At 43.8% G+C, this 285,269-nt stretch overlaps 4 protein-coding genes and 2 pseudogenes across 23 annotated transcripts in view; 4 read left to right on the forward strand and 2 right to left on the reverse strand.

The window, feature by feature from the left end:
- Positions 1 to 29,690: 29,690 nt before the first annotated feature.
- MGA (MAX dimerization protein MGA) lies at positions 29,691 to 197,207 on the forward strand. Of its 14 annotated transcripts, none has more exons than XM_045771185.2 (24): positions 29,691 to 29,769; positions 102,653 to 103,783; positions 128,613 to 129,561; positions 130,334 to 130,412; positions 130,534 to 130,629; positions 141,699 to 141,830; positions 142,038 to 142,142; positions 143,373 to 144,034; positions 145,189 to 145,534; positions 165,670 to 165,896; positions 166,934 to 167,110; positions 167,926 to 167,998; positions 169,243 to 169,757; positions 171,978 to 172,275; positions 173,562 to 174,188; positions 177,709 to 177,999; positions 178,181 to 179,697; positions 182,733 to 182,863; positions 186,583 to 186,634; positions 188,887 to 189,093; positions 190,438 to 190,549; positions 190,834 to 191,067; positions 192,116 to 192,292; positions 193,361 to 197,207. In XM_045771185.2, exons 2-24 carry the CDS (start codon positions 102,720 to 102,722, stop codon positions 194,635 to 194,637), a joined length of 9,348 nt encoding a protein of 3,115 aa, XP_045627141.2. In that variant the 5' UTR covers positions 29,691 to 29,769; positions 102,653 to 102,719; the 3' UTR covers positions 194,638 to 197,207. The 14 variants fall into 14 exon arrangements, with proteins under 14 accessions (XP_045627141.2, XP_045627132.2, XP_045627157.2 ...); XM_045771176.2 differs by lacking the exon at positions 29,691 to 29,769 and adding an exon at positions 29,966 to 30,061; XM_045771201.2 differs by lacking the exon at positions 29,691 to 29,769 and adding an exon at positions 30,191 to 30,470.
- LOC123803823 (small ribosomal subunit protein uS12 pseudogene) lies at positions 35,225 to 38,774 on the reverse strand (annotated as a pseudogene).
- LOC148107055 (small ribosomal subunit protein uS8 pseudogene) lies at positions 66,977 to 70,168 on the forward strand (annotated as a pseudogene).
- A 3,668-nt stretch (positions 197,208 to 200,875) lies between the features above and the next one.
- MAPKBP1 (mitogen-activated protein kinase binding protein 1) lies at positions 200,876 to 251,257 on the forward strand. Of its 6 annotated transcripts, none has more exons than XM_045771290.2 (31): positions 200,876 to 201,027; positions 201,565 to 201,786; positions 224,265 to 224,356; positions 234,412 to 234,474; positions 234,708 to 234,765; positions 235,531 to 235,701; positions 236,077 to 236,214; positions 236,471 to 236,653; positions 237,237 to 237,397; positions 238,191 to 238,380; positions 238,959 to 239,105; positions 239,316 to 239,491; positions 240,273 to 240,364; positions 240,635 to 240,760; positions 241,125 to 241,195; positions 241,339 to 241,460; positions 241,743 to 241,818; positions 241,932 to 242,043; positions 242,221 to 242,284; positions 242,532 to 242,666; positions 242,876 to 243,012; positions 243,217 to 243,272; positions 244,641 to 244,877; positions 245,294 to 245,460; positions 245,698 to 245,843; positions 245,946 to 246,143; positions 246,311 to 246,395; positions 246,697 to 246,980; positions 247,202 to 247,801; positions 248,231 to 248,316; positions 248,792 to 251,257. In XM_045771290.2, exons 2-31 carry the CDS (start codon positions 201,670 to 201,672, stop codon positions 249,017 to 249,019), a joined length of 4,518 nt encoding a protein of 1,505 aa, XP_045627246.1. In that variant the 5' UTR covers positions 200,876 to 201,027; positions 201,565 to 201,669; the 3' UTR covers positions 249,020 to 251,257. The 6 variants fall into 6 exon arrangements, with proteins under 6 accessions (XP_045627246.1, XP_045627262.1, XP_045627255.1 ...); XM_045771306.2 differs by having other exon boundaries at positions 247,202 to 247,537; XM_045771299.2 differs by having other exon boundaries at positions 247,205 to 247,801.
- Positions 251,258 to 251,384: 127 nt separating this feature from the next.
- On the forward strand, positions 251,385 to 270,209 carry LOC123803827 (bifunctional peptidase and (3S)-lysyl hydroxylase JMJD7). 2 transcript variants are annotated; one of them, XM_045815559.2, is made up of 25 exons: positions 251,385 to 251,492; positions 255,040 to 255,193; positions 255,268 to 255,521; positions 255,891 to 255,947; positions 256,437 to 256,532; positions 256,724 to 256,800; positions 260,217 to 260,289; positions 260,583 to 260,719; positions 260,844 to 260,975; positions 261,333 to 261,373; positions 261,564 to 261,606; positions 261,859 to 261,913; positions 262,238 to 262,368; positions 262,640 to 262,723; positions 262,990 to 263,027; positions 263,626 to 263,761; positions 264,387 to 264,523; positions 264,740 to 264,962; positions 265,088 to 265,205; positions 265,503 to 265,640; positions 265,844 to 265,948; positions 266,108 to 266,287; positions 266,635 to 266,801; positions 267,367 to 267,553; positions 267,638 to 270,209. In XM_045815559.2, the coding sequence occupies exons 1-25, from the start codon at positions 251,429 to 251,431 to the stop codon at positions 267,856 to 267,858; spliced, it is 3,048 nt and encodes a 1,015-aa protein (XP_045671515.2). In that variant the 5' UTR covers positions 251,385 to 251,428; the 3' UTR covers positions 267,859 to 270,209. The 2 variants fall into 2 exon arrangements, with proteins under 2 accessions (XP_045671515.2, XP_045627274.2); XM_045771318.2 differs by lacking the exons at positions 260,217 to 260,289; positions 260,583 to 260,719; positions 260,844 to 260,975; ... (14 more) ...; positions 267,367 to 267,553; positions 267,638 to 270,209 and adding exons at positions 257,009 to 257,168; positions 257,263 to 257,493.
- SPTBN5 (spectrin beta, non-erythrocytic 5) overlaps positions 269,300 to 285,269 on the reverse strand; it is a 44,835-nt gene continuing 28,865 nt past the window's right edge. Inside the window, 29 exon segments of the mRNA XM_087859164.1 lie at positions 269,300 to 269,600; positions 269,787 to 269,880; positions 270,125 to 270,175; positions 270,744 to 270,829; positions 270,974 to 271,065; positions 271,158 to 271,244; positions 271,698 to 271,769; positions 272,050 to 272,190; positions 272,526 to 272,630; positions 272,796 to 272,972; positions 273,188 to 273,377; positions 273,546 to 273,763; positions 273,993 to 274,148; positions 275,018 to 275,212; positions 275,493 to 276,011; positions 276,423 to 276,635; positions 276,849 to 277,035; positions 277,210 to 277,466; positions 277,545 to 277,682; positions 278,265 to 278,643; positions 280,351 to 280,523; positions 281,142 to 281,219; positions 281,466 to 281,654; positions 281,847 to 282,009; positions 282,280 to 282,401; positions 282,618 to 282,731; positions 283,504 to 283,658; positions 283,661 to 283,817; positions 285,230 to 285,269. The exon segment at positions 285,230 to 285,269 is cut by the window's right edge and continues 56 nt beyond it. Of these exon segments, the coding sequence (XP_087715290.1) occupies positions 269,300 to 269,600; positions 269,787 to 269,880; positions 270,125 to 270,175; positions 270,744 to 270,829; positions 270,974 to 271,065; positions 271,158 to 271,244; positions 271,698 to 271,769; positions 272,050 to 272,190; positions 272,526 to 272,630; positions 272,796 to 272,972; positions 273,188 to 273,377; positions 273,546 to 273,763; positions 273,993 to 274,148; positions 275,018 to 275,212; positions 275,493 to 276,011; positions 276,423 to 276,635; positions 276,849 to 277,035; positions 277,210 to 277,466; positions 277,545 to 277,682; positions 278,265 to 278,643; positions 280,351 to 280,523; positions 281,142 to 281,219; positions 281,466 to 281,654; positions 281,847 to 282,009; positions 282,280 to 282,401; positions 282,618 to 282,731; positions 283,504 to 283,658; positions 283,661 to 283,817; positions 285,230 to 285,269 (4,849 nt within the window).

Raw genomic sequence — 285,269 nt, forward strand, 5'->3', positions numbered from 1 at the left:
CCAGCACTCCAGAAGCAACCCTTTAGGCAACCTCTGCCTACCCCCTCCTCCCTAAAGGTAACCTCTATGCTGACTTACAGCGTCATGGATGAAAGTAGCTCTTCTTAAAGTTCATATAGAGTCATGCAGGTTGGATCACCTTGCGTTTGCTTCCCTGCCTCCCACAACCTGCGTTTTTCACAATCATCTGACGCTCCTGGTCTGCACTTGGCGGTGCAAGCTCCATCAGTAACTTGAAAGGTGCAGCATGCATTTGAAAAATCATTCAATGCCTCCAATATATGAGCATTCTAACAAAATCACACTAGTAGGGGCGCCTGGGTGGCGCAGTCGTTAAGTGTCTGCCTTCGGCTCAGGGCGTGATCCCAGGGTGCTGGGATCGAGTCCCACATCAGGCTCCTCCGCTGGGAGCCTGCTTCTTCCTCTCCCACTCCCCCTGCTTGTGTTCCCTCTCTCGCTGGCTGTCTCTCTCTGTCAAGTAAATAAATAAAATCTTAAAAAAAAAACAAAATTAAAAAAAAACAAAATCACACTAGTGGAAAAGATTAGAGCATAATTTAATTTCTACATCTTATAATATTTAATTATTTTTTCTTTATATGTGTCTGATATTTTTCTACTTAAAAAAATTAATTTATTGGGGTGCCTGTGTGGCTCAGTTGGGTAAGCATCCCACTCTTTTCTTTTTTTTTTTTTTTTTAAGATTTTATTTATTTATTCGACAGAGATAGAGACAGCCAGCGAGAGAGGGAACACAAGCAGGGGGAGTGGGAGAGGAAGAAGCAGGCTCCTAGCGGAGGAGCCTGATGTGGGGCTCGATCCCATAACGCCGGGATCACGCCCTGAGCCGAAGGCAGACGCTTAACCGCTGTGCCACCCAGGCGCCCCTAAGCATCCCACTCTTGATCTCAACTTAGGTCTTGGTCTTGATCTCAGGGTCATGAGTTCAAGCCCTGCACTGGGCTCCACACTGTCTGTGGAGCCTACCTTAAAAAGTAAAATAAAATAATCTCTTTTGAATGGATGTCAAATATCCATGGTAAAAAATTTAAAAAGTGTAGAAAGGTAGATGGGGTTGGTAGGGTGGCGTAGGGAGGGAAGGTAGACTGTGAAAATAAGTTGCCTTGTCCCTGGCCCCTCAGTTTCTCTTTCTAGAGGCAACCACTGTTACTGGTTGATTGTGAAATTTTCAATAACCTATACACTTATTTTTCTTTTGCACACGTGGTAGGTTATTGTACAAGCTGTTCTGTCCCTGTGCTCTTTTTATTAACAGTATGTATGGGGTGCTTGGCTGGCTGCCCCGTTGTTCTCTTTATTAACAGTATGCGTGGGTGTGTGGCATGCAGCTCTTGACCTCAGGGTTGTGAGTTCGAGCCCCACACTGGGTGTAGAGATTACTTTCAAAATCTCAAAAAAACCCAGTATGTGTCAGTTAATAGCTAATGGTATATATTCTGGATATTCTAAGTGCTTTTCGTATTTTATTTTTTTTAAGATTTTATTTGAGAGAGAGAACGAGCTGGTGAGGAGGGGTGGGAGGAGAGGGAGAAGATTCCCCTCTGAGCAGGGAGCTCAACGTGGGACTCCATCCCAGGACCCTGATTTCATGACCTGAGCCGAAGGCAGACTCTTTTTTTTTTTTTTTTAAGATTTTATTTATTTATTCGACAGAGAGAGAAACAGCCAGCAAGAGAGAGAACACAAGCAGAGGGAGTGGGAGAGGAAGAAGCAGGCTCCCAGCGGAGGAGCCTGATGTGGGGCTCGATCCCATAACGCTGGGATCACGCCCTGAGCCGAAGGCAGACGCTCAACGACTGAGCCACCCAGGTGCCCCCCGAAGGCAGACTCTTAACCAACTGAGCCACCCAGCTGCCCCTACGTGCTCTTGGTATTTTAACTGTAATCGTCACAACAGCCTTGTGCAGTCAGTACAATTATTGTTTCTACTTTGTGGATGTAATTCAGACCTAGTACACCATTCCAGAGCCTCTATATTATGACGATTTTTTCCTAGCTGTTCATCTGCATCTCCACTGTTCTATGTGCTGTGTCATAATTTAACAAGTTCCTTATCAATAGACATTTAGGTTGGTTCCCATACTTGGCTATTACAAAGAGTGCTGCAATGAATTTTTTAGGCATATCATTCCGTACTTGTAGGAATGTACCCACAGAGAAATTCCTAAAAGAAAAGTTGCTGAAGGAATCTGCGTTTTAAATTGATATTGCCAAGTTGCCCTCCAGAGGTGAGTTTTGCCTATTTGGTAAGTGAGAATGGTATTTCATTGTAATTTTAGTTTCCATTTCTCTTATTATAAATGAGGCATCTTTTCATATTCAAGAGCCATTTTGGTCTTCTTTACTATGAACTGTTTGTCATATCCTTTTCTACTAAGTTGTTGGTCCCTTGTTACTCATTTGTAAGTGCTCATTTTATATAAAGAGAACTATTCCTGTGTGATATGTGGTGTAGATGATGTTTTTGTTGTGCTGGTTTGAATGTGTCTGTGTGTGGCTTCTAGGTTTTATGTTATACTTAGAAAGGATTTCCCCACTCCAAGAGTGTTTTTAGAAACCTGCGTTTTCTTCTAGTGCTTCTTAAGTTTATCTTTCAGTGTTTCATTTTGAGTCGTCTAAAAGAAGTGAGATACGGATCCGAATTTTTTTTTTTCCAGGAGGCTACCCATTGTCCCAACACCGTCCATTGAGCGATCTATGTTTTCTGAACGCTTCTTTAATAATCCCTCTCTATGCATTTATTGTACTTTGTCATATACTGTGTTCACGTATGTACTGGGGTTTATTGCTAGACTCTTTATTGCATTTCCATGTGCCAGTACCACTACTGTGCTACTGTCGAGGTATGGTGTTTTCCTACACGTCCCTCCATCGTTTTTTTGCAATGTTCCCTCAAGGTTGGAGGAACACCATCACAGGGCATAGCATGCCCGCAGTCTAATGAAGGAATGCAGGTCTCCGGAGGCTTTACCGAGTGATTTGTCCATGATGTCACCCAGCAAGGGGCACAGTCAGGATCAGAACCCAGGAATTTACCTAGTTCCTTTGTCTTTCCAATGCCCCAGAGTTGGAAAGTAGAGGTGGTTAGAGAGGCTGGATTGACTTTTCAGTCACCATCCACAATTAACAGGTTTCTAAGTCCTATGGATTCCACTCTCCCAGTTTCTTTTGAATGGGTTCTTCCTGCCGTCAACATCCTCAGATCTCCCCTGTTCCCCAGACTACTGCAACAGTTCTGGAAGCTTCTTGACCTCTCCCAGCCCACGCCAGGTCATGCCTCCCCTGGTTATAAAGCTGCATCCCTCAGAACCTGGGGAATTTATCTTCAGGGCTCTCATTCCCCTTTTGTAATAATTAGTCATGATTATCCACCCCCCCCATGTGAGTTGAGTGAGCGCAGGATCTTGTCTGCTTTATTTATTGCAGTATTCCCAGCCCCTGAGCACAAAGTCCTAACCTCAGTTCTCTAAAAATGGAAAGGTAGAATGGGAAAATAATATTTATTTCACAAATCCTTTCGCAGATTAACTGAAACAAAGTATCAGTGCCTATAAGACGGCCTGGCACGTACGTAGCCAAGATTCAGTAAATGCTAGGCACAATTTCTCACCTTTTCTCCGAATTACTGTTTTTCCCAGTAAAAGGCGGTAAAGCAAAAGGGAGAAGTCGGGTCCTCCCTAAGACACAGGGGAGTGGAGGAAGACCCCTGGATCAGTAAAAGGGAGAAAGGAATTTTACTTCTCGACCCTTGAGAACCCAAAAGGCCCCATGTCAGACAGCCTGGCCCGAACTTTGCTGGCGGGCTCCCAGAAATGCCGGGTGAGGGTCCTTCTACCCTGTTCCGACAAGGGGAGCCTGGGGCGGGCGCCCAGCGCGGCCTCACGCGCTGCCTCCGCCGGTCCACGAGGGACCGGGCCACGCGGGGGGTCACGTGCGGGCTCGCCCCGCCCCCGCCTCGGCCGAGGAAGGCTCGGGCCGGGCGGCGGAACACAGGCGCCTTTGTCCGGGGCGTGGGGGGGGGGGGCAGCTGCAGACTCGCGGCGGAGCGCGGGCGGTCGGCCGGCGGGCACCGGGATGCGGCGGCGGCGGAGGGAGCGCTTCCCGGGCCGGGGCGCTGCGAGCCGCCGGGAGGGGGAGCCGCGCAGCTCCAGGTCGGCGGGGTGGGGCTTGGGGCGCGCGGCAGCGTGCGTCCGCGCCCGGTGCCCGCGCTGCTCGTGTGAAGCTGTCCGGAGTTGGTCTCCCCCGGAGCTAAAATCTCTTTCTACAACGATTGACTTGACCGCGAGGAACGGAAAAGAACCGTGAGCTCCAGTTCTTCTGCTGGGGGAACCAAGGGAAGCACCCTGAGTTTGTCCGGAAAGAGCTAAGGAGCAGTGTGGACCGTAGGCCCGGCCCCGGGGAGGGCAGAGGAGGAGCGAGCTGGGCAGGGTGGAGGCCGGAAGGCGTCCCGGCCAGGTGGCTGGAGCGGTGGCGAGGCCACATGGAAACAGGGTCTGCAGATGCTTACTGGGCAAAACGTAGCTGAAGACGCGGAGGAAGTTGCTGAAGCCGGAAAGAACATAATCCAGCTCAATAGACAATTTTTCTTTTTCAGTTTCGTAGCTGAAATTTTTTATTAAAATGAAATATTATGTATAACGGCAATATAAAATGAATGAAAATATATGTAGCCCTCAAAACATTTAAATCTTCTTTCTTAGGAAATACTTTCTTCTTTGTGACCTTGAGGGACCTTGGTCCGGCCACCGAGAAAAAACAAATGAGAAAGAAAGAAAAAAAAAAAGCCGGAATCATTTGTTACTTGCTGAAACTTCCGTTGTAAAATAGAGCAAGTATTTCTACCAGCACTATCTCACATTACTCTGAGCTGCAAACTTGGGATGAGGAAAGTGTCAAACCTCATGGAAATTGAGCTTCGCAGGACGTCCATAGTGTCTTCTAGAAATACAACGAATATTATTGGAACTGGGCAGCCGTCTTCCAACCCTCCTATTCTTTCTTGTAATCAGATCGTGGCCCCTTTTTTGATGCTTAGAAACTATTTGACACTTAGAATCGTTGTTCCAGCAGTCTCTGTTCAAACACGTGCTACATACCAGGTACTCTGGTACCTTTGTAAACTTTATTTAATTTTTAATCCTCAACCAATGAATGTTTTAGCTTGGTTAGTGAACACAGCTTTGTGGTTTTTTTTTTTTTAATTTGTTTTGTTTTGTTTTGTTTTGTTTTGTTTTGTTTTGTTAGGGAGGGGAGGGGCAGAATGAGAGGGAGAGAGAATGTTAAGCGCTTAACTCACTGAGCCACCCAGGAGCCCCAACTTGGAGGGGTTTTTCTTTTAAAGAACTTTATACTATTAACATATTTAATCTTGTTAACAATTGTAGGGTGGAGACTATTGTCCCCATAGTTAAAAAAGACATCACTTTATTTATTTTTTATAGAGAGAGGGAGACAGGGAGAGGGAGGGAGAAAATTCTAAGCAGGCCCCCACGCCCAATACATAAGCCTTACACTGGGCTTTATGCCACAACCCTGGGATCATGACCTGAGCCGAAATCAAGAGTCAGGCGCTTAACTGACTGAGCCACCCAGGCACCCCAGATTTTATTTTATTTTTAACTAATCTCTGTACCCAATTTGGGGCTCGAACTTACAAACCTGAGATCAAGAGTCACATTCTCTACTGTCTGAGCCAGCCAGGTGCCCCAATGCCTCAGTATTTTTTTTTTTTAAGATGTTATTTATTTATTTGTCAGAGAGAGAGCACAAGCAGGGGGAGCAGCAGGCCGAGGGAGAAGAAAGCTCCCCACTGAGCAAGGAGCCTGATGTGGGACTCGATTCCAGGGTCCTGGGATCATGACCTAAGCCAAGGATAGATGCTTAACTGACTGAGCCACCCAGGCACACCTGTTATCTCATTTCTGTCTTAATTTCTATTTCCCGACTTACTCGTGAGGCTGAGAATCCTTTCAAATGTTTATGGGACACTGGGTTTTTCTTTCTTTGATTTGTCTATAGTCTTTGCTCATTTTTATTTTACTTACTGATTACAGATATTCTTTACATATTCTTGGGACGCCTGGGTGGCTCTGTCGGTTGGGTATCTGACTCTTTATTTCTGCTCAGGTCATGATCTCAGGGTTGTGAGATGGAGCCCCAGTGGACTCTGCCCTGGGCATGAAGCCTGCTTGAGAGTCTCTCTGTCCCTCTGCCCCTCCCCTCCCACACGCTTGTACACGCCCTGTCTTTCTCGCTTTCAAAAAAAAAAAAGAAAAGAAAAAAGAAAGAAAGAAAGAAATTCTTTACATATTTTGGACTAATCACATATCAGCTATATATGAGGCAAACAATCTTCTGGTTGCAACTTGTCTTTTCGCTCTTTTTTTTTTTGTACAGAAGTTTTAAATGTTAATGTAGTCAAATGTATTTAATATTCTACTTTACAGCTTTTTGTGACTTGTTTAAGAAATTATTTCCTACCCCTGAGGTCATATAGTTGGTCATATATATATATATATATATATATATATATATATATATATATATATGAAGATTTATTGATTTATTTGAAAGAGAGAGAGAGAGTAGGGGGAGGGGCAGAGGGAGAGGGAGAGAGAGTCCCAAGCAAACATTGAGCTAAACCTTGAGTCGGGCTCCGTCTCAACCACAACCTGAGCCCAAACCAAGAGTCAGTTGTCCAACAGACTGAGCCACACAGACGCCCCTCCTTTATATTCTTTTAAAACTTCTGAAGATTTTATTTTCAAATCAAGGTCTTTATCTGGAATTATCTTTGCGAATGGCATAAGGTAATTTCATTTTTTTTCCTATGCATATCTAATCCCAGCATCATTTATTGACCAGACAAGAATAATTCATTTAAAAACAAACAAACCACATAGCTGTAGCCTGGGTGTGGGTGGGTGCGTGTAGAGATTTGGAGAGAGCTCTGAAGGGGGAAATATTTCCTAGGGCCCACCCAGGTCCAGTCTGGGCTCAGGCACACTCCTTAGATGGTGCTGTTGGTCCTGGCCGATCCCAGGCGTCAGAGGGGAATTTAGGAACTTCTCAGGAAGGTGTTTCTGGTCATCTATAGCACTGTGGGACCTGGTTCTAAACTGAGATTTCCCACGGATTGGCATTGGTAGCCCCAGCCATTCCCAGCCACCAAGGAAGGTGTATCAAAGCATGGACTCCCTGAAGCAGGCGGATGTCTGGGGCGGGGAACTGCCTTAGCAGGTCTGAGGGCTGTATTGACTAACATGGCTTTTTCCAACTATTTTCCCTGGAGCTAAAAACTCCATAGGTCTGTCTTCCAAGTTTTTACAGGGAAGAGTTTTTCCAAAATCTGATGTGTCACTAAATATCCAGCTCTCAAAATCTGCTTCTTTGTCACAGGCTGCCTTACAAGTAAGTCAAAACCCCATATTTTTTATTATTGTTATGGTAGCAACCCCATTTCCACGTACCAATTTCTACATTATTAGATTATAAGGTAAATTGATAGAACGAAGAGGCTACAAAGTATAGTGGCTCAAACCAAACAGAAGTTTCTCTCACTCTCATGCAACTGTCTGGAGGTGAATAGTATCTACGTTTGTAGGCAGCTCTGTTCCAGCTGCTGATTCAGGGACCCAGATTCCTTCCATCTTGTTGCCCCACGTTTTCCTAAGGTGTCAACCTCTTAGGTGTGGTCAAAGCTGGGTCACTCATGCAACTACATTGTGGCTGCCAGTCTTTATGTCTCTGTTTCTTTGGTCTTTCTTTGGTTGATTTCTCAGAAAGAACTCATGGGAACAGCAGTCTCTGAGTGTTTGCAGTATTCTTAACAGTTTCTCTGTAGCCTTTTTACTTGAAGCTCAGTTTGGTTGGATACAGAATCTGTGGTTCACATTTTCTGTCTTTGTCTTAAATATGTTACTCCATTACTTTCTGGATGAAGTGTTAACTAACAAAAAGTGTAATATTTTTTTCCCTTGGTCTTTTTTTGCCTGAACGCCAAGAACCATTTATTTTTCTTTCAAGTCCAATAGTTTCAAGAGACCATTTATTGGCTTTTCTGGATCCTTTTACCCAGATGCATGGCATGCTCTTTCAATATATGGTTCCAAGTTTTAGAGTAGAGCTCCATTTTTTATTGTATTCATATTGTGGCTTTTTTTTTTTTTTCAAAAGATTTTATTCATTTATTTGACAGAGAGAGAGAGACAGCCAGCGAGAGAGGGAACACAAGCAGGGGGAGTGGGAGAGGAAGAAGCAGGCCCCCAGCGGAGCATGGAGCCCGATGTGGGGCTCGATCTCAGGACCCTGGGATCACACCCTGAGCCGAAGGCAGACACTTAACAACTGAGCCACCCAAGCTCCCCTCATATTGTGGCTTTAAAAAAATATGGGGCGGGGGACGCCTGGGTGGCGCAGTCGTTAAGCGTCTGCCTTCGGCTCAGGGCGTGATCCCGGTGTTCCGGGATCGAGTCCCACATCGGGCTCTTCCGCTGGGAGCCTGCTTCTTCCTCTCCCACTCTCCCTGCTTGTGTTCCCGCTCTCGCTGGCTGTCTTTCTCTGTCAAATAAATAAATAAAAAATCTTAAGAAAAAAAAATATGGCGCACCTGGGTGGCTCAGTCGGTTGAGCATCTGATTCTTGGTTTCAAGTCAGGTCATGATCTCAGGGTCGTGGGATCAAGCCCCAAGTCGGCCTTACATTCACCTTATATTTTCTGAGGTTTGCCTCTTCTGCTTCCCTCCCTTACTTTTGTTTGGACCTTTTTCCTTTTTGTCCCTCTCCCTGGGATTTCATTCCCAACAGTTTCTCCTCACTGAAGAGCAGAAGAGCTTTGTCCCTTGGAAGGAGATTTGTTTGTAGTCTGAGAGCTTGTAGGACCCAGTCTGCCTCATCACTATGAGATCTTATTGCATCTTCGTGGTCCTGTTGCACTGTTGGCCCGCTGGACCCTGCAGGACCCCTCCTGGCTTCCACTGAGAGTTGCCGGTTGGGGGTATGCCTGTTTTCAGGATTGTCAAAAGCTGCGCTCCTTCCCTTTGCCTCCCTCTGCACAGATTCTGATCCCACACAAGTCTTGTAGCTGACAGGGTTTATTCTTGCCAGCTTGAATTTGTGGATTCAGAGAAATGCCTTGCCACCCAGGTTTGTGGTGCTGTTACCCATGAGCCTTTTGTTTGCTGTCCCAGGTGCATTTTGCTGCCATGATAGTCTTCCCTCACTCCACTAATTTGGCCATAGATTGCATTTATTATCATCCAACCTAAATCTTTTCTTTGTAACACACATTTCCTTTATAAATCAAATAGACTACATCTCTGGACGCTTTTAAGGGGTGTGTTTGTCAGTCTTTTCCCTTGGGTGGAGAAACTGCTGCAAGCCCTGGCTATAAGCGCTGAGCCTGACTCTAGTTCCTGAGCTAGACTGAAGTACTTTTTGTCCCCTCATGTGCCTGGCTCCCTTCCCTGAATCTCTGCTAGGATCCTCACAGCCTGGAGGCTGCAGTCCTGCTCATAACTTTATGTTTCTATTTAGTTCAGGACCACAGAGATTATAATCTCGTGTTTGAACTCAGCACTATCATTTCGGTGTTTTCCTTTTGTGTTTTATCTATCCCTGCTATGTATTTACAGCAGAGGGAGTGGCAAAAGAGTGAACTCGGAGAGCCATCTTGACTCAAAGTATCTCAAAAAACAGTTTTGAACGAACAATACACAATGAACTGATGAGGCACTGTGAGGGCACAAAATTTGAGTAAGAAAGGCTCCCACTCTCAGAGAGCTAAGAAGCTAGTGAAAGAGGGTGACCCATAACATACCGCCATAACACAGACTGACAACTGCTCCCTTGGAAGTGATGAGTAGAGCTGTGTGCCCCCAGGAAGAAGCAAGGGCTTGTGAGTGAGGGGGACAAGGAAGACTCCTCAGAGGCAGTGGCTTTAGAACAGGTCATTTAGAGATGCGGTTGTGGGAGTGGACATGGCAGTCTGGGGACAGCATCCTTGAAACTGGAGCACAGGCTGCCTTGGAGGAGTGTGGAGGATGTACTGAAGGAAGATGCTGGGAGTTGGAGCACAGGTTGTGGAGTTCACACAGATTTAGTTCCAGTCCCACCTCTGCCACTGACTAGAGGTGTGAGCCTGGACAGTTCACCTCATCTTTCTGAGCCTTAGTTTCATCTATAGAAAAGGAATAGAGTATCCCCTACCTCGGAGGGTTATAATGAGTATAATTGTTGGTAATGTGTATGAAGACACAGTAAACTCTTAATAAGTGGTACCCATAACTTTATAAGCATTATGAAGGTCCTTGAATGTCAAGCTATTAACTTTTTTAAGGCTTGGTTAAGGTATAATTTACATACAATAACAAACTAAGCACTTCGCCACTTACTGGTCCTACTTCTGCTCTCTGGAGCAGTCCCTGAAATATTCCCCGGACTGTGATAGTCTTTGTGGTAGGCAGGGTAATGGTTCCAAAGATGCCTACTTGTTAATCTCAGGAACCTGTGAATATGTGAGGTAGTATCCCAAAAGGGGAATTAAGGTTACAGATGGAATTAAGTTTGCTGATCAGCTACCCTGGAGATGGGCATATTATTCTGGATTATAAGAGAATCTGTGTGGGTGGAAGAGGGAGGGCAGAAGAGGGAAAATCAGAGATGGTGTGAGAAGGACTCCCTGACTTTGCTATACACAGCTTTGAAGATGGAGGGGGCCATGGGCAAAGGAATGTGGGCAGCCTCTAGAAACTGGAAAATACCAGGAGCCAGATTCCCTCCTAGAGCCTCCAAGACATCAGCACTGCTAACACCTTGACTTTGGCCTAGTGAGACCTACTCTAGACTTCTGACCTCCAGAACTGTAGATAATAAAAGTGTGGTGTTTATTTTATTTTATTTTATTTTATTTTATTTTATTTTATTTTATTTTATTTTATTTTAAAGAGTTTATTTACTTATTTTAAAGTAATCTCCATAACCAACGTGGGGGTCGAACTCACAACCCCAAGATCAAGAATCACACGCTCTACTATCGGAGCCAGCCAGGTGCCCCGAAAGCATGTTGGTTAAACCATTAAATTTCCCGTAATTTGGTGTAGCAGAAATAGAGAATAGTAGCTTGAATAAATGCTTGTTGACTACCTGAATTAATGAATCAAGGACAAATCTACTACCTTTTTCTTATAATAATCCTGATTTTAGAGGGGAGAAAATTCAGTTTGGATCATACTATCTCCCTGTAAGGTTCTTATATCTTAAATAACATGGAATTCCTGGGGGTGGTACTAAAGTGATTTTGAGATTGATTGAAGAGTGAGGGTTTGTATTTTCCCAAAATTCCCGTGTTGAAGCCTGATTCTCAGTGTCAGAGTATTTGGAGGTGAGGCCTTTGGGAAGTGATTTGGTCATGAGGGGGGATCTCTTATGAATGGAATTAATGTGCTTATAAAAGGGACTCCAGGGAGCTCCAAGAAAATGACTCTCTATGAGCCAGGAAGTGAGCCCTCACCAGACACTAAATCTGCTGGTGCCTTGACCTTGGACCCCCAGCCTCCAGAACTGTGAGAAATAGATTTCTGTTGTTTATGATCCCACCCAGTCCAGGATATTGTTATAGCAGCATGAATGGATTAAAAAAGAGCTTGGGATAATTCCAGATTGGATGAACCATTGATATGGTAATAATTTAACCATAGTCCCTTTGCTACCCCTCTGGGCGCGCCAATAGAAGGCACACTGACTCCCACAAAGCAGCTTGCTTTCTTCTCCCCTCTGGGTGGCTTCTTGGGTAGTGGTTCTCAAAAAGGCAGAGGGAGGAGCATATCAGAGTCAGCTGGATGATCTTACAGACTGTGAATGCCCACTACCCCCTTCTTTCTTGTCCACCCAAGGAATCTGCTCTGCCTTCTCCCCACCCTCCACCCCCTTGAGAATTATTGTCTTAAAGCAAATGCTATATGGGCAGAAGGGAGAATATACACATAGGAACACACGAAGAGGATTCTTCTGAATTGAAAAAGATCTCAAAAAAAAAAAAAAGAAAAAAAAAAAAAGAAAAAAGAAAAGATCCCATTCTCATTTAGCGCTTGCTCTAACTCTTATCCTATGTTCAAACTGTTGACCTTTTTCCATGGCCAGAGCTTTCCCAGCGCCCACAAAAGCCCCAGGAAGACCGAACCCAGCTGTGCGTTTCTTTCCTTTTGTCCCTTTCTGTGTTACCTCCAGTCCTGGGAAGACCAGGTTCTATTAGCTAGTTTTCCTTTCTGGATGCTAGAGAGCCCTCCTGTCCTGCCTGGGACCTGGCTATTCCTATTTTGCTTTGGGCAGGGTTTTGTGTCCCAGAGTTAGAACTTCATCGTGCTATGTCTTATCCGGGTATGTGTGTACGTACGTATTTATAAGTAGGCTCCATGGCCAGCATGGAGCCCAATATGGGGCTTGACCCCACGATCAAGACCTGAGTAGAGAACGAAAGTTGGATGCGTAACCAACGAAGCCGCCCGGTGCTCCGTATCTGGGTCTTTAGTAAATGGATTGCCTTGGCTTCAGGCTTCTCATCTTGCAGAAGCCAGAAGCTTCCTTGCCCTTTGCTGGGGTTGTCAGCATCACGACTTCCTTTACTGACCTCTGTTAGCTCTCTGATCTGAAACACCCTGTCTGTAGCCCTTCTACCCCCGTATGTCCTAGACCCATAAATAAAAAGGACTCTTGATGATCTTTAGGTCCCTTCTTAGCCCTGTGATTCTGGGATTTTTCTGTTTCTACCATGTTTTCCAGCCAAATTCTTAGAGTAATTTCACGGGTGAAGAAGTCAGATCTCTCTACTGGATTTTTCTAACCCGGTGTGCAGTTTATTTTCTCTAGAAGGTACTGCTGTCAGGATTATTGCCTTTTGCCCATGCCCTGACCATTTAGTTTGCCTTTAGGGATCCCAGATACTTTTACTGTCATTATTAGTTGGGTAAAAAAAAGTCTTCTCCCTGTTTGTCTTTTAGATTCTCTTCTCTTAACTGTTCTGGCAGTTTCTCTGTTCCAACCCCAAGGCTGGCGACTCACACAACTCAGGTGGGGCTCATGGCCTTTAGTCTTGTCCATTCACTGCTGCAACCCCTTTCTTAGCTGCAACATCCACTTATTTGGGGTGAGGAAGTGGAAAATGGACTCCATAAGGCCACAGTGTCACCTTTTATAATATTTTAAAACAAATGTTAAACGAGAATATAATCAGCTCCCCATACCAGAAAGGGCCTCTTTCTCTACAAGGAGATGTGGGCGTGTGCTCACCCCTGTTGTAGTGGCTTCAGGACAGCATTTTGGCACCATGTGGGAGTACGAGTACGCAGAAGATGTTTCCAGCCTTTCCTGAGGTCTTTGGGAGTAGAGGAGCTTATCCTGAACCCGCTTCAGCTTATGCTGAAGTTTCGGGGCTTTTCCCGTTCGTACCTTCAAGGAGTGGCCTATGTCCCTCCCAGTCTTCAGTTCCAGCACTGGCATTCCTCCCACCAGCTCTATCCCAGGGAACTCCTGACCCTTGAGTGAGGCCACGCTGGACTCCCTATGGGTTTAGTTTATGTTCCATCTATCACGGGTCTCATTCAATCTGATTCCAATTCAACCTTTCTAGGGTTTTTTTTTTTTTTTTTTTAAAGATTTTATTTATTTATTTGACAGAGAGAGGGACAGCCAGCGAGAGAGGGAACACAAGCAGGGGGAGTGGAGAGGAAGAAGCAGTCTCCTAGCAGAGGAGCCTGATGTGGGGCTCGATCCTGTAACGCCGGGATCACGCCCTGAGCCGAAGGCAGACGCTTAACCGCTCTGCCACCCAGGCGCCCCTTTCTAGGGGTTTAAAATCAATTCTGCCTTTCTATCATTGGACCAGAGATTTTTCTAGGACCATCTGGACTCTCTGGAGTTGCTGCCAATAGGACAGCAGGGGAACTCCAGACCAGCCCAGGTTGATTGGCCCTAGGATATCAGCGTGGTATCCTGTGATGTCTTCCACTCACCAGGTCAGCCAACCACAGCCTGTGCCTTGGGTTTCAGAGTCCTTACAGTGGAGCTGTTTGGTTCCTCCAGGAGCACAGGAGGAAAACAGTGAGGAGGAGGAGTGGGGAGAGAAAGACTCATGCAGAAGAGGGAGAGGAAGTGAGTGATGCTGAGGGAGGAGAAAACAGCAAATAGCAACAGCAGCAGCAGCAGGAGCAGAAAAAAAAATGGGACTGCGAGGGCGGGAGGGAAAAGCAGAAGGGCAGGGTTCTGATCATAACAATATTAACCCGAATTCCGGGGTAACATTTTATAGTGACCCATGAAATATGCGTAGAAAATAAGGAAGGAAGTTTGCAGTTTTAATCAATGATAAAGCCCAGTGTTGCCATGGTCCCCAGCCCTGGGAAGAGCTGTGAGCTGACTTCCCGGGTTTCCTCTGCAACATGCCTGGGAGTTCAGAACTGGGGAGATTAGCAGAGCCCAGTGGCTTTGCTGCACTCCTGCGCCTCCACACAGAGAGTCCCCTGTATCACAAAGGTTGAGATGCCGACAACTCTCTGAAGACAGTACACTTTATCTCTTTCTTTCTTTAATTTTCCTACTCGTTCTGCTTTGTGTCCTCTTTTGTGGACACTTTTTTTTTTTTTTAAGATTTTATTTATTTATTTGACAGAGAGAGACACAGCCAGTGAGAGAGGGAACACAAGCAGGGGGAGAGGGAGAGGGAGAAGCAGGCTCCCAGCCGAGCAGGGAGCCCGATCGATGTGGGGCTCGATCCCAGGACCCTGGGGTCACGCCCTGGGCCGAAGGCAGACGCTTAACGACTGAGCCACCCAGGTGCCCCTTTTGTGGACACTCTTGACTCAAAAACACTTTCTCTGTTCTTTTCACTAGAGTGCTGCAAAGATCGGATCAGCTCTCATAAAATGCTTTGTGAATTGCAAATTACAACACATATTAACTGTGATGGCTGTAATCTAGGACGAAGTTGCTTTCTCAACATACAAGCTTGTTATCCCTCATTCTGAAAGGGTGATATTGGTATGCTTTCAGAATTTCCTTATCTCCTAGGTCAGCAGGAAATGTTAACGAAAACTTGGAAAACCACTGCTGGATCACTGGGGCTGACGTGAATCCTGTCCTCTCAGTCGCTCTTGTTTCTGGCTCTTTGGACAATGGTCTACCTTGCATAGTCACAACTCATGGTGTTGCTCTCCATACAGTTAGGCAGGTATTCTAGGGCCAAATTCTCCACGAGCTATGAATTCAGGCTCTGCATACCCATTTAGAATAAGTCTACTTGGGCCCAGACCATCTGGACCCCATGTAGATATTGAATGTGTTTATGTGCGTCAGGGGCGTGGACGTGAAATTTCTATAGAAGTAAATAAAGGAGTAGCGAGGAGGGCTTTCTGTAGGATTATGGGGAGATAACTCTAAGCCAATAGGAGAGTAGAACAAGGTGACTGAGAGAAAAGAAGAGCTAATTTCTGGAAGAAATGTAAATACCAAAATCTACATAGCTAAGCTGTGACTAAGAGGGAATAAACATGACGTAAACACTCAAAAAGAGGGTGTTAGCCTGTCCAGGAGCAAAAGTAACAGGGGAAAGACAGACTTTTATAATCTGTAGGAATCTTCTGGAAAAGACATGAAGAGAGCTTAAGTTTCGATGGCATGATCACAAGTCATATTCAATCTGTGATTTGTTGGCACATGTAGGCGCATAACCTCTATCTCAGATTAGAAACAGTCATCAGAACGCTGCCTTCTTCGGCTCCAAGAGAGTATTTGCTGATAACGTGAGGAGCCGCAGGGACTGGGCCTGGATAACAATGGTTACATTGTTAATAGAATGGTTTTGACGGTCTAAACTGTCTGCTTTAGTGTCAGGCACTGCTGATCCTTCCTGAGCCTACAGTTAGAGACTCAAGACTGTAGACTTCTTGTCCCAGTAAAGGACTAGATGTTGCCACTCCTCTCTCTCATGTCTGTCCACAAAGAACGAAGTAAGTCCAAAGGTACCCATCAGTCCCCCGGAACTGACCTCTGCTGGAGGTCTCTCAGTTGCCCACAGTTTAGCTCTTTCCCCCTCACCGTAAGGACTTAGTTTTCCCTCTGAGTCCGCCAGGAGGAGTCAGAGAGCGTGCCCGCCTGGGTGATGGGGGGGCAGCCTTGCTTCCCTGGGGTGTGTAAAACTTCCCCCCACTTCCTTCCTCTGACAGCAACTACAGAGGTTAGTGAGCCTCAAGTTTGTCTCCCAGAGTGGGGAGGAGAGAAACGAGGGAAGGGAGACAGCATATCAAAAGGCACTTCCAAAATGAAAATGATTTCTGTAGCACATGGTGCTACCGAGGGAGAGGTGATGACAGCCTCCTCCCATTTCAGGAACAGTTCCCAGAGTGGTCCGTAGGCGGATTCACATGACACATTCTTAAACCCAGTTCCATTCTGTGCTGTGTTTGCTCCTTGTTCGCCTCTCAGGAACAATGGATCCCTACATCTTTGTATCTGAGTTTGATTCCCAACTGGTTGTGTTGCTGAACATCTAGGCTGCCCGGCTTGTAACGTGTTTGTGCCAGTGTTTATCCTTTTGAGTCATGAAATCTTATCAAGCCAGCTCCGCCTGTTCATGGGAACCGGAATGTTGAATGGTGTGTAGGTCCACATGTCAAGAGAATTATTATTAAGAAGTTGCTAGTTCTTCACAGTGTTTCGATATGAAAAAATACTAATGCATATTGTTGGAGGAAGTAATAGCCATGAGGCAAATTTGCCTGGAAACTCTTCTGAATCCAATTTGCCTTCCTGTGAAACACAATTTGGTTTGTGGCATTTTTTGATTGATGTCTCTATATGAGGAGGTTTTTGGCTTTTTAGCGTTGCTGCTTTTCTGTTCTCACTGCTCTAAGAATCTTTGCCAACACACCACTGACATTTGAGGAAGAGAATGGAGACAGTTTGGTTTCTTGTAAATTCTTCTGTTTCCTTGGTGATGTAAATAATTATGGAACATATAAAAAGTTTTTTAGCAAATCCAAATATGGTTTTGAAAAAGCAGGTCTGTTACCTGTGGTAAGGGCTCCAGGAACAATCTCGGCAATTTCCTCTTTAACTCACTTTAAATTAGAAAATCTTCCCTGAAAGGCAGGGCCTACGGAGACCCGCATTCTAATGGCAAAAGAAGATGTGCACTTTATGAGGTTTGGTAAAATCGTCCAGGCGTGGTAGTGGCTTCAGGCCCCCGCTCTGACAGGACAATTCCCGGCCATCTTCGGCGGTGCTAGGAGACTCCTGTCCACTGGGCAGACCCAGAGCCCAGGAACTCGAAAGGAAAGCCTGAATCACCTGCAACTGAGTGAGGAATGACACAGATCTCGGTTGCAGATCTTCAAGGGGAGAGGTTCTGTTTGCAGGAGAAAACAAGCGACTACCACTCGGGAAGAGCTCTGACTTTCGGGGCGTCTGGGTGCCTGACTCCGTTATGTGTCTGCCTTCCGCTCAGGTCATGATCCCAGGGTCCTGAGATCCAGTCCCGCGCAGCGCTCCCTGCTCGGGTGGGGGGCCTGCTTCTCCCTCTTCCTCTGCAGCTCCCCCTGTTTGTGCTTCTCTCTCTCTCTCTCTCTCTCTCTCTCTCTCTCTGTCAAATAAACTCAAAACAAACCCAAAAACAAAGGAAGAGGTCTGACTTTCACAGCTCTCAGTAGCATATTTTTCACGCTGGCTCTTGTCAAGTTTCTTATATTCATCAAGTCCCCAGTTTCCCTTTTTCCTTCCTTTCTCACCGCTTCCTGTTGCAATCTTGGCAAATTGCCCTCCTCCCGTCACACCTCATGGGTAGGAACATGAGCTCTGCTGTTTATTACCCTTGTCGTGTTGTTGAAGTCACTTGCCTCCTCAGTGACGTCAGCCGTAAGTGGGGATAACGACAGAACCCACTTTGGGAGCATGCGCGTTCCCTTGGAGGATGAAATGCGTTAACGTATACAAATTGTTGAGGCCAGTGCCATGGCGAATGCTTAGTAAATGTTAGCTCTTAATATCACTGAGAAGACAGAGGCCGATACTGCGGACTCCTCTCTACCTCAGAAAAACTCCACTCCCTCTCCGTCCTTGCGTCAGCGTACAAGGCTGGCTTATCGTCCCGGTCTGCACCGTCCACCTGGGTCTGGACTCCATCCTTTCCTATCTCCTCAAGGGAACCTGTTGCCTGGATTTTTTCCTCCCTCACATTTTAAATAGATTCCTTTTTCCTTGCTCGCTTTTCGTATTCTCCAACAGGCTCAGGTCTCTCCTCTTTTGAAAAAGGGCTCCGTATGACCCCACTCTCTTTAAGCTCCTGTCCCCTTGCTCCCCCTCCTCTCACTGCCAAATCCGGTGTGCCTCCATGTCTTCATGACGCATCCTCTCATTCTTCCTCTGCCGTCTGGCTCCTTCCCCCCGCCCCCACCCTCAGTGGCTGTGTCCCATGGTCACTCATCTCCAGACTCAGAGGACTGCTCTCGGGTCCTGTCCTCTGGCCTCTTTCCAGTGGTCGGTATTGCTGACCATCCTCTGCTCCGAGGAGTTGTCTCCTCTCTTGGCCTGTGTGCCAGTCTGTTGTGCTGTGGCTCTTCCTCCCCTGTGGCCTCACTGTCTAATGCCTTTTACACGTTCCGTTTCGGTCTCTCTGCGCCTCAGTCGTAGGCTTGGAGAGAGGGTCCACGTGCAACCTCTTCGTCTGTCTCTATACTCTTACCCTCTTATCTCCTCTTTGTCTCACGCCTTACCCCTATTTCTCTAAGCATGGCTCCTTCCTCAGTCTTTGCAGCCTCATCACACATCATGCTTGCTCTCATTCTGGTTTGGCTACACTGAACTTCTAGTTTCTGGAAGGTGCTGTGGCCTGTATGACAGAGGACTTTTGTTTTTGGTGTTGTTTCACTCGCACTCGTCTTTATCCTTATTGTAACCTCTTTCTCTTTTTAATATTGAGATGTAATTCACAGACTGCAACATTTACCTTTTAGAGTAGACAATTCCGTGGATTTCAGTGTATTCATAAAGTTGTGCACTCATCATCAGTATCTCGTTCCAGAACATTTTCATCACCTCAAAAAGAAACTCTATGCCCATTAGCAGGCGCTCCCTTTCCCCCTCTCCTGGTGATTAATAGTACTTTCTGTCTCTATGCTACAGGCTTTTACACATGCTATTCCTTTGCTTAGGGACTTTTCCCTCCCACCCCCTAGTCAACTTTTTTTTTTTTTTTTAAGATTTTATTTATTTATTTGACAGAGATAGAGACAGCCAGCGAGAGAGGGAACACAAGCAGGGGGAGTGGGAGAGGAAGAAACAGGCTCACAGCAGAGGAGCCTGATGTGGGGCTCGATCCCATAACGCCGGGATCACGCCCTGAGCCGAAGGCAGACACTTAACCGCTGTGCCACCCAGGCGCCCCCCCTAGTCAACTTCTACTCTTCCTTCAGCAATCAGTGCCAACTTCCTTGAGCAGGTCAATTCCTCCTGCTGTATATATTTCATAGGAATATGTACCTCTTTGCAGTATTTATTATAAATTGCAATTTTATATTTATTTAAAGAATTCTTTGATTTAGATCTGTCACTTCATAAGTCTCATGAAGGCAAAAACTATATATTTTTTGTGGGGCAGGGGGAGAGAGGCATTCAAAAATGAATATAATTCAGGCGCCTGGGTGGCTCAGTCGGTTAAGCGTCTGCCTTCGGCTCAGGTCATGACCCTAGAGTCCTATTATCGTCCTGCATTGGGCTCCCCACTCAGTGGGGAGTCTGCTTCTCCCTCTGACCCTCCCCCCTCTTTTTTTTTTAAACAATTTTATTTATTTATTTGTCAGAGAGAGAGAGAGAGACCATGTGTGAGAGCACAAGCAGGGGGAGCGGCAGGCAGAGAGAGAAGCAGGCTCCTCTTTGAGCAAGGAGCCTGATGCAGGACTTGATCCCAGCACCCTGGGATCATGACCTGGGCCGAAGGCGGTCGCTTAACCAACTGGGCCACCCAGGCGTCCTGACCCTCTCCCCCTTATGCTTTCTCTCTCTCACTCTCTTTCAAATAAATAAATAGAATCTTTAAACAATGAATAAAATTCTGTATCTCCATTTATAACACCGTTTCACTTGAATGTAATAGTATGACACCCAACATGGCTAAGACAAAATTCATTATTTCTCCCCAAACCAATTCCTCCTTCATACTTACCCATTTAATAATGCTTCCTCATTCTCTAGGGTACACAGGCTCAGTTTCTCAAAGATATTCAATTCCTTCTCTCTCTTCTCTCCAACATTCAAATCCTTAAGTCCTCTGGATTCTTTTGTAAGTCCTTAATGCTCAGTAAATATTTACTGATGATGACTGAATTTTGGAGATATCTGGAGTGGAGGAAGTGGCTGCAGCCATGATGTTGGATGAGCCTTTAGCGACTGCCAAAGGGGTGCGAAAGAGAGAGCGGGAGAGAAAAGCAGGTAATGGAGGATGGCGGTGAATGGAGACTCAAGAGACATCTATACTACAGAAGGCTGGAAAAAACCAGTAAAATAATAAGAGGAGCATAAGGAGCTCCTGGCTAATGTATCGTAATTCATTCATCATTTACTCAGTATTTACTACCTGCCCAGTAGTTAGATTACGGTGACACAAAAATGAATCAGAAGTTGTCTCTTTCCTGAAGGAAGTCAGAGTCTAGTACAGAAACATGTAAACAAAAATTTACACTAGAATGTGGTATTATAATAAAATATTCACAAAGTGTTCTTCGAGCAAGAGCAGGTGACTAAGACTGTCTCAGCACAGGGATGGGTAAAGGTGGGTGTCACAGGATGACTGGGACTTTAACAGTCTGAGATCAGGAGTGACGTGCTGGGAAGACGGAACAACCTCAAAGAGCCTGGGCCCATGTGGAATAGCAAGTCATGTTATTTAGCTTTAGTGTAAAAGGTGGGAAGGGACTATCCTGGGAATTCAGGCTGGGACTCCCTGGTGAAGAGTCTCTAAGCAAGCTGAGGGCCTTAGTCTTTATATCCTAGTTAATAGAGTCATCAAAGTTATTTTTTTTACATCAACTTCATCAAGTATAATTTATATACATTATAATATATAGATTTCAGGTCTATGGTTCAAAAATTTTGATATATATATCCTTATAACTGCTACCCCAATCAAGATATAGAACATATCCATCAGGGGCGCCTGGATGGCACAGCGGTTAAGCGTCTGCCTTCGGCTCAGGGCGTGATCCCGGCGTTGTGGGATCGAGCCCCACATCAGGCTCCTCCGCTATGAGCCTGCTTCTTCCTCTCCCACTCCCCCTGCTTGTGTTCCCTCTCTCGCTGGCTGTCTCTATCTCTGTCAAATAAATAAATAAATAAATAAATCTTAAAAAAAAAAAAAGAACATATCCATCACTCCTGAAAATCCTCTTGTGTTTTGCAATTGATCCCCCTTCTTCCCCAAAGCAACCATTGATAAGATTTTTCTATTGCTATATGTTTTGGTTATTTACTGATACATAAAACACCCCCAAACCTAGTGATTTAAAACAATAAAAATCATTTACTGGCTCATTGATATTGCAACTTAGTCAGGGTTTTGTGGAGTCAGTTTGTCTCTGCTTTCTTTCTGTGACATCAGCTGAGATGGTCTGAATGAGGCTGGAGAATCCACTTCCAAGATGGCTCACTCACATGGCTGGCAAGTTGGGATTGGCTCTTGGCTGGGAGCGCAGTTAGAACTGCCAGTAAGGGACCTTGTTTCTCTTCCACGTGGTTGTTTGGACTTCCTCACAGCATGGGTTCCAAGAAGGAGGAAGTAGAAACTGCTGGTCCTTTCAACAACTAGACCCCAAACTGGTACAGCATCATTTCTGCCATATTCTATAGGTCAAAGCAGTCATGGGGTGCCTGGGTCACTCAGTTGGTTAAGCAACTGACTCTTGATTTCACCTCAGCTTATGATCTCAGGCTCATGAGATCAAGCCAAGCCCTGCCTCAGGTTCCATGCTGAGCTGGAGCCTGCTTAAGACGCTCTTTCTCCCTCCCACTCATGTTCTCTCCCTCTCTCTCTAAAAAAAAAAAAAAAAAAAAAAAAAAAGCAGTCACAGAGCCAGCCCAAAATTCAAAGGGGTGGAGAAATAAATCCACTTTCCAGTGAGAATAGTGGCAAAGAATTTGGGCCATCTTTTTTTTTTTTTTTTCTTTTTCAGATTTTATTTATTTGAGAGAGAGTGAGAGTGAGCAAGCATGAGTGAGGAGGGGCAGAGGGAGAGGGAGAAGCAGACTCCGCTGAGCACAAAGCCCAATGAGGGGCTTAATCCCAGGACTCCAGGATCATGACCTGAGCCGAAGGCAGACGCTTAAACGACTGAGCCATCCCGGTGCCCCTTGGGCCATCTTTATACCAGCATATCATAGAGTAGTTTTGTTGGCTCTAGAATGTCATATAAATGGAATCATATAGTGTGGATTATTATTTATCTGGCTTCTTTTGTTCAACATGTGTTTTGAGATTCCTCCATGTTGTTACATACATCGGTAGTTCGTTCTTTTTTATTATTGAGTAATGGTTCACTGATGATCAATCTGTTTATCCATTTTTCTGTTGATGGACGTTTGGGTTATTTCTAGTTTTTGTTTATTATGAATAAAGTTGGTATAAAAATTCTTATACGACACTTCTTTTTTTTTAATCTTTAAGTTCTTTCTTTTAATTTAAATTCAATTAACATATAATGTATTATTTGTTTCAGGGGTACAGGTCTGTGATTCATCAGTCTTATAAATACCCAGTGCTCATTGCAACACATATCCTCCCCAATGGCCTCACCCAGTTACCCCATCCCTCTACCCCCCTCCCCTCCAGCAACCCTCAGTTTGTTTCCTATGATTAAGAGTCTCTTATGGTTTGTCTCCCTCTCTGGTTTTATCTTGTACGACACCTCTTTTTGAAGATAGATGTTTTCATTTCTCTTGAGTAAATACCTAGAAGTTGAATTCCTGGGTCATAGAGTAGGTGTATGTTAAAATATTTTAATTTAATTTTTTAAAAGCAATCTCGGGGCACCTGGGTGGCTCAGTTGGTTAAGTGCCTGCCTTCAGGTCAGGTCATGATCTCAGGGTCCTTGGATCAAGCCGAGTCAGGCTCTCTGCTCAGCAGAGAGTCTCCTTCTCTCTCTCACTCTCTCTCTGTGCTCTCTCGCTCAAATAAATAAAATCTTGAAAAAAAAAACAAGGAATCTACCGACCTGGGGTGGGGAGGACTTGAACTCATGACCCCAAGATAAGAGTTACATGCTCTACCGACTGAGCCAGCCAGGAACCCTGGTATATGTTAAAATTTAAGAAATTATCAAACCACTTTCCAAAGGATTGTACCATTTTATACTCCCAGCAGCAGCGTATGAGAGTTTCAGTTGCTCCAAATCTAGCCAACACTGGTTATTGTCAAGGCTTTCTAATTTTAGACATTCGGGGGGAGTATGAGTGGTATCTCACGAGGTTGTTTTAATATGTACTTCCATGATAATAGTATATCGCATCTTTTCATATACTTATTAGCTGTTTGTAGATATTTTTTGTTAAGTGTCAGTTCAAGGCTTTTGTCCATCTAAAAAAAATACTGTGTTGCTGTCTTGTTATTATTGTTATTAGGGGTTCTTTCTATGTTCCAAATATTTGTCCTTTGTCAGATGTCTGTATTGTGACTACATATTAATGGAGTGGAAGATAATATTATTAAGGTATTAGTTATTCACAACAATGGAGTTAATGCAATTCCGATTAAAATACCAGAGGTGGGGGTCATAGAAATTGACAAGCTGATTCTAAAACTTATGTGGAAATACAAAGGACCTAGAATAGTCAAAATAATTTTGAAAGGGGTGCCTGACTGGCTCAGTTGGTAGAACATCTGACTCTTGATCTTGGGGTCATGAGTTTGAGTCCCACGTTGGGTGTAAAGATGACTTAAAAAAAAGCCAAAAACCACTTTGACCTCGAGACTTATTATACAGCTATAGAAATCAAGGTAGCATGGCATTAGTATATGGAAAAATAAACAGGTCAGTCAACAAAATAGAGTCTAGAAATAGACCCAAACACATGTAGTCAATTGACTTTTGAAAAAGGATGTCGTGGTAGGCATCCAGTGATTCCTGCCTCCTGGTATTCATACCCTTATGTGATCTCCCTTGGAGTGAGGGCTGACAGAAGTAACAGGTGTTACTTCTGGGATTAGGTTTAAAAAAGACGCTGGCTTGCATCTTGGGCACACTGTTTCTCTCTTGGGTGGCTTGCTACTGGTATAGAGATAGCTGACGTGTTGTAAAGCAGTCTTGTAGAGAAACCCATGGGGCAAGGGATCAAGGTCTGCCAGGAACCACATGAATGAGCTTGGAAGCGGGCTCTGCTTCCCTTGAATCAAGCCTTCAGATGAACTGCCGCCCTGGCCAATAGTTTAACTGCAACCTCGTGAGAAGCTTTCCTGCAGAGGCACCCAGGCAAACTGTGCCCAGATTCCTTAACCGCAGAAACTACCAGATAATAAATATTTGCTGTTTAAACCTACTAAGTTTTGGTGTAGTTTGTTACACAGTGATAGATAACTAATACAGATGCCAAGGTGACTCAAAGGGGGAAAAATCTTCAACAAATAGTGTCCAATCAACTTGATATTTTTATGGGAAAAAAAAATGAACCTCAATGCCTACCTCATAACATACACTGATATTAATTTGAGGTAGATATTAGACCTAAATGTAAAAGCTAAAACTGTCATACTTCTGCAAAAAAACAGGAAGAAAATCTTTACAACTTTGGGTAGGCAAAGATTTCTTAGATAAGGTACAAAACTAACCATTAAAGACAAGGTCAATAAATTGGACTTTATCAATGGTTTTTAAATTAAGGCATTATATGATGAGATCTGTGCTTCAGAAAAGTAACATAAACCTGGGAGCAGTCTAAATGGCTGTGTCTCTGTCTTTGTCACACACACTTACAAATGCTTGATACTAGTATTCATTGGAAATGGTCAAGTTCAGTGAAGTTGAAATGGTAAATGAGAATCAGACACAGCAGTCTTAGCTTATATATTCATTCATTTCTTCCTCCTGTCAAGAGACATCTGCTGACTTTTTTTTTTTTTAAAGATTTTATTTATTTGACAGAGATAGAGACAGCCAGCGAGAGAGGGAACACAAGCAAGGGGAGTGGGAGAGGAAGAAGCAGGCTCACAGCGGAGGAGCCTGATGTGGGGCTCGATCCCAGAACGCCGGGATCACGCCCTGAGCCGAAGGCAGACACTTAACCGCTGTGCCACCCAGGCGCCCCTGCTGACTTTCTTTTTTACAAATGTTGTGCTAGGGACGCCTGGGTGGCTCAGTCGTTAAGCTTCTGCCTTTGGCTCAGAGCGTGATGCCTGCGTTTTGGGATCGAGCCCCGCCTCAGGCTTCTCCGCTGGGAGCCTGCTTCTTCCTCTCCCACTCCTCCTGCTTGTGTTCCCTCTCTCACTGGCTGTCTCTCTCTCTCTCCGTCAAATAAAAAAAATCTTTAATTTTATTTATTTAAGAGAGAGAGCGAGAGAGAGAGAGAGAGAGAGCACGAGCGGGGGGAGGGACAGAGGTAGAGGGAGAAACAGACTTCATGATGAGCAGGGAGGCCGATGTGGGACTCCATCCCATGACCTCAAGATCATGACCTGAGCCGAAGTCAGACCCTTAACTGCGCTACCCAGGCACCACCTTGGCCCATTTTTTAATCGAGATTTTGTTGTTGAATTGTAGGAGTTCTTTGTTTATTCTGGATATTAAACATTTATCAGATGTATGGTTTGCAGATATTTTTTCACTTGCTGTAGTTTATGTGCCAGATACTTCAAGACGCTGAGAATACAGAGGAGGCTTCTACTCTCATCTTGGGTAGAGGCAGAAGGGAAACAGTCAAACAAATAAGGTCCTTTGAGATAATGAGAACTGCCATAAGGAAAATAAGATGGGGTGAGGGGTGCATGGCTGGCTCAGTTGGAAGAGCATGTGACTCTTGATCTCAGGGTCTTGAGTTCAAGCCCCACGTTGTGTGTAGAGATTATAAATAAACTTAAAAAAAAAAGGGGTGATAAAATAGAGATGACTGTGGAGGCAGTCCCCTTTAGATAGGGTAGTCAGTTAAGACTACTTTTCTCTTAGAAAGTTACATTTGAGCTGATGAGAATCACAGAGAAGGATCCATCCACATGGATGGACCCCAGGTTGAGGGCACAATCGGATGAAGACCATAAAGTAGGGATGATAATAATGGTCAAGAGTGCACAAACCACAACAACGATAAGGAGGTAAGGGCCAGATCGGTTAGGTTCCTAAACAGTGTGAATTTTACCTTAAGTGTAATATGAAACATTGGCCATTTTCAAAGAGAGGAGTCACAAGATCTAATATTTTAAAATATTGCTGGTCTGTGAAGAATGACTATGTAGTGGGGGGATTTGAAAAGCAAGATTCCAATGATTGTTCTTTCTTCGGGCTCTTCTTTTATATCACAATCAGGCAGTTGTCCTCCACATTCTCTTAGGTTTCTAAATTTATATCACATCATGGGCATTGGCAATTGGAGTCTTCCTTAACAAAATGGACTTCAAGCAACTTCCTCCATTTCTGTATCATTCACTGTGTGCTAGGTTACGTGAGCTGACAATCCCAAATCCCAGTGTCTCAAAACAATGTAAGTTATTTCTTGTTCATACTACATGTTCACTCTTAGCTGGCTGGGGGTATCTGCTCTGTGTCATTCATTTTATGGGACCAAGGCTGATAGAGTAACCACCAGCTGAAAGCATTGCTAGTAGCTGTGGCAAAAGGAAAGGGAAAATGGGTAATTGCGGATTGGTATTTAAACCTTCTTCCTAGAACTAATACATGTCACTTCCATTCACATTCATGGCCAAGTGAATAGTTACTCCTAACTTCAAGGGAGCAAGAAAAAACAATTATATCATGTTCTAGGAAGTTGGGTGAACCAGAAATATTTGAGAATAGCATAAATATCTACAATTACTTCCAAGATCACTATTAATACTCTTCAGCACTCAGTAAAATATCTGTCCAAAACATCCAGACTTTATAACTTCCTTTATTATATAATTAGATATATTCGTCTGTATTAAATAATTTCACTCATTCTTACTAAGAGCATTCCCTGCGTAGAACTTACAAACCTGTTAGTGGTCTATTGTAAAACAATATAGATGACAAGTTTTGTATTCTGAAATCAACTTTAACATGCTATTATCATTATAATGAAATCTCTATTATTTGTAGGGTCTCATAAAGATAAGGGTTGAACCAATGAAATGGTGTAAGAAATGGAAAGCAGGGTTTGGACTTACAAGATGTTTAAGCATTGGAAGCAGCAGAACTTTGTGACCAGTTGAATGTGGAAAACAGATAAGAAGGAGCAGTGAAGGATAATGGAGGTTTCCTAGACTGGAAGACTTCTTGGAATGGTGGTGTCATTGCCCATGGAGGGGAATGCAGTAGTAAGTGGTGTGTGGAGTGAAGGGTTTGAAAATTAGTTTGACTTTGGAAATAGTAAATTTCAGATGTCTGTGGGAAACTCTGTCTTAGCTAAATCCTCTTTTTGTTAGAAATGTCTGAAGGTATTGGAAAAGAAACCACTGGAAGGAGACTGGGAATGGAGCATCTAAAACATTGTGTTATGTAAGTGAAGAGTGAATTTTGAGGGTGTCTTTACTCTGAGGTATGTAAATGTAAACAACTTTTAACCTACTTGAAGCAAAGGCACAGGTGTCCCCTCCATTCTCTATTTCTGTATCATCATTATTTTACTTCGGTAATGTCTACAGTTCAGCATTTTAACATGTTAAGAGAAAAAAAAAACTTGAAATGAAGGCAGGAGATAATGTAACAATATGCACCAACAGATGGGCAACAGTCACCAAAGAGTCTAAAAAAGATCTGCAGTGTAAGAATCTGTTAGTGTGCCTCTAGCACTGTCTAGGGGAGAAACAGAATAGTGGAAAAAAAAAAAAGAATTCAAGAGTGTGCGGTGTTGGATAGAGTACAGGATACTGGTTAGAATACAACCTTTACCACTAACTAGTACTCACAATTACAGAATGCCTCCTACGCATCAGCGACTGGTGTTTTAAATAATTTTATCTCAGAATCATCATGACAATCCAAGACTAGGGTTGGCCACAGTTGGCAGTTAAAGGAGCTGAGGCTCAGAAAGTTAAAAAAACCTGTTCAAGGTCAAAGTAGAGTAAATGAGAGAACTGCAGGTTCACCCAGATGGGTCTGACTTCTAGGACTGGGCTCTTTCACCTATAGCCGATAGACCCCAAACCTAGCGGTGCAACATAATCACTTGGAGAACATGTTAAAACACATTTTCCAGTTTCCCATTCAAGATTGGTTTAGGAGATGGTCATATTAGAATAGTACTTTGCTCTCATGGCTGTTGTTAGGATTAAATGTAATCAAGTGAAGTTCAAGTTTAACATAGTTATGCTTATAATTTAAAGGTTTTATTTATTTTTTTTAAAGACTTTTTACAAAAGTAATCTCTACATCCAACATGGGACTCCAACTTACAAAGGTGAGTTCAGCAGTTACATGCTCTGCGCATTGAGCCAGCCAGGGGCCCCTTAACGGTTTTATTAAATGTGATCAACTGATTCCCTTTCTTTTCTTTTTCTAGTCAGAAAATAATTTTCTGACTATTAATCAGGCTTATCAAATATCTTAAAGCCAGAAAACTGTGCCCAAAACTGTGTGTTTTGGCTCAGTAACCACATTATGAATTAATACATTTAATTTCTAGTTAAAAATCGGCACTCTTGTGAGTCTGACCAGTGCTAGTCAAATTCCCCAAGCTTATCATCCCTTTGTTAACTGAAAAAAGAGCTTTGAAATCAGAATAGCTGAGGAATGGAGTTCAAAGCAAAAGAGATATGAATTGTTCTAATTGGTGGCTTCATGGGAGTAAAATATCAGGGTTTGGCCTGTAGGTCGGTCTGTGAATATCGCAAAATTAACTCATTCCGATCTAAGAACACCTTTTCTCAACGTTAGCAGGTGGTATTTTTCTCGGGTTCAATATACCATAGCTAGAGCAGGTTGAACCAGAAAATATAATAGGGCCACATCTCTGGACCTTTTAAAATACCTCCTGCTTCTTCCACCCCCACTTTCACCAACAATAGCAGTAAGGTTACCATGAAAAGTCTGGTCTTCTATCCTAAGAGAAACTCCACTTATTTCCACTTCCTAGTGGGGTTTGTAGTTAAGTTGTATTTAAATTAGCATTCTTTTTCACTAACCATGAAAGGCTGATAGTTTCATTGTAGGCAAATACTCTTGCTGTTTTTTTGCCATATTCACAAAGGCACTCAACAGGCACTCACTAAATGCTTGCTTCAGGAAGAAAGGTTAAGCGGTTTCCCCAAGACCACACAGATGAACAAGTGGGGGAAGGGGCACTGAAAGTGCCTGTTAAATCCAGTGACACTCCCATAATTACTCAAACCTCCCCACTCCCAGCCCAAGAACCCGGCTTTCAAGGGGACATGAAAGGAACACCCCGGAGGTGAGAGCCAGGAAATCGGGAGAGGTGCTTTTCCCGGCATGCTCTGCAGCACACTGAGGGGCGCCAGACGTATCCCGGCGTGCATCGGGGAGCGCCCAAGGGCGATGGTTCCCGGCTCCTGGAGAGGCACGCGAAGTTAAACCGGTAGGTGTGAGCTTACTTAGTTTTGAGACCCGGCTTTCTCGTTTCCCCTTTATGAATGTAACCCCAAAGCGGCAAAAACGGAGGTCCTCTAACTACCCTCCCTTTCCGCGTGCGAACGACTTTCGGCGCCGCTTCGAGCACCGTGCCAGGTGATTAGCGGTTAGGGGCGGGTCTGAGATGATCACGTGACCCAACCTGGCAGCCAATGACTAGCCGGGTGGTCCGGCAGCGCGAGGATTCCGGGACCCGTGAGCGGCGCGGCGCGTGGGCCCGTTCCGGTCGGCCCTGGCAGGTACGCGCAGGCGCCTTGGTTGCCACGCGCCCCGTTCGTCCCCACGCGCCCAGTGGCGTGTACTTGGCGCGAAGTGTTAAGAGTCTGTTTGGGTGTTTTTGTGGGGGGGGGTAAGGGGAAAATGGGGGGGCAGTGGCATCACGTGGACGCCACAGCCAATCGCAGGCTGAGGCGCACCCACAGCTTTCCCCGGCGCCCCGGGGTGCGACGTGTTCAGTGAGGTTCGGCTCAGCCCTCACGGTCTGAGCGCTTTTTCGAAGCGCGTGTGCGGCCTGCAAAATCTGGGCACGGGTTTTCGTGGCGTCCTGCCCCGCTGTGAGCACGGACGACAAGTTCTCGGCAAAATGGCTGCTGGAAAGAGTCGCCTAGCAGGGGGAGCGCTGGGGCCGCGTGAAGGTCACATGACGAGGTTGGCAGCGCGTGCTGCTGGCGCGGGGAAGGGGGAGGGAGGTAGGGAAGAGGCGTGGCCAGTCACGTGCCGTCGACTGCGCCGACCTGTGGTTTTCTCTAGTGTCCTTGCTGCGGCGTGATCCGTCTGCTTTTGCTCCTCCCACCTCGAAGCGTGGCAATCGTCGGCGAGAGGCTGTGTGGTGTGGTGGAATGAGCTGTGGTCTGGGAATTAGAGGACCTGGGGTCTAGGCCTTTGGCTACTTTTCTAATGAGCAAGTCCTGTTGCCACTCTCGGCCTCCATTTTCTCATTCCATATTCTGTGTAGGATTTTTTAAATCCTACCCTCTGGTATGTGACCTCTACCTAATCCCAATGTCACGCAGATAACAAAAGAATTAATAAGGACGAAATGAGACAAGCCCATGTCCCCACAAGAAAAACCCACACTGTATCCCCCCCCATCATTACAGTGATGTGGGAAACCTGGAGATAATGTCTTATATTCTGGGCATATCTGTCCATATTTATGGATTGCATTTATACTCTGTCTTTCCACTCTGTCGTTTGAAGGGTATTCTGGCTTTTAGAGGGCTAGTCTCTGTGTGTTTCCTGGAAGAAATTAGGTAAGTAGTATTGTCTATTTCTGTGGAGCTGGGGGAAACAAGTAGTTAAGAAGGGATTTGCTGATGCTCCCTAAAGGCTGTGACTAGAAGGACCTAGAAGTTGTCCTCTCCACTGGGTGGGCCAATATTTGTAAAATTTTTGAGCCTTCCTTGCCCCCGACCTTTGATGTTTTTCATGGTGTCCTGCTCCCAACTCCAGCCCTTCATTTTGTCAAGGGTTAGGGCTTTAGTGAAATGAAGCAGCCATTAATTATGTATTTTTCATATCACTGCTTATTTTGTGTGCTACCCTTTGATGTATCTTAAAGGGCCTTTGAATTTGGTGGGAACACAATCTGGAAAACATTTTTTGAGTAAGCATTATAACAATACTTACCACTTTCGAACAATTATGTTAAAATCTTTCTAGCTTAATAGTTTATATGTCTTAATTCATTTAGTTTTGTTAACGAAGCTATGAGGTAAGTACTATTATCTCCATTTTACCAAAGAGGAAAATAGAGAAATGAAGTAAGTTGCGTTAGCTTCTGTGGCTGATAATTTCACATAATTCCAACCATAATGCCTTTTGAAAATTTGGCAGAATGATTCCAAAGTTCATTAGGAAGAATGAATCTGTAAAGTAAGAAAGGTTTTGAAAGAGTAGTGTGTGTGTGTGTGTGTGTGTGTGTGTGTGTGTGTGTGTGGTGGGGCGGGAACTTGTCCTAGTGAGTATACAAATAAAGCTATGATAATCAAAACAATGAGTAGTAACTTTGGAATAGAGCAGTGGTAGAGAATAAGTTTAGAAATATTTGAAGCTATTTAGTATTATAAAGGTGGTTTTTCACATTAGTTGAGAAAGAATTTCAAAATTGTGTTGGAACAATTGGCTGTTTGAAAAATAATAATAAAATGGAATCCTACCTTAAAATGTAAGTAAAATAAAATCCAAGTGAATTAAATAGTTAAATATAAAATGTGAAGTCAGCAGGCACATGGCTCAGGTGGTAGAGCATGCCATTCTTGATCTCGGGATTGTAAATTCAAGCTCCACGTTGGGCATAGAGATTATTTAAAAATAAAATCTTTTAAAAAACGTGAAGTCAGAAAATGACCCCTTAAAAAAAATGGGTAAACATTTTTCCGGTCTTGAAACGGGATGAGCTGTTCTGAGCATAACTGTAAAGGCAGAATCCATAAAGGCAGATATTGTTTGAATTACTGCATAAAACAACCTGTAATTGGCAAAAACATCGTAAAGTTAAAAGACATTTATTCGCTCAGTATTTAACATATTTATTGAGTGCTTGCTTACTGTGTGCCAGGCAGTTTTTCAGGTGTAGAGTATCCAGTGATGAGCAATGCCAGGTGGGGGGTGGGGGGGGGAGTTTTGCACCATGGTTGGACTTAGCAAGTTTAATGACTTTGATATCTACTAGATGGGCTAAAGATATGTGAATAGGTAGATCACATACATAGAGAAATAAAAATAATCAATAAAGATACAGATTCATTATTTTTCACTTATAATCAAGTAACACAAATACTCCCTCCCCCCTCCCCATTCTTGCCAGATTTGGATGTACATAATAAAGTGTTAATATCATAGGAATGAGGAAATTGGCACACTCATACACTACTCTTAGTGGATATTTACATGTGAACATCCTCTTTGGAGGGTGTTTTGGCTATACGTTTTGAAAGCATTCAAAACCTATATGCCCTTTGACTCAGCAGCCGTTCTTGGTTAAGGCACTAATCCGTAAGTTTGGAAAGATGTTTATTAAAGAGTTGATTTTATTGTATTTTTTAAGAATTGGAAAAACTTAAATCTTAAATAATGGGGGTTGGTTAAATAAATGCGGTACTTTTATAAAGCATAATACTTTGCAGCTAGTAGACATAGTATAGATTCCTACTGATTGCTTGGAAAGCATATTATATATTTTGTCAAGTAAAATGTGTAGGAAGATTGTGTTTTTGTAGGACTGTACGTATATGGGTCTAAAAGTCTAAAATTTACATAAAAGTCTAAAATTGTATACATCAAATGTAAACTAATGTTGATTTTATTTGAGTGATAGGGTTTTTGGATGAAGTTAATTAAAAAACAGACTTTTTTTAAAATTTTTATTTATTTTTTTTTTAAAGATTTTATTTATTTATGTGACAGAGAGACAGCCAGCGAGAGAGGGAACACAGCAGGGGAGTGGGAGAGGAAGAAGCAGGCTCCCAGCAGAGGAGCCCGATGTGGGGCTCCATCCCGGAACGCCGGGATCACGCCCTGAGCCGAAGGCAGACGCTTAACGACTGCGCTACCCAGGCGCCCCAAAAACAGACATTTTTTAGAACAGTTTTAGATTTATAGAAAAACCGCAAACATGATATAGAGTTCCCATACACCCATCCAACACCCAGTTTTCCACGTTAACATCTTATGTTAGTATAGTAGATGTGTTATAAAGAATGAACCAATAAATACTGATACAATGCGGTTAACTAAAGTCCTTAGTAATAAGATTTCTTTAGTTTTTATCTAATGTCCTTTTTCTTTTTCTTTCTTCTTCTTCTTCTTTTTTTTTTTTAAGATTTTTATTTCTTTGACAGAGAAAGCGCGAGAGAACACAAGCAGGGGGAGCAGCAGGCAGAGGGAGAAGCAGGCACCTGGCCGTGCAGGCAGCCCGATGTGGAACTCAATCCCACAACCCTGGGATCATGACCTGAGCGGAAGGCAGATGCCCAACTGACAGCCACCCAGGCGCCCTTAATGTCCCTTTTCTATTCCAGGATTCCATTCAGAATACCACAATACTTTTTTTTTTTTTTAACGTACTAATGCTTTATTTTTATTTTTTTTTTTAAAGTTTTTATTTAAATTCCAGTTAGTTGGGGTGCCTCGCTAGCTCATTTGGCAGAACATGCGACTCTTGGTCTCAGGGTTGTGAGTTTGAGCCCCACATTGGGTGTAGAGATTACTTAAAAACAAACTCTTAAAAAAAATCCCATTTAGTTAACATACAGTGGAATATTAGTTTCAAGTGTACAATATAATGATTCAGCACTTCCATACAATACCTGGAGCTCATCACAACAAGTGCACTCTTTATTTATTTATTTATTTATTTATTTATTTATTTATTTATTTATTTATTTAACAGAGAGAGAGAGACAGCCAGCGAGAGAGGGAACACAAGCAGGGGGAGTGGGAGAGGAAGAAGCAGGCTCCCTGCTCCCCTGGGAGCCTGATGTGGGGCTTGATCCCAGGACTCCGGGATCATGCCCTGAGCCGAAGGCAGACGCTTAACGACTGAGCCACCCGGGCGCCCCCCTTTTTTTTTTTCAAAACAAGTGTACTTCTTAATCCTCATAATTTATCCCCATCCCCCCACCTCCCTCCCTCCTGGTATCCATCAGCTTGTTCTCTATAGTTAGGAGTTTGTTTCTTGGTTTGCCTGCCTCTCTCTTTTTCCCCCTTTGCTCATTTGTTTTGTTTCTTTTTTTCCTTAATATTTATTTAAGTAATTTCTATATCCAGTGTGGGGCTCGAACTCAACCCCGAGATCAAGAGTCGTATGCTCCACAGACTGAGCCAGCCAGGCACCCCTCATTTGTTGTTTCTTAAATTCCACATACGAGTGAAATCATATGGTATTTTTCTTTCTCTGGCTTATTTCACTTAGCATTCTACTCTCTAGCTCCATCCATGTTGTTGCAAATGGCAAGATTTCATTCGTTTTTTTATGACTAATTTTCCATGGTGTGTGTGTATATAACACATCTTCTTCATTCATCAGTTGATGGATCCTTGGGCTGTTTCCATAATTTGGCTATTGTAGATAATGCTGCTATACTAATGCTGTATTGTTTGAAATTCCAGGGAAGAAGGTGTGAGGGAGGAAAAGGAAGTGAGGTAGGGAAAAAGTGAAGACAAACAAGGGATGTATTATCAAGATGGCTGTAGCTTCATTGCAAACAAAGCTGGTTGCTTTATCTTCCAAGGCATCTCCAGAGAGTTCATATGAAGCTGTTGCCTTTCAGAACTGTCTATTACACAGCCACAATACTTTCGGTAATTATGTCCCTTTGGGATCTTCTTGGTTATAATAGTTTCTCAGACTCTTTTTTGGCATATGAAAATTCATTATGTCAGGTTTTCACCATCCAAAGTTATGGTCTTGGTTTTTCCTTCTTGCCTTTGTGTAAGGCCAAAAGAGAGACGTTGGCTATTTTGACAACCTTAAAGTAAACTCCAGGAATGTCACTGACAGCATGACGTTTACAACCAAATCCAACAACTAGAACCTCATCATTTTCCTGAATAAAATTCAGACAACCATCATTGGGTACAAAGACTGATTTTTTTGCCATTCTTGATCAGCTGGACCCCGACACACCTCCTGATGGCAAAATTTGGGTGCTTGGCTTCAACCCCTACTTTTTCTAGCACAATTCCCTTTGCATGGGAAACGCTTCCAAAAGGGTTGGCCTTCAGGACTGTGCCCAAATGATCTTTCTTATACTGTTTATCATGTCACTTGTATCTTAGTCGGTGGCTACAGAACTTCCTTGCAGTATGAGACTGCAGCACTTGCTCATCCTGCCAGTGCCACGCGCCTGACAAAAGAGAGCGCAGACTTTAGTTTTGATAACCTTGACAGTTTTGGGGAGTACTAGTCAGTATTTTATAATGTGTCCCTCAGTTGGGATTTAATATTTTTCTCATTAGTAGACTGGGGTTAGAGTATGTACTATAACATGACTTGTTGCTCTTGGTGGTGACCTCCATCACTTGCTTGTGAATTTGTTTTTTAAATGTTTGCTTTTCTATGTTTTTCTTTTTCTTTACTTTTTCTTTTTTCTTTATTTAAAACAAACAAACAAACTCCAGGGATGCCTGGGTGTCTCAGTTAGTTAAGCATCTGCCTTTGACTCAGGTCGTGATCCCACAGTCCTGGGATCGAGTCACGCATCGGGCTCCTTGCTCAGGGGGGAGCCTGCTTCGCCTTCTGCCTGCTGCTCCCCCTGCTCCCACTGCATGTGCTCTCTCTGGCTCTGATAAATAAAATCTTAAAAAAAAAAAAAAAAAACCAGCCCTAAACTTGTGTTACTTGCAATATAAAAAAAATTTGCAGGGGCGCCTGGGTGGCTCAGTCGTTAAGCGTCTGCCTTCGGCTCAGGGCGTGATCCCGGCGTTCTGGGATGAGCCCCACATCCGGCTCCTCCACTGGGAGCCTGCTTCTTCCTCTCCCACTCCCCCTGCTTGTGTTCCCTCTCTCGCTGGCTGTCTCTCTCTCTGTGTCAAATAAGTAAATAAAATCTTAAAAAAAAAAATTTGCAATATAAAAAAATATAACTTTCTTGGCATGTCTGTCCGTCTTTATCAATAGCATTTATGATAAGTAGTACATTGAAAATTCTGATAACATAGAAAGAGGATAATGGAAGTTATAGTCAAAGAAAAACAACTGGACAAGTTGCTGACAGGGCTAATTATAGAAAGGAATTAAAGGCTTTAGTATAGTATAGCTTGTTTTAACAGTCTTTAAACTGCTTTAGCTCTCTGTTCTAGGAAGAATAAGCCTGGTAATCATGAATGTGATATAAATCCAAAAGTAGGAAAGCAAATTCAGTTATGCACAACAAGATAAAAATATAAGGTAGATTAGACCAGTTAGGTAATTTTGTTCACTCAACAACAAATAATTAATGAGCCCTATTGAATGCCAGGTATTATACCAGGGCTCGGGATTGAGCAGTGAATAAGACAAAGGCCCTGTTCTCATGGAATTTACACTCTAGACAATAAACTAATAAATAATATGATTTCAGATATTATCTAAGTGCTGTGAAGAAAATAGTATGAGAGGGTCGTGAGTGGTGTGGTGGGTTTGGTGGTTCTCTTAGATAGGTTGTCAGGTAAGGTTTCTCTGAGGTAACCCTTGAGCATAAAGAGAGCTGAATGATAAGGAACATGCCAGGCCAATGTGATGCATTTTCAAGTGGTGAGAGAGAGTACTAATGCAGAGACTCTGGGGTGAGAATCAGTTTGCCCTTTTCAAGGAAGTGTAAAAAGGCTAGTGTGCTATAGTTTGGAGATTGCTGGGGTAATAATTTGAAGTGTTAGGAAATGATACTGGGTAGTGGGTGGTCTCAGATGGTATAGGGTCTGGTAGATCAGAAGGGCCTTGGATTTCATTCTGAGTGTGATGGGATGCATTGGACAGTTTTATGAAGAAAAATGATACAGTCAAATTTATGTTTTATTTTTTAAATTTATTTTTTAAATTTATGTTTTTAAAAGATCACTTTGCTGTAGAGACAAGAGGGGCTGTAGGAGACCATTTAGGAAGTCACTGGAATGGTAAGCAGAAGTATGGTGGCTTGGATCAGGGAGGAAGTGATGGAGGCAGTGAGAAGGGATCTGATTCAGGGTATATTTTGAAGGTGGAAGCAATAGAGTTTGCTGATAGCTTAGTTGGAAGTGAGAGAAAGAGGGAATCAAAGGTGATAACAAGGTTTTTAGCTAGAGCAACCAGTGCCACGTACAGAGATGAAAACTGGAAGGAGCTAGTTTGGGATTTATTTTATTTGTTTATTTTTAAAAATTATTTATTTGATAGAGAGCGAGAGAGGGAACGCAAGCAGGGGGAGTGGGAGAGGGAGAAGCAGGCTCCCCGTGGAGCAGGGAGCTCAATGCAGGGCTCAGGACAGACACCTAACGACTGAGCCACCTAGATGCCCCTAGTTTGGGATTTAAAATGAAGAGTTTATTTCTATTTATTTTAAAATATTTATTTATTTTTAGAGAGAGAGAATGGGAGGGAAAGGGCAGAGGGAGAGAATCTCAAGCAGACTTCCCACTGTGGGGGGGGGGACTTGGGGGAGAAGAGAGAGCATCATTTTTTTTTTTTTTAAGAGAGAGCGTCTCAAGCAGGCTTGATCTCAATGACCCCGAGATTATGACCTGAGCCGAAATCAAGAGTTAGATGCTTAACCAGCTGAGCCCACCAGGCGCCCCTAAAATGAAGAGTTTCATTGGATAATGTTGAGTTTGAGATATCACTAGGTATCTAGGGATAACTATTGAGTAAGCAGTTGACTGCTTAAGTCTGGAGCTCAGAGAAAAAGTCAGGGCTGTGAATATACATTTGGAATATCATTAATACATAGTGTTTTAAAACCATGAGTCTGGTAAGATCAGGCAGGAAGTAAAGAGGGCCAATGCCTGTCCTGAGACTCAGTTGAAAGCATGGACAGAAGAATAGGTTACACTTAAATTTCTTTTGTATCTGCAGCAGCGCAGTATTTACAGAGCTGTGTCTATATGGTGTAATATGAAATCGTGCCTTTGAGAGGATTTTAATATGACCTAGGCTCTTTTTTCTTCAGGTTTTTGTCACTGCCTACCTCAAGATTTCCACTTTGTGTCCATTACCTGGGGGCATAAATTCCAACTTTCATAGCTTTCATACCAGACCCATCGATGTCTAACTCTCCCCTGCCTCTTTATCCTCTGTCTGCCATGCCAGGTGTGCTCGTTTGTCTATAGCTCTGCCTTTGCCAGGAATATTCTTTCTCCCCCTCTTCTTGCTCTTTGCCTCAAACTCCTACTCAAGCCTTCAATGTCCAGCATAGATTTGGTATGTAATTTCTCCAGATTTCCACAGATAGAAGTTGGCTCCTCACTGCATGGTACTTCCTCAGCTCTGTTGGTCATACTTTAATTTATAGCAGAATATAAAATCAGTTGATATTTTGACTGGTTTTCTTATTCATGTTTTTCCAGGGCTTAGCATGTGGTAGATGTTCAATCATAATGCTTTGAAAAAGTTTAGTAGTTTTGTTTTGGGAGAATAAATAATTACAACTAGATCTTAACACAATCATATGGACTGGTGGCTGAGATTTTTAGGATTTTTTTAATGGCGAATTTTTGGTTTTAATATTCGTTGTGATAGAATTTAGCTAGTATAAAGTTTAATGAAATGATGTCAGTTAGGGGTCTTAGTTCAGAGACATTTTAGGGATGTTTTAATCTTTAGGACTGAATAATGCTCATTTCTTTGCAGGCAAGCTATTATAATAGATTTTTCCTTCACTTGCCTGCTTTTCCACCCACCTTCTCAGTAGTCAGGAATTCTATTTTAACATTAGATGTGTACTTTGAGCTCTTTGCTGGAGAAGAAGCCTAATGTTATGAATCCAGTAGAATCAGCAGTACTCGCCCCGGGAATGTCCTTTAAACTGTTGGGTAGAGGAGGGGCTTAACGGTATGAATTGCAGGTGTGAGGGTTTCAGTCTGTGAGCTCAAAGTAGGGTTAATTATTTTGTCACTCAATTTTAAGCATGTATTGAGCACCTACCATATATGGGCAGTGTATGGAGGTGCTGTGGGGGACACACAAAAGAAATAAAAGACCTGGTTCCCTGCACACGAATCCCCGACAGTTCAGTGGAAGAACTGAAACAACATTAAAAAAGAATTTAATCTTAACAAGTGGTGTATCATTAAGTGCAAAGTACTGTGGTATAAATCAAGGACTTTGCATTTCTTTAAACACATAATTATATTCTCAGGGTTATATGCAGTCTTCTATCAATTTTCAACATTTTGACTTGATTTTCAAGCTCTGCATTTTCTCCTATCTTTTAACATTTTTAGTTTCATTAAAATATTGATTTGGCCATTTGTTCAATGTGATGAAAGCCCTGTGGAGGAAGAGAGTGCCTTGCCAGTACTTGCATTCAAGTATGTTATTCTTTCATGTCTATAAAGCAAATATGTAATTTGAAAAAGTAGAATGTCATTTTTCCTTTGCAAGTGTGACAGAGGCATGCTTTCATAGTTTAGCTGTGTGTAGCTTTTCCTAGACATTTCTACCTGAGGGTGGGGGAGAAGAGTATAGAACATACAAAGCAAATGTTGTGTGCATATGAATAGGAGTTTAAAAATATTGAGTTTTGTGTTTGGGTTATAAAAGCAGCTTTATAATTCAGATTTGAATATTTGAAAAACATGAATAAGCACAAAGAAGGAGATAAATTTTTTTGTTTTTTTTTTAAGATTTTAAGTAGTCTCTACACCCATCATGGGGCTTGAATTCACAACCCTGAGATCAAGAGTTTCATGTTTGACTGTCTGAGCCAGCCAGGCGCCCCAGGAGATAAAAATTTTTAATATGCTATCACTGTTAACCATGTTGATGCTTCTAGGCTTTTCTTAAATTTAAATTTTAGCTTTATTTATTTTTTAAGGCCTTTTTTTTTTTAAGTGGGAAGTTTTTTTTTTTTAGTAAATGAATAGCTCAGATACCTTTAAAAGCAAGTGGATAATTGTCTTTACATAAAGTTTATCTGATCAGATTACTTTCTACACAGTTCTTCAGTGGCTTCTCATAGTAAATGGAATCAAGTTGAGACAAGTTCAGATTCCTTAGCTTAGCACATTAAGCCTACTACCTTCTGGTTTATCTCATTTGCCATGTGTCTTCCTCATACGTATTTTTGATTTAGCCATACTAAATGTACTACTCTCAGGCCTCTAGACAAGGGCTTGGTAGACTTTTTCTGTAACGGGCATGATAGTAAATATTTTAAGTTTTGGAGGCTTTATTGTTTCTTTTTTTTTTTTTTTTTAATTTATTCGACAGAGATAGAGACAGCCAGCGAGAGAGGGAACACAAGCAGGAGGAGTGGGAGAGGAAGAAGCAGGCTCATAGCGGAAGAGCCTGATGTAGGGCTCGATCCCATAACGCCAGGATCACGCCCTGAGCCGAAGGCAGACGCTTAACCGCTGTGCCACCCAGGCACCCCAAGGCTTTATTGTTTCTGTCATAACTATTTGACTCTGCTGTGGTAGCATGAAAGCAGCCATAGACGTTATGTAGAGAAATGATTATGCTGTGTTCCAGGGAAACTATGGACACTGAAATTGGAATTTCATATAATTCTTGCATGTCATAAAATTTTATTTTAATTTTTTAAAAAAGTTGAAGCAATCTCTGTATCTGATGGGGGGCTCGAACTCAAGACCCTGAGATCATGGGTCACATGCTCTTCTAACCGAGCCAACCAGGTACCCCTATTTTAACTTTTTTTCAACTTTAAATTTTAACTTTATTTCCCCCCACATTAAAAATTGTGAAAACCATTCTTAATTTGTGGACTGTACAAAAACCTATGGCAGCACATGGCATACAGGGCTGCAGTGTGCTGACCCTGCTGTAGACTACCATACTTGCTGTGCCTCTGTCGTATTCAGTACCCCCCACCTCCCATTTTCTTCCCTAGTATGACTGGCTTGCTCAAAACTACATTAGATGACATAGTCTCAGGGAAGTCAGAATTTGTTTTAGATCTTTTTTCTGTTGATTGGAAGTATTTTTTTTTTTTTTAAGATTTTATTTGTTTATTTGACAGACAGTGAGAGAGGGAACACATGTAGGGGGAGTGGGAGAGGGAGAAACAGGCTCCCCACTGAGCAGGGAGCCCATGCGGGGCTGGATCCCAGGACTCTGGGATCATGACCTGAGCTGAAAGCAGACGCTTAACAACTGAGCCACCCAGGTGCCCCGATTTTTTAGTTGTAGTAAAATATGTATGAAGTTAATCATTGTAACCATTTTTTAAAAAAGATTTATTTATTTTAGGGAAAGAGAGAATGAGCACACAAGTGGGAGGGGCAGAGGGAGAAGGAGAGAGAATCTCAAGAGGACTCTGCAATCAGTACGGTCACGGGGCTCAGTCTCACCACTCTGAAATCATGACCTGGGCCGAAACCAGGAGTTGGAAGCTTAACTGTGCCCCCAGGGGCTCTCATTGTAACCATTTTTAAGTGTACAGATCTTTGACACTAAGTACATTCACATGGTTATGCAGCCAGTTACCACCATCCATCTCTGGAGTTTTCATCTTTTCAAGCTGAAACTCTGTACTCATAAAGTACTGGCTTACTATTCTTTCCCCCCAGTTCCTGTCAACCACATTATACGTTCTGTCTCTATGAATTTGACTGCTCTGGGTACCTCACATAAGTGGAATCATACAAAATATTTGTCCTTTTGGAACTGGCTTATTCCATTTAGCCTAATGTCTTCAGGGTTCATCCATATTGTAGCATGTGTTAGAATTTCTTTTTAATGCTGAATAATATTCCATTGTATGTAAATACCACCTTTTCTTGTTTATCTTGTTATCTGTGATGAACACTTCGATTGCTTCCGCATTTTGTTTATTGTGAATACTGCTGCTGTGCACATGGATGTACAGACATCTCTTTGAGTGTCTGCTTTCAGAGCTCTTGAGTGTATATCTAGAAGTAGAATTGCTGGATCACATGGTGATTGTATACTTTTTTGAGGAAATGCAGTGGTTGCACCTTTATAACAAGGTTTTTTTTTTTTTTTTTTTTTAATCCTTTTTAGGAGCAATTTTAGGTTTATGGAGAAGTTGCAAAGACTATACAGAGAGTTTCTGTCTACCCCTCACCCATTTTCCCCTCATGTTAACATCTTACATTACTGTGGTACATTTGTCCAAACTGAGAAACCAGTGTTGGTACATCACTGTTAGTAAACTCCAGACTTTATTTGGATTTCATTAGTTTTTCCATTAATGTCCTTATTCTGTTCCAGGATCTAATTGAGGATACACATTACATTTAATGTATGTTTTTTATTGTCCTTAACGTGGAGTGTGGTACATAACAAAAGGACAGTGTTTTGTTTTTTTTAAGATTCTGTTCATTTATTTGACAGAGAGAGACAGCCAGCGAGAGAGGGAACACAAGCAGGGGGAGTGGGAGAGGAAGAAGCAGGCTCCCAGCAGAGGAGCCTGACGTGGTGCTCCATCCCAGAACGCCGGGATCACGCCCTGAGCTGAAGGCAGATGCTTAACAACTGAGCCACCCAGGCGCCCCAAGGACACTGTTTCTTGAATGAATTAATCACCTTTTAATTTTTCTCCATTTTTGTGGGATGTTTATTAATCTTCCTTTAGATTTGGTTATCTGACTTATTTTCCCTTATATCCTTTCTTTCCTCTTCCTCTGCCATCTGTTTCTAAGGTCCATTACAGTTTTTTTCATAACCATGGCATATGTCGCAAAGGCCACTAACTACTCAAATTTGCTCTCCCTTTCTTTGGGCATATAGTTAGTCAGAATTCCCTAGTCTCTATTGCAGTTTGATTAGATACATGGCTTATTTTCTCTAGCGGAAGTGGGCCTGACCTCCTTCATGTGCTCCAATTTTGTCAGCCTCCCCTGGCTATCTGGGCTGCAACATGCGGGACAGCCTCAGAAGCCTTGTAGTCAAGATGGCAGAACTGCTGTCAGCCTGAGTCCTGGGATGACACTGGAAGAGAACTGGCTTAATTAATGGCCTGAATATTCACTCACCAGGCTCATATTTTGGGATCTGTTTGTGCAGCCTAGCTTAATAATTATGCTGCATGCTCAGCTCTGAATAGGATTTATATGAACCTTGAGTATTGATTTAATTAGAATTACATAATTATATTGGGAAGACTAGGGGATGGGAAGTACGCACATGTATAGAGATGTGAAGAGGAAGGAGAGCTAAATTCTCATCTTCTGTGGTGGTAAGTTAATAGTGCCTAAAACTGGAGAGAAGAAAAAAAGAAAAAACATGTAATAATATGGAAGTATATACCAAAAGATTCAGCCATAAAAGTTGAAAATTTGCCCCTGGAATTGGGAAATTGTTGGAGTAGAAGATCACTGTCTTCTGTAATAAGCTGTTGTACTTATTCACCTCATTAGTCTCTGTTCATGGATAATTTTGATAAAAACAAAAACGAGGGGTGCCTGGGTGGCTCAGTCGTTAAGTGTCTGCCTTGGGCTCAGGGCCTGATCCCAGGGTCCTGGGATCGAGCTTGCTTCTTCTCTCCCACTCCCCCTGCTTGTGTTCCCTCTCTCACTGGCTGTCTCTCTCTCTCTCTCTCTCAAATAAATAATAAAGTCTTAAAAACAAAACAAATAAAACCCCCAAAACGAATTAAAGATATTGGTAAAGAACAACAACAACAAAAACTCCTGTCAGATTCTGGTTATCCTTTACAAAGCCGCAAAAGTTGTTCAGTCACTTTTTGCTAAATGTATTTGGTGATAGAGAGCTTACCACTTTTCATTGTACTGACTTGAAATCTTCCATTCAGAAACTTCCATTCCAGGATCCTCTAGAGCATATATGTGAAATAGTCTATACGTGCTTCCATGACAACCTTCGAATGACCCTTTAATTATCTTTATTAAAAAAAAATTATCTTCATGATGCATTCCCACATCTTAAATCTTCTAGCCAGTGGTAATGAAAATCATCTTTGATTTTGAGACTGATTATCTTCAAGTCCTTGCAAATCGTCATGGTCTGTGCAGTGGCTCATGACTATTTTTGGATGTTAATTTGTTGGTTCTGCATAGACTTTCAAGGAATTTGAGAAAAGTTACTCTGGGCTTGAACCTGCACTATCTCATAGTGCAAGCATTCCAGAGGATTCTGTCCTTACTATAGTCAACTAGGTTTCCTGAATAGAGCCCACATCTCTGACTCTCTGTCACCTGAACAAGAATTCTTTTTATACCTGAGGTTTTGCCTGGAGTGATTGGATATGGCCTGTTTCTTTTCTTTTTTCTTTTATTTTTTTAAAGATTTTATCTGTTTATTTTAGAGTGCGTGTGAGGGGGAGGGGCAGAAGGGGAGGGAGAGGAACATGCAGACTCCGCACTGAGCGCTGAGCTGGACAAGGGGCTCAATTCCACTACCCTGAGATCATGACTGAGCTGAAACCAAGAGTCTGATGCTCAATTGACTGAGCCACCCAGATGCCCCTGGCCTGTTCCTTTCTTATTTAAGCGTGTTAGTCCTAATGATGTGGGTTCCTACTATCAGTTTAATGATCTGCTGCAAACCCAGCAGCTCATTGCTTACCCTGCCCGGGTTCCTCTGGAAAGGGAAATCACCCCACTCTGGTCCTTTGTTGCGCTTATAGCAAAGGCTGGAGGTAACATGTACTGAAGAATAGGGGAATATTAACTGAATTGTAGCATTAAAAGTAAAAAATACAAATTAAAGGCTTTGAAGCAACTTGGAAAATAAGTTCTCAAAATAATGTTAAATGCGGCATCTGGGTGGCTCAGTGGAAGTGTCTGACTCTTGGTGTCAGCTTGGGTCATGATCTCAGGGCACTCAGGGCTCTGCCCTCAGCATGGAGTCTTCTAGTCCCTCTCCCTCTGCTCCTACCCCTGCTCCTGCTCTCTGTCTCTCAAATGAATAAATAAGTAAATAAAAATCTTAAAAAAATGTTAAAGAGTAGAACCTGAAATGCCAAGATTACTACTTTACATTATGAAAGAATTAAATACATATAAAAATTTATATACATGCATATGGAAATTCAGAGGAATGAAAGGCTGTGGTCAGTGGTACGATTGTAGGTGTTTAAAATTACATTATTTGTTGTTTTATTTGTTTGTTTTCTGTGTTTCACACTAGAATGTAAGCTCTAAGAGGTCAGGCATTTTTGTCCTAGAACAATGGCTGGCCAATTAGAGTGTTTCAATAAATATTTGTTGGTTGTTTAATGAGTTTTTAAAAGATTTTATTTATTGGGGAGAGAGAGCGAGAGCGAGAGAGAGAGAGAGTGAACGTTAGTGGGGGGGAGAAGCAGAGGGAGAGGGAGAAACAGACTCCCCAGTGAGCAGGAAGCCCAACATGGGGCTTGATTCCAGGACCTTGGGATCATGACCTGTGGCCCAAGGCGACACTTAACTGCCTGAGCCACCCAGGCATCCCAGTTGATTGTTTGATGAATTAATGGCTTTAATGTTTAATGACATAGTAATGCTTATTAAATTAAAACAAAAACAAATTAAAATAGTCAATGATTTCAGTCTTTGTTTAATACACCATAGTTTCTGCATATTCTCACCACCTTTACTGGCCTCTTCTTGTCCTCTTAAAAGATGGTGCCCCAAACAGGATATAGTAGTCCAGATTTAGACAAGCCAGCTTCGCATATAGAGGAATGATTTCCTCTCAGGAACTGGATACCAGACCTCCAAACCTCCATTTTAGAGTTTTTTTTTTGCAGATGTGTCCCACTGTTGGCTTACATTGAAATTACTTTGTTGATATTTCTTTATTTTTAAGAGAGCAGGTGGGGGGAGGGGCAGAGGGAGAGAGGGAGAATCTTAAGCAGGCCCCATGCCCAGCACGGATCCAGACACGGGACTCAGTCTTCAAAACCCTGCGATCATGACGTGAGCTGAAATCAAAAGAGTTGGACACTTAACTGACTGAGCCACCCAGGCACCCCACTTTGTTGGTATTTAAAATTTTAGTTTTTTTAATATATTATAATAATTGCCAATTCTTTTCCCAGTGTGTTTACCTACTGATATAGTAGAATTGGCCAGCTTGCCTGTCACATATTTTTGTTTTCGCTGTCCACCTTCCCTGGAAGTGTTAATAAGTAGTAGAACATTTGGGGTGCCTGGCTGGCTTGGTAGAGCATGCAGCTCTCGATCTTGGGGTTGTGAGTTCAAGCCCCATGTTGGGCGTAGAGCTTACTTTAAAAAAGGAAAAAAAGAAGATGGGGTGCCTGGGTGACTCAGTCTGTTGGGTGTCTCCCTTTGGCTCAGGTCATAATCCCGGGGTCCTGGGATGAGCCCTCATCAGGCTCCTTGCTCAGCAGGGAGCCTGCTTTTCCCTCTTATCTGCTTGCCACTCCCCTGTTTGTGTGCGCTCTGTTTCTCTGTCAAATAAATTTAAAGAGTTTAAAAAAAAAGTAGTAGAGGGGCGCCTGGGTGGCTCATTCGTTAAGCGTCTGCCTTTGGCTCAGGGCGTGATCCCAGCATTCTGGGATCGAGCCCCACATCAGGCTTCTCCGATGGGAGCCTGCTGCTTCCTCTCCCATGTGTTCCCTCTCTCGCTGGCTGTCTCTCTGTCAAATAAATAAATAAAATCTTAAAAAGAAAAAGAACATTCAAAAGATGGGCAAGCAGAGAGTAAAAGAAGCAAACCCTCTAGAAATCTATAATTTCATAATTGTTCTCCAAATAATTTAATGATGACTATACATTTTCTAGGTTCCTTCTTTAGAATTCCTTAAATGGCAGGAGGTAAGTACCTGGATAAAAATAAGAAACTGATTTCTTGGCATTCTCTTCAAGTAGCATCGCAAACCTGTTTTTTCCCAGGAAAATGTGCATTACAGTCTTACCCTGATTTTCCAACGTTATTCAAACTCTTATCAACTGCCATCAGCCCTCCATTTTCCTGGCTGTCGCTGGCTTTTGTATTCATAGGCCAGGGGTTGGCAAAATTTTTCTGTTGGCAAAGGACAGGGTAATAAATATTTTAGGCTTTATGGGCTACAGGGTCTGTGCCTGAGCAACTCCTCTGTGCGGTTATATTACAAAAGCAGCCACAGATGATACATGAATGAATGAATGTGGCCGTTTTTTTTTTTTTTTTAATTTGTTTTTCTTAGTTGCCTCTATACCCAGTGTGGGGCTCGAACTCATGACTATAAATCAAGAGTTATGTACTTTACTGACTGAGCCAGCTAGGCGCCCCTGAATGTGGCTGTGTTTCAATAAAACTATTTGCAAAAACAGTAGGTTGAGCAGTTTGATGACCCCTATCATAGACCCACCACTTTTACCACCCATGAAAATAGAATAATAGAAATCTAGGTTGGAGGTCATTTTTTGTGTAGAATTTCTGAAGGGCTTGCTTCTAGCTTCCAATGTTCCTTTTGAGAAGTCCCTTGCTGTTCTGATTTCTTGCTCCTTTGTTTCAACCAATCTTTTTTGTCTGTCTGCCAGCTTCCCCTGGCCCCCCCCCCCCCCACTTTTCTTAGTTCCTACCACTTTCTGTATGCCTCTTATAGGTAGCTTAAATTCTTACCACTTTCCTTATCAGTATAATGGGGATTATAATGTCTACCTTAGGCTTGTTCTGAGAATTAATGAGATAAGAACGGAAAGTGCTAAAAAAAGAATGTTTGGCATTATAGTAAGCAGTTACTAAATAGTTGTTGCTATTATCAATATAATCATCATCTCGTAAACTGAAATGGCTTTTTCTGTGGTTTTGGCAGTCCATATACTACCTCTTGCAACTGTAGTGTTTCTATGGTGTGGAGTCTTGATTTCACAGACAAAAGTCTGGGGTAGCTTGAAGTGTTACTAGAAGATTTTAAGATTAAGGAATGGGAATGAGCCTAACAGAAAATAGAGTCACATAGGAATTTGGTTCTAAGTTGTATTCTCTGAGTTTAGAAGGAGAGATCAGGGTACACATATACCTTTTCTCCACCCAGTGACTTCTTAGGAGGATTATTCATGTTAGTGTCAATCATAGTTTTCCAAGCTGTTAACTGCATTTGTATTTTCAAAATGAAAGCTTTTCAGCACTGCAGGTTACTTGGCAGTTCTTCTTCTTCTTCTTTTTTTTTTTTTTTTTAGAGAGGAATAGGGAGAGAGAATCTTTTTTTTTTTTTTAAAGATTTTATTTTTTTATTCAACAGAGATAGAGACAGCCAGCGAGAGAGGGAACACAAGCAGGGGGAGTGGGAGAGGAAGAAGCAGGCTCATAGCGGAGGAGCCCGATGTGGGGCTCGAACCCAGAACGCTGGGATCATGCCCTGAGCCGAAGGCAGATGCTTAACCGCTGCGCCGCCCAGGCGCCCCGGGAGAGAGAATCTTAAGCAGGCTCCAGGCCCAACATAGAGCCCCATGTGTGTTTGATCAGATGATCCTGAGATCATGACCTGAGCCAGTTGCCTAACCAACTGAGCCACCCAGGTGCCCCTACTTTGCAGTTCTTTTAAAGTGTTATAACTGCCTTTTTATTTTAAATAGTGCCAGTTCTTGCAACCAGCATTTTATATTGCCTCTGAGAATTTAAGATTATTAGATCCATAGAGGTAACCAATATTGGTGCCATTTGAAATAGTAGATTTGAAAAGAGCAGATTTTTCCAGGTTGAAATGTTTTTATGTTGAAGCATACTTTCTTTCCTAAAATTATTTTGTTTTGTTTTGTTTTGAGGACACTGCCTTTATGGTGGTCTGCTACTAAAAATGTGGACAGGCCTTCTGCAGTTTATATGGGAAATAGGTAATTATAAAAGTTGTTTTTACTTGTTTAAACATTTTTATTTTTGATGAGCCTACGATTATGAGATACATTTGCCTTACCCCAAAACTTCAGTCTTAACTTCAGCTGGCTATTTTACTAGTGTTGTGGTCCAGTGTTGTGGGAAATTCATTTCCACTCCTGGAAAAATAACCATTTTTTTAAGGGACACCTACTTACATGCCAGGCATTGTGTTAAGTGCCATTATCTAATTTAATCTCCTAAGTGGTCTTTTCTTCCTGACCTTGGTTTCTTATAGTATATTCTTAATAAAGCAGCTAGAGAGGTGCAGTTAATGAGAGATGCTGTTAAAGTCAGGTCATATCATGCTGAAAACCCTCCAGTGTCTTTTTATTTCTAGCAAAATAAAATCTAAAATCTTTGCAGTGGCTGTAAGGTTCTGTGTTGAGCTGATCACCTCGTAACTTCTCTGACCCCATCTTTTACCGCTTGCCCTCCACTGTCTGCCCCAGCTGCTTAGCCTCCTTGTTTTTCCTTGATCATGCCCTTTCATTTCTGATTTCTTCTGTCTGGGACTGCATGGCTTATTTCCTCAGTTCTTCTGTGTCTTGAATAAAATTTTGCTTTTTTCCTTTTCCCTCTTCTCTGCTTTATTTATTTTGTTTTCTGTCTCATCTATCACTAGATAACCTATCATATCATATATTTGTTTATTTTGCTTGTTTGGTGGTTCCCTTACCAAAATTTTAGTACCACAGGGCAGAGGTTTTTGTCTGTCTTGTTCACTGCTGTCTCCCTATCCATAGAACAATCCTGGCATACAGAGTAAGTGCTCAGGAAATCTTTACAGAGTGAGTGAATAAATTGCCACAATACTGCGACATGTGGCATTGTTATTGCCTTCATTTTGCAGGTGAAGAAACTGAAGGCCAGAAAGGTTAATTTGCATAAGGTCACATAGCTCTTAACTGTCCTGCTGAATGGCTTTATTTCCTGTTCTATCTCACCATGCCTCCTTTGCTCAGTCATAGGCACTATTTTTTTGTGTGTGATTATCATGGACATATTCAACCTTCTGTGCTTTTCCTCATGTTACTTCCTCAGTGGAAGTATTCTTTCTTGCACCCTACTTAGGTAGAACTTTCTTTGCAGAAGAAATGGTGATGTAGAGAAGAGTCAAGGATTAAAGTTTGGGGAGGTGAGGGATCAATACTGTGAGCTAAGGTCATATGGTGGGAGATGCATGTACATTCAGGGAACCGTTTGGCTAGAATGAGGTTTTGTTTAGGGGTATGATAGAAGGTAAAGTTAGAGGGAGAGGATTAGGGCCTTGTTACAGGGAACTTTGAGCTTCTGACTAAAGAGCCAGTGTTTTTATCTTGGTGCCCCTTGAAGGTCTTTGAGCAGAAGAGTGATAATGTATAACACTGCTTTTATAAAAATTTTGATTTTGCTGTGGTGATGAGAATGGCTTGGAGTGGGACAAGGCAAAAATTAGGAAGGAGATTTAGGAGATTATTATAATGATATAGTCCTGAAGTGAGGCAATAAGGGCTAAATTGAGAAGTTAGAGTGCAAATTAAAGCACAGAGATCAGATACTTAAAATACGGCTTATAAAATCCAAACTCCTTATGGTGGCCTACAGCGTACTACATGATCTCATCTTTGCCTATCCCTGCAACCTTACCTCTTGCCATCTTTCCTTTCATTTTCTAAGCTGTAGCCACACAAGCTGTTTCTTTCTTTGAATGGGCTGTTTGTGTTGACTTTAATGCTGTTTGCATTTACCTTCTCTTGGCCTGGAGCGTTCTTCTCCAAGTCCGGTTGGTTTCTGGTTTCTGTCATTCAGCTCTCAGTTTAAACCACCTACCGCGTCTTTCCTGATCACCAGTTTTAAAGCAACCTCCCTCATTGCTGCTGCTGCTGCTTCTTTTTTTTCTTTTTTGTAAAGATTTTATTTATTTATTTGGCAGAGAGAGCACGCACAAACAGGGGAGTGGGAGAGGGAGAAGCAGGCTCCCCATTGAGCAGGAAGCCCGATGAGGGGCTAGATCCCAGGACCCTGGAATTGTGACCTGAGCTGAAGGCAGTCGTTAACCAACTGAGCCATCCAGGCACCCCTTATTGCTGCTGCTGCTTCCCCCCCCACCCCCCGCCCCCGTCATTGTAGTGTAAAATCATTACCTGGCTTTAAAGAATGAATTTGCCTGAGCATATTTAAAAAATTTTTTTTCCTGAGCATATTCTTTTTTTTTTTAATTCTATTTATTTAATGAATTTTTTTAATTTTAGAGAGAGGCAAAGGGAGAGAGCGAGCATGCAAGCGAGTGAGCAGGGGAAGGAGCAGAGGGAGAGGGAGAAGCAGACTCCGCGATGATCTTCGAGCCCAACTCGGGGCTTGATCCCAGGACCCTGAGATCATGACCTGAGCCAAAATCAAGAGACACGTGCTTAACTGACTCAGCCACCCAGGTGCCCCCCTGGGCATATTCTTTTAAATGAATTTCAGACAGTAGTTGATTTTTTCTGGGCATCTTTTAAATTCAGTATCAGGCAGACAAATACAATGAAGAAATAAATGTATGACGTTGACTTTGTTTTTCTGTATGACCTGAAAGTCACACAGTATGAGCCAACATAAGTGATTTGGAAGGCTGTCCAGTTCAACTGAAGATTAAATAGCTTAGTATATACCTGAAGTTGAAATTTTATTTTCTATAATACTTTTTCACTGGATCATGGAGAGACCTACTCCTACGAGGTAGCCACATATAAGAAGTATTATAACCAGGGAGAAGCAAATGCCCTGGGTATCTAATTTCAATGAAAGTTTTCTTTTCAGTAAAGGTGATTTGTCAAATGTATAATTAAATGCAATTTAACTTTAATACTTTTATGAGATTTTTCACTTTCATTTTCAGAGAGGGTTGATTCAGGAAATAGAAACATGATATTACATAATTCTGCATACTTCCCAGTGCTGTCCTTGGTTTTGTTCAATTTTCTCATAACACTTACCTCTTTTCTGAGATTTCTGATTGAGGGAGAACTATATTAAAAATCTTTTTTATTAATTTCATTTTTGAAATGTGTAGGTAATATAATATATGGTAAAAAAAAAAAACCCTCAAATGATAGAAAAGATTATACATTAGAAAAGGGAAATTTCCTTTCATGGTATCTTCTCTGTACCCTGCTCTTCCTTCTTCCCTCCAGTCTTTCTCCTCTTCACCAGTACTGCTGTTAATAACTTGGTATGGGCCTTTTTTTTTTTTTTTTTAAGAGAGAGGGGGACAAAGAGGGAGAGGGGCATAGGGAGAGAGAGAGACTCTTAAGCAGGCTCCACGCCCAGCAGGAAGCCTGACATGGGGCTCAATCTCAAGACCCGGAGATCATGACCTGAGCTGAAACTGAGAGTCAGGCGCTTAACTGACTGTGCCTGCCAAGTGCCCTCCCCAACTTTTTAGAAATTGTGGTAAAATATACATAGTATAAAATATACCTTCTTAACTGTTTGAAAAAAAATGTTTCTGTTGTTACTTAAAATGTTTTTTATTGAAGTATAGTTAACACACAATGTCGTTAGTTTCTAGGTGTACAGCATAGTGATTCAACAGCTCTAATAACACCTTTTGCTATGGTGAACATCTTAACCATTTTTAAATGTTCAGTGATATTAAGTACATTCACATTGTGCAACCATCATTGCCATCCATTCCCCATAACTCTTGTCATCTTGTAAAACTGAAAACTGTTTGATTATTATAAAAATAATCTTGTGGCCTGTCCATGGCAACCAGTACCATTATGCTATCTGCCTTCTGATGAAATTCCTCTTTTATCATATATTTAATTCCCATTTATTCAGTTTCTGAAGTTTTCATTCTCTTCTATATATCTATCTATATTTTTTTAAAGATTTTATTTATTTATTTGACAGAGAGAGAGACAGCCAGCAAGAGAGGGAACACAAGCAGGGGGAGTGGGAGAGGAAGAAGCAGGCTCCCAGTGGAGGAGCCCAATGCAGGGCTCGATCCCAGGATTCTGGGATCACGCCCTGAGCTGAAGGCAGACGCTTGACGACTGAGTCACCCAGGTGCCCCTCTGTTCTGTATATTTATCTGTGCATCAATCTTGTATACCATTTCAGATTCCTGTTTTATAGTTTTGGAGAGCAGGGGGAGAAAGCTCCCCTACTTCTTTTTTTTAAGATATATTTATTTGTTCGAGAGAGAGAGAGAAAGAGAGGAGGGGCAGAGCAGAGGGAGAGAGAATCTCAAGCCGACTCCCTGCTGAGCGTGGAGCCTGATGCGGGCTTGATCCCAGGATCCCGAGACCATGACCTGAGCTGAAATCAAGAGTCAGATGTTCATCTGACTGAGCCACCCAGGTGCGCCATCCCCTACTGTGTCTTTTTAAAAGTTTTATTGGATATTCTCAATTTGATTTCTAGTTAGGTTTTAGATTATTAAGTTTCAGAAAATATTTGGTTGGGATTTCGATTAGAATTGTTTTGAATTTATAAAATAATTTGAGGACAATTTGGTACCCTCATAATTGAGTTACTTATTCTTTTCTGTTTTTATCATTTTTAGAACTTTGTAATTTTCTACGTATTGGTCTTAACTTGTTTCTTATTAGTTAATTAAAACTAATTTTGCTTGGTTAATTTTATTTTTGTAAAGCTCTCAGAGAAAAGAAATACCCCAAATTGTTTTCATGACTGGATATAGTGGACTTTAAATAATTCATTTTGCTTTGTCTTCCTTTTGCTTTTTTGGGTTGACAGTACTGCAAAGGCTATTTTTTTTCAAATTCATTTTGCCAGTGTGATGATAGAGCCGCTATTGTTACTTATATTTAGTAGGTGGCACTAGTTGGGGTCAATAAACTCAACCTTACCCTGGAGTCTAGGGCCAATACTGTCCTTGGTCAGGTAGAATTACTAAGTTCTAGGCTGATATTGCAGAGGTAAGTCAGTTTAGAGTTTAAAACATTTTTGCTGTTCTGCTTTTGTAGAATACATTTCTACAAGTGTAAATTGCTGGGTTAGAGAGTAAAAAAAGGAAGACTAATTTACATTCCCACCAAAAGTATGAATTCTTGTTTCCCTTTGGCCTTACCAGTAGTGGTTAAGTCTTTTTTATTTTTGCCAGTCTGATAGGTGAAAAATGGTATTTTGTTGTTGAGTTTAATTTGCATTTTCTAACTTCTAGTGAGATGAAGCGTTTTTTTAGTAGGGTTATTGACATGTGTATTCTTTGCATTTGAACTGCCTGTTTATATTCTTTGCATAATTTACACATTTATACATATTTTATACTGGATTGTTTTTCTTTTTTCTTTGTTTTTAGGGTTATGTATCATGGTTGATAATCATTTGTCTATTTAGGGATTTTTCTCCCAATCTGCCACTTACATTATTTAGTTAATGAATTATCCTACTTTAGTTTTAAACAGTTACTATTTTTATGTAGTTATAGGTGTGTATCTGTTAGTTTTTTCCTTTTTGGCTTTCTCCAGTACATTTAAAATGAAATAACTTAGGTGTGAGTTTTAAGGAATATATTTAGTATATAAACTTGTTTGTGTCTATGTAATAACATTTTTGCATTTACATTTTTTAAGTTTTTTTTTTTTTTTTTTAACTGAGTGTGCACATGCATGCCTTTTTGGGGTAGGGAGGTGCAGAGGGAGAGACAGAATCTCAGGCAGGCTCCACACCCGGTATGGAGCCTGACACAGCTCAATCCCATGACCCTGAGATCATGACCCCAGTTGAAATCAAGGGTTGGAAGCTTAACTGTGCCACCCAGGCGCCCCTGCTATACATTTACCCTTGAACAACATGGGTTTGCACTGCGTGTGGGTCCACTTACATGCAGATGTTTTTCAATAAAGGCAGTACAGTACTGTAAATGTATTTTCTCTTCCTTGTGATTTTCTTAACATATTCTTTTCTCTAGCTTTGCGGTAAGAATACAGTGTGTGGCACATGTAATATGTAAATACGTGTTAATCAACTGCTGTTTCTAAGTCTTTCTGTCATTAGTAGGCTATTTGTAAAAGTTTTGGGGAGTCAAAAATTATATGCAGATTTTTGACTGCTGAGGGTCGGCACCCTTATCCCCTGCATTGTACAAGGGCCAACTGTATTTCATTAATAAGTTGTTAGGCTGAGGTCTGATCAAAAGGGGGAATTGTTAGGGGCGCCTGGGTGGCACAGCGGTTAAGCGTCTGCCTTCGGCTCAGGGTGGGATCCCGGTGTTATGGGATCGAGCCCCACATCAGGCTCCTCTGCTATGAGCCTGCTTCTTCCTCTCCCACTCCCCCTGCTTGTGTTCCCTCTCTCACTGGCTGTTTCTATCTCTGTCAAATAAATAAATAAAATCTTAAAAAAAAAAAAAAAAGGGAATTGTTAAAAAAAAAAACAAGATCACAAACAGGGCCAAAATAGTAATTTGTGCTAACCCCCCATGGAGATTTATCTTAATCACAGTTTTGGCTCTTCCAGAAATGGAATCTTAAACCAATCAGGAATCACTTGATCAACACTAGTTAGGTAATCTGCCTGATAAACCCCTGCCATCCCTAAAGAAAAGTGACCTTGCCATAACTACTTTTTTTGCGTAGTATAACTTACTTCATCCTGCTCCTTTCTTCCTGTAAGAATCTTTCATTTTGTACACCTCCTTGGAGCTCCTTTCTATCTGTTAGATTGGATGCTGCTGGATTCATGAATTGTTAAAGCTGTAAGATCGTTAAAATTGAAATATATAAATAAAAGTTGTTAGATTTGCTTTCCTCTTAAGCACTTAACTCTTGATGGAGAGAAAAAATAGACAAACAATGCTTTATCAGTGAGATTTTGTGTTTCTACTTAATAGTAGTTAGCTTTTTATCATATACTTGGTCACCTAGCTCCTTTTACGTAGTTCAGAGTCTGGAAATGCTTGAATTTTAGGTGTATTGGAAGAAACCTTACATAGGTTTCTGTTTCTTAGAAATATTCAGTATTTTACTACCTACTTTGTGTAGATCCCTTTGTCAATGCTGAAGAATACTGAAGAATACTGAAACTGAATTTGTACCCTCCAGGAGTTTGCCAGTAAGATGGGCCATGACCCAAGGCACTATATGATAAGTCTCTTGAATATTGGAGAAACTGCACTGGAGAAAAAAAATTACCAGGAGTCAACAATCTGAGTAAACTGGGTGAAGAAGGTGTAATTTGAGTGGGACCTTAAAGGATGAATGAGATTTTTCTTTGTACTGACTATGCACATGGCATTTTATGTAATTTTTTGTCATTTAATCTTTGTAGTAACCCTATAAGACAGTTACAGTTTCCATTCATGTTGTAGAAATGAAGAAACTGGATATTAGAGTGTATGTTTTCAAGGGGTCCATATATATGTATGAAAATAATTTTTTTTTTTTAAAGATTTTATTTATTTATTCGACAGAGATAGAGACAGCCAGCGAGAGAGGGAACACAAGCAGGGGGAGTAGGAGAGGAAGAAGCAGGCTCATAGCAGAGGAGCCTGATGTGGGGCTCGATCCCATAACTCCAGGATCACGCCCTGAGCCGAAGGCAGACGCTTAACCGCTGTGCCACCCAGGCGCCCCTGAAAATAATTTTTTTAAAAAAAGGTCTGGAAGGGGGTACATGGGTGGCTTAGTTGATTAAGTGTCAGACTCTTGATTTTGGCTCAGGTCATGATCTCAGTGTCATGGGATTGGGCCTATGTTGTCTGGCTCAGTGCCAAGGGGGGAATCTGCTTGAGATTCTCTTCTTTTCCCTCCCCCTCTGTTGTTACCCCAGTGCACACTAGCGCGTGTGCACTCACTTTCTCTCTCTAAAATAAATAAATAAAATCTTAAAAAGAAAAAGAATTTAAAAAATACAGAGGGGTACCTGGTTGCCTTAGTTGGAGTGTACAACTCTTGATCTCGGGGTTGTGTGTTTGATCCCTATGTTGGGTGTAGAGATTACTTAAAAAAAAAAAGCCTTAAAAAACCAGGTAGGTACTTATTGGAAAAAAACATGAAATCACCAGTTACTGAGTTTACATTAGTCTGTCCTGGTGGAAAGAGCAGTTTTCTAATACGATTATTAGATCCACAAAGGGTATAACATTTTTTTGGATACCACATTGTTAAAGTTAGGGAAAAATTGCTATAGAAAGAGCTCGAGATTTCATTTATTTGGGAGGTTGGAAGTACAGAGAGTATGACTCTTATTTTTTATTTATTTCAAGATGCAAAGTATTTTCTTTTCCTCTGTTTATGGGATGTGACGTTTACTCCTAATGGTGGTGACAGGGCAGTGCTAGTTTTGCTTTTGCAGTGCTTTGTTCCGGGTCACATAGTTAACCTATTGGTGCAGGAAGGATTTGAACTCAGACCATCTTGGCTCAAAGTTCTACATCTTAGCTACTGTGCTACTGAAAATGGGAGAGACAGGAATTCTAAAGGGAGAAGCAGAGTTTACATAGGAAGGTCAGTATAAAGTATGTTCAGGGTGTAGTAGTAAACCAGTATGATTGAAGGGAATGTTTATGGCAGGAAGTGATGGGAAATAGAAGATGAAGGAGCTCTTTGAGACCACAGTGTGGATTATTTTGAAAACCAGGACCATTGGGATGCCTGGGTGGCTCATTCAGTTAAGTGATTGTTTTTGGCTCTGGTTGTCATCTCCTGGTCCTGGGATGGGGTCCCACATCGGGCTCCCTGCTCAGCTGGTAGTCTCCTTCTTCCTCTGCTTCTGCCACACTGCTTATCCTCTCTCTCTCTCTCAAATAAATAAAATCTTAAAAAAAATTAGGACCATTAATGGACATGAGTATAGATGAAAATAATTCATTTATTTTACAAAGGTTAAAGGATCATTCTTTTTTTTTTTTTTTTTTAAGATTTTATTTATTTATTTGACAGAGATAGAGACAGCCAGTGAGAGAGGGAACACAAGCAGGGGGAGTGGGAGAGGAAGAAGCAGGCTCCCAGCGGAGGAGCCTGATGTGGGGCTCGATCCCATAACGCCGGGATCACGCCCTGAGCCGAAGGCAGACGCTTAACCGCTGTGCCACCCAGGCGCCCCTAAAGGATCATTCTTTGAGATGAGTGAGTGAACTTGGAGCATTATGATTTATTCATTCTTTACAAAGAGGTTTTCTTGTTTGTTTTTTGCTTTTTTTGATATTTTTTGAGAGAGGGAGACTGCAAGTGGGGTAGGGGGATGGAGGGAGAGGAAGAGAGAGAATCTTAAGCAGGCTCGATCTTACGACCCTGAGATCATGATCTGAGCCAAAATCAAGAGTCCAAAGGTTAACCGACTGAGCCACCCAGGTGCTCAAAGGTTATTTAGACTTAGCTGAACCTTATAATATACCAAATTCTTTTCAAAGGAGAGGATAAAGTCATATATTAGGAATTCTACTCAGATTTTACCTATGATGCTTCTTTGAGAATGTTACCACCACTTTTTATTCTGGTAAATATGCATAACATAAAATTTACCGATATACCAATTTAACCACTTTTAATAGTATGTAGTAGTACAAAAAAACATTCACATTGTTATGCATCACTACCATCTGTCTCCAGAACTTTTTCATCTGTCCAAACTGAGACTCTGTACCCATTAAACACCAGTTTTCCATTCTTTTTCTCTAGTCCTTGGGAATTACATTCTACTTTTTGTCTCTATAAATTTGAATTCATGAGGTACCTCATATAAGTTGAATCATATAAACTATTTGTCCTTTTGTGTCTAGTTCATTTTACTTGGCATAATGTTTTCAAGGTTCATCTATATTATAGCATGTGTTAGAATATGCGTCCTTTTTCAAGCTGAATAATATTCCATTGAATGTATATACCACATCTTTATCCATTCATCTATCTTCTTTGATTGCTTCTTTAATTCATTGGTTGTTTAATGTTGTAGTTTAGCTTCCATGTGTTTGTGTTCTTCTCAGTTTTTTTTATTTTTTTGATTGAGTTCTAGTTTAATACCACTGTGGTTGGAAAAGGTGAATGCTATGATTTCAGTTTTCTTAACTTTATTGAGGCCTAGCATATGATCTGTTTTGGAGAATGTTCCATATGAACTTGAAAAGAATGTGTATTCTGTAGTTTTGGGTTGGAAAATCTGACGTGTCCCTCTGGTCTAATGTGTCATTTAAAGACATTGTGTCCTTATTGATTTTCTGCCTATGATGATCTATCCATTGATCTAAGCAAGATGTTAAAGTCCCTTACTATTACTGTGTTACCATCAATTTGTCTCTTTATGTCTGTTATGTTTGCATTATTTAGTTGCTCCATTGTTCAGTGTAGATATTTAAAATTTTTATATCCTCTTGTTGGATTGATCCCTTCATCATTATGTAATGCCCTTCTTTGTCTCTTGTTACAGTTTTTGTTTCAGAGTCTGTTTTGTCTAATATAAGTATTGCTACCCTATCCATTAATCTGTGGATGGAAATTTACATTACTTCCGTATCTTGGCTGTTGTACTTAATGTGCAATAAACATAGGTAGAGGTACATACATCTTATTGGATTAGTGTTTTTGTTTTCTTTGGGTGAATACTCCAAAGTGGAATTAGTGGGTCATTTGGTATTTCTATTTAAAAATTTTTAAGGAACTTCGATACTGCTTTCCATAGCGGCTGCTCCAGTTTACATTTCTATTGCTAGTCCAGGAGGGTTCTCTTTTCTCCATATCCTCACCAGCACTTGTTACTGCTTGTCTTTTTTTTTTTTTTTTTTTAAAGATTTTATTTATTTATGTGACAGCCAGCCAGCGAGAGAGGGAACACAGCAGGGGAGAGGGAGAGGAAGAAGCAGGCTCATAGCGGAAGAGCCTGATGTGGGGCTCGATCCCGGAACGCCAGGATCACGCCCTGAGCCGAAGGCAGACGCTTAATGACTGCGCTACCCAGGCGCCCCACTGCTTGTCTTTTTGATACTACTTGATACTTTTTGATTCTGACTGGTATGAGGTGCGCTCGTTGTGCTTTTGATTTGCATTGCATGATTGATTTGATTTGCATTTACCTGAAGATTAGTGACTTGAACATCTTTTGGTGTGTCTGTGGGCCATCTGTATGTCTTTGGAAAAATGCCTGTTTAGGCCCTCTGCCTAATTTAAAAAATTTTTCTTGTTTTCTTAAAATTTTTAATTTTTTAAAAAAGATTTTACTTATTTGAGAGAGAGAGAGAGAGACAGAGATAGCAAGAGACAGCATGAGCAGGCACCCTAATGAGCAGGGAGCCCGACTTGGGGCTTGATCCCAGGACCCGGGATCATGACCTGAGCCAAAGGAAGACACCCAACCATCTGAGCCACCCAGGTGCCCCAGTTGTTGTTGTTGTTGTTGTTGTTGTTGTTTTGGTGTTGTGTCCTGTGAGTTCTTTGTATGTTTTGGATATTAGCCCCTTAACAGATATATCATTTGCAAATATCTTCTCCCATTCTCTTTTGTTGGTAGTTTTTTTTTTTTTTTCCTGTGGGAAATCTTTTTAGTTCAATGTATCTAGTCCCAATAGTTTAGTTTTGCTTTTGTTTCCCTTGCCTGAGGAGACAGATCAGAAAATACTGCTAAAGCTGATAATCCAAGAGATTACCGCTTATATTTTCTTTTAGGAGTTTTAGGGTTTCATGTTTTACATTTAGGTCTTTAATTCATTTTTTTAAAAAAAGATTTATTTGTTTGACAGAGTGAGCAGGGACAAGAGGCAGAGGGAGAGGAGGGGAATATTAAGGAGATTCCCCGCTGAGAACAGAGCTCAATCTTGTGACCCCGAGATCATGACCTGAGCTGAAATCAAGAGTTGGACACTTAACTGACTGAGCCACCCAGGCAACCTGGTCTTTAATCCATTTTGAGTTTATTTTTGTATGTGGTGTATGAAAGTGGTCCAGTGTCATTCTTTTGCATGTAGCCAGCCATCCAGTTTTCCCAACACCATTCATTGGAGAGACTGTCTTTTCCAGTTAGTATGTTCTTGCCTAGTTTGTGGTCGATTAATTGACCATATAATTGTGGGTTTATTTATAGGTTCTCTATTCTATTCCATTGATCTGTGTGTCTCTTTTTGTGCCAGTAACACAGTATTTTGATTTGAAGCTTTGTAGTATAGTTTGAAATCTGGGATTGTGATACCTCCAGCTTTGTTCTTCTTTCTTGATTGCTTTGACTGGGGTCTTTTGTGGTTCTGTACAAGTTTTAGGATTATTCTAGTTGTATGGAAAGTCTTACTGGTGTTTTGATAGGGATTGCATTGAATCTGTAGATTGCTTTAGGTGGTATGGGCATTTTAACAGTATTCTTCCAGTCTGTGAGCATGTGTACCACCACTTTTTAAATCTAGTAAATCTCTCAGTTGTCTTTGGGTTTAAGCTAAAGCTCTTGATAATCCATCAGAACGACTTACTTAATTTATCACATGTTGATATAAATTGTGGTAGGAAGGACCTTGTTATTAGGAGATTGTTATTGACTATTAAGTTATAATATGGGAAACCACTTAGTTGGGGATGACTCGCTCTAATTTTTCATGTAGATTTCTTTCTTTCTTTTTTTTTTTTTTTAAAGATTTTATTTATTTATTTGATAGAGACAGAGACAGCCAGCGAGAGAGGGAACACAAGCAGGGGGAGTGGGAGAGGAAGAAGCAGGCTCATAGCGGAGGAGCCTGATGTGGGGCTCGATCTCAGAACGCCGGGATCACGCCCTGAGCCGAAGGCAGACGCTTAACCGCTGTGCCACCCAGGCGCCCCACTTTTTTTTTTTTTTTAATGATATGACCACCATTATAAGTTATCCAAATATTGCATATCTCCATCTTCCAGATGGAGATCATCACTGTATTTCTATTCCTTGGTTTTTCTGCCACTAGGAGCTATTTCTCTTATGTTTTCTAGTTTTGACTAGGGATGTGCTTAATAATGGTCACCCTGTATTTAACCTTTTAACTCTGCTTTCTTCAGTTCATTGATACAGATGAATTTTAATGCTATTAAAGGAAACCTTGCTCATTTTAGCAATCCCATAACCTCATGGTCACTCTGAATGGAAATATTTTCCATTGTGGTTCACATGATAAAAAGTTGAGTGAAGTAAGTAATACTTTTTCATGAGATAGAATATTAAGGTTTTTTAAAAAGACTTTATTTGAGAGAGAGAGAGAGAGAGCGAGAGAGCATGCGCCTGTGAGCGTGAGTGGGGTGGGGGGGAAGGGAAGAGGGAGAGGGAGAAGCAGACTCCCTTGTGAGCAGGGACCCAGAGATCCTAACTTGAGTCGAAGGCAGATGCTTAACCAAACTGAGCCACCCAGGCACCCCAGAATATTGAAGTTTTAATTTTTCTCTAAAAGAAAACATCACAAATATCTCTAAAAACATGAAAAGTCTAAGCAGCGAACACTAGAAGAATAATGTGTTAATAGGCAAATTAAAAAAACAGATTTTATTTATTCATTTGACAGAGATAGCACAAGCAGGGGGAGCAGCAGGCAGAGGCAGCAGCAGGCAGAGGGAGAAGCAGGCTTCTCGCTGAGCAAGGAGCCCAATGCTGGGCTCGATCCCAGGACCCCAGGATCATGACCTGAGCCGAAGGCAGATGCTCAACCGACTGAGCCACCCTGGCGCCCCAATAGGCAAATTTTAACCTTAGTACAAAGTTGTCTAAAGGGTTGCCAAAGAGGTCTGTTAATCTGAGTAATTATAAGTATGTACCTCCTGAGAAAGTGTATAGTAACATTTGGTATCACTTTGTAGAATTAGCTAGAAAGTTGGTGTGTTCAATGCAGCATTTCTTCTAGCTTCGTAACAGTATTGGTTTAAATGACAGGCAGAATATGTTAGCCTAGTTTACAAACTTCAAAATGGAAATCTAGATGATAAGGAGGTGAACTTCTTACCCTTAAGAAGCTTTTTCACTTTTTATACTCTATGCATATTATAGAATCTGGCCCCTAGAAGGCACTTAGGAAACATTTGTGAAATGAAAGAGTGTGAATAGACAGTTGCTTTTACACATTTACTCAATCAAATAAAATGGCCTGTTCATTTTTGGTACCCACCCCCTCTCCCCCAACAGGCATTTAATTTGTCCCTTCCTGTGTTCTGCTAATCACTAGAACATTTTTCTAAATTCCAAAATTTGTTGACATCTTTTGTTGTGTCATTTATTAATCCTCTTGTCCCTTTTTCTTTATTTAGGCTTCATTGTCATCTTTTTCCTTTTTGAAGATGATTTTACTGTTGTTTTAGAGATTAGAGAGGCAAAGAGAGAAGCATATCTGACTAGTCTATCTATTCAGTTTTATTCAGTTAACATTTTAATATAAGCATTTTTCCAGTTAATTAGTATCCTTCTAAATTGAGATAACAGGGGCACCTGGGTGGCTCAGTCAGTTAAGCATCCATTGGGTCATGATCCCAGGATACTGGGATCAAGCCCCGTTTTGGGCTCCCTGCTCAGCGGTGAGCCTGCTTCTCCTCTGCCACTTCCCCTGCTTGTGCTCTCTCACTGTCTCGCTCGCTCTTGTTCTATCTCAAATAAATAAATAAAATCTAAAAAGAAAAAACTGAGAAAACATACCTTAAACTTTTACTAGCCCCTGTTGTTGGAAACTTGGGTGTTACTATTACTATTTAAAGAAACCAGGATAAAATTTTGGTGCATAAAATGTTTTCTAAGCTTCAGGGTGTTTCCTTAGGAACAATACTTAGATATAACCTCTGGGGCAGAGGATATGAACATTTAAAAAGCTATTAATTATAAAAGCTAAACATGTTCATTGTAGAGCATTTGAAGAATGTAGGAATATTATAAAAAAGAACATCAGCTTTAATCTCACAATGCTGTGATAACACTGCTTTAACATTTTGCTGTATATCTTTCTAGAGATATATATTGTCTATCTGTATATCTTACACATTTTAAAAGCCAGGTGAGGTGTGTGTTAGGGCTCTTTGCAGAGGTTGTACTGTTTTATTTTTCCATGAGCAAAAGTATGCAATCACTGCGTACTTGACAGGATTAAGCATCATGCATTCTTCCATCATTCAGTCAATAAATTTATGTTTATTTAGAGTGAAACTCTTGTTTCAATGTCTACAATTAATCTCCTCACATTTTTTCTTAAATTCGATTAGGCTTTTGTCCTCACTACTCCTCTAGAATTACGTTTTGTGACCATTTTATCTCCACATTGCTAAATCCAGCAGTCTTCTCATTCTGCATGATCTCTCAGCCCCTGTGCCGCTGTTGATTACTTTCTTGCTCTTGAACCAAACCCACTTTCCCACTTGCTTCCAGGACATCACATTCTCCTAGTTTTACTCCTGTCTCAGGATCTGTCCTTCCTGCTGTATGCTAGTTCCTCCTAACCTCCCTACCTCTCAATGTTAGAATGCTCCGCGGCTCACACCTTGGTTATTATCTTTAAAAAAAAACTTATTTCCTCAGCTCATTTAGTTTCTTACACTGGTGACTTTGAAATTTTTATCTCCAGTTTTGGCCTTTTCTTTGAAGTCTGGACTTATATTCAGTTACCTACCCAACATCTCCAGTTGGATATCTAATAGATTTTAAATTTGTCCAAAACTGAGCTCTGATCTCCTTCCACCCCCAAATCTCCAACTCCCTACCCACCCCCTTGGAGCGAGCAGTTATACAGTAGTCAAGCTGTGGTCACCTTGTCTTATTTATTAATTGCCTATGTGGGTAGCCACAGAAGTGGCTTAGAATTAGAGGACAATTAAGCCTTATGGTTTAGCATACTCAGAAAATATGTGCAGAGATACTCAGGGCCCATGGTGGACATTAAGTAATCTGCTTCCTCTTCCCCCAATTTCTCCTCTGATCTCATCTTCAATTATTGTTCTCCTCTGTCACTTCTCTTTAGCTTTAATGCTTCCTTGCTATCCCTCAAACACTCCGGGAAAGCTTCCACCTGCAGGCCTTTGCCTGGAATATTCTTCCCTCAGATATGGCTTATTCCCTCACCTCTTCTCTTTACTTAAATGTCACCTTCTCATTGAGTCCTCAACCACACTATTTAACTTATAACCCTTCCCAACACTGCTAATCTCCTTTCCTACATTATTTCCATAGCACTTAGTCACCATGTAACATACATATTACTTACTTAATTTTGTCTTTTCTCCCCATCCCCAGACTAGAATCCTGTATAAGCTCCAGAGGGACAGTGATTTTTATCTATTTTGCTCACTGCTGTATCCTCTAGCACCTAGAAGAGTGCCTGACATTTGATAGGGGTAACTGTGAGTGTTAAGAGCATAGCATAATGTTATTTAAAAGCTAATGCAGGGGCGCCTGGGTGGCTCAGTGGTTAACTGTCTGCCTTCGGCTCAGGGCATGATCCCAGAGTCCTGGGATCGAGCCCCACGTCAGGCTCCTCGGTTGGGAGCCTGCTTCTTCCTCTCCCACTCCCCCTGCCTGTGTTCCCTCTCTCGCTGGCTGTCTCTGTCTCTGTCAAATAAAGAAATAAGATCTTAAAAAAAAAAAAAAAAAAGCTAATGCAGTAATCCCTCGTGTTCTTCCTTTCCAACTGGGGCCTGGCACATGGCTTCTTCAAAGAAGGGTGGTGAGAAGAGGAAGGGCCGTTCTGTCATTACCAAAGTAGTGACCAGAGAACACACTGTCACCATTAACAAGTGACATGGAGTAGACTTGAAGAAGTGTGTCCTTCGGGCAGTCAGAGAGACCCAGAAATTTGCCATGAAGGAGATGGGAACTCCAGATGTGTGCATTGTCACCAGGCTCAACAAATCTGTCTGGGCCAAGGGAATAAGGAATGTCCCATATCATATCTGTGTGTGTTTATCCAGAAAACATAGTAAGAATGAAGATGCACCAAACAGGCGCTGTATATTGGTTACCTGTGTTCTTGTCAGCACTTAAGAAAATCTGCAGATAGCCATTGTGGGTGAGAACTAACTGCTGATTGTCAAATAAAGCTCTAACCCCCCCCCCCCCCCCACGTAATGCAGTCTTAGAACATGAATAGAAATGTATCTAGAATAGTAATTCTTTTTTTTTTTTTTTTACAGATTTTATTTATTAGAAAGAAGAGTGCACACACACGTGCATGAGTGTAGTGAGGGGCAGAGGGAGAGAATCTTCAAGTAGACTCCTCCTCCCCCCCCAGCGCAGAGCCAGACATGGGGTTTGGGGCTCACTCAATCTCATGACCCCCAGATCATGACCTGAGCCGAAATCATGAGTCTGACCCTCAACCAGCTGAGCCACTGAGGTGCCCCTAGAATAGTAGTAATTTTTGATTTGGGGGGTTCAAGGACAGTTTTAAAATTTTATGAAAGCTGGGGCGCCTGGGTGGCGCAGTCGTTAAGTGTCTGCCTTCAGCTCAGGGCGTTATCCCGGAATCCCAGGATCGAACCCCACGTTAGGCTCCTCTCCTGGGAGCCTGCTTCTTCCTCTCCCACTCCCCCTGCTTGTGTTCCCTCTCTCGCTGGCTGTCTCTCTCTGTCAAATAAATAAATAAAAAATCTTAAAAAAATTTTTTTTATGAAAGCTGTATGGATTGCCTTGTTATTAAAAATAATTAATAGACCTGAAGCAAACTTCTTTAATTGCTAGTAATGTTGAATATTTTTAGTGATTTTTAAAAAATAGCTTACTTTCTTTCTAAGTTTTATCCTTATTTTTTCCATTTATCAAGTTATTTTTTTATGGATATGTATGTAATTAATATATGTATATGTGTATTTTCTTTATTTCCCATGTTGTTCGTCTTAGTTTACAGAACTTTAAATTTTTTATACAATCAAATCTGTGTTTTCTTTGTTTCTAAGCTTAGAAAATGGTTCCATTTTCTCCTTCCTACCCAGAGATTTGATAAATACTCACTTTTGTTTTAGCTTCCTCCTAAGAAAAATGAAAGGGTGTGTTGAGACCATAGAGTTTAGGAAATCATAGCCATATAGTTAGTAACTGAGGGCATGGGTGTGGAAGAGATTGTTCAGGGAGAGTGTTTAGCTGAAGAGAAAAGGCAGGGAGAGGAGAACCTCTGCAGAAATGTGTAGGTAGATAATCTGCAAAGGATGTGTTAAATAAAGGAGGTTAAAAAGGAAATTAGCAGTGGGAAAATAAAGAGAGAGGGACATAGAGTCCAGGGGTGACAAAAGTTTTAGGAAGGGTAGAGTGATCAATAGTGTCAATTACCTTAGGACAAAAACTGAACACCTAAGGGTAAGAACTGAAGAATGGTTATTGGGTTTGGCCACCAGAAATTCACTGGTGACCTTTAATAAGGTATGTTTTAATGGAGAGATGAAAGTGTAGTACAAGTGCCTATAGTTTTAGACTTTTAAGAGTTTAAGCAGGGAAGGGTGGAGAAAGAGTGGGTCTCACCTTGTGGGATAGGTAGAGTCGAAGAATGTGTGTGTGTGTGTGTGTGTGTGTGTGTGTTTAAGGAGGGGAAGAGTTGAGCATATTTATAGAATGTGGAGATGTAGTTAGAGGAAGGGGACATATTGTGGGGGGGGGGGGAAAGGAGTTACTTGAAGATTCTGCAGGCAGTTGGGGTTCTAGTCTTAAGGGTCTAGGTAGGGACTAGTTTTAGAAAGCAGAGATACCCCTTCCTTTAAGATAGATAGGAAGGAGGTAAGTTGTTGAGGACAAAGGAGTAGGAGAGATAAAATTTCGAGGTGATTGTGCCTCAGTACTACTTTTTAGCTGTATGATTTATAATCAATGGACAACTTAGGTTTTAGTTTTCTCACTGTAAAAGAATATTAATGCTTGCGTTTATTGTTTTATAGACCTTTGACGTGAGTTAAAAATAAAGAAGGTATGTTAAAATGCTTTAGAAACTTAAAAGTCTATATAAATCTGTAGCTCATTATTAGTAGTATGTTTGAGAAAGTTATATGCTTTGTATAGAGTATGTAAAGCTCACTAGATCTGGGGCGCCCAGGTGGTGCAAGAGGTTATGCATCCTACTCTTGGTTTCAGCTCAGGTCTGATCTCAGGGTTGTGAGATGGAGCCAGTTTTGGGCTCCCTGCTTAGCGCAGAGTTGACTTGGGTTTCTCTCTCTCTCTGCCCCTCCCCCTTGTGTGTGCATGCACACTCCCTTTCAAATAGATATTTATTTATTTATTTGCTTATTAAAAAAGATTTTATTTATTTATGTGACAGACAGCCAGCGAGAGAGGGAACACAAGCAGGGGGAGTGGGAGAGGAAGAAGCAGGCTCCCTGCGGAGGAGCCTGATGTGGGGCTCCATCCTAGAATGCCATGCCGGGATGGCGCCCTGAGCGAAGGCAGATGCTTAACGACTGAGCCACCCAGGCACCCCGTCAAATAAATAGATCTTTAAAAAAAAAAAACTTACTAAACAACGTTTCACGGTGTGGTGTTTTAGCACCATATGTGAGAGTTTTAGGCTTCTTAGGCTTTATCTTGTAACTGGAAAGGTTTCTACACAAGTCGGGAGTATGTTTTAATAAGAACTACTGCTGACATTAGTACTTGAAATCATTTAAAATGTTGACGGTGGGAGTAATTAGGGGAAAATGTGTGGGAAGAAATCTACCTAGAAACAAAGTAAAGTGAATTTTTCAGTAGTTTAAATTTGGCATGAGACTACAGGAATTCTCCATTCTCCTGTGTCTTCTCCTTGTTCATTTCTGAAAACATTTGAAAAAACTTTTGAAAAAAACTAAACTTCAAGTTTTTATGAACTCTTAAGGATTTGGTGCCTCAGATTAATTTCTGCTTAGCTCTTTCTGCCATCTTTCCTTGTGGCTGTAATGGTGGGCATGAATGTCCTGGCAGATGCACTTAAGAGCATTACAATGCTGAAAAGAGAGGCAAACGCCAGGTTCTTTTTAGGCCATGCTCCAAAGTCATTGTTGCTAACGGTGATGATGAAGCGCGATTACATTGGTGAATTTGAAATCACTGATGATCACAGAGCTGGGAAAACTGTGACCCTCACAGGCAGGTTAAACAGATGTGGAGTGATCAGCCCCAGATTTGATGTACAACTCAGAGATCTAGAAAAATGTCAGAATAATCTGCTCCCATTCCTGCCAGTTTGGTTTCATTGTACTGATGACCTCAGCTGGCATCATGGACCATGAGGAAGCAAGATGAAAACACACAGGGGGGAAAATCCTAGGGTTCTTTTTCTGGGGTTGTAATACACATGTGCAAATAACATGCCTCAGTGGTGAAAAAAAAAAAACCCTTTTGAAAAAACTAAACTTCAAGTTTTTATGAAATCTTAAGGATTTGGTGCCTCAGATTGATTTATGCTTAGCTCTTTCCCACTTTATCTGTGTCCTTATGACATACTGGCATAGTTTTTATATGTGGGGAGTCTATCACATGGTATTTAGTTAAAAAAAAAGGTTTGTATTGTGCGAGCTCTCCCCCCCTTTTTTTTTCATTGTATTTTTCTTAGCACTCTAGATTCCATTAACATGTCCATTCCTCTGCCCTTGCTTATCATCAGTCCTGGATTTCTGTTTATGATTTCTGGGTGCTGGGGATGACTGGAGAAAACCATATAATTGAGCTAATTGTTACACTACTGATACATGCTGCTTAGTCTGATTTGACCCTTGATGTTGTAGTTAATTCCCATAAACATTTCATGAGATATTGACTCTTTCTCATTCTCCTGACAGACAAGTGCATGATATTGTTTGATTTAGTATCCCTGTTAATTTATTCAGATATGTTTGAGTGCCTACTATATGTCAGCCAATATGCTAATGAGTAGAAAATATTAAGAGGAAAACAATAACAGTGCCAAATACAGTACACTGGTATAGAAAAATAAAGACAGGAAAAATATTAATTTGACTTGGTGATTAAGAAGTCATGGTAACCCTGAAAGTAGTATCAGTAGGGAGTTAAGGTGGAATCTCCCTTATAGTTGGTGGAAGAGTAAATGGCAGGTGATAAAGGAGGAGGATAGAGGAGAGCGGGAGGGAGTGGGGAAGGGAGCATGGGGGTGAGAGGGGGTAAGAGAGGGAGGAAGAGAGGGAAAGTGGGAGTGGAAGGCAGAAGAGAAGAGGAAGTGGGGAGAGGGAAGGAGAGAAAAGGAGAATAACTTCTCTGTGAGAAGGTTTGCTGAGAAGGCTGGGTGGGAGCCAGGAAGGACTTTGTTTTTATGTTAAAACCTCACCTTGTATATGTGCTGAGGAAAAAGTGCTAATAGGGAAGGAGAGGTTGAAGATTCAAGATATGGTGTGTCTGATAGAGCAAGATGTTGAATGATGCAGGAAGCAGGTGGGAGTCATGATGTGTGGGTCAGGGATGCAGATGGATGGGTTGGCTTTGTACAGGAGGAGGAATGCCTCATTTTTTGGGACTGAAAAATAGGTAGGGAGATGTATGAATATAGATAAGGTTATAGGTAGGTGAATGGTGGTAGAGGGAGGGCATGCCTGATAGTTTGCATATCTTTATAAGATCAGAAACAAGGTTGTTGGTTCAGAGTGAATGGCCTGGACAGGGGATGACTGGGGGGCTTGAGTTGAGAAAATAATTAAAAGAGTTTTTGAGGGAAGGGATGCCTGGGTGGCGTAGTCTTTTAAGCGTCAGACTTTTTGATTTTGGCTCAGGTCATGATCTCAGGGTCCTGGGATCTAGCCCCACGTCCTTGCTCAGTGGTGAGTCTGCTGGAGATTCTCTCTCCCTCTCCTTCTTGCCTCCCCCCCCAATACATAAATCTTTAAAAAAAAAAAGTTGTTGAAGGGAAATGGGGGAGGGAATTTGTTAAGTTTATTTTAAAGGACTAAGGCTGGAAATAAAGGACTAAGGTTGGAAACTTTATATATTTATCAGTGTATCTAGTGTGTTTTTCTTTTTCTTTTTTTGGGGGGTGGCAAAGCAACGTTTATTGAGTGATAGCAAAGTGATTGTACAAAGCTCCCAAGGAGGGAGGGGACCCAAGAGGGTTGCCCAAGTGTGATTTTTCTTTAGAATGTCTCACTACCCAGAAACAGTATTGACCTGGTTCAGAGAAGGCGGTGCAAATACGAAGTTGCTGCCAAGAAATTCAGATGTCCAACTTTGGGGTCTGGATTGGGGGGATCAGGATTTGAGAGACAGGAGGTTTCTATAAAGTCATAGAGAGTGAGTATGGTTAGAGTAAGATTTTTGTGAGCAATTAGAGTAATCAAGGAGGAGGAGGAGTTTTAAGTGACAACAAGATCTAGAGTAAAGAGGGACAGCTGGGTGGCTCAGTCAATTAGGGGTCTGCCTTTGGCTCAGGTCCTGATCCCAGGGTTCTGGGATTGAGTCTCGCATTGGGCTTCTTGCTCAGTGAGGAGCCTGCTTCTCCCTCTGCCTGCTGCTCGCCTTGCTTGCGCGTGGTGCTCTCTCTCTCTGACAAGTAAATAAAATCTTAAAAAATCTAGAGTAAAGAACTGAAGAATAATTTCTTCAAATATAGTTGAGCTAAAAAATCATTGTAACCAAAGAGGCTGGTGAATTTTTATGTGCAGTAATTGGATGGGTAATCTTCATGGACTTTGAAAATCACCCAGGATTGTGATGGGAGGTTTAACGGGAAAGAAGACTCTGAACTAGGCTCTCAAGTATTCAGTGAATGAAGAGTTATGACTAAGGATCAGAGATCCTAGTGATGAGGAGAAGATATATTTTGAACTTGAGCCCGTAAAGGAGGATGATCATGATCTAGAAATTGCAGTAGAAAGGTCAGTGAGTGCCAGTCACTCTTGGCTCTGTGGAGGTATGGACTGCAGTAGAGAGAGAGCTGTGAGAAAATCTTTATGGGAAAGCCAGGTTTAAGTCAAGGTAAATAAGTAGAAGGAGCATTGTTCAAAAAGATTGAGGAAGCCTGGGGTTGGTAATAAGAGAATGATGATTTTCTTGGGCATAATGGAAAAGATTTAAACAAGTGACATTAAAGAAGAAACCAGGGCCGAGGACATTTAGACAAGTTAGAGCATGGTGAGGATATTATTGCCTTTGAAGGTTGGAAGTTTTTGATTGGGCTCTATTGTCAGAACTTTGACACAAGTTATTTTGGCACTGAAACTGGTTTAAAGTATATGACTTGATCTTATAGAGGTGGTGAAGTCTTTTATTTTATAGAATTAATGGCAAGCGTAGCAAAGGCCATATTCTGGTTAGAAATTGATGTCCTCAGCAAAGTTAAGGTTAGGTAAAGGCTCCCGAAGAAATGTGGTCAAGGGCTGGTTGTATCCAAGGACTCCTGTGATGCTTGTACAAGAGTTATATAAGCCTATGCCAGGGGGGACATGGTGACAAGTATTATTTTAGAACAGAGTGATTATCAGTTTAAAATTGAACGGCTTGTGTATGTGAACTAGGAGCAAATGGAAATGAATATTGTTTTGGGATGTTGGGATATGGGTTAATTTTTTATTTTAAAATGTGCTAGAATTTTTGTAAAAATTAAAGAGAAATGTGAACCTGGATTTTTGGAGAGCTTCTATATGAATTAAGAATCTTGGTTGCAAATGACAGAAAAACCCAACCCAAATTGCCTTAAAAAGAGGATACTTTGTTATGTTACTGAAAAGTCTAGGGAAAGCACTGGCTTCAGGTATGGCTTTTGTAGTTTAGGTGATGTTACCAGGACCTAGTCTCTTTCTTTCTCTGAGCTCAAATCTGCTCTCCACTGTGTGTTGATTTGATCTTTAGGTTTCATATAGCAGCAAGGTGACTGAAATACTTCCAGTTGCTGTCTTTTCAGTTCAAGTGTAGTAGAAAGAACTTCTTTTCATCCAGCAACTCAAACGAAAGTCCCATGCTTGATTGTCATTGACAAGGTGAGCTGTGTGTGTCTCCATGTGTTACAGCCAGGGGAATGTGATGCCCTGTTTTCCTTGTATCTAGGTCACTAGTATTTACAGGTCTGAGTCCAATCTCTCTTGTTCTGGACCCCTTAATGTACAGAGGAATAGTCTTACATGTCTGAATTTTCCTGTAGGTCTAAATTGCTTCTGTCTGAGAACAGTCTGAATATCTGAGATTTTAGATCGTTTAGTATTTCTACAACAAATGAGGTGAGTACAGAGCTTTGTGAAAGGCACCATTTGAGGTACTTTTGGCAATTCTAAGTTGAATAAGCCTAGTCTTTATTTTCAAGAAGGTGACTGCTTAGAAGGGTTATTGGTATGTGTTATGCTTCTTTCCATCAAAGGTAACAAAGAGATATTTGGATTTCTTTAAGAATTGGATGTTCAGGGGCACCTGGGTGGCAGCGTTGTTAAGCCTCTGCCTACAGCTTAGAGCGTGATCCCGGTGTTATGGGATCGAGCCCCACATCGGGCTCCTCCGCTGTGAGCCTGCTTCTTCCTCTCCCACTCCCCTGCTTATGTTCCCTCTCTCGCTGTCTCTATCTCTGTCAAATAAATAAATAAATAAATCTTAAAAAAAAAAAAAAAAAGAACTGGATGTTCATTACACAGGTCCACATGCTAAAAGGGAGCCTGGAATGCTGTAATAATCCAGGATGAGCAGTGTGGATCCACACTTCAGAGAGACTGGGGTCTAGTTAGGGAACTGTAGGGATCCACTGAAGCTATAGAGAATATGTTTTCTTGTAGCTTTTTCAGCATGTGAATTTGTCATTCTTCCTGCATTAGGATTTCCTTTTCTTGGTTTCTTTTTCTTCCTTTCCGTTCCTCTTTCCTCTCTGCTCAACATGGGGCTTGAACTCATGACCCTGAGGTCAGTAAACTCATGCTCTGCCTACTGAGCCAACCAGGTGCCTCAGCATTGGGGTATCTTAATGTCTTTTTCTTTCTTTCTTTTCTTTCTTTCTTTCTTTCTTTCTTTCTTTCTTTCTTTCTTTCTTTCTTTTTCTTTCTTTCTTCCTCCTTCCCTCCCTCCCCCTCTCTTTCTTTCTTTTTCTTTCTTTCTTTCTTTCTTTCTTTTCTTTTCTTTTCTTTTCTTTTCTTTTCTTTTCTTTTCTTTCTTTTTCTTCTTTTTCTTTTTTGAACTCTGGTTACACCGTTCCTGTGTCATCCATGCCCTGACTCCATCCTCTTCTTTGTATATGCTTTTCCTTATCTTATGGTGTCATCTCATGTATGGTCCGTGTTATCTTAAGGCCTCTTCTCTGGCAGTTGGTTCAGATTCTGTTCTTGCTTCCCACCTGCACAGGCCCCTCCTACTACTTTCCATTCTGTTGAGAGAAGGAGGGCATTTGCATCTAAGACAGAGAATCTCTCATTCTTCTGTTGGGCTAAGCTTTTAGCAAGCTCTTTCCTCCTAGGCTGATGGCCATTCTATAGGACTGGTGACCTTTGGGTCAGGTGCATGCCCCTGTACCAGGATCATGTGGTACTTACATAGAGATTAGGAGATAACTCTAAATAAGAGGCCACCACACAGCTCTTTAATATGCAGAGGGCTATTGGTAGAGCTTTTATCTTGAGGGGGAACTGTGGCTTTGTTGACCAATCTGGTGAGAACTAGATTGCTTAGAAGACCAGTGTTTACCTCAGCAAGGGCATCAAGATAGGCTCCATGAAAGCACTAGACTTTTAAGAATGAGAGTATTTCTGTATGAGGAGATTAGGGAGAATGATGTTGATAGGCTATGACGATAGGGAGAAGATGCTAAAGCAGTGGAAATTGTAAATGCAAAAGGTTCAGGTAAAAAAAAAAGGGTGGGACATATTTAGTCCAGCATACAGTAGTAATGAGAAAGAAAGACGAATTCAGAGTATTGAGGTCTTTTTATGCTAAGCTGAGGAGGTGCAACATGGTGTTCATTGTTCAGTTGTCTTGAAGTTCTCACTAACCTTAAAATCACTGTGAGAGTTTGCAAATGAGTAAAGTTCAGTCTAGAGAAGTGTCATATTTTTTTTTGCATGACATTTGAATCTTTTTTTTTTAAAGATTTTATTTATTTATTTGACAGAGAGGCAGTGAAAGAGGGAACACAAACAGGGGCAGTGGGAGAGAGAGACGCAGGCTTCCCGCTGGTCAGGAAGCCCGACGGGGTAACTTGATCCCAGCATGCTGGGATCATGACCTGAACCTAAGGCAGATGCCTAACGACTGAGCCACCCAGGCGCCCCATGACATTTGAATCTTAATTTTGTGACATTAAAATCTGTTGTTGATTTATTTGTAAGACTTCTGTGGTTTTCAAAAAAGTTTTGAGGTATAATTCACATACCACAAAATTCATTTAAAGCATACAGTTCAGTGTTTTTTAGTGTATTCACGGTTGTGTACCCATTCTTACAGCCAATTTTAGAACATTTTCATAACATCAAAAAGAAACTTTATTCCCGTTAGCTGTCACTTTCTATCTGGCCCCCACCCACAATATACCCAGCTCTAGGCAACAAATATTCTACTTTGTGTCTCTGTAGGTTCATATAATATGAGGTCCTTTGTGATTTTCACTTATAATGTTTTCAGAGTTTATCCATGTTGTACCATGTATTGGTACTACATTCCTTTTTGTAGCTAAATAATATTCAGTTGTTTGGATATACCAATTTTGTTTATCCATTCTTTAGTTGGTGAATCTTTGCATTGTTTCCCCTTTATGGCTACTATAAATAATACTAATAGAAACATTCATGTACTTTTTTTTGTGTGTGTGTGTGTGAACATATTTTCATCTTTCTTAAGTATTTACCTAGTAGTGGAATTACTGGGTCATATTTAACCTTTTGAGGAACTGCCAAACTGTTTTTCAAAGCATCTGTACCATTTTACATTCTCACCCAACAGTATGAAAGTCCCAATTTCTCCACGTTCTTGTCAACACTTATTAGTATCTGTCTTTTTTTAAATTATTTTTTTTTAAGATTTATTTTTTTAGAGAGAATGCGTGCACAAGAGTGAGCACAAGTGGGGAGGAAGGGCAGAGGAAGAAAATCTCCAAGCAGACTCCCCGCTGAGCGTGGAGCCCAGTGCTGGGCTTGATCTCTCCACCTATGAGATCACAACCCCAGCCGAAACCAAGAGTCGGATGCTCAACTGACTGAGCCACCCAGGCGCTCCAGTATCTGTCTTTTTAATTATAGCCATCTTACTCTGAGGGGAGTAGCATCTGACAGGTTTTGATTTGCATTTCCCTAATCACTAATGACTTTGAGCATATTTCCATTTGCTTTTATTGACCATTTTTAAAAATATCTTCTTTGGTGAAATGTCTGTTCAAGTCATTTACCCATTTTTGAATTGGCTTAGTTTTTTTGGTTGTTGTTGAACTGCAAGAGTTCTTTAATATTCTGGATATTAATCTAGTATCCATGATTTGCAAATATCTTCTCCCATTCTGTGGATTGTCTTTTCATTATCTTACTAGGGTCCAAAACCCAAGGTCATGAAGATTTTCCCTGTTTCTTCTAAAAGTTTTATAATTTTAGTGCATATGTTTAGATCATTGATTTGTTTTGAAGATTTTATTTTTTTAAAGTAATCTTTACACACAGTATGAGGCTTGAACTCACAACCTCCAGATCAAGAGTGGCATGCTCCACCAGCTGAGCCAGCCAGGTGCCCCTAGATTATTGATCTGTTTTGAATTACTTTTTTGCATATGGTATGAGATAGAGGTCCACCTTCATTCTTCTGCATGTGTATAACCATGCAGAGAATTACTTGTAGAATTACTTGTTGATCTTCTGTGATTTTAATGAAGTATTTTTTCATACTTTGGGTAGTAGGACATTTTTTCATACTTTATAAACTGGCATAAGCTCCCATTCAAAATACTATCATATGAAATGAATATAGAAGATACTATTAGTATTGGAATATTAAGGTTGGAAGTTACCATAGAGATTTTGTTCAATCTGTCTTATTTTATTTTATTTTTTTAAAGATTTTATTTATTTGACAGAGATAGAGACAGCCAGCGAGAGAGGGAACACAAGCAGGGGGAGTGGGAGAGGAAGAAGCAGGCTTATAGAGGAGGAGCCTCATATGGGGCTCCATCCCATAACGCCAGGATCACGCCTTGAGCCGAAAGCAGACGCTTAACCGCTGTGCCACCCAGGCGCCCCAATCTGTCTTATTTTATAAATGTGGAATCAAAGACTTAGAGAAGTTAATTGATGTCTAAGGCTGTATAGCTATCAGAGATAATGCTCTAACCCAAGGGTTAGCAAACCTTTTCTGTGGAGGACCAGGTAGTAAATATTTTAGGCTTTGTGAGGCAAAATAGGGTATTATATAGGTACTTCTGTAAAGAGAAAAACAAATTTCCACAAATTTTTTTTATTAACGAAATTCAAAATGTAATAACAGAGTCTCTCTTTCTTTTTCTTTTTCTTTTTCTTTCCCTTTTTTTTGGGGGGGGTAATACATACCTACTGATGAGAAAAATGGATTTCTTTTTGGGGAGGATAACATTTTATTTGATGTTCAGAATAAATGTTCCTTAGCATCAAAACTGTTTGGAAATGTTCATCTGTTATTGTTGATCTGTTTGAAGTTTTGTGTTTTTTTTTTTTTTTTTAAGAGGGAGAGAGAATCTTAACCCTGCTTCATGCTGTGGAGCCAGTTGCTGGGGTTGATCTCAACAATCCTGAGATCATGACCTGAGCCAAAATTTGTAGTTGGATTCTTAACCAACTGAGCCACCCAGGCACTCTTGTATTTCATCTTTGAAAATGTCTTTTACACAGAAAGTTACTGCCAAATACTGCTATCAGTTCACAAGCATGTTTCTAATTGAGCATGTCCATTGCTTGGAAGGCATTTAGAGAATTGCTAGATTTTTCTCCTTGGTGTTTGCCTTTTTGATATGAATTGCAGATTAATCACTTTAATTTAAGGCTAGGTGGAAAACTTCAGCTGCACAGGCATAGGTAAATAGATTTTGAAATAGGGAAATACACTTTCATTTGTACTAAGGTCTGAAAAAGCACTGCTGAAACTATAGTTTGAACTTGGAACATTGATCTGTTACGAGTTTGTAAAGGAACGGGCATCTTTTTACCCGTTTTTCCCATTTCAGTTTATTGAGATATAATTGACGTAAAGCACTATTGAGATATAACGGACATAAAACACTATTATTGTAGAGCATAGAGACTTAACGTATATTATGAAGTGATTACAATGGTAAGTTAACATTCACCACCTTGTATCCATATGAAAAAAGCAAAATGCGAGGAAGAAATCTTGTCTTTTTTTTTTACTTGTGATAAGAACTTTTAGGATTGAGTCTCTGAGCAACTTTCAAATATACCATATAGCAGTGTTAACTACAGTCATCTTGTATATTACATCCCCCCAGCACTCATTTATCTTATAACTTGAAGTTTGTACCTTTTGACCACTTTCACCCAGTTCCACTACCCCTGCAACTCTCTTGCCCTTGGTAATGTCAAATCTGGTCTCTTTTTCGATGAGGTATTTTTTGTTTTTTTTGTGGGGTTTTCGTGTGTGTGTGTGTTTTATGATTCTACATGTAAGTAAGACCATACAGTATTTTCCTTTCTAACTTATTCATTTAGCATAATACCCTCAAGTGGCAGGATTTCTTCCTATTTTATGGCTGAATAGTATTCCATTACATGTGTGTATTTGTGTGTGTGTGTACACAAATATATATCACATTTTCTTTATTCATTTGTTGATGAACACTTAGGTTGCTTCCATGTCGTGGCTATTGTAAATAATGTTGCAGTGAACATGGGAGTGCAGATATCTCATCCATACAGTGATTTCAGTTCCTTCAGGTATATTTCTAGAAGTGGAATTGCTGAATCATATGTAGTACTGTTTTTGGTTTGTTGAGGAACCTCCATAGTGTTTTCCATAGTGGCTATGCCCATTTATTGTCCCACTTTTTTTTTTTTTTTTTAAGATTTTATTTTTATTTATTTGACAGAGATAGAGACAGCCAGCGAGAGAGGGAACACAAGCAGGGGGAGTGGGAGAGGAAGAAGCAGGCTTCCAGCAGAGGAGCCTGATGTGGGGCTCGATCCCATAACGCCGTGATCACACCCTGAGCCGAAGGCAGACGCTTAACCACTGTGCCACCCAGGCGCCCCTATTGTCCCACTCTTAATGCACTCTTAATGCACATTCTTGGCAGCATTTGTTATCTTTTGTCTTTTGATGATAATCATTCTAGCAGTTGTGAGGTGACAACATAATGTGTATGTAGCTTGACATTGTGATTCAAACCATGTTAATTTTCATTTAAAGGACTTTGTTGCAGTATAAGTTTTGCACATAATCACTTTTGCCTTTTGATTTTAGGTTGATTTCATTGAGAAACATTATCCCATCTGTAGGAAAAGTTAATTTCCAAAGCTATTTTAGTGTTCAATAATAGTGGTTGAGGGCGGTTCTTCTCATTCAGAAAAATTTCAGCTAGAAAAAATTGCAATAAACCTTTACCACTGTGAAGCCTGCCAACTTCTTAGTGGTAGGGCAAATCAGGATATATATCTTCTATTTCTGACAAAAATTGATGGAATCAAGGGTACTTAAGTCCATGAGAGCAAAGTTAACTTTTTTTTTTCGGAGATAACTATTGACACTACTAGTTGAGTAACACATGATAGTCATATGTTTTTTGCAGACTGTTTTCTGACGAATTTTTGCAATGAATAACCACAGGCTTATTTAAACACCCTACATTTTCATGAACTTTATAAATTTGTCCAATTAAAACTTTTTTCTGCCCATATGTATTTTTACCACTATCAGTTTAACACATCGTAGCGGATTCCACTTCAGATTGCACTGAATTAGTGTTTTCCCAGAATCTTTGAAAATCTTGCCTGTTATTGTTCCATGCAGATTATTTATTTAGGCTAATTACTTAGTTCAAACTTGTATTAACTTCTCAAATAAATAATAATAACTGAGAAGTATTGATAACCCCTATCAATTCAAGGAAACACTTGAAATAATTTGCCTTGATATTGTGGGATTGATTGATTGATTGATTGATTGATTTAAAAGTAATCTCTACACCCAATGTGGGGCTTGAACTCGTGACCCTGAGATCAAGATTTGTATGCTCTACTGACTGAGCCCTCCAGGCGCCTTTTTTCTTAATTGATAAACAAAATACTCTCTTTTTGAGCTATTGTCCTTACCAAAAGGCTTATAATCTTAAATGAATTTTATTTTTCTAGATGCATTTCTTTGGCTTCTACAAACATGATTTAATTAACTCATTGTTGATAAAATGCTTTCCTTGTCTGGCTAACAAATGAGTCACTCTGAAGCTTACTTTGATTGCATACTCATTTTTATTTTTGTGAAGAAATTCAGCTGTGACGAGATGTACTGTTTAAATTTTCTAATTTTTCTGACTGTGTTTTCCCGTGAATTGGAAATATTGTGATGAGTGTTTAGTCTGCCAATGTTGATGTATATTGTATTCTCAGCACAGCTGTAGTGTCATTGCATAATAAACATAATGCTTTGTTATTTACTTTGATAGTAAAATTATACTTTATTTGAAAGTATATTTGAAGCCCACTTTTTATCTTCTTTTCTTGTTTTGACTTGAAGGGTATGCTCTGGTAATAAAAAATAAAACATATGGGAGTAAGGATAGTGTTCGAAAAGCTGTCAAGTTATATAACTGCATCACTGTTATTTGTAGTGTTCTGAGAAGCAGCGTAAAACCATTAGAATGCCATATATGGTCTCATAAATACTGAAGTCTGCCATTGTAAAAGCAGTCATAGACAATACATAAATAAATGTAGAAGTGTTTTAGTAAAGCTTTATTTATGGACACTTAAAATTGGATTATATATAACTTTATGAAATTATTATTATAGAACATTCCTCTTTTGATTTTTACCCAACCATTTAGAAATCTGAAAACCACTCTTAGCTCATAGACTGAACAAAAAACAAGCCCTAGTTGTCCTCTGTGGGGTGTAATGGTTTGCCAACTTCTCCCTTAATCCAAAAGAGTAAGTCTGATGGGAGGAAAATCATGCTGATGGAGGTAGGTCTGTGAGAGAAATAAATCATTCTTGACATTTTGACAACCCTTAAATCATACTATTTGGACTGGTTTGTGTCAGGATTAATATCATCTTAGGAGAAGAGAAAGAAGGAAAAAAAGAACTATTGAGAGTTTATGTAGTTTGGTTTTTACTAATTTAAAAAAAGACTTGTACAATTTTGTGTTTTTTTGTGCACTGCCTGAAGAGCTCTTAGACTTCTTAGTTTCTTTCTTTCTTTTTTTTTTTTAATATTTTATTTATTTATTTGACAGAGATAGAGACAGCCAGCGAGAGAGGGAACACAAGCAGGGGGAGTGGGAGAGGAAGAAGCAGGCTCATAGCGGAGGAGCCTGATTTGGGGCTCGATCCCATAACGCCGGGATCACGCCCTGAGCCGAAGGCAGACGCTTAACCGCTGTGCCACCCAGGCGCCCCGACTTCTTAGTTTCTAATCTTAGTTTTTTTATGTGAAAATATTACATGAATATGAGTTTTCTTTACCCAGAAGAAAAATGTGTTTAAGAATTTTGACCTACTAGTAAATCTAGAATAAGTTAAAAAAATGAAATGTACTTTTATTTTTGATTTGTAATTTTAATTTTGGCTGATTTTGCATAGGATAGGAAATAACAAAGTTTTTACTTTTGTAACTTTTTGTTTCCACGTCTTTTTTTTTTTTTTTAACGATTTATTGATTTATTTGACAGCGAGAGTGAGAGAACACAAATCTGGGAGTGGTGGAGGGAGAGGGAGAAGCAGACTCCCTGCCGAGCAGGGAGCCTGATGCGGGGCTCTATCCGGGGACTCCAGTATCCTGACCGGAGCCAAAGGCAGACACTTAACTGACTGAGTCACCCAGGCGCCCCTGTTTCCACAAGTCTTAACAAATTATGAAGTTGTAGAAACTTTGACAGAGTGGTATGAAATTTTTAAGTAGATGGAGTTGATCCTCAGAGAGGATTCAGGAAAGCCAGGTGTACTTTTACTATAGGTATGGTCCAAAATCCTTTATTAGGATTGAGTGAAAACCACGTAATCATTTGTTTCTTCTTATTGTGTGTTATGTCTGTGGTGGTGATTGTTAATTCTTTAATTTTTAAAAATGGATTTTTAAAGAAGACTTATTTATTAGAGAGCACACGTGAGCATGAACAGGGGGGAGGAGCAGAGGAAGAGGGAGAAGCAAACTCCGCACTGAGCAGGGAGCCCCACTCGGCTTCGATCCCAGGACCCTGAGATCATTACCTGAGCTGAAGGCAGACACTTAACTGACTGAGCCACCCAGTGCCCCCCAAAATGGATTTCTGACAGAGAAGCTATTATAGCTTAATCGCCATAGGTGCATTAGGTTAACACCTTAGAAAGCTAAAAATCAATACAAATGTAAGTTTATGTTTTTTAAAAGATTTATTTATTTTAGAGAGAGAGGGAGCGTACCCATGTGCACCAGCAGGGGAAGGGGCAGAGGGAGAGGGGGAGAGAGAATCCTCAAGCACACGTCCCACTGAGCTCGGAGCCTGATGTGGGGCCAGATCCCAGGACCCTGAGATCATGACCTGAGCCGAAATCAGGAGTTGGCCGCTTAACTGCCTGACCCATGCAGGAGCCCCATGAGTTTATGTTTTGATGAAGTTAGCTGTGTAAATGAAAGTGATTTTTATGTATTTATTCGTTTTTAAGGGGCTTGAACTTCTCATCCTAAGATGAAGACCTGAGATGAGATCAAGAGTTGGATGCTTAGGGGCGCCCGGGTGGCACAGCGGTTAAGCGCCTGCCTTCGGCTCTGGGCATGATCCCGGCGTTATGGGATCGAGCCCCACATCAGGCTCTTCAGCTATGAGCCTGCTTCTTCCTCTCCTGCTCCCCCTGCTTGTGTTCCCTCTCTCGCTGGCTGTCTCTATCTCTGTCAAATAAATAAATAAAATCTTTAAAAAAAAAAAAAAGAGTTGGATGCTTAACTGACTGAGCCACCCAGGCACCTTGATTATTTCCATTTTAAAGATGATGAAACTGGGGCACCTGGCTGGCTTCATGGAAGAACATGGGACTCTTGATCTCGGGGTTGCAGGTTCATGCCCCAAATTGGGTGTAGAGATTACTTAAAATCTTTAAAAAAATAGAGGTGTCTAGGTGACTCGGTTAAGCATTGGACTCTTGATTTTGGCTCCCGTCATGATCTCAGGGTTGTGGTACTGAGCCCTGTGTAGGGCTCCACGCTCAGCACCGTTTGTCCCTCTCTCTCTGCTCCTCCCCCAGCTCATGTGCACTCTCTCTCAAAATTAAAAAAAATTAAGATGGTGAAACTGAGGCACAAAGAAATTGAGTAATTTGCCCAAGTCACACAATCAGGAGTGGTCGAGTTGGGGTTTATTGGGACTCTAGAATCTTTGCTCTTTACCACTTCACGTAACTGCTTTGGTGTATCTGCTGTTAGCTTTCTTTTTCAAGCTTTTAATTACTTAAATTGTGCAATTTTAGGGACTGCACTTTAGAGATCCTACTCAGAGAAGAACCATTCGTCTTTGGGCCCTTGGTGTTTCTTCTGTTCTTCCTGAATCTTATCTGCCTATGCTCCCATCTCTTTTCCTCTTCCTTTAGTAGTGAGAGGTGGTATAGATCAAGGGTAGGGAAACTAGTGAGGTAGGGAAGCCAGGGGACATTTTAGTTTTGGCTCTTGAAAGAAAAAACAATTTAAAAAGTTTATATATATAGGGGCGCCTGGGTAGCGCAGTCGTTAAGCGTCTGCCTTCGGCTCAGGGTGTGATCCCGGCGTTCCGGGATCGAGTCCCACATCGGGCTCCTCGGCTGGGAGCCTGCTTCTTCCTCTCCCACTCCCCGTGCTTGTGTTCCCTCTCTCGCTGGCTGTCTCTCTGTCACATAAATAAATAAAAAATCTTAAAAAAAAAAAAAAGTTTATATATATATATGTATATATATATATAAACTTTTATATATATATATACACACACACACACACACACACACACATATATATATATATATATATATATATATTTACTGAAAAAATTAAGTTAAAGGTAAATGTCTAAATATCAGAGACATTGCAGAACAACTAAAAAGCAGAAACAAAAGCCCAGGACCTTGAATAACCTAACTCTTTATAAACTCCAGTCTTTTCTCCCCTGTTCTTAGTGATGAACATTTTAGCAAGTAAATGTTATATTGTGATCATTCCAGGTCACTGGAAAATTATTTTCATAATCTGTGTGTGTACATTGGTCACAATGTGTTTTTCATTCTGAATCACAAAAAGTTTGAGAAATACTTACACAGTGTATATAGTACCAATTTTATTTTTATTTTCTGATTTCCATGCACGCTGCCTCTCTTCATGTATACTTTCAGATCTTTAGATTTGTTAATCTCATTTGATGAGCTTCAGGGTTTTTTTTTAATGTGTTGATGTTCTCCAGAGTTACTTTCTCTCTAGCTCCTCCTCTTTTCTCTTTCAGCTCTAGTGGTTCTTAACTTTTTTGAGGAGTCATACACCCCTTTGAAAATCTTATAAAACTTAATGGACTCTCTCTAGAAAGTTGCTACCATGTATATATTACACAAAATTCTCACGATTTTGGGAGTTTCATAGGTCATCCCCCTCAAGATCATTCATGGATTCCAGATAGAGCCCCACCACCAGATGAACTCCTTGAACAATTTCATTTATTATTTTTTAAAAAATTTTATTTATTTATTTTAGAGAGAGAGAGCACAAGCAGGGGGAGGGGTAGAGATGGGGGGAGGAAGCAAGCTCCCTGCTATGCGGGGCTCAATCCCAGGACCCTGGGATCATGACCTGAGCTGTAGGCAGCTGTTCAACCAACTGAGCCTGCCAGGCGTCCCAGCTTCATTTCTTTTAATTCTTCCAAATACATTCTTCATTCTTTTAATTCTTCCAGATACATCGATGATTTCCCAGTCCGTATCTTCAATATGAGTCTCTCCAGACCACGAACCCTGATATCCATTTACTTCCTGGTCATCTGGATGTCTTGTTGCACTAGTCTACTTTGTTCGTGGGCTATTTATTTATTTTTTATTGAAGTATAGGTGACATGCAATGTTACATTAGTTTCAGGTGTACAACATAGTGATTGGACAAATTTATACATTATGTTATGCTCACCACAAGTGTAGCTACCAGCTGTAGCCATAGGATGCTATTATAATACCATTGAATATATACCCTTTGCTGTACCTTATTCTGGTGACTTACTCATTCCATAACTGAAAGTCCGTTCTCTCACTCTGCACTATTCTACTTTGTATTTTAAACTTACAAAACTGTGTGTAGTTCCTTGGACATATTTTTTTGTTCTTCATCCTTCCACTCCTTGGTCATTAGGCCCTGTTGACTGATTCCTTGTTCTTTGAGATATTCTTTCATCCTTAGTTTCTGTGATGCTATCTGTGTTCATCTATATTTCTCTTACCTCTGTGATATCTTCTCTTCCTCCTTCCTAGATTCTTCTTTTACTGCTTGTCCTGTAAATGTCTATTTTCTCAGGGTTCTGACCTTAACTGTCTGAGATCTTCACTCTCTATACATTTTTGGACAGACTTGTTCAAATCCCTGGCTTCAGTTACTTCCCGAAACTTTCTATATAGCTAAAGTTCACACCTTAATCACCAATTGCCTATTAGATGTTTCCATTCAGATCAGTGGTTCCTAAATACTTGGGGGATTACATATCCCTTTAAGAATCTGATTAAAGCTATATCCTTCTCCCCAGAGAAGTACATAGGTAAACCAAATTTTGCATACCCTTTTGGGGTGTTCATGCCCCCCACCCAGAACCCCTCTGTGGACTCCGTAGAGGTCTGTGGTCTTTTTTTATTTTTTAAAGCTTTTATTTATTTGAGAGAGAGCACAAGTTGGGGGTTGGGGGTGAGGGAGGGGAAGAGGGAGAGTGGGAAGCAGACTCCCTGCTGAGAAAGGAGCCCCACTCAGGCCAGGACCCTGAGCTCATGACCTGAGCCGAAGGCAGATGCTTAACTGACTGAGCCACCCAGGTGCCCTGAAACATTTGGATTTAAAATGTTTTAAATTGAGTGCTTCTAAGTGCCAGATACTATAATAGGTGCTGAGGGTACAATGTAGAATTTAAAAAGGTTACAATTCCTAATTTATAGTCTAGTTGGTAGTGTTGATGGGATGAAGGAGAGAGATAAGACAATGAAAGAATTATACGAATAAATAAAAAATTAGACCTGTGGTAAATTCTAGTAAGGGCAGGTATGTGGTGTTTTGACAGCATATCGTGGTCATGAAGGTCAAGGATGTAGAATCAACAAGAACACTTGGTGATTGACAAGATGCAGGGGCCAGATGAAGAAGAGATAGGTATCAAGAATGGCGAGGTTTCTGATATGAGCAACTATGTGCATACAGAGGGAAGTCTGATTGGTTTCCAGTTTCATCATGGTCCACACTATCTTAAGCAGTGGCCACAGGTAATTTTCTTAAACACGTGAGTTTGAGTATGTCATATATCTTCTTATAATTCTTTGGACGGCTCTTCTTTTTCTACAAGATGAATTCCCAACTCTTGATTGCTAGGTGTATTGTGTAATATGGCTCCCTTTGCCTTTTCTAGTCCTATAGCTTTGTTCCTCTGCAGATCATGGGTATTTTTAATTGTAGCTATATTACAGTAATTGTGCTCCCTGAATGTGTTCCCTCTCTAGCTCTTTTGTCTTTACATAGGTTGCTTTCTCTTTGAAATGCTTTTCTTCTGTACCCATCCTGCCTCTGCTCTTTGATACTTAGTAATTTCTACTCATTCTTCATTTTCTCTGGAAATTCTTTTCGGACTTCCTTAGTCTGATTTAGCTGCCCTTTGCTTGTGCTTCCATTATACCCTGGTCAGAGAACCAATCCTTACTAATAGGATTCTTTAGTTATTGCTTCTTTATTGATTACTGGTTATGTGATAATTGGTTGTCTGATAATTGATCACAAGCTCTTGAGAGTGGGAATGTCTTGTCTTTGTGTTCCAAGATCTGTACTTGGCGAATGCTCAATAAATGTTTGACTTGAGGAATTAATGAGTATTCTCTTCTTTTATATAGTGACTGTACAAATTGCTCTGTTTCGAATGCCTTCTTTGCGTTGTCAACTTCTAGACATCCTTTATTTAGCACTAAGCCTTACTTGATACTTCAGTGACAGTTCCTCCTTCTGTTGTGCTTCTTTAGCTTCCTTTTCTTTTCCCTGGTAAATACTTGACAGTACAGACTAGAGATCAGGTGTCCATCAGTAGATGAATGGATAAAGAAGATGTGGTGTATATGTGTGTATACAGACACACACACATATACACACAGACACACCATGGCATATTACTCAGGTATAAAAAAGAATGAAATCTTGTAATTTACAATAACATGGATGGACCTAGAGGGTGTAATGCTGAGTGAAATAAGCAGTCAGAGAAAGACAAATACTGTACGATTTCACTCATATCTGGAATTTAAGAAACAAAACAAACAAGCAAACAGAAAAAAGAGACAAAAAATGGGCTCTTAATACAGAGAACAAACTGGTGATTGCCAGAAGAGGGGATGGGTGAAATACATAAAGGAGTTTAAGAGTATATCTTGATGAGCAATGAGGAATGTATAGAATTGTTGAATCATTATATTGTATGCCTGAAACTGATATAGCATTAATATAGTGTGTTAATTATACTTGAATAAAAAATAAATGAGTGACTGTATATATATCATGAGAATCATGGAGTTGTAGATTGGATAAATATTTCCTGAGTGTCCAATTCCATTTCACAGGGTAGGTTACTTCTGTATGGTACTGGTCTGTCTTGTTGCTTTGACTTGTACTTCGTTGTTCTATAAAGGCAGCCCTATCTCCAAATTCTGGATAATTTATTATAGTTCTTTGTTTACTGACTATGTAGATGCTACCTGCAACGCCTCCTTTTCTCTCTGTTAATTTGATTTCTTCTTCATGACCCAGCTCAAAAGTTTACTCTTCTTTTGTAACCTTCCTAGATTACCTAGGTTGTATGTGTTCCACAGTGTTCCTAGAAGGCTTTATCCATACTGCCACCAACAGTATTACAGTGTGATCATCCGGTCTTTTTATCTAGAACTTGAGCTTCATAAAGAGACTTAATTTTTTCCATTCCTTTAACCCTGGTTCAGTGCCTAGTTGGTGCTTAAATACTTATTGTACTGATTGTATCCTTATTTATTTTATTTGTGTTTAGATAACCTGGAGAATGTCGGGTGGAACTAGTCTTGGGATGAAAAATACTGTCCCTGTATAATCTCTACAATTTATGCTCTTTATATAGGTAATTTGGATAATGCACTGCATTCAAGTTGCTTGAGTAATCTTTATATTCTCTATTTCAGTACAGCTTTCTCCTCTCCTTTAACAGGTGTTCCCTGCCCTCCAGTGGTTAGATTGTGGCTAACATTTTTAGTCAGGGTAAAGATTTTATTTATTTGTTTGTTTGTTTGTCAGAGAGAGAGAGCGTGTGCGCACACACAGAAGCAAGGGGAGCTGTAGGCAGAGCAGTCAGAGGGAGAAGCAGGCTCCTTGCTGAGCAAAGAGCCTGATGTGGGACTGGATCCCGGAACCCTGGGATCATGACCTGAGCTGAAGGCAGCCACTTAACTGACTGAGCCACCCAGGCGTCCCTTAAGGTAAAGGTTTTAAAATCTTTTTATGGTGTTTCTTTTTAAGTTCTATTTTAAATCTCATAGGTTGATTTTCAGATAAAACAGTGCTGCCCTCCTCCCCATTTTTCCCTTATGTCTGATACGCCTGAAGCCCAGCTTAATCTAAGTGTAGCTTTACTTGCCTATTCGTTTGCCACAATGAGCTACCATGTGTCCCACAGTTTTTAAGTATGCAGTGATTAGTTGGGAGATTCACTCAGTCTGACCTTGGTTCTTGGTTTCACTACATTGTTCTCACCTAGCCTTGTCAAGGTTCTAAGATTTTACTACAGTGAAAACGCTAGTGTTTTCAGATACTTGCCTTCCCCCTCTCACCCCAGGACACACTCAGAGTAGCTTGCTAATAATGTGGCTGTTCTTTAGACTGGATTGGGGTATCTCCTGTAGTCTGGTTTGGGGTATCTCCTGGCTAACATCCTTTTCTTCTGTATTGTTATTGATGAGGAGAGGCTGACTCTTGATTTCTTGGCAAGGTGACTTATACCCTGTCCTATGCCTTTTTTTTTTTTTTAAACATTCATTTATTAGAGAGAGAGAGAGAGAGTACAAGCAGGGAGTAATGGCAGAGGCAGAGGGAGAAGCAGGCCCCCCCGCCAAGCAAAGAGCCCCATGCGGGGCCCAATCCCAGGACTCCGGGATCATGACATGAGCTGAAGGCAGAGGCCCAATGGACTGAGCCACCCAGGTGCCCCTGTCCTATGCCTTCTGTATGTTATTTTTTCTCAGAAATCAAATCTTAGCTATTCAGGGAGCCTTGCTATATATATGGCTAGTCATTATTTCTAAATACCTGCTGCAATTTCTTCTTTCTTTCTTTCTTTCTTTCTTTCTTTCTTTCTTTCTTTCTTTCTTTCTTTCTCTTTTTCTTTCTTTTCTTTTCTTTCTTTTCTTTTCTTTTCTTTTCTTTTCTTTTCTTTTCTTTTCTTTTTCTTTCTTTTCTTTCAAGATTTTATTTATTTGACACAGAGAACGTGCACAAGCAGGGGTGCGGCCAAGGGAGAGGGAGAAGCAGGCTCCCCACTGAGAAGGGAGCTCAACAGGGCTCTATCCCAGGATCTTGGGATCATGACCTCAGCCAAAGGCAGATGATTAACGACTGAGCCACCCAGGTGCCCCGCTGCTGCTAAGTTTTCAATACTATATTATGAAATAAGGACAATGCAGTAAATTTTTCATCTATCTAAATGTATTCAAAATAAAAGACTATTACTCATTATGTGTTCTCCCTAGATTTTTGGTTTTAAAATATACATTATTACTATTATTTTTAAAAGATTTATTTATTTAGTTGAGAGAGAGAGAGAGTGCAAGCGAGTGGGGTGGGGGAGCAGAGGGAGAGAGAGACAAGCAGACTGTCTGCTGAGTGGGGGGGCCTGACATGGGGCTTGATCTCAGGACCCTGAGATTATGACCTGAGCAGAAATTAAGAGTTGGATGCTTAACTGACTGAGCCACCCAGGAGTCCCTAAAATATCCATCGTTTTAAGAAAGAATGGCAATAGTAGGTGATATACTTTATAATACAAAAATTTGGTCACCTTATGATGGTCAACTAAATTTTACTGATCTGTAATGTCCAGTAGTTTAGGAACTACTGTGTTGACTGTCACTTATTTTCATCAAGCATTGTGGTCCTTCGTGCAAAGTAAGCATGACTTCTTTCATATGCATTTGTGGACAACTTCTCAGTGTATTTTTCTGTCATAGGCTTCTTGATTTTTGCCTGATTCTACCCTTGAAGGTTACTTGCTGTCTCCCAGTCCTCTTCTTTGGCTGGTAGTTCTACTTTCTGTTTTTAAACCTTCTCATGTGTGTTTTAAATCTCTGTGCAGCTCTAGGCTTAGTTAGGTAAATTTCTTCCTGTTTTTCCTTTTATGCTTTTCCAGATAAGATGTTTCTTTTAAGGGCTCAGTAGTATATTGACAACTTTCATTGTTTATATTTCTTTTAGACCTTTTTTATTTTGTAATTCATCTGAAACTAGCTTTTTAAACTTCATTTATGTTACTGATTTCTGACATTTTTCTTTGAGGTCTTAGTAAGACAAACAGAAAAACTGTTACTAAGGTATCCTTTAATTCTGAAGGTATTTACTGATTTTTTTCTTGTAGATGAGTATATGCAGATGGCAGTCTTCATTACAACTTGTTGCTTTTATTACCAGATGGTAAATTATAGAATCATAATATTTCTTACAACGCAAAGAATCTTGTTTGCCCTTGTTGATTTTCTAAGTAATATTCAGTCAAAAGTGATTGAGGCAAAAAGCAGTCAATAAGTAATTAGACTTTCCTAGGAAAATATTCTTATCTCTTCAAGTATCTGTCAATAATATTTATCCATTTCTCTAAGGAGAAATAATTTGTGATGAGAGTCAGTGGTACTAGTTTTTTCTAATTAAAACTGTACCTCTTTGGAAAACATTGGTCAAAGCAGAATGCTTGTTTGCATATATAACGGGAGTGTGATTAAATGTATAATGATCGTGTTTTCCAAATCCCAATCTGTTGGACAGTAAATCAGTATTTGGAATTTGGACTTGCCTGGAAAACTAGTACCTATGGTTTCATATTTATTTATTCAACAGATAGTATGTGTTTGCTTTGTTCCAGGCAATGTGGTAGGCACTGGAATAGAGTAGGGCTAACAGCCTAGTGGGCAAGACATTAATTAATGCATAGTTTTAAAAATAGAGTTGTGGGGGTGCCTGAGTGGGTCAGTCAGTTAAGCAGCTGCCTTTGGCTCAGGTCATGTTCCTGGGGTCCTGGGATCCAGCCCCACATCAGGCTTCCTGCTCAGTGGGGAGCCTGCTTCTTTCTCTCTCTCTGCCCACCCCCCCAACTTGTATTCTCTTTCTCAAATAAATAAAATCTTGAAAAAAATAGATTTGTGGTAGGTGCTATAAAGAAATACAGGGTACTATGAGAGCATATTACAAGGAGACCTCAGCTGATCCTTGGGGGTTAAGAAAAGTTTCCTGAGAAAGTGACGTAAACTTACCCATGAGAGGGGTGGGTGAATAGCAGTTAGGTTTGAGGCATGTGGGAAGATCTTAGCAAAGGGTAAAGAATGATTACGTTGGCTTGAGATACGAGGCAGCAAGAGGGAATGATATTTCTTAATGAACACTGATAATATTCTGTCACATTTCAGTTCTCTTTTTCCATCTTTACCTCTCTCAACATTTTCTGAAACATGCTTTTAATGACATTACTATGCTGTTTGAGAGACTTCTAGAGCTCTTCATTAAGTGGATTGTTAGCTATTTGAAGGTAGGACTTCTTGCCACATTTATTCCCTTAGTTCAGGTTTCACATATTGGAGCTAGTTATACTTTGCCCCTAGATAGGAGTTGGTTTTAGTTGCAGTACTAAGTGGTAGGCAAGAATGGGGTTGTGTATAAGCTAGTATGATTCTCTCTTTTTTTCCTGCTGCCTAGCAAACAAGTTTATTGCTAGTGAAGGAGTTTTTTTTTGTTTTTTTGTAAAAAGCCTTTTTTGTGACTTCGTCTGTATGTAGCTCTTATTCTAAGAATGGTTTTTCTTGTGTTGATTTAAGAATACTGTAAATAAGACCATAACTCCTTGGGTTTTGGGGTGTGTGTGTGGTGATGGCTTTGTCTAAAGATTTAAGATGATGAAGACCAAAGATTTTAGTCACTTGAGAGAGATATGTCACTAGTAGTTACTAGAACTGAGTAGGTGGGATCTGAGTGGATTGTATAAGGAATATAGTTTGTTTTGTTGGTGGATTCTGTTAAGTTGTGCCAACTTTCAGAGTTCTAGTGTAGACATCTGAACAGTGCAAGAAGTGCCGTTTGTCCTATCCTCAGTACATACAAGGCATTCAAATATTTTAATAGGAAAAATGTGCATGTAAGTGAAATAGATCCTCTGTGTTTATAGAGGAATCTTGAACCAAAATTGTGTTTATATTCCATGCATTCTCTGTCCCACCTCCCTTAAATTTAGTAAATTATCTTTGAAAGCTCAAACAAGGGAAACCAAGGGAAAGATTTTTGTGTTAGGCTGATGAGCAGGGGTTAGCTCTGATAACTGAAATGAGAGAATTTTTCTTTCTTTAAGATTAGAGAGAGAGAGCGCGTGTGTGCGTGCATGAGCAGGGGGAGGAGCAGAGGGAGAGGGAGATAATCTCCAGCAGACTCCATGCTGAACGCAGAGCTCTACTCGGGCTTCATCCCACAACCCTGAGATCACGACCTGAGCTGAAACCAGGAGTTGGATGCCTAACGGACTGAGCCACCGAGGCGCCCTGAAATGAGAGAATTCTAATAGCAAGGTGAAATGCAGGAGTGTCAACTTTAGCAGTTAGCTTGGCATTTTAAAAACATGGGTTATATAGGATGCCTTTTATTTTTAAAATATTTTAGAGAGAGAATGAGCATGTGCCAGCTGGGGGAGGGGCAAAGGCAGGGAGAGAGAGAATCTCAAGCAGACTCTGCGTTGAGCACAGAGCCAGATGTGGGGCTTAATCTCACCACCCTGAGATCATGACTTGAGTGGAAATCAAGAGGCCCACACTTAACCCACTGTGCCACCCAGGCGCCCCTGGTGGTTCTAAAAGATCTGGCATTTCATGTTTGCTTGGTGTAGGGGAAGAGTAGCAAAAGAAAACCTCTACTCTCTCTGTCCTCCAAGGTGTCCTCTGAGATTCTCCAATGAGAGATTTTCTGTTAACTTGTGTCGTTTGGGATGCAACTAGCACTACGTATGGTTGTTAACCACTCATCAGTCATTTACATCTTAGAATCAGATGCTTTAATGCTAGGTCAACACATTTCTTCCTTTAATTTTGTATGAGGAAAGCGTAGACCCTTGAGAGGAAAGCATTCTTGGAAGCGGTGGGAGATTTTGACAAGGCAGGAAAAGAGGTTTTTGGGGTGAGGGAAAGGAGGAAGATGTTAAAGAAACTGGTGTTTTTCAGTTTTGCCTAGGATTTTGGGTATTATTCATTTGTTGCACTTGTGATGCTCTTGTTGACAGTGCCTGCATGGGGGTTTCAGAGCAACTTCAGAAGTCTGTAATCTTTAGCCTACACATTTTCTAGTCCATACTAATTCCAGCACCGTTTCTTCCCGTGGTGTGGCAGAGAAAGAGCAGAACAAAGGGACACAAAACCCTTCTTCCTAATATGCTTCTGGTCCAGCTCTGATCAATCATGTTGGATAAGCCTCTTCCTCTTGGCTCCTTTCTTTCAACCCCCTCATTCTCCTTCTTCATAGTGTTTTGTATTAGGTCACCTAACAATTAGTACTTCTCAGTACTTGCTAATTCTTCTAAGAGTGAAAGAATACAGTTTGGAGACATGGACCACAATTTCTGCTCTATTTTGCCTGTTTCTCACTTTAAACAACTCTTTTTACTGCTTGAGTGTTAGCAGCTCAGAAGAAGGAGCAGCTGGTAAGCAGTAGGGAAGGAGAAATAATTTTCGATGTTTGGTTGGGAGAAATACTGTTCATGAACTTGTTCAGCGACTGACTGATAATAGATATTCAGCAGTTTTGTCTTTGCACTTCATAGCTTAAATATCTTGAACAAACAACAACTGAAAAGAGGATCAAGGCATTAAGGCTTAGATAATACTGTCGTGCAAAAAATTCTTGTTTCCATGGTTTACTGTTTTATTAGGACATCTTTCATCTTTTGTCAGGCAAGTTAGTGGCAGCTCTTCTTCCCTTCCTACTTTGTAGTGGAGTTTTCGGTCTCCTTCCTACATTCCTGGTGTTCTTCGATCGTGGATTTTGCACACTCGACCACCCGTTCCTCAGAGTTTTTTCTTCAAGGTTTTCCGACGGTCTGGCGCTATCAAAACCCACAGCACCGTAGGGAGGAAGATCGCGGATTCATTTGACGAGCTTGTGAAGCCCCCGAGGCTGTGGAGCCAGATGTGGGTGGGACTGGGTGCGGCAGGGGCGGGGCCGCTAAGGAGCCCGAGGGAAACGGTGGAGGGCACAGTTGAGAAAGCCCGCGGGCAAAGGTTTCACAGTTTTCACGAAGCCTTCGTGTGCGAGGCTGAGGGAATTGGGGTGCCTTCTTCCGCTCTCGCCGTTCTTGATTCTGGAAGCTTCATTAGGCTTTTATCAGTTTCTTGGACCCGGAAAAGCAGCGGCTTGAGCTCCAGGGGCGGGTCCCAAGGGTCTTGTCGCTGCTCCGGGGCCGTTTGGCCTCCTGGTGTTGGGGGAGGGGCGAGGGAGGTGCTGCTCGCGCCTCCTTTTGCGCTTGCGCGGCGGGCTCTGAGCGGGTAGGAGCGCGTGCGCGGTGACGTGGACGTCCGGTGCGCGCGCAGGCTCTTCAGCTGGAGCGGACACACGGTCTGCGAACCGAACAGAATAACCCGCCCCCAGCGGGATGTGAAGGACTCCGGGTGAGGCCGACCACGCCCCGCACGGTAACTCTCGGGCCTGGGTGGAGGGCGTCGCTTTAGTACTGGCCCGATTGGAGTTTTTTGAGAGTTTGAAGCGCTTGCGGATTTGAACAGCGTGAGAAGCGTTCCGCTGTGCGATCTTCGCACGCCCGGGCCAGGCCGGGCCTTGCGCGGGGCTGCCTTTGGCGCGCGCCTGTGGCCCCCTGAGCGAGGCTGCGCATGTCACCTCGCGCGCGTCCCCGGCCTCACTTCCGCGTCGCGCAGCGATCTGACTGGGAACATCGACGCCAGAGAGAGAAGCCACGAGGCGGGCGGGGTGAGAAGCGCCCTTGGCGCGGCCCTGCCCTCGCGTGCGTGGGGTGCCGCACCGCATGGTACGATCCGCGTGATGACTTTCAGCGCCGCGCGGGGCCTTAGGTCGAGAGCTGTGCTTGTACGCTTTGCATTTTAGAGCTCAGGGCTCGGGGTTCCAAAACTGAGGGAAACGGTGCTGACGTCGCTTTTTAAGGAGCTGTGTGTAGCGTTTTGACACCTGTGTAAACGTCCTTTTACCATGTAATTTCCGGGCAAGTTGTTTGAGGCAGGACCGCGCGTGAGTTTAATAAAGAAGGAGGGCGAGGAAGTGAGCCGTACAGGAGTGGGAACTTGGTAAACAAAGGACCGGTGGCTAGTAAGTGCAGAAATGAGGGCGGGGAAAACAGGTGGGAAGAGCAGGTGTTATTTTCTTTTTCCCTCTGTGGCCAGCCTTTGGCTAGTTCTCTGGGAGGTTTCCCGCGTCTGTGAAATTGTCAAGTAGGTCTCTGCTCTCAGTGGTAGGTCGGTCTGGGATATAACTAAATCTATTCGAGCACCAGTAACCAAAGTTGAGGGATCTATGTGCGAAGAGTGTGGAGAAGTTAGAGATCGTTTCAGACTGGGCTGAGAGTGGAAAATGGTAATGTCTTGCTGTGAAGATTTTTGCTTTGGTTTTGGAACCCTGGGGGTGCCTCCTCCTGGGGAGGGTGCGAGCCGGGATGGGTGAAGGAGGTCTTAAAGGAGGGGTGACTGATGGCAGAACAACGTGAGTGACCAAAGTACAGCTTTCTCGGAGAGAAGACCACTCTCAGGGTTCGCGTCGCCGGAGCAAACACGTGGATCAAGGGAACTCTCGAGCCCACCCGCGCGGCCCCGGTGGGTGTTGTGAAGGTTCTCAGGCTTCTGCCGCGTAATCCCTGGCAAACACTGCCTGCTGTCCCTCTTCTTTTAGGGCGCGACGCCGCGGCTAGGCTGCAGGGAAAGTGCCTGGAGGCGGCGTGACGACTGCTGGGAAGGGGGCTGGCCCGAGAGGGCAGGGTGGCTGGTTCTGTAGTCTCCACGGTAACAGAATGCGACTGGATCCCGCCGAGCATTCGGCAGGTTCCGGCCGGCGGCACGTGATCTGTCGGGACTCCTCTTCTCCGGAAGAGCTTTCCTTGCGGCATTTTTTCACGTGGTTGTCGGCCAGCTAGCCTCTGCATTTAAAAAGCGGTGATTTTGGGGCCTTGATAGTCGACGGCGACTGCTCTTCCAGGGCTCCAGCTGGAACTAGCGGGAGGCCTTTTCACTTACAAGGGTATGGGATCAGTGCTCGTGCTTCTTGCTTCCGAATGATTATGTTTCCAGCGGTTGTGTGGTAGAGCGGGTTGAGTTCATCTAACAAAAAACACATGCTTAGGACTTGAGGAAATTCAGTGCCCTGGGTACTTTGCCATACTTGTTCTAGGGTAGAGTGGCTGTTTGATTACTGTCCGTTTCTGCCATAAAAATTAGTTCTTCAAATTCTGCTTTTATGCAACTGCTGGGACCTGAGAGCTTGCTTATCCCAAGTTGTAGTTAATGGACCATTCCTAGGAATAAAAAATGCTCCTGGTGTCAGTATTAATTAGTGGTATCTGGGAAGAGAAGCGATGGGGCGTAATGTCTTAGGCAAATGCAGTTTTGTGCCTTAAAACCTAATGTATTTCAGGTAGTATTTTGCGATTTACTTTACAGGATTGTGGTGATTATAAAATGTGATTATAAAATACTTTGTTCGATCCAAAGTAAGTGCTTACTAATAGGTCGCAACTATCACTTAATTATTAAAATCAACATGATTAAGAATCGATGGTTGGCTGTTTTACTGTTTCTGCCACCGTTTTGCTGTCATGTTTTCTGATTATATCCGAATTCTGTTTTTTTCCAAAGATTTTTAATTAATTTATTTAATTGACAGAGAATTGGCGCACAAGCAGGGGGAGGGGCAGAGGGAGAGGGAGGAGCAGGCTCCCCGGAGCAGGGAGCCCAGACTGGGGGCTTGATCCCAGAACCCCGGGATCATGACCTGAGCCGAAGGCAGACGCTTAACGACAGAGCCACCCAGGCGCTCCCCAAATTCTGTTTTTGAGATTCTTTGGATTTCTGGGCCCATTGTATATTGGTAAATAACGATATTAGAATGAACCCGTTCTCTTACAATTTGTGTTTCAGAAACTTAATTTAACTTAAACCGTATTTTTGTAGTGAGTGTTTATTTTTATTTTTTGTAGTGAATGATTATGTTAGGGAACAAACTAACATCTTGGTGCCTACCATACAGTAATGCATTTATTGTCTGAAAGGTTATGGTTATTTTTAGCAACTTTGAAAGCATTCAGAATAGGTTGACCAGCATTTGAATATTTTGTGTTTTTAAAGTAATGTTATTTTGATTGGGCGCCTTTTTGGAGGGGGAAGTGGAGGGGCAGGGAGCAGTACATGAATCATTGTATTAGGTAACTACCTAGTAAACTAACTGGTGTATTTTGTAAGTTGTGTGAGGGTCATGGCTTTAGTAGTTAAACATTTCCCAAAGAGGTCATTGGTGAAAAGACATTTAGAATAAGGACTCTGAAATTGTAACAGTTTATGGCACTTGCCACATTATTTATCTGAAAACAGCATTCTCTCTCAAAGCCTGTGTGTGTGTGTGTGTGTGTGTGTGTTCTGATGGGACTTTTTTGGAATGTCAGATCCACTACCTAAACTTACTTCCTTGGCTCATTATTGCAGTTACATAGGTAAATACTTGATACTCAAAAGCTGAACTGAGATTTTTAAAATGTTGAGCTGTAAGTGTACCAAAACTGTGGTCTTCTTAAAGCTTTTAGAGAGCCAAACTTAAGGTATTTTTAGAATCTTGCTGGGAATAGATTTATTTCTTCATGAGTAACCTAACCCTTCCTAAAGTACATTTGATTTTTGTAATTGGTTAAAGCCTTAGACTTTCGAGTATTATTTGTGTGTCTGAAGTAGCTGAATAGTTGAATATCCTGTTATTTTAAGATCCTATATAGATCCCAGAAGTGTAGGCATGCTTATAGTAGACCCTGTGCTTGAAGATTGGTATGGAATAAGAACTCAATTTCTTGTTTCTATACTAGTTGCAGTATATAGTTCAAGAAATAGAGATTGTTTTGGTCATAAATTAGGTTTTTGGTTTTATGCATTTTCATCAACTCATGGAATAGTTTGGTGGGTTTTTAAAAAAAAGACCTTACACAAATCATAAGTCTGAAAGTTCTTTTTCCTGTCTTCATACACATTTTTACATTGTTTTTCTATTATCTGTGCAGAGTTCAAATACAGCAGGCTGACTTTTCTGCACTTAATTTTTTTGTTCAGGCAAAAAGAAAAATTTGAAATGTGTGTATGAAGTTAGCATAAAATTTACTCAGTGCATTCTGTAACACTGAATGGGATTTCTATCAGTTTAATCTTTGACATTTCATAGATTTTTAAGAGCACTTTATATTTTGGGGGGTGTGTGCAGAGGAAGAGGAAGAATCTTAGGCAGGCTCTGTTTCACAAACAGATTCTTTTTTTTTTTTTTTAAAGATTTTATTTATTTGACAGAGATAGAGACAGCCAGCGAGAGAGGGAACACAAGCAGGGGGAGTGGGAGAGGAAGAAGCAGGCTCATAGCGGAGGAGCCTGATGTGGGGCTCGATCCGAGATCGCCGGGATCACGCCCTGAGCCGAAGGCAGACGCCTGACCGCTGTGCCACCCAGGCGCCCCTCACAAACAGATTCTGACCTGAGCTGAAATCAAGAGTCAGATGCTTAATGGACTGAGCCACCCAGGTTCCCCTTAAGAGTGGTTTTTAAAGCATTTGTTAAAATTTCTTTGTCCTGGTTTCACTTGTAATCTGAAAAATAAGATTTTTTTTTTTTAAAGATTTTATTTATTTATTTGACAGAGATAGAGACAGCCAGCGAGAGAGGGAACACAAGCAGGGGGAGTGGGAGAGGAAGAAGCAGGCTCATAGCGGAGGAGCCTGATGTGGGGCTCGATCCCGCAACGCCGGGATCACACCCTGAGCCGAAGGCAGACGCATAACCGCTGTGCCACCCAGGCGCCCCTAAAAATAAGATTTTAATATTATAGAAGATAATGTTTAAGAAATTTTGAATCCTTTATTCATAGGTTTGGAATATCTAAAATTTTTTTCAGGTAGTTGTTTGCCACCTTAGTTCTATTTAAGTGTACTTAAAAAGAATGTTTTACATAATTCCTTGCAAAAATAGTTGGTGGTTTGTGAGAAAAACTTTGAAATTTGTACAGGATTTTGCATTGAGTTATATATGCCATTGTATAGGTATTTTTGTGAACTCTCTAAGCTTTACTATTTTTACAGTTACCTTAATTTTGATTTTTTAAAAAATATTTTATTTATTTGAGAGAGAGAGAGAGCACGCAAGAGAGAGAGCACAAGCAAGGAGAGCGGCAGGTAGACGAGAGGGAGAAGCAGGCTCCCGGCTGAGCAGAGAGCTCGATGTGGGGCTTGATCCCAGGACCCTGACATCATGACCTGAGCGGAGGGCAGATGCTTAACCAACAGAGCCACCCAGGTGCCCCTTAATTTTGATTTGTAAGTCTGTTTAAATTTTGCTTTATCAATCTCTGATAGGCATTGCCTAAACTTGTTAGTTTTAGGAAATAAGCTTAATTGCCTTAAGCCTGAAGAAGCTTTTGGAAAGAATCACCCTAAATTTTATCTCTTAAAAATAAGCTTCAAATTGGAGAAGAGATTTTTTTTTTTTTGAATCTTTCCTGGGTATTAGTGCTTTAGTGTAAGGAAGTGGGTTTCTATTTTTATGTCTAGCCATAATAGGAAACAGTAGCCAACCTTATTTTAAAGTCTTGACTTTTAAAATATCTATTATCCTCAGGCTAATTGTGAATATTTTAAATTTTAGAGCTTTGTTTGGTCATGTGGTCAGTTCTCTAAGAAGAGGTAAAGTTCAGATCATATGATTTTGCTGCTTGTCAGTAACCCTGATGAAAGATAAAATTAGACTTTTTAATTAAAATGAGGAGAACCAATAAAAGACGGATTTGATTAATCAAAATTACTGACCCATTTAAACAGGAGTAGTGATGTAGCATCTTCCTTTTTGTGTAGAAGCTAATTGGAGATAACTTTATATCTTGTAGAATATTTAGGTAATTTAGCACATCAGTTAAATATAACAACCTGAGATTTCTTTATAACTTTTTATTGAGATATAAGTCACATAACAAAAATTTACCATTTTAGGGGTGCCTGGGTAGCGCAGTCATTAAGCGTCTGCCTTTGGCTCAGGGCGTGATCCCGTCGTTCCGGGATCGAGTCCCGCATCGGGCTCCTCCACTGGGAGTCTGCTTCTTCCTCTCCCTCTCCCCTGCTGTGTTCCCTCTCTCGCTGGCTGTCTCTGTCACATAAATAAATAAAATCTTTAAAAAAAATTACCATTTTAAAGAGTACATTTCACTGGTTTTAGTTCCTGAACATTTCTGTCACCCCCAAAAGAAACCCCCTCCATACCCATTAGCAGTTATCCTAGTTATCCCTCTCTCCTTCCCCTCGCAACCACTAATCTACTTTCTGTCTCTACAGATTTGCTTATTTTGGACATTACATATAAATGAAATCATATAATATATGTGGGATTTTTCATTATAACTTTAAAAAATTAACCAATTTTAACCTTTTCCTGAGTAGGTTGTATATTCACAAGATAAAAAATGTAGAACGTGTTTTTCCCATCCTCCCAGTTTTCCCTTGATACAGCCAACACTACTAGTTCTTTTCCTATATTTATAAATAGTCTATATATGTCAGGCAAATACATATATATTCTTTTCTTTGGTTTTTTGTTTTTATAAAGAAGTGTAGCATAATCTACCTCTCTTTGGAATATTTTGCCCTTAATATATCTTGTAAAGTATGAGTCCATACTCTATTTTAGCTGCAGAATATTCCATTCTATGGATGTAGCAGCATTTAACCAGTCTTTCTTGATGGATTCTCCCACACCCCCAAAGTCTTTTGCTATTATACAGGGAAATACAGGGAAGAATCTTGTATGCATCACTTATCATGGATGTGTGTCTGTGCGTGCATGTACATATTTAAGATAAGGTCTTAGAAGAACTGATGTTTTATAGGGTATTTGCATTTGTACTTTTGATACTTTCATGTTCTCTATCATAGATATTCTGTTGTTTTATAGTCTCAGCATCTTGTTAGAAGAGAATGCTGGTTGACTTAAAACCTTTCCAACACCTCAACCAAATTTTGATTTTTGCTGGAGTGATAGGGTAAAAAACAGTGTCAAGATGCTTTTAATTTGCATTTCTCTTCTTCTGATGTTATGTACATTTTCATAGGTGTTTGCTTTTCCTATCTTTTAATCCATTTTTTGATACAGTACAGTACAGCAAATATATTTTCTTATTTAGGTTTTTCTTAGTTTTTCTCTACTGTGGGAGCACTGTATGTAATACCTATAGCATACAAAATATATTAATCAACTGTTGATATTATGGTAAGGCTTGCATCAGCAGTACACTATGAGTAATTAAGTGTTTGAGGAGTCAAAAATTACATGTGGATTTTCACCTGCGTGTTCAGATAGGGGAGGTCGATGGTTGTAATAACCCCTGAGTTGTTCAAGGGTCAACTGTAATTGGATTAAAATGAGATATCTATCTATCTATCTATCTATCTATCTATCTATCTATCTATCTATCTATCTATGAGAGAGAATGCAGGGGGAGGGGCAGAGGGAGAGAGAGAATCCCAAGCAATCTGACTCGGGGCTCGATCTCACAACCCTGAGATCATGACCTGAGCTGAAATCAAAAATCGGCTGCTTAACTGACTGAGCCACCCAGGCGCCCCTCAAGTGAATTTTAAAAAATTAATTAAATATTTTGGAGTGAATATCCTTATAGCGATGAGAGAAAGGTAGAAGCAAAGTCTTCAAAGAGTTGAGGAGTATATTTTGGGGTAACATAATCATTCTTGTATTTATAACAAAACAAGCATTCACCTGATTAAAAGGGTTTTGTTTGTTTTTTGTTGCAGGCTGGGAGGGCTACTGTGACTATGTGGTGACTACAGTTCTCTTACGACTGAGTTTCCCATTGGAATCATGGAGGAGAAACAGCAGATTATATTGGCTAATCAGGATGGCGGAACAGTGGCAGGAGCAGCACCTACCTTTTTTGTCATCCTAAAACAGCCAGGAAATGGCAAAACTGATCAAGGAATTTTGGTTACTAATCGGGATGCCTGTGCTTTGGCTAGCAGTGTGTCATCACCAGGAAAATCTAAAGGGAAGATTTGTCTTCCAGCTGATTGTACTGTGGGAGGAATCACTGTCACCCTGGATAACAATAGTATGTGGAATGAATTTTATCATCGAAGCACAGAGATGATTCTGACCAAGCAGGGAAGACGCATGTTTCCATACTGTCGTTACTGGATAACAGGTTTAGATTCAAATATGAAGTATATCCTTGTCATGGATATATCTCCTGTGGATAACCATCGTTATAAGTGGAATGGTCGCTGGTGGGAACCGAGTGGGAAGGCTGAGCCCCATGTGTTGGGGAGGGTTTTTATTCATCCAGAATCTCCTTCCACAGGTCATTATTGGATGCATCAACCAGTATCTTTCTATAAACTCAAACTTACCAACAATACACTGGACCAAGAAGGGCATATCATCTTGCACTCAATGCATCGGTACCTGCCGAGGCTTCATTTGGTGCCTGCAGAAAAGGCTACTGAAGTGATACAATTAAATGGCCCTGGTGTCCACACTTTTACCTTTCCACAGACCGAATTCTTTGCAGTAACAGCTTACCAGAACATTCAGATTACCCAGCTGAAAATCGATTACAATCCATTTGCTAAAGGCTTCAGGGATGATGGGCTGAATAGTAAGCCCCAGAGGGATGGAAAGCAAAAGAACAGCTCTGACCAGGAAGGGAATAGTGTTCCCAGTTCTCCTGGTCAGCGGGTCCGTCTTACAGAAGGTGAGGGGTCAGAGATACAGCTAACTGATTCAGATCCCTTATTGAGGGGTCATGAAACGTCAGGCAAGTGTTTGGAGAAGCCTTCTCTTAGTATAAAACGGGACTTTCTTGGTTTCATGGATATTGATTCAGCCCTTGGTGAAGTTCCTCAGTTGAAACAAGAGGTTTCTGAAAGGTAGGTAATAGCCTTTCTGTTCTTAGAGGTAAAAGGAAGATTTTGGATTTAATATATTGGTTGTGTGGACTACTGATCTGAGATACTGATAAATGTAAGCCACTATGAAATATACCACAGTCGCTTTTACATTTTGTGAAGTGACAGTTCATTTTTTTGTAATGAATAGGAGTTGGGTTTAGGATTTAGAATTGTAGGCAAATTAGATGGTTTTTCAGGATGGGGACCTTTTGCTCATTTAGATTTATAGTTTTAGAGTTTTTAGGCTTAGGATTTTGTTGATCAGGCATGACTGTTCCTTGGTAATATATATAGAGAGAACTCTTGATTAATTGGGGAAGGGAAAAGAAAATACTTTCATATCGTAACTGAAACAAATGAGGCACAGAAGGGATTCAAAGTAAACATATCTATTTAAGAATTTAATGCCCTGTGGACAGTTAATATCCACAGGTTGACTAAAAAATAAGCTGAAAATTCTTACATGTTGAGATAGCATGATGTGTTGTTGTCTTTTTTATTTGATCTTGTGTGACTTATTTTTTAATCAGAGACTTAGTTTTTTTAGAGTAGTTTTAGGTTCACAGCTAAATTGAGAGGAAGGTGTAGAGATTTCCCACGTACTCTCTGCTACCACATGTGCATTGCATCCCCTACTATCCACACCCCTCCCAAGAGTAATATGTTAGTTACAATTTATAAACCATTGACACATCATAATCATCTAAAGTCTATAGATTACCTTAGGGCTCATTTTTAATGTTTTATATTTTATGAGTTTGGACAAATACGTAATGATCTGTATATACCATTATAGTATCACACAGTATTTTCATTGCTTAAAAATCCTCTGGTCTGTTAATCCTTCCCTTCCCTCCCCAACCTCTGGCAACTTCTGATCTTTTTATTGTCTCTATAGCTTTGCCTTGTCCAGAACGTCATAGAGTTGGAATCATACTATATGTAACCTTTTCACATTGACGACTTTCGCCTAGTAATAGGTATTCAAGTCTCCTTCATGTCTTCTCATGGCTTGGTAGCACATTTCTTTTTAGTGCCAAATAATACTCCATTGTCTGGATGTACCAGTCTATTTATCCATTCACCTATTAAAGGGCATCTTGGTTGCTTTCAAGTTTTGGCAATTATGAATAAAGCTTCTATAAACATTCATGTTCAAGTTTTCAGATTGAGTAGATACCAAGGAGCATGATTGCTAAATCATATGGTAGGAGTATGTTTAGATTGGTAAAACATTTCCAAACTGTTTTTCAAAGTGGCTGTGCTATTTTGCATTCTAAGCAGTAGTGAATGAGAATTCCTGTTGCTCTAATCTCCTTGCCAGCATTTGATGTTGTCAGTTTTCTGGGTTTTGGCAATTCTAATAGGTGTATATTATTATCTCATTATGTTAATTTGTAATTCTCTGATGACATGCAATGGAGACCATCTTTTTATACACTTAATTGCCATCTGTATATTTTCTTTGGTTTGGTGTCTGTTAAAGTCTGTGGTTCACATTTTTTCTTTTTTTAAAGACTTTATATGTTTACTTGGCACGTGAGTTGGGGGAGGCACAGAAGGAGAGGGATCCCTGAGAGAGAATCTCAAGCAGGCTCTGCTCTTAGGCACGGAGCCTGGAGCCTGATGTGGGGCTTGATCTCACAATCTTGAAATCATGACCTGAGCTGAAATCAAGAGTTGGCCCCTTAACTGACCGAGTCACTCACGCAATGGACCCTGTGGTTTTATTTTTATTTTTTTAAAGATTTTATTTATTTATTCAACAGAGATAGAGACAGCCAGCGAGAGAGGGAACACAAGCAGGGGAAGTGGGAGAGGAAGAAGCAGGCTCATAGCGGAAGAGCCTGATGTGGGGCTCGATCCCAGAACGCCGGGATCACGCCCTGAGCCGAAGGCAGACGCTTAACCGCTGTGCTACCCAGGCGCCCCGGACCCTTTGGTTTTAAATTTAGATTTTTTTCTTAAGTTTTAAGAGGTTTTTTTTTTTTTTTTTTTGGAATATTTTGGAAGAGCAGCCCTCTATCAGATGTGGCTTTTGCAGATTATTTTTTTTCAGTCTGTGGCTTCTCTCTCTTTCTCTTGATAACTGTCTTTCACAGAGCAGTTTATTTTTGTGAAGTTCAGCCTATCGGTTATTTCTTTCATGGATCTTGCCTTTGGTGGTGTATTTAAAAAGTCATTACCATATCTAAGGTCATGTAGGTTTCCTTCTGTGATCTCTTTTAGGAGTCTTAGAGTTTAGTGTTTTACATTGCAGTTCATCATCCATTTTGATCCATTTATTTTTTGTGAACGGTGGAAGGTTTTTGTCTAGATTCAGTTTTTTATATGTGGATGTCCAGTACCATTTGTTGAGAAGATGATCTTTGCTCTTTTGTATTGTCTTTGGCTCCTTTATCGAAGATCAGGTGACTGTATTTATGGGGGCCTATTTCTGGCCTCTCTAGTCTGTTCATTGACCTATTTGTCTGTTCTTTCACCATTACCACACTGTGTTGGTTACTTTAACTCTATAGTAAGCTTGAAGTTGGGAAGTGTCAGCCCTCCAACTTTGTACTTCTCACTCCTTCGGTATTGTGTTGGGTGTTGGCTGTTCTGGGTCTTTTCCTTCTTCATACAACCTTAGAATCAGTTTATCAGTATCCACAAATAGCTTGCTGGGATTTTGATTGTGGTTGCATTGACTCTAGATCAAGTTGGGGAGAACTGCCGGCTTGGCGTGTCTGTCAATGAACATGGAATTTCTTTCCATTTATTTAGCTTTTATTTTTTACTTTTTTTTGGTTTTATTCAGATTCAAGTTAACATATGTTGTATTATTTTTGGGGTAGAATTTAGTGACTCATCAGTTGCATGTAACACGCAGTGCTCATTACATCAAGTGCCCTCCTTAGTACCCATCACCCAATTACCCCATCCCCCACCCACAACTCGTCCAGCAACCCTGTTTGTTTTCTGTAGTTAAGAGTTTCTTATGGTTTGCCTCCCGCTCTGTTTTTCTTATTTTATTTTTCTTTCTCTTGCCCTGTGTTCATCAGTTTTGTTTCTTAAATTCCACCTATGAGTGAAATCATATGGTATGTCTTTCTCTGACTTATTTCACTTAGCTTAATTTGCGCTTAGTTCCATCCATGTCGTTGTAAGTGGCAAGATTTCATTCTTTTTTATGACTGAGTAATAATCCATTCGTGTGTGTGTGTGTGTGTTTGCGCGCGCGCATATGTGTATGTATCACGTCGTCATCTGTTCAGCTCTTTCATTCTTTTATCTGAGTTTTATCATTTGCCTCATAGAGATCTTGTACTTTTTTTTTTTTTTTTTTTTTGGTGGCTGGGTGTTTTGTTTTGTTTTTCCTTCTTCTTTTTTTTTGAGCTCTGTACCTGATGTGGGGCTTGAACACATGGCCCCGAGATCACGAGTCGTATACTCTACTGACTAAGCCAGCCAGGTGCTCGATCTTCTACTACATAAATTTGTTAGATTTATACTTAGGCATTTCATTTTTGTGGGTGATAATGTACATAGTATTGTTTTTAACTTCCAGTTCTTTTTAACTTCAAATCTATATGTTCACTGATGATATATAGGAAAGTGATTGACTTTTGTCTGTTAAGCTTACTTTCTGCAACCTTGCTATAATAGCTTATTAGTTCCAGAAGTTCTTTTGTCAACCTTCCGGATTTTCTACCTAGGTGATCCTGTCATTTGTGAACAAAAACAGTTTTATTTCTTTTTCCCCAACCAATCTGTATTCCTTTTATTTCCTTTTCTTGTTTTATTGTATTAACTAAGATTTCCAGTATGATGTTGAACAGGAGCATGAGAGGAGCCTTGTTCCTGATCTTACTGGGAAATCTTCTAGTTTCTTACTATTAAGTATGATGTTAGCTTTTGAGTGTTTCCTAGATATTCTCAGTCGAGTTGAGGAAATTCCCTTCTATTCTTAGTTTACTGAGTTTTTATTGTTAGTGGATGGTGGATTTTGTCAGATGTTTTTCCTGACTCTTATTGATATAGTCATGTGATTTTTTTTTTTTCTTTTTAAGTCTGCTAATGTGATGGATAACATTAATTGGTTTTCGAATGTTGAAGCAGCATTGCATACCTGGGATAAATCCCATTTGGTCAGGATCTATAATTCATTTTATATGTTGTTGGATTCAGTTTGCTATTGTTTTGTTCAAGATTTTTGCATCTTTGTTCATCAGAGATGATGATTTGTCATTTTCTTGTAATGCGTTTGTCTGGTTTTGGAATTAGGGTAATGCTGGCTTCATAGAATGAGTTAGGAAGTATTCTCTCTACTTATATTTTCTGAAAGGTTGTAGAGAATTGATAAAATGGCTTTCTTAAATGTTGGGAAAATTCACCAGTGAACCTATCTGGGCCTGGTGCTTTCTGTTTTGGAAGGTTATTAGTTATTGATTCAATTTCTTTAGTAGATACAGCCCTATTATGATTGCCTGTTTCCTTTGTGAGGTTTGGCAGGTTTTTTTTTTTTTTTTTTTTTTTTTTTTAGGGAATTGGTCCATTTCATCTGGTTTGTCAAATTTATGGACAAAGAATTGTTGATAGTATTCCTTTATTATTTTCTTCTATTTAAAAAAAAATTTATTTATTTGAGATAGAGGAGAGAGTACGAGAGGGCAGAGGGAGGGGGAGAAGCAGGCTCTCTGCTGAGCAGGGAGCCTGATGTGGGGCTCGATCCCAGGACCCCAGGATCGTAACCTGAGCCAAAGGCAGACGTTCAACTGACTGAGCCATCCAGGTGCCCCTCCTTTATTATTTTCTTGATGTCCATGGGATCTGTAGTGATATTCCCTCTGATACATTATCACATTATATACTTTTTTTTTAAAAGATTTTATTTGAGAGAAAGTACGTGTATATGTGCGCATGGCATGTGCTAGCAGAAGGAGTAGATGGGGAGGGATTGGGATAAGCAGACTCTGCACTAAGAGCAGAGCCTGATGTGGGGCTCGATCCCAGGACCCTGAGATCATGACCTGAGGCCAAACCAAGAGTTGGACGCTTGATCTTTTGAGCCATGCAGCACCCCTACATATTTGATTAATTTGTGTCCTTTTTTTTTTTTTTTTTTTAAAGCCCGGCTAGAGGCTTATTGATTTTTTTTTTTTTTTTTTTAAAGATACTGTTTTAAAGTAATCTCTGCACCCAGAGTGAGACTCAAACCCACAATCCCGAAATCAGAAGTCACCTGCTCTACCTACTGAGCAAGCCAGCTGCCCCTAGAGGCTTATTGATTTTATTGACCTTTTCAAAGTAGGAGCTTTTGGATATTTCTGTTCACTCAGGTCAGTTAGGCTCTGATAAAACCCTAGCAGGTTAGTCTCTGGTTAATTACTTTCTCTAGAGGTCAGGCCTTATTGTTAGGAACAGAGTGCTTCATCCTGCCCTGCCAGGTTTTTTGTTCTTTTTTCTTGTTTTTTCCTTCTTCCATGAGGGGATATCTACTGTGAGAACCTGGTCTAGCTCCTGGGGATAAAACTCATAAAAAGTGGGGAGCTCTTCTTTTCCAGTGGAGTTTTTAACTTTCAGACTTATTCACACTGAGCCTCTAGCAATTTGTCAGTTACAATTCAGGTTTTTCTACCCTGGCTGGCACTGGTTCCTGAGATGGTTTTTACTTGTTAGTCTCTGCTACACTAAAGCCGTGACCCCCTGTATTCACCTGTCTATCTCAGTAGACACTGTGTCTTCACCTCTTCTTCACCTCTCTTACAGATCCAAGAAGAGTTGATTTTTCAGTGTGTTCAGCATTTTACTTGTTTAGGACATAGTGGCAACTTCCAAGCTTCTTACATGTGGAACTTGAAATCAGAAACTTGCCTTATTTGGAATGTTAGGACACAAGTGCGGCAGAACTAAATCCCAGCCCAGTACTTTTCCTTTTCTTTCCCACTTAATTCATAACCCGTTAACCATTACTATTCTTTGAGTTTGGAATCCCCATGTGCATGAGTTTCCCTTGACTTGTTTATGGACAAGTTAGTGCTTCACTTTTTTTAAAGGTCGTTTTTGGAGTGAGTGCTCTTTTCAATTTTTGCACATCACGGTGGTATTCTTTTATAGTTGTAACTAGTGAATGCCATCTATAGTAACTGATTTTCCAACCAATCTAATCATCTTTATTACCCAACACAATTAAATTTTTCGAACAGTTCACTATCAGTATTTTTAAGCTCATTATCCAAAAGGAGTTTAATCTATCCTTAGATAATGGAGAATTTATTTTTGTTACGTTTATTTTTTAAAAAGATTTATTTATTTATTTTAGAGAGACTTGGAGAGTGTGCATGTGGGCTTGTGAGCCTGAGTGGGGGGATGGGCAGAGGGAGAAGGAGAGAATCCTCACGCAGACTACCTGCTGGGGGGGGGGTCCCTTACATGGGGCTCTATTCCAGGACCCTGAGATAATGACCTGAGCCGAAATCAAGAGTGTTGTGTTGGACATTTAGCAGACTGAGCCACCCAGACGTCCCGGAGAATTTATTTTTAAAATTACCTTGGGGGCCAGGGTGAGGAGGAGTTTGTTAGCTGAAAGGGTCAGGTGTATTTTTTTGTTACAGACAGCATTTTTTTCGTGTTAATGTGGTTGAGCTTTGGATCAAGAAAATGGTTCAGATTTACAAATGCTTACTCCGTCACTGAAAGGAAAAAAAAAAGTAACAACTTGAAGTGCATGCTCCAAGAAACAGCATTATTTTCAGTTGTGAAAATGGAAACTTTATCTCCAAATGCTTGTTTGGGGAGCTCAGATTATTTTTAGGCAGGTGTTGGGTAAATCTGGCCTACAGCCTATTTTGTATGTACATAAGAATATTTAAGAAGGGACTATATGAGGCCTGCAAAGCCTTAAACATTTATCTTCCTATCTACAGAAAAAGTTTGCCAGTCTCCATTTTGTTGATTTAAAGTTTTTTTTTTAAACATACTTTTTTTTTTTTTTTTTAAAGATTTTATTTATTTATTTGACAGAGAGACAGCCAGCGAGAGAGGGAACACAAGCAGGGGGAGTGGGAGAGGAAGAAGCAGGCTCATAGCGGAAGAGCCTGATGTGGGGCTCGATCCCACAACACCGGGATCACGCCCTGAGCCAAAGGCAGACGCTTAACTACTGCGCCACCCAGGCGCCCCTAAACATACGAATTTTTTATCCCTTGTCTCTTTTCTGCTCAATCCACTGAAATATGATTACATCCTAATCATTCCATTTTAATTGCTTCAGTTAATGATCCTCAGTAGGTTCTTTGTAATTTACTGACCATTATCTAGGCTTTGTTACATATGCTATTTTTTGACCATCTCCTACTAGTTTAAACTGTTTTTTCTTTCTTGGTCTTTATTTTACCATTCACCTGGTTCTCCTAACTCCTGATTCTTTCCTTTTTTCCCCAGTCATCTTCATTGGTTCCTTCTAATGTATTCAGCCATTTATTAAATAATGGTATTTCCAGGTATTCTGTTCTTATGGTTTTATTCTTTGTGTTCTGTTTCCATGTAATATTGATTATTTTGAAAGCTAGTTATATATCTAGCTTACATTTGATTTCTTAGTTCCACACCTTTAGATCACCCTGGCTCCTGGAATTTTACCTGCAGTGTACATTGTAATTGCCAACTCCAACTAATTTTTTTCATCTTAAAACTTTTCTGGGAAGCCTGGGTGGCTCAGTTTTTTAAGTGTCTGCCTTCGGCTCAGGTCATGTTCCCAGGGTCCTGGGGTTGAGTCCCGTGTTGGGCTCCTTGCTCAGCAGGGAGCCTGCTTCTTCCTCTGCCTGCCGCTCCCCCTGCTTGTGCATGCTCTCTACCCCCCCTTCTCTCTCTCTGACAAATAAATAGAAAAAAGAAAAACCTAATTTCCTTTTATATTAGCTATTAAATAGTCATTCACAGTAGAATCCGTACATTCTTTTTGCCTCTCTCCACAAATCCAATATTGTTCTGTTGATGGATGTTTAGATTGTTTTTAGTTTTAACGATTAGTAATGAAGCTACTGTGAATATTCTTGAAAATAATTTTGGGTGGACATGTGCACTAATTTCTGTGTTATATGTCTAGAAGTACAATTGCTGGGGCATAGAATTGCTGTATTTTAGTTTTAGTTTTTCAAATAGGCAGTTCCAGGATTTTTCAGAAATGATAATACCATTTACACTTCTACCAGCAGTGTACAGGAGTTCCTGTTACATCTTTGTCAACACATAGTCTTTTTTGTTTTTATCTGTTTTGGTTTCACAAAATTTTTTTTTTTTTAAAGATTTTATTTATTTATTTGACAGAGATAGAGACAGCCAGCGAGAGAGGGAACACAAGCAGGGGGAGTGGGAGAGGAAGAAGCAGGCTCACAGTGGAGGAGCCTGACGTGGGGCTTGATCCCGTACCGCCGGGATCACGCCCTGAGCCAAAGGCAGACGCCTAACCGCTGTGCCACCCAGGCGCCCCCACAAATTTTTGAGGCAGCTAATTCCATTATTGGATCACTGCTTATATTGTATAAGTTGAAATTTATATCTTTCTATCTTTGTGCACCCTCTTTTGTAAGTTTGCCCCCACTTTTTTTTTTTTTTTTTAAAGTAATTGTAGTTGTAGAGGGCAGAATCAATTCACACCCTCCTGACGTGACTGTCCTTCAAACATTTGGAGAAAAAATTCTTTATATCCTTCCAAGAATTCCCTTCTCCTTTATTTAGGCATTAACTAAGTGTCACTGACTGTCTTCTGTTTTCAGGTACTTTTCTAGGCCCCGACCAAAATAACTTTTTCCTTAATGATATTACCTAACACATAATTCCAACCTAAACACTTACAAATCCTCCAACTTTTCCATGTGTGGCATAGTTTTTATTTGTTTTTACATTTGATTGGCTAATTGAACACTGACATGGGTGTACCTGGAATCAATGGCACATATATTTTTTTCCCCAAGAACATCAGAGTGCAGGTAAGTGAGAATGACATTATTTAAAGAGAAGAACCACTCTGACTTAATAGGAAAGAAAAGATTAAGTCATAAATATCAAAATTAGAAATATATGCAGTGGTTTTGTGAAGTAGTGTTTTCTAGTCTAGAATCCTGTTTTATTTATTTATTTTTATTTGTTTTTTTGACAGAGAGAGAGAGAGTGCGCGTGCGCGCGCTTGCTCACACTAGCAGGGGAAGCAACAGGCAGAGGGAGAGGGAGAAGCAGGCTCCCAGCACTGCAGGGAGTCAGATGTGGGGCTTGATCCCAGGACCCTGACCTGAGCCTAAGGCAGACACTTAACCAACTGAGACAGCCAGGTGCCACATATGTTTAGCATTAGTATAAATCCTCACATGGTTTTATCAACTTATTCTTCCACCACCAGTGAATAAGAATTGAGGTTGCTCAGCATTCCTGCCAGAACTTAGTATATTTCTTCTTTTTCATTTTAGCTCTTCTGGTGAATGTGTAGTGGCAAAGTATAGTGGGTTTTTTAAAATTTATTTTTATTTTAAACTTTTAAAAATATTTGAGAGCAAGCGGGTGAGAGCACAAGCAGGGTGAAGGGCAGAGGGAAAAGCAGACTCCCCACTGAGCAGGGAGACTGCTGTAGGACTCGGTCCTCAGACTCCAGGATCATGAGCTGAGCTGAAGGTAGACGCTTAACCGTCTGAGCCACGTAGGTGCCCCCGCCTTTTTTTTTTTTTTTTTTTTAAGATTTTATTTATTTGTCAAAGAAAGAGAGCACAAGCAGGGAGAAGCAGGCTCCCTGCTGAGCAAAGAGACAGATGTGGGACTCAATCCCTGTAGTCTGGGATCATGACCTTGCCTGAAGGCACATGCTTAACCGACTGAGCCACCCAGGTGTTTCTCTTGTGGGTTTTTTAAAGTTGTGGTAGAACATACATAACATGAAGTTTACCATTTTAACCATTTTTAAGTGTACAGTTGAGTGGCATTAAGTACATTCTAGAATATTTTGTAACCATCTCTGCGGTCCATTTCTAGACATTTTCTTCATCCTAAATAGATATTTTTTTTAAAAGATTTTATTTATTTATTTAACAGAGATAGAGACAGCCAGTGAGAGAGGGAACGCAAGCAGGGGGAGTGGGAGAGGAAGAAGCAGGCTCATAGCGGAGGAGCCTGATGTGAGGCTCGATCCCAGAACGCCGGGATCACGCCCTGAGCTGAAGGCAGACGCTTAACAACTGCGCCACCCAGGCGCCCCCCTAAATAGATATTTTATACCCATTAAGTGATAACTGTTCACTGCTTCTGGTAATTTCTGTTCTACCTTTTTTTTAACCTATTCTAGATATATAAATGGAATCATAAAGTATTTATACTTTTCTGTCTGGCTTATATCACATAGCATAATGTCTTTAAAGTTCATCCATGTTGCAGCATGTATCAGTACTTAATTGCTTTTTGTGACTGAATAATATTCATTGTGTGTATATACCACATTTTGTTTATCCATTGTTGGTGGGCACTTGGGTTGCTTCTGTCTTTCTGCTATTGTGGATAATGTTGCTGTGAACATTATATTCAAATATCTCTTAGAGACTCTGCTTTCATTTATTTTGGTTATTTTTCCAGAAGTGGAATATCTGGATCTTGTGGTAATGCTATTTTTAATTTTTTGAGGAACCACCACACTGTTCTTCATAGTGACTGAACTCTTTTATGTTTTCACCCATTGCACAAGGGTCCAGTTTCTCCACATCCTTGCCAATAGTTGTTACTCTTATTATTTTTTTAATAGTCATTTAATGGGTATGAAGTGGTATCACTGTGGTTTTGATTTCTGTTTCCCTTATGAATAGTGATGTTGAACATCTTTTCATGTATTTATTGGCCATTTGTCTTGGAGAAATGTCTTAAGTCCTTTCCCTATTTTCAAATTGTTTTTTATTTTTGAGTTGGGGCAGTTCTTTATAATAGTTGTTAATCCATTATTAAATAAATGATTTGCAAATATTTTTCTTTTTTGTGTGAGTTGACTCTGATAGCCCCCTTTGTTGTACAAAAGCAAGCTTTTAATTTTCATGAAGTAGAATTTTTCTGTTTTTTTTCTGTTTATCCTCTTGGTGTCCTATTTAATTAATTAATTAAAAATTTTATTTATTTATTTGACAGAGAGACGCAGACAGAGAGAGGGAACACAGGCAGGGGAAGTGGAAGAGGGAGAAGCAGGCTTACCGCTGAGCAGGGATCCCGATATGGGGGTTGATCTCAGGACCCTGACATCATGACTCGAGCTGAAGGCAGACACTTAAGTGAGCCACCCAGGTGCCCCTTGGTGTCCTATTTAAAGAACCATTACCAGGGGCGCCTTGGTGGCGCAGTCGTTAAGCGGCTGCCTTTGGATCAGGGCATGATCCCGGCGTTCTGGGATCGAGTCCCACATGGGGCTCCTCCGCTGGGAGCCTGCTTCTTCCTCTCCCACTCCCCCTGCTGTGTTCCCTCTCTTGCTGGCTGTCTCTCTGTCACAGAAATAAATAAAATCTTAAAAAAAAAAAAATAAAGAACCATTACCAAATCCAAGGTTATAAAGATTTTCCCATGTGTTTTCTACTAAGATTTGAGTATTAGCTCTTAAATTTAGGCCTTTGATCCATTTTGCGTATTTTTCTAGTTTCTAAACTCAGCGTGGGGCTTGAACTCAGGACCCTGAGATCAAGAGTTACATGTTCCTCCAACTGAGCCAGCCAGGTGCCCCCATTTAGAGTATTTTTATAAATGTTACATGAGTGCATATGTATACCCTGTTTTCCCAGAACCTGTTTGTTAAAAAGACAGGTTCGTATTAAATGGTCTTGGCACTCTTGTCGAAAATCAGTTGACCATGTATGTTGGGGTTCATTTCTGTGCTCTGTGTTCTGTTCTGGTCTATATGTATATGTCTGTTCTTAATCTGGTACCATAGTGTTTTGATTACTGTAACTTTTGTAGTAGGTTTTGAATTCAAGAAGTGGGAGTCTCCTAACTTTGTTCTTGTTTTTCAAGATTGTTTTGGCCATTTGAGATCCCTTGAAATGCCATATAAATTTTAGTATTACTTTCTGCAAAAAGGACCATTGTGTTTTTGATAAGGATTACACTGCATCTGTATGTTGCTTTGGGTAGTGTTGTTACCTTAACAATATTATATTTTCCAATCCTTGGACATGGGATATCTTTCCATTTAGGTCTTTAATTTCTTTCAACAATAATGTGTAGGTTTCAGTGTAAAAGTCTTTGCATCCTTGGTTAAATCTATTCCTGTGTATTTTATTTATGATGCTATTGCAAATAGAACGGTTTTTTTTTTATAAAAAGATTTTATTTATTTATTTGACAGAGATAGAGACACCCAGCGAGAGAGGGAACACAAGTAGGGGGAGTAGGAGAGGAAGAAGCAGGCTCATAGCGGAGGAGCCTGATGTGGGGCTCGATCTCAGAACGCCGGGATCACGCCCTGAGCTGAAGGCAGACGCTTAACCGCTGTGCCACCCAGGCGCCCCGCAAATAGAACGGTTTTCTTAATTTCCTTTTTGAGAGGGAAATTATTTTATATTGTATATTGCTCAGTATAGAAATATTGCTGATACTTTTTGACTTTTGTGTTCTGTAGTACTGCATTTGTTTATTAACTGATTTTTTTCCTCTGTGTGTATTCTTTAGAGTTTTCTACATATAAGATCATGTCAGCTATGAATGGAGATAGCTTTATTTATTTTCCAGTTTGAATGTATATTATATCTTTTGCCTAATTGCTGTAGCTAGAACTTCCAGTATTATGTTGAATAGCAGTGGTGAAAGTAGGAGTATTGTGGTTTTAATTTGCATTTTTCTAATTAGTAAAGTTGATCCCCCTTTTATGTACTTACTGGCCATTGGGTGTACTCAGGTGGTCATACATGTGAGGGTCTGTTCTTGGATACCATTTTTCCCCTTTGATTAATTTGTCTGCCCTTAGGTAAAACCCGTATTGTTTTAATTAGTATAGCTTTGTAATGGTAGTTCCCTGACTTTGAGGTTCCACCTACAGTCCTTCCCTACTCCATCTCTGTCCTAAGGCCCTCCCATTTTTTTTAGAAAAAATTATTCATTGTTGGTTCTTACCTACTTTGATGTATTTATTGTCTTGTCTCTTTATTGTATCCAGTTTATTACTTTTGTAGAATGTTGCAATGCCTTTTTTTTTTTCAGTTTTGCCCTTATTTGTCAGACTTTTGATTTTTTGATTTTTATTTTTTTGGAGAGAAAGGGAGCACCTGTGTGCGGGGGCCGGGGGGGGGTCGCGGCAGAGGGAGAGGAAGAGAGAGAATCCCAAGCAGGTTCCACGGCAGGGTGGAGCCTGATACGGGGCTGGATCCTCGACCCTGAGATCATGACCCAAGCTGAAACCAAGAGTTCCTTAACTGACTGAGCCCCCGGGCACCCCAGACTTAATTTTTTAAAGGTAACTGGGTACTGTTACTTCTCTGTTTAATTATTCAGGGTCTACTGATTGCCTTAAAATAAAAAAAAATTTAAGTAAAAGTAGTACTATTTTGTTTCAACCCCACCTGATACAGTCTGCAGTTTAGTTCTGACACTAACCACTGAGTTAGTGTCAGACTCCCCAAGTGAAGGCGTGGTCCCTGAGAAGACTGCCCCTACTTCAGATGCCAGCCTCAAGTGGGGTCTCCAAACTACGTGGACTTTTTACCAAGTGGCTACAAATTCATAGGTTCCCATGAACACCCTCACATTTACTAATTCACTAGAATAACTCCCAGAGAACTCAGGAAAGGACTATACTTACGAGAGCAGTTTTATTTTAAAGGATACAGGTTAGAATCATGAATCATCCAGATGAAGAGACACAGTGTGAGGTCAAGAGGGTCTCAAATGTAAAGCCTCCGTGCCCTTTCCCAAGGAGACGTATAGGGTATGTGCCTCTCCTGGCATATTGATGTGTTCACCAGGTAGGAAGCTCCATCGAGTTTTGGTGTCCACTTTTAGTTGAGGTTTCATTAAGTCGGTGAGATTGATTAAATCATTGGTTAGGTGATTGAACTTAATCTCTAGCATCCTCCCCCAGCCCCCACAGCGGCCTCAGGTAAGGCTGTTTTGTAGTTCCAATCCTTTAATCACAGAGTTGGTCTTTCCAGCCCCCATCCTGAAGCTATCTAGGAGCTCACTGTTGTTACTTCATTAGCATAATCTTAGATGTGATCCAGTGGGCTCATGAATAGCAAGGACATTTCTATCACTCAGGGATTTCCAGGAGTTTTAGAAACTCAGTGCCAGGAACACTAGAGGAAGACCAGACAAATTCTTTATTATATGATGAGTATATACACATAATTTAAAAAGCTGAAATAAAACCACATGGTGAAAAATACACTCTCTCACTTCGCTCCTCTTCACCCCTTATATTTCTTCCTAGAGGAAATTTGTTTTTCCACTTATAATCATTTCTTGTGATATTTGGCTCTGTCTAAATCATGTGCAGTGCCAGGTAATTACCATTTTTACATGTTAGCCAAATCTTTCAGTTGTTATTCTTTCCTCATGTTATCAGTATAGTTGTCACAAAAATAAATATCCACTTTCAGTGTTACAATATAAATTTTTTATACCGTGAGCCCAGTGGTATACTGTAACACATTTTCTTGTATTAATTTTTTAGTAATTATTGCCATATTTTTTTTCATTAGTTTTCTGTATGCCTAGTGTTAATTCTTAGATTCCTCAGTTAAACTTAAAATTCCTCAGTTTATTCTTACACCTAATTTCATCTAATTAAAGTAAAAATTTTTTGTCTCCTCTGAACACTGTCTTCGTTGCTCTTTATCTTCCTTTGCTAATCTGAGCTGGTTGTTCTCTAAGACCATACAAAGCTGCCTTGGGATTTCACTTTGGTGTCATCCTGCTGGCTCTACATTTACCTTTCCCTTATGTAGGTCCTCCTGTTTCCTATATTTTAAGTAATCTGTCTGAGTTGCTTTGTGTTCTCCTTTTTTGTCAAGGACATCTTTCAGTAGTTTCCTCAGAAAGAATGAATGAAACATAGAATTTTAGAACATTTAAATAATTCACTTCTAATGGAGGGGTGCCTATGTGGCTCATTCAGTTGAGCGTCTGCCTTTGGCTCAGGTCATGATCCAGGATCTTGGGGTCGAGCCCTGCATTGGGCTCCCTGCACAGTGGGGGTCGGCTTCTCCCTCTCCCTGTGTGCTTGTGTGCGTGCTCTCTCTTTCTCAAGTAAATACATCTTTAAAAAAAAAAATAACTTCTGATGGAAATAGTAGTCTCCTTTCAACCCGCTTCACTCCTTCCAGCCTTTAATTTTCTTCTTGCATGGTGAAAAATAACTGTTATATGTTTCCTCATATGTTGTAAATTTATTTGGTTGGGTATCTTTGCTTGAAAATGTGTTGTTATGTTCCAATTTCCTGTTGAGAAGGTTTTTTGTTTTTGTTTTTTTTAAGTAAGCTCTGCACAATGCAGGGCTTGAACTAAGAACCCTGAGGTCAAGAGTCCCATGCTGCATCTACTGTCTGAGCCAGCCAGCTACCCTCACTGTTGAGAAGTTTGATGCCGTTTTGATTCCTGATATTTGAAGCTCTTAACATCTTTTGTTGATCCCTTATATTACAAAATTTCACAGTGATAAGCTTTGGTGTGGTTCTCATTTTTCTGCTGCATTTTTTTCAATAAAATTAATGTTCCTTAGTTCTAGGAATGTAGTTAGTAGTATTCTGGTAAATTTTCCACTTAAGGTGTTCTGTTGGATGTTCCATCTCCTGGATTTGTTATTTTACATAGTCTTTTTTTTTTTTTTTCTGTCATTATCTTTTGCTTTACTTTACATGAGGTTTCCTTGATTTAACTTCTAACTTACTGAAATTTTTATTGCAGCTATCAGATTTCATTTTCTGAGGACTCTGTTTTCTTTCGCATTCTACATTCCCTTTTTCCAATGGATTTCTTTTTTCTTTCTTTCTTTCTTTTTTTTTTCATTAATCAAATAAGTACCAGTTTCATGGAAGCCATTATGTCATGGGCTTTTCTAAGGGGCATCTGTAATATCTGTACACATCTTTACAGTAGTGTTTATTAAGTTAAATAACATTGTGTTGTCCACTTCTCTGTTTCCTGTAAATTCCTTCAGTATAGGAACTGTCCTTCATTTATTTTGGTAATCCCTGTGTCCCAGAAGATACACTGGCACGTTGTAGATGCTCAGTAAATGTTGAGTGAATGAGTTTATCTGTTGCACTTTAAGTATGTATGTATGTATGTATGTATCTATTTAAAAAAAGTATGTATGTATGTATCTATTTAAAAAAAGAATTAATTTGTCAGACAGTGGGTGCACGAGCAGAGGTTGCTGCTGGCCAACGGAGAAGCAGTCTCCCTGCTGAGCAAGGACTTTTTTTCCCCCCATGTGGGATTCAGTTCCAGGAACCTGATATCATGACCTGAGCTGAAGGCAGGCACTTAACTGACCGAGCCACTTATATGTCCCACGCTTAAAGCTTTTAAATGTGTGTCAGAATGACTGGTATATGTCATATTTGTTGCATTGATTACTATCAACAAAGTCATCCTTTAAGTTGTACAGATTGTTTTGCTTGTATTCTTGCTTAAATAATCTTTTACCTCATTTATTTGGGTAGAGACGACTTAGAACTATGAAACTTCAGGGTTGTTTGCAGAATTCTCCCGCCAAGACAAATTTTCATGCTTTATGCGTAAAGTTTTTTTTGGGAAGATAAGAAGAGATACTTTCTGAGAACTTTTCTAAGAGCAAGTTTAATTCCTAAGGAAAATGTGGAAGTAATCATTGCAGTAGCAGCCAAGATCTAGCTTTATGAAGTTCTCAGCTACTGAAAAGAAGTTCAGGTGATGTGGTTAAATGAAAAAATAGAGATTTTTTTTCCTACATTTTGCAAGTTAATGTCTTGAAATGTGAAGGTAACGAGAACTTTCATTAAATGTGAACCCTCAATTACTTGATATAGAATGGCATTTCTTTATGAACTTATATAAAAACTGACATTATAGGGAGGGGAAAAAGAGGACTTGCTTTGCTTAACCTTTTAAAAATCGACGAAGGAAACTGAATTGCCAACTAAGCTTATTAAAAATCCTTGAATTGTCACTTAAAATGGGTGGATTTTATTTCTTGTGTTTTTGTTTTTAGCCATTCTGACAGGTGTGAGGTGATATCATTATGGTTTTGATTGCATATCCCTGATGATAAATAATGTTGAACATCTTTTCATGTGTCTGTTGGGCATCTGTAGGTCTTTGGAAAAATGTTCATGTCTTCTGCCCATTTTTAATTGGATTATTTATTTTTTTGGTGTTAAGTCTTTATATATTTTGGGTGTTAACCGCTACTGGGGCATATCATTTGCAAATATCTTCTGTTCAGTAGATTGTTTTTTTATTTTGTTGATGATTTCCTTTGTTCTGCAAAAGTTCTTTAATTTGGTGTAGTCCCAGTAGTTTTCTTGCTTCTGTTTCCCTTACCAAAGGAGACATATCTAGAAAAATGTTTCTATGGCTAATGTCAAAGAGATAACTGCCTATGTTTTCTTCTAGGAATTTTATGGTTTCAGGTCTCATGTTTAGGCCTTTAATCTGTTTTGAGTTTACTTTTGTGTATGGTATAAGAAAGTGGTCCAAGAAAGAAGTGTTGCTGAGGATGTGGAGAAAAAGGAACTGTCAGCACTGTTGATGGGGACGTAGGCTAGTGCAGCTACTGTGGAAAACAGTGTGGAGTTCCTGGAAAAATTAAAAATAGAATTATCATATCCAGTAATTCCTCTACTGGATATTTACCCAAAGAAATTGAAAACTCTAACTTGAAAAGATATGTGCATCTGTGTTTATTGCTGCATTATTTACAATAGCTAAGATACGGAAGCAACTCAAGTTGCTTCATGTGTTATTTCTCTGATTGACTTATTTCACTTAGCATTATACCCTTTATTTAGGTCCATCCATGCTGTTTGGAAATGGCAAGATTTCATTCTTTTTTATGGTTTAGTACATTTCCATTTCCGTATATTACATCTTCTTCATTCATTCTTCTATGGATGCACAGTTGTTGAATAAAGCTGTTCAAAGAAAACAAAGAAAAAGCTATTTTTCACCAGTTAAGTGAAATTTTTGAAAGAGGGAACTTGTTTTAGCTTTCACACTTAAGTCTGTAATCCATCTTGGCTTAGTTTTTGTGTGTGGTGTGAGGGTCAAGGCTCATATTTTTCCGTGCAGGTATCTAGTGGCTACGATTATTTATTTGAAAGAGTACTTTCTCCTTCAAAATGTATCATGTTTTGGAAAATCAGATGACTATATATATTGTTGGGTCTGTTTTTGGACAAAGTTTTCTGTTTATTTGTTTATTCTTTTGCCAATACAATTCGGTTTTGATGGCATCGGATATAATAATCTTGGAATCCAGTAATGTAATCCTCCAGCTTCTGATAGTATATAGAAATACAATTGATATTTATATATATTGATTTTTGTATCTTACTACCTTGCTGAATTCACTTACTAGTTTGTAATTCCTTTGGATTTTCTGCATATTCAATTAAGTTGCCTGTGAACAAAGTTAGTGTAAGAGCTGGAAATGCTGTACTAGCTTTGCATTCGTGGGATAAATATTACTGGGTTATAATAACACCCTTTTTAATATTGTCAGATTCAGTTTGCTTATATTTTGTTGAGGGTTTTTAGATGTAAATTCATGATGGATGTTTGTAGTTTTATTTCTGATATGTTGGTTTCAAGGTTATGCTTTCTTCATAAAACAAAGTGTAGACTGTTGGATTCTCCTGCATTTTTTTGGATTTATGCAAGATTAGTATTTTTTCATTATGTGTTTGATAGACTTCATCAGGGAAGCTTTGGAGTTTTCTTTGTTGGCAGGTTTCAAATCACAAATTCAGTTTCTCTGTTGTTTTCAGTTTCATTTTTTTATTTTTCCTCTCATCTTTATTTCCTTCTTTCTACTTCGTTTTGCTTTAATTTGCCTATTTTAGAACAGGTCTTGGCAGACTAAGATCTGTGGACTATACCTAGCTTGCCATTTGTTTTGTGTGGCCTGCAAACTAAGAATGATTTTTATATTTTTAAATAGGGAAAAAGAATAAAAGAAGAGTAATATTTTGTCACGTGTGAAAATTATATAGTATTCAAGTTACATTGTCCGTTTGTTGGAATACAGTTATGCTCATTTGTTTATGTGTTGTCTATGCTGCTTTTATGTTACGGTGGCAGAGTTGAGTAGTTGTGATATAGACTGTATGGACCTCAAAGCCTGAGTAGTTGTGATACTGTATGGACTAAAATTTTTACCATTTAGCACTTTGCAAACGGGTTTACCAATCCCTGACTAAGATAATTGATTTTAGACTTTTTATTTAAAGCTATAAAATTTCTGCTGAGTGTTGGTTTAGGTGCCTTCTACGAATTTTGATATATTGTACTGATATTTGTTATTGATTTGTAGCTCGATTCTGTTGTTAGAGAACATGTGACTTAAAACCTTTGGAATAGAAATTTATTGTGACTTTGCTTTATTGTCATATCAGTTTTGATTAATACTAAATGCACACTTGATAATGTACATGTTACATAGTTGTTGGATGTAGTGTTCTGTAGTTTTCTCAGGTAAGTATGATAGTATTGTTCATTTCTTCTTTCTCAGTGTGTCTGTATGATGTCCTCTATCAGTTACCAAGAAAGGTGTGTTAAAATCTCCCACCAAAGTCCGCGGTCTTGTCTTTTTCTTTTTAGTACTGTAAATTTTTGCTTCAGTATCTTGAAGCTGTATGATAAGGTATATATACTTTCAGGATTGTTGTCTTTTTGATGAATTGAGTTCATAAAATTTTTATAAGGTCCCTTTTTTATCTTTGATGGTACTTATTTTATTTTTTAAAGATTTTATTTATTTGAGAGAGAGCAAGAGAGATTATGAGCAGGGGGAGGGGTAGAGGGAGAAGCAGACTCCCCACTTAGCAGGGAGCCTGATGCGTGGGACTTGATCCCAGGACCCTGGGATAGTGACCTGAGCGGAAGGCAGATGCTTAACTGACTGAGCCAGCCAGGCGCCCTGGTGGTACTTATTTTGTACTTTGTCTGATGTTATTGAGCCACCTTGGCTTTCTTCTGATTTTCTGTTTACATGGTTTTATCTTTTTCCCTTCTTTCAGTTTGAATCTTTTTCTGTCCTTGGATTTAAATTGTGTGTGTTGTGTGTGTGTGTGTGTGTGTGTGTTTTAAGCAGCTTATAGTTGGAACTTTTTTCTTTGTTCACTGTTAAAATCTCTTGACTTTTATTTGGATTGTTTTGTTCATTTATATTTAATATTATCACTGATAGGGCTAGTTTTTAAGCATTACATCTTGATATTTTCTGCCTTTCTCATGTGTTCTTCAGTTATATTTCCCCGTTTTCATTTGGATAGAGTTTTTAAAATTACATTTATATTGTCTTTTGCCTTTTTAGCTATGGCTCTTTTTTCTTTTTTTAAAAAGTGGTTGTGTTAATCTGCTTAGGTTGATAAAACAAAACACCATAGACTGTGGCTTAAACAATTAAAATTAAATTTCTCACAGTTCTGGAGGCTGGAAAGGCTAAGGTAATGGTTTTGGCAAGGTTTTGCTTCTGTTGAAAGCTCTCATCCTGGCATGTAGACAGCTGCCTTTGAACTGTGTCTTCATGTAGAGTGGGGAGAGACTCCCCCACCTTTATGACCTCATTTAACCTTAATTATATCTTCAAGACTCTTTCTCCATGTACAGTCACATTGGGGGTTAGAACTTCAACATTTGAATTTGGGAGGGACACAGTTCAGTCCATTGCAGTGTTTTAAAGATTATAATGTGCACCCTTAATTTATAAAGTAGAATTCAATTGTAGCAGTACTTGTACAGCTAATTATAAGGACAGTCCTTACAGTTCATGTCATTGTACATGTGTTATAAATTCCCCAAACATCATTATTTTATTTGGTTTAAACAGTAGTCACTTAATGAAATCTAAGAAAAAGTGTTATAAATGCTCACATATTTATTTTTCATTCATTCCTGGATCCATTTTCATATTGGTTCATTTCCTGTCCATTCAAAGAACTTCCTTTAGTATATTTTTATTAGCCTTCTAAAAATTGAGATTAATTCATTGCCATAAAATTTACCCTTTCATTTTTTTAAATTTATTTTTATTTTTATTTTTTTAAGTAGGCTCCATGCCCAGTGTGGAGCCTACTGTGGGGCTTGAGCTCGTGACCATGCGATCAAGACCTGAGCTGATATCAAGAGTTGGACGCTTAACAGATTGAGTCACCCAAGTGCCCCTAAAATTCACCCTTTTAAAGTGTATAGTTTAGTGATTTTTAGTATACTCATAGAATTGTGCAGCCATGATCACAGATATTTTTAGGACGTTTTCATCACCCCAAAAATAAACCCCCGGCCCTCTCTTAGTCACTTCTCATTTTTCCCACATCCCCTCCTCAACACAATCCCATTCATACACAACCACCAGTCTCCTTTTTTGTCTGTATGGATTTGTCTGTTTTGGGCATTCATATAAGTAGAGTTACATAATATGTGTGGTCTTTTACTTAGCATAACTTTCTCAAGGTTCATCCACGTTGTAGTGTGTATCTATACTTTATTTCTTTTATTGCTGAAAAATAGTCTTCTATGGATATGGCACATTTTATATATCCGTTTATTAGTTGATAGAAATTAAAGTTACTTCCACTTTTTATTTTTATTTATTTTATTAATTAATTTATTTATTTAAAAAAGATTTTTATTTATTTATTTGACAGCCAGCGAGAGAGGGAACACAAGCAGGGGGAGTGGGAGAGGAAGGAGCAGGGAGCCTGATGTGGGGCTCAATCCCAGGACTCTGGGATCATCCCCTGAACCGAAGGCAGACCGTAACGACTGAGCCACCCAGGCGCCCCAACTTCCACTTTTTAGCTCTTATGAATAATGTAGGCCCGTTCTTTCCCCACTGAATTTTTTTGGTACCCTTGGCAATTGAAGATCATTTGATATAAATGTGGAATTTTTGAACTCTGAATTATATTCATTGGATCTCTATTTTGCCTTCTGCCAGTATCATCGTACTGTTGTGATGACCATGACTTTGTACTAAGTTTTGAAATTGTGAAATACGAGTTTTAGAGAACTTCATTCCTATTTTTCAAGATTTTTTGGGTTATTTTGAGATCCTTGCATTTTCATATGTAAGATCACCTGTGAATTTTTTACAAAAGTCTCAGGTGGAATTTTGATAGGGGAGTATTGCTGTTGTACCAATATTAAGTCTTAAGTACGTAAATGTAGGGTATATTTTATTTAGGTTGTCTTTAATTTCTTTCAACAGTGTTTTGTAGTTTTCTGTGTGCAAGTCTTAACACTTTTTTGGTTCAGTTTATTCCTAAGTATTTTATTCTTATTGATGCTGTTATAAATGGAAATGGAATTTTTTTCTTTCATTTTTGATAACTTCTCTGTTGTAGAAATAACATTTTTTGTGTATATTGATCTTGGATACTCTTGCTAAACTCGTTAGTTCCAGTAGGTTTTCGGTAGGTTCCAGTAGGTCCTTTTCAATCTGGATGTTTTTTATTGCCTTTTCTTTCCTGATCACTCTGGTGGAACCCCTAGTACAATTGAGTCTAAGTTGTGAGGGCTAAGTTCTTGTCTTGTTTCTGATCTTAGGAGGTAGTATTTCTTGCGCAGTCTCAATTTTCTCAGCTGTTTGAAAATGTCTTATCTTTGAAGGCTTCTTTGGTGATCTGGAACATTAGGTTGACTCTTCAATACTGTACTCTTTCAGTACTATCATTCCATTGTTTTCTGGCTTACACTGTTTCGGGTGAGTAGTCAGTCTGTTCTTGTTGCTTCTCTGATGTGTCATTTCTCCTGATGTTCGTAAGACTTTCCTGTTGATCTTTAATTTTTGGCTGCCTGATCTTTATGTGCCTAGGTTTGACTTTCTTTTTATTTATTCTCCTCTGTATTGGCTGAGCTTGGATCTGTGGGCTAAAATCTTTCACTTTTGGGATATTTTTGTTCATTTTTCTCTCCAAATGTTCTCCTTTCTTATGCCTTTTAGAAACGGCAGTTAGTGCTATGTTGGGTCATTTTGTGTTGTCCCACAGATTTCTGACACACTTTTTTTTTTTTTTTGTATCCTTCAGTCTAGGTGATTTACTTTAATAAATTTTAGCTTACTTCAGGTTTCAGATGCGTTAGGGGTGGAATTGGACTCCTCTGCTACGGGAACTTGGAATCTAAGTTGTGGGAGACTACAAGTTACTGATTTTCAGGCCAGCTTCCTGCATCACTGCTGCTTATTCTGCAGAAGTGCTCTGGAGGGTAATTGGTGGGAGTGAGGACCAGTTTTCTCTTAGGGCTTCTCTAGATTTTAGTCTGCTCACACTCTGGTATTGAAAGTTTGACTGATTTCTCTGTGTCTCACTAAAGATCCTTTGTCTATAGCTACTTTTTTTCCTTTGTGCACTTGTGTTTTAGGCAAGGTAAATGGTACTCAGGATTTAAATCAGTATTCATCTGTGGCCAACTGGAGAAGGCTGGTCCCTCTCTAGAATTCAGTTCATTTAGACTTATTAGTAGAGGTCTTCGTTGTCTTTCAAGAAGAAAAGGGTTTTAATTTTCCTAGTGTTTTCTAATTGTTCTGACAGAATTGATTGTCTTCGTGAACTTCCACATTCTAACTGGAAGTGGAAGTCCTCCATTGAAGGATTTTTGAGTAAGGTCAAGATCTTAAGTTGTGCAAGGAACCCTTACACATTGTTGTAAGGGTTGCTTTGTGTGTATTTGAGAGTAATGAAAAATTTTACAAAGACAAGGGACTTTAACTGGGTTAGTTAGTAGTTCTAACACGTCCTCAAGTTGTATTGGTACAATTTATATGCTTTCCAGTGGTTAAATTGGGAGCAGGGGGATGCTAAAAATATGTTTTTTGTTTTTTTTTTTTAATGAAAAACACTGAGTTTACCTGGGTTGTATGTAATTCTTCCAACTACCCTACCCTTTTATTTTGGAAGAATTAATGGTGGATTCATTACATTGAGAGTGAGTTTTTCTATATTAAAGTTGAAAATCACCTGGGAACAACATTGTGAATAAACTAGAAAACTACCGGCTTGTACGTTTTTAAATTGTTACAATGTTATGTTTGCGGGGTTTCTTTTCTAAGATTTTATTTTTAAGTAATTTCTACACCCATCGTGGGGCTTGAACTCTAGATAAATAGAGTCACATGCTCTACCAGCTGAGCCAGCCAGTTATGTTTTATATTGTATGAATTTTATCTCAATTAAAACAGATCAGGCAGTTTGAAAAAGTCCTTTCCTGATGTTTATTGCGATTCTTAGTTGTAAGGGACATTTGTTTGCTTTTTATTGTGGTAAATTGGTATGTTGATTAGTTCTAGTTTGATTTTGGGTCACTGCCTACTGACTTTCAAAATTGAGTTTATTTGAAAAATACCATTAGTAAAATTAAGTGTTATATCTTGCTTTTTATTCGTGATAAGGTTACTTGTAAAACCTTACTCTTTATCCTATATAGTTTTTGTGAGAAATTGATGGAAAGGGTAAAAGTGTGATGTTGATAAACTGTTTTTGAGAACTTTGTTAAGTTATACAGTGTTTTTTGAAGAATGGCTCATGAAATCTGATGTGTCAGTTGGTTTCCAACAGTCTTTCTTTTTTTTCTCCTGAGTCTTAATTTTGCCCTTTTTAACCTCCCTCCCCTGTCTCTTCAGTCTTGTTGCCAACAATTTTGAAGACGGCTCCCATGTAATGTCACCATTAGACCCGAATGGAAACTTCAATGTTGTTATTAAAGAGGAGCCTGTAGATGATTATGAATATGAACTTGCTGAGTGCCCAGAAGGGGTAACTATAAAACAGGAAGAGACAGATGAGGAAACCGATGTATACTCAAACAGTGATGATGATCCCATACTAGAGAAACAGCTGAAAAGGCACAATAAAGTTGATAACCTAGAAGCTGACCATCCGTCTTCTAAATGGCTACCAAATAGTCCGTCAGGTGTTGCTCAAGCTAAAATGTTCAAGTTAGACGCTGGAAAGATGCCAGTAGTCTATCTGGAGCCCTGTGCTGTCACCAAAAGCACAGTGAAGATTTCTGAGCTCCCTGATAACATGCTTTCCACATCTCGAAAGGATAAATCTTCTGTATTGGCAGAATTAGACTATTTGCCTACGTACATTGAACATTCCAATGAGACTGGCTTCTGCTTAGGCAAGGAATCAGAAAATAGTCTTAGAAAACACTCACCAGATCTCAGAGTGGTACAGAAATATCCCTTACTTAAAGAACCTCAATGGAAATATCCTGAGCTATCTGACAGCATTAACTCAGAAAGAGTACCTGACAGCTCAAAGAGTTCAGCCGGGGACCCATTTTTAGGAAAAGAGGACTTGGGCAAAAGGAGAACAACTATGCTTAAGATTTCAACAGCCTCCAAAGTTGTGAACGCTAATCAGAATGTCCCTTCAAATGTCCCTGGAAAAAGAGGAAGGCCACGAAAATTGAAACTCTCTAAGGCAGGGCGACCACCTAAAAACACAGGAAAATCTTTAACTTCTACAAAGAACACTCCTATGGGTCCTGGGAGTACCTTTCCAGATGTGAAGCCTGATCTGGAAGACGTGGATGGTGTTCTCTTTGTTTCCTTTGAATCAAAGGTAAGATTATCATTTTCAGCATTTATTTGGAGGTCAGATAGTGATTCTGGAATTGTATAGTGGTTGATAACTAAGAATCTTGTTTTTTGTAATGCACCTATTATGTGAAGGTGTTTGTGTAGGGAGGGGAGTGTCTCCAAAATGTTTGGCTTAATTAACAGGCACCACTTAAGGTATTTTGTTTGAATGTACTTACATGTCTGCTTTGACATGATTGTTGAACTGCATTTAGCTGGAATTTTAAAACTTGTTGGATCTTACTGGAATTTACATTATTATGGACTTTAAAAAGGCATACATACATGAAAAATTGACTATTTTAGAATACCCCATCCTCTGATTTTCATCAGCAATAGCAAAGTACAACTAATACTGTCTTAGAAATTCTGTTGTCTCACATGGATAGTTTCTTTATTTCACTCCAACTCTTCAATTACATTATTTTTCTTTTAGATCTTTATAGAAGCCTGGTATTTCTAAATGGGCTACAGAGAGGTTGAATTCTCTTTAGCTGGTCTTTTCCTCTCTCTTTGTTAATTGCTGAATAAGCTATCTTTACATGGGCTATAAGAAATCAGTATGTTATTTGGCATAAACAGTTTTATGAGCATATGAGCCTATTCAGATTTTTTGCTTTCTTTTTTTCCTTCTGGTTGAAATGCTATTAATGTAGAACATTTAAAAAATATCAAAAGTATCAGAAAAAAAAGGTTCCTGGTTTACATATAAATTTTTAGAAGTGATACGAACTTCTTTTTTTTTTTATATTTAGGAAGCTCTTGACATTCATGCAGTTGATGGGACAACTGAAGAACCCTGTAGTCTTCAGGCATCAACCACAAATGACCCAGGTATTATATAATAGTATAAAAGGAGAGATATTTGCGATTTGGCTCTAGAAGTGAAAGATATAGTGTTTCTTTTTCTGTAGTATACAGCAATTTATTTTGTCATCGTTTGTTTTCTGAGTAGGTTGCAGAGCAAGAATTTCCCAGTTGGAAAAGGAATTGATAGAAGATTTGAAGGCCTTGCGGCATAAGCAGGTGATACATCCTGGTCTTCAAGAAGGTAATATTTTTAAAAAATATATATACAAGCCAATTTTTAATTTTGTTTTCTCTTTTTGTCTCCTTTTTCTTTTCCCTCTTCTCTCCTTTTCCTGTTGTTCTTCCTCATTTTTGTTTTTCCTCCTTTCCCCCCATTCTTGATTTCATTTCTTTTAGTACTTCTCTCAGCTTGTGTTTTTTTCTCTGATTCTTCTTCTTGTTAATTTAAAAGCTTCTCTAGGTTTTTTTTATCCTAGCAAAAACCTTTCCAACTCTGAAGATAATTGTCTCTGTGAAGTATAATATGCATTTAAAAACTGTGTCATAATAAGAAAGTGGTGTTTTTTTCTGTCTTAAAACCCAGCATTTTCTTCCCTGTTTCTCACTTTTAAGTTTTAGTTGCTTTTTGTGTGTGTGTGTGTGTGTGTGTTTTTGAGGGGGTCCTAATCTTATATACTTAGTAATATTTAAGTGTGTAAATAAAATACTTTTCTCATTGTGTGGCTGTAAACATATTTTGTGTATTTCATGTATTGCTTGGGACGTCAGTTGAAATTTTCACATTATCTCTATTTTGTAATAAATTATCTTGACTTTGATTATGTTGCTTAATCCTGTATTTTAGTATTGAAATCTATACTAGTCTTCTCTTTGCACCCCCCCCCCCCCCGGGGCCAGTGTGTGCAGTCTTTCTTTCTGTGGTTTCACCTACTGGAAGCAGATGATCCTCCTCCTGACGTATGGTCAGAAGGTCAATAGTAGCCTAACACTATGTGACAATGCCTACATCATTCACCTTACTTCATTTTATCACATAAGGCATTTTATCATCTCACATCATCACAAGAAGAATGGTGAGAACAGTATAATAAGATATTTTGAAAGAGAAAGACCACATTTCGTAACTTTTATTATAGTATATTCATATAATTATTCTGTTATTTTCCTTATTGTCCCTAATTTATAAATTAAACTTTATCATAAGTATGTATGTATGTCTAGGAGAAAACTGTGTGTGTGTGTGTGTGTGTATGTGTGTGTGTGTATGTGTATGTGTATGTATTAGGGTTTGGTACTAGGTCTGAGGGTCCGTCCACTGAGGGTCTTAAAATGTATCCCCTGTGGATTAGGAGGGATTGCTATATACTTATTAACCATCATAGCAACTACTGACTTTCCCACTTGCTGTAAATAAGAGATTGTAAACCATGCCCCAGTTTTTAGTTTCTTGTATATTTGATTTTAGGTGTGCTTTTTGGAGTAGTTTATTGAGTTTTTGAGTATTAGTCAGTCCCCCCCCCCCAAAGGATTGTTGAACTGATTTACATTATATAATGGATCATTTACATGAGAGTCTAAGCATTACATGCTAACAAAATGATTTATAAAATGATCAGTTTCTAAATCAGCTAGTAATACTTGAAGAACTTTTGCTTTAATACGAGGCTGCTTGTGTGACAGTGTGATCTCATAGGGGTACCGTGGATTGTAATGGGACAGTTACAGTCACATCATAGTCTTAATGGTAAATAACATTTGTTATCATTTATTGTTAGCTTTCATTTCTGCCATTTTATTTAAATAGTATTCTCTTAACTCTATCAGTTAACTTTTCCTTTATCTTTTTTTCTCCCTCCTGCTTCCATATTTTGTTATGTACTCTGATAATATATAAATATCTTTCAGCCTAATCCCTACTTTTGTTTCAGCCTTTGTTCTAGAGGTAAATATATACATTGCTCCCTGCTGGTCTTTTTGCTCTGGTCTGTTTGCCTATTATTTCCTGGCCGGTTAAGGTTTGAGTTTGTTTTTTCCTTCCCCTACGTATATTGTAGTCAAATCTCATTTTTTTCTCTGTGTAGTTGGGGTTCAAAGTTGAATGCTCCTGAAACCTAAGCAGGTAACCAAATGAAATTAGCCTGATTTTGTGTACGAGGTTGGACTCTGGCAGGCTGGAACATAGGTGCCTCTTTTAAAGGGGTAATCACATCTGTGGATTATTGTCATATGGGAAGGTTGGCCCAGTATTTTCAGAAATTCTCATTGCTTAGTAGAAACTGAAGTCAGAGTTTTTATGTAATGATGCTCAATTTCTAAGTGGTAGAAGCTGATATTAGTTTTTTGGGTGAAGCTTTAAACACTGAGCCAAACAAAAAATGGGTGAACCATCAGTTTTCACCTGCTGTTACAGATTCTGCATTTGGTGTCATTCACAAGTTTTTACTTAATCTTCATGTTGTTAATATTAATTCAACTGTATTCTTATATAGTTTTATTATTTTATTTGTTTAAAGATTTTATTTACTTATTTGAGAGAGAGATGCAAGTAGGGGTAGAAACAGAGGAACCAGCAGACTGCGCTGAGCGTGGAGTCAGACACGGGGCTCCATCCCAGGACCTTGCAATCATGACCTGAGCTGAAATTAAGAGTTGGACTCTCAACTGACTGAGCTACCCAGCCGCCCCACAGAGTTTTATTTAAAAACAAACAAACAAAAAACAGTTAAATCTGTAATTCATATGGTACTATTCATAAGGTGTGAGGTGGAGATCTATTTTGGATTTTTCTCTCTGTTTTGTTTTGGCAGATATCCCCGTACTCCTCAGCCTTTGTTTCTTAAGACTTAGAATTTCAGAAAAATAAGTTACGTTGGCTAAGTATTTGTAGTAACTGAGTGATCCCAGTCACAGGTCCCTTTAAGGTCCATCTCTAAAAATTGATGATTGAAATAATTTGTTAAATTTTATTTCAATAATGTCATATTTCTTTGTATTCTGTTAACTGTGGAGTTTCATTATTTTTTAGAATATAAGCACTTAAAAATCTTTTGAGCTGAAAACTTGAAAAACTTCAAAAGATTTTTGAGTTTGCTTTGAAGTTGTGGAAGAAATGTTAAGCTTGAGGAAGCGTTTTTATTGGTGGCAGTAGTCTTTTTGCTAAAATAAAATAAGAATCTTAATTTTGTTTTCCACAGAACTATAGTTTCTTTCTGTCTCCTGTACTATCTTTATTACATCCAAATTGATTTATTTCCTGTCAATCTGAAATTATCTGTTTTTGAACTTTGAAGTTATTTTTGTAGAATCATTTCTACTTCACTGCTACCAAGTCAATTCTATGTCAATTAAAAATCTTTTAAAAAGGATTTATTTATTTTAGAGAATGAGAGAGAGAGTGCGAGCACTCACATGTACACAGGAGTTGGGGGGAGGGACAGAGGGAGAGGAAGAAGCAGAGTCCCTGCTGAGCAGGGAGCCAGATTTGGGGCTGGACCTCAGGATCCTGGGATCATGACCTGAACTGAAGGCAGATCCTTAATGAGTGAGCCACCCAGGCACCCCTAAATTTTTTTTATTTTAGCTAAGTTTTAGGTTTGCAGGAAAATTGGGAACATAGTAGAGTTCTCGTATACTTTTCGTTCCGTTTCCCTTATTATCTTAACATTAGTATAGTGTGTTAGAATTAGTGAGACAGTATCGATATGTTAATATTAACTGAGGTCCATACTTCATTCAGATTCCCTTACTTTTTGGTTCCAGGATTCCGTCTAGGAAATCACATTTAGTAGACATGTCTCCTTAGCATCCTCTTGGCTGAGACAGTTACTCAGATTTAAAATTTTTTTTTTTTTTTAAAGATTTTATTTATTTATTTGACAGAGACAGCCAGTGAGAGAGGGAATACAAGCAGGGGGAGTGGGAGAGGGAGAAGCAGGCTTCCAGCGGAGGAGCCTGATGTGGGGCTCGATCCCACAACGCCGGGATCACGCCCTGAGCCGAAGGCAGACGCTTTAACCACTGTGCCACCCAGGCGCCCCAGATTTAAAAATTTTTAACGACCTTGACAATTTTGAGGAGTACTGGTCAGATATTTTGTAGAATGTCTCTCAGTTGAGTTTCATCTGATGTTTTTCTCATGTTTAGACTGAGGTTGTATGTTCATGAGAGGAAGATCACAGAGGTGGAGTGCCATTCTCATCCCATCACATCGAGGGTACATTTTATCAGCACGATTTATCACTGACCTTTTCATGTTGTACTCTTTGGAAGTCACTGGGTAGTCCATATTTAGTGATTGGAAGTTATGCTCTGCTTTCTTGAGGTGGAGTATGAGCATATAAATTCATTGGAATTCCTCTGCACCAGAGATTTATCTTTTTCCCCAATTTTTAAAAAAGTTTTTATTTTAATTCCAGTTAGTTAACATACAGTTACGTTAGTTTCAGATGTACAATATGGTGATTTATCAGTTCCATACATCATCTAGTGCTCATCACAAGTACATATCTTAATCCACATCCCCTATTTCCTTCCATGCCCCTATGCCCCTCCCCGCTGGTGACCATCAGTTCTAATTAACAGACTGTTTCTTCATTTGTTACTTTCTTCCCCCCTTTGTTCATTGTTTTGTTTCTTAAATTCCACATGAGTGATACATGATCTTTGTCCTTCTCTGATTGACTCATGTCACTTCACATTGTCCTCTAAAGGGCCATCCTTGTTGATGTTGTTGCAACCTATTTGTTTATTAGATCACTGTGAACTTTTGTCAGTTATAATGTTGAATTCCTTTATGGCAGTCTTTCTTTTCTTTTTTTTTTTTTTTTAAAGATTTTTTTTATTTATTTATTCGACAGAGATAGAGATAGCCAGCGAGAGAGGGAACACAAGCAGGGGGAGTGGGAGAGGAAGAAGCAGGCTCACAGCCGAGGAGCCTGATGTGGGGCTCGATCCCAGAACGCTGGGATCACGCCCTGAGCCGAAGGCAGACGCTTAACCGCTGTGCCACCCAGGCGCCCCTATGGCAGTCTTTCTATCTAGAGCTCTGTGACTCTTGATTTTTAAAAAAATACTGAGTGTAGTGTTAAATTGATAGTTAACTGGAGCTTTTCTTTTTTATAAATATTTGCTTTTCTCTTCTGTGCTGGTTAGTTATATAGGAGTTTATTCCTCTTGAGTGTGTTTTTGTGGGTGCTTTATATTTTAGTGTGTTTAGCTGGGGCAGGCATTTTTAAAAAATGTTTTATTTATTTTTTGGGGGGAGAGAGAGAGCATGAGTGTGCACACGTGCACAAGCAAGGGGAGGGGCTGAGGGAGAGGGGGCAAGTGAATCTCAAGCAGGGTCTGTGCCCAGTGTGGAGCCAAGTGTGGGGCTCAGTCTCATGACCCTGGGATCATGACTGAGCCCAAGTCAAGAGTCGGATAATGCTTAACCAACTGAACCACCCAGTCATCCCAGGCATTTTTATTTTTATTTATTTTATTTATTTTAATTAATTTTTTTTTAAAAGATTTTACTTATTTATTTGACAGAGAGACAGACAGCCAGCGAGAGAGGGAACACAGGCAGGGGGAGTGGGAGAGGAAGAAGCAGGCTCCCAGTGGAGGAGCCTGACGTGGGGCTCGATCCCAGGACTCTGGGATCACGCCCTGAGCCGAAGGCAGACGCTTAACGACTGAGCCACCCAGGCGCCCTTTTTTTTTTTTTTTAAACTACAGTTTATTATCTTAGGTGACTCTGCCTTTGAACCTGAAGTGTACCTTTTTTTCAGTTCTATCTTTAGGAGTCTTTTTTTTTGTAACGGTGTGATAATATGTTTTTAAGAAGTAGTTCCTAATCTGGTGAAAAGGCAGAAGCATTTAGGAGTATAATTTAGTTTAAGCTGTCATACGTGCAAAGGATTTTATGTTTTTGTGGGGATATGCTTTCCATGAATTATTTAGGTATCTTTTCTGCAAGTTAATCTCATTAATAGGAAACTAAATAAGTCTAGGTCTCATGTATGTGTTGAACTGGAAAGGATTTTCTTGCAGGGCAAACACGTCAGGATAGTATAGATAAGCTAAATGGGGAATTACTTTGAATATTGTTGATGTGCCATTGACTTCTACTTTTATGGCTTTAAAAAATTGATAGGTATATTTAAAATAAATTCGTCTTTTTGTTGTTTTTAGAACTTGTTTTCACTTTTGGGGGAAAGTGGAAGTTTAAAATACAAATAAACACAGACAAGAAAATAGGAAAAACAGTCTCTAAATTTGATTGTGTGGGGTCTAGATTTTGCAGGTCTACGTATGGGTACGTTTTTTATCAACTTAATTCCTTTCTTTTTACCATCTATGTAGGCAGCTGTTCTGGCATTTTTTTTGTCAATAATAAGGGTATTTCTCTCTTAAAGCCCTTGAGTATCTTATTTTATCCTTTATTTAGGATTCAGTTCTCATTTGAATTTCTTGTTTTGTGGCTCTACTCTGCTGTCCCTTCTCACCTTTCTTAGTTAATTCTACTTACTCTGACTTAAGAATGACACACTCAGTAAAATTTTACCACATTCCCTTGGGCTTTTCAAGTGTTACTTCTTTTTGCTTACCCCTCTTGGGACTTATTTACACCATTATAACTACTAATGAGTCAGTTGAGAAAATAACACTAAAGCTCCTTGAGGTCTGGGAAATGTCTTTTATCTCTATTACCACCTGTATTAGTATTTCATAGAGAAGTGCAATAAATTCTTAAAACATAAAACCCGGTGTGGTGGATTAATACTTATTTTGCTGATGAGGAAGTGAAAGCCGAGAGAAATTTAGCCCAAACATAACACTAGAAACCAGTTGTTTTGACTCCCAATCTGATTTTTCCCTGATTGATTGGAAACATGAGGAAAGAATTATTTTATTTGCTTAAAAGAGTTTATTTTTGGGGTGTCTGGGTGGCTCAGTTGGTTTAACAGCCAACTCTTGGTTTTGTCTCAGGTCATGATCTCAGGGTCCTTGGAATGAGCTCTGTGTTGGGCTCCGCCCTTGTGTGTTGGGGGGGTCTGCTTGAGGGTTCTCTCCCTCTGCCCCTCCCCCTGCTCATGCGTGTGCACGCACGTGCCCTCTTTTTCTCTCTTTCTCTCAAATAAATAGGGGCACCTGGGTGGCTCAGTCGGTTAAGCTTCTGACTTCAGCTCAGGTCATGATCTGTCTCATGGTCCTGGGATCGAGCACCAGCTGGGGCTCCCCACTCAGTGGGAAATCTGCTTGTCCCTCTGCCCCTCCACCTGCTCGTGTTTTCTCTCTCTCTCCCTTTCTCTGTCTCTCAAAGAAGTAAATGAAGTCTTTAAAAATAAAAATAAAAATAAATTTTAAAAAACGGAGATTTTAGGGGCACCTCGGTGGCTCAGTCGTTAAGTGTCTGCCTTCGGCTCAGGGCGTGATCCCGGAGTTCTGGGATCAAGCCCCATGTCAGGCTCTTCCGCTGGGAGCCTGCTTCTTTCTCTCCCACTCCCCCTGCTAGTGTTCCCTCTCTTGCTGGCTGTCTCTCTCTCTCTCTGTCAAATAAATAAATAAAATCTTAAAAAAAAATAAAACCCAGGTTTTATTTTATTTTATTTTTTTTTAAAGATTTTATTTATTTATTCGACAGAGATAGAGACAGCCAGCGAGAGAGGGAACACAAGCAGGGGGAGTGGGAGAGGAGGAAGCAGGCTCATAGTAGAGGAGCCTGATGTGGGGCTCGATCCCATATCGCTGGGATCACGCCCTGAGCCGAAGGCAAGACGCTTAACTGCTGCGCCCCCTAGGCGCCCCCCAGGTTTTATTTTTAAGCGGTCTTCACACTCATTGTGGGGATTGGGCTCATAACCCCCAGATCAAGAGTTGCACACTCCACCTACTAAACCTGCCAGGTGCCCCTGGAAAGAATGTTTTATTGATGTTAATGTTAATCATATCATGTAATTAAATAAAAATAAAATATTTAAAGAACTGGACTTAATTACTAAAACAGCATAGTGATATAATGATCTCTTACATTCAGGTAAGTTCTGTGTGGAGGATACACAAATTAACCATAAGAGTTAGTGGCTCATAACCTATCTAATGCCTTCACTTTTCAGGGGATGAGTATTATGTAAACCTTTTATTGGAAACCTGTACCTATGACTTTTTTTTTTTTTTAAAGATTTTATTTATTTATTCGACAGGATAGAGACAGCCAGCGAGAGAGGGAACACAAGCAGGGGGAGTGGGAGAGGAAGAAGCAGGCTCATAGCGGAGGAGCCTGATGTGGGGCTCGATCCCATAACGCCGGGATCATGCCCTGAGCCGAAGGCAGATGCTTAACCGCTGTGCCACCCAGGCGCCCCTGTACCTATGACTTTTAATGGCTATTACTACAATACTTAATACTTTGAACTCCTTTTGGTTTCAGTTTTATTAAAATTTAAGTTAAACATTTTTCTGCACAATATGAAGCCAGTAATTCAGAGGTGAATGAACCCAAATGAGAAGATGATCATTTATAACAGAAAAATACAAATTTAAGAATAATAGGATATGAATTTAAAGCAGAAGATTTGGAACAGGTGTTAACACTGACATCAAATGTTGAAGAGAAATTGGATCAGCAAGAGCTCTTATGCACTATTGGAGGGAGTATAAATTGAGAGTAATTTGGCATTATTTAGTGCACAGATTCCCAACTAGTGCATTGTTGCACATGGTTATCCATGATATGTGGCAGATAATACGCTCTTGAGATAGTGATCTCCTCCGAATGGCCAAGCTTGGCCAAGGGTTATTAATAACTGTAGAGCTGGTTGCCTCCAACTACAAGCAGCCTCAGGTTTATCCCAGTTTGTTGTATAATTATCATTTTTTAAAAGATTTTATTTATTCATTAGAGAGAACACAGGCAGAGGGAGCAGCAGAGGGAAGGAGGAGAAGCAGGCTCACCACTGAGTAGGGAGCCCGATGGGGGGCTTGATTCCAGGACCCTGGCATCATGACCCGAGCCGAAGGCAGACACTTAACCGACTGAGCCACCCAGGTGCCCCTAATTATTTTATGTGCCATTACACAAGAAGGGTTCAAAATAACCAAGTGTGTCATTAAACTTCTTAGCAGTGAATATCAGACTCTACAGATGAAATAGAAGATAAATTTATTAAAGAGTATCAGATGACTTACAGAATCTCCTGAAAAGCCAGAAAAACACGCTCTAGGACTGTGCAGTCAGGAAAAATGCACACATTACTTTTGCAGAATGCGCACACAAGCAGTCCACAACATTGGACAATCACCACCATTTTCAATATGGACACTGCACACAGTATACGTACAACCAGGACCTTGGTTACTTCTACCTCTAAAAATTCTTTACTCGGCTAAACACCATCACCGTCATTCACACAATTCTGCATAATATCCCTTCATGCTGCTGTTTCCCAAATTGAAGTCTTTCATGGGTACAGCTGATTGGTAAAACCTGTGTTACATGTCTGCATGTAAACTGCAAGGGAAGGTGGAAAATGAGTTTTTCCTAACACCTACCTTGAAGAGACTGGAGTTATAATGGAAAAAAGTAACAGGGGAAGGGTGTTCAGAATATTTTGGGCAGCCACAAATATGTTGAGCATTCACAACATCCAGTACAATTGAAAGATGAACATATCCCATTATATAGCAATTCCATTCTTGGTTAAATGCCACATGGAAAAGTTAAATGGACTAGAGAAGCTCTAACACATCATATGTGTGATGCACATTCTTGTACACAATGAATAATTACACTGGAGCACTGCTTGTAATTGTTAAAAATAGAAAAAACCTAAAATGGATGAAGGAAGCTGGGGGATACAGGCTTCCAGTTAAGAAATGAGTAAGTCACAGGGATGAAAGGTACAGCATAAGGAATATAGTTGGTGGTATTTTAACATGTGTCAGCTATACTCAAAAAAAAAATTTAAAAATTTAGGAAACAACCTGATTCTCATCTATAGGAGAGTAGTGATTAAATTGGGAGGACTATGTTTTCATAATCTGGAGTAGTGTACAGTGGTGAAAATAAATGATCCGGAGATAAATCTGTCAAAGTAGACAAATCTGAGTTGTAAAATGTAAAGGGGGGGTAAAATCCCACCAAAGACTGTAAAAGGATATGTTAAGTAAATACTTTACCAAAAGAGTACCTGTTAATCTACAAATAAGTTATAATATTTATAGGCTCAATTAACCATAAATATCACTAATAATTATTAGGTAATTAGGAACCATAATTCAGGCCAGAAGCATAGTCTATGGCAAATTTGTATTAAAAGTTCTAGGGACACCTGGGTGGCGCAGTCGTTAGGCGTCTGCCTTTGGCTCAGGGCGTGATCCCGGCGTTCCGGGATCGAGTCCCACATCGGGCTCCTCCGCTGGGAGCCTGCTTCTTCCTCTCCCACTCCCCCTGCTTGTGTTCCCTCTCTCGCTGGCTGTCTCTCTGTCACATAAATAAATAAATAAATAAAATCTTTAAAAGTTCTAGAAGGGCGCCTGGGTGGCTCAGTCGTTAAGCACCTGCCTTCGGCTCAGGTCATGATCCCACAGTCCTGGGATCAAGCTTCGCACAGGGCTCCTTGCTCAGCGGGAAGCCTGCTTCTCCCTCTCCCACTCCCCCGGCTTGTATTCCCTCTCTTGCTGTCTCACTCTCTTGTCAAATAAATAAAATCTTAAAAAAAAAAAAAGTCCTAGAAAGTCTTTGAATTATAAATGGTCTTAATTCTGCTATGTTCATATATTAGTTACGTATTGTTGCTTAACAAATTACCATAAACCTAATACACATACCGTCTCATTTTCTTTGGATTGGGAGTTTGGACATGGCTTAACTGGGTCCTCTGCTTAGTGTCTCACAGTGCTGCAGTCAAGATGTCAGGTCTGGTTTCTCAGAGGCTTGACTAGCAGGATTCTGCTTCCAGTTGCCCTCAGGTTGTTGGCGGAATTTATATCCTTGCAGCTTTAGCAAGATGGGTGATACATGCACTCATATTATCACATACACCAAACCATGTATATCCCATCCCTTTCGCCACTTTTTGTATGTTAGAAATGAAGCACAGGCCCTATCCATACTCAAGAGGCAGGAGGGAGGATTACAAAAATAAGTAATATCAGGAGGTGAGGATCATGGGGTCACCTTAAATTTAGTCTCTTCGCCACTTCTAATTTTTATTTCATTTCTGCTCTCCATTCTCTCCTTTACCCTCTTCTCACACCTTAAAAGTTAAAACAAAACAAAACAAAAAGCAACAACCCAGTGTAATTTGTGATTCTTTTTCCTTGCAGTGGGCTTAAAATTGAATTCAGTGGATCCGACAATGAGCATTGATCTTAAATATTTGGGAGTACAGCTACCTTTGGCTCCAGCCACTAGCTTTCCTTTCTGGAACCTTACAGGAACCAACCCTGGCTCCCCTGGTGAGTGTGTAGCATTTGTAAAGTCAAACAAAGTTGTGATATAAATAAAAAAGCCCCTTTGTAGAGACATTTAGGATATTCCAAGGTAGATTTTTTTGCCTGGTGGCATAGTCTTAATGTATACATTTTAGATTAAGTTTTACTAATTAATTAGGTATTAAATATTGGCTTGAATGTTGGTCATCTCTTTTACTTTTTCTTTTATAGATGCTGGGTTTTCCTTTGTTTCTAGGACAGGGAAGACCAATGACTTCACCAAAATCAAGGGATGGAGGGGAAAGTTTCATAGTGCTTCTGCATCTCGGAGTGAAGGTAATGCTTTTTAAAAAATAGTAAATGTGTTCTGAAACATGTGGCCAAAGCCTTTTGTTAAAAGTAAGTTTTGGTTGTTTTTCTTTATCTCTTCTTACATGCTTTAAAATAAATGGAAAATAATTGTCTTGCCAATATCTGATCATTCCCTATGTTCCATATCCGGAACCACGTCAGGCTTAAATAATCCCTGCACCCTTTTTTCATTGCACTTTCTTTTGTTACTCCTACAGTTATTGTTTTTTTCCATTTTTTAGTTTTTTGGGGGTGGGGGCAGAGGCATAGGGAGAAAGAATCTTAAGTGGGTTCCATGCCCAGCACAGAGCCCGATGTGGGTCTTGATCTCACAACCCTGAGATCATGACCTGAGCTGAAATCAAGAGTTGGATGCTTAACTGACTGAGCCACCCAGGCTCCCAACTCCTGCAGTATCATAAGCATCATTCTCAAGTATTATTTCAGAACTCTATACTTCAGAGCTATAGAGTGATTCCTGACAGCATTATACTTCCAGGTAAACTTCTAACCCAAACATTTTGACTGTGTGCCTGTTGGTCTCCTTTCTTAGTGCTTTTTCCACTGCACTTATTTGCAGTTTACATTCTAGCCAGATAAATTTACCATGTATCCAAAATAGTTTTTCTCATTTTTGAATCTTTGTACAGTGTTAGTATAATTTTTGTCTGTCTACTACTATGCTTTTTCATTCCTTAAAAACTAAATTTTATACATCTCTTTTTGTGCCCTCGCCTCTTCCCTTATGTTTTATATTAGAGTCCAGGTACTACAATCTGTTAAATAATCTCTTGGTGTTCTATTGAGGTTTGACTTGAGTATATTTTTTGCTCTTATGTTTTTACTTAAATGTAGTTTCTCTGCTAAGGTATTAATTAAGTTATAGACTTAATAGACTATAGACTTATAAGGTTATAGACTATAAGGTTATAGACTCTTCTCTTAGTGTTAATTATTACTGTTATCGCTTTGCAAAAATTAATGTAAATATATGTAATGAGATGGTTTTAGATAATGGAGTTTAATATAATGAATATATGATTCCATCTCTTCACTTGGTTTAATATTATATATTTTTTCCTTCGTTCTGAGGAGGGACAGTTCAGAAGATTCAGTAGCTTATAACTTAAAGCTTTTGGCCTTTTTTAGTATATTTTTCTAGAGATCTAAAGATCTGCCATATATTTCTTTAAGTATCTACATCTCTATTTCTAGGTGGAAATTCAGAAGGTCCACTGAAAAACCGTTCTGCTTTCTGTAGTGATAAGTTAGATGAGTACTTGGAAAACGAAGGCAAGCTGATGGAAACAAGTATGGGTTTCTCTTCTAATGCTCCCACATCTCCTGTGGTATACCAGCTTCCCACCAAGAGTACCAGCTATGTACGAACACTTGACAGTGTACTAAAGAAGCAATCTACCATTTCCCCTTCTACCTCCTACTCTTTGAAGCCTCATTCTGTGACCCCTGCCTCTCGAAAGGCAAAGTCTCAAAACAAACAGGCAACTTTTGGTGGCCGAACTAAATCATCTTATAAATCCATTTTACCCTACCCTGTTTCACCAAAGCAGAAACATGCTCATATGATGCCAGGAGATAAGGTTGCCAAGAATTCTTCAAGTACCATCTCAGAAAATCAGGTGAATAACTTTGTTGTGCCAACTTTAGATGAAAATACATTTCCAAAGCAAATTAGTTTGCGGCAGGCACACCAGCAGCAGCAGCAACAGCAACAGGGAACTCGCCCTCCAGGCTTGTCTAAATCTCAAGTGAAGCTAATGGACCTGGAAGACTGTGCACTTTGGGAAGGGAAACCAAGGACCTATATCACTGAAGAGCGAGCAGATGTATCCTTAACAACTCTGCTTACTGCTCAAGTAAGTATCTGTTGGTTTTTTAGAAGCATATTAGTTCATGGTTGGAAAGAATTAGGTTAGTGAGGGGAAATGGGAATGGGCTTTTTGGCGGAAGGATGAGGCATTTAGTTACCTTAGTGATAGGATAATTAAGAAGATTTTCTTGTCTTCTATATTTGTTCTTTGTAACTAGACACCTTATTGTAGATCCCCTCCTGCCACTAGAGGGAGACAGTACATTTGTGCTTTTGGATAATGTCTTTCACCTTGCATTAAGTCAGCTGGCCATTCTGAAAATCTCTAATTTCATTCTCTAGCGTGTGGGCAAGTATGTTTGCTAATCTTGTTAAAACCGCTTTGAAAGTTCTCCTTAAAAGTACATTTCAGAAAATTTTTAAAAATTATAAACCTGTGGAAAAAAGCTTTTGTAGTTTATAAAATGTTATATTGAGAATTTTTCACTTATTATTGATTTATCTATCTTAGCAGCCTCTAGTGCATGTGAAATGATAAAACAGCATGTGACTAATTTATTTTTTTGCTCATGAAATTTGTGTGCCTTACCTTCCATTTTTAAATTATGTGACTAAATTCTAGACCTGAAGATCATCGGATGTTGGGATTAAATACACAGTGTGTCCTTTATTATTAATCATTCCTAAAGACTGTTATGTACATATCATCCTATTCCCTTTTTATTAGTTACTGGAAAGCAGGTGTCAGCAAACTATTTTTGTAAAGGGCCGGGTAGTAAATACTTTAGGCTTTGTAAGCCATACACACTGTGTTGCATTTACTCAACTCTGCTGTTACAGTGCCACAGACGTTTTGTGTTCCAGTGAAACTTGATGAAACAGGCTGGATTTGGCCTGTGGGTCTTGTCAGCCCCTGCCTTTGAACATTACATGTGATTTCTATTGAAAATAAATTCACCACTGTTGATATTCTGGCCATAATTAATTTAAATATTCTCTTGTCTGTACTATGCTTTAGAAAGGCAGATTGTTCAGAGTCCTGATTATATTCATGTGCTGTCCTTTAAATATACTGCTGATCTTGTACTATTAGTACTGAGTGTTCAGAGTCCAAAAAGGCAGACCAGTATATGACTTGTAAGTTGTGGGTGGTGTTGGGGTATGATTCAGTAGATTTACAATTTTTTATTTTAACTTTAGGCATCTCTCAAAACTAAACCCATCCACACAATCATAAGGAAACGAGCCCCTCCATGCAACAATGACTTCTGTCGATTGGGTTGCGTGTGTTCCAGTCTAGCTTTGGAGAAGCGCCAGCCTGCTCACTGCCGCCGACCAGACTGCATGTTTGGCTGCACTTGTTTGAAAAGAAAAGTTGTACTTGTTAAAGGAGGATCCAAAGCTAAGCATTTCCAGAGGAAATCTGCTCATCGTGATCCAGTATTTTATGATGCTTTGGGAGAGGAGCAAAGAGAAGAAGAAGAGGGAGTCAGGGAGGAGGAAGAACAATTGAAAGAGAAAAAGAAGAGAAAGAAGCTAGAATACAGTGAGTATTAATTGAGAGTTAAAAGTGTATAGTTTTAGTTTTTCAGAACAGTTTGATGATTTCAAATATTACTGTTAGTTACATTAATCCTTTAATCAGTGGTCTAGTAAGATTTTTGAGAAATTCTTATTATCTTTAAGTGTTCTTTCTTTGTGGGTTGTGTGCACGCACGCGTGCACACACACACACACACACACACCCACCCACCCCTTTTTAAAATATAATTTGTCTTTTGAAGATGGCTTTTTTATGCTACATTTGAATCATTCTCTCATTTGGAATTCCAGAATGTCTTTGAAGCTTCATTTGTTTTTCTGTGTCTCCCTTCTCTTCCCCTGTTCTTTGAATATACACATGATCAGTAGAATCCATCATTCTCCTCCCCCCAGCTTTTATTGCGGTATAATTGACAAGTAAAATTGCGTGTGTTTAAAATGTACAGCATGACGATTTGGTATATGTTGTGACATGATTATCACAATCAAGTCAACTAATACATCTCATTATTTTCTAAAAGAAGAAATTTGTAATAAGACCCTCTGGTCCTGATTCGAGCCATTCACCAGGTGATTGTGGAGTTTTGGGGACAGGATAAGGGCATAACTGAGTTAAGCATTATGTACTATTTTGAAAAGCTTATTTTTCCTTTTTGATAAAATATTATGTAGACCCACCAAATTACGTATTATATCATTCTTGATTTTTTTCCTTTCTGTATCTTTTTATTTTGTTCAAATACAGTGAATATATTTGTGCCATACAATTGAAGAGTTTTTGCTTCTTAGTTTATTAGGAGACTAAGATTCCTTTTTTGGCAGTTTATATTTACATTCGCTGTTGATTGCCGCATACTTATTTCAGTCATAGTAGATATTTAGTATTTCAGTGTATGTTCTTCCAGGATTTTCTGTTAATACACTTGTGTGCATACATACATGTTTCTGTAGAAATGGAACTACTGTGTATGTGGTATCATAACCTTTAGAAATTTGATATCATAAAGTCATGTTTTGTTCTCCATATCAACAAGTATAGACCTATATTATAATTTTAGTTTTAATGGCTTCATATTATTAGTCCTTTTGGTCTGACCTTTAGCCTTTTTATATTTTCTTTATTATAAACACTGCAGTGATGAAAATCCATGTTCATGATAGGCTATTAAAAGTGGAATTGCTGGGGCAGTGAGAGCACTTTGAAGGTTTATAGATGTTTCTTGAGTTGTACCAAAGTACACATTTACCAATAGTGGGATAGTGCTGGATTTTCTATACTTTTAACACTGGATAGTTCATCTGATTAGGCAGAAATTGATACTTTGTTTTCAAATTTATATTTCTTCAAGTAGTAGGTTTATTGACCTTTTGTCATAAACTTCTGTAAATTTGACTTTTTGAATTCTTTGCTCTTATTGGAGCGCTTGTGTTTTCCCCTACATTTCTAAGAGCTTCATTTTTCACAGGTTATAATTTTGTAATTTATATTTTAGTTTTGTTAATAGTTCTTCCCTATTCCCTCACTTGGTCTGAAAAAGGAAAAAGCAGGGATGGTTAAGTCTAGTGGTCTTTTAAAAAAACTTTTTATGGTTTCTGTGTTTGGAGTCTTGCTTAGAATGTCTTTCGTTATCTGCAAGATTAAGTACTAATTAGATTAATTTATTTGATGGAATTTATTTGATGTGAAATTTATGGGAGGGAATCTTCCCAATATGGCTAGGCAGTTTTACCATGACTTACTGAGAAGAAATACTTTCCCTACTGACTTAAAATGTCACCTGTCATTTAGTAAATTGAAAAATATTTATGTCTGTGTCTGTTTCTGGTTTCTATTGTCTGTTTTGTGATGAGTACCAGACTGTTCTAATTGGTATTTCAGTGCTTAAATAAGATATTGCCTCCGTATACCTAAAAGATCTTTATATATATATGTGTATATATATATATATATATATATATATATATATATATATATATATATATATATGGTTTAATAGGTTTAATAGGTTTAAAATGAAATAAGAATTATTAGTTTAGTTCTATCTATATCTCCTTACTGAGTTTTTCCCCATTTTGCACTTAAAGCAATACTTTCCCATTTCAAAGTAACAAGAGTAAGTTACAGAAGCCACATGAGTATTAAAACTGTGTATCTGTAAGGCTTTAGTAGTTTGCTTTCTTGGTTAGTGTATTTACCCTGTGTCTTATTCTTGACCTGAATTAACTCCAAAAGCTAGCCAATTATCAAAGTAGTTTTTGTTTTTCTCACTGGTATTAGACCAGTATAAAAAACATGTCTTACTATGCTCTAGGAGCCATCAGTTTTCTTGTACTGTTAGGGAAGATGAGGAAAGGAGGGAAGATATTTTTGTTATGACTGCTGTGGAAAAGCAATAGAAACAGGGAAGAGTTCTTGGAGGCAAAAATGTTGCTGAAACCAAACAAAAATATACATAAAAATTGGAAGAAGATGAAGAAATCTTTGTCTGTTTTGAAAAAAGGTAGGTGAGGAAAAGAAATTATTGATGATTTAGGGGAGTTGTAGAGGTAAGAAAATGAGAGAGAAAATACTCAAATGATGGAAAAACTTATCTCTAAAGGACATGAAATTTCACATTTAAAGGGTCCCCTGAATAGTAGGCAATGATAAGTTTAAGAAGATTCTATCCAGAGACGTTTCTGACATTTGTAACATTAAGAATAAAGAAGATATCCTGAACTCTTTTAAAGAGAAACAACTTTGCCTGGGAAGTATTTAAAATCAGTTTGATGTCAAAGAGATCATCATCATCAGTAATTAACACTGGATTTAAAAAATGAATTTATTTTTTTCATCGTGATAAGTGTACTTTTTAATTCCATCCCCTATTTCCCTCCCCCCCAACTTCCTCTCTGATAACCATCTGTTTGTTCTCTATAGTTAAGAGTCTGTTTCTTGGTTTGTCTTTTTTGTTTTCCTTTGCTCATTTGTTTTGTTTAGGAAATTCTGCATATGAGTGAGATCATATGATATTTGTTTTCCTCTGAATGACTGATTTCACTTAGCATTATACTCTCTCAGTCCATCCATGTTATTGCAAATGGCAAGATTTCATTTTTTCTTACGGCTGAATAATATTCCATTATATACATATACCACATCTTGATATTCGTCAGTCAGTGGGCACTTGGGCTGTGTACCTAAATTTGGCTATTGTAAATAATGCTGCTTTTAACATAGGGGTGCATGGATCCCTTTGACTTAGTGTTTCTGTAATTTTTGGGTAAATAACCAGTAATGTGATTCCTGGATCATAGGGTAGTTCTATTTTTAGCTTTTTGAGGAACCTCCATACTGTTTTCCAGAGTGGCTATACCGGTTTACATTCCTAGCAACAGTGCAAGAGGGTTCCTTTTTTCCCCTACATCGTCTTCAACACTTGTTTCTTTTGGTTTTGATTTCAGCCTTTCTGACAGGTGTGAGGTGATCTCTCATTGTAGTTTTGATTTGCATTTACCTCATGATGAGTGGTGTTGTACATCTTTTCATGGTCTGTTGGCCATCCCTCTTTATGCAGAGCACTCTGTGAAGGTTATAGCATTTAAATCTTACAACCTATTATAAGAAGGCTTCTCCATTTTACAAATGCACTAATAGAGTGTTTAGAGAGTTCATGTAACTTGTTCCCCAAGGTCAGCTTGGTTTTAAGGGAGTGGTAGAGATTTGAACCCAAGTTTTTCTGACTTGAAAGTCCTCATGTTTTTTTCTATTGTTTAAAATATGATCTTTGAAATCTGGCCTTCATCTGATGATAATCTGTTTACCCTTTTGTTTGTAAAAAAAAAAAAAAAAAGTACTGCTGCTGATTTAAAGGCACTGTGCTTTAGCTACTGTGGGTGGTATCAAGAGAAGGGATAAAACATGACATTCCTGCTTGCTTTGCCCACTTAGAGTTTGTTGGAGACGTCTACAAGTTAACTGTGTAAAGGGAAGATAATGAAATTTATAGCTGATTAGGAAAAAAGGAGAACACACAAATTATCAATATCAGGAGTGAAGAGTGACATTACTACAGACATTCAAAGGTTAGTAGAGAACAATTTAATGCCAGTAAATTAGACAGATGAAATGACAAAACTCTGTGTTAGACACAAAGCTGCCAGGCTCACTCAAGAAGAAATAAGTAACTGCTTATCCCTATACATATGAACTTGTAGTGAAAAACTTCACGGTAATGATTCTAGGTCCAGATGTCTTCACTGGTGAATTCTGAAACATTTAAAGAAGAAATAATACCCATTTTATGTAAATGCTCCTATAAAATGATCTCATTCTATGAGACCAACATAACCCTGATACTCAAACCAGAAAAAGACGTTACAAGAAGATGGTAGAGTACTGTCCCTCGTGAACATATGTACAGATTATAAATACAATTTTAACATAATCAAATCCAGGAATATATTTAAAGAATAATATATCATGACCAAGTGGGATTTATGCCGGTGGTGCCTGGTTGATACAACATTTGAAAATAATCAGCGTTGTTCACCATTACCATAATAGACTTAAATAAAAAGGGCCATATCATCATTTCTTTTTTTAAAAAAGATTTTATTTATTAGAGAGTGAGGGAGAGAGTGAGTGCGCGTGTGTGTGCGCACATGCTTGGGGGGGAGGAGCAGAGGGGGAGGGAGAAGCAGTCTCCCCCGCTGAGCAGGAAGCTCGATGTGAGCCTAAATCCAGGGTTCGGTTCTGGGACTCCGGGAACATGACCTAAACAGAAGGCAGACACTTAACCCAACTGAGCCACCCAGGTGTTCCCATATTATCATTTCAATAGATATTTTTAAAAATTGACAATCCATTTCTGGTGAAAATTCTTAAGCATAATAGAAGGAAACTTCCTCAATCCGATGAAGAGCATCTGTGAAAAACTCCACAAACAACATATTAATTGTGAAAGACTGCTTTTCCCCAGTGATTTAGAAATGAGGAAAATGTCCTCTTTTGTCATGTCTGTTTAAAATTGTGTTGGAGGTCCTAGCCAGTGCAGTAAGGCATGAAAAAGAAAATGTATCCAGATTGGAAAGAAAGAGGTAAAATTGGTTTTATTCATAGACTGGAAAATCCTGAGGAGTCTACAAAAATACTACTAGAACTATGTTAGTTTAACGGGTTTATAGCATACAGTAATATCAGTAGACAGTATATCTGTATATATGCCAGTAAGAACTGGAAATTGAAATAAAAGTACCATTTTAAAATAGCATCCAAGTAGATCAGACACTTAAGGATAAATCTGGCAAAAGTTCCCTAAGACCTTTTATTAAAAACTACAAAACATTGAGAGCACTTTTTAAAAAGACCTAAATAAATGGAGAGGTAGACTGTTTTTGTACATTTGGAGACTCTCTTGGTAAAACATAATTCTCCACAGATTGATTTATAACTAAATAAATGCTCTTCATGGGACACCTGGGTGCTCAGTTGGTTAAGCATCTGCCTTCGGCTCAAGTCATGATCAAGTCCCAGGATTGAGCCCTGCATCGGGCTCCTTGCTCAGCTGGGAGTCCTTTTTCCCTCTGCCCCTTACCCCGCTCTCATGCTCTCTCCCACTCTCTCCCTCTCTCTCTCTCTCTCATAAATAAATAAATAAATAAATAAATAAATAAATAAATAAATAAATAAAATCTTCAGAAATAAATGCTTGTGAAATGAGAATCCCAGCGGGTTTCTTGGTAGAAATTTTCAAGTTGTTTGTAAAATTTATATGGAAAAGCAAGGAACCGAGAATGGCTGTTTGACAAACGATTTCGATAAAGAACATAGTTGGTAGACTTACATTACCTGATTTTAAGACTTACTGTAAAGCTCAAGTATTTGGGATAAAGACTTATAGATCAATGAGACAGAAAAGAGAATTCAGAAATTGATTCACAAAAATACAAGGCCAATGAATTCAATGAATTTTTGGCACAATGCCAAGCCAGTTTAATAAAGAAATGATGATCTCAGCAAATGGATCTGGAGCAATTTGATAGCTAGAAACTGCGCTCTCCTGCCTCCAAAAATAAAATGAGAATCTCAGTCATGACTTTACATTATATATAAAAATCATCTCAAGATTTAAGAGATTATTAATGCCTTAGATTAAATGTAAGTGCTTTAAAGTATAAAATGTATAGAAGAAAATAAAAAATCCTTTGTGACCTGTGGCTCATAAAGATTTTTAAAATAGGACACCAAAACCATGATCGTAAATGTCAAAAAATGTAATGAAATTGAATTCCTCAAAATTAAAGATTTGCTTTTCAGAAGACTGTTAAAATTAAAAGACAAGCCGTAAACTAAGAGAAATACCATAAAAAACATCCAGCCAACATAGGACTTGTATCTGTAATAAAGAATTTTTTAAAAAGATTTTATTTATTAATTTGAGAGAGAGCACAAGCTGTGGGAGGGGCAGAGGGAGAGGGAGAAGCAGACTCTGCTGAGCAGGGAGCCCGACTCAGGGCTGGATCCTAGGACCTCAAGATCATGACCAGAACCGAAGTCAGATGCCCAGCTGACTGTGCCACCCAGGTGGCCCTGTCTCTAATAAAGAATTCTTTTTTTTTTTTTTTAAAGATTTTATTTATTTATTTGACAGAGATAGAGACAGCCAACGAGAGAGGGAACACAAGCGGGGGGAGTGGGAGAGGAAGAAGCAGGCTCATAGCGGAGGAGCCTGATGTGGGGCTCGATCCCAGAACGCCGGAATCACGCCCTGAGCCGAAGGCAGACACTTAACCGCTGTGCCACCCAGGCGCCCCTCTAATAAAGAATTCTTAAAATTTATTTCAAAATACCAAAAACTTAAAAGGCAGTCAACATAATTTAAAAAATGAACAAAAAAATGAAAAGACATTTAATAGCAGGTACACATACAGAAGATCAAACATGAAAAGGTCTCAGTAGTCATTAAAAATGCTTATTAAAGCCACTAGGAGGCTCTCCTCTCCTTCCCGATCAACAGATAGCCTCATCTTCTGGTGCAGTGCCAGCCTTGTCCGCAAGACACAATAGTGAAGGTTGGAGTAAACAGGCTTTGGAGAGCCTCCTCAGAGGGCATCCTGGGCCACACTGAGGACGAGATTGTCTCCTGCACCCACTCCTGCACTCTGATACCCACTCTTCCACCTTTGCTTGTTTCCTGGTATGAGAATGAATTTGGCTACAGTAACCAGGTGGTGGACCTTATGGTCTGCATGGCCTCCAAGGAGTAAGAGCCCCCTGGACTAACAGTCCCAGCGGGAGCAAGAGGAAGAGAGAGATGGAGGATACTTGCCCCAACTCCTCCCCCAGCTCACTGAGAATGTGTCAACCTCTACACAGTTTCATCCCAGATTCCCTGGAGTAGGGGAGGGACTTAGGGATCCTGTCTTGTTATTTTCCATCAATAAAGTACACTGTACCCAGCTAAATAAAACCGACAAAGAGATACTACCATATACCTTTATGCTGATGAGAATATAGAGCGAATGGAACTCTCATGCATAACTGGTGGGAATGTAAAATGATACAGTCACTTTAGAAAATAGTTTGGTGGTTTCTTAAAATGTGTAGAAATATGTCCGTCATACAACAGTCATTTCACTTGTTTGTATTTATTCAACAGAAATGGAAATGTATGTCACAAAATCTTGTATGTTGGTACTCATAACAGCTTTATTGGTAATAGGAAAATTGCAAACAACCTAGGTGTCCATTAATAGGTGAATGGATAAAGACATTTGGTATAGATACAGGCAGTGGAATACTACTCACCAATAAGATGAAACAAACTATTGATATACTCAGCAACAAGGATCAGTCTCAGAATAATTATACTGAATGATAAGCAGTTGGCTTCAACCTTCTCCCCAAGTTAACATTTCTGTTCTATCTATGTTAAAAAAAATTAAATTCAAACTAATATATAGATCAGTGGTTGCCTAGACAGGGTTGGCATGGGTGTTGGAGGCAGAGGGATAGATGGATTATAAAGAGGTTATCCAGTTAAAATTACAAGGGAATCTTGGGAGTTGATGGTTACTACCTTCACTGTCTTAATTGTTGTGATGGTTTCATAGGGGTATATGTACGTTAGAGTTCATCAAGTTGTATGTGTGTTAGTATATGTTATAGATCAGTAAAGCTGTAAAAGAAAGGAAAAACAGGTTTACTTATAGGACTGTTGCTGGCTGTTTAATACTGAAAAAACGGGAAATTTATTATAAAATCTAAATATTTATCTTTACACAGGGATACAGTGTTACTTAAAATAATAGAACGTTTAAAAACACATTAACAAGATTAAAGGAGAGAAATTTTATGATACCAGCAAATGCAGTAAAGTTGATGAAAACTCAACATCCATTCTTTAAAAACACTTTTTTATTGTGGTAGAATACACGCAACATAAACTTCACTATCTTAACCATTTTCAAGTGTGCAGTTCAATGGTATTAAATACATTCACACTGTTATGTAATACCCATTATCACCATAACTTTCCTTATGTTATAAAGCTGAAACTGTGAATCCATTAAAACAATAACTCCTCTTTTCCCTCTTCCCCCAGCCTCTGACAATCACCATTTTACTTTGTCTTTATGATTTTGGCTACTCTGAGTACTTCATGTAAGTGGAATAATTCAATATTTGTCTTTTTGTGACTGGTTCATCTCCCTTAATATTATATCCTCAGGGTTCATTGATGCTACAGCTTATTGTAGAATTCCCTTCCTTTTTAAAGGCCGAATAATATTCCATCGATGTCTGAACCACATTTTGCTTATCCATCCATCCATTGATGATGGGCACTCTGGTTGCTTCGTTGTTTTAGCAATTATGAATAAATGCTGCTGTGTAGATACCTTTTTGAGACCCTGCTTTCAATTTTTTGGGTCTTTATCCAGAAGTGGAATTTTTTTGATCATATTGTAATTCTGTTTTTAATTTTTGAGGAATGGTCCTACTGTTTCCTATAGCATCTATACTGTACGATATTCCCACTAACAGTGCCCAAGGGTTCTAATTTTTCTACATCCTCACCAGCACTTTGTGAGGTGCGAGGTGGTATCTCCTCATAGTTTTGATCTGCAGCTCCCTCTTGATTAGCGGTGTTGAGCATCTTTTCATGTGTATATTGGCCATTTGTTTTCTTTGAAGAAATGCCTGTTCATATTTTCTCTTCATTGTTGAATTGGGTTGTTCGTTTTTTGTTGTTGTTGTTGAGTTTTAGGAGTTCTCCCTGTATTTTGTATATCAAAATGTATTTTCCAAATAATTCTCCCATTCTGTGGGTTGCCTTTTTACTTTTTGTTTACTGTCTTTTGATACAAAAAATTAAAAAATCTTCATGAATCTAACCTGTCTTTTTTTCTTTTGTTAGCTGTGCCTTTAATGTTGTATCCAAGAAATGATTGCCAAATCCAGTGTCATGAAGCTTTTGTTCTGTTTTTTCTTCTAAGAGTGTTATTGATTTAGGTCTTAAATTTAGGTCCTTGATCCATTTCAAGTTAATTTTATGTGGTGTTATGTAACGGTCCAATTTCACTCTTTTGCGTGTGGATACTTAGCACGCCCAAGCATCATTTGTTGAAAAGACTGTCCCTATCCCCACTGAATGGTCTTGGCACACTTGTTCAAAAATTAATTGACTGTTATATGCAAGAGTTTATTTTTAGGCTCTCTGTTGTATTCCATTGGTCTGTTTGTTTGCCTTTATGCCAGTCCCACACTGTCTCGATTATGGTAGCTTTGTAGTAAGTTTTGAAATCAAAGTGTGAGTACTCCAGTTTCATTAGTTTTCAAGATTTTTTTTTGGCTATTCATATGAATTGAGATTCTATATGAATTTTAGAATAGATTTTTCTATTTGTGCAAAAAATGTCATTGGGATTTTGATGGGGATTGCAGTGAATCTGTAGATTGCTTTGGGTAGTATTGACATTTTAGTAATGTTAAATCTTGCAGTCCATGAGCATGAAATGTGCTTCTGTTTCTGTTGTATTTAATTTCTTTCAAAAATGTTTCATAGTTGTAATTGTGTAAGTCTTCACTTCCTTTTTTTTTTTTTTTTAAAGATTTTATTTATTTATTTGACAGAGATAGAGACAGGCAGCGAAAGAGGGAACACAAGCAGGGGGAGTGAGAGAGGAAGAAGCAGGCTTATAGCGGAGGAGCCTGATGTGGGGCTCCGTCCCAGAACGCTGGGATCACGCCCTGAGCCGAAGGCAGACGCTTAACCACTGTGCCACCCAGGCGCCCCTAGTCTTCACTTCCTTAAGTTAATCTCTAAGTATTTTGTTTTGTTGTTGTTGTTACTGGAATGGAATTATTTTTGTTAAGTTCCTTTTCAGATTGTTTATTGTTGGTGAATAGAAATGCAAGATTTTTGTTGACTTTGTATCTGCTGCATTGCTGAATTCATTTATTCTCACTGTGTGTGTGTGAGAGAGAGAGATCGATCTATCTTTGGCGGTGGCGGCGGGGGGGGGGGGTTTGAGAGAGAGAGAGCACGCACGAGGTGGAGGTTGGGAAAGGGTGGAGCAGGGAGCCGGATGTGGAGCTCTGTCCCAGGACCCTGAGATCATGACCTGAGCAAAAGGCAGGTACTTCACCGACTGAGCCACCCAGGTGCCCCTAGCATTTTCTACATATAAAATTATACCACCTTGAAACAGATCATTGTATTTGTTCTTTTTAATTTTGATGTCTGTTGTTTCTTTTTCTTACCAAATTCTCTGAGTCAAACTTTTACAGTACAGTATTGAATAGAAGTGGTGAATGTGGGCATTTTTGCCTTATTCCTAAAATGATCAGTCATGTGGGTTTTTTTTTTTTTAACCTTCATTCTGTTTATGTGGTGTATTATATTGATAAATTTTAATATGTTGAACCTTCCTTGCATTCCAGTAGTGAATCTCATTTGGTAATGGTGTATAATCCTTTTACTATACTGCTGAATCTAGTTTGCTAGGTATTTTGTTGAGGAATTTTTCAGCAGTGTTTGTAAAGAACATTGGTCTGTAGTTTTTTGTTAAATGTCTTTGGCTTTGATATCAGAGTAATGCTGGCCTCATAGAATAAGTTGGGAAATGTACCCTTTTTTTCAGTTTTTTGGCTAAGTTTTATAATGATTGAGATACTAGTCCTTTAAATATTTAGTAGAATTTACCAGTGAAGCTGTCAGATCCAGGGCTTTTTTGGTAGGTTTTTGATTAGTGATTTAGTCTCCTTACTAGTTTTAGGTCTGTTCTCATTGGCTGTTTCCCTGGGTAGATTTTATATTTCTAGGAATTTGTTAATTTCATTTAGGTTGTCCAGTTTGTTGATTTACAATTGTTTATAGTACTCTCTTCTAATCTTTTTCATTTCTGTAGAATTGGTTGGTTTCGTTTTGGATTTAGCAGTCTGAGTCATCTTTCTTTTTTTCTTAGTCTAGGTAAAAGTATACTAGTTTTGTTGATCTTTTTGAAGAACCAACTTTTGGTTTCACTGATTGTCTTTATTTTTCTATTACGTATTTCATTTATCTCTGTTCTAATCTGTATTGTTTTTTTATTTAGGTTTGTTCCTCTTTTCTAGTTCATTAAGTTGTAAAGTTACGTTGTTGATTTGGGAGGTCTTTCATGTTTTTTAATGTAAGCATTTAGAGCTACTAGATTTTTCTTACAGAACCACTTTTTTTTTTTTTTGGTATGTTGTATTTTTGTTTTTCTTTGTCTCTAAGTATCTTCTAATTTCCCTTGTGATTTCTTCTTTAATCCATCGATTGCTTAAAAGTGTGTTGTTTAATTTCCACAGTTTTGTGATTTTCTGTGTTCCTTTTGTTACTGATTTCTGACTTCATTCTGTTATGGTCAGAGAAGATAATTTGCCTGCTACCTATCTTTTAAAATCTATTCAGACTTAATTTGTGGCCTAACATATGATCTATCCCAGAAGATGTCCCATATGCGTTTGAGAAGAATGTGTATTCTGTGGTTGGATAAGGTGTTCTATTTATGCCTGTTAGATGTAGTTGGTTTATTATATCGAGTCCTCTCTTCTTATTTATTTTCTGTTCGATCGTTCTATCCATTATCGTGAATGGGGTTTGAAGTCTCCAGCTGTTATTGCAGAACTGTGTATTTTTGCTTTTAATTCTATTATTTTTTGCTTCATATATTTTGATGAGTTATTAGGTATATTCATGTTTATAATTGTTACTTACTCTGGATGTATTGAAACTTCTATTAATATATAATGTTCTTTTTTGTCTCTTGCAACCTTTTTTTTTTTTTTTTTAAGATTTTATTTATTTTGAGAGAGAGTGAAAGCGAACAAGTGAGGGGAGGGGCAGAGGGTGTGGGAGAAAATATCAAGCATATTCCACGCTGAGTGTTGAGTCCAGAGTGGGGCTCGATCTCATGACCCAGAGATCATGACTCAAGCCAAAACCAAGATTCTGACACTTAACCGACTGAACTAGGTGGCCCAACTTTTTTTTATTTAGTATTTATTTTGTCTGATATTAGTGTAGCCACCCCTACTCTCTTTTGGTTATTATTTTCGGGGAATATCTTTTCCTAACCTTTCGCTTTCAACTTGTTTGTGTCTTTGGATCTTGGGTCTTGTGTAGACAAGGTATAATTAGATCATGGGTATTTATCCGTTCTTCCAGTCTGTCTTTAATGAGGAGAATTTAATCTGTTTACATTTAAAATAATGACTCCTAGGAGGAACTTCTGTCATTATGCTTTCTTTTTCTTATTCATTGTGTATTTGCTGTATGTGGCGTGAAGCCTTTTTTTGGCCCTTATTTTCTGCATTATTTTCTTTTGTGTTTAGTAGGTATTCTGTAGTGAATTGTTTAAATTCTTTTCTCATTTTCTTTAGTGTGTATTGTGTAACCGTTTTCTTTGTGGTTACCATGGGATTACATTTAACATCCTAAATTTGTAAGACTCTAAATTGAGTTTATGTAATTTAACTTCAATAATATGCAGAAACTCTCCTTTACAACTCCATCCCTACGCCTTTCAGTTGCTGATGTCACAGTTCTACAACTTTAAAAGTGCTCAAAAAGATAAACTAAAATTTAAAAAAAATTATTAATCTTCCAAATTATGTAGAAAACAAAATTTGGAGTTACAAACCAAAGTTATAGTAGCTTTTACACTAATAATGTTTTTTTTTCTTTAAATGTATTAGTCTCTTAAATCCTGTAGGAAACCAAAAGTACATCTACAGATCATTGGTATAATAATACTTTTATAATTGCCCATGTGTTTACCTTTAGTGAGATCTTTATTTTTCCATATGGCTTTGAGTTATTGTCTAGTGTCTTTTCATTTCATATTGCAGAACTCCTTTGAATATTTCTTGCAAGTAGGTTTAGTGGTCATGAACTTCATCAGTTTTTATTTATCTGGGAATTTAATTTTTTCCTCACTCTGTGGGGCAGTTTTGTCCGACATGTAGGATTCTTGGTTGATAGTTTTTTTCTTCTAGGCTCTGAATATATTTGCCCATTGTCCGCTGGCTCCCAAAATTTCTTATGAGTAATCTGCACATATTGTTAAGGATCCCCTTTGTTTTTCTCTTGCTGCTTTCAAGGTTCCCTCTTGGTCTTTCTCTTTCGAAAGTTCGATTTTAATGTGTCTCAGTGTGGGTTTCTTTGAGTTCGTCTTGGAGTTCCATTGCGCTATTTGGATATTTATATTTATGTCTGCCCTTAAATTTCAGAAGTTTTCAGCCATTATTTCTTCAAATCACTGTGCTGCCCCATTCTCTTTTTTTCTTTCTCCATCTCCCATCATGTCTGTGTTGGTCTTCTTAAATATCTGTGGTAGGTCCCTTAGGCACTGTTTGTTTTTCTTCAGTGTCTTTTATATCTTATATGAATGGGCAGATTTCCTGGTGCTACCTAGAATCTTTAATCTTTAATCTTCCTAGAATCCTCTCAACGTCCATTCTTGATTGGGGGTGTGGGAGGAAGCAAGTGAAACTGAGTATTTATAAAGGTGTCACTTCTCATTTTTATTTGTAATTTCATTGCAGTCCTAATCAAAATCGTGACAGCTTTTTATGTGAAACTTCAAAAGCCAATTCTAATATTTATTTGGAGGGGTGCCTGGGTGGCTCAGTCGGCTGGGTGTGTGCCTTCAGCTCAGGTCATGATCCTGGGTTCGAGATGAGCCCTGCTCTGTGGGGGTCGTCTTCTCCCTCTCCCTCTGCCCCTCCCCCCATTGGTGCAAACTCGCTCTCTCTTTCAGAATAAATAAAATATTTAAAAAAATCATAATTTATTTGGAAATGTTAAGGACCTAGAAATAGTCAGGGCAATCTTGAACAGTGACAAAGTGGGAGAATTTGCTGTATTGGATGTCAAAATATGTAAAATGACCACGTATAATACAGGGTGATACTGGCTTGGGTATAAAGTGAATACATCAGTAGAACGGATTCAGACATGTATGGACACTTAATTGGCAGAGGAATATGGAAAGGACGACCTTTTTAAATTGTGGTAGGCTCATTGAATATTCATATGGGAAAGAATGAAACTTGATTTATTCCTCACTGTACCTAGAAATAATTTCTGTGAGATTATAGACCTAATTGTGGAAAGCTGAGTAATACAACTTTCAGAAGATAATAGAAGAATATATGTATGATCTCATATTAGGAAAAGATTTCTTTTTTTTAAATGTTCATTTTCAAGATTTGTATCATTATTTTTTTAAGATTTTATTTATTTGTCAGAGAGAGAGAGAGCGCACAAGCAGGGGGAGCAGCAGGCAGAGGGAGAAGCAGGCTCTCCACCGAGCAAGGAGCATGATGTGGGACTCCATCCCAGGACTCTGGGATCGTGACCTGAGCTGAAGGCAGACACTTATCAGACTGAGCTACCCAGGTGTCCTTAGGAAAAGATTTTTTAAGCATGACAGAAGAAAACATTCCTTACAAATTAAAACGAGAAATTTAGGTCTTTAAAACATTAAACAACTGAAAATATACGCTACGGTGAAAGAACAGATATTTGCAATATCTGACTAAGAATCTGTATCCAGAATATGTAGAGAGGTCTATAAATTAATCAGAATTAAACAGTCCCATAAAAAATGGGCAAGACTTTGAGAGGTACTTCATGAAGAGGGATGTTGAACATCTCATTCATGGTCAGAGAAGTACAGAGTAAATCCACAGCAAGATTCCACTGCATGCTTGCCAGAATGTTATAATTAAAATTTTATGATAATATCAAATGTTGATGAATGGGAACTCTCATACACTGCTGATGGAATTGTGAATTGGTATAACTACTTGGGGAACTAGTTTAGCAATATGTTTTAAAGTCGATGATTCACATGCCCTTGATCTAATAGTTTGACTTCAAAATAATCAGCAGAACTGCATTTTTTAGGATTATTTATGATACCATGATTCAGAGTAGCTACAACCTGAAAACAACCCCAGATATTTTAATAATAGAATGAATAAACAATAGTATGAATATTCAGAGTACTGTACATCATAGTAAAAATAAATAAATTATTTAGGTATGTGCAATAGCATAGTTGCATTTTACAAATACAATGTTGAGTGAAGAGAAAATGTAGGCAAAATATATTTCTGAGGTTACATTTATATGAATTTCAAAATCAGGCAAAATTTAGGGGTGTATACTTTGACTTTAAAAAAGGAAAGTGGAGAAGTGACTATCATTTAAGTGATTTTTCTTGTGGGAAAGAATTGTTATTGAGAAAGGGCATGCAAGGGCTCCTGGGGTTGGTAGCAGTGTTTCATTTCTTGACCTGTGTAGTGTTTACATGGGTATATACTTGTTAATATTTTTTAAGTTTCATATACATTGTTTTTGCACCTACTGGATATTACATTTCACAATAAAAAGGTTTAAAACACATACAAAAATGGGAGGGAGAGGAATATAGTATGCTGATTATTAGCATAGCAGTCTCTAGGACTTCTGCGTCTAACACTATACATTTCTGGAGCAACTGCTGTGAACCCTGCTAAGAGTGACAGGAGGTAAGATATAGGCAATTAAAATGAAGTCCATCTCTAAGAGGTTACTCTCAATTTGACAAAAACAGGTATGTGGGAAATCTGTAAATACATATTTATTGTAATTTTTTAAAAAGATTTTTATTTGAGAGAGAGGAAGAGAGCATGAGCATGGTGAGGGGAAGGGAAGAGGGACAAACAGACTCCCTGCTGAGCAGGGAGCCCAACCTGGGGCTCAATCCCAGGACCCTGGGATCATGACCTGAGCTGAAGGCAGATGCTTAAGTGACTTGAGCCACCCAGGCGCCCCTATTTATTGTAATTTTAAGTGCCACAATAACAAATGTGCCATAATGTTGTGTCATGAACAAAGGCTTATTGAGAACCCAGAAGACATTGATAATGTTAGAGGACCTTGGTGAGATAATATTAGGAAGTATTTAAATAGAAATAAGTGGATATCACTCTTCTTGAAACAGGCTTCTGTGGATATGTGCTATTCTGGCTCTCCCCTTAATTCTGCCTTTGGTAGCTCTTTTTTTTTTCTGGGTTTTAGGTGAAGGGTAGGAGGATCCCTGGTATATTGTGAAGGGGAGCAGAGAAATGCTTGTTTTTGATCCCTAGCAGTGTAAAGGAATCAAGTGCACAGCCGGCTAATGAAGTATAAGGAATTGGTTCGTTGTTCTTGCCTTTGTGTGGAGTCTGTCCATTTTCATGGCTTCATATGTAGTCTCCGCCAGTGACAGTTCTGATCCTTTTTTTTTTTTAATTCTTATTTATTCATTTAGGTAATCTCTGTGCCCCAACATGGGGCTCGAACTCCTCACCCAGAGATCAGGAGTCGCATGTTCTTCCATCCGAGCCAGCCAGGTGTCCTGACGGTTCTGATTTTTATTGTGAGCCCTGTTTGATTATGTTGCTGGCACTTCAGTCTTACATGCCCTAAAAAGAACTGAATGATATCCTTCCCAGTCAGCTGCTTTTATGAACTCCCCTGTTTACTGGAACACCATTTTCCCACTTATCCACAGTTGAAACTTTAGAGTTGTCTTTGATTTCCTATGAGAGATTAAGATGTCTTAAAATACTTTGAGGTTTTCTTCTGAAGTACTGTACTGCGTATTTTGTAGCTATTTTCAAGAGAAAAAGTTGAAAAGGGACTTCTACTTAGTAGAAGTAGCTTACTGAGGCTTAGAAAAGCCTTAAAGATGATTTGAAAGAGGTCAAAGTCTGTGGTGTTTGTCATGAAGAAGGCAGCTTTGCTTTTTTAGTAGAATTAGTATGTGTATGAACTAATTAGCAACAGTAGAAAATAAAGTTATCAAATGAGTGGTAGAACCTCTGTTAATAACCCACCTTCATTTTGAGGGCATCCCTGGTTACCCTTTTATAAATTCAACACTCTCCCCTCAAAATACGTAGTATACATGCTCACTCACTATACATTACTGCTTATTTCCTGTCTCTGCTTTTTTTTTTTCCCTTTGCTCATAAGCAGTTACCACAATCCAACATATTTTCCGTATTTGTCTGGTTTATTGCCTGTCTTGCTCTCTTCCCCCAATTTAAATGTAAGCTCCACGAAGGCAGGGATTTTTGTCATTCTTGTTCATTATTGTATCTGCAAAGTCTGGTCCATAGTAAACATTGAAGTATATAAGTACTGGGGTGTTCGAAGGCTTTGTGAATTATGTGAGTAAATGAACTAGGTTATAAAAGTTGGACAGTAGATGTTATCCAGAATTGGGTTTGCTGCTTGCTGGTTGTCCAGCCAAAAGACACAACCAAGCCAAAGAACGGGGAAAGAGTAAGGGTTTTACTCGCTACCAGTAAGAACACCAGGACTATATCCTAAACCAGTGTCCACACAAACAACAAAATTGTGGAAGTTTTAAGCTAAGGTTGCATGCATATTCATGAAGGGGCTTGGCAAAGGAGAGTTCTGTATAGAATTGGGGCAAAAGTCATCCTGGTTGCCAGAATCCAGGTCCTAGTTGATGGAAGCCATGAGGGCCAGCAAGGATTGGCATCGGTTCTCTGTTCCAGTTAGTCCACTGCTGGAGTGCTCAAAAGGGTTTGAATCCTGCAAAAATGACTCAAGAATGTGTGGTTTGTGTTAGGTCAATGTTTACTTTTGAAACAGCACTGGGAATTTTATCACTGATTTATTGTTTCTGATAGGGTTAGGCTAATTCCTGGTCTGGTAGAGACTGTTAGTTTTTGTATTCTCTCTGTTCTCTTAAAATCCTTAACTGCATATTTTTTTTGTAATTCCAACACCTAGAAGTTCTTCAAGAGGTGTGCTTGGGCAAGTAGTGCAGGTAGGGCATAGATCACAAAATGGCCGAGGACCTAAAAGGACTTCTCATAAGTTAAAGCTATGACTGGTCTTTTTTTACACCAGGGATCCCTAACCGTATCTGCCTACACAGACTGCTAACTAGCAGAATAATTGGGTCAAGTACTTTCTAGTTCTGAAAATTTTTTCCTCTCTGTTTTAGTCTTTACATATTTATTCAACATTTTGTGGTTACGCTCTGAATGTTAGCCTTAGGAACCCTTTAGATAAAGTTGTTTTTTAGTGGAGTCTTCATGTTCAGAGCAAATAGACTTTATGAAATCAGGCTGCAATTTTGATTCAGCTTTGTTACGATAATTGAGCTAAATGCTTGAATTAAATATGAATGAATGCTCAGTCATATTTTATGTGACTGTAGGCAAAGATTTTGGTTTTTAGACTTAGAACCAGCTACATCCTCTCTGAGGACTGACCATTAAAATGCAAAATACAGTCTTTGTTTCTCTTTAGCTGTCTTCTTTATGGGAACGGGCAGTTTGCTTAGAGAATAAAGCCAGCTGCCTCTTAACCTAGATCTTCCACTTAATTTGATGAAATAATACCTGTTTTACTTTGTGTAGACCTTTTTGATAGTAATGATTTCATCTCTGGTTTCATTGCTTTTCCACTGATATATTTTTGCTCCTATGCTGAGTTCAGGCTGTCTTTTTTTTTTTTTTTTTAAGATTTTATTTGAGAAAGAGAGAGCGAGCGCACATGAGCAGGGGGAAAAGGAAGAGGGAGAAGCGGACTCCCCAGGGAGCCTGGTGTGGGACTCAATCCCAGGACCCTGGGATCGTGACCTGGGCGGAAGACAGATGCTTAACCAGCTGAGCCACCCAGGCACTCACGGCTGTCTTTGAATAAATACATTTTGTTGTCAGAGGGCAGTAGTAAAAGCTGTGTCTCTGGAGCCAGATTGATGGGGTTTGATCCTGGTTCTTCCTCTTATTGTTGGACTTCTGAACCTCAGCTTCTGCAAAATGGGAATAATAATGTCTCAAGGGCTATTGTGACAGTTAAATGAGTGAAAACTTATTAAGTGTTTAAAATAGGTACGTAGTAAGGCTCAATAAATACTTGGTTTATCTGTAAAATAAAAAGTGTAGTATAGAATGATTATCTTTTCAGGCTAACAGAGAAGGCCTTTTCTTTTCTTTTCTTTTTTTTTTTTTTTAAGATTTTATTTATTTATTTGACAGAGATAGAGACAGCCAGCGAGAGAGGGAACACAAGCAGGGGGAGTGGGAGAGGAAGAAGCAGGCTCATAGTGGAGGAGCCTGACGTGGGGCTCGATCCCGTAACGCCGGGATCACGCCCTGAGCCGAAGGCAGACGCTTAACCGCTGTGCCACCCAGGCGCCCCGAGAAGGCCTTTTCTGATCATGCTTTATAAATAGCATCTCCTGTTAACTCTTCATCCCTTACCCTGCTATATTTTACTATGTGGAACTTACCATTACCTGATATTACATGTTAAGTTTGTTTTCTCCTACTGGATTATAAAATACTCTGTGAGGGCAAGAACTTTGTTTTATTCATAGCTGTGTTCCCTCTAGTTCCTAAAACAGTGTCTGACTTATAATAGGTATTCAACAAATATTTGGTTAATAGAATGAATAAATTAAGGTGTATGATGGCAGCTAAAGAGTTTTTAGGCGGCATCTGTTCGATTGTTTAAATGAGTTACTGCTTTCTGTGAGGGAGCACATTTTGTTTGGCAGTGCCTCTGAACTTTTGTTTCCAAAGTCATTTAAAATCTTATCCTTCTTTTTGTTAAGCTATATGTGAAACAGAGCCTGAACAGCCTGTTCGACATTACCCATTATGGGTGAAAGTAGAAGGTGAAGTAGATCCAGAGCCAGTTTATATTCCAACACCTTCTGTCATTGAGCCTATGAAGCCATTGTTGTTGCCTCAGCCAGAAGTTTTACCTACTACTGTGAAGGGCAAAGTGCTCACTGGAATTAAACCTGCACGGGCTTATACTCCCAAACCCAATCCTGTGGTAAGCCCAGATTTTCATCTTCTGTTGCAAGTTACAAAGCATTTGTAAAGATAATGGATTTCAGCCAAATTTTCGGTTTATATTCTGTGAATCATTTTGCTTTTAAGTAATATGTCTGTGTCTGTCTTATTTAATCAGATTAATTGCTGGCACTTTAGAAATGTCATTAAAAGTAGAGTAAATATACTGAAAATTACCATTTTTAAGGATAGCCAAATCTCTCTTCAGGAAGATCAATAAAGTTGTGTTTTTGTTTTTAAACATGACTAGCAAAAGTCTTTTAAAGATACCCTTCTTTTTTCCTGTAGTGTAGAATATTGAGTAATTGAGGCATAGTACATACATATTGTTAGTAGGAAAGCATTAAGAGTTTTAAGAAGCAACTCCTCTTTTTAAAGCTGATTTCTTTATATACAGTAACAGTAAAGGATTTAATAGTTGGTATATGACTATGAAGATTGATAGGTAAAAGAGCTAATGCTTCTGTTAAGAGCTTAAGCATCTCTGATTATTAAATCCATTTCAGTCTTCAGTCTTTTTGAAGAAAGATGCCTTAGTGCAGTGCTGTTCGATGTGGTCTTGGTGCTAATCCAAAACTACGTGTTAACTAGGTTATGATGAAATAAATACAGAAAATGAGAGTAAATATTTAGAAACTTTTTAGATACTTGATAGAATAATGTTATGTGTATTAAATCTAATAAAAAACTTGGGCTTGTATTTTACATGTCTTTTGTTTTTCTAAAAACTTATTTTACAAAAGGATCGGTCTGTGTTGGACTGGTAATTCAGAAATGTGTCCTCATTGCAGATAATTTGAGAAGCACTGCTCTGGTGTGATCTGAGATTTCTTGATAGAGAACCAGATCCTTTCTCACTGTGCAAGATTTAGCACATATTAACTGTATTTGCTAAAATTTGCGTTTAAAATTTTCAAATGTTGTAATAGAAATAAAGATTAAACATTCTTTTCCTTTTGGAGTCTAGGATGTTTTTTCCCACAGTGTATGGAATGTTTTGTTTTATGAAACTTACAGATTCGGGAAGAGGACAAGGATCCAGTCTACTTGTACTTTGAGAGTATGATGACTTGTGCCCGAGTTCGAGTATACGAACGAAAAAAAGAGGAACAGAGACAACCGTCACCATCACCATCCCCATCATTTCAGCAGCAGGGCTCATGTCAGTCTAGTCCTGAGAACTGTAGTGTAAAGGTGATTTACATATTGTGTAATTTGTCTTTTTAACTTCCATTTCTCTGTTGCTGGTATTAGAATCTAAATTACTATCAGAATAATTTGGAGTAATTCTTGTGGGGCAGAGAAATTTTACGTGATGCGTGTATCAATTTGTTTCTTTGCATACCTGTTCTAGAGAACAGTCCCTTAAGGTTATTTAAAGTACTGTTCTTTCTGAAGCTGAAGTTATTTTTTTTCTTTTTAAAGATTTTATTTATTTGAGAGAGAGAGCGAGACAGCCAGCGAGAGAGGGAGCACAAGCTGGGGGAGTGGGAGAGGAAGAAGCAGGCTCCCAGCGGAAGAGCCTGACGTGGGGCTTAATCCCAGAACTCCAGGATCACGCCCTGAGCCAAAGGCAGACGCTTAACGTCTGAGCCACCCAGGCGCCCCTGAAGTAATTTTTAAAAGTTTAAACATTTCTGGTTCTTATTAAATCATTTATCTGTAATTATTAGGATTTGTATCTGCATTGGTGAATTTTCACATTAACTGAAGCTTGTTCTATTAAACATCAAATATTTTTCCTTCTTTACTACAATACACTATAAAGTGTGGTGTAAATTTTTTTCTTGGTGACTCAGTTACTGTCAAGGACATTAGAGAGCGAGGCTACTTATTTTTGCCAAGGCTTATATAATAAGATAGTAATGCAGCTGTGCATGTGGATGTGAAGCTGTTGACACTTAAGTCTTTCTGCTGTTTCAGCCTTCTTTGAGAGGTTCAGTGTTTATGTCCTAGTCTCTATTGGTAATAATTATGTGTTGAAGTGTTTGTGTTATTCCCTTCTTTAGGAGCCTGATTCTGAGCAGCAGCCCTTGAAACCAATCACCTGTGACCTAGAGGATGATTCTGATAAATCGCAAGGTCTGTTTGAAAATTCAGTCTTAAATCATTTTAAAATAATTATGGGGGGCACACACACACCAAAACATTTTTAGCTACCCCTTTTCTAGCTTCTGCTAAAAATAGAGACTATATAGAGAAGTCTTTTCCTATTATTTGTTCTGTTTTATCACTCCTAAGAAATAAAATTCATTCGTGTTGATATGGCATGTTATTGCAAGAGACGCTTAGGATATGGTTAGTGATTCTCTCTCTCTCTTTTTTTAAGATTTATTAATTTTTTAGAGACAGAGTGTAAGGGGAGGCGGGGCCAGAGGGAAAGGGAGAGAGAGAGAGTCCTCAAGCAGACTCCCAGCTGAGTGTGGAGCCCAATGTGAGGCTTGATCCCAGGACCCTGAGATCATGACCTGAGCCGAAATCGTCAGACACTTAACTGACTGAGCCACCCAGGGGTGTCCTCCTCCTCTTTTTTAATGGCTTGATACACATGAAAAGTGGTATTGTTTCTATAGCATACTGTGGTATGTGGGGGAGGCTGCTGGGGTGGAGAGAACCTGTCTGAGAACACAACCTTGAAGGCTGAGGGCATCTGAATCCTGACGTACTTGTAATTAGCACGTTCGTTGGGAGACTGTGTTGTAGAAATCTCGGTGTTCAGTGAAATAGACATCCAGTTAACATGTTGTCATGAATATAGATACCTGGTGAGCTAAATAATCTGCACGTAATATAGAAATGGAGCAGTCATATCTAGAGTCACAGAAGTAATTCAGAAGTATTTGCAGTAGAAACTAGAAGTAGAACACACTTTTTAATTACAGTATTCTCTCTCTTGTTCTTTAGTATTGACTCTACCTATCACATGTTACAAAGCGTCTTGCAAGTGTTTTTTTTTTGCTTTTCCTGTATGGATAGCAGAACACTAAACTATTATCAAATCTTAACCTTGGTTGTAGGTCCTGCTTTGTTTGCAGATAGTCATGGCTTTTTAGAGCAGTCTTAAGGTGGGACTCTCTTTTAATTAGCAACCCCAGGTAGCAGGACATCCTATTATAGTCTGATTCCCTGGAATATTTCTTTTTCATGGAAAAGTCCCAAATTGTGAATTGTTAAATGACCACTGAAAGTACATGGGATTCAGACACTGGGCAACTGCTCATTTTCTGTGCCGTTAATCACTTTTCTGAAAACCGGGGAAAATAAAAATATTTTGACGTTCGGTGCAAAATGCTGTGATGCAGAAATATCTTTCAATTCCTTATCAGAAAAAAGCTGGAAGTCTTCCTGCAATGAAGGGGAATCCTCTGCCTCCTATGTGCATCAGAGGTCACCAGGTGGTCCCACCAAACTGATAGAAATCATCTCAGACTGCAACTGGGAGGAGGATAGGAACAAGATTTTGAGCATCTTATCCCAGCACATCAATAGCAACATGCCACAGTCACTTAAGGTGGGCAGCTTCATCATTGAGTTGGCTTCTCAGCGAAAGAGCCGGGGTGAGAAGAACCCTCCTGTTTATTCTTCTCGTGTGAAAATCTCTATGCCATCATGCCAAGACCAAGATGATATGGCTGAGAAATCTGGATCAGAGACTCCTGATGGTCCATTATCCCCTGGGAAAATGGATGATATCTCTCCTGTGCAGACAGATGCCCTGGATTCAGTGAGGGAGAGATTACATGGAGGCAAAGGTCTGCCTTTTTATGCAGGGCTTTCTCCTGCAGGGAAGCTTGTGGCCTATAAACGTAAACCCAGTTCAAGCACATCTGGGCTTATCCAGGTGAGAATTACCTTTAATCTGGATGTAGCACCTTTTTCTACTTAGGTAACATCTTGATTTTTCAGAGCCCTTAGTGGGCCTTATATGATTTGTCTTCACATTTCCTGGGAACTGGGTGACAAAACCATCTCTTTTTTGTAATAAGCCTAGTTTAGATGTGTGAATTTTTGACACATTTACAGACAGAACTGTAGAGCCCTATATTAGCTTATGATTTTATTTCTAGTCTTCTCAGAAAGTTCCTACTCTTAAAATTTTGTTTGGGCTCTAGTGAAACTTTGACAACTAAACAAGAATACTAAGGAGTTCCGTCTGGTTCTAGGGATTATTATTAGCAAATAGCTTTCAAAACAACACAAGGTGAATTGATTGTAAGATAGTATGTGTTTGGAAACTTGGAGAAAATTTTAATTTTGTAAGATGTTATTCAAATGTATAAAACTTTTAAAAAATTGAGCCACAGTTCATTTTTTTTCTTTATTTGGTCCATAGTAGGATTTTTGCTAATATAATCATTGTCATAGTACAAATAAATCCTTGCTATTTAGTAATTCAGGCAGGTTTTATTAGTAAAATTGTGCTGGCATCTAGAAAATCTTTTGGAAGGAGAAGTTTTGAATTAAGATGTAATTATAGTACAGTGATATTAAATGCACTTTTATGTCAGAGTAGCAAATGGGTGGACGTGTCTGACATTCTTGCTAAGGTTACTTGACTTCAGTAGCTTGACCACTTCTCTGGGCTGTGGACTGTCCTATTAGTAATATGACTGATCTACTTAATTAAAATTTTTTTTATTGCAGTTTACTCTTGACGGTGCTATGTAATTGCTTCTGTTGGTATTTCTTACTCTTAATAATGAGAACAGTGTTTTCTTCTTATTTCATTTTTGATTGATACTTTGAGAACAGAGACTTACCTGAGCTCATTTCTAGTGAGACTTGACCCCCCTGAAATACAGGTATAGAAATTTGTGTTCTCCTCTCCTGTCTAGGACTCAGAAAGCCACCATAAAATATGAATTTGCATAAGCACTTGGGCCACTACAGCGTAGGCGTTGGGGAGGCTGTTGAATAGTATTAAGAGCAAGTCCCAAAGGAGCAGATGGGGTATCTGATCTAGACCTCCAGAGACCCCGAAAAACTATAGTAAACTTCCCTTTAGGATGGAAAGATCACATTCTTTATATCAAACTCAAGGAAGAGGTATTCCTGATCTACCTGGGAATAATCATGGTTTCACTTAAGTAGTAAAGAGTAATTTTGTGTCTTTGAGGAGGGAGTGGCTTGCTGTAGCTGTTCTCTTTACCAATTCCTATTAATTTAGAGAGTAGGAGTTTCTCCACCACACTTCACCCTCTCCCCCTTTTCACTGATGGAAAGGAGGAACAGAAAAGGATGTCTTCTGTAGTCACCCAGGAATAGGACTTTGAGCACATGGGTAAGAAATTAGGGAAGGTTTTGTTTTTCTTTCTTTTTTAAAAAAGCAATTATGCTGCCCCAGATGGGTAGTAGTATTGTCAACTCAGGCAGTAGAGGAAAATCTTTACCTCGTTTATGGATTACTTTCTTCTGATGGTTCAGTGATTGTTTCTAAAGTTATAATCGAGTTTCTCCTAGCCTTTATCTTGAGCTCAAGTTTTGTCCAAGATATGACAGTATCTTCAAAGTTGAATTTGTTAAAACTGAAAACTTGAGGGGACCTTTTGCCTTAGGATATTATAACAATGGCTTCCTTATAACTTAAAAGTAGATTCACAATATATTTTTCAAATACGAAGGGTGCTTGAAGGGACCCTTGAGAGGGCTTCATTATGCCTCCTGGTCTTGTCAGAGAGAGTCTGTGGAACATAGTTATTAATTTTTTGCTGGTGATTAATAGTTTAACCAGAATTGCTTATTAAGCAAAACCGTTGGATGATTCCTTAGATTTGACTGTATCTCTCACATTCCTAGGAGCTACAGATATGATGGATTTCTAAGATACTCTGTTTCCAAACTACCAAAATGAAGATGAGATTAGTTCAGAATATCAGATGGCAGCTTTTTTATTTCACCTAATACTCAGATTTTATAGCAAATGGAAAAAGTCCATTTCTTTTTCCCTTTAAATCTGAAAAATAGACTTTTAAAATCTTGTAAAAATGAAACCCCTGTCAAGGGAGATAAGTTAGCAAGAGAATTTTATCTTTACAGAATTTCTCTTTGCCACTTGTTTCAGGTTAATGGTAAGAGTTACCCGCAGGCTAAGTTGCTATTGGGACAGATGGGGGCATTGCATCCAGCCAATAGGCTAGCTGCTTATATCACAGGCAGGTTGCGACCCTCAGTCCTGGACCTCTCAACCCTCAGTACTGTCATCTCCAAGGTAGCATCCAATGCCAAGGTGGCTGCATCCAGGAAACCACGTACCCTGTTGCCTTCAACATCCAATTGCAAAACGGCATCCTCCTCTGGCGCTACAACAAATCGCCCTGGGAAGAATCTGAAGGCATTTGTCCCGGCAAAAAGACCAATTGGTAAGTTGGACTGTATATATGTTTTAGAAATGTCTTGTGCCTTGGTGCTTGCCAGTGAATACATGTATGGAGGTTGTGAAAATTAGAGAATTGTAGAATTTGGCATTATTCTTATTCTTGATGTCTGTCTTGCCTGACTTTTTTCTGTTTTGGGTAACTCTTCCTGATCATCTATGATAGTAGATGAATTGAAATCTAGTTATAGTTATTTCCAGACTTTTAGACTGGTTTTATTAATATAGAAAAGACTTAGATTTAAAATTTTGTTTTTGAAAAGGGAAGACTTATTCTTAAAATACTTTACCTAATTTAATATTTCTTTTATGGGCACTGGTATATTTGTAACCAGTCATATGTATGTTCCTTGAACTTAACGAAAAACAGGGAGCTAGCAAATCCAAGAGGGTTGAGTTTGTAGTATAGGCTTAGAATAAAAGGCTCTTGTAAAACGTAAGTTTGGAAGTGTTGATTTATTCTATTCATTCTGTTCTGTGAGTGACAACCTCATTTGGTTAACGTTTCAGTGCTATAGAGTCTGTAATAAATTTACCTTCTTGAAAGCAGTTGTGTTTTAGCATTTAGAGTGTATATAGTCAGTTTATTGAATTTTTCTTTTTGTTCAGATCTGTTTAGGAATATTAAGTATAAATGTCCATTGCTGTATTCATATTCCTCTGATGGGAAATTGAAATATCTGGCTGAATGCTGGAGTTTTATGAAGATGGAGGACAAGCATTGTATGCCTTAAAAACACCCCATTTTACCTTTTTAAACAAAGTAGCTTTAACTGGTGATTTTAAGTCCTATCCTGCCCTCTTTTTGAAAAGCGTCTTTATACATTTTAGAAATACGTAAAACTTAACTGTCTCATAAGAGGATAGCGGTAATAAAGAGGTGGAGGTGCTGGGACAGGAGGAAGTGGTGAAACAAGTTTTAAAATTAAAGTTGGGGGAAAAAATCTCTTTACTTTCTTCACTATTTTAGATGATGAGTTGTGTGCTGCTGTATTGTCTTTTTAGTGTCCTGGCAATTTAGCTGTATTGCACAGTCAAAAGAATCTTAGTAGGAACACCCAGTTTGAATCCCTTTCATATTATTATAAAGGTTTGGTTTGGGTTGGGAGAAGTGTGTCATTTCTTTGGGTGGAAATTGGCACATACCATGCAGGTAGGTAGTACCTGTAAGAAATTGACCCAGTGGTGCACAATAAATGTTGATAAACACAATCACTAAGAGGATAAAATATGAGAACTGAAGATTTTTGACCTGCAAATTTTTATTTGCAGCGGCTCGACCCTCTCCTGGTGGTGTGTTCACACAGTTTGTGATGAGTAAAGTTGGAGCCCTGCAGCAGAAGATACCTGGAGTTAGCACACCCCAACCCCTAACAGGGCCACAGAAGTTCAGTATCAGACCTTCTCCAGTAATGGTCGTCACACCTGTGGTTTCTTCTGAGCCAGTGCAGGTGTGCAGCCCTGTGACTGCTGCTGTCACTACTACCACCCCTCAAGTGTTTTTAGAGAATGTTACTGCTGTGACACCTATGACTGCTATTTCTGACGTGGGAACTAAAGAAACTACTTACTCTTCTGGTGCCACCACTGCAGGGGTTGTTGAGGTTTCTGAAACTAATACCAGCACCCCTGTAACAGCTTCCCAGTCTACAGCCACTGTGAACCTTATCAAAACGACTGGGATAACTACCCCTGTGGCTTCAGTTGCTTTTCCTAAGTCTTTGGTAGCATCTCCTCCAACTATAACTCTTCCTGTTGCTTCCACTGCCTCCACCTCCATAGTCGTGGTGACCACAGCTGCATCTTCCTCCATGGTGACCACACCAACTTCATCTCTGGGCTCTGTTCCCATTATACTCTCGGGAATTGATGGGAGTCCACCAGTGAGCCAGAGACCAGGTAAGGCCTAGATGTTACTAGCTGGTTTACCTACTGTACAGCTGTTTATATAACTTATGGTTTTGATAGGATTACAGATACATCAGGGTAGCAGTGTAGGGGTTTCTGTTATTACATGATACATGGATTCCTGAAAACTTTGACATTCTGCAAAACTGAACACTAAAAATAATAGACCTCATGGTTAATATAGGGTTAGGACAAATCACTGAAAATCTCTGCAACTTTGTAACCAGAGCACTGATAAAAATCGTAACTGGTACTTTGGAGATAAATTGAACAGCTTTGACAGATGGTTTAGTGTGGGGCTGGAGATTTCTGAGGAGATTAAAAATACTCAAAAACATTATAATGGAAATACTAGCTGAATCTGAAATAATGTATGTGTGAGTGGAGTTCTGAGCCAGTAGAGCAGCCATCAAGGTAGGCACAGGACGAAGTGCACTGCTGTGTGCAGAGAGCTAGGGTTGCATATCTCTGAGGAGGGAACCCAAATGTAGGTGTTCCTTTTTGGCGGGGGTGGGGCGGTGGGGGCTGTGTGTGCTTCTTTTTATTTTACTTTTTTAAAAGATTTTATTTATTCATTTGCCAGAGAGAGAGCACGTGCGCACATGTGCATGCACCCAAGCAGGGGTGTGCGGCAGGCAGAGGGAGAAGCAGGCTCCTGGCTGAGCAGGAAGCCTGATGTGGGGCTCGATCCCAGAACCTGGGATTATGGGATTATGACCTGAGTGGAAGGCAGACGCTTAACGGATTGAGCCACCCAGGCGTCCCTGTGTGTGCTGCTTTTTAATTAAAAAGGAGCCAGAGGGCTTCTGCCATGCTACAGGCGGGCTAAGGGCTTTCTCTCTCTCCCTGTTGAAGATTAAAATTCTAGGTCCTTTTTACCCTAGTAAAAATCATTTGTGAATCAGCCCTACTCCTATATACTGCTGACATTCTTTTTCTATTTATTATTTTGTAGGAACTGATTGAGATAGAAATAAGGAGGCATATATTTGTTTAGGAATCTGTATGTTTATGAACTTTTCAGTTAAAGTTTTTCTTTTGTTGGCTTAGGTTAAGTGAATTTGAAATAGGAATATCCTGCACTTTGGTAATTTTTATGTCCTGATTCAACCAGCTAAAATAAATGGTTCTCCAAATGTACTTAAAGAGAAATACTGTGTAAAAGAGTGAGAGACTTCACAGGATTTAAGGGAAAATAAATAGCCAACAATAATTCTGTCTTGGTTATTGGTATTTTTCCTACCAGATATCTTTGCGACTTAGTGACATGGTCCAAATCTCTGTCAGTATTTTAGGAATTAAGTGATTTGGGAGTTGAAGGTCTTTTCAGAGAATAAATGAATCGCGGTATTAATTTTGTTGTCTTCTGCTTCTCCCCATATAGAAACATATAAAAAAATGGTTAGTTTAATATGCAGTTTCAGAAGTGAGATTGCTGATGAAGCCATTTTGATTTCCTATTGAATCTCAAGGTTTATATCTTGTCATATTTTAACTGAGATTTTCTAAATGATATGGATTCCAACCTTTTTTAAAATTCTGTCATGAAATTATAAAGTAGTTTAGCTTTTTGTAGTTCGCGGTTTCTCAGGTTTCAGTCACTTAGAATATACGTTCAGTTATTTTGCTCTGATTCTCATTGGTACTTTAGACTTATTATTTTAATTTAAATCAACTCCTTTGTTTGCTTAAATGTATTTTTAAAAGGAGCAATTTTACTGTAACTGGAAACCAACATTACTTGCCATAACAAAGGTTCACTCCATAAATAAATACACTGGAAACCATAATAAAAAGAAGTAACAGTCTAACTAGCTATCATATGTTAACATGTGGCTTGCACTCTGTTAATGAAGAAAGCTAGAAAATGCTGATGTAATATCAAAGACTGGTATTTTCTTTTGTATATAATCAGAAGATTAAAATTGAAAAAAATTACTTTCTGACAATGTGATATGGTGATATTCTATATCCATATACCATCTAAAAATATCTTCTGTAATACCACATGAGGAAATATTAATGTTAACAGATTTTTCTTACCTGTTCTTTTTAAAATGGAGCTCTGATAACTTCTAAGTGTGTGTAATTTTGTTCTAGGTTCATAAAGAGGATCCCAACTTGGGCACTTAGACATCTGTGACTTTTTCATTTAACTTCCCTTCTTTTTTCTCTTTTCCCTTGCCCTCACCCACATGTGAATAAACAATCACATATTTAGTGTGTATTAAAGGCTGCTTTCATTTTCTGAATTAGAGTGCTTTGGGTTTGAATCACTCTCTAAAATGTTCTTTGAATAGAAATGTTCAGGAAATTAAGAATGCTTTAATGTGTTCCTTAATTCAGTAAGATAAATGTTTTTTATTTAAATTGCACACTTTTTTCCCCCCTTTGAACAGTTTGGTCTTTGTGTTTTTCATTTTCAGGAGTAGTTTTGGATCTTATATATAATTTATCATGTAAATGTTAGGAGCATAATTTCCTTTTAGAAGTTTCATGTTTTGTGGGTAGAGTGCTTATCTGATACAGTGTCACATGTTAAACTGTTTGGTTTGTTGATTTTTCTATTTAGCGACAAACTAATGAAAATATTTATTAATAATGTTAAATATGTTCACTAATTTGAATGGTAATGTTAGTTTCATTTCTTCTTAAAGGTATCGTTATTCCTACCTTTTTATCCCCATGACCAAAAATCTGTAGATTATTCACATTATTTTTTTCTCTGTCTTTAGTATTTCTAAATATCTCTTTCAGACATTAAAGTGGGTCTTTAGGTACTATTAATGGTTTGAAATTTTTTTAAATTCACATCTTCTGCATTAAATTTTTGCTTTTTCTGTTTGTTTTAAAACTATCTTTTGCCTCTTCCTAACCAGGCTTTATTTCCCTGCTTCTTTGATGTCTCTTAATTTCATTCCATTTTTTGGGGGTATGTATTTTTTTTTTTTTCCCTTCTGAAAAATACTTTCCACAGATCTTTATGCTTTAGGTTATTTGTCAGTGAATCTTAGAAGTCAAGGAGTTTTTTTATGCCTCGTGATTTTTAGTCCTTGACTTTATCTTGAGTATGACCTGTGAAATGAAGTCATAATTCTAGTAAGTGTTAACAACCTGAAATATAAGGTTGAAGAAGAGAATTTTATCATGAATATTCTGTTTAACTTTAATGAGAATCCAGATTTAGAGGCCTGCCATGTTTTTCATTAGGCAGAAGCATTATCTCTTTAAATGCACCTCTTGACAATTGATGCTTTCTTTCTTTCTTTTTTTTTAACCATTCTGAATGTAAAGTCCTACACTGTCTTGCTAATTAGGTTTTAAGTAAATTGTTCTCAGCCAGAGGACTGTTAAGTAATGTATGATAGAGGTACAGGATTTCACCAACTGTGTAATTCAAATTAGAAATTATTTGTAGATTATTTGTGGTCAGGTCCTGTGTCGTAATAATTTTTTCCTACATACATTAAAGGGAAATTCTGATACTATGTTTCCATTTCCTGTTTTTCAGAAAATGCCCCTCAGATTCCAGTGGCTACTCCCCAGGTCTCTCCTAACACAGTGAAACGTACTGGACCTCGATTGTTGCTGATTCCAGTGCAGCAAGGTTCTCCTACTCTTAGACCTGTCCCAAACACACAACTTCAGGGGCATCGGATGGTCTTGCAGCCTGTTAGGAGCCCAAGTGGAATGAATCTATTCAGGCATCCTAACGGGCAAATTGTTCAGCTCCTCCCTTTGCATCAGCTTCGAGGCTCTAATACCCAGCCCAACTTACAGCCTGTTATGTTTCGGAACCCAGGTATAGCATTGGAGATCTTTCCGATGGGATTTTCTTTTGTTGAATCATCTTGCCATATAGCATGTTAATACACCAGGATTTCTTAGTCTCTTAGAGTTAACCTATCCAAAGAGAAAAGCATACTTTGGAAATCTTCATATGGGCAGTGTTAATTTAAAAAAAATTTTTTTTTTTCTTACAGGCTCTGTGATGGGGATCCGGTTACCCACTCCTTCTAAACCTTCAGAGACTCCACCATCTTCTGCTTCGTCCTCTGCTTTCTCTGTTATGAGTCCTGTAATTCAGGCTGTTGGGTCTTCTCCAACAGTGAATGTTATCACTCAGGCACCGTCATTGCTTTCTTCTGGGCCTAGTTTTGTGTCTCAGTCTGGTACATTGACCCTGAGGATTTCCCCTCCTGAACCACAAAGCTTTGCAAGTAAAGCGGGCTCTGAAACCAAAATAACCTATAGTTCAGGAGGGCAGCCTGTTGGTACAGCCAGTCTTATTCCTCTCCAGTCTGGTAGTTTTGCTTTGTTGCAGCTCCCTGGACAAAAACCTGTTCCCAGTTCCATTCTTCAACATGTTGCTTCTCTTCAGATGAAGAGAGAGTCTCAGAGTTCAGACCAGAAAGATGAAACAAGCTTTTTAAAAAGAGAGCAGGATACTAAGAAAGCCCTGCAGTCAGAAGGAGAACCTGTAGATTCCGAGGCTAATGCAATAAAGCAGAACTCAGGGGCTGCTGCCTCGGAAGAAATCCTGCATGATTCCTTGGGAGATGGGGGTGATCACTTAGATGAAGAATCGCTTACAGAAGAGGGTCCTGTAACTGTTAAACCTTCTCAACACTCTTACATCACTGGGTCACACATAGGTGAAGACTGTAAAGATGTTGATGAAGAAGAGTACGGGATTAGAAATCATAACAGTTCCAAAGAAAAACTGACTGTTCTAGAAGTTAAGACCATTTCCAAAAAAGCCAGCAATGTGACAGTCCAAAGTGTAAGTAGTATACAGCTTAAGAAGCTTGGTGATGTGAAAGTGGAACAGCAGAAAGGATTAGAAAATCCAGAGGAAAAATCAAATGAATTTCCAGTCATCTCTAAGGCAGAAAGTAAACTCGAATTATCAGGGAGCAAAGTTGTGGAGCAGCCATCTATTCCACAGCCAGAGGCCAAGGAGAAGGGATGTGGAGACTCTCTGGAGAAGGACAGTATTAGGGAGAGATGGAGAAAACACCTGAAGGGTCCTCTGACCCAGAAATGTGTTGGAACTTCACAAGAATGCAAGAAAGAGGCAGATGAGCAGTTAAATAAAGAAATAAAGACCTGTCAGGAAAATTCTGATGTGTTTCAACAAGAACAAAGCATCTCTGATCTACTTGGAAAAAGTGGAACTGCTGAAAACGTCAGAGTTTTAAAAACTGAATGTGATTCTTGGAGTAGGATTTCTAGTCCTACAGCTTTCTCCATTGTTCCGAGGAGAGCTGCAAAAGGGAGCAGAGGGGAAGGACATTTTCAAGGTCACTTACTGCTGTCAGGAGAACAGATACAACCAAAGCAAGAGAAGAAGGGTGGGCGAAGCAGTGCTGACTTGACTGTTTTGGATTTGGAAGAGGAGGATGAGGAAGATGAGAATGAGAAAACCGATGATTCTATTGATGAGATTGTGGATGTTGTTTCTGACTACCAGAGTGAGGAGGTTGATGATGTAGAAAAGGTGGTGAGCCCATTTTTGTTGTGACTGAAACCTCAAGAATTTAAAATGATTTGTTAGAGACAGTAGCTTTTCCAGAAGATCACTAAGACCTGATACATTGATTTGGATGCCTAGGTTTAGGTCATAATTAAATGACTTTGTACTTTTTAGGCTATGTCAGTCAGGTAACATTTATTGAGCTTATATTGTTCTTTGAGATTTGCCTGCTATTATGGAACGGCTGGCTTATGCCTTTGGGTGGTCGATGCTTGAGAGTTCCTTTCAAGTTAGGTTTAAAAAAAATCCTGAAACTCCTGCTCCCATTTGTTCTCAGTTTTTGTGGGTGTTTTTTTTTTTTTCTTTTTTTCCTTTTTTTTTGGACATTTTCTGTGTGAAGTGATGATAGTGTATCTGGTAGATATATAAAAAACGGGATGGGTGACCTTGGTACTAGAGGAGAATTTACTGCTTACATTTAGAGAGATGTTTCTCTTTTTGGAGAAAAACAGAAAATACGATTTAATATTTTATTACTCTTGCCCTCAGTTGCTTTTAAATTGTTTCCTAAAATTAAATAGTTCCTAGAGTTTATGTTCTAAACTTTGGTCATCTTCCTTTGTAATATGACCTTTATAATTTTTAGAAAAACTTTTTCGGAAGCCGTCTTTGTAGACTTCCTGTTAAGGTTGTAACCCTATCTAAGTGAGAAACAGATACAGGGCAGGAGTTGGACAAACTTTTTCTGTAAAGGGCTGGATTGTTACCATTTTAGACTTTGCAGGCTGGATGGCTTGCTGTTGCAACTGCTCAGTTGCTGTTACAGCGTGAAAGCAGCCATAAACAATAGTAAATGAAAGAGTGTGCCTGTGTTCCAGTAAAACTTTCGTTTACGGAAACAGTGGCAGGCTGTGGTTTGCTGGCACCTGACAGTGGGGTTTGATATAAAACAAGGAGATTGTGGCCAGCTTCCTGTAGGGTGCCCTCAAATCTAAACCGTGTTCCCCTTCCTAGGAGCAGATAATACGGCCCTCTGTGGTGATTGTCACGTAGTTGGTTGTTTTAGACTCTCACTTCCATGAGATTCAGTCTCTGTGTTATCTGGTCCTTCTCTGTTAATGCCTAACTGCTTTATGCAGATAAAATATAACAGAAAGGTTAGTATTTTTAAACTCTAAAATGTTTAAATATTCTAATGTTCCTGTTGGTTATTTCTGTACCTCAGTAGTCTTCATTGTAAAATGAGGATCTAGCTCTACGATTAGATGATACAGTGTACATTTGCCTTATATTCTGTCTGTAGCCTCATCTTTTTTGAGGACAGATACCTGTGGGTAGCTGAAGAATCTGAATTCATTGAGTTTAAAGAGTTAGATTGCAGGTCTTCTTGTGCTTTTTGTGGAATCTCCCATTGTAAGTCAGCCTGGGTAAGCATCAGACCAGAGACAGTCCAACTTTAAAACCAGTGAAAACTATTGCTGTCAGTAGAACTGACTTAACGGAAGCTTTAAAGTGTCTTAATCAGGGGTGACATTGCTTGGATTTCCTATTAGGGAATCTTACATACAAGGTACTTTTTAAAAGTACGGGCATTATATTAAATGATCTCTAAAACTAAATTCTGCATCGTATTTCTGTACCTGTCAGACACGTATGATATATTTGTGCATGTAATTAGTGTTAAACTGGAATAGTGTAAGGAAAGTGGTGAGTAGCCTCTTTAATTTAAATCTTCCATTGTGAAGTTTATTGGATATTATTTTAAAGCCTGCAGTTAAAGCCATGCTGTAGGCAGACATTCTTCGGTTTAAATACCATAAAGCATCTACCTACATTATAATTCAGACTCTAAATTCTGTCAGGACTGTGTTGATTAGCTTCCTAGAGTTAATATATATTGATCACATTGTTTAATAGACATTGTTTAAATTGTGTTTAAATTGGGGACCATAATTGGTGGCTTGCATTTAGTGTCTGTCAGCCTTATGGAACCTATAATTCATGGGGGTAAGTAATTTTTCCATCAGGTTTAAATAGAATTAATCAGGTGATTGGGATGCTTCATTTTAAGTTGTGCCTCTCAGGTATAGTATTATTATAAACAGATAACATTCCCAGTTTAGTTTCTGGCATAGTAAATACTGCTTTTAAAGGTGGACTTAAATATATCTACATATTCCATAACTTGTATATTCTACTGTTATGCACAGTGAGTTCCCATGATAGATGCTCAATAAATGCTCACTGAATGACTTTTTTTTTAAGATTTTATGTGTTAGTGAGTGCGCATGCATGTGTATGAGTAGAGGAGGAGCAGGGGGAGGGGGACAACCAGACTCCACACTGAGTGTGGAACCCAATGGGGGCTTGATCTCACAACTTTGAGATCATGACCTGAGCTGAAATCAAGAGTTGGTCGCTCAACCAACTAAGCCACGCGGGCGGCCCAACTTTATTATTCTTTTTAATGTACAGTAAAGCAAGTACAGTAAGCTTGGGCTTTTTTGATACCTGTAAGTTTTCAGAAGCTCTCCTTGTGTGGGATTAAGAGGCTTAGAAGACTGACTCTGGGCTATATTCTATTTTCGTATCTGCCTTGAGTGTGTTTTTGTGGGTGTGAGATAAAGGTTTAGCCATGAAGCACTCTTAAAATAAAACCTAAATTTTTCTCCTTTCCCTCTACCCATTTACCAAATCTTTCTTTACTGCTATTTAATCTTAAGATTTATGAAGCTTTCATGTATTTGCACCTGAATTTTGTCCACTAGAAATAACAGTGAAGCATATATAGCCCTCTGGGGACTCTGTTAAGTCTAGTGATGTCTGTTGAGTATGTATCTATGATTTTTAATGTAGTGCTTGCTTGGTTGTTAGCTCTAACCATATGTTGTCTTCATAACTAATTCCTCCTTATGATGAACAAGTTTAGGATCATCAGTATTCATGGTATAAAATCAATGTTTGGCCCTGGTTGGTTTTATAAAGGGAGCATTTGGTTGAAAAGTTTAGGTGTGTTTGCTTCCCAATAGTTTATTTACTGTTGGACTGCTTTATTTCAGAATAACTGTGTAGAATACATTGAGGATGATGAGGAACAGGTGGACATTGAGACTGTGGAAGAGCTCTCTGAGGAAATTAATGTTGCCCACATGGAGACCACAGCTGCCCAGACACAGACTTTCAAACAGCCGTAAGTCTAAATTTGTCTTTGGATTTTTGTTTTTTGTTATTGTTGTTTTGTGACCATAAACAAAATTAAATGTTCTGTTTAGGAACTTTGGATAACTGACCTGGTTTCTTTATTCCTCTAGTTTTTTTCTGATTAGTAGATGAAGAGGGAGCTGGAATTCAGAGGTAATTAACTTGCCTTGGTTATTGCTAGAAGACCATGTGTGAATGTGAATAACCTATGCTTTTGGAGCCTGACACATGGGTATTAAAATACTAGTTTTGGGGGCGCCTGGGTGGCACAGCGGTTAAGCGTCTGCCTTCGGCTCAGGGCGTGATTCCGGCGTTATGGGATCGAGCCCCACATCAGGCTCCTCCGCTATGAGCCTGCTTCTTCCTCTCCCACTCCCCCTGCTTGTGTTCCCTCTCTCGCTGGCTGTCTCTATCTCTGTCGAATAAATAAATAAAATCTTTAAAAAAAATAAAATAAAATAAAATACTAGTTTTGTTTGTAGCTGTTTAACCTTGGGCAAGTCTTATAATCTGAGTATTAGATTCTTCACCTGTGTAATGAGGAAAATGCCCCCAATTTGAAGTGTTGTATAAGATAATGTATGTGACTAGGGTAACTGACACAAGTGGAGTACTTAACAGAAGTTATTTCCTTTATCTTTGAAGACTAGGCATTAAATTTTAAATTTGGTTACTTTACGGGTTGAACAGGTGAGATACAGTTGGGAAATTTTTATGTTTTCAGATGATATGAAAATAGAGTATGATGACTTCTTCAGGAAGATTGATTCCATTTTCTGTGTTAGTAAGCCTTGTATTGATTATGGATTGGGGTGTGAGAGAAAGATGGAAAAAAGATAGCAGTCCTTATTTTGTGCCAGATGTTGTGCTTTTCTTGTTATCTCGTTAACCACCATGTTAAAACAGCAGTGTGTTGAGAAAGAGTAATTCTTCATCCCCGATGAGGGTGAGAAAGTCTCAGGATGGGGATATAGGTCTAATAATTTTCTTCATTCCAAAGCTGTTTGGAGGCTACTTAGCTGCCTTTTGGTTAAGGTTGAAAGAGTTTAAATCTTGTAAAAATATTAGACTTAAGGTAGCAGTATAGCTGGATATGTTGATTATATATACTAAAGTTGATTTTTCTGAACAGTAGCAACAAACAAGAAATACCATTTATAATAATAGAATAGTAACAGAAGAAAAACCATGTTTGGGATTATTAACAAAAGCTGTGTGAAACTTTTATAAAATGTTATACTGTATGACATTGAAGATCATTTCAATAAATGGAAAGATACCATCTTAATGGACTAGAATAAGTAAAGGGCCAAGAATAACCAACACACAAAGAGCACCAATTGTAAAGGAACAGATTGTTAAACATTTAAAAATTTCTCTCATTACACCATGAAAACTGAAAAGGCAAACTCATAAGGAAAATATTTGAAGTACATGTTTGACAAAGGATTAGTATCAGGGATATAAAATAATTCTTGAAGTCAGTAAGAAAAAGGTGATGGGGTAGATAAGTATGTAATGGATATCACAGGCAGTTTACAGAAGAGGAAAGCTGAACGGCTAGTAAACACACATAAATTTGTTTAACCTCACAAGTATTTAGGGATATACAAATTAAACCACAGTGACTTCATTAATTCACATCCATAAGATTGGCAAAAGTTGTGATTTCTTTTTTTTTTTTTTTAAGATTTTTTATTTATTTATTTGACAGAGATAGAGACAGCCAGCGAGAGAGGGAACACAAGCAGGGGGAGTGGGAGAGGAAGAAGCAGGCTCATAGCAGAGGAGCCTGATGTGGGGCTCGATCCCAGAACGCTGGGATCACGCCCTGAGCCGAAGGCAGACGCTTAACCGCTGTGCCACCCAGGCGCCCCCAAAAGTTGTGATTTCTGTTAGTACTGTTGTGTCTAGTTGTGGAGCAGTGGGAATATACTGCAAGTGGGAGGGTAAATTGTTGAAACTACTTTGGAGAGTAATGTGATATGACTGAAGTTGGCTTCCACACCTTTCTCCCACCCAGCAATTCCACTCCTAGGTATATATACCCTGGAAAAGTTCACACATATGTACAAGGGGCCATGTATGGGACTATACATTGCAGCATTGTTTGCCATTGCGAAACTTTGGGAACAACCTAAATAATTACTGGAATTCTGAAAAATAAATTTTGGAAATTTCACACTTTGAAACACTATATAGCATTTAAAATGATTGAACTAGGGGTGCTTGGGTGGCTCAGTCGTTAAGCATCTGCCTTTGGCTCAGGTCATAATCCCAGCGGTTTGGGATCGAGCCCCACATCAGGCTCCCTGCTCAGGAGAAAGCCTGCTTCTCCCTCTCCTACTCATCCTGCTTGTGTTCCCTCTCTCACTACCTCTTTCTCTGTCAAATAAATAAAATCTTTAAAAAAATAAAATCATTGAACTAGAACTGTGTCCATCAATAACTCAGATATAATGTTGAGTGAAATCAGATGAAAAGGATACCCTATCATGTATAGTGTTTAAAGTGCTACGTAATATTTTTTATTTAGGGATACATACATTCCTAGTAAAACTTCAAAGATATGCATGGTAAAAACTCATTTTGGGGGGCACCCAGGTGGCTCAGTCGGTTAAGCCTCTAAGTCTTGATTTTGGCTCAGGTCATGAACTCAGGGTATTGAGATCGAGCCCCACATCCGGCTCTACGCTCAGCGGTGAGGCTGCTTGAGATCATCTCTCTCCCTCTGCCCATCCCCTCGTGCGTGCTCTCTCCCCCCTCTCTTTATAAATAAAAATTTAAATAAATAAATAAGTAAATAAATCTTAAAAAAACAACAACAACAACAACCCTCGTTTTGAGAGTGTTCACCTGCGGGAAGGAACAGAGGAAGGAAATGTGATTGGTGGGCTGCACCCGATCTCCTGTATTTTTTTGATGAATGCAAAGAAAATGTGGTATGTGGTGGTATTCCACACATGATGGAATATTCCTCAGCCGTCAGAAAGAATGAAATCTTGCCATTTACAACCACATGGATGGAGCTAGGGTGTATTATGCTAAGTGAAACAAGTCAGTCAAAGACAAATACCATATGATTTCACTCATGTGGGATTTAAGATGAACAGATGAACATATGGGAGGGGGAGAAAAGGAAAGAGAGGGAAACCATAAGAGACTCTTAGAGAACATACGGGGTTTGGTGGTGGTAGTTATGGAGGGAGGTGGGTGGGGGATGGGCTAGATGGGTGATGGGTATTAACGAGAGCATTTGATATTATGAGTACTGGGTGTTGTATGTGAGTGATGAATCACTGAATTCTACTCCTGAAACCAATACTGCACGGTATGTTAACTAAATAGAATTTAAATAAAAATTTGAAGTGGAAAAAAAAAAAGATTTCCTGTATATTTGAGCTGTTTTATTTCTCAAGCTGGGTGATAGGCACCTAGATGTTCGTTATATATTTTGTTTGGACAGTTTTGTATATATAAAATATTTCGTGATTGAAAAAGTAATTTGAAGTTTTGGGGACTATTTGAATACTTAGAGAAAAAAAGCATACTGTTGAAATAAATTGTATTGCCACATATCAGACCTTGGCAAAAAGAAGCTGGTTATACTTTTAAACAGTTTGGGATGGTTTTGTTTAGTGTAGCTGTGAAATAGGTCTTGGGTTATTGAATTTCAGTAAGACATTGGAAAATATTGTCTTTACCTAGGTGCCGTACCCATATTTCTGCAGATGAAAAACCTGCTGAAAGGAGTCGAAAGGTATTTACAATATATTTAATGGCCGTTACTCATTTAATGAAATTGATAACATTTGTCATTAGGGTTTAAAATAACATTCGCTATCTTAGCTATGACATTTTTCAGGGCTACTTTTGCCAGTGAATTACTATAATTAGTTTTTTTTCTTAATGAAACTATACTATTAAAATGTGTTTTTGCCCTTTTAACTCTACTAGTAAATAGAATATTTTAGAAGAATTAAAATGGGTATAGAGTTGTGGAAATTGATGTGCTTATTTGAAAACTAATCCTGTACTCTGTGTGATGTGAAAAAAGGCTAGCGTTCTTTGTCTAGGCTCATGATTTTCAGTGACCTAAAAAATTAATTATTCTCTGAATGATGGCTGGCAATTCAAGGAGCCATTAAATTATGAGCCCTCTTTGATTTTCTTGATGTATTTCAATGTGTGATGTCACCATAATGAAGCAAGGGTTGGTTTTTTTTTTTTTTTTTTTCCTTATCTATAGCCCAAGCATGGAAGAGAGTTTGGTTGTTTAAACCATTTTCCACTTATTATTCTGTCTTTTTAATTTAAGTGATAAAAACAGTGATGGAGGTCAGGTTGCGGTAGAGAGTTGTATTCAAGCCATTTAAAAAACCACTGGGTGATTGGTTTTGTTCTGGTTTTGGGTGGTACATTACTTACATGATTATAATCACTTTGCATATATCACTGTATTTTTTCATTCATCTTAAAACATTTTTCAGATGTAAGAATTTTCACAATAGCTTATATATACAAGCCACTGTTTTGTATCTGAATTATTAACATGCACATCATTTGTAGTGTCTTCCTATAATTAAACTTGATGTTAATTTTCCATCGTATATCTTTTATTTTCCCATACTATACTAATGCACAATGAGTTTGACTTTAGATAGACAATGATTTTATATAAGAGTTTCGGGGTACTATCAGGGTTATGGTAAAGGCCAACAGTGTCCCCCCCAAAAAAAAAAAAGAGACACCAGAGGAGGAAAAACACAATACCAAGAAAGTATAGAAGACAGGGAATATAATTATAACTCACTTTGTATGAGTAGTATTCACATTGTCTTAATTTAAGGTAGCCACTGTTAATGATTTTTTTCAAGCTTTCATAATTTGAATACAAAGTGTGGAAGACTTCACTTGCAGTCTTGAAAAATGTGTAAGTACAAATGACAAATTGGGTAGTGAAAGAGGGAAGAAGAAATGAAGGATACGAGTGCTGATATCCTCATTTTACAAAGAGATACTGTGTTGGTGAAATGAGAAATTGATACAGAATTATATTCAGGTTGCATAGGGATCAATAGAAGAATTAAAAGTAATGACATGTCTATATTAGGAAGAATGTGAGATGTTAGAGTGGTGTGAGCTAAATCTTCTGCATAGCAGGACGTCGATAGCTTTGAAAATGGAAAAGAATAAGCTTATATTTCTGTTTTTAACTGACTTAAGAACCAGAAGAAGCCTCTAAAAGAATCAGAAAGTGGTGTTTTTTAAGGATCCAGGTACACGTGTAGGGTACAGTTGGTTTTCATCATAAGCTCTTCCAAGTATTTATATTTAAAACTCTATGTGCATCTATTATTATTATTTGTTTTTAAAGTAATTTTTAAAAGTGAAAGAGAATAAGAGAAAGAAGCCTAAGGCATACTGAGGGTCAAGAAAGACTTTCCTGAAAAAATGCAAAGTTTGGCTTAAATGTTAAGTTTTGGAGGATTGGTTAGGAGGGATGGGTTCAGGTAACAGTTTGTAATGGCAGGGTGGTGTGAGATTACGTAGTGCGTTTTGGAAACTTCTAGCACTTTGAAATGGTTGGAGGGAATGATGATTTAGGAAGAGAGGCAGTTGATCCTTTACCAAATTGTAAAAGGTCTTAAAGCATTTAAGAAAAAAATTTTAAACCTGTTTTCCATCAATTAAGATTATTTGAAATTTTTCATGTGATTATGTCATGAAAACAAGTTTTAATAATTATATGGATAAGCTGTTTTTAGATTTCCCTCTTCAAATTCTTCCTCATTTGAGAACCACTGGAATTTGAGCTGGGAAGTGATTTACACTGCTTACTAGATTTGGAGGAAGGGTAGACTGATAGTAAGATGACCAATATCAAGAGGTCGTTAAAATAGTCCAGACAGAAAACAGTAGATATCTAGTATGGAACAGTGCCATTTGAAATGGAGGAAGAGCGCAGGTCCAAATGAAAGATAATTAGGTGGCAATCTTTTGTTTGGATAGGCTCCACCAATTCCTCTAAAACTGAAGCCTGATTACTGGAGTGAAAAACTGCAGAAAGAAGCAGAAGCTTTTGCTTATTATCGCCGGACACACACTGCCAATGAGCGTCGGCGCCGTGGTGAAATGAGGGATCTCTTTGAGAAATTGAAGATCACATTGGGATTGCTTCATTCTTCCAAGGTTTCCAAAAGTCTCATTCTCACTAGGGTAAGTGTTCTCTATAAATGACCCACAAATGAGAATTTGACTAAGAGAATCTTCTAGAGATATGTGAGAAAGAGAATCATCACCCTAAGAGGGAGATTGAGGCAGAGCTTGTATTTAACATTTGAATGTGGACTAGTGAACACCCAATAAATCTCTTAAAGGGGAAAAGCCCTCATGTTGAGTCCGAGTAGTTTGTCATTTAAAGTCAAGTTCTTAACCAACCAAACTATCTTCACTTCAGTAAGTCAGAAATTCTGGGTAGCTCTATTTACCACAATCTCTTTACGTTAGTGTTCTCCACAGCACGTAGGATAGTTTACCACAGTGAAAAGCACAACAGAAGTGATATTTTAACATAGTTTTGACAGTTGCCAGTCATTTTATTTATTTTTTATTTTTAGATGTATTTATTTGAGAGAGAGAGCAAGAGCAAGCAGTGGGGAGGAGGGGCAGAGGGAGAGGGAGAGAGAGTCTTAAGCAGACTCTGCGCTGAACTCTGAGTCTGACACTGGGCTTGATCTCATGACCCTGAGATCACAACCTGACCTGAAACCAAGAGTCGGATGCTTAACTGATTACGCCACTCAGGCGCCCCAGAATAGTTTACCACAGTGAAAAGCACAACATTTATATATATGTGTGTATTTTTTTTAATGTTTGATTTTTTAAAACATTTTATTTATTTGTGTGTGTGAGAGAGAGGGCACAGGCAGGCAGAGCAGCAGGGAGAGAGAGAAGCAGGCTCCCTGCTGAGCAAGGAGCCTAATGTTGGGCTCGATCCCAGGACCCTGGGATCATGACTTGAGCTGAAGGCAGACACTTAATCAACCGACTGAGCCACCCAGGTGGCCCACATAAATTTATATTTTAACATAGTTTTTAAGAGTTTCCAGTCATTTTAAAAGGAAATCTGAAATATCTAAGGTAGTTTCATTTAAGTTGCTTTTAAGTAGAAGTTGGAGGAGTACAAGGCAAGCATTCATATCTGTTTAGAACATAGTTATTTCAACCAGATTTTACTTAGACTAGGAGGTGATTTTAAAGTTGAATATTAAAATCTAAGCAGAGTAAAATGTTTTGTATCTCCTTGTAGTAGTAGAAGCACCTGTGAAACACTGAGAGATGCTATTTGGAAATAATCACGTTCCTTAGAAATAAAAGCCAGAACACCTCCTACAGTTTAACAAAAAACAATTTCTGAAGCATTAACAATTGTTTTAAATGGTACTATAAAGTTTTCTAAAGTATTAGATTAAAATTTTTTCATTGAAGAAATTGTGTAGGCCTTACCTGTTTTTAGGAAAGAGCAAATCAATTTACATGATATTAATTTTTTAATCTTAGGCATTCAGCGAAATTCAGGGACTAACAGATCAGGCAGACAAGCTGATAGGACAGAAAAATCTTCTGACTCGGAAACGGAATATTTTGATACGGAAAGTATCATCTCTTTCAGGTGAGATACGTGAATGATCTTTGGTAAAAAGAGTGTAATACAACGTCTTTAGTGAAGAGAAATCCTAAGTAGACTTTTCAGATACTTCTTAGTTTATGGCTTGGTTCCCAGAGTTAACAGTTACCTTTTGATTGGGTGGGATGTTTCCTCTGGATTATAATCACTCTTGCCTTCCATAGTTTTGGGGAATATAGTTAAATCAACTGGATTTCAGTTGACACTATTTCTCATTATTATCTGGGGGTCATATAAAGAGCGACAATTTATTCCCTATCAACCTATAGGTAAGACAGAAGAAGTGGTCCTGAAGAAGCTAGAGTATATTTATGCAAAACAACAAGCACTAGAGGCACAAAAAAGAAAAAAGAAGATGGGATCAGATGAGTTTGATGTGTCTCCCAGAACTAGCAAACAGCAGGAAGGATCTTCTACATCTTCTGTAGATCTTGGACAGATGTTTGTAAATAACAGGAAGGGGAAACCTTTGATTCTTTCCAGAAAAAGAGACCAGGCCACAGGTAGGAGGGACATTTTTTGCTTTCCTTAATGTAGGTGAACATCAGTTTAGTTCAGTGGACTGAGTCTACTCTTGGTCGTATTTTTAGATTTAATTAACTGAATTAAAGATGGGTTATATAAAAAGTATTAACCACATTAGATTTTAGTTTCTAGCTTTACACACTCAAGCAGATCTTAAGAAGTTACCAGTTATGGTAACATGTAAGACCTACTTCTGATAGCAGTCATGTTATTCTAATGTTTCAATGAATATTTTTTTTTAAGCTGCCATCCTTTCATAACTTCATACCCGAACTCTTGATTTCCCTGCAGTTTTGTTCATGAGTTGAGTTGTCTTGCTGAGACAAATAAATTGAAATTTAAAAAAAAAGTTTAATTTTGTTGAGTCAGACTCCATATTCATCAGATTGCCTATCAGTGAATTGCTGTTAAGGAGCAAAGCAAATCGGTTTTAAGTTACTGTTCTCGCCTATCTTGTTTTTGGAAATGAGGCTTTGTTGCTTTTATATTACTTGTTTATATTCTTAGAGAATAGTGTATCCTCTTTTACTCTTTGGGTTGCCCAGTGTATGAACCAGGAATAAGAAAATCCTGAGGGATACTAGTTTTAACTTTGCTAAGAAAGGATTTTAATGATCATTTAGTCCACCTCATTTCATAGATGGAAAAACAAAGTTTAAGGGCTAGAAACTTGTACTTTGTTAGAGGTGTATAAGAGAAGCAAGCATGGCGATAGAATTGTGTATGCCTTCATCTTGATTCACTGTCAAGACTGTTGGAACCATTCCATTGAAAAAGTAGTTGCATGTTGAGTTTTCCTCAACGCAAGTTCTGTCCCTTAGGAGAAACAGTGGACAGGTAACCCATTATGCAGTGAAAAGTGGTTCAAAAAGTAAATTCCAAGTTGAGGTTCCCTAACTAAATTTGAAATTTACTTCTTGCCTTTTCAGTCAGAGTGTGGTTTTAGGGATATTTCCTAGACTCCTGTGTTACACTAGCATAATTGAAGACCTTTTATCCTTAACTTATTTCTTATTTTCCTTACAGAAAATACCTCACCCTCTAACACTCCACACACCTCTGCCAACATCGTGATGACTCCACAAGGGCAGTTGCTCACCTTAAAAGGTCCTTTATTCTCAGGACCAGTGGTAACTGTCTCTCCTGCTCTCTTGGAAGCAGATCTGAAGCCTCAAGTTGCCACCAGTACTGTGGCTCAATCAGGTATGTTGTTGTAAGTGTTGTCCTCTCTGGGTAGTGAAAAAGTGTTATTCCTGGTATCTCACCATGACAGAGAAAGCCTTTGAATTTGTTCTGTAATGGTAAAGATCGCTTATATTTGCATTTTCCTTAGAAAGAGATGACCCTCTTTTTAGAACGTGTTTGGGTCTATTAATTTTTTTTTTTTTTAACCTGGAATTGGAAACTATTTTGTGATTTTTAGTTATTTCTAAGTAGGAAAAACATTGAAAAGATATGAAAGTAAAAGGAAGATGAGGAGTCATTGTTTTAGGTTTTGGTATTGATAAATACTAATTTTGTGTTGTAATCTGAGATGGTGCACTCCTACTTTACCAGCCTGATTCAATTTGAACACCACTCCCTTTTGGGAATAAGGAGTGGAATTGAAAAGGAAGTCTGTTTGATGATTTACGTTCTAGGCACCTAAATTTCTATTAAGGTAAAAGGGTATCTTTATCAGTACTCACACTGCTAAACCCTTGATGGAGGGGTCATACTTTCTTTTACAGTGCTGCCTTTAGTGCTTCGTTTTATCCTCAGAGTAGCAGTTAATTGGGTGAACAGAATCAAGATACATATTCGCCTCAGAATAAAGAATAAACTGGGAAGCATTTCTATAAAATAAGTAGAACTTTAACAAAGAATATTAAAGAGTTCTTTGGTTAGATTTTACCTGTTTTCTTGTTTAGGCTAGGTTCATAATTTGAAGAGTTAATATTTCCTTTCATGTAAACTGGTAAGGGGCACCTGGGTGGCTCAGTTAAGCATCTGCCTTTGACTCAGGTCATGATCCCAGGGTCCTGGTATCGAGTCCCGCATCGCATCGGGCTCCCTGAGCAGGGAGCCTGCTTCTCTTCCTCTGCCTGCAGTTCCCCCTGCTTGTGCTCTCTCTCGCTCTGTAAAATAAATAAAATCTTAAAAATTGAATGAAACTTAAAAAAGTAAACTGGTGAACTTTGACTAACTCTCTGAGATCTCTGATCATTGGGTATGAATGATAGAGGGATGCTTACCACTGTATATCTAAACGAATTTTTTTTCATTCTCCAGAAAATGACGACTTATTTATGATGCCGAGAATTGTTAATGTGACATCATTGGCCACAGAGGGAGGTTTGGTAGATATGGGTGGCAGCAAATATCCTCATGAAGTTCCTGATGGCAAGCCATCTGACCACCTGAAAAGTACTATCAGGAATGACGAGAACTCCTTTGAAGATTCGGGTAGAATCTCTTCCAGAAGCAACCATAGAGATGGCAGAATGGCATTGGGTCCAACACCGGTTTTTCTGGCAAATAAAGATTCTGGTTTTCCACAGATAGTTGATGTTTCCAGTATGCAAGAAGCACAAGAGTTCTTACCCAAAAAGATTTCTGGTGAAATGAGAGGTATTCAGTATAAATGGAAAGAGTGTGAATCTAGACGGGAGAAACTGAAGCCAAAGGAGTCTACATTTCACAAACTGAAGATGAAAGATCTCAAAGACTCAAGTATAGAGATGGAACTGAGAAAGGTAGCGTCTGCTATAGAGGAAGCAGCGCTGGATCCCAGTGAACTGCTAACTAACATGGAAGATGAGGATGATACTGATGAGACACTGACTTCTTTGCTCAATGAGATTGCCTTTCTTAATCAGCAACTAAATGATGACTCTGTTAGCCTGGCTGAACTGCCCAGCTCTATGGATACGGAGTTCACAGGGGATGCTCGACGGGCTTTTATAAGTAAGCTTCCTCCTGGGAACCGAGCAACTTTCCAGGTTGGCCACTTGGGAACCGGTTTGAAAGAGTTGCCTGATGTACAAGGGGAGAGTGACTCTGTCAGTCCTCTCCTCTTGCACTTGGAAGATGATGACTTTTCTGAGAATGAAAAACAACTTGCTGAACCAGCCTCTGAGCCAGATGTCCTTAAGATTGTTATTGACTCTGAGATAAAGGATTCCCTCCTTTCCCACAGGAAAGCCAGTGATGGCGGGAAGAGTACTTCTGGTGTCCCTGCAGAGCCTGAAAGTGTGTCCTCGCCTCCGGTCCTACATATGAAGGCTGGCCTAGAGAACAGCAGCACAGATACTTTGTGGAGGCCTATGCCAAAGTTGGCACCTCTAGGTTTAAAAGTAGCTAATCCTTCTAGTGATGCAGATGGTCAGGGTCTCAAGGTGATGCCTTGTTTGGCACCTGTAGCTGCCAAAGTTGGATCAGTTGGACACAAAATGAACTTAACAGGGAATGACCAGGAATGCCGGGAGAGCAAGGTCATGCCTACACTGGCACCTGTTGTGGCCAAATTGGGCAACTCTGGGGCCTCACCAAGTTCTGCAGGGAAATGAACTTATTTGTCCTCAGGCAGAAGCTAGGCTATGAGGGAAACCTCCTTTCTCTGTAGGCGTCTGTTTATTTGTGTCATGGAACTGTGATCCTTGACTTTGATGCGGTGGATGATGGTAGAGAAAGGGGGGGTAGGGTGCTGACCTCGGTATTTGAAATTACTACTATGAAATTCTGATCATGTTAAAATGTGTTACCTCACTTGTGGTGCTGGGTCTCCTCATCCTCTCTAAGAAGATGTGATCCATTACTGAACACGAGGTGCCCCTCTTACCCAAGGAATTCATGACAAGATTCTAGGTCCATAGTGGTTCCTAGTTCTTCCCTCCCAGAGAAAAAGCTGCTTGAGACTTTGGAGTTGCTGTGGGCTGAACTGTAGTGGATAGCTGTTGTTTTAAGTGGTTTAAGTCTGAAATCCAAGGAATGTGATGCACTTGTGCAAAGGGATCCAGAAGAGATAGTTTTTAGTTGCTGTTTCAAGAGTAGCGGGAGAGAGGGTGGTACCATGGAATACCAAAGTGAAACACTTTGTGTCATTCAGCAAAATTTTCTCTTCTTTCATATCCCAAGTAGCTTCCATTCCCTTATCTTTTCAATCAGAATTATAAATCCAAGCCTTCTGGTAAAGTAGGAATGCTTTTAACTTTTAATATTAAGGTGATTATTTTGAGATGTTAAGGAAAATACTAGTTCTCCCTTACTGTCTGGGTGTTGAAAAGACATTTCAGAGTACCAGGGATTTCTGCCTGGAATATATATTTTGGAGGTAGGCATAGAAGGAGCCCTCCCATTTTCACAAATCACATCACTCAAGAGACAGCTAAAATGAAAAGCATTCCCTGCCCAGACCAGAGACAGTGGCCAAAACAAAAAATTGTGGGGCTGGATGTTTCCCATATCAGACCAGCCTCCTGGTGCTTGAAGGTTTCATTCACTATTACCTGCACAGGATGTAAAAGAAAAGTCACAGTAGGCACTCTTTACCAGGGAAATGAGGCAGTATTTGAATCACGAGATATATTTTTTATTATCTGCTACCATGGATTCAATGATCTGTAGAGCTTTTTCACTCATTAGCTGTCAGGGTATGAAGGACTGACAGCCTGTAAAGATAAAGATATTTATATTTTTGTATAGTTGTTTTCATAGATTTCTCAAAGGCTGAAGTTTTCAACCTAGAAGATGAGATTTGTATTGAGTATAGAAATGATGTTTCCTATCTAGTTTGTAAATAATCATGGTGCACTTGAGGGGTCTCTTGGAAACTCCTGGGGGCAAGAATCACTATTCTGAAAATGTATAGATTGGGATTTAGCTGCTGCATTTTGCCTTTCTTAAATAATTATATTTTGGAATGTAACCCCTGTTCTGTCTTCATTGACAGGATTTGCTTGTGTTGTGAAACACTAACACAAGAGCTTCCAGTGCCTGGGCTGTGCCTAGGTGATGCTATTTCTTCTGCACCCCCCCCCCTTTGCCTTCCTTATGCCAAATCCCACTCAGCATATCTTCAGACGTAGGTTGTGAAACCAGCTTTGGAATGGTTCTAACCAGTGAATTAGTACTTCCATGGTTGGTTCCCTTTCTAGTAACTCTGGTAATCAGCAGATTGAAAAAGGGTGGAAAAATTTCCTCTGTGAATTGCAGTGAGAGCAAATTCTTCGTTGGTTTTGTGCTACTTGCCTTTCTAGACCTGCTCATCAGCATTCAACCTTCCCTCCTGTAAAGGTTTTTTGAAGAAGCTTGAAATAGGTAATGAGTGCCCCTCAGCTTCTCATTATCCCTCCCACTCCTCTTTACCCAGCAGATTTCATTCAATGCCTTAGCCAAGGAGTCCAGCACCTGTCTCCCCTGCTAATTATTGTCCTTGGAGATTCTAGTACTTTAATCCAGGTATAGCAGTTCCCATTATTAACTTGCTTGTCTCGTCCTCACATTTCCTCCTGACTTCCCAAGGCTCTTGTTATGGCTTTTGAGGGTCAGCCAAGGAGAAGGCAAGTGAGTTGAATAAGCCTCAGGAAAAGAAGGACCATTCTGCTTCTGAACACTGTTTCCTTTTTTAGAAGAAAATAGATAAACAGGTAATAATCAGTTCTTGATGGGAAGATAGTTGACATGAGAGATGTACAGAGATAGAAATGAGAGATGATTCCAGATATTTAAGGGAGGCTGCAGATGTTTTTACAAACTCCCAAGATAATGGTGTTTTCAAGACCGCTTAGAACTTGCAAGTTGTGAGGGCGAATTTGGAGGGCTCAGTCGTCACAACAGTCCTGCAGTCTTGACAGAAGTCTCAGATCTCCAAAAACTCCTTCCCTTTAACCTTACCCCAGGAGAAACTGATCTATGAAAATGACATGTGTGATTATGAAAGACACAGTTGAGTGAGAGGAGTTGAGGAGTTGGGAGGATAGATAGTGAGCTCTCACCCTAACACTATATGAAGCATGATCTCAGTAGACCAATAATTCGCCTTTTTATACATCTGTAAATAAATGGAATGTTTTTAAGAATATAATTATGTCAGATTTAGCCTTTTCTTTTATATATTAAATATATATCTTTCCTTTTCTGCTTTTGAAAAATGACTATTTTTTTAGAATCGTAAGAACAGAAGAAGTTCGGTGAGTGGAAGGCAGAATGTATACACTTGAAATAAATAAATCAGTTATAATAATTAAAGCAGGATTTGGTGTTGGGAGGTTTGTGCTGAGTTGGAGCAGAGAAATATAATGCTCTGAGTCATTTGAGAGAGGTGCCATTGAAGTAGTTTTATCCTAGGAATTCCTTACTGTTTTCAAAGTTTCTGACATGCTATCTGGGGGAGATTTTTGCTAATTGTAGCATGTTTTACATGGAGACTTCAAAATTTTACACAAATTGACAGCAAGTGTTTGTCTCAAGAAGTTCTACAGTGAAGAAAGGCTAGCCTCATAATACTGATGTGTGCAAGGTAATACACCTGTTACCTTAGAGAATAACTGGGCATAAACAGTCTCGGGCTAAGGACAAAAAATGTTCTTAAAGCAAGGTACATGTTAAGATTTACAAAAAGTTTTATTAAAGGAGTCCTTTAGACATTGAAACTAAGATCACCAACAGTGAAGTCTGTGTATTATAAACTTCATGCACATTACTTTGGGTAAATGTATAATACATGCAGGGTTTTCCCCCCCAGAACTATGGATGAAATACCAGACAGGCCCTTCTGTAACAAGTTTGAAAATACACAGATGAAAAGAAGATGATCCATATCTAATTTGGGGCAGTGTTTAGTAGTATGTTTTTTTTGTGTGTTTCCCCCCCTCTTTTAATTATACTGCTTAAGATAATTGAATGGGATCAGGTGAATTGAGAGGTAAATGCACTTGGAAGATGGGTCTGAAAAATGGGGGTAACCCGTGTTCCTCATGCCCAGATTAAAAAACAATGCACAGAGTAGACAGCACATTTTCAGGTACTTTTATAGAGAATGGTGGATAACCAAGAATCTGAATACATTTCTTACACATAATTGTTGATTTTGAAGAAAATGCTTTTAAGGGCATCAAATCTTCATGTTATTGTATTATCTCTAATGAAATTTTACATGAACATGAATGGCTGGATACAGAGAAAATTAAAGCTGAGGTATACAGACTCACTGCCATTTGGAGAAAAAAAAGATGAGTCAAAAATGCATTTTTAAAACAAAAGGAATAATTTGATATATACAACTTCTCAACTCAGGCATGGTTGTAGTATATTAAGTATGACTGAACTACTTACAGAGATACGTAAATGTTGAGTAATAGTGTGATGGAGGCGTATGGAGGGTGAGAATGCTAAACCATGGAAGGAGTTGAGTATTTTGAGACAAATCAAGCTCTACTAAATTCTTCTATGTTTGCAAACTCTGCTGTTAGAAGAGATTTTGTTAAATAGGAAAGCAGTCTTGGAAGCATTGTTTTGAGATCCATCCTGTTTCCAGCTGCAAGCATTGATCTCAGCTGTCCCACAGTGCCTTGCATGTAAAGGTGCTCAATAAATATTTGAACTGATGAGCAAATGTTTACGCCAGCCTGTTAGTTTTCCAGGATCTTATAATTGCACCTTTTTGCATGTTAAGCCTAGGGTGAATTTTAAAATCTGATCTAATGAGCATAGTGCAAAATTGTATGCATCTATTCCTAGACATCTACAATTTTAGAATCTGACAACCATGTATGTTTCGGACATACACAAGCAGAATAAAAAGTGAAATAGTGTATGGGTGGTGAAATACATAAGGGTCAACTGCATTTGAAGGGTGGGCTGGCAATTACTTAGTTTGGAGAAAAGGGGATAGCGCTTTTATTCACATTAGACCTAGGATTACTATTTTCTGAGGAATAAATTCATGAAGCATGGGAGCAGCCTACAGCCTGTTCCCATATTGACAATTCAAAAATTGCGTGATATCTAGACAATAAATGGATTAAATGGTGAAGAATTAAAAATATATGGTTTTGGTTGGCCTTAGACTGAACGTATACAGATTCAAGACTTAGAATATCTCATTACACTTATCAGTTTTTCAGCTAGATCATTTTAGACAATGAAAGGAGCTTGGATTGGCCTCTACAACTTCGGCTTCAGATGAGAGTAATTTGGGGAACATTTTCTCTAAGGGGATAAACCAGGCTAACTTTGGATGGGAAATGACCGATGACACTTTGTAAACCTATTCACCTGGCCACAAGTGATGTGAGAAAACCACTAGTGGACACAAAAATGATGCGGAGAGGGAGAATTTTTGAGGATGGAGGTGGTGGTTGCTGGGGCATGTAGCACACAGGTAAGGACAGCAGGTGGCACCATTTATTAGTGTTACATTCACTCTCTCCTCCCCCCCCCCCCCCCATAGAAGTAAAATAGAGTAGCATGGAATTGAACCAACTCTCCATTGAATACTCTGTGGCTGACCCTTGCCTCCTTCCTTCAGATTTGAGAAATAAATGGAAGATCCCGTTTTATGTTGCATTATGTCTGCAATGTGTGGTGGAAGAGAAGGAAGCCTCATGCCTCTGGTAGCCATTGCCAGTAGGTCGTCTAGGAGGTGACAACTGATCTTTGTTTCAACTTGTGGACTTTGCAGATCTCGTTTTTAATACATGGCTTCAGTACACACAAGTACATACCTCTTTTGCCAAATGGCTGTACAAGGTGCACCCACAGGGGTCCTTCTCTTCTGCTAAGGTGTTGTCTCCTGCAGGGGTTCCAAAGATTTGGATAGGGTGAGACAAGATGCGTATCAGTGTAAGCTTTGTCTGGGGCCCGTCTTTGGCTTACGTTAACCTTTTCATAGGCAATGTCGAAGTAGCAACGAGGCCGAAGGGCTTCTGGAAAACAAATAGGCTGAGACACCTAAGAAGTAATATGTAAAGAGTATTTCTGTGCGCGGGCGCCACTCTTCCCCACTACAATGAGCTAGAAAAACTATATCACTAAATCCAGTGCCAAAGCTTGACGGTGACCTCGCCAAAGTAACAATACTAGGGAAAAGAATAAATTTTGACACAAGGAAAAGATCTGGATCAACAAAGTCCTTGTCAACTCTAGGTGAGAGAGTGCGGTGGGATATTGGAGCCTAAAGGGAACAAATGTATCTCAGGAGCATTCACTTCTCCCTACCCTCACCCACCTAAAGCTCAGTTCATGGCTATCATCTCCCTCTCTTTTTCCGATCATGGCCAATCAGGTTGCCCAGTTCAAAACACTTGTTACCAATCTAAAGGGTTACTCAGAAGAGTCATTTCACGTAGGTCAAAGCACCGGGGAGGCGGCGAGCAGAAACGATTCTAACCGCTTTAGATCCCAGCGCTTAGGGTCGATGGGAGCAGAGCCTTATAGCTGTACCTCAACCCTGTAATTGTGAGCTAGGAGTTAGTTTTGGCTAAGGTCCCTCGGGCCTATCAAATGCCAACCGCCGCACCCTGGGGGCGTGGTTACCGTTTTGTTGGGGCTCTGGGAAGATCACTTCTCTGGGACACCGGGCTTGATAATACCATAAAAGGCTGGTTCTCTCAATTCTGAAGCCATGTTCTGTTGACCTTCCTTTAGGAGCGCTTCCCGCTCCTGTACTGTGCGGAACCCTTAGTTTTCGAGTTCCATCTCTGCTTCCTAGGCCCTTTCATTGGCTCCGCCCCCATAAGCCTTACTGGTCCACTCTCAGAACGCCCTCCTGGTTACAGACCGCACCCCCTCGCCTCGGCTCCGCCTTACCAGCCCGTAGCTTGGCCCAGGCGGTAGTTCGCGTTTTGAGCCGCTCGTGCCACCATAGCTGCTGCTGCCGCTGCTGCTGCGGAGCCGAAATCGCCGTGCGCGATGCCTGAGGGCGCTGTGAGCGGGGTGCCCCCCGCGCCCTGGGGCTGGTGAGTCTGGGCCCGAGCGGGGGCGCTGGCGAGTTGCTGGGGCTGCTGAGGGAGGTGAAAGAGAGGGGTCCAGGGCCCCTGCGGAGGGCCGAGAGCGAGCTCCCGAGGGTCGGGGGTGGGGGAGGGAGGCTCCCGTGGCAGAACGGGTTGCCGGGCCACAGCGAGTCTCGCCGCGCCGAGTGTCCCTGCGGCCGCCAGCTCAGGTGTCCAAGCTCCTGGCGGGACTCCTCGGTGGCCTCCTTCTTTAGACACTGCAGTTGCCATGGGAACAGTTGGGAATTAACGGGGACCAGACCAACCACAAGCCCTACCAGGGCCAATCCCATCCCTCTGGCTGAACGCCTCTGGCAGGCGTGGGCCTGGTATTTCTTTGCAGCTCAGGCTTTTTTCCCCCTCTTTTTCATGGGTTTGTCCTTCAGACGTAAGAAACCGCGCAGGGCTTGAAGGCAGGTATGAGGAGAAGGGAGAGGGTAATGCCTAGAGATAAGAGCTGCAAACACGGCTAGGCAGAAGGTAAGGTGGCCTCTGCCATCTCAGGTCCGTGGGAGGGCATACTGGAAGGACCTGTGGAGTGGGAAGGCAGTGCCGCTTTTGAGACAAGTTCCAAGGCTGGGCCAGGACTGTCCCCGGGGGCTTCTCATCATGATGGCTGTGGAAGGGTCAACCATTACCAGCCGGATCAAGAACCTGCTGCGATCTCCATCCATCAAATTACGCAGGAGTAAGGCAGGAAACCGGCGAGAGGACCTCAGCTCCAAGGTGAGTCCTAGTATTGGGAGGCACCCCTTTCCACCCGTCCCCTCTTCTGTTCCGTGTTCCTCTTTCACTTTCCTCTTTCTTGGGAAAGAGAAGAACCAGAAGCTCCTGTTGGCTGTAAAGGATCAAGTGTGCCCATGTATGCCCCTCGAGGAAGCAATGATTTAATTTTAGGTTAAAGGAAAAAGAGCAGCAGGAGTGGGCATGCCGAGATTTCTCCATGAAAAGGAATAGGAGGAAGGCAACCTGGATTCAGTTGTGGCTTCACTACAAACTAAGACTGTGCTTGGGGAAGCCAGTTCATAAGTGATGACTCAGTTTCCCATTTTGGATGAGGTAGTGGGACCACATACCCTATGAGGGGCTAAGTTGTGACTAATGTAGCTGCAGGTGTTAGTGTCACAGCTGAGGTTATGCAAGACAGTAGTAGCAGAAAGAACACCTAGTTTGAGGAATTGGCTTGCTAAATGCTTTTGCCTGGGGTCAAAACAAATTTGTCTCTACAAGAAGCCTCAATTAATTTAACTGGAGCCTCTTGGCTGCTTAGGAATGATAACATGCAAAGAGCCAGGTATCTGCCAGGAAAACAGCTCTCCTGGTTTGTGCTTGAACATTGCCTGTCTTACTCACTCTGTGCCAAGCACTATATCCCACCCTGCTGCAGAAGTTCCTCAGAGGCCAGTCCCTATCCATCCCCTCACTTGTCTGGGTGTTAGGTCTTTATGCTTTCTTCAGCTTCATTGAGCCCCCACAACTTTGGGAATACAAAAGTAGACCACATCTATTTAATCCCTGAAGGAGTCTAGGGCTTTGTTCCCACAGAAGCAGATTAGACTTTTGTATCATATTAGCAGCCTATAAACACAGTAGCATTGTGCGGTACAGGATTGCTACAGGGAGAGGCATTGGGGACGGCAGCATTTTATTGCCTTGCCTGTATCTCTTCAGAGGATGAGTAGAGCCAATGAGAAATAGTTTAGGGTGCTTATGTACAACATGGAAGGATTCTGGGGAGACTTAGTTCAGATCTCTGTCCTTTAACAGAACCTTACTTGGATGTGGTCAGAAGGAGAACAGCCTTCCTGTATATTTCAGCAGAGGTCATATTGAATTGAAATTAGCCACAAGGTTCCATGGCAGTGGAGTTGGTGACCTTTCCAAGGACTCTAATAGGAGTTCATTGTTCATATTCTCTAGAGGTAGGAGACTGAGCCTGGAACTTAGAAACTGTCTTAGATTTGACTCTCTTCACTCATTTACTGTTGGACCATTCTTGGTACTGCAAACTGTCTTACTCTGGGCTGGTAACTTGGCAGTGCCCACCACTATTAGAGCAATATTCTCATATGTTTTGGCTTCTTTTTCCAACCAAAAATGTTATAGGTAGTAGAAATATGTAATGGGAGTTTATTCTTCAGTGTTAATACTTACTATAATTTTGGTCTGGAATCCAGAAGGTACAGTCGCCATTCTTTAAAACTTCCCATATCACTCATCATTAATGGACTTAACAAATGTTTGTTGTGTGCCTGTTATGTATGGAATCAGTGATGACTAAAACATCCTTGCCATCAAAGAGCTTGTGGCTAGTCAGATACATAAACAAATAATTACAACTTGGTATGTTAAGTGCTGTCCCGGAAGTAGGCCCAAAGGTCTTAAGGGCAGCACAGGGGAGGGAACCTAAATCAGCTTAGGGGAATTAGGAAAGACTTCACAGAGGTAGGGATGCTTGAACTCTGAGTCCTGAGGCAAGAGAAGAGGAGAGGCTCTCTAGGAAAACAGTGAAAAAGAGCATCCCTGTGGCATCATCATTAAACATCCCTGTTTCAAATAGGAATTCAGTGTTTCAGACTGCTTTAAATGGCTTTGTTTGTCCTAGAGCTGTGAATGAAGGAAATACTTAGCTGAAGTTGAATGACCCTTGAGTAGTCTGACAGAACAAGAGTGCTGGTATCTATCTTTAGCACCCAAAAGTAGTTGCTGTCTTTGTGTGCCCAGGACCCTACAGACACCCAACTCCCCACACTCTTTGTTGAAGTCTCGACTTTAGATGATTCGAAAAGCCTGCCCTGTAGTAATCCACGTAGGACCTAATGTATAAAGCTTTGTGAGCTGCTCTAATATGTGGTGGCTGTGGGTCATCATGGTAACAATCAGAAGCTTGTGATTCGCGGAGAACTCTGAAATAAAATTTGAAGACCAAAAGACATATGCCTTTGAGGATGGGTGGGTGGGGGGGGCAAAGAAGGAAGTGACAGAGGGCCTTTGTGTAGCTCAGACGGCCTTACCTCAGACGGCCTGCTGCTTTGAGTCACACTGTTCCTCCTGTCTAACGTAGCCTTTTCTCCAAATTCTCCACTTACTTTTATACCCAACTCTATATTTACTGGAGCCACAAGGACTTCTCTGAGTAGGCCCCACTACCTTAGAACCAATCTCTAATTGTTCTTTTAGGTATGTCTTCATTTCCTAAGGTCAGGGGTCACGTTCTTTATTTCTTTTACATCACACTGTTTAGTACAGTGTAAGGTGTGCAGTAAATCATAAGTGAATAAACGAATGAAAACAGTTTTTTTTTAAAGATTTTATTTATTTATTTGACAGAGAGAGACAGTGAGAGAGGGAACACAAGCAAGGGGAGTGTGAGAGGGAGAAGCAGGCTTCCTGCCGAGGAGGGAGCCCGATGCGGGGCTCGATCCCAGGACCCTGGGATCATGACCTGAGCCAAAGGCAGACGCTTAACAGCTGAGCCACCCAGGCGCCCCGTGAGTGAAAACACTTTAATGATGTCAGATATAGTGGGGATAAACTTGGAACTCCAGAAGAATAGGAGACCATCAGGAGGAGTTTTGTGATGCCTTTAAAGAAAAATTGAAGTTAGGAATAATAAAATGTTGAAAAAGAAGTAGAGATGTAGCCAGCCTCGTTAAGTGTGAAGGGCACAAGCGAGAAGGGGAAGTGCATATATGCAGAAAGTAATGCTCATTAAAGACTTTAACTCAGGAGAGACTTAGTTAAAAATATGGTTGAAATATGGTTAAAAACTGGAATGAGGGCCAAGTAGAAAGGGGGATTGTGAGTCTTGATTGAGAAATGGGTAATTAAGAACTAGGATTTGTATTAAACTTTATCTGAGGGAGGGAAGTCTCTGCAGTGAGATAGAGTTTGAAAAGAGTAGTTTGAGGTTTTATTGCCAGATCTGCTGAGTCTTGATGAAGTGTAACTCAAAGTTATCAGTTGTAAACACCCTTCAACTTTAAATTCTGTACAATTGTCAGTTCTGGCTTTCAGCTGAGGCTGTGTTTTCCTTAAGCATGTGTGTGCTCTGGGTAGCTAGCCCTCCCCCTCTTTTCTTAAAGTTTCTGGAAGATTTTTATGTGGAGGGAGCTGGGTCATTTTTCTGTTTTAACAAAGGACAGAAATGGAATGAAGCCGAGCAGGCACGATGTAAGTTAGGGATACAAAAGGATTCCTGTGCTGGAGAGTTGTTAGATTTTGAAAAAGTAAATGAAGAGATTTTGAAATTCTCCTCCTTAATAGCCGTTTGTCCAATCTGGGTCATGTATTATTCCTCCGGAAGCAATGGGTAAGATGACTTGTAGCTTTCTTCTAGTTCTCAGTTTTTATGGATACAGGTCTAGTGCATTCTCTCTTTTTGTCTCTCTCCTTTTTTCCCAAAAATTTCTCATGTCTGGTTGAGCGGTGGTGCTTTGAGCCTTTTCCTATGTGGCTCTAAGAAGAGTTTGTGTAGGCGATTTTCACTGAAGAGAAAAAACTTGCAATAATCTAATGTCAGCTTTTGCTCAGTGTTTGAGTCCAGGTATTGGTACTGAGACTCTTTGATCTGCCTATTTGGTAGTGGGAAAACATATTCATTTCCAAAGCATTTATGTATGGATCATTGGCTTAAGCTTGATGGCTCTTGATTTGGGGGAGGGGTCAGGACAGCAGTGAGATAGAATACTTTTGCAGCATTTTAAAAATACACAATCCTAGGCCCCATCCTAGCTATATGGAATCAGAAGCTCTGGGGGGAGAGTTTTTATTATGATTATTATTTTTTAAGATTTTATTTATTTGTCAGAGAGAGAGCATAGGCGGGGGAAATGGCAGGCAGAGGGAGAAGCAGGCTCCTCGCTGAGCAAGGAGCCCGATCTGGGACTCGATCCCAGGATCATGACCTGAGCTGAAGGCAGATGCTTAACCGACCGAGCCACCCAGGCATCCCTCTGGGGATAGAGTTTGGTAGTTGTTTTCTAAAGATTTTATTTTTTATTTATTTGACAGAGAGAGAGAAAGAGAGAGGGAGAGCACACAGGCAGGGGGAGAGGGAGAAGCAGGCTCCTCACAGAGGAGTGTATACATGGGTTCCACCAGAAGCCTGCTGCTGGGTTACAAACCTATGGCTTAAGTGCTAGGACCCTGAAATCTGTTGGCTTCCTACCCAAGTCCTCGTTGAGGCTTCTTTTTTAAAAAAATTATTTTACTTTATTTAGAGATTTATTTATTTATTAGAGAGAGGGAGCAAGAGCATGAATGTGGGGAGGGGCAGAGGGAGAGGGAGAGAGAGAATCTCAAGGAGACTCTTCACTGAGCGTGCAGCCCGATATGCAGCTCAATCCCATGACCCTGAGATCATGACCCGAGCCGAAATCGAGAGTCAGATGCCTAACTGACTAAGCCACCCAGGTGTCCCCTCATTGAGGCTTCTTGATAGTATAGAAATCTAGCCCAATAAGTATACTCTTCTCCTTGGGTAGTTCTTATCTCTACTGTCTTTTAGACTGATTGCTCTATAAACTGTTATGTCAGAGATAGATCTGAGAAAACTGCCCTGTTGTAGGGTCAGATATGAGGAACTGATAATTGCCTTACTAAGACAGATCAGCAGGAATTTCCTCTGGGCAGGAGTAGGAAACTTGATGATAATATCTCTGAGTCCTGGCCAGTTTTTTATGTCACCATTCCACTACCCACTTCCCTTGGCACTCCTAGGAACCAAGAGTTTTTAGTGTTTAATACACACTGTCTGGACTCCCCACCTAGAAGTAGATGGCCAAGGGTAGAGGGCTCCTGTGGGCGGAAGCCTTGCCTTCACCTGCCTTTGTAAATGACCTTGAGCAACTTCTTATTGAGTTTTCTGTCTCTGATATATTCCTCAAGTAAGGCTTGAGAAGTGTCTTGAGATCCTCAGAACAGGTGGTGTACAATGAAAAGTGTGAGGTATTCTCCTGGTTTTGTTCCTTTGATCTCTGCTTCATTTCTCCTTCCGGTGCCTGCAGCTGCCCTCAGCCTTCAAAGTGATTCTCACTGGAGAGAGAGGATTCCACTCCAGCCCAACTCCTCCTTTGCTGTCTAAAATAGCCCAGCCTCTTCAGGCTCTAAGTTGTCTTGCAAAGCCTTCCCTCATCTACTTGGTCTCACTCATTTCAGAGTCTAACAGCACTGCTGCTTTCCAAGTTTCTTTTCCCTCCCTCAGCTTGTCATTTAAGGCAAGTTCCCCCTGTTGGGTCAGTTTGAGTCACTGTCTTATTTCCTGCCTGGATTTTGAATGTCTTTGGGGCCATTGGTATTTCTCTGCCTTCACTCTTACCTCGTCCATTTGTCACTTGCGTGTTTTTCATCTCTTGACTAACGAAAAAACATTGGTAGAAGTGAGCCTTTAGCCTGACTCCTGTAACCTCTCCGTCAACCTCCTGAATCTAAAGTTGAGCTTGTGGCTGTTATCACTGCCCCTTTGTCTGGAAAACAGTCCAGGGCTTGAAATTTGGGACTATGTTTATTCAAACTAAGCTTCTCTGGGAACGTGGTCTGTTGCACTGTTGTTCTCAGAGTATCTGTTGGTTTTACTTCATGGGCAGACTGCAGTATTGGTTAGAAAAAAAGCGACAGTGTTTTCAGTAGGATTTGTTGTAGTATACGTCACATTCGCACTGCTGCAAGCTAAGCCTCTCCTCTGGGCCCCATTGTTTACTGCAGGACAAGGCCAGGTTTTCTGTCAGCTTCCTTCTACGGCAGTTCTCAGTTGAGTTGTGCAGGGAGAGCTGCCCACCTGCTTGGATGTTTGCTGAATCAGATCCACATTGTGAGTTTTACCTTAAATTGTATCCGTTACCTCTTAAAATGAAAAGAAAGGGCAGGGGAGGGCAAGACATGAAGTGACTATGACAGACAGATTGGGCGGTGTGGATCCTTAGGCTTGGTATATGTGAGTGTTCACATTTTCCACGTCTTGGTTTCCTCCCTCCCAACAGTTATATCAGCAAGTCTCAGTGCTTCTTAATTGGCTACAACATGTTCCTCTGGTTTCGAAGGGCACTTACAGAAGAACGAGTTCACATCACAGGATGGGTATCTCCTCTTAGACTTCTAGGGAGTAAATTCCACCCCTGCTCATTTTATCACAGAGAATGTTTATAATGCTTTTTGTTGCTTCTGTTGTCTATAAAACCGTCTTTTTTTTTTTAGACTAGATTTCTAAGTCTCTTCCTAAAACTGGAATGAAGCTAAAGATCTTTCCCCCTTCCTGCCCCTTCTTTCATAGCTGAGATTTAAATTTACTTGAAGATCTTGGAGCACTTAGTGAAACCACATGGCTGATTTTTGTTTTGTTTTGTTTTCAGTGTGGCAGATTCTCTTTTGGAGGAATCCTGAGAAGGGAGTTTCTTAGGTTCTTCTGGATTTGAACCTTGCTTCTCATTCATGCTGAGCGCACTACAATTTCCAACTTCCCGTCATACCTCTCATCAGGCTTTGAGATCTGTGTTCCTTTTAGTGGTGCCTCTGGTCATTTCCCCATACACTCAGCTGACCTCGTTAAAGGTGCTGGCACTTAAAAACACTAACTTTAAAAAAATTACGAAATAGACACAGAAAAGCTTATGAAATATAATAATATAATATTGTATGTAATTACAACACGGCCCCTCATATAATCACCACCCGAAGTAAAAAAAAATAGAACACTGCCAAAGTACTGGTAGTTTCTGAAGGATGTGATGCTAACAGTGTCATCACAGTGGGTGAGGATGGACATGAGCTTTTTGTGTTAGGTAATTAATACGGTTTTATTTTATTTTATTTTATTTTTTTAATTTAAATCCCCAAGGACTTGATCTTGACTATTTGTTCTTTTACTTTTCAAGGTTCTTTTCCCCCCATCCATTATGTATTTGCGCCATTCAACATTTTTAGGCAGTGTGCTTACTGGAACCACGTTTTCCAGCTTTCGTTGTCAGTGCTTCCTGCCCTTACGTTACTCTCCTAAAACCATACTAGAAGTAATAATATTAGTAGTGCTAATAATGACGAACATTTATTTATTGGCTTTTGCTGTGGCCTGTGTTAAGCGTTCTGCATATAGTATATCGTTCGCATCTCACACTACTCTTTTATCAATACTGTTACTGTCCCCATTTTGTAGATGAGGAAACTGATGCTAAGAGGTCAGGTAAGTAGCTGGTGGTTACCTAGCCAGCAGCTGGTGGAGCTGGGATTCAGACTCTCTTAACTTACTGGCCATCTTAACTCCAGAGCCCACACTTAATCTTGATTCTTCACTCCGGCCAGAGAGTCTTCTGGTTCACAGTGTGACACTGAGCACAGAAGTTTATGCCTAGTATTGCTGTAGCCAGAATTGCAGCCTGTGTTCAACTTGGAAAAGCACAGGATCTTGAAAAATATACTTTTCACCCAACTTGCCCCATCAGAGTTGATTTGATGCCTTTTTCAGACTGTTTTAGAGCCATCATTTGGTAACCCTCCTTTCCCTCTACATCCTTGCTTTTCTTCCCACCCCCATGTCCAGATTTCCACTTCTGGCCCTGTGGTACCATTAGGAACAGTACAACTTGTGGTTCTGTGGGTCCGTGAATGTCAGGTTGACAGGGTGCAGTTCTGTGGTGTCAGATGACCATAAGCCGCAAGTAGTTTGCTGCTTCTCTCTGGGGTTGGAATGAGGTGGCAGAGTGAAGTGGAGACCAACAGATGCTTTGCTTGTTTTGGTGTATGGGATTCTTGGGCCTTGAACCTGTTTGCTCTCAGTTGGCATTTGACCGTGTAGCTCACTCTCCTGACTGCTTGCTGGTTCTACCCAACCCCACACCTCCCCTTGTTTATCTCTGTACTCCACCTCTTTGTTAGTGTTGCACCTGTCTCTACTCACAACTGACCTTGTCTTTGAAGCCGTGGAGAGTTGCTGAGTTAAAATGCCTGTTTTCTGTGGAAAAAAACTGGGCCTAACATGCCCTGTGCCAGAGCCGATCTGGATGATGACAGTTGGAGTTCAGTGACCATGAAAAAGAGCAAAAACGAGGTCATTTGCCCACCCGACTCTGGTTGGTTGAGCAGGCTCCAAGGTTGCTAAGTTCCTTGAGCAAGTGTCTTGCCTCCCCGACCTCAGATTTGTATTATTTTGATTTCTTTCGCCAAATAGGCGATGATGATAACGTTATGGGTGCCGAAGCATGGGATCTTAATACATGCTTTCCTGCAGCTGCCCTGGTTAGTCTGAGGAGAGGAAGCTCCAAGCCAGGTGGATTGGGTGGAGGGCAGCCCACAGGCAGTTTGTGATCATGGGGGAGGAGCTCCGAGCATGCTCAGAAACTCTGACCCTTGCCACCTCTCAACTGCTGCGTTGGAGCGAAGCAAGCAGCTGCTTGTCAGAACTAAACATGCCGCAGGCAGTCTGTAGGCCTCCCTCCGTTACTTACCCTGATGCTCATTGGTCAGCTTCTATTTGGGAAAGTGCTCGTATCCATGATTGTTTTCATAGGACATAGTAACCTGTTGCAGACTAAACATGTCCTTTCTCCTTATGATGTCCTTCTTTCCCCAGGTTGCTTTGATCTCTCTTGTGAGGCAACCCCCCCCCCTCCCCTGGCCCCAGCAAAACCCAGAACTGGCTAGTGAACAGGGTTTCTTTTCTTTTCTTTTCTTTTCTTTTCTTTTTTCTTTTCTTTTTTCTTTTCTTTTTTAAAGATTTTATTTATTTATTAGAGAGAGAGAGAGATAGTGACAGAGAGCACAAGCGGGGAGGAGACGGAGAAGCAGGCTCCCTGCTGAGTAAGGAGCCCAATGCAGGACTCGATCCCAGGATTCCGGGATCATGACCTAAGCCGAAAGCAGATGCTTAACTGACTAAGCCACTCAGGCGCCTGTGAACAGGGTTTCTAAGAGTGAATATACAGGCAGAATAGTGGTAGGGGCAAGAGGCAGTGAGTAGTCTTGTGAAAATGCAGATTCAGATTCAGGTCTGCCCTGGAACTCTGCAGTTCAACCAAGCTCCCAAGTGAAGCCCATCCTGCATTTCCTAGGGCTATACATTGAACAGTCAAGCCTGTGTGTGTGTGTGGATGGGGGGGGGGGGGCGGAGGGGGGCGGGGAGCTGGCTTCTCTCTCATCTGTAAAATTAGAATACTGAGGGCTTTCTCCTTGGGCTGTTGTGAGGATTAAAGGAGATCTAATGAATATGAAATCACACTGTAAGGTCTAAATAAGTTTATAGCTGTTAAGGGGTTGCTAATGTTATCAGGGTCCACAGATTTCTAAAATATTCAGGAATTTTTTTTCTCATTTGCTGGCGAGATTTTACTCCTTCAAGTTTCCATTCGTGAGAAGTCCTTTTTTGTAGGCTCAGCCTCTTCTGTTCCAGCATTTAGTCATCCTCCCTGTGTAGCTTTTTATTGTGACCTATCTTCAGTACCTTTTTCTTGCCAATATTGTAACTTGTATCAACAGTACAGATCAAGAGGAAGGCTTAGCAAATATTTTTTTTTATACTGACTACTGTGTAATTTATTGTTTCAGGGCCATGAGTATGATTTTTGGGAACTCAAAAAGTCAAACCAGTGAACCAGGGCTGAGGGGGGGAGTCCTAATATACTGTCTGATTAGAAATCCCTGGGGTGATAACAGGCTTTTTAACAGCGTTAGCTTCTTTAGAGATAACTTTTCTTCTTTGGGAGTCAGTTCATTTGTGTTGAGAAATAATTTGGGAAATGAATTAGTCCTAGAGCTTCCTTTTAGACTAAGAATTTAAAGGCAGAGTGAAAACGTGTTAATTTTATAACCCATTGTTTTAAGTTTCTAATTTGGACAATTTGGTGATATCAATTAGAAGAAGCATATCTTTTGATCTAGAAGTTATAATTCTGGGATCTAGTCTATGCAAATATCCACACCACACAAAAGTGTATATAACTGAATTTTTTTTTTTTTTGGTGTTATTCACAATAGTGAAATCTTGGGAGTAGTCCAGGTAGCCATCCATAGGCAATTGGGTTAAATCCATAAAATGAAATACCTTGTACTTGCTGAAAAGAATGAGGTCAATCTATATTTACTGACGTGAAAGGGTATACAAGATATATTAAGTGACAAAAAAGCAAACTGTATAACTGTTTTTTATGTTAATGATTATTTATATTTTTGTTAAAACCTGTATGTCAGTATATGCATAGAAAAAAAAGTGAGGCTATAAATACCAAACTCTTGTTAATATTGGTCACCTCAGGGAGGGCTAGTAGATTATGGTGGACATTCACTGTCTGCATTTCTATATTTCTGTAATGTTGGAATTTTTTACAATGAGTCTGTATTATTTTTGTAAGTAGAAAAAAAACAATAAAGATAAAAGTCTCCAATTTAAACATGTGTATTTCATATTTAAATCTAAAATGTTTAAATTTAAAAATTTGTATACTCAAACACAAAGTTATGCACAAATGTTGAAATATATATGTGAAATAATAAACTTGGGTTTTTTAAAGTAATAATAGGACATAAAAATGTTTTCTCACAAATTCATCTTTAATTTGTTGAATTTAAGATAATTCATTTTTTACATTGTCAGAAATATTTTCTTGGTATTAGCTTTGACAAACAAAACTTTTTTTTTTTTTATTTAAAGATTTTTATTTATTTATTTGACAGAGATAGAGACAGCCAGCGAGAGAGGGAACACAAGCAGGGGGAGTGGGAGAGGAAGAAGCAGGCTTCCAGCAGAGGAGCCTGATGTGGGGCTTGATCCCAGAACGCCGGGATCACGCCCTGAGCCGAAGGCAGATGCTTAACCGCTGTGCCACCCAGGCGCCCCTATAAAATGTTTTTTAATATTTTCTGAAGTACATGTGCTTTCTGAAAAGATTTTTTACACAAGTAATATAGAGAAACACAAAGAAGAAAACAAGTCATTCATAATTTTAACATCCAGAATAACTACTTATAGCTACATCCATTTCTGATCATAAAGGACAGGTAAAGCTCTTTTTAAATAACAGTATTGTCACTTGTATTTAAAAAGTTACCCCTGAGGGGTACCTGGGGGGGCTCAGTCAGTTAAGCGTCTGACTCTTGATCTCAGCTCACATCTTCATCTCAGGATCATGAGTTCAAACCCTGCATTGGGCTCCATGCTGGGTGTGGCGCCTACTTTAAATAAATAAATAAATAAATAAATAAATAAATAAATAAATAAATATTACCTCTGATTTTTGTAGACTTAGTCTTTAATTATAATTTAGTCAGATCTGTGAAGAGCCGTGCCGTACATATATTTACTAAAGTCAAGGATGAAATAGTTTCGTTTGTAGTCACTTAGAGCACATGGATTATTCCATTCAGGCCTTCCCCATTCTTTCTGGAAAGGCATCAAAATCCTGCTTCCTGCTCCAACTTCTAGGTCTGGCTGTAATAGATTTAGAATTCTCTAGGAGGTTAAAGAACTTACTGGGTAAGATGAACCAGAGTATTCACAAATATTTTTTAAAATTCTAAAACATGGACTCCTATTTATTAAACACTGTGCCCTGTGCTATAAGCATAGAGTTGTAGATACAGGCTCTGCCTTTTAGGAGACGAGTAGGAGAGAAATAACAGAACTGTAAAGAACTTCTGTACAAGGTACTAAGTAGCACACGCCATGTGAATGATGCAAGTAAGTGCAGCCGTGCGAGTACCAACGAGGGACGAATCATTCCTGGCCGTGGTGGTCACGCAAAGAATCACAGGGGATGCGCTATTTGAGCTGGTCCTTGAAAGGAAGGGAAGGATTTCAGGAGGGGGTGGTGGAAAGGAAGGGCTTCTTGGTAGAAGAAGAATATAAGCTAAAGCCCCAAAGTGCCTTTCCAGAATAATGAATAATCCAGATTGACAAATGCACGATTCATATAGGTGAGTAGTAGGAAATAGAATTAGAAGAAAGGTAGGATCACTTGACAGAGAGCTGCGGTTGCCAGGCTAAGACATTCATAATTTATTTAGTTGGCAGTGAGGAGCCATTGAAAGTTTTTGAGCAGGGTAGGGACGTGATCAAAGCTGTGCTATGGCAAGATTATTCTGACAGGTTGAGGGAGGGAAGGACAGGGTCTATACTATAGTAAGGAAATTGATTAGAAAGTCATTGCTATATACAGGAATGTGGTGCTGAAGGCCTAGTCCAGGGTGTTGGCGTTCAGAATGGAAAGGAAGTGAGCTTTTTATAGAGGATAACATGTTGAAGAAACCTTTCTTCCCAGGGGAGTCTCATGGCCCAAGCTGGCATGATTACAGGGGTACCAAGAGTTCCCCCCACTTTCCTTTTTGTCCCAGATCATACATTCACACTGAACACTTAGTTCAGATAAAGCACAGTTAGTTTTCTCCCTGGTTACAAAGTTTGGAAACCAAGAGATTAGGAAAACTCAGGCATATAGAGCTGGTGAATGAGGGGGATTTAGACCATTCTTCATGATCAGACTTTTGCTTATAAAGCGTTGTTTGTGGTTCTGGTCTCACTGTGGGGAGGATTGATGCCAGAGAGGAAAAAAATTTTTTTTCTCTTATTCTGGTTGCTTAAATTGAGGTACCTCCTATCCTGGCCTTTCTGATAACTCCAAGAGAAGGAGAGGGTAGAAATGCCTGCTCTGTACCAGGCACTGTGTTGTTAAAGCTGCTCTTTGGACTTGGTTGCATGCTGATGGTGATATCATAATTGAGTCCTTTAGCTAGAGGCCTCTGATTTCCAGAACTCTGGTCTGAGGTCTGACACTGCCCTCACCTCTTCCTCCATCTGCACTCGAAATCAGATTCTGCTGCATTGGACACTATACTGTCATTTGCCTTGGAAATGGGTGTCCATTATTGCCTGTGGGTTCTAGCGCTGGCTGGCCATGAGCAAGCTCCGACCCGGGGTCGGGGGGGATACTCTGGCATTAGAAGACCCTCTATTTCTTTTTCTCTGCAACCATTCAGTGAGGAGAGGTCAGAACCCATTTTTTTTTAGACCCATTTCAGCTACTGATTAGACCTGCTAATTTAAAAAACATATGTTAAAACTAGCAGGAGAGGACCCTATGGCTCCTCCACTTCATTCTGCGCCCTCTGCCTTCTACCTTGGTTCTCAGACCTGTCCCTGATGCTTCCACGAAGGCCTGGGGACTTCCCCATGTGCTCTTGCACAAACTGCACCATTCTGATGGTTTTGGAGAACCCAAACTCCCTCCTCAGGTCTCCAGAGTTTCTGGAACCGGGCAGACAGACCTAGGTTTAAATCCTGATTCTTCCACTCACTACTTACCTGATTCCTTCATCTGTAAAATGGAGATAATACTTGTCCTTCATAAAGTTGTCAAGGGTATGGGGCACCTGGCTGGCTCAGTCAGTGGAGCATGCAACTCTTGATCTTGGGGTCATGAGTTCAAGCCCCACGTTGGGCATAGAGCTTTCTTTAAAAAAAAGTTGTCCAGGGTATTAAATGAGATAATCTTGTACATTGCTTAGCAGAGTACACATTCAGTGAATGGTAGTTGTTACAGCTGTAGATCCTCTCTGCACAAGACCTATCACACCCGTGGGTCTGGATATTCTTATAAGAACATTTGGAGCATCGTTTTCTCCTTAGTCCCAGAAGGGGCTGAAATTTGGAAGTAAAAATGCAAAATGCTTTAATTTCATAGTTCCCTACCTGCTTAATCATTAGAACCACCTGCAGAGCTTTAATATGCAGACTCTTGAACCCCACTCCATATCTGTTGATTGAGAATCTTGGGGAGGCAAGGGAGGAGGATAGGGTAGGGATTGATAGCTGAAAGATACTTGTCAAACTCTCTGAATAATTCCAGGGTTGAGAACCTTTGTTCTCTAGTCTCCAGGGCTTTATGGCTAGAGGATCTGTCAGGTCACCTTCTCCCAAGCCGTGGCAGATTTACCTTCCTAGAAGCAGAGGCTATTTTAATCCCAGCACCAGAGAATTGGCTCAGCTCCAGCTAATGCTGAACTCTAAGCTTGGGAGCCCAGTTTTTCTGTCATATTGGAAGTTACTTGTTTCTGGGAGTCTTCGTGGTATAGAGAGTAGAACTATACATCAGCTAGACAGGATAGAGACCAGGAGCAGAGTGGAGAGGCAAGATCTGTCCTGCAGTCTTGGAGTGGCCATTGTGTTCCTTCCTGCCTCTGACCAGATGGCACTTTGGACTCTGAAGGAGCAGGAGTGAGTGAGCTTGGGCATGATACCCGCCTCTCCCTTCCCCCTCCCCAGGCCAGTCACTGGGTCTCTGCCCAGCTGGCTAAGTCTCTGCACAAAGCCTGCTGGCCTTGGGCTTCCTCTGTGGCTTTTTCATAAGCAGCAATTCTCAGAGTCTGGTGGAGAATCTGCTCTGTGAGATTAGAGTGTAGTGCGTGGGTAAGAGACAAGCATGGTTATTCTTAACCTGCAGGAAGGGAGGGGAAGACAGAGAGTGCTCTGCTGTGGACAGGTCTGTGACAGGCTTGTTTATAGAAATAGCAAGCCCATGGTTTGCCTGGAATGACTTACAACTCAGGTATTTATAACTTGTATTAGTGGAATTGAGAAGTGGGGAAAGGGAGAAGGGGAAAGAAAGAAACTGGTGGCAACAAAAACAGAGATCGGCTTCCTCCCAGTTGCTGGGGTTTCTTTACCACTTTGAGGTCAGCTCAATCTTAGATGACCCTGGCTTTTTGTGGCTCTGGCCTCTTAGTTCTCTTCTTCAAGGGAGCAGCTGCTGACTTGCCATTGAAGACTCCCTGTAGTGGCCCCTCACACTAAGAAAGGAAAGCAAATCCAAAGCAGCTATATCATGGACTCCCAACAAGCAGCCCTTCTCTAGCAGAGTCTTGGCCCCACAGACTGGATCTTTCATTGACTGGTGCCTCTACTCTAGCTTGTGGACGGATCAGATCTAGGGACCAGATAGAGAGACCAGAAAAGCTTAGACGGCCCTGCCCAGGCTTCCTGGGATCACGTGTTTAGGGGTCTGGGACTGCTTGGGACCTTCTGCTGTGCCACCCGTGTTGCAGATGGCTCTGGACTCTGGAGAGTCCTTTTCTTGCCTCCTTCACCTCTTTTTAGCACTTATATCAACTACCCTCCTTTCTGGAAGTTCTCCCCTTCGCTGGCTTCCTGGGTCTCCTCCTCTCTTTCTAATTGCCTGGCATCTCATCTTCCCCATACTCTAAAAATAGGTATTCCCCATGGTTCTGTCCTTAGCCTCTCTCTCTCTTCTTGTCTTCTCTTGTACTTTCAGTGGTGGTTTTCACCTCCATGAGAATGATTCTCAGATACCTATTTCTAGCCCTGACCTCTTTCCCAAGCATTTAATTCCATGTTTATGTTGCTAAAGTGAATGTCCTGTGGTTCCTACTAAATGTCCCTGAAGTGTCTTGGATTCAGCATGTCTAAAACAGACATCATTGGCTCCCATCCTTCCTCCTCTGTCCAGACCCAGGTCTGCATTCTGATCCTGGCACCATTTCTTTTCATGTTCCCTATCTCTAAGGTTCAAAATCTGAGTCTTCTGACTTCTTCTCCCTCAGTTGTCTGGTGCCCAGTCTTGCCGATTCTATTTGCTTTATTACCTTTGAATCCATCATGTCTTTTCTACTCTCACTATCTTCATGCAGGTCTAGGTCCTCTTACTTCTCACCTAAACTGTTATAACGGCCTCCTAATCGGGCTCCCTGCTTGTGTCGTTTTTCTCATATACATCATCACCAAAACACATCTTTGATTGCGTCTCCAGCCTGAAATCCTTCAGTGGCTTCCCGGAGCCTACAGATGACCCCACTTAGTTTGGTATTCAAGGCTCTTCCTGGTCTGGTTGCATCTACCTCTCCTGGCTTACTCTCCTAACACTATCTGCATTCACCAGTGCTCACCTGCTCTGTTATTTCCTTTTGCCAAACTTTTGTTCGTGCAGCTTCTTCTGAGAATTCTTTCTCTCTGTATTGACACCTGTTAAGATCCTATCTTCACGGCAAGGCCCAGGTCAAATACCATCTCGCCCTCCAAGAAAGCTTCCTTGGTTTTCCTTTTTCCTGATCCTGTTCAGAAATCATTTCTCTTCCTCCTCTTTGAGCAGTTTATCTCTTTCTTATGACCCTTATCACATACTGGATTGCTTTGTAAATATATCATTAATTTTCCCTAATGGATTTTGAGAATAGGGGGTAGAGTCTGTGTATTCTTCATCTTAGGATCTCCCATAACATCCTGGTGATATTCAAACTTCTTTGTGAATGACCCACATTAAGAAATACATTTTATATTGTGACCCAGAATACATACCCCCCCCAAACAAAAGTTTCACGGTCAATACTTACCCTTACTACATGCCGTGAGATCTGTTTTGTGTTCTGTTGTATTTATTCACTACCCACTGACTCGGTCAATTTCAAGTCCCATCAATAAGCTGCAATCTGCACGTTTGGAAAATATTATTCTACCTAGTATGAGCGAGTTGCCCTATTGCCCCTTAGCCACCTGTTTTTTCCATCTGCTTTAATGAGAGCCAGAAGAGCACTTAAACAGTTGGCTTTATTCTTTCCTTCTCTCTTGGGAATAGGCTATTATGACGTTATCCCTTTATCTCATTAAGGTGAGGGATGATTTTGCTTTCCTTCTTTCTCTCAGGAGGGTACAATACTGCCCGGCCTAGTGCATGCCGGGAGTGGTGGCTATTCAAGCCCTCCTTCGCAGTGTATCTGTAGTAATTCTGCCCTCCTGCAGCCTCGATTCTTGGGGACAGATGACACCCTCTCTCAGGCTGGTGTAGGCTTTCCCCTGTCTCAGCACTCTCCATCTGCCAAAGCAAAGGCTGGGTCACACCTTGAGTATTTTCTCTGCTTCTAGGCTGTATTTTGGGTGCGGAGGAGATCGCTGTAGAGTGTGATGTGGGTGCTGTCTTCTTCTGTTTTCACTTGTGCGGGAAGGGATATTCTAGAACTGTGTGGCTGTATCGGGGTACCAGCTGCCTGTAGTGGTTGTGTCCCAAGTCACTGGACATAATCAGTTACCTGGACTGGTTGTCTTTTTGCCTAGGTTTCACTGGCATTCAGGCCGTGAGGGTTTGTAACTGACTTTCCTTTCAGTACCTTGGGCCCCATCCCAGACTTTGAGGACAGCTGTTTTCTCATAGGACCTCTTCCCTGCCTCAGTTTCCTCAAGGATGTTTGAGGCCAGAACTCGCACACCGGTGGGCTTGCTTCCTAATGTGGAAAAATGCTATAGTATTCAGGACAGGCTAGGTCTCTGGTTCTCAAAGTATGGCCTGGGAATCCCTGGGGTCCCCTTTTACGTATCCAAATGAGGCCAGATTTTCTTCATCTTCAGCTAGAATAGCATATCACAACAGATTGAATGCAGATGCACATAGGAGAATCCAGCTGTTTACTATCAAGCCAGACATTAAAGAGATCTGCAAAAATGTGAAATAGTGCCATTCTTCTCACTAAGTTTTTGTTTTGTTTTGGAAGATGGAGTTATTTTTAATAAAAATATTAACATGTATGGATTTATTGTTATTTTAAAATGAATTAACAAGTATTTTAAACTATTTCCATTGTAGTTTCTAATACATGGTTACAAATAAAAGCTCTATGGGGTCCTTGATAATTTCTAAGAGTGTAAAGAAACCAAAGAGTGTAAGAGACCAAAAAGTATGAAAATTGCCAGGTTATGTCATGCTGTGGTAACAAAATCACCTCAGAATCTCCCTGACTTAACAGATAGTTTATTTCTTGCTCATACTCATATTCAGTGTGGGTTAGCACAGGGGCTCTGTTCATCAAAGTCACTCAGGGTCCCAGGCGAAAGGACTCTTCCTCGTTTCTTCTGCCACGCTTAGCAGTCAGGAGAAGGGGTAGTGATTCTTGAAGCTTCCACTGGAAACGGCATGTCAGAGCATCCTAAAAATATGCAGTCTTAGAAGCACTTAAGTGAGAGACCTAATAAAACAAAAACTCATATTCTTGAGTGCTTTGTACCCTTTCCCCCAACATTGTTCAGTCAGTGAGTATCAAAAAGCCATTGCTTAAGGATGAAGAGACAGTCAATGGTGTGAATTAGAGAAGGATGTGGTTCGTGAGGTACTGAGCCCCATGCCACGTCCTAGACCATATCTCTTCTCTCTTTTTAACATTGTGCAATGTTTAAGACATATAGTAAAGACATACAGCATAATAGAACGAACCACTGTGTGCCCACCATCAGCTTAAGAAACAAAATGTTACCTGTACCGTTAGCTCCCTTTGTGCTCAGCCTCATCTGGGCAGTAAGACAGACTGTAGGTATGTGGACAGAAATATAATCAGTGTTGGGTCACTACCTGAATCTAAGTGCTATGAAGAAAGATAAAACAGCATAGGCTAGGTATGGAATGATAACAGTAAAGTTCGTCTGGAAAGGCTTGTCTGAGGAGGAGACCTTTGAGCAAAGACCTGAGTGCATTAGCTGTGTGACGAGCTGAGGAAGAGCATTTTAACTGAAGGGAGAGCATAGGCAGGCCCTGGAGCTAGAATCTGCTTGAGGTGCCGGAGGCAGCCAGGGTGGAGGAAGAGGAGGAGAGTGTAGGAAATGAGGTCAGAGAGGGAGCCAGAGGCCAGATGAGTTAGGGCCTTGTAAACCGGGTAAAGTATTTGAATTTGAACTTAAGGATGGGAAGCCCGGAGAGGGTTTTGAGCTGAGTAATGACGTGATCTCATATATATTTTTAAAAAAGCTCTGTGGTCTGCCATGTTGAGAAGAAGACTCTAGGGGGCAAGGTCTGAAGCAGAGAGAACACATGGGGATTATAGTCCAGGTGAGAGAGAACAGCGGCCCGAACTTAGTGGTGTGTTGCCGGATGTTTACAGGCTCTCTCGGGACAAAAAAGGGCCCTGATTTGTAGCATTTGCTGATTTCCAGGGTGTAAGTGCTCCCACCATGGTGGTTTCAAGCTACCAGTGTGCCGTCACTGAATGAGGAGATGGGAAAGGAAGGGCACAGTCAGCCGTCCGGAGCCCCTGGAAGCTGGTTCTGGCGCACGACTGCTTGAACTTGGGTGTTAGCCGGTGGTGTGTTTGCAGGGGGCATTCAGGTTTATCTCCATTTTCTATGGGAGATGGAAGCTGCATCACCTTTTTGGAATGAGAGGATCTGGAGACTGTGACAGAGAGAGAGTCCATTTATAATTTCCATTATGCTGGGCCCTTTCAAAATAAGCCTAGATGTTGGAGGCCTTGCAGGAGCTTTGGACTCTCTCAGATCCTTTGAAAGTGGAGTTCGGCCCCAAACCTCCCTGCAAACAGGAAGCTGGTTTGAGTTAGAACATAAAATAAAAACCAGCTGATGCCCCTGAATGTTTTTCCTCTGCTCCTCCCACTCCACAGAGCCAAAGGAAACTGCCTTTTTTTTGTCTTTGGAGAGCTGTTCAGAAAGTCAGAAAAAGCCAAAAACCCTAAATCCTTTGAAAATAAGCCAAGTTTTGAGCCCAGGCAAACTTCTGCCCGTGGGGTTTCCTATCCCGGATGCCTGTCCCACCGCCAAGCGTCCTAAGAGGAAAGGGCCTGAGGAACACAGAGGTTGCCAGAGATCAGAGCCTGGAACCCAGGCCCCGTGAGAAAAGACGATCTGTAGCAGCTTCTCCACCTGGAGTTTCCAGCCCATTTGTAGGTCACGAAATCAACAAAGTGGGCCATGACCAGAATCATTGTTTAATGGAATAGAATGTAATAGAAAATAGAGCATATCATATGCAATCAGAGTATGGTTTTGTGCAACTTTTATTTCAGTTTTACGCACATGCACACACATACATGTATCAATATACCGGCTCAAGATGTAAACTTCTAAACTGTCTCTCTTACCGTGGGTCATGGTCAAAAATGTTTGATGAACACTGGCCTTAAAGGTAGGAGTAACTGACAGCTCCTTCCTGCTTTAGCTTGCTGTTGAAAAGTCCAAGCTAGTTTCAGAATGAATCTTTTATGGAACTGGATCATCTGTCCACAAAACACCTGCCCAAATTCCTGTCAGAGGGAAGGAGAGCTCAGGACGAACAGACTGGTCTAATTCTTTGGGACCAAAGCTGAAGCATAAGCGAGGGATTGATGCAAATTTGAATCCAAAGGATTTGCCCGAAATGATTCGCTGGAAGGGAGTAGGATTTGCGCAGCTTGTTGGCTCGCTGCACTTGATTCTGTGACCTTTCCCCTCTGTGTGGGTAACGCTGGCCTTGGGTTCCTCTCTTTCTCCTCTCTGCAGTAGGCAGTTGGTGCAGCAGGAATGTTCCTGAGTACCCTCCCTCTGGGATAGCTGGAGGCACAGTGCCAGGATGGGCAGTGGGGCACTGAACTGAGCGTCCCCCGCACTTCCCCAGGCAGGGGTATTTTGTGCTCTCCAGTCAGTGTGTCTGGTGCTCAGGCCTTTCAGCAAGGTGACTGGGTGCCAGGGCATCACGGTGAGGAAGGAGGCATAAGTTAGGGCAAGCTATCAAGAACACAGGGAGGAGGCTGCAGTTAGTTTATCCCACACTAGGCTTAGTGCCTCGGGTATGCCCCAGGGTCGCTGGCAAGTCTGGTGCTTGCCAGGTGGCTGTGGGTTGGCCGTGGGACTAAACTGCCTCTGTCAGTGAGTAGATACATGTTGAAATTGCTGGCCATATCCCCAGGAAGCACAGAAGACTCTCGGGGGCCTTCCTGGGGAACAGGTTTTAACTCTCATGTCCCAGGGGATTTATTTTGGTCTTTGGCCACCAAGGGCATTTCTTTCCAACCTAATTCAAGCTAAAATGGTCCTTGGAGATAAGAATTTAAACCAGCCTTCTAGAAGGACTTTGAACTCACCAGCTGGGACAGTAAGAGAGGAGGAGAGATCCTAACCACCCTAATTGAATCTGGGTTTCCCCTCCCTATTTAAAAAAAAATTTAAGATTTTATTTATTTGTCAGAGAGAGAAAGCACACACAAACAGGGAGAGTGGCAGGCAGAGGGAGAAGCAGGCTCCCCGCTGAGCAAGGAGCCCGATATGGGACTCAATCCCAGGACCCTGGGATCATGACCTGAGCCGAAGGCAGATAGATGCTTAACTGACTGAGCCACCCAGGTGCCCCATCTGGGTTTCCCCTCTCTAGAAACTGGCCTGGACTAGGAGTAGACCACCTTACTACAGACCTGAATCCTCCTGAAGTGTTTCTGATTCACACCACCCTCCTAGGGCCTCCAAGACTCTTAGCAGAGTACGGTCTAGCCTATTTACATGGCCTTTCTGAATTCAGATGCCTCTCTCTCTGAGCCAACAGAGAGACCAAGGACATCTCTGAGGAGGGCCAGTGCACAGAGTCCAGACAGTACTAGAGGGTGGACCTGGAGTGAAAAGCGTGCTGTTCTGTAGCAGACAGTGAGGTGGAGTGAGAAGAAGTTCCAGGGCATTCTGAATCTCCCATGGGCTCATCTAGCAGAAAGGCCAGTGAAGTAATTTGAGGTTAGTTCAGTGTGCGCCTCAGGGCTGCGTCCAGCGTTGGGTAACAATATTGTTGGTAAGAGTGATGGTGAATGTCGCATGTGGCCATGTCCTCAGAATCTCTGAGCACTTTACACATGTTTCCCTTTCATCTCTGTGGGAGTGGGGCTTAATAATAATAATTAGAGTACTCTGAGCTTCTGTGCTTTGCAAAACACAGCATTAAGCCATGTTTCTGTCTCCTAGGCTCGTAGTCTGTATCTGAACTGGCAGATGTTTGGGGTGGGTAGAGTTCTCTGATGGGGGGGAAGAACGTGATGGGATGCAAAGATCAGAGATATTATGAGTCACCTGATTAATACCTAACATTCCTCTGACTCTTGGTTGATCAGAGTAGCCTTTCTTTCATGCCTGCCAAGGCACGAAGATCCGTGACTTCCCCTGACTCTCAGATACCCAGGAGGCTAGTCTGGGGACCCAAGGCTTTATCTTGTAAATGGAGCCTTCCTGGATTGGGGGAATGCTTGTTCCTCTGTGGCCACCAGTGAGCTTTAACTCTTCATTTTCTTTCCCAGGGTCCCCACAGATTGAGCCCTGTTAAAAGCCTGCGATGCACACTGGCTTTTCCCCATGTGATCAAGGGGCCTGTGGCCAGGACAGAACCTGGAGAAGTCAGTAGCCCTATTCTCCTGAAGAAAGTAGTCAGCATTTGCTCCTTCCCAACCCTGCTCTGTCCATGTGTCACTTCTCTATCTTGCTCTAACAGGTGACCTTGGAGAAGGTACTTGGAATAACAGTGTCTGGAGGCAGAGGACTTGCCTGTGACCCCCGATCGGGTTTAGTTGCCTACCCAGCAGGGTAAGTACATTGGAAGAAGGCTTATTGCATGGGAGTTTATAACCATGCTAACCCAGTTGGGCAGGGGTTTTTGGTTTCTTCTGGGAGATGTAGCCAGGTGAATGTTTTGGTACCATTTCTGTAAAGGAGATATAGGGCCAGGTCAAGGCTCTTTGCTGAATGCTGTCCTTCTTGCCATCCTGTCCTGTTTTTTGGCCATCCGTTCATACATACAGATTCACACTTTATATCACACACAGTTCCCAGCACCATCTTTAATATCTATCTTCTAGTCACTTTTAAAAACAGCTTTATTGAGATGTGACTCATGTAGCACACAATTTCCATTTAAAATGTGTGGTTCATTGTTTTTTAGCATATCCACAGAATTGTGCAACCATCACCACAGTCTTCAAACATTTTCGTCACCGCAGAAAAGAAACCCCATACCCATTAGTAGTTGCTCCCCATCTCCCCCTAAGACCACCGGCCCCCGGCAACCACTAATCCACTTTCTGTCTCTATAGATTGACCTGTTCTGGACAGTTCACATAAGTGGAATCCTTCCATCTAAGTAGACTATTTGCCCTTCTGTGACTGGTGCTTTTCACTGAGCATAATGTTTTTGACGTTCATGCGTGTCATGGCAGGTATCAGTCCTTTGTTTCTTCTTACGGCCGAATAACATTCCGTTGTATGGATGTCCCACACTTCATCTACTCATCAGTTGATGGGCTTTTGGGTTGTTTCCACTTTTTGGCTATTGTTATGAAAAATACCGGGCGCCGGGGTGGCTCCGTCTGCCTTCAGCTCAGGTCATGATCCCAGGGTCCTGGGTTCGAGTTCCGCATCAGGCTCCCTGCTCAGCGGGGAGTCAGGTTCTCCCTCTCCCGTTGCCCCTCCCCCCTGCTTGTGCTCTCTCTCTCTCTCTCTCTCTCTCTCTCGCTTCCTCAAATAAAGAAAATTGTAAAAAAAAAAAAAAAAAAAAAAGAAGAAGAAGAGGAAAGAAAAGAAAAAGAAAACACCCCTCTGAACATTTGCCTACTCTCGTCACTTGGAGAAATGTCAGTGCCGTGGAAGAAAAGTAGGGTTCTGGGGCTGGTGTTCTTCTGTCCCCTGCTGCCTTTTGACTCCTCTGTCCCTGCAGATGAGAAACCCCCAGCCATAGTTTCTTTAGACTTTTGCAAAAGTGTTTCTTTGGGAGGCTTGTTGCCGATGCTGCTTCTGGTGCTTTCTGTCAACCTCTGTACCTTGCGGCTGGGCACGGGAGCACAGGAATAGGAAGGCCACACTGCTCGACCTTTCTTCCCCCACTGTCCGCTCGGGAGTGCCAAGTTTCCCAGGCTGAGTTCCACAGTCACTCTTGGAGTTTTTGTACTAGTATGTGATTTTCTTAATTTGATCATCCATCAAAAATCTCCCTTTATCAACAACTTATTCCATGCCAGGCACTTTGCTAAGCACTTTACAAGGAATAATTTTATTTAATACCCAGAGCAACCCTGTGAGGTTGGTACTGTTATTATCCCATTTAGTGAAGGAAACTAAGGTAAAGAGATGGTAAGCAGATTGCTCCAGGTCACACAGCTAGTAAGTGTCGATATTGGAATTTCAGTCCAAGTAGTCTGACTACAAAGCTCTCAATCTTAAAATGGTGTGGGGTAGGGGAAGACCTGACTTTCTGCTAATTTTTAAAAGCTCCTTTTTGTGTAACTGTCTACCTGCCCTACGTACGAGAAGAACCCAATTTATGGGCATCTTAGTCTACGCCAGGGAAACTTCTGCCCCTGGGTTCTGGGGCCAGTGCCTCTCCTGAGCAGCCCTCTGGCATCTGATGTCTGTGGTGGGGGTGCTGTGAGAGCTGCACCAGCTTTACCCTGCGGAGGCTGAGCTGGCCTCCTTCTCCCCCTCCAGAAGCAAGCTGATGAATGACCTCTGTTGCTGGATACCCCGCGCTGCCCGCCTCAGGGGAATTCCACTCGTGCCTGCCTCTGCCTGGGAAAGCCAGGTTCCTTCTTGTTGGAGGTGGGGCTGGGGCTGGATGCGAGATGGGCAGGAAAGACCTGGGCTGCTGCTTGGTATGTGCTGAGCCTAGTGTGCCTGCCCTAGGGATTGTGGCGCCGTGCTCCCTACCTCTTCCCCCGACGCCCCTGATCCCAGGCCTGGTGCTTCAAGGATGTGTGCTTCTGTGTGTGGGCAGGGCCCAGCCTGGCACACGTGTCTGGGAGTCATTAGCCTTCCAGATGGTATATGGAAGCTTCCCTTCTGTGATATCTAGTAGGTTCCCTCAGTGTGCTTGGCTTGGGCGAGCCCTGGGCGGTGATATGATCTACTCCCTGACCTTTTGATTTCTTAGAACTTGAAGTTCTCTCTTTGCAAATGGCCCCTTTTTCTGAGTATTTTCGTTTTGCTGTGTGCTAGAGGTCCCGTTGTGCCTCAGGGGTGTCTAGGGGCCACCAGAGTCTATGTGAGCCAAGTAGGCTCTTTCCCTCCCTCCTCCTCTTCTCCTTTCCCTATCTGGTGATCCTAACCCCACCCCCACTCTCTAGTTCCTACTGTGCTCGTTGCTCTAGGAGTGGCTCAGGTATCCTAGAAACAAGAAGAAAAACAAAGCTCAGAAAAGTCTCCCGGAGGCCTAGAGGCAAATATCAAACCAAAACAAAGTTTTCTGAAAGGAAATGAAACCGTTCCAAGAGGGTGGGGTAGCGGGGGGATGTGTGTCTGGCGGAGGTGGGTGAGGTCTCTGGGCAGAGACCCCTCGGTTTTAGTGGCTCCTGTGTCTCTTCTCCAGAGTTCCCCCTTTGCTGTTCTCTCCACAGAAAAGCCAACCCCTCACCTGTCACACTTCGAGCCCCCCTGCTCCAGGAGGCCAGGTGGTCCCCAGATAGCCTCTTCGAGGGACTCAGTTTAGTCGAACATCCATGATTGACTTGGGCCCCTTCCCTAGTTGGCTGGGTAGAGGGTTCAGGTGCCGTAGAGCCCAGCACAGCCCCCATTGCCGTGGTGGGGCCAGTCGGTTCTGAGAGTGAGTTTCTCTTGATCCCCAGGGCCAAAGTGGGGGGGGCCTGGCCTGGGTCACTGCTCTGGGCAGAGGAGCTACTGGAGTGGGAGGTGCCCTATCCAGCAGTCTGGAGGAGACCTCCTGGTTGCCTTAACTAGGGAGGAGGAGGGCAAACCCGGATTTCCTAAGAAGGCCCTCCATTTCCTCAGCCCATATTGGAAGTTATGGTGAGGTTCCCCAGCTCCAAAGCACTGGAGAAGGTGTGAAACCACGGTCTCTCAAGCTGACCTGTGTTCTAGTGACATCTGAGCTGAGGGAGCACAGAACTAGCTTCTTACTGTCTGCGGCGAGCCCTGCGTGGCAGTTTGCCAGGGAGTCTGTGGGGCTGTGGAGACACTGGCTGGACCTGAGAGGAGATGCCGGACTTCGTGCCCTGGCGGATGGGAGTCACGTGCAGCGGTGCTCACGAGCACTGGGCCCCTCGGGGCCTGTCTTCCGGTTGCTCTGCAGGTCTCACACCTGAAACCGAGCCCCCTTAGTTCTTCCTCAGATGGTTTGGTCGTAGATGGCTTCATTCCTTTGTTCAGCAGATAGTTGTTGAAAACCTGTTCCGGGCGTGGGGTATATAGCAGTGGGCAGGGCAGGAAGGGTGACCGTTTTCTGTGGGGTTTAGGTTCAAGAAGGGCAAGCAGACAATAAGCATGTAAGCCCATAAATGAGCAAGGTAATATCAGAGATGGTAAGTGTTCTGAAGAAAGTAGAACCAAGTGACAGGAAGGAGAGTAAGTGAATAATGGGCAGGGGGGGTGGCTGGGGCCAGGGAGGGGCTACTTTAGGATTGGATGGTCAGGACTCAGGGGGAGGTCACATTCAGCTGATGTCTGAATGACCAAGAGGAGGGAACTCGTGAGGATCGGACTCCAAAGTGGACCAGATGGTGGAAGCCTCAAGTGCCAGGGTGCCAGGGAGAGGAGGAATCGGTTCACTTGTTTGAGGGGGCTAAACAGTGGCCGTGGCGGCTAGAGCATAGTGAGTGGGCGGACGGGGGCCCAGGCACTGCATTTTGACGGGGCTCGTGAGTCTTGCGGTGCACAGAGATTCACATCTTGTCCCAGAAGGGAATGTGCTTAGCGTCCTCTGGGCAGAGAGAAGGGCACTGCTAGCTCTCCACGGGTACCCATGTCATTCTCTGTCTTCTCTCATGTTTTTGAGGAGTGTCCCAGAAACAGAGATGCCAGTGGGTCCTGTCACCTGGCCTGAGAGGATTACTTTTTTGGAAGGTCCTGGATTGCAGGCATTTAAAGAGGACCGTAACCGAGGATGCCTTAGGAAACATCCTAGACTCATTCTCTCTTAGAATACTTAAAGCTCTATGATTTCCCTTTGGGGAGTGAATCCAGAGGGATGGTTTATAATTCCACACCTGGGTGAGGATCCTAATGGGTCACTAGTGTCCAACAAGTTGTGTAGGGGATGCCATCGTTGGGGCTCCTGTTGTAACTGCTGACCCCCTGGGTCTCGCTGTCCTTGGTGGTGGTGGCCAGAGTACCCTTCCAGAAGATGGCCAGGAGCAGCACCATGCTGGTTACTCTGCACGCTGTCTTCTTCAGTCCCCACAGCAGCTCTCTGAGGTGGATATTATTCTTCCTGTTTTACAGATGAGGAGACTGAGATTCAGAGAAGTTAAGGAATATGCCCAAGATCACACAGTAGGCTAGCACGCAGGTCTGCCTCGCCCCAGTTTTCTCGTTCCTTCCATCATCACACTGCCCTTAAGTGTCAGTGAGTCCTAAAAGCCTAAGGTAGGGGAGAGCCATGCACCAGCTCTGGGGCCCTAGTTCTCAGTTCTGCTGATCAGGAGGTTCCTTGGCTTTGAGATCTGATGGCTAGAGACTTAATAATTTATAATATAATTATTTTATAGAATATAAAATGTGTGCTTTGGAAAAAGTATAAGCAATAAACAGTGAAAGGGAATAGGGAATAGGGGTAGAATATGGGGTTGTAATGTTAAATGGTGCTAGAGAGTGACATTTGAGCAAGCTTGAAGGACCTCTTGTCCCTGTGTAAGTCACCTTCTGATCTTACCTGGTCTGAAAGAAGAGCTTCCAAGGCACAGGGTGTCCACTCAAACCCTCTGTGTCCTGCTCCCTGTATGTGCTGCTGTGTTCATTGCTCATCCCACGCTTCTTTTGTTTCTGCCTTCTGGAGGATGGAGAGGGGTAGGAGGCAGATCTTGTGAGAAGGCCGGGCGCTTGGTGATGGCGGCAGGCCTGGACCTGTCCGGGGAAGGGGTGTGTTGAAGGCTTGGCCCTTCCTGGTTCAGAGGAGCTCCTGGGCAGTGGGCCCAGCACCTGGTACTGGTGTTCCACCACGTGACTCCTGGGCTGAGGCCCCGGGGGGCTGAGACCTCACCGTCTCCCTGCACCCGCACCCTGGGGTTCTGAATTACGGGACTCAGCCGGTCGGGCCAGCCTAGCCCTTGTCGTGGATTGCGGCCAGCAATGCTGCAAGGGCCCATGTGCAGATGACTGCCTGCTGTGCTGGGCGAGGTCAAGGGCCCAGGAGGCCAAGGCGGAGGGCCAAAGACTGATGCGGACTGCACCCTGCCCTCCACTCCCCGGTAGACTGGGGAGCTTGCTCAAGGTCACAGAAGACTGAGGTGGCTCCCACATCAGTGTCGTTGAGCTCTCTTCTCTCGGAGGACCTCAGCCAGTGGGCACAGTGGCAACCTTGGGTGTCTGTGCCGAGTTCTGCCCTCACTTCGGCATCTGCATTGTTGTCCCCACGAGTGGAGCTGTGACCAGGGGTTGGTCTCTCTCCTCCTCCTCTATGTTAGGAGGTTTCCATATTTAAATAATTAAAAGTAAAAATTTCGGCTTAGAGGTCTGTCTCTGTGTGTCTCCCTCCTTTACACGTTTCTCTCCTTTGTGTAATTCTTCCATGTTGCACCTGAGAATCTTCCAGGCTACACTGGGGGGCTGTGTGTATGGGGGGGGCATCGGAGAAGGGAAGGGTTGCCTCATAGCCAGTCATCTCCCTCTCTGCACTGTATTTTTACACACACACACACACACACACACACACACACACACACACACACACGCTGTTCTCCTTCCTCCTCCCGCCATGGAGCTGCACTTACCAGGAGGAGGAAACGAGATGCTGTGGTCCAGCAAGACTCAGGGTGTGTGTGCGGTGACTTGGACAGTGTTCTCAGCAGTCTGATGCACTGCCCTGGAAAGTCACGATGCTGCTTGGGGATGATGGGCTTCAAGGAAAACTCAAAGTGTATCATAGAACCCTCATCACCTGCTGTTCCTGGATTTGGAATGTGGCCGGCTGGACTGTGTGCGGGGTCAGCTAGAGTCAGGGCAGCTCTCAGCCGAAGCCCTTTGCCATGGTCTGTGTGTAGCTGGTCAGAAAGCTAGGGAACCTGTAACCACTCACACTGGAAGTCACTGCTCGAGAGATGAGCCTGCAGAGACAGGCCTCCTCAGCAGATCGGCCCAGCTGACAAGGTTAGAAAACATCAGTTTTCTAACATGGTGGCAGACTGGTGTGTGTGTGTGTGTGTGTGTGTGTGTGTGTGTGTGTGTGTGTGTGTGTGTGTGAAATCATACAGTATTAAAGTCTAAATATCTAAATCTATGAACTTGGAACTGTAACTGCTATGGTTTCCATCTGCCCTGTTCTGATTTCCGAAAATCCTGTAGCCCAAATCCTTTTCCCCTCAAAGTGCCCCAGTCGTCTTTCTCTCTTCTCACAGGCTCCCGGCCAAGCACCCTGCACGTGAGGTCAGTTGTGTTTCACGTCTCTCATTTCCGACTTCACTTCTCTCTCCTTTCCTCAGCTCACTCTATGCCGCATTCCTTAGAGCACTGCTTCTGGAATCCTGACTCTCTGGCTTTAGCCTAGTGGCCTTGAGCCAGTTACCCCACTGCTCTGATCTTGGTTCTCCGTCTGTAAAGTGGGGGATAATTGTACTAAGAGTCACAGGTTGCTGTAAGGAGTGGCTAAAACCAGACATCTAGGCTGCTTGGCTGAGTGCCTGCTACCTAGAAAGTGCTTGACAAATGGTCCCTCTTATTACTGAGCCCCACTGTGTGAAGAGCAGAGGACCGGTTACTAAAGGAACTGGAAGCCTTCATGTTTCAAGTTCACTGCAACTCTTGAGTGGTGCTCTCTAACTTAGCCAGGAGACGGCACTTCCATTTTCCTTCCACGCTTCTGTGCTGCTGTCCTAGACATTGAGGGGGTTCCTCTCTCTGCATCCCCCCATCCCTTCCTTGCTACCTTCCAAGCTTGTCATCCCTTCAGTGAATGAAGATGCAGATATTGTCTTTCTCCAGGCTTAATCTAGCTCTCCTTTCCTGGCTGCCTTCCCAGAACAAAAAATAAAGCCTCCTTTGAAGTTTTTATCATTACTGAGGTCCTTAACAGGACTTTCCTCCATTCTTCGAGATGAAAAACCTGACACAGTCCCTTAGCACCTCATTCGCCACTGCCAGGAGCCCTCTTGCAGCTTCCTTTCCATGCTTACGGAGTACTGTGTCAGAAAAAATGGTTCAATCTTCACAGACGTCCTCTGAGCTAGATCTGAGTGTCCATCCTTTATTATAGATAAGTCAGCATGCTTGTGTCTTACCCAGGGTCACAGAGCTGTACATGGCAGAACAAGGCTCAAACCTTGATCTCTGCCTCCAAAGCCCACAGCATCCCTACTGCCCCAACACTGCCTCTGAGGATGCAGATATCCTCAGCCCCTCCTTCCACAGAAGACAGGTGGGGCGTGGAGTAGGGAGAGCTGGGCCTACTGATGCCCCACAGGACCAAGCCAGTGGACCAAGGGAGGCACTCTCCCATTCAAATGGTTCTTGAACAATGACAGTGGGCCAGCCTCTGCTAGGCACAGGAGACAAAGCAGTCAGCAGAACCAGACCCAGTTCCTGTTCTTGCGAAAGGCACAGTCTGGTGGGTGGGTCATCAAAAATAAATGTAAAATTACAGTTGTGATAAATGTTACAAAAGATATGCTGTGCTTGCTATGAGAGCATACACTGCGGCCATTTGACCTGAGATCTGAAAGAGGACTAAAGATTAACTCGGAAAAGGGAGAGAAGAATGTTCTAGATAAGGGAAAAAGTTCCTGCAAAGGAGCCTGGCAGGTTAAAGAGAGTGAAAGAACCATGGTTGGAACATGGTTCAGGGTGAAGCTGGAGGGTGGGCAGGGGTCATACCACCCTGGGCCTTCATGGGCACTTGAAGGAGTTTGGTTTTGGAAGCCCCCCAGGGCTGATCTTCTGGGAGTGTTGCGATCAGATCAGACATGCATGTGTGTTTGATGTAAAGCACACTGGACGTCAGGAGGCCTGGGAAGTCCTGGCTCTGCTCTTTCTAGGACCTTTCTGAGCCGAGGCTTCCTCATCTCAAAATTCTGGAGGGTTGGACTAGGTGATTTTAAAGTCTCCCAGCACAGTGCATTTAATTCCTTCCGTCCTTCCTTCCAGCTCTAAGGTTCTATGAGTCTATCTGTTTGGAGGAATTAGGCTCTCTGTTTCCTGGACTGCCCCTAACAGAAGCTGGGCAAGTGTGCATGGGTCTGTGTGTGCGTGTGTTCGGGAACGGGGAGGGAGAGTGATGGGACACAGGGTTTCCAAGGCCATCTGACTTTTGTCATATGTTTAAGGGAAGCAGGAGACTAGAAGTTGGTGTAAAGAGAGAAAGAAGATGAGAAAGGGGAACAAGGAAAGATAAGCAGATGGAGAGAGGAGAAAGGAAACCAAGGACGGATTTGGGGAGGGGTTAGAGGAGGAGATGTGACTCAGGAATTCCAAGGCTGTTTGTTGCCCAGCCTGGCAGTTCTAGGCATACCTAGTGTACCTCAGAGATCCCTGGGTCCCCAGAGATGACCTGTGGAATGTGCATATTGAAATGGTTTATGGAGCCTAATATGCTAAGCGCTCACCAGCAGCTGTACTTTGCCTTCGCTTCAAACTTCTAGCAGGCAGTTGGTTCCCATTAAACAAGGCTGGTCTGGGGGATGTTGCCCTCTGCTCATTCTGTTCCTATCCCCTGACCTGGCATAGCAAGTCCCATGCTTGCTCCTGTCATCGACTTACAGTACTAATGAAGTGAGGCAGAAGGGGCGATGGGCCCAGGCCTGCTGACAGCCATGGAGCCTAAGGGAGAACACTGCCTGGCTGTGGCTTTGGGCTTCCTGCCTTGACTCCTACCACCTGGCCTCCTCTCTGGAACTGCCTCTGGAAAGTCAGTCTGAATCTAATCCTGTCCACCCTTGCTGTCTGTTCGGAGAGGGCACATCCACCCTTCTCTGCACAGCAGGCAGGCAGGCAGAGTCTCTGATTATCTTCTGGCAGTCTGGAGGGCCCTTCTCAGGCTCTCTGGGGCCAGGGATTATCAGGGCCCGGCCCAGGAGTTCCAAGGCACTGAACAGGCCTCCCCAGGCCCTCTTGGGCTCTCTCTGCCCCTCGTCCTAGTCTTACTGAGCCTCCCCGCAGTTCCGGCCTCCTGCCTCCCACTACCTTCCTCATCTGACGCGTAGAGGGTGTGGGGTCGGCTCCTGCCAGGTATACAGGTGGGCACACACATGAGAGACCTCAGCCCTTCTTGGAGCACAAATGCTTGTCAGACATGTGGCTCCAAGCCTGTGCACTGGCTGTGTACCTGTGGCCTGCTTTGCTCAAATCACATGGACTCTTTCCTCCTACACCCCTTCCTGGGCTCTGTGCAAGGGCTGTCAGGAGGCCTGAGTCCTTGCTGTCCTTTGTGGGTATGACCAGAGATGGTGCTGGTGCTTAGGGACCTGGTAGGATAGGCTTCCAGGGAGTTCATCCTCATGGGGCTGCAGAGATAGACCCTGGTGGGTGGGGAAGGGAAGCAAGAAGAATAGGTTGCCAGAAAGCAGTCAGTTGCCCTCGGTGGCAAGCAAAGCCTCTCTGAACTTGCTCTACACAGCTCCCTATGCTGAGTGACCGGAATTCCCAGGTGGCCTGAGTGCTCCTGGGGGAGCCGTGCTTTGGTGCTAAGTCTGTTGTCTCACTCACCTCCCCAGGTGCGTGGTCGTGCTGTTCAATCCCCGGAAGCACAAACAGCACCACATCCTCAACAGTTCCAGGTAAATGGGTCTGGGCCCTCAGGGAGTACCCCCTTTTCCTGGGAGCTGTGAGAAAGGCACTGTCTGGGGTCTTGTGGCTCTGCGGACTGGGGCCTTCCTGGGCCCCAGGACCAGAGAGCGAAATGCCACATGTAGGTTGGTGTCTGCTGATCTTGCCTTTTGAGGGGACTCTGCAGGAGCCAGGCTTAAGCCAGGCTGTCCGTGCCCCTCTGAGCCTGCCTCATGTCCTGCAGGAAAACCATCACTGCCCTCGCCTTCTCCCCTGATGGCAAGTACTTGGTCACTGGAGAGGTGAGTGAGGAAAGGGGGCTGCAGTCCTCTGAGGAGGGTGGGTGGCCTGGCCTCAGCAGAGGGCTACAATCCTAGGCCTAGTTAGGGCTGCTGCCACTTTGGCTTCCTGAACCGATGCTAAAATCCTAGTTTTTCTCTACCTGAAAACAGCAGTTCTTAAGCTTTAGTGAGCACCAGAATCACCTGGATTGCTTGGCGAAGTGCACATTGCCAGGCCTGTCCCCAGGGTGTCTGATTCTGTAGGTCTGAGGTGGGATCCCGAAATTTGCATTTCTTACAAGTTCCCACACGCTGATTCTGCTGGTTTGGGAAGTAGGCTTTGAAAATCACTGCCTTAAAATGTTCCCGATCCCCGGAGGCCCCCTGCTGGGCACGTGAGGAATGCCTGTACCTTCTCGGGTTTACAGGGAAGCCAAGGGGCAGAAATAGGCCCGAGTGGTAGTCGGCCCAACACTGGAGGCCCTTCAGAATCACTCTGGGAGTTTTGAGCAAATACAGAGGTGCATACTCTGACCCAGAGATGTTGGACAAAATCTGGGGCCGTCTTCTCCGGATAATCATTATTGTCCTGAGATATTTATCATGTTTTTGTGTTTTTGTTTTTGTTTTTAACCTTTCTCCTGTATAGCACTCTGCTCTTGACTCTTGGCCAAGGGTCACTAGAGAGATTGTAGGTAGCAGTTGGGGAGGTAAGGGCCCCCACTCCGCAAGGCTTGGGGAGGCCGTGTGCCCGTGCTCTCACTTCCAGTTCTTGCTTCCCTGTAGAGCGGGCACATGCCTGCCGTGCGCGTTTGGGACGTGGCTGAGCACAGCCAGGTGGCAGAGCTGCAGGAGCATAAGTACGGCGTGGCTTGCGTGGCCTTCTCCCCAAGCGCCAAGTACATCGTCTCTGTGGGCTACCAGCATGACATGATCGTTAATGTCTGGGCCTGGAAGGTGAGCGGCCTGGGTGGGTGGGCTGGCCTGACAGCCTCATGGGGGTTCACGGGCCAGTTGGGGAGCCCCTCCCTCCACTCTGCTGGTCTCAGTCTCATTCTAGAAGATCGCCTGAAGCAGAAAAAAGCAACTGTGTAGCCAGGTGTGTTGGTAGGAGGGGGTTAGCTCTATGCCTTGTGGACCTCCAGAAGAAATGAACCTCTGCAACTCCTCCAGGAAGAAACTCTCTCTCCCTTCTTTTTCTCACCAAAAAATCTCGGAAAGGAACATTCTTAAAAGTATAAATCCTCCCTAACCCCTCTTCCATCCTCTGAGCCTCTTGCTTCTTAGCCCCATGGGGGAGAATTTTGATTCTTCCTTTGGCTTTCCCTCCAGAAAAACATTGTGGTGGCCTCCAATAAGGTGTCCAGTCGGGTGACAGCGGTGTCCTTCTCTGAAGATTGCAGCTACTTTGTCACTGCAGGCAATCGGCACATCAAATTCTGGTACCTCGATGACAGTAAGACCTCAAAGGTGAGCTGCTACGGCTGGAAGTAGCCCCAGAGCCAGAGCCTGCTCAGCCCTCCCCAGGAGACCCCGTCCCACTTGGGCCCCTCTCTGCTCACTCAGCAGCTGTACAGGGGTTCTGGGTGAGCCAGACGCTGTCTGTGCCGAGGAGTAGTCTCGAAGAGCGAGGGGGGCTCGCTGTGAGTCTCCCCTCCCCTCAGGGCCTGGTTTGCCGGGGCGGGCTCCGGGGTGGACAGGCGGCAGCAGTGGTGTGTCTCCACAGGTGAACGCCACCGTGCCCCTGCTGGGCCGCTCGGGGCTGCTGGGGGAGCTTCGCAACAACCTGTTCACTGATGTGGCCTGTGGCCGAGGGAAGAAGGCCGACAGCACCTTCTGCATCACGTCCTCAGGGCTGCTGTGCGAGTTCAGCGACAGGAGGCTTTTGGATAAGTGGGTGGAGCTGAGAGTAAGCACCTCTGTCCCGATGGGTAGGGGCTGGCCGCCCATGTGTCAGCTCAGGGGCGATCGCGTGCCTCTGGCTCCGTAGCAGGGGCTAGGCCCTCATGCATGCAGAGGGGACCGCAGGAAAGAGGAGCTTGGGGGAGCCACAGCTTGGTCTAGTTCAGCCCACGGAGATCTGTATAACTCCCTCCTCTCTGCTTTCTCTTTCCACCTTTCTTTCTCCTGCTTCCTTCTTCTGCTCAGAATACAGACAGCTTCACAGTAAGTGGTGCCTAGACCCTCCCGTCTTTCTCATGCTGTTTCTTTCTCTCTGCTGGGCTTTTCCTACTTTGTCCTCTTTGTCAAAAATCTCTTGTGCCTTAGAAGGGTCCCTGACTCCCATCCCCCGACTGCACGTGGCTGTGGGCCCTCTGGCCACCTGCTGCTGGAGGGAGGGGCATCTCTAGATGACAGCTGAGGGGCTCAGGCCAGAGCAGCTGGGCAGCCCTCTCCTCGCCTCTGCCTTGGCTGGTCTCTTCTCTTGGCAGGCGACTGTCGAGGAGGGGTTGGGCAGGGGACCCTTGCTGACCCGGCCCCTCTGCCTGCAGACCACTGTGGCCCACTGCATCTCTGTGAGCCAGGACTACATCTTCTGTGGCTGTGCCGATGGCACCGTGCGCCTCTTCAATCCCTCCAACCTGCACTTCCTCAGCACGCTGCCCCGGCCCCACGCCCTGGGGACAGACATTGCCAGCATCACTGAGGCCAGGTGAGCTACGTAGGCCCCCTGCCTCCACTCAGAGCCTCCCTCTGGGCCCAGCCTTCCCTGGCTGTGCCTCAGGGAACAAAGCAAAGAGTGTACCCGTGCCCCAGTGATTGCCAGACCTACCGTTTTGGGTTTATCAGTACCGTTGCCACCAAGGAGACCGCACCCCATGGGGAAGCAGGGGTGTCTCAGTAAGTGGGAGTTAGGAAGGCCTTGTTGTAAGATTTGGGCTCATATTGGTTGATTTTAGGGATGGTTCAAGGGATTGAAGCTTTGCTCTGGTTAGATGCTGTCAGGAAGGAGGGGCAAGTGCACAGTTGGACATCTTCATAATTTTTATCTGAAAGGTGGAAGGGAAGGTATGGGGCTAATTTGTCATTGGCAAAGCAGCAGCAGTCAGTCACCACAGACGGGACTGGAAATGTTCGGTCATGTGTGTGGTTTGTACAGTGCTGTGCGTTCATCTGTGCTCTCAGACACAGTTAGAGGGGTCTTGTTTTTGTTCCTCTCTGTCACACCACACAGTTCCCTTGTCTGACTGTGGTGTTCCGTGACATGGGTTATGTTCCTCGTGAGAGCTCGATGGTCCGACAGCTGGTGCCGGGTCAGCTCCCTGCTGACAGCTGTCAGACGCTGCTTTTTCCCTTCTCAAGCAGCTACCCCCCTGCAGGTCTGGAGAGCGTTCCCCAGGCTCGTTCCGCTTCTTCCTTTGTGGTTTGGCTTCTGTTTTCATTCTTTTCAATCCTTCATTTCATCGGCTCTCCACTCACTCTTTGTCCTGTCCTCTTCCGTACAGTCGCCTCTTCTCTGGAGTGGCCAATGCCAAGTATCCAGACACCATTGCCTTGACCTTTGATCCTACGAATCAGTGGCTGTCTTGTGTATACAACGACCACAGCATTTATGTTTGGGATGTGAGGGACCCCAAGAAAGTGGGCAAGGTGTACTCGGCTCTGTATCATTCCTCCTGTGTCTGGAGTGTGGAGGTACGTGGGCTGGGCTGGCCTGGGACTGGCCAGGTTCGCTGGGGTACCATTCTGAGGCAGGAAGTGGGGATCCCTGAGTATAAAGTTACATTCCTGCTGCCTCCTTGTTTCTCCAGCAGCATCCCCGTGTATCCACGTATCTTCATCTGGGTCCCGAGGATTGAGCTTGAATTTTAATGCTTATACATCTCAGGCTTCTTCCATTGCACCCGTGTCTGTCCTTAGCTTTGCCTCATCCTGGGTGGGTGACCTTGGACAAGTTACTGAACTTGACTTAGCCTCAGTTTCCTGAACTGTAAATCGATGCACCTGATTTATCTAGTTGTCCAAGAATTAAATGAAACGATATAAGTGGGGGACATGGAACAGTGCCTGGAACATCATAGGAGCTCGGTGAGGGTGTTTGCCGGGAGTGATTATAGAGGGTGTCTGATAGGTGCGGCTTGCTTACTATGTGACAAATGCTGTGCTACGTTCTGGCCGGCGTTCTCTCTTTAATCTCATTCCCTCCCATGTCCTGGGCGGGGAGAGGACTGCCACCTAACTGGAGGTCTGACTTTGTTCCCTCTGCCCCTCAGGTCTACCCTGAAGTGAAGGACAGTAATCAGGCCTGCCTGCCCCCCAGTTCCTTTATCACCTGTTCCTCAGACAATACCATCCGCCTGTGGAACACAGAGAGCTCCGGGGTGCACGGCTCCACGCTGCACCGAAACATCCTCAGCAATGTGAGCCCCGAGGCTGTAGGGCATCTGCTCTGTGCTTAGTGCCCCCATCCCCTCAGCCTTCACGCCTCCCTCTCAGGGACCGGGTCCCCAGATTCTGATCTTCCTTCTCTGGTTTGGCCGGGGTGTATCTTGTCCAGCTTTCCTTTCCCCTTGCAGCTGTACTGGGTCAGGCCTGCCTTACCCGCCCCCTCTCCTGACCTGCTCCACTAGGACCTCATTAAGATCATCTATGTGGATGGGAACACTCAGGCCCTCCTGGACACTGAGCTGCCCGGAGGAGACAAAGCCGATGCGTCCCTGATGGACCCCCGTGTGGGCATTCGCTCTGTGTGTATCAGCCCCAACGGACAGCATCTAGCTTCTGGGGACCGTGTAGGCACGCTCAGGTAATGCCAGGCCCGGAGTGGTACTGACTGTCTCCCACAGCGCAGGCTGGGGGATTAGGTCCCGAAGGACAGAGCTTGAGAAAAATGGGCTCAAAAAGATCGGGGAACAAGATGTCTATATACAAGGGGAAAGATAGTAACTTTACAATGAAGGAACCCAGCAGAAACCATCCTAACCAAGTGATTAAGCTTATCAGCCACATGTCAGCATCATGAAGCTTGTGATATGATGCATTAAGCAGCCACATAGCGTGGTTTCTGTGGTATTCTTGCCAAAAATGCATCAGCTCAGTCCAGTCATGGGAAAACAGCAGGCAGACTCAAACTGAGGTACAGAGGACGGAGTAACCAATACTCTTCTGAAGAGTACTGGGGAGTGCTCAGTACTCCTCAAAAGCATCAGGGTCATGAAAGATGAGAGACTGAAGAACTGTCACCGACTACAGGAAACTGAGGAGAAATAACAGCTAAGTGCAATTGGACTCTTGGTAGAATTCTGGATCCAGAAAAGATATTGTGGAAAAACTGGTGAAATTAAACTAAAATCTTGAATTAGCAGTATTGTACCAATGTAAATTTCCTGGTTCTGGTATTCGAACTGTCATTAAAGTGGAAAATCTACATACTCATTGCCATTTTTCTCTAAGCCTAAAGGCTCAAAAATAAATAAAATTTATTTAAAAACAAGGCCTGGGAGCGGGGAGGATAGAGCAGAGAACGGAGGGTGAGTCTGTCCTCCTCCAGCCCGGCCGTGACCTCGTCCGTCTCCGCGTCTTGGCAGGGTGCACGAGCTGCAGTCCCTGAGCGAGATGCTGAAGGTGGAGGCCCACGACTCGGAGATCCTCTGCCTGGAGTACTCTAAGCCCGACACGGGTAAGGAGCATGTGGTGTCTGGCCCGGAGTGGCGCGGGGCTCCTCCAGTCCTGCTGGTGCCACGTGCATCCGTCCCGGCTCTGGGACTTGGGACCGAACATCATTTGAAGCATTTGGTGTCTTCGCAGGTTTAGCGGAGGACGGCTCCATTCCTGCTCCGTGGCTCACTTGGCTTAGGGCTATGGGGCTCGGTTCCTGTGGGTCTTTGCCGGGCCCAGATGGGGGCCTGCTCTGGGCACTCAGGGGCTGATGGAGTCCTTTCAACCCCAGGTCTGAAGCTGCTGGCATCAGCGAGCCGGGACCGGCTCATCCACGTGTTAGACGCTGGCCGTGAGTACAGCCTGCAGCAGACGTTGGACGAGCACTCATCCTCCATCACTGCTGTCAAGTTTGCAGGTGGGGGCAGGGCAATTGAGGCACATTTTGCCACCTGCCACCAACATCCTCCACCCCCACCCTGACTGCCACCGGCCTGCCTCCATGAGAAGGGTGTGCTGGTCACAGGGGTGTGTTGGACAGCAGCTGGGAGGCCTGGGGCCAGATGGGAAGGCAGGTGGAATATAGACTCTCTGTCTAGGGGACCCTGAGCCAACCAGGTTGGCTGAGGATAGAGAGAACGGAAAGCTTAGGTTTGGAGGGAAGTGCCCTGATTTAACTGGTTGTCTGGGCCACGTAGAAAGCTCAGTAGTGGGGCAGTAGAGGAAGGGCTGGCCCCCTTGTGGTGAGAGCAGTGGGAAAACTAGGCCCCCCTCTTCCATAGCCAGCGATGGGCAAGTCCGCATGATCAGCTGTGGAGCAGACAAGAGCATTTACTTCCGCACTGCACAGAAGGTGAGGGTGTGGGGCTTCCCTGAATGGGGCTGGGGTTGGGGGTGGGGGTTTCTACCGGTCCCCCAGCTGAGGTTGTAAGTGGTGAAGGGAGGTGAAAGCGGGGCTCTCTGGGCCTGGTGGGCCCACATGCTCTACCCCTGCAGTCTGGAGATGGAGTCCAGTTTACACGGACACACCACGTGGTACGGAAGACGACCCTCTATGACATGGATGTGGAGCCTAGCTGGAAGTACACGGCCATCGGCTGCCAGGACCGAAATATTCGGTGGGTATCCCCTTCTCAAACCATCTGACCACATTCCTTCAAGCCCGAGGGGGTCAGCTCTAGGCAGCTCTCTCCCCACTTCTATCTTTTTGTCCAGGACTGTGTGCCCACTTGAGCCTACAGAATGAGCACTTTGCCGTACCCAAGAGGCAGTAGCCCCTTTGGTGTTGGGGAGTGGCTGCCAGAGAGAACAGGGCTGGGACTGATGCTGGGGTCTCTGCCACCCAGGTGTGCTTGATCACGGCCTCCTCCTCCTGTGAACAAGAGCATGTTTCTTTACAGGATCTTTAACATCAGCAGTGGGAAGCAGAAGAAGCTGTTTAAAGGGTCACAGGGTGAGGACGGCACTCTGATTAAGGTAAGGGCCCAGGAGGACGGGCCCTGGGCCAGAGAAAGGGAGCACTGGGGTACTAGGTGGAAAGGGACTGGTGCTTCCCTTGTGCTCTGCCAGCTGTGCGTCCTACTCCACAGGTGCAGACGGACCCCTCAGGGATCTACATCGCCACCAGCTGTTCTGACAAGAACCTCTCCATTTTTGACTTCTCCTCAGGCGAGTGCGTGGCCACCATGTTTGGCCACTCAGGTGAGTGTTGCCCCAGTACTCTGCTGCTGGAACTTTACTCTTTCTTGCCTTAGTTTCTTGGGATCTAGCAGAGCTGCCTGCCCCTCCCTTCCAACCAACATCCACGTCCACTGTTGGGACAGAAGCTTGGCTGGGACTTCAGGGTGGCTCATAGGCCGTATTCCTTGTTCCTCACAGAGATTGTCACTGGCATGAAGTTTAGTAATGACTGCAAACATCTCATCTCAGTGTCTGGAGACAGGTGAGCAGAAGCCAGCTTCCCTGAGACACAGATTTTTCCTCTGTGACACACACACCCTGCCCCCTCCTCTCTCTTCACTTCAGTGATGTCTCTGGGAAATAGGGCTGAGCAGGGGTATTTCTAGGGCCTGACGTGGCACTCAAGGGTGGCTCTGGTCTTGCCAGCCCGTGGATTAGGGGAACTAGTGGGGTTCTGCCCCAGAGTCCTGCCTTACCTCTCCCTCACCCAACTCTGTGGGTCTACGCAGCTGTATATTCGTATGGCGCCTGAGCTCTGAGATGACCATCAGCATGAGGCAGCGTCTGGCTGAGCTGCGCCAGCGTCAGCGAGGGGGCAAGCAGCAAGGACCATCTTCTCCCCAAAGGGCCGCAGGACCCAACCGGTGAGAACGGATATGGGCTAGTGGTGGGTGGGCATCCATACTGCTCGCTGTCTCAGTGCTCCTCCTTTTTGCTCTGGACCTGCCATTCACCTGTACCTCCTGACTCCTGGATCCCCCAACACCTGTTTCTTAACCTGAAGACCCATGAACATTGGCCTCTTCCTGCGTTGAATCTCCTCTTCCCATGACCTTCCTTGTCTTGGACTCAGGCACGAGGCCTCATCGATGCTGTCTCCTGGACCAGCTCTGTCGTCAGACAGTGACAAGGAGGGAGAAGACGAGGGCACCGAAGAAGAAGAGCTTCCAGCTCTGCCCATCCTTGCCAAGGGTACCAAGAAGGAGCCAGGTGTGTGGAAGTCTGGAGTAGGTACAGACAGGCACCATTTGGCACAGTGGCTAGATATGCCCTTTCTGAGACTGAGGGGGAGAGCAGGGTGAGCCGAGGAAAGCAGAGCATCGCTGTGGCCACACAGGGATATGGCTGGTGCGGGGCCAGGGCTCTGGGTGGGTGGGCAGGAGACACTCTCTCTGACTGCCTGTCTCTGTCTAGTCTCAGTGCCAGGCCCAGCCCTGCCCCGAAGCCTGTCCCACTGGGAGATGAGTCGGGTGAGTCACCATTATTAAAAATGCCTTTCCAAGGTTAAAACGGGTGGAGGAAGGTGAAAGCAGGGCTCTCTGGGCCTGCCCACGTGCTGTACCCCTTGTGTCCAAGGAAGGGCCTCGTGGGAGAGTTTGAGCAGCTCGTCTGGTCCCAGGTTAGGGATGACGAAGCCCAGGAGTCTCCTTCCCGTAGGCCAGGTGGGGTGGCCTGCGAGGTCTAGTCACCACTCGCAGAAGTGCTCCACAGTTCAGCTGCTGGGGGCCTGGGAGTAAATGTGAACAAACAATAGGTGGAGGTGGGGAGTAGACAGGGGGTGTCTGAGCCAAACAGTTAGAACTGAGTTAGAGTTCAAGGGGCGCCTGGGTGGTTCAGTCGGTTAAGTGTCTGACTCTTGGTTTCAGCTTAGGTCGTGATCTCAGTGCGGTGGGATCGAGCCCCAAGGGCCCTGGCATGGGGCCCTGCTTCTTGCTCCGCTTAGGGCTCCATGCTCAGAGGAGAGTTTGCTTGTTCCTCTCCGTCCCCCTCTGCACCCCCCCTTGTGACCATACGCCTGTGTGCGAGTGCTCTCTCTCTCTCTCTCCCCCCCCAAATAAATAAATGGATAAAATGTTAAAAAAAAAAAAAAAGACAAGTTCAAGAACATCAAATGTTCGAAGAGTAGGCATCTGGAGAGACTATAGTTCTAAAGACTCCAGGTTGGGAGGTAAGCTCAGAACTTCCAGAGCGGTGATTTAGAGGGACAGGGCCGTGAGAGGACCAGTAAGTGGGCGGCTACTTCAGGGCAGCCAGAAGGAGGGTCAGGGCTTTCTGAGCAAGCCCACGGCAGCCCCGCCCTCGCTCGTGCCACGTCAAGACTCTCAAGTGGCAGCACTAGCATTGGCACTAGCAGCTCCATGGAATGATGGTGGTGTGGTGCCTCTAGTGCCTTCTGACCAGCCCAGGGGCTCAAGGGTGGACCGCTGGTTTGTCCCTGGTGCTCTGAGTGGACTTGGGGCTGACCTCAGAGTAAGGGAGATCACCAGCTCCGAGGGGTCCATGACGCCAGGTGAAGGCTGGGACTAGAAGGTCTAAGACAGGATGTGGAGTGAAGCTAAGAGCATGAACTCTGGAGCCAGACTACTTGAGTTGTGACCTGCAGGCAGGCCACTTCCTGTCCGTGGGATTAGATGGGCTCCTTAAGCCCACTGTGCTTCAGTTTTCCCATCTGTAAAAATGGGGATAATAATAATACCTACTTCATAAGGTTGTTGTGGGGACTAAGTGAGTAAATACATGTACAGAAAGTGCATGGCACACAGTAAGTGATATGTGAGTGTTTGCTGGTGCTATTGGGTGGTGGTTGTGACCCCTCCCTAACCCCTGCCTCACACCAGGCACAGGAGACGGCGGAGTTCCTGGCCCCAGCTCCTGCAGCCAACCAAGGACCCAGAAGAAGGGGCCGCTGGGCTCAGCCAGGTGTGGAGCTGAGTGTCCGCTCCATGCTGGACCTGCGGCAGCTAGAGACACTGACCCCGAGCTCTCGAGGCGCTAGCCAAGACTTGCTGGCCATGACCCCATCTTGTCCTGGGAAGCATGGTCAGCAGGCCCCTGAGACCTCCCATGCTAGCCAGGTGAGCCAGCTTTCTCCCAGCAGCTTTAGCCAGCCTTATGCCAACAGCTGGGGCCCGAGCACTGGGCCAGCTGTGCTTGCTCTGCCCCTGTGGTAGGTATATGGGTGATGTGGATTGCAAAGGTTCAGGCTGGCTAAGCTGTATGGTCTGGTGATTGCGGTGCTACCCTTTGTCCTGGGCCAGGTTTCTTAAAGGGGTCATGATATTAAGTGGTGGCTGGAGGTTAGCAGTCCGGAGCGTGACAGAATATAGTTATTCCAGAAACTTAAGAACATTAGCTGGAGTTCTCCTCAGAATGGGAATATTCAACTTCCCCCAGAATTGATGCACACCAGATCCTTGCCCACCTCCCCCTCTTTTCCCAGACCCTCTCTCACATCAGCAGCCTCTTGTAACACCCCTTTGTGTGTTCCCAGAAGGAAAAGCCCCCTCGGCCTCAGGCTTCCCAACCCTGTTCCTGTCCCCACATTATTCGGTTGTTGTCCCAAGAGGAAGGGGTGTTTGCCCAAGATCTGGAGCCTGCACCCATCGAAGATGGTATTGTCTACCCGGAGCCGAGTGACAGCCCCACCCTGGATACCAGGCAAGGGTCCTTCCCTCACCAGACCTCAGGAGCCATGCAGTCTTCCTTTCCCAGGTTCCCCTTCCCTGAGCATTTAGTTAGGGGAGGGCTGGCCCAGGTTCTTCAGGGCTTGCCCGCCACTTCACCCCTACCTTATCCCCAGTCCACTCACAGGTCGGGGAGAAGGAAGCCAGGTGTCGGTGGGGCTGCTCACCCCTGCTAACTGCCTTTTCTTTCCCCCGCTGGCCTTCTTGGAAGTGAGTTCCAGGTGCAGGCTCCAGCCCGAGGGACCCTGGGAAGAGTGTATCCAGGCAGCAGGGGCTCTGAAAAGCACAGTCCTGACAGCGCCTGCTCTGTGGATTATAGTAGCAGCCGCCTTTCCAGCCCCGAGCACCCCAACGAAGGTGAGGCTGTGACTTTGAGGGAGGTCAGTGGACTGAGGTGGGAGTGGAGGCTCTGGCGATGGTGGGTGCAGCGTGATGCTTCTCTCCCCTTCCCACATCCAGACTCGGAGAGCACGGAGCCCCTGAGTGTGGATGGCATTTCCTCAGACCTTGAAGAGCCAGCCGAGGGTGATGAGGAAGAGGAGGAAGAAGAGGGAGGCACTGGCTCCTATGGGCTGCAGGAAGGCAGTCCCCATACCCCAGACCAGGAGCAGTTTCTAAAACAGCACTTTGAGACTCTGGCCAATGGGGCTGCTCCAGGTGTGGTCAGAGGGCCAGTATGTGGTCACCGTAGTCTGCCCTTCTTCCCTCCTTCCCTGGCTGAGAGGGAGGGTCCAAGGGCAGGCCATGCTCTGGGGTTACCATCTAGGGGAGGCAGAATCTGGGGGGAGGGCTTGCTTCAATTCATGATTTCTGTACCTTGGTAGGGGGACCAGTCCGGGTACCAGAGAGGACAGAGTCTCGGAGCATCTCTTCACGATTCCTGTTGCAAGTGCAGACTCCCCCACTCAGGTACTTCTCCCCACGGCTGCTCTCACTCTCCTACAAGGAGCTGTGTCTTACTTGACCTCCCAGGGCTCCCGAAAGGGCTAGTCCTGCCCTTGAGGCAGCAGGCCGCTCTCCTCCTTCCAAGGCTGTCTTCTCCCCACTCCGAACAGCATTTTGCACTCCCAAGTTTTGGGACAACCAGCCTGCTGGCTTTGTGCGCGCCCTTCTCGCCCAGAGCTTCTGGTGCTGAGAGAGCTTCTCCCCGTCTTGGCAGGGAAGACTCCTAAGCCTTCTCTGGGCCTTCTTCCACATTTCCTCCCTGTAGGGAACCATCTCCCTCTTCCTCAAGCCTGGCGCTGTCATCGAGACCAGTCCAGATGCTGCCGGCTTTGGGTGAGCAGCTGAGAGGCAGTGGTGCCAGTCCTCCAGGAGCACCCCCAGAGGCAGAGCCCTCCCCTGGAAATGCTGGCCCTCAGCAGGCAGTTCCTGTGCTTTTGCCAAGACGCCGTCTCAACCCTGACAGCAGCTGGGCTCCCAAGAGAGTGGCTGCAGCCAGCACCTTAGGTGGACTCCAGAAAGCCCAGTCTGTGCAGAGTCTGGTGCCGCAGGGTGAGGAGCCTGGTGGGCTCAACTCTGGGGTGCGGGGAGTATGGAGCGCATGTGCATGCTAGAGGAAGGAGGGCCTGATTTAGCCCTGATGTGTCACGGTGCTTGCCACTGGGTGTCCTTTAGTAGGTATGTGCAGGGCACAGCAACTCCTAGTGAGCTGTGAGCCTTAGCGCCTGGGATGCCTTCCTCACCGCCTGACCTGTGTCTGTCTGTCTTCTCAGCAGATGACGCCCCTCCACCCGGCCCATCGCTCCTACGGGAAATGGAGGCCCAGGAGGGCCTGCGCTCCCTGCCACAGGCTGATGGCCGTCTGTCTCGGCCTCAGTCCTACCAGAACCCCACCACCAGTTCCATGGCCAAGATTTCCCGCAGCATCTCTGTCGGGGAGAATTTGGGTCTGGCGGCCGAACCTCAAGCTCCTGCTCCCGTCCGAGTCTCACCGCTCAGCAAGCTAGCCCTGCCCAGCCGGGCTCACCTGGTCCTGGACATCCCAAAGCCACTGCCTGATCGTCCTACCTTGGCCACGTTCTCACCTGTTACCAAGGGCAGGGCCCCTGGTGAGGCAGAACAGCCTGGCTCCCCAGTGGGCCTAGGAAAGGCTCACAGTACATCTGAGAGGCGGGCCTATTTGGGGGAGGGTGCCCCTCCCAAGCCTAGGACAGAGTGCCAGGCTCAGCCTGGGCCCAACAGCCCCTGTGCCCAGCAGCTGCTGGTCAGCAGCCTCCTCCGAGGCCCTGAGAACTTGCAGCCCCTACCCCCCGAGAAGACTCCCAGCCCCATGGAATGCACCAGGCCAGGGGCAGCCCTGAGCCAGAACTCAGGTGTGCACAGCTCCCCAGCTCTCATCTCCTGCCCCATCCTCTTTCTCCTGTCTCTGTTGTCTGCTCTCGGGCTCCATCCCATTTCTGTGCGTCCAGCCTTTGGCGTTTTCGTCCTGTCTGCTCCTGTCTTGGTCCATAAGTCACACCCCTGATGGTGAGACACTCCTGCCAACCTTCACGATCTCCTTGTGACCCACTTGTCCCTTCATTGCCGTCTGGCTTCTTGGGCTGGGGCTGGCCCTCCCCTCAGGACCTTGTTTTCTGTGTGGTGTTGGTGGGCGGTGTTGGGAAGGAAGGAGGCAAGGAGAGGGCAAGTAGAGGGGGTGTGATCCTGTGGGTAGGCCTCTCCTGCTCTCAGGGGCCCCTGGGTGGGGAGGCCTGAAAGGGCAGCTTTGCTAGGCCTTACTGAGTTGTATTTGTCCCTCCCAGAACCAGCAGTGAGCCTGGAGGAGTGTGAACAACTTGTGGCGGAGCTCCAGGGCAACGTGCGCCAGGCCGTGCGGCTCTACCACTTGGTACGTGTTGGGCACTCACCGTGGGGGAGGCAGCGCGTCAGCAGGGCTAGCTGAGTGTCCAGAACAACCACAGGCTCTACCACGGACGGGTGGGTGGAACAATCAAGAACAGCCAGGGCAGAGGAGGCGAGGGAGTTAGAGGCCAGGGCAGGCCTCTTGAGCCCAGCACCTACTGATCATCTCTTCTGGAGACTTCCTCAGTCTGGAGGGATAGGGGTCAGAGACCATATGTCCTAGTTTGCCTAGGACCTGAATGTCCTAGGACCATCCCAGTTTATGCGTGCTATCCCAGTGTGATTATTAATAATAGCTGTTGTCATATTCAAAAACGATTGGGCCACCCTAGCCGTAAGGGACAGTCCAGAGGGCCTTCTTTGGGGGCAGGCTAGACGCAGGTAGGGCCCTCCCCTTTATATATATATGACAGGATGTTCCTCCACTGTTCCTCCGACTCACTTCCCGGGTCTTGCTGCAGGTGGCTGGCTGCAAGACACCCTCAGCGGAGCAAAGTCGCATCACCCAGCTCCTCAGAAACACCTTCTCTTCAGTGCGGCAGGAGCTGGAGGCCCTGGCCGGGGCGGTGCTGTGCAGCCCGGGTGGGAGCCCTGGGGCCGTGGGGGCTGAGCAAACACAGGCCCTGCTAGAGCAATACTCAGAGCTGCTGCTTCGGGCGGTGGAGCGGCGCATGGAACGCAGACTCTAGTTCCAGAATCCTGCTCCAAGTGAATGCTCCCCCTATTCCAAACTGTAGCCCCTGCTCCACTCACCAAAACCTGCGGGGATGCTTGGAGTGGAGAGCAGGGATCAGTGTTCAGAGGGGAAGCAGCTTTCCCAGCTACTCCTCATGGGGCCCCTGTATTTATTAATTTATTTCCCTGACTGTTGCCTCACTTTCTTGGAACTCCTGCCTCCACAGCCCCTTCAGTGGCTCATGCAGGGTAGGTCTTGGATCTTTGTCATCTTGGTGCTGTGAGGCGTAGGAGGGCAGCCTGCCCCATCTGGGGGAAGTTGGGAAGGCTGGCCCTCTCTTCTTAGAAGCCATTTGAAATTACTGCAGGGATCAGCTCCCTGGGGTGGAGCACACACAGGGTATTCGGTGGGGTAGAAGTGAGAGGCCATGTGGAATCAGTGCCCTTCAGCCAACAGCGGAGCTTCACCTCTACCTCCACTTCCCCTCCCACACCAGCTGCACTCCCCTGGCTGCCAGAACAGGGGTTATCTGTTTTCCCCAATTCCTGGCAGTTCCCAAAGGCAAAGCCCTTTAGCCCTCCAGGGCGTTCCCAGCCATCAGGAGGCTTGAGTTGGTATCAAGGCCTGAGCCCCCACATTCCATTCCCATTCCCCCTCTAAGAGAGCCCTAGCATTCTCTCTCTCCCTGTGCACCCCTTTCTCTCCTGGCCAGAACTTGTGGAGACAGCTGTGGGATGTTGCTGCAGGACAGTAAAGCCCTCTGCTGGGCAAACATAAAGCCCTGGCCTCCTTTTCTCAGCCCCTTGGTCTTCCCTGTCTTCCCCATCCTGATCCCCAGCAGGCTGCTAGACCCAGAGGCCACCTTCTCCTTGCATCCTGAGTGATGCCGGTGTTAGAACTTCCCTCATGGTTTACAGGGCACCAGCCCATCTTCTAAGGACCTTGGCCACAGACAAAGTCTACACACACACACACACACACACACACACACACACACACACACACACACAGAGTTGACTGTTCATTGCTAGAGTACTTGGCTGGCTGATGTGTGCCTGGTTTCCCTTCATGTGCTACTCCTGCTTTACCACCCTGGCTCATGTGGAACTATCAAGGAGCACGGAAAGGACTGGAACACACCCGAATTCTGGATTCTTGGTGGTGGTCACAGCCTAGCCAATATGAGATGGCTCGTAGGTTTCTGGTTTGGGTGGAAGGAGCCTCCTCAAAGGCAGTGCTGGGCACCCAGGATGCTCTGGATGCTGGAAGTTGAGGGGAGGGGGAGGCACATGGAACTGCAGAAGGGGCCAAGAGACACACTGGAAAGGTGGTAGGTGGGACAGGTAAGTGGTAGCAGGGAGGGGGTAGATTAGAATTTGAAGGGCAGCTGTAGGAGTGAGGGGAAGGATATAGGGCACGGTGGGCCCGTAGAGTAGGACCAAGTAGTGAAGCAGTTGTTGAGGAGTTGGGGTGAAGAACACGTGTCTCTGGGCCCTACTGCTTCCCTCTGCCTCAGGTAAGTCAGGATAGCTTTCCCGAAGATTCAGGTCAGAAAAACCAAGTCTCCCATGGACAGGCCATGGGGTCCTGCTGGTTCTATAGGCAGAAACTTAGAAAGAAGTTGGTTTCCGTAGAGTGCCCAGCTCTTGTTTGCGTCAGCTGGAGTGCACCAGAACAGATGAAGCCGATTTCACCCCCACTTTTCTCTACTACCACCACCTGCTTGGCCAAACGGCAAACAACTGCAGCTGAGGGTGGGTGGACCCTGGCAGGGCTGCAGCTGCCCATGTGAGGGTTAGGAGTCTACTCCACTCCCCCTCCCAGCACACTAGCCACAGCCCAGACCAAATAGGGCTCAGGCCTGGCCCTCTGGCCTGGGTTCCTCGCGATCCTCAGCCAGCCAGTCCCTCAAAGGAGGGAGCTACACTCCCCCTAAGGTTTGTGAGAAGGTGGCCGCCCTTTCCTACCCCCAGCCGAGCGTGGGGTGGGAGAGGAGGTCTTGTGGTCGCTCGGCGCCCGTCCCCTTCTGCATGTCTGAGGCCACCGGCAACTGCCGCCCCCCCCCCACCCCCGACCAGATTTGCCCTGACCCAGTTTTGAACCCCCTCCTCCTTATTTATAACTTTTATACTTTGTCCAGGCCATGGCGCTTCCCTCTTCCCCAGGTCTCACGGGGCGGGGGCTGTTTTTAACTTGTCCGTTTGTATTGATGTATGAACTCGTCAATAAACACAATCATTTGTTAACTCTAGGAGGCTAGCGAGTGGGGCAGGCGGGAGAAGGCGCGGCTTCTCACAGGTGCTCGGGTTCGCAGAATCGGGGCGCGGGGGCGGGGCGGGGCCCAGCGGGGGCGGGGTCTCTCGGGGCGGAGTCTTCAGGGGCGGGCGCGTGGTCCCGCTGCTGCTGCGGCGGCGGCGGCGTCATGGCGGAGGCGGCTTTGGACGCCGTGCGGAGGGAGTTACGAGAATTCCCGGCCGCCGCAAGGGGTGAGTGGGTTCGCGCAGAGGCTGCGGGGCTTCGCGTCGACCGCCGGGCAGCCTCAGGACGCGGGCGGGACCTCGGGCATGCAGGGAACCAGGGCCCCGAGTCGGGTGCGTCCTGACCCTCCTGGGCGGCCGACACCCCGGTTCCCTAGTTCGTGTCCTCAAGGAGCGCAGAAGCTGTGCACCTGACTCGTTGCTGGCCCTTCTTCGATCTTTTGCCCCACCCCCGCCTCGTGCTGGGTCCTCAGCTCCCCTGCTTCCGTGTCCTCGCGGCTTTCTGGGGTGACTCTTCGCTTTACTCCCAAGGCCCGGGCCAGGCTTCCCCCTGGTATGTTCCCCGCAGTCAGCCCGTCCCGAATAATGGGGTAGTCTGTTGTTGCCCCTCCCAGCCTTTCCTGTCGCTAAGTCGTAAGGCGGTCGGATGCTTCCTTTCCGAACGCGTTGCTGGAACGCGTTATTCAGGAACAGACTTCTCCGAGCTGGTGCAGAGCTTTGGGAGAATTGTAGGCAGCTGTGCAAGTAATCCCTGGCTCTTCCCCTGCTTGGTTTATTTTTCTCTGTCCTTGATTCCCTCCCTCCCATTTCTGTTTTACTATTAATTAGCAACATGTGCACGTGGTTAAAAAAACGATTTATAATGTAAAGTAAGCATTTTTTCCCATTCTAGGCCCCAGTTTGCATCCTTCCAGAAATACTCAATTTATATCTACACATAGACCCACACACACACACCCCCGCCTATATATCTCCTTTGTATACAAGTGGTAGCCTGTTAAACGCACTTTTCTGCACTGTGTATCTTGAAGATCGCCCCATGTCCCTCTTCAGTCTTTTTCTCGCCTGTGTACTAACTAGTGTTGTAATTTGCTGGATCAGCCTAGTATTGCTAGGTGTTTAGGTCATTTACAGTCACTTTTTGCTAATGCTGCGACGAATATTTTGAGCACCTTAATACTAAGCACCTCAATGTGTGAGGCTCTGATCAGTGTGTTTAGGATACATCACTGAATACAAATCTCTGCTTTCATGGACCCTACATTCCAGGTGAGGAGACAAGTAACCTTAGACACACTAAATGAGTTAATTATACAGGAGAAGAAATGGATTAGAAGATAAGTGTTGTGGGAAAGAAAGTAAAGGAGAATAAGAGGCTTCAGGCCAGGTATGGGGTGGGGGAGGGTTCCAAGTATAAATAAGATAGGGTAGCTGGGCTGCCTGGGTAAAGCAACATTTGAGCACAGGCTTGAAGAAGGAGGGGAAGGGAGTGAGCTGCTCAGACATCTGAGAGAAGAGCCTTGCAGGTAGAGGTGCCTGAGGTGGGAGTGTGCCTGGTGTGTTCACAGAACAGTGAAAAGGCCAGTGTGGCTGGAGCACATGTGCAAGTATTTTTGTTGGTTAAATTTCTAGCAGAAGAATTGTCAGGCCCAAGAAATTGTTTCGATCCCTTTTGAAATTCTCTCACACTGAAGCCTCAGGAGGGAGCAGTAGCCATTCTCTACAGGAAGTCTTTTAATTGGAGGTAGTAAAACTGAAATAATTGCAGAAAATACAAAAGGTAAAAAAAAAAAAAAAAAAAAAGCAGTTTCCACATATTTAAAGAATCCCAGTGAGAACAATAGAGAGATTTACAGAGCCCCCCAAATCACCTTCCCAACGTGACTGCTTTGATGGGCTGGCCTGACTGGAAGGCCCTTTGCCAGTTTCCTCCCCTTGCTCCCTTGTCTGCTTGGCAGGTTCCATCTTACCTCTCTAGAAGGTGAAGCAAGCACATGTGTCAGCTCTTTCCTTTTCAGTTTTCTTGGGCCTGCCAGGGTCTTCCCACTCCGTTCCAATTTTTGAGCTAAAGACATTTACTTTCCGACTGCAAAGCAAAGACGACCGGTGTGGAGACTGACATGAGAGAGAGAGAGCATGACCTCAGAGGTGAAAATTAGTGCAGCGGCCGCCGACTGGGGCCAAGACGTTCAGGCTAGATCTCACAGGTGAAACTAAAAAGCCAAGCCCTGTGTACCCTTTATAGAAGCCAGGAGAAAGGCATCCCAGTCTGAGTGAGCAGCAGGAACAACGTTTGGCTCCACCTGAGAGTGTGGTAAGGGGCCAGCACTAGACCGAAGGAAACCAGACTGGAAAAGTAGGTTGGGCCTGATCATGTATCACCTTGAATGCATGCCAGGGTGGACTATAATTTATAAACCATCAAAGGAATTTTTTTTAACTAGGGGTATGACAAGATGCGATTGTATTTTAGGAAGATGACTGGGGCCAGGATGAGGGATGCCTTGAGAGGGAGTGGAATTAAGCCAAGGAAACCAGTTAGTTGACTGCAGCAACCAGCCAGCCAGGAGATGTGGGAGAATTTCTTCCAATCATTAAGCCAATATTTGCTGAGCACCTGCTGGGCTCATTCTAGGGACCATTCTAGGTCCTGGGGATACAACAGTGAACAAGACTTGCATCCCTGCTCTTCTGGAGCTTACATTCTATTCTAGGAAGAGAGACCAGTAAACAGTTTTTGCTAAGTGAGATGCATAGTGTGTTACGTGGTGATGAACGAAAGGGAGAAAGAGGGGAAAAAAGGGAAGGGGTGTAGGATTGTTGGGGACAGGTTCCAATTTAAAAGGGTCGCCAGGGAAGGAAGCGTCATTGAAGTGACATTTGAGGACCCGAGGAAGTAGTCTGAAAGTAGATACCAGCAGAGCAAAGGAGGGGGTGGTTTGAGAGACAGAGGAGGTAGAATCCATAGAACTTCGGGACCATTGGTAGGGTGACCGGAGAGAAGGAGAAGGAAGAGCCAAAAAGAGTAGATTTGTGAGAAGGGACACAGGGCCACTACAGACATGTGCGCGGGTGGCATACTGCACAACCTGCGTAAATGCACGTGGTAGCGCTGGGTGTCCGAGGATGGTGATGCTGTTCAGTAGGGTCCAAAACACAGTTCAGCCCTTCCCTTTCCTCTTACGGTTTCGTGTGGCAGCCTGTCTCCCCACTTGGGTTGTGATCTTCTTGAGATGACAGTAGGATCATCACTTGATACCTCCACATGGGCCAAATCAAGTACTGAGTACGTTCAAGGTGCTCAGTGAGTATCACTGTTGGGAGGGTGCTTTCCAGAGTCTTGACTCTCCCACACCAGCCTGTGGCCTTGGGGCCTCTGCTGTATTCCTTCTGGAGCTCCCTGCACTGCCTAAATGGCTGCCTTCCCTAAAGGCTGCCGGGAGGTTGGGCCCTGCAGAGTGGGAAAGCCGAGGGCTCACCGTACAGGGCTGGACATGGTCTCAAGGAGGGTTTGGGTTTGGGTTGGGGGCTGGCAGCATCCTCTGGCCCTGCGGACTCTTATGGCCCATCTTGGTGTGTTTATGGGTACTTCACGCTTTCTCCCTTAAATTTCCCTCATTCTTCAGTTCCTGGTTGTCCAGGGTCCCTTGGTCATCAGTGGGCATTATCCAGTGGTAACAGTGTGTCCTGCCCAGGGAGGGCATCTCTTATGCAGACTCTGGGGCAGCAACTGGGTGCGGTTGGCTTCAGCCCCCCACCCCCCTCTTTCTCTCAGAGCTCAGTGTGCCTCTTGCTGTGCCCTACCTGGACAAGCCCCCCACTCCACTCCAGTTCTACCGAGACTGGGTCTGCCCCAATAGGCCCTGCATCATCCGTAACGCCCTGCGGCACTGGCCAGCTCTGCGGAAGTGGTCTCTCCCCTATCTCAGGTGGGGGCTCCCCTGGGGGTTGTTGGGTGGTACTTCGTGGTATCCGGGTATGGGCTGAAAGTCCTTTCCTCCAGAGCCACAGTGGGCTCCACAGAGGTGAGCGTGGCCGTGACCCCAGATGGTTACGCGGATGCCGTACGAGGGAACCGCTTTGTGATGCCTGCCGAGCGCCGCCTGCCCCTGAGCTGCGTGCTGGATGTGCTAGAGGGCCAGGCCCAGCACCCGGGAGTCCTGTACGTGCAGAAGCAGTGCTCCAACCTGCCCACCGAGCTGCCCCAGCTGCTGCCTGATCTAGAGTCCCACGTGCCCTGGGCCTCTGAGGCACTGGGTGAGTGAAGGCATTGGCCGGGCAGGGATGAGATGGGAAGGAAGGAGTCAGCTCTGCTTGCTCCTTCTCCTTTAAGTGATGACTTGGCTCACGCGCTTGGCCCGTCAGGGTCAGGAGCTGTGCACTAAACACTCAAGTCTCCAGGCCACGACTTTGAATTGAACTACTGAACATTGCTATCCTCCTCTCTACCCCAGGGGAGGAGGCCCCTCCTGGAGTTCACCCTCCTCTGCCCCTTCTCCCTGTTTTCTCTGTGTGAGCTTCTGGTCCCCCCCAGGCTGTGGTCCGGCATCACTGTATGGTGGTTATTCCCAGCCTGGCCTTTGAGGATGGCCCGTCTTAAGTCACTCTCTTACCTCTGACCTACAGGAAGGATGCCTGATGCTGTGAACTTCTGGCTGGGGGAGGCGGCTGCAGTGACATCTTGTAGGTGTCAAAGGGATACAGAGGTGGGGGAAGGAGGGCAGAGGAGGCCAAGAGTGGAAGATTGGGTCTGGATGGAAGTTTGACTGTTCTTTAAGATTTCTTCTGGGATTCTGGGGTTTGGATACGACAGAGAGCCTCCCAATAGCTCAGGTTGGGGAAGGTCCCATGGCACAAGGGGTGGAGGGCACTATTTCTTCTAGGACTCTAGAAAGTTCTCCGAAGGCCAGCTGGGTCAGGGGTGAACTCAGGAGAACCCTGGTTGCTTGACTTCCACTCTTGGTAGAGATGAGCTCAGGGCCTGGTGAGCATCAAGTCCTTGGTGGGCAGAGATCTGAAATGCTGAACGCTTGCCCGACTCCTCAGCATCCCCTTGTGCCTGCTTTGTGCTCTCCTATTATACCATCTGTCAATCTGTCTGGGGTGCAGGGCCCTGAATGTGACCGTCTCGCCCTCCTAACTCTGCCCCCTGGGCCTTCTTTGTATTGGCAGTACATAAGGACCACTATGAGAACCTCTACTGTGTGGTCTCAGGGGAGAAACGCTTCCTGCTACATCCACCCAGCGACCGGCCCTTCATCCCCTATGGTATGGGGCTCAGCCTGCAGGGGCTGGAGAGCAGGTGGCCCAAGGTAGAGGGAGGGCAGCGAGGACCCTGGGCGGGCTGATGCGCCAGGCCAGCGGTGTGGATGCAGCGTTTCCATTGCATTCGGAGCAAGTGGGAGGAATTGAGAAGCCGCAGGCCATTTGAGTGCCCCCATACCTTTCTCTGGTTCCAGAGCTGTATACACCGGCAACCTACCAGCTAACTGAAGATGGCTCCTTTGAGATGGTGGATGAAGAGGCCATGGAGAAGGTGTCTGTTTTGTTCCTGGGCCCTGGGGAGGGGGAAGGGTCGGAGCCTGGTCTCTGAGGAGCAGGCACAATAGAGCTGGGGAGACCTGACTCTGAAAGATCCCTAAGTGCTGAACAGGGCAGGGCTCGTGGTGTTTACCTTTGGAAGGGACAGAGCTGGAGGGCCTTGGGGCTTTGGGCCTCCTCCCTGGCATCTGTTGTGTCCCCAGGTACCCTGGATCCCACTGGACCCACTGGCACCAAATCTGGCCCGGTACCCCAGTTACAGTCAGGCCCGGGCCCTTTGCTGCACCGTGCAGGCCGGTGAGATGCTCTACCTGCCAGCCCTCTGGTTCCACCACGTCCAGCAGTCCCATGGCTGCATTGCTGGTGAGAAGCACCCATCAGGGCAGCTGGGGGATGGGTTGGGGAGGCAGTAGGTAACGAGGGGACCTTCGTGCTCAGGTCTCCATTTTCCCCACAGTGAACTACTGGTATGACATGGAGTATGACCTTAAGTACAGTTACTTCCAGCTGCTCGACTCCCTTACTAAGGCCTCGGGCCTCGACTGATGGAGCCCTGGTGAACATTGCCTACAAAAACTGGTGGCAAAGGTCGTGTCCCTCCCTGGCCAGGTCACTTCCAGAGGCAAAGTATGCCGGCTGCCAGCCCAGCTCAGCTTGGGATCAGCGATGGAGAATCTGGGGAGGTGATCAGGAGGTGCCAGACAGGTCTGGGTGGGGCTCCCAGGAAGTTGCCACACAGGTGAGGCAGCAGCCTGTCCCCGGGGAGGCGTGGGCTTCAGGCTTCAGGCTTCAGGCGCAGCGCCGCCTGTCACCGGCACCGCGGCCTTGGGCAGCCTACCACCTCGGAGCACTGGTGTCCTGTCTGTAAAACAGAAAATGGTGCTTCCTACCCCACGGGGTGTTGTGAGGCTCGGCGAGAGATCTGTAAGGACCATAAGGGCTGGCACGGAGGGAATGCACAATAAAGGTGACTGTGATTCACGTATGCGGAGACTCTGTCTTGAAGATGTCTTCTGTGGTCTGGTGAGGGCTGGAAGGTTCAGGTAAACATTTCAGGGTTACTCTGATTGCGGCCGAGGGCTGGGTCCAGACCTGAGCCCGAGGAGTTCTTTGCTGCCAAGACCCCTCTATCTGTGACAGCCATCGCAGCCCCTCTCAGGGCAAGCGGACCTCGCCGACTCAGCCCGGAAAGCTGTGCTGAGCTTTGCTCTGGCCTTGTTTGCTGTCCTCCAGCTCCAGGGCAGCTAGTGGGGTCTGGGGCCCCGAGGGTCACCCCTGCTTCTCCCACAACAAGGACAGGCAGGAGGGGACAGAGACCCCTGCACCCGCCCAGACCTGCAAGATCCCCCTTCCCCGAATGCCACCCAGAGGCCTCATCATCCTGGCCACCCAGCTCCGAGGGTGGAGGCAGCTGTGGATGCAGCTTGGAGGGCTGTTTCGTGGAACAAACCACACCCCTGCCAGGTTGTGATGGATCTGGGCCATTCAGGTTGGCCAAGTGCTTCAGTCAGGACTGGGCATTCCTGTCCTACTGGCACCGGAGGTTGTGAAAGACCCTGCGACAGGGGACGAGACTCTTCTACTTGCTGCTGCCCCGGGCCCACTCCCTGCTTTCTGGGCGTCAGTGGCCCTTCTGGGTCCAGGCACGAGAGCAGGGCCGGGTGGGGTAGGTGTTGATGGTGACGGCTGGAGGGAATGGGTCTTCATGGGTGGTAGGCCCCTCTCACAGGGGTGTCTGGGTCTCCCTATAGGTTTAAGGTTCCTCATTGCCTCGGCAGGTGGCTTGTCCTGGAGTGGGTGTGAGGCTTGGGTGGAGTGGAGGCAGTTGGGAGGGACCGGGGAGGAGCTTGGGGCCAGCTGGTTCATCACTGGCTCTGGGTTAAAAAGCCGGCAGTCCTTGGTCCTGCATCTACCGCCTGCCATTCGTGGCTCTTGAGGACAGTCGGCCTCATGGCTCTGGTAAGACCTGCTAGGGCACCGGGCCCCCACTCTGGTCCTCGGTCCCTCTGGGGCCTGGTTAATGCTATTTCATATCTTTATTTTTTAAAGATTTGTTAATTTGAGAGAGGGTATGTGTGTGGGGCAGGGGGAGGGGGGGACAGAGGGAGAGAATCTCAAGCCGACTGCCCACTGAGCACAGAGCCTGACCTGTGGGGCCTGACACGCGTGGGCCTGTGGCTGGATCTCACCTGAGCTGAAATCGAGTCGGATGCTTAACCAACTGAGTCACCCAGGTGCCACCCCCCCCCCCAGTTAATGCTGTTTCTTAAGGGGAGCTGTGGGTGTCTCCAGGTGTAGAGAGGGGAGTTTGCCAGCATTGGGTCAGGGCTTCCTGCCCTAGAGATGGGCTCCAGACAGAGTCCTGGCCCCATGGATTTGGGCCCTGAGAACTCAGGCTCCTAGGAAGTGGCCGTTCCAGTGCTCCTGGCTCAGTTGCTTGGAGTGTGGGGGCCCCAGGGCAGACACTGACAGATGAATTTCCCCAGCTCTGCCCCTGGACTCCATCAGGACCCTTCTGAGGCAGGGTGGAGGCCGAAAGGATCAGTTGGTACGGGCTTCTCTGGCACACTTCCCATGGTTTAAATCCCCAGATCCATTTTTGTGGGTTTGGATGGACCTGCCTGGGGACCCTCTCTAGCCCGACCTCGTAGCACCTGGAGGACTTGAAAACCTGTGGGTGGTGTGAGCTGCTAAGTGCTGTTCCTACTCAAGCAGAGGGCCCATTTCCAGAAATGATTCCTGGCCAGGGGTGGAGAGGCTGTCTGAAAACCAAGTCTGTGCTCTTCACTCCTCCAAATAGAGGGTTTGCTTAACTGGAGCATGTCTCCGTGTAAGCTGCTCAACCAGGGCAGCAGCCCCAGCAAGGGGCCTGAGGCCAGGCTGGGTCTTAACATGCTCCTTCCCCTCTCTCTGTAGCCTTCCATCCCCCAGGCCTCCTGCCACCCAAGACCAGCCTCAAGGCTGCTTAGCAAGGGTTAGCTGGGGATGTGGGGTGGAAAGACTGAAGGACACTATAGCAGGAACTGGAAGCAGGTAAGTGTGGGATTGACAGCGAGTCGAGCCAGCCTGGTCCACTCCCGGCCCTGGACCTCAGGCAAGTTCCTTGTGGGATTGGTCATAATAAGTAGTCCCTACACGTAGGGACTATGTGTGATTAAACAAATTAATGTACATAAAGCCCGTGGACCAGGGCCAGCCCAGAGTGTTGTGTAAGTCGGCAGGCATCACGGGGAGCTGCTGTAGCTGCCTTTCCGTTCAGGACTCTGATGGGTGGGGGGCAGCCATGTGGCTGGGCAGGGCTGGTACCTTTGGTTCAGGATTAGTCCTGGAGGGGTCTCCCTGCCCTCTTCTTTGACCTTTGACTCCTTTGGGCTCAGCAGCCTGCAGCAAGCCTGTCCTCTCCCTCTGCAGGCAAGGGTTCCTGGGACCTGCCTGCTCACTGTTCGTGTCCTGCAGGCCCATGGCCTGCCCTCGAAGGACCTAGGTGAGTGCTGGGCCCAAGGAGGACAGTGCCGTTGTAGCTGGGTTCAGAGTGGGACAAGGCCAGTGGGAAGAGTCTCCAGGGCTGGGCATGCAGGGGGTCTTAGGGTGCCAAGAGGCGGTGCTGGGTGGAATGTTGGGTGGCATCTCAGCCTCTGCTCCTCTTGTCTCCTGACCTAGCCCCATTCCGTGGGTCTCCAGGCTCCCAGGGCTGCTTGTGATGGAAGGTCATGGACTCTGGGCAGCTGGGCAGGGTAGGGCTCTTGGCCATCAGGCACTTGTTCCTCCTTCCCGCAGTGACCCCCTCTGACTGCTATGTGAGTCTGTGGCTGCCCACGGCCTCTAGCCACAGGCTCCAGACACGCACGGTCAAGAACAGCAGAAACCCCATTTGGAATCAGAGCTTTCGCTTTCGAATCCACAGCCAGCTTAAGGTGGGTCAGGGGTCAGCCCCTGCCCTGCCCCCTGTCCCTGCCAGCCCCCGGTCCATGCTCTGGCCCCACTCACCTTCCTACTCCACTCCTCCTTCCTGCGGCTCCTCACTCTCTTCCCTTCCAGAATGTCTTGCAGCTGCAAGTCTTTGACCAGGACCTTCTGACCAGTGATGACCCCGTGTTGTCAGTGCTATTTGACTTGGGGACTTTGCAGGCTGGGGACTTCCGCCGAGAGAGCTTCTCACTGAACCCTCAGGCAAGGCTGTGCACAGGGTAGCGGTGGGCCTTGCTTAGGGAGGGGAGATGCTCCGGAGGAGAGCTGGGCACATGGCCCTCTTCTCCAGTGAGTGGTCCAGGCTTCCCCAGCATTCCAGAGGCCGCGGTCAGCCAGGAGCTGCTGTCACTGAGGAACAGTCCCGTCTCCGACCCTCTTTCTTGGCCCGTAAGCCAAGAACAGCTTTCTAGGAGCCACCCAGAGAAGGTGGACAGAGCAACCTGGAGATGGACATTGGCTCTCCCCACCTTTGGGGCCCCAGGAGCCTTAGTTGGCATCTGCATTGAAATCTACACACACACTCCTCACCCTTTCTAACTTGCTTCTTTATTTCTCCAGGGTGAGGAGCGGCTAGAAGTTGAATTTCGGCTGCAGAGACTGTGAGTCAGGGGCAATGGGGTGATTCCTGGGTAGGAATGTTTCTTTTGGGGAAGGACAGAGCCCGGCACACCCAGAGCTGACACCCTTCCCTGGGAGACATTCAGTGATGGTGGGATGTCATGTCCTCCTCGAGGGGTGAGAACCTGGGAAGCTGGACTTGCACTGAGGGTCACTGGTGGCTCTTTCCAGAACAGACTGTGCTGAGCAGCTTGTCAGCAATGGCATCCTGGTGGTGAGTCCAGAACCCCTCCCTCATGCCCTCTTTCCTGGGCCTGAAGCTTGGGCCCCCATTGGGGATTTGGGGGTAGGGCTAAGTTGGGGGGCCCTGGGATTTCCGTTCTTCTAGAGGATACAACCTCAAGCAAATGTTTGGTGACTCAGGCCCAACGTAATAAAGTGCTAAGGACCAAAAGCAGGGTACTGGGAGGGTGGGGGCCTCTAACAGGGAGGGGTTTGAGTCTGAGGGACTTTCTTAATGACACAGGCCCGGGAGCTCTTCTGCTTGCACGTCCGACTGGAGGAGGCAGGGGACCGGAAGCGTAAGTCCCCACCTACTAGGATAGCCCCTAGCCCTCTGCCTCCCTTTTCTAGGGGCCCTGGAGGGACCTTACATTACCTGCCCTTAGCTCTCACGGGCAGCGGTAGAGGTTGGGGCAAATCCATGCTGGGGCTCCCCAGGACTTGAGCGTGTCCCCGTAGTCCTCAGAGGGGCTGTGGTGGGGACTCCTCTCCCAGCCTGGGCCTGTGTCCGTCTTCGCAGTGGGGGTAGGGAAGTGCCCCTCAGGCCCCTCATGCAAGAAGCCTTGGGCCTCTGTGGGCCAAGATCTTATTCGCAGCCTCTCTGCTCTGGTTCCTGTTTCCAGAGTCAGAGGGCAGAGTTCAGCTTGTGGTTCCTGGGTCCTGCGAGGGTCAACAGGAGGCCTCCGTGGGTGCTGGCCCCTTCTGCTTCCATTGCCCGGCCTGCTGGGAGCAGGAGCTGGGTATTCTTCTGCAGGTAGTGTGCTGCTCCCTCCTAAGAGGCAGGGCCTGCAGGGTCTTTCTCCCTCCTTCCGTCCCCACTTCCTCCTAGCTGCTCCCTCTGCTCTTGCTGAGCCCCATCACTCGCCCCATCCTTCTCTGGCAGAATCAGGCATCCTGGGAAGAGGGTGGGGTCGACGTTGGAGTCCTATCCCTCTTCCTGCTGCGTTGTCACTCCCCGGGGCAATGGGTGAGGTCTTTGCTGGAACCGAAGGGTCTTCTGAGGTCTTCTTTCATCCTCCCTGCAGGATGCCCCTCAAGAGCAACTGAAGGTGCCCCTGCGGGCCTTGCCCTCTGGCCAAGTGGTCAGGCTGGTCTTCCCTACATCCCAGGTACTTGGTCACCCAGAGGAAGAGTGGCAGAAGCGTGGGCCGGGCTTGGGCCCTAGGCCTTGCAGAGCTGGCTTGCTTGGGTAGGAGCTGCGGTCTTTGGGCAGAGGGGGTCCTCTGAGCAGCCCTGCCTTCAAGCCTCAGGCCTTGCCCCTGTGGAGATGGCCGGAGGCCCAAGGGAGCACGGGGGGACATCATAGGGTGTGGCTTGGGCCGGGATGAGAGGAACATGGTGGCCAACTTTTGTGAATGGTATTCATGGTTTCCAGGAGCCCCTGATGAGAGTGGAGCTGAGAAAAGAAGAAGGGTGAGAGCCTGGCCCCAGACAGGGCTGGGGGTGGGGGTGGGGGAGAAGCAGGCTGCCACCTGAGCTTGAGACAGAGGGGGCAAGGGAACTACCGGAGGAGAGAAATCGTGCTCCCTTTGGGTGGCAGCCATTGTGGGTGGACCTTAGCTAACGATCATGAGACAAGAGGAGTCCCCCACCCTGGCCCTTCTTCACATGCCTGGGAGACTAGCTTCTCACCATGAAGAGGGGGAGCACTGTTTCTTGTCTCTTCTGGAGTCATTTTTGGGTGGGGGCGGGAACAAAACTCAGAGGGGGGAAGTAGATCCGTGGTGGTGCGACGCACCCACGGGCCTACGTGCAACCTGGGCGTTTTTAGGCACCAGCATTTCTAGTCCTGTGAATCCACTTTGTTGCATTCCCTGTGTTCCCTCCCACATGGTCCAGGTTCACCTTCTCCCCCCTCACATCCACACGCCTCACGCTTCAGTCCGGGCAGGGGTGAGGGGTGAGGAGAGGGGCAAGAGTTAGCAGTGCGTTTCTCAGGGGAGGCAGACCCAGCTTGCTTTTCTGTGATGAGGCCTGGAGCTGCCTCATAGTCCCTTCCACCCCCCTCCAGACCGAGGGAGCTGGCGGTGCGGCTGGGCTGTGGCCCCTGTGCGGAGGAGCAGGCCTTCCTGAGCAGGAGGAAGCAGGTGGTGGCCGGAGCCCTGAAGCAGGCCCTGCAGCTGGATGACGACCTGCGGGAAGACGAGGTCTGCGCGGGCTGCATTGGATTGGCTTGCTCGGGCGCAGAGCTGAATGATTGTTTCCTCGCCAGAGTAGAGCTGGGCCCTGGCTCCTGTCTGCCTGCCCCGCTCTGCTTCCCTCTCACGTGATGTTTTCAGGAGCCTGATGCCATCAGATGCAGGGCATCGCACGAGGCACCTGGAGCTTGTTAACTGCTCCCCCCCGGCCCCGCCCCAGCTAGCTTTCCTTCTCCTTGTTTGTTGATTCTCGGTCTGGTCCAGGTGTTGGGACTTGGGTCCCATCTGACTGATCAACGAGACGTGCAGCCTGAGGGCTGCCCGCTGGCCCGGGGGCAGCCCCTGGAGGTTCTGATCAGCCCGGGGCATCTCTTTCCAAGAGGGAAGGGGTGGCTGTATGGGAGACTTTTGAGGTGGCCGTGGGGCTTTTAGCAAGTGATCACCAGACTCCTTAGGGGCTAAGGGTGAGGAGATGTGGCCTGGAACTTGTCTATTTTTCCTGCAGTTCTTAAAACCAGACAAGCCCAACACTTGAGAGGCTACTTCTGATGAGATGCTCCTCCGCAGGCCTCACCAGAACCGGTTCCAAGCGCCCTGATCCGGTCTTGACTGGCCTGGCTGTTCTCTCTTCCAGATCCCCGTGGTAGCTGTCATGGCCACCGGCGGTGGGATCCGGGCGATGGTTTCCCTCTACGGACAGCTGGCCGGACTGAGGGAGCTGGGTCTCTTGGACTGCATCTCCTACATCACAGGGGCCTCGGGCTCCACCTGGTGAGCAGGCGGCAGGTTGAGGGCAGGAGTCCGGGGGTGGTGGTGGGAAGGCTCTTGTGGACCCCGTCGGTGCCTCTGACCCAGTTGGGAGAGCTGGGAGAAAGGCCGTGCCAGAGGGGAACCCGCTCAATGGCACTGTTGGAAGGTGCCTGCAAGCCTGTTGTCCTAGGATAGCCCACGGTGTGCTGTGACCCCCTGGGCTTTGGCTTTTCCCAGGGCTTTGGCCAACCTCTATGAGGACCCAGAATGGTCTCAGAAGGACCTGGCAGGGCCCACCGAGTCCCTGAAGACACAGGTGACCAAGAACAAGTTGGGCGTGCTCGCCCCCAGCCAGCTGCAGCGGTACCGGCAGGAGCTGGCCGAGCGTGCCCACCTGGGCCACCCGACCTGCTTCACCAACCTGTGGGCCCTCATCAGCGAGGCACTGCTGCACGATGAGGTGCGGGGAGGGGTGTGGCCAGGGCATGGTGTGAAGATGGGGAGTGGCCCTCGGCAGCAGGGGTGGGAATGGTCTCAGGCACCAGAAAGCCACAGCTCCGGGTCCAAATCCTTTCCTTCCACCAGCCCCATGACCACACACTCTCAGACCAGCGGGAGGCCCTGAGTCGTGGCCAGAACCCTCTGCCCATCTACTGTGCCCTTAACACCAAGGAGAAGAACCTGACCACCTTTGAGTTTGGTGGTGAGCAGCCCTGGACCTGAGAGCTGCGCTCTCGTGGCTGGCAGGGTGAGGGGGAGCTGGGCCTCTGTGTGGAGATGGGTGGTACACCCACCCCCCTTCGGGGCCAGGTCCCACACTTGCCAGAGACTCTCTCATCCTGCCAGAGTCACTCAGGCTTTGGGAGGGGTTAGGTCCATGCTCAGGGTGCCTGCAACCAGCCTGAGCCTCTGGGTCACCAGCTGCCTTGATGTGAAGCCTGTGGTGATGACGGTCCTGGGGTTCTGAACCCCACAGTGAAACTGTGCGGTCTTCTCACAGAGTGGTGCGAGTTCTCCCCCTATGAGGTCGGCTTTCCCAAATACGGGGCCTTCATCCCCTCTGAACTCTTCGGCTCTGAGTTCTTCATGGGGCGCCTGACCAAGCGGCTTCCTGAGTCCCGAATCTGCTTCCTTGAAGGTGAGGGGGGGGGTACCTGGAAGGTTAGGGAAGTGGGGGGTAGTGGGGAGAATGGGCCTGGGGAAGATGGCAGGCCTCTACCTCTTGGTTCAGTCACGGGGACGTTTCCTGGTCTAGGAGCTGTGGGGAAGGATCAGGTTGTGATGGGATGGGGGACTCTCCCCTTCCTGTCCCCTCTGTTCCCCTCATGTTCCTTGTCTCAGGTATCTGGAGCAACCTGTATGCAGCCAACCTCCAGGACAGCTTATACTGGGCCTCAGAGCCCAGCCAGTTCTGGGACCGCTGGGCACAGGATCAGGCCAACCTGGGTAGGTGCCTGGGCTCCTTGTAAGGAGCTGGAGAGGCAGCCACTGGCATACCTGGGGCATGGTGGGGTGGCCTTTGGGAGTCCACAGAAGCTGGGGTAAAAGTTCAGGGGTCCCCATTTCCTAAAAGATGCTCCACTTTCCCCTTTCTTGACTGTGCAGAGAAGGAGCAGGTCCCACTTCTGAAGATAGAAGAGCCTCCCACGGGCACCGGCAGGATTGCTGAGTTTTTCACTGACCTTCTGACACGGCGCCCACTGGCCCAGGCCACACACAATTTCCTGCGGGGCCTCCATTTCCACAAGGACTATTTCCATCATCCTTACTTTTCCGCCTGGAAAGGTATCTTTTCTCTCCCTAGTCCCAGCTCTCCAAGGTCTGCCTATGGCCACCTGAGCCTTATGTCCCTGGTTCAGACACCCCCTACCCTCCAACCCCTGGGCCCCGAGCTCCTTTAAGCTTAGTTCACTGGGCTGCCTAGACCGGCAACCCCTTGTCCAGGTTTGTGGATCAGGGCCCATCTGTGGGGACTTGGGAAGTGGCAGGGCTACTTTGGCAGGAGAGATCAGGGACCAGAGGGCAGAACTGGCTTCTACCAGTAGCAAGGAGTTAGCGTTAGGCTAGAGGGGTCTGGTGCCCTCAGCACCAATGACAGCTGCTTTTCCATCCCATCCCCCTAACCTTTCCAGCCACCAAACTGGATGGGCTCCCCAACCAGCTGACACCTGCGGAGCCCCACCTTTGTCTGCTGGATGTTGGCTACCTTATCAACACCAGCTTCCCGCCCCTCCTGCGGCCCACGCGGGATGTGGACCTCGTCCTGTCGCTGGATTACAACCTCGAAGGAGCCTTTCAGGTGGGCTGGGGGGCAGGCTTGGGAGGCAGTGGTGACCCCAGGCCTGGCCTGACATCCTGGCTCCTGCCTCCAGGGACCTCGATCTTGAGTCCGGTTTCTGGTCCGGGTTTCCTTAGGGCCTGAGATAGGGACACCATGCTGTCCTCTGAATTGTGGAACCTATGAATTTACCACCAGGCGAACAGACTCTGCACAGGAAGTTAGAGTGACAGGGAGAGGTTTTTAAGTGTATTTTACATTTGCGGCCCCTGCCCCCCTCCCCCGTTTGGTCCTGGACCTCTGGAACCCTGTGCTGTGAGTTTTTGTGTTGGTCCAGTGGAGCGTCTTGCAGAACCCGGGAGTCGTTAGCAGCCCCTCGCAGCAGAGCTCAGGAGCTGCCGCAGGGAGGCTGTCAGGGTGGGAGCACTCTCCTAAGTCTGGTCTGACCCTGTGGTTCTGCTCGGGTTGGATTTGGCATCGGGCCACTGAGTCCCAGGTGCCTCAGCTGACCTCCGCGTTCAGTTGGCCCAGTGCTGGAGACACCGAGGAGCCCCGGGCTCTGACGCCCCTTCTTCCTGCCGTGCAGCAGCTGCAGCTCCTGGGCCGGCTGTGCCAGGAGCAGGGCATCCCTTTCCCGCCCATCTCACCCAGCCCTGAGGAGCAGCGCCAGCCTCGTGAGTGCCACTTGTTTCTGGACCCAGACTGCCCCGACGCCCCCGCTGTGCTGCACTTCCCTCTGGTCGATGACTCCTTCCGGCACTACTCGGCCCCTGGTGAGCCCTTGTCCGACCCCCTCCAGCCTTCCTGCCTCTCCCCCCAGGAGCCCCAGCCCTGCCCAGCTCCATTCTCTCCACCAGGCCTCCCGCGGACCCCTGAGGAGGAGGAGGCCGGGGAGGTGAATCTGTCCTCCTCCGACTCCCCCTACCACTACTCGAAGCTGACCTACAGCCCGGAAGACACGGACAAGCTGCTCCGCCTGACCCATTACAACATCTGCAACAACCGGGAGCGGCTGCTGGAGGCCCTGCGGGGCGCCGTGCAGCGGAGGCGGCAGCGCCGGCGGCACCAACCCCAGTGAGGGCGCGGGGGGCAGCCCGGGCCCCCCTCCCCTCCCACCCGTCAGGACTCACACCTAGAAGACCCAGGTGGGCGGGGAGCGTTGGGGCAGACACTGCTCCCCACGTGTGCTGGAGCCGCTGGGGCCTGGAGGCCTAGCCGTGGCCACCTCACCCTCTGCGGGGCTTCGCCAGGGTATGTGCCCACCACCCCCCTGACGGGGCCACCAGCAACCCTGCCACAGACACATGCGGGGAGCCTGAGGGTGTTAAAAGGGCTGGGCCGTGTCTCCTCAGGCCGCAGATAGATAGCCCCCTCTTCAAGCAAGGAGAACATTCAGGGGTTCTTTGGTTGCCCAAGGTCGATGTGGGGGACAACGGCTTGAGCCCAAAGCAGTATTGACCCTATTTGCATGAGCGCTCGAAGCCCTGGGGCCGTTTCCCCTTGCTACCTTGAGTAAGTAACTGTACAGAGTGAACTAACAGAGCGGTTTATGTATCAGAGGCGCATATAAATGTGAGGTGGGAACAGGCGATCTGTCATTGCTGCCAAGAAAGGACGGGTCATTCTGGCGTCCGCCCGGACTACCGCTGAAGAGCAGGCCATGTCTACCCGGCGGGGGCTACCCTTTCCAAGCAGGGTGAGGCCAGTTTGGCCGCGGGGGCTCTGCTGCTGGAACCCTGGCCTTGCGCAGGTGAGGGGACTCACAGGCAGTGGCAGCCAGCACCCCTGTCCTCCTCCCCCAGTCAGATGGCTGCTTCCTGTCCCACAGTAGGGGTGGCCACACCTGGGATCAGAGCTAGGATCAGAGGAGCCACAGGGACGCGAGTGAATGGCCTACTGCAGCAAGTGGTGATCTTTGAGGGCTGCCTGTCACCAAGGAACCATCTAGTCCAGACGGGCCTGGTAGCAGAGTCTCGTGCTGGTCCCCTAGAGGTTGTCCTGGTTTGTAGCCCTGACGTTTGCTGCCACCTCAGGGTTTGCTTCAGGGTCCAGACCTGTTGGAACAGGGAGGCAGAGTGAACTTAGGGCCGGGCCTCCCTTAGAACATTCTACCTCTTAATCCTGCTGTGGGAGGTGGATACCAAGAGCTGACAGCTGCAGGACTGACCCTAGTGTGCGGAGGGTGGATGGGAGAGAACGGGTTCTTGTGACCCAACTCCCCCTGTCTGCTCTGGCCTACTGATGCCTGGGCCCTGCTCGGGGCATGTGGCTAGTGTCACAGCAGGAAAAAATGGCAGCCCTGGGATCCTTAGAAGCCACCATCCAGGCCAAGGCCTATTCATTCAGCACCTTGTCTGAATCCTGAAGCGGAGCCTGTGGGCCCTGTGGGAGTGGGCTTGCCTACTGCCAGAGACCGCAGCCATGGCAGCCCTCTGGTGTGCTGGGAGTGCTCCTCTGGGCTGACACGGGGTGTCTGTCTCTGTGAGACTGGGGCGGGGGGGGCTGATTTCTGCCCGGCTCTAGGACAGTAAGGCTCCCCTTGCCCATTGGAGCAGGAGAGGCGGCCGAGTGCAGGCCAGATAGGGCTGGCCGGCAACCTGTCTTCTGTCTTGGACAGGAAGAGGAGGCCAAGAAATGAGTGATGTGTGGACGCCGGGGATGTCCTTACCTTGGGTCTGGCCTGGGCAGGAAAGGCAGTGGGAGCCGCAGGCAGGTGCCTGGGCTGGGCCTGCAGCCTGTAGGAACTCCAGGAGTTGCGGCTGGCTGTCGGCACTCACGGGCATCTCCCTCAGTGTGGAGGTCAGGGGACAGCCATGGAATCTGTGGGGAGAGGGAACCAGAGGTTTGTACCTGATGGGGTGGGTGTTAGGATTTTCTCAAATATGGGGGTTACCCTACACCCTAGCAGCTTAGGTCTGAGCCTCCAGAGCTCGGGCTTAAGAGGGCAGCAGCTGTGCCAGTCCCGGGGCTCAGGCCCCCGCCCGCCCGCATAGCCAGGTGCCCTACCTGAGCGGGGCCGCGGCGCTGGGCCCTCTCTCAGCCGTGTGCTCAGCTGGGAAGCCCGCGGGTCTGGCTGGGAGCTCCAGGCTCAGACTGCAGGCTGCAGAGCAAAGCGAGAACAGGGGTCAGCCCTGACGCCGGTGCCAGGCCCTCTGCGGACTGCAGCCTCCCTCCATGTTCGTGTCTCCCCCACATTCATATGGCCAGCTGGGGGTGGTATGGGGAGGTGATTAGGCGACGAGGGTGGAGCCCTTACAAAACAGATCCCAGAGAGCACCCTGGCCCGTTCCACCAAGCGGGGGCACAGTGAGAGGGCACTGCTCCCAGCCCAGAGGGCGACTTACCAGACCCCCAGTCTGGTGGCATCTTGATGTCGGACTTCCCGGTCTCCAGAGCTGTGAGAAATAAATGGTTCTGGTCTGTAACCTACTCAGTCTGTTCTTGTTCAAAGCAGCCCAGACAGGCAGGTGCCCGCTGCAGGAAGCCGTGTAGCAGCCTGAGAACATGACCTGAACACACTGTCTCCGGGTGGAGCCGGACCACACTGACAGAGATTTCTGGGGCAGGGGTGTTTTCCAGGCATCCCTGATAGAACTGGGTTTGGCCACTGTCCACCAGCTACCCCAAGGACAGTGCATTCGGAGCTTTTTGAGGACTGGAAGGTTAGAGAAGGTCCCAGGGTCACAGAACAAAGCCTAGGAGCCCGCAGGCGAGCCAGAGAGGCAAAGGGTGTGGAACAAGGCTCGGCGGCGGCCAGGGGCAGGCCCGGCCCTCCCTCTGGTACTAATTAGCTCTGTGATCTTCGGCAAGTGGTTTACCCTTTCTGGACCTTACATTCTCGCAGAAGACGCCAAGTCCCACTTACCTCTGAGGCTCGAGAGGTAGATGAGGAGGCGTGAAACGGCAGCTGGGGGCCCAGGGATCAGGAACCCAAGTCCCTCCCCAGGTTCCCCCGGGGCTTACCGGCTGTGCTGCTCAGGGCTGGATGCCGGCTCTCAGCCCGCCCCTCCGCTGGGGCTGCGCGCACGGTCTCCACCGCGCCGCTCAGCCTGCCACCCAGAGAGCCATGGGTCAAAACGTCGCCTCCCCTATGGGGGACCCCTGCCTCCAGCCCCTTAGCTGCTCTTGGGAGGCCGTGCCTGTTGGGTCGGTATGTCCTGGGCCCGTTGGCTCTCTCCCTACCTGGCCCTCACCTTAAGGAGAAAGCGTGTTTCCTGCCATGCTGGTGCCCCGGGCTCTCACACTGGGCTCTTCTGACGTCAAGGGTGGCCACTGGGGCCATATTCTGAGAAGAGAGGAGAGGGCTCACCATGGCCATGTCCGTTCTTCCCCGTGGGCCTGTCCTCTGCCCCCCCCCCATATCGCACTGCCCAGTACCTCTGCTGCTGTCCTCTTGTCCCGGAAGAGGCTCGGGGAGCTGCCTCCCAAGGTCCCGTGGCAGCCATCCCAGGGGCTGGAGCAGGGCTGCAGAGAGAAGGCAGGGAGGCTGCACCAGCTGGGCATGGAGGGGAGGCTGCAGCCCGGCCTTGTGATGACCTGTGTGTCTCCGGAGGCTCCCAGGCCAAGTCCTGGACGGGCCCAAGGAGTCCACGGGGAAGAGAGAGCCAGGGAATGATGTGCCGGGAAACCAGGAAGAGGAGGAAGAGGGCCCCACCTGGGTGGGGGCCGCAGCTGTGAGATAGCTTAAGAATGAAGCTGTCCTGGGGCGCCCGGCGGGCTCAGTAGTGTGTGACTCTCCATCTCGGGGTTGTGAGTTTGAGCCCCATGCTGGGTGTAGAGATTACTTAAATAATAAAAAAGAATGAAACTGTCTTGAGTGTTATCCACCATAACGTCAGGATGCCGGGCCCTGGTGCCCCTCTGAGCCCAAGCGCCTCTATGGAGGGGGGCTGACTGGAGAAGGACCCTCCTACTTACCCGGCTCCCTGTGGGCAGGAGCTGCTGCTGGAGCTCCAAGAATCCCTCCGTGGTGGGGGCACCCTTTGCATCCTGAAAGGGCAAGATGGGGCCCAGGAAACATCCAGCAACAGAGGACAGGCCCCCTCTGAAAGGTGGGGCAGGAATCTACGCCTCTTGACCACTTCATTCCTGAGGACTCTCGGCTCCTATGCCCAGTGCCACCCCCCTCCGGCCCCTGGCAGGCCTCAGCGCTGGCTCCAGGGTCTGGGCTTTACCCCCCCGAGGCCCCAGCCCCACCGGGCTCCTGCTGCCTGGCTGCACGCCCCAGGGAGACAGTAGTGGCGGAGGGTATGTGCGGCCCGACGGGGACACCTGGCTGCAGGTCCCTTGTCTCAGCCAGCTGTACTCCCAGCCACCTGCTTCCAAAGGGCCTCTGCTGGAGGGGGGTGAGCCTGTGGCCAGCACTCCCAGATTTCAGCCCTGGCCCCTGCTGTGGCAAATTCTGCTCCACCTTGGAGAAGGGAGTGAGGGGAGTAATGTGAGCCAGGTCAGGGCTCCATGCCCCAGCCTCTCCTTCCGGAATCCCTTCACCCTAGAGAGAATCCCTGTCTCCTCGTGGCTCTTCATCTGTCTCTGCTTCAGCTTGCTAAGAGACTCCCCTGTCATCCTAGTCCACGGTGGGGCTCCAGCCTACCTGGATGAGGGGGTGACGAGGCCCTGCAGCTGGCCAGGCAAAGAACAGGGTTTTCCCAGGGGCTCAGATGTGGGCTCAGTTCTCAGGCTGCTCCCACCCCCAGCCCCCAGGCCTCTAGCTGCTTGGTGAACCCTCGCCCAGCCTCCGCTCACCCCTGCCTTCCTCTGCAGTTGGGCAAACTTCTCTTCCTGGGCTGCCAGCAACCTCTCTAAGTCCTGGTGTCTGCAGAGCAGCCACTCCACGTCGGACACACTGTCCTGGGGAGAGCCAAGCCAAGCCAGGGTGAGGCCCAGCTCTTAGGGGTGCTGAGAGCTTCCCCTCGCAGTCCACAACCCCGTTTAGCGCGTCAGGGAGCAGAGGAACAGCAGACCCTTGGCCACAGCTGCCAGTGGATGCAGCTGCCAGGCAGGGCCTGGGCTCACCCCACAGTTGGGGTCCAGCAGTAGACCCTCCCGGGAGGCCAGCCAGGCCTCGGCCCGGTCCAGCTGCTGCCGCAGCTTCTGCAGGCCCCAGTTCCCCTCGCAGCGCTCCTGGCGGAGGGTGCAGGCCTCGGTGAGTGCCCGCAGCTGCCCTTCTAGCTCCTGCAGACACCCTGTCACCTGGTAGGAGGGGGTGCAGAGGGTCAGACACTCGAGCAGAAGCACTGAGGCAGGGCAGGGCTGGGGTGCCCAGCAGAGGGGTCCGGGCAAGGCCCAGACCCTCCCCTTCCCTGCCTCTCTCTCTGCTTCCTGCCTGCCTTCTCCTGAGGGTTTCTGTTTCAGCTAGGGGTTCCGAGGCCTTGGGAAGTTGGGCTCCATCCCCGTTGGGCTCGTACCTCCGGGGACATGAAGTGGCCGCTGTCAGCCAGCTGCTGCCCTTCCTGCTGCAGCTCCCGGGCGCGAAGGCAACGCTCCTCGATTTCTCGCCCCAGCTCTGCATGCTGCGCCAGGAGCCGCTCGGCCCCCACCACGTCCGCGGCCAGCTCCTCGGAAGAAGCCAGAGCCCGCGTCTCCTGAGCCCACGCTCTGGTTGGGTGGGGGAGGAGACGAAGCTGCCGTCAGGGCTGGGAGAGCAGCCTCAGGAGGCAGGGCATGCGGCGTGCCCGGGGAAGGGGAGGCCGGCTCCCCGAGGAGCTGGGTGACCCCACCCCACAGGGCCAAGCGGAGCCAACATCAGGGCGGGATGCCACCTACAGCAGTTCCCGACAGCGGCCGAGGAAGGCATGGCCCTGGGCAGCCTGCTCCAGCTGCCGGCCCCGCTCCTGGGCCTTCACTTCCAGGGCGGCCCAGGCCTCCTCCACCTTGGCCAGCTGCTCGCACAGGCCCTCCCGAGCCACAGGGTGTAGCCGGCCCAGTCGGCAGGTCTCCGTGCGCACCCGGGCCACCTCCTTCTCCACAGCTGCCAGGTCCCTCTGCCACCAGAATTCCCGGTCAGGCCTCTCCCCAGGCGACCTGCTGCATGCCCCTCATTCGGGGAGCATCCGGTCTTCTCTGGGGGGTCCTGTTTCCCAGAATTTCCCAAGCCAACTCCACTCTGTTCTGTAGCCTGGGCGGCACTCCCCGGCTGGGAGGGCCTTCCTGTCTCCCCTCTGGGGGGCCCGACCCCCCAGCTGCAGGGAGACCGCGGGCGTGGGCCCTCACCTCCAGGCGCCTGTGCTGTTGCTGCAAGGTCTGCACTGACGACGGGCTGTGGTCACAGATGTCTCTCACCACCAGGGCGGCCTTCTCCTGCATCCAGCCCTGGAGCTCAGCTGCTGCCTGCTCAAAGCCTCGCACCTCCCGGGCTGTGGCCAGGCTCTGGGAGAGAGAGGAGGGGCTGCTCTGGGTTGAGCTCATTCCTAGGGTCCTTGCTCTCTGGAGACAGGGCCTCGTGGGCCGTCTCCTTTTACATAACGAGGACCAGGGGGCTCAGTGACTCGTTCATGACCACCAGGTACAGAGAATGTCCTAGATGTGGCAGGTGCTCTATGTGTGATGTTACTGATAAGGGGTAGGGCCTTGGCGGGGGCGTTCTGTGAGGATAGGGGCTTTGGTGTACAGATCACAAGAAAGGCAGAAATGCAGGCTCTGAGGCAGCAAGGGATGGGTCCACATGAGGGAGGAGCTTGGTTTCTGGGAGGACCAATTAGGAGGGGAGAGTCAGCCCAGGAGGCTGTCCAGGCTGCTTTTATAGAAACCAGCAGCTACGGCCGAGAACCCAGGACAGAGAGCAACACGGAGCCCATCCGCCGCACAGGGAGGTTCGAGGAGTGAGGGGGCGCAGCGAAGGAGCCAGTTAAGTGCCTGTGGTTGAGGAGAGATCGACATGGTGTGTTATCTGCAAACCTGAGGCCTGTATTTAGGGGAGGCTTCAAGGGTTGGGAAGCTGGCCAGACCTGCTTTCTGTCTCTCCCTGGAGGTGTGAACTGTACCAGCAGGAAAGCAAACTGGTGGAGAGAGCTGGGGTGGAGTGGGGGTGCAAGGTTTCAAGACTCCCCAACTGCTTAGTACTGGGAATCAGAGGCAGCCACCTCCCTCCGTGCACACACGTGCACGCACACACACATACATACACCCACACACACTTGCAGGCTTCCCCCTGGTGGGTCCGCTTGTCCCTGACTCAGGCAGAAGGCGTAAATGTTCCTGCCCCTTGGCTGCGCCTGGCCTGGCCTGGGTGCACTTACCTGGGTGCGGGCTTTTATTGCCCTGTCCAGCCTCCCCCAAGCGGCCTCGATGCGACTCCTCTGGGCTTGAATCTGGGGAGCGCACCTGGGTGCTGTCCGTTCCAGGGAGCCTGCCAGCTCCCTCAGCGCCTGCACCTTGGCCTGTCCCAGGCTCTGAACTTCCCTTCTGAAAGCATCAAACTTCTCTTCCAGCATCTGCGAGGACAGAGCGCCGGGGAGGGTCACTCTGGGGTGGTGTCCAGCCGCTCTTGCAGCTCGCAGAGGGCCGGGCAGTATCTGACAGTCCCCTCATCGGTACTGGACAAGGCAGGAGCTGATGTCCCTCGGCTCTGACTCTAGCACCAGAAGGATCTGCCCCGAGCCCACATGCTTCCCTTCAGCTCATGCCCTCGCCTCCCCGCCCAAAGCCACACTTCCCCTTGTCCTGGCTCAGCCTCAGTCCACTCTGCCCCAGGTTCGCTCAGGGGAGACTCACCTCCACGGCCTCCAGGTCCTGCCCGTGGTCCTGGGACTCAGCAGTGGCCACCTTGCTGGCCAGCCAGGTTTCGAGGAGCAGGGCCTCCCGTTCCAACTGGTGCAACTTCAGCTGTTCCCGCAAGCCTTGCCCCCTGCCTTCCGCCCTCTGCAGCAGCCCTGAATGCGCCTCCCTCACTGCCCGCAGCCGGGCCAGCACCCTGGCGCTGTGGCAAGAAGGGCAACCCCGCTGAAGCCCTCCTCCTCTAGGCCGGGATGGCCTCGTGCGCCTCTGCAGGAGAGCCCTCCCCGCGCCTCCCTGCGTGGGCCTGGCTCCCACAGACCTTTCTGGGTTCTGCCTGCTCTCGAGGACGGCTGCTGTCTGCTGCAGCCTCTCAATTCGCGTGCGGAACGCCTCTAGGTCTCTCCTGGTGGCCTCCAGCCGCCGCAGAAAGGTGCGGGTGGCCTCGGCACTCTGGCCCTCGTCCTCGATGTCCAGGGCACAGCCCCGTTCTTCCAGCCAGGATTCTGCCTCCAGGAGCTGCGGTGGCAGAGAGGAGAGGCTTCCCTGGGTGACGGCCTCTAGGGCTCCCAGCTTGGAGTGCACGGCCTCGAGGTCTGGAGGGCTGCACCCTGCCGGCCCGGAGCTTTGACGCCCCCTGTGCCTGGCCCTCAGCGCTAAAGATTCTGATTTGCTCTGGAATGGAACGTGAGTATCCGCATTTCTTAAAGGTTCCAGGTCCTTCTGATGGAACGCAATGACTGAGAACCACCGGTTCAGAAGAAACGGCAAAACAAAATAACACCGAAGCGAGGGAGGGGCCCGTGCTCTGGGTAACTTGCAGAAGGAAGAGCTCGGGGGCAGAAGACACACGGAGAGCCGGGAGCCCCACATTCACCGGGTTTCGGCACGCCCTGCACCCCACCCCCCGGCCCCACGCCAGCGCCTCACCTCGGTCAGGAACTGCTGGGCCTCCCCGGCCTGCTGCAGCTGCAGCCGCCTCCGCGTGGCCTCCGCCCGCAGGCAGCCCACGGCGCTCTCCAGCTGCTGCACCCGCGCGGCCACCCCGCCGGCCGCCAGGTGCCCGGCCTGCGCCAGCTGGCGTCCCGCGGCCACCACGGCCTGGGTCAGAGCCTCGCGGCTGCTCATCTCGCACTCCAGGTTCTGTGGAGGCGGAGGCAGACTCTCCTCAGGGGACCCCAGAGTCGTGGCAGAAGCCTTACAGTCCCACGGATTTGCCCCCGAGGACTTCCCTGTCTTTATGGCCAACAAAGAACCCAGGGAGCCCCCGAAGCCCCCCCGAGGCACAGAGCTCCCAGCACCACTGGCTGACCGAGCCTTGTGCTCCATCTGAGTTGCGGGGTGGGGGGCCCACACCTGGTGCTTCTCCTGCAGGTGTCGCACGGCGCTCAGGCTCTGCCCGCAGTCCTGGCTGGTGGCCAGAGGCAGCTTCTCCTGCACCCAGGCCATCTCTTCCTCAACATCCCTGAAGAACTCCAGGAGGTGGCTCCGGGCCTGCAGGGCTGCTCTGCGCTCCTGCAGGGGCTCCCGCAGGCTCTCAAACCTGCGGCAGTGGGGGTGGGGACAGGGCAGGCAGGGACCGTGGCCGGCAGTGCTGGGGCCAGATGGTGAGCCAGAGCCCCCCCCACGCCGTGCCCCTCACCGTGCGGGTAGGGGGCAGCCCCGAGGAGACCCACTGGAGGGCAGGGGGAAGGGGGCGAGCACATGGAAGCTCTACCTTGGAAGCAGCTGCCGGGCCTGGTCTTCCACGTCCTGGGCGAGGCAGCGGCCTTCCCCTGTGAGGACCCGGGCCTGGCCCAGCAGCCACTGTGCCTGCCTGGCCTGCCCGGCCACGGCTGCCTCCAGCTCTCCCTGTGCCCCCAGAAGCTCGTCCAGCCCAGGCTGGTCCTGGTCCCCCACAGGGGCTCTCAGCTTGACCTCCAGAGCCTTCAGCCAGCTCTCTAGTTCCTCCACACTCCGCCGGAGATGCAGGGCCTGAGGCAGAAGGTGAGGTGGCACAAGGGGGAGAGGCCTGGCGGCCCCTCCAGCTGCTCCACGGCGCACAGAGCCCACCTTGCAAGCGTCTCGCAGTGTGGCTGCCTTCCTCTGGCTGTTGGCCTGCAGCTCGTCCCAGAGCTCTCCCAGCTCCCCCAGCCGCTCCCGGATGGTCTCTGAGGCCGGGTGGCCCTCCTGCAGCAGCCTCTGCCCCTCCTACAGCCAGAGGGGGCACCCCACAGGGACTTAGGCCTGCTGGCTCCACCCACCAGCCTGCATGCTAGCTGTGGGGCCTTGGGCAAACTCGTGAGCCTCTCTGAGCTCATTTTCCTTATCCATACAACATAGATAACAACAGTTATTTCATTCAAATGAAATAAAACGTTAAACATTTTTAGCGGGACAATTTAAATTAGAGGGAGCCAGCCTGGGGTCAGGACCTGCCCTTTTGGGTGGGAGAGGGTAAATTTAAAAGATGGTACACTTTGGCGCCTTTACCCGCAGGACTGCCTGCTGTGGCCTTCTCCATCCCCTAATGTCTTTCCAAGACGGCTTTATAAAGACTCTCATCAAAATGTTATCTTTAAGATTCTTGAAAAGGCACTATTTTTGGAGTGGGTGCCCCAGGAAAGCTACAGTTTCTCACTACCCTTGGGTGCTCAGCATGGTGCCTGTCTACAGAAAGTACTCGATGAACGTCCGCCATCCGTGACTCTGGTTCAGAGCCCTTGCCAGGGCTCTGCGGGGTCTCCCCATGCTCTGGCCTGCAGGCCTGTCCCAAGGCTCCCAGGGCCTCACCATCTGCAGCCTTTGTTGGTGGTGGACAGTTGCGTCTAGCTTGGCCTGGAGACTGTGCTGCTTCCACAACTGGGCCCGCAGCAGAGCGGGGTCCCTCCAGTCCTCTTCCAGGGCCACCGAGTTCTTCTCCCTCAGCCATGTGGCCACCTGGACATACGCGGAGGACCACGCTCGGCTGCCTCGGGCTCTCCCCTTCCCCCAAACCTCTGGGCTGCCCCAAGAGGGTGGGCTCTTCCCGGAGCGGCTCCTTCCCCACAACCACGACCCACACCGCAACCCAAGGGGAACCTCGAAGGAATCCTGCAGGAAAGTCCGCAGCTGCTGGAAGTCTTCTAGCTGGCGGCGACGGGTCCCGGCTCGCTCTACCAGGGCCTCTTTCCTGCCAGAAGGAGCGTCTCATGGGCCCTGAGGCCCCCTCCCTGGAGCCACTCCAGGGCCGTGTGCGTACCCTTCCCGTGGCCACAGCCCTTCTCTGGACCAGTACGCCAGGCGTCGGGGGTTCCCTTTGAAATGGAGAGACCTTCTACTCCCCCTTCACTAGTGCCTGTTGGGCTGAATTGTGTCCCCCCACATTCTTAGGTTGAACTCATCTCCAGTACCTCACAATGTGACTGCATTTGAAGATAGGGTTTTAAAGAATTACGTTAAAATGAGCTCATCAGGGCGCCCCCTAACCCACTGTGTCGGGTGTCACACACACACACACAGGGATGACCAGGTAAAGAGGGAGGAGGATGGCCGTCTGCAAGCCAAGGGGAGGGGCCTCAGGACAAACCAACCCTGCCTGTGTCTTGATTGAGGACTTCCGGCCTCCAGCACCCAAACCTTGGTTTCTGGCGTTGAGGCCGTCAGTCTGTGGGATTTTGTCGTGGCCACCCTAGCAAACCAAGTACAGCGTCCAAACCACTGTTTGGATCATGCATTGCTGTTAGGGAGAACTCTGAGCACACGCCCACCCAAATATATACGTATTCGTGTGTGTGTGTGTGTCTGACTTATATATGGGCGTACCCTGCACCAACGTATCAGATACATTGCCGCATGCCCAAAAATAGAAATTAGACCTGTGATCTAAAAAATAGGAACAAAAGTCTAACACTGCCCACATCCGTATAGTCTCCACAGCGGTGTTAGGGGAAACTCTTGTCTCCCACTGCTGGGGCTACCAAAGGGTGTGGGCGGGGTGGAGAAGCAGTGAGGCTTGATGGAATGGGAACACCCCTCCTCCCCCCAGGAGGATGCCAGAAGCCCAAAGGGAGGGGTCAGGATGGCACTGTCCTGGGGGCAGCCAGGCCTGCCAGAAACCATCAAAAGTGACTGGGGGTCACAAGAGGAGGGTGCTGACCAGCAGTCAACCAGCAAACCAACATTTGTCATCTGTCAATCAAAGACCTCCTGGTAGCCAGGTGGGGGTCCCAATGTGCAAGGAGTAGGAGCGAACGGCCCAGTCCTACCCCTGCCAGAGTGCCCGCACGAGGACTGACAAGCACCGTGGACCCCAGGGGGCTCTCTGGGAAAGACAGAGACCCCACCAGTCTGAGATCCAGCTTTTTGCCAAATCTGCCTTGATCTAAAAGGCTGAGAAGCTGGATGAGGTAGCTGAACCAGACGGGCTTTTAGGAGGAGAAAAGGCAGAGCCTGGTGTTTTGTAAGCTGTGCCAGTTCATTTAAACGAGCGTGAGAAACGTGCCAACCTGCCCGAGTGGCAGGCGCCATGCTAAGACATCAACGGTCCCTTCTCAATCCGCCAATACCCCGAGGCTGGGATTGTTACCCCCTCCTCGGGGACCCGAGACTCTGTGAGGCATTTGCCTGAGTCCCACCATGAGGGGGCAGCACAGGAACTCAGAACATCATGGCCCTGGTGGCCAGGACACTTGGCCACTGTGGCCCGGCACGGCCCTTGCATGAAGCCGCCCCTCATTCAGTTTCCCTGCACCCGCTTCTTGGGAAAACTCCCTTTTATCTCCCCTGGGTTGCCACACGCTGGGCCGGGCAGGAGAGCCGGGGCCTTGGCATCGACCTCAGCCCCTGGAAAAGGCTGGTGAGCTTGGCCCTCCCGCCCACAGCCCAGAGCCGGACGTACCTCAGGAGCATGGCCTGGCACCGACCCAGGGCACCCTGGGCCTCAGGGTGCCCACCCTCGTGCAGGCTGCGGGCCGCGGCCGCCAGCGCGCTGATCTTTTTGGCCTGAGCCTCCAGGCCCTGCTCCAGGACCTTGTGCTTCTGCAGAAGGGTCTCCACAGCGTCCAGAGAGTCCTGGCAGGAGCAGGGAAGCCGCTGCTGTCCACGGGCTGCCCTTCCCATCCCAAGCTATCCGCCTGCCCCCCGACGGCCTGCCACCCAACACTCACCCACATGACGAGTGCTCTGCCCAAACACGTGCCTCTCATTTCTCAAGGCTGCATTTGGCTTTAGGACAGTGACCCTTAACCAGGGAAGGTACTGGGGATAAGGGTCAGTGCCAGAATTTCCAGGGCAGGTGGAGCTTTTTCACGTAACAGGAACCCCCCCTCCTCTGTACTCCAGTAAGACTGTGTCAGCGCGGGACAAGCCAGCCTGCCATTTTTCTGAGGTCTGCCCTGAGTCAGGCTCGCCTGCCACAGGGGTTGGGACAGTGGCTGGGAGAGCAAACCTCGGCAGAGGGACGTGAGGAGGGCAGAGGTGAGAAGTTGTGGGGAGGAGGCAAGAATGGGTCAAAGGGTGCAGCTCACCCCCCAAGCTCCCAGGACATTCCCTGTGGGGCCGAGCCCCAGGCGCACAAGAACGGCAGACGTGCATGGGTGAAGACTTCAGTGATGGATGTGGTGGTGGGTGGGGGGCCCCCGGGGCGTGGGGAGCTCGGGCAGCACTGGTAAACCCCCTGTCGGCACCTACCCCCAGACCCTCGCTGGCGGGGCAGGCCTCCTGGGTGCAGAGCCAACTTTCCATCTGCTCCACAGAACTCAGAAGCAGCTGTCGAGAAAGGAAAAGGCAAAAGGAAGTAAGCAGAGGGTGCCGTTGCTGCAGGGGGAGTGACCTGTGGCTGCCCGAGGAGAAACCAGGGACAAGACCCTGGCTCAAAAGAACGAGTGCACAGTGGGCAAGGCTTGCTGCGGGCGAGCGGGGCGCTGGGGAAACCCCTGGAACAGTGGCCTCTCTGGGCTTGGCTTTGACCAGGGGACGGCGGGGTTAGGTGGGGGCAGGATGGAGGCGGCCTACCTGGAGCTCCAAGGCCTGCTGCAGCTGGTGCTCGTGCTCCTGCCACGCCCCTTCCAGGCTGTTCAGCTCCTGGTCTAAGCCAGCCAGGGCCTGGCGGAGGTCGGGGGTCTGTGGGTGCCCGGCTGCAAGCAGCCGCTGCCCGGTGCTTCGGGCCAGGTCGATGCTGTCTGTCCTTGAGTCCAGCTCGGCCTGTCACAAGACTGGCCTCAGATCCCCGAGGCTGGGGCTCCCTCCGTGCATGCGAGGGGCGAAGGGCTCAGGAACGCCGCGGAGTGGGCGGGATGCAAGAGCAGCGAGGCAGAGGCAGGTGAGGGAGAAAGGGCCCAAGAGAAAGTCGGAACAGGGCAGAGACAGGCGAGCTCCCAGGGTCCCGGCCCTCACCTTGAGCTCCTGGTGCTCCTCCAGCCTGCGCTGGGCCTCTGCGGGGCTGCGCGGGGCGCTCCGGGCCTCCATCTCTGCCCGCAGCCCCCGGGCCCAGGCCGACCAGTGCCGCAGCGTGGCCTGCAGGTTCTGCGCTTGCTGCGAGGCCTCCAGTGCCTCCCTCCTGCCCACAGCGTTCATCAGCTGGCCCTGGGGCCTCCGAGCCCCTGTCCTCCCCACACCCACCAGCACTCTCCATCCCCGAATCCCCTGAGCCCGAGAAGGGACCGTGGGCTAGGAATTCATAGGGGGACAATACCAATGGTTATTTGAAGGACGGAGACGGAGAAAGGCTCTCAGGGGAGACCAGGGTCAAGGGGAAGCGGAGAGACGGAGAGGCCACAGGGACTAAGTCTGTGAGGGCAGCAGGGGAAAGAGGGGCAGGGCTTCCTACCGCTTCTGGGCCCCGCTGCAGAGCTGCCGCCAGCTGGCCATCACCTCCCGCTGCTTGTGGCTGAGGCTGTGGGCTGTCCCAGGGCTTCTCTGGCAGGCACGGCCCACCGCCCGCTCTAGGAGCTGTGGGGAAACCCGGGCTCAGGGTCGGGGCGGGGAGGTAGGTGGTACTCGGGGAGCCCTGGCTGCAGGAGGCCCCCAGCCGCCTGCGTGGGTGTACCGCTGAATGGAGTCTGCGGGCTCCCGAGGTCTTGAAGGCCCCTGCCCTCTGTATGCCCCCCAGTGTCCCACAGAGGAGGCGCCCCGGGCCTGGGCCCACCTCCACACCCAGCTGCACACCTCCACCTGGGCCTGGAGGAGGCCCATTTCCTGCTCCAACTCCTGGTGTTTCTGGATCAGCCTCTGCACGCTCTCTAGATCTTTCCCATAGTCCGGGGCCTGGAGTAGGGTGGCCTGGGAAGGAAGGCAGCGTTACTGGCTTCGCCTTCACCCCGGCTGCCCGCTCCCTGCCGAGGGGTCACCGGCCACGGGGTTTCTGTGTGAGAACTAAGTACCCCACCTGATTCCCTTCCCCGTGCCCTCCGCTGACCACAGGCCCCTTCCTTTTGTGAAGGAGGTGATTCCCAGGGGAGACCAGGGGATGGTTTCTTCCAACCCAGTCATCTCGGGGTGGTGCCCCCACAACACCGTGTCTCATTGGTCTCTCGTTCCTTTGGGGGAACTGAGCACAGACAGCCAGCCAGGCCTGGCTGGCTGGGGCAGGGAGCAGGAGTAAGAGCAGTGAGGCAAGAGCCCCTTGCATGCCCAGCACGGGCACCATCTGGGTGGCACGGACTTCTTGGGGGGCAGACAACTTCCTCACTGTGCCCTCTGCCGGTGTTTAGCCCATGTTTTCCTGTGGTTGCTGACATGCTCCGGGGCAAAGCTCCTGTGGGCTTGCTCAGGGACAGCAGAGGGAAGAGTGCACAGGGAAACAGTGTTCTGGCCTCTTGAGCCCCAGTGTTTCTAGAAGCCTGGCGGGCCAGCCTCCAAGACTGTAATGGGGGCTTCTGGGGCCCAGAGTTGATAACCCGAGAACACCTGGCAGACCCATCTCCCCAGCCCTGAAGGACCCTTAGCAGCCTCCGGTACCCCAGCTGAAGAGGAGAGGGGGGCCGGGGGCGAGACACATGGGAGGCTCTGGGTGAGCGCACCCCCCTGGCTGCTACGGTCTTTCGCTGCTTACTTTCTCCTCAATCCGCTCGGTGAGGTCATCCAGCTCTTGGGACAACGTGTGTGTCTCCAGGGCCCCTTCCAGCTGCTGCTGGTACCGGAGTAGGTTGCCATGGAAACTCTTCCATCTGGCAAGAAGGGTGTAAGGCTGAGTTGGAGGTGGACCCCAGCCCCCTCTCCCAGTCCCACTGCCTCCCGCTCTGGGACTGGCCTGCTGCCCAGCTGCTGTCGCCGCTGGTGGATGGTCTTGACTTGCTCGGGGTCCAGGTTCTCGAGCTTCATGGACAAGTCATTGACGCTCCTGATGCGGGTGTCCTCCACTCTGTCCTGCAGGGGTGAAGGGTGAGGGCACCGGCAACACCCACCCTGAGCCGTCAGCGCGCGGAGGGTCTGCCTGGGCCCGCGAGAGGGTGGGGAGCAGCGTGTCGGGGGAGTGGGGGCAGCTGCGCCCCAGGCTGGGTGGGGTGAGCGGGGCGCACCAGCGGCCTGCAGCTGCAGCGCCATCTTTAAGGCTAGGAAACCAGCTCTGGGTCAGGCCGGGCAGGCCACGAGTAAAGAAGCTTTACAGTTAAATTGCTCCGGAAAGCAATTGATACGAAAGCAAGAATAAGAATCGAGAATAAGAACTGATGAGCAAAGCAAGTGGTGGAATGAAATGGGGAGCTGGGGTCCCCTGGTGTTGGAGGGTCCGCCCCCTGCGAGTCCCTGGGCTGGGGCTGCTTGGTGAGAGGGGCTTACGGGTCCATGGGGCAGGGTCCCTGGCAGTGGGACGGAGTGCAGGGGCCCGGCCCCCAGTATTCGTAGAGCTTGTTAAAATTTCCCAAGTGCTTCCCTAGGAAGGGTCTCGTAGAGCTGGGCAGGGAAGGGGCTTTCTCTCCTACAGAGGCCAGAGCAGAGTCAGAGGCTACCGTGGCTTACGCGTGGCAGAGCCGGGGTCTGAGCCCTGCTCGGTGAGTCTCTCTGGTGCTCGTTCTACCACAGCACCTGCCACCGAGGCTGGGAATTCCACTGTCAGCAAAGGGGGGCTCGGGGCGAGCACTGCAGGCTTTTCGAGACCGTACATACTTACACTGGACGGAGGAGGGGAGCGTGTTTGGACTCTAACACCTAACTGGGACTACCTTTGTCCCATTTCTTTTGTCTACTGCACAGAGGAGAAAGAGATCTTGGGGGTGCATGAGGGGGTGTGGTGAGAAGCCAAGAAGCTGAACGAGGGCTACGGGCGGCTGCAGCTTACGGCTGGATTACCTGCTCCATCCAGGCAGGTGTGCATTCTTTTAAAATTTGAAAGAATTACAGATGCACAGGAAACTGCAAAAGTAGTATGGAGAAGCCCCACGTACCCTTCCCCCAGCTCCCCCTGAAGGTAACATCTTACATAACTGGGGCACACAATGGAAACCAGGAAATGGACGTGTAACTATGAACTCGACGGCACAGACATACTCTGCTCTGCACGTGGGCGTCTGTGTGGGGTACAGTTCTCTGCGGGAGAGCACTTGCACAGATTCGTGTAGCCACCACACGTCCTTGCTCCCTTACCTACGAGCAGCTGTTAGCCCCATTTTAAAGATGGAGAAACTTGGTGAGACGAGGGCGCCTGCTGAAGCCGGCGCAGGGAGCAAGCACGGAGCTGCGGCCGGAGCCCGCCCCTCCCCCATGCTGGGGGGCTATTCTGAGCATTTATGTCCCCCATGGGGACACGCTGCCTGGCCTCTCCCCCAGCACGGCCCCCTTACCTGGGCCCAGACTCCTGGGAGCTTGTGGAGCCGCCGGCGG

Source organism: Ursus americanus, chromosome 36 (assembly GCF_024610735.1).
Source record: "Ursus americanus isolate L20-20 chromosome 36, mUrsAme1.1.p, whole genome shotgun sequence".
Classification (NCBI taxonomy): Eukaryota; Metazoa; Chordata; class Mammalia; order Carnivora; family Ursidae; genus Ursus; species Ursus americanus.

Excerpts from the sequence above, each read along its gene's own strand:
- MGA (XM_045771185.2), top strand. The coding sequence starts at position 102,720 with ATGGAGGAGAAACAGCAGATTATATTGGCTAATCAGGATGGCGGAACA. Across the intron at positions 182,864-186,582 it reads ACACAGACTTTCAAACAGCC|GTGCCGTACCCATATTTCTG; the intron begins GTAAGTCTAAAT and ends GTCTTTACCTAG. Across the intron at positions 191,068-192,115 it reads AAAAAGAGACCAGGCCACAG|AAAATACCTCACCCTCTAAC; the intron begins GTAGGAGGGACA and ends TTTTCCTTACAG.
- MAPKBP1 (XM_045771290.2), top strand. The coding sequence starts at position 201,670 with ATGATGGCTGTGGAAGGGTCAACCATTACCAGCCGGATCAAGAACCTG. Across the intron at positions 240,365-240,634 it reads GTACTCTAAGCCCGACACGG|GTCTGAAGCTGCTGGCATCA; the intron begins GTAAGGAGCATG and ends TTTCAACCCCAG. Across the intron at positions 242,285-242,531 it reads ATCTCAGTGTCTGGAGACAG|CTGTATATTCGTATGGCGCC; the intron begins GTGAGCAGAAGC and ends GGGTCTACGCAG.
- LOC123803827 (XM_045815559.2), top strand. The coding sequence starts at position 251,429 with ATGGCGGAGGCGGCTTTGGACGCCGTGCGGAGGGAGTTACGAGAATTC. Across the intron at positions 251,493-255,039 it reads ATTCCCGGCCGCCGCAAGGG|AGCTCAGTGTGCCTCTTGCT; the intron begins GTGAGTGGGTTC and ends TCTTTCTCTCAG. Across the intron at positions 267,554-267,637 it reads CCGGCACTACTCGGCCCCTG|GCCTCCCGCGGACCCCTGAG; the intron begins GTGAGCCCTTGT and ends TCTCTCCACCAG.